The sequence below is a fragment of the Schistocerca americana genome, chromosome 1 (assembly GCF_021461395.2).
Source record: "Schistocerca americana isolate TAMUIC-IGC-003095 chromosome 1, iqSchAmer2.1, whole genome shotgun sequence".
In the NCBI taxonomy this organism is placed as follows: Eukaryota; Metazoa; Arthropoda; class Insecta; order Orthoptera; family Acrididae; genus Schistocerca; species Schistocerca americana.
In genome coordinates this window covers 252,936,047-253,221,289 of record NC_060119.1, presented here as the reverse complement: position 1 = coordinate 253,221,289, position 285,243 = coordinate 252,936,047, and the positions used below count along the sequence as shown (strand labels likewise).

At 40.5% G+C, this 285,243-nt stretch overlaps 2 protein-coding genes across 2 annotated transcripts; one reads left to right on the top strand and one right to left on the bottom strand.

Annotated features, from left to right (window-relative positions):
• Positions 1-44,163: 44,163 nt before the first annotated feature.
• On the bottom strand, positions 44,164-213,479 carry LOC124556865. Its single transcript, XM_047130893.1, has 2 exons — positions 213,012-213,479; positions 44,164-47,570 (listed from the first exon to the last, which is right to left on the bottom strand). Exon 2 carries the CDS (start codon positions 47,519-47,521, stop codon positions 45,851-45,853), a length of 1,671 nt encoding a protein of 556 aa, XP_046986849.1. The 5' UTR covers positions 47,522-47,570; positions 213,012-213,479; the 3' UTR covers positions 44,164-45,850.
• Positions 205,842-206,714, top strand: LOC124623093. Its single transcript, XM_047148921.1, has one exon. The coding sequence runs from the start codon at positions 205,842-205,844 to the stop codon at positions 206,712-206,714; it is 873 nt and encodes a 290-aa protein (XP_047004877.1).
• Positions 213,480-285,243: the final 71,764 nt, after the last annotated feature.

Sequence of the window (285,243 nt, the reverse complement as noted above, 5' to 3'; positions counted from 1 at the left end):
CATCTTTTTGATCCTCTTCAAACATGGGCGATGTAGCTCTGGACACCTGGGCGCTAGAGCTCTGACGTGGCCGAGCTAGCCCCTGTCTGCTCTCGTTCGTTTGATTATAAACTTCTGCTACCGTCTCGACCTGTGTGCCTGTCTCTGTTTCATCCTCTACCTCACTATCATAATCATGACCGCGACGTTGCTCTAAGATCGCGTTCAAATCACCGTCCTCATCAATGACCCTGTCGTCCTGTCCTGCTAAGAATGTGCCCATCTCATCTCCTAACCTATCCCCGTCAGTAACGTGCCTCTTATCCATTATAGTATCCACTTTTGTTTTAGCTTCGCTCACTAATAGTCGTGCCTTACTTCTCGTGATCATTCATGAGAAACAAAATTTATCTAAAATACACAATAAAAATAATCTACTCCCTGTATTTTTACACATAGACAAAAAATTTCAACAACGCCTCTCCAACGCTGTAATTATACGCATGATTTGTTGTGGTACAGAAACCGCACACAAACGCGACAAAGTGTGATGTGATACGGACACACCATCAAATGAACACAAAAACAATGAACAAAAGAATATATACACTGAAAACAAAAAGTGTAATCATGCACCGCTACTTAAAACTAAACGCGGAACTACCAGAAAAAAACTTGGGTATTAATCAATAAAAAAATTAAGCAAAAAAAATTCTGAGTGTCCCTACTACTAATAATACTTGCTTATCAGCAGGGTCGCCATTTTATGCGAGGTGCCGGGGCTAGCAGTGTATTTAACACTAAATTCTAGAATCTACATATGTAAATGATGCTCTAAGCCCCCCCTATTCTAACTCCGACTTTTGCTGTTGCACAAGGATTAAAAAATATACGCGAACTGACTGTAATCTACCATGCAAGTGGAGTAGAAAAGAGATTGACACCTGCAATAATTTAATTTGATAAATAAGTTAAGTAAAGGAAGGTTTCATTAACGTAGTGAGAAATGATGGGTTGCTCTACCGATTAACAGAATGAAAGTTCTGTCCAAAATAACAATATGATTTATTAAGACTAAACACAAAATAATAAACAAAAACACATGAAACATTTATAATACATCAAATTGGCTCAAATTGGAAACACAAACGAATGCTGTGAAGGTGAAGTTGTCCCTAAACTAGATTGTGAGGTTTATGACGAAGTGGTATGTGGAGCCAATTCCTTGCCACTCAAATCTTAAGAGAGACACACAGCTAATCCAACATTAATTGCTGCTACTCAAGACAGAACAAAGTTAGAAAAAGACGAACAGGCGCGCTCTGCTGAGCTCTGATTATCACCTAGGAAAATCCCTATCTGCCGGTGCTGCGGACATACATTACCAAACTGTCTTCTTAACTGCCAGAACACGATCTGGCGTACCGGAGGCGATGGCTGGTTGCTTCGACGTCCTCGACCGAAAGGCGAGAGCCGACTATTTAGAGCATCCGTACAGGCCGAACACACAACATTCCCACCCCCATGACAGTGGCCGTGGTTAAACGTTCTAATCAGCACCTCGAAAACCGGCGGAAAATTCCACTCCATTGCCGGAACACCGCCATTCCACCAATGGAGATTCTTGCGCCAATTTCTTCGCTGGTTTTGCTACGTCACGGAGCTATGCCCTGAGCAAGCCAATCACAGTTACTATTTTTCAGAAAGCGCGGGAATTTTCCCGCCACAACTGCCTGGGTACACAAGTCATTCCCACGCCTCGCTGGTAGCCCGCCAGAAAGTGTTTTCGCAAAGCTTCTGCAAAGCAACGGAACCTCCAGCCCAGCCGCCACTTCAGATCCCTCTGGGCGCGTCCCTTGACAATGTCAGCATCTGCAAAGCATTCACTCGACTTCCTCACACCCGTCGGCCTAACCCTCTCCAGATCCGCAGAGCCCGCCTGTCACTGGACCACCCGGGCGACGAGACACGCTGCGTGGGAAGTCCGCGTGTGAAGGAACAGCGACCCTTCACTGCATGCAACTACAGAGGAAAATCGTAAGATAGAAATATGAGTGGGGGCTCATGAAACCTCTCATAGCCCCTACGCCATTTTAGATTGTAATTGGTGAGCGGTTGGCTCACTTAGGAGCAAGGTAGTGAGTCAATCGCCCAAGAACAATCTTACAAACTGACTCCACATGCCACACTCTATAAAAAAAACCACTGCAACCGAAAAATGCAGCTCATAGAGGGAGGATTATTTATGATGTAGCCAACTTCACCTTCTTAATATGGAACACTAACACTCACATCACACATCCATACCCAGGGAGACCCTTCCAAACACCGTTTCACACAGACATTCACGCTCTAAATATGGCCCAGGCATGTGAGCCAAATATGGAGCAGTTTATTCTTTACAATCAGAGTTGGAGTGCTCCGCAATTAAATGCCCAAGATTTTACAACAATTTGAATCATGAAACTAACCTGAACTCACTCACACATGATACTATTTAAGTTAACAATCTCTTTGTGAGCTTTCAGAATCTAGTTACAACCTCCGATTCATTCTGTCTCCCTGCAGCAAGAATAACCTTTACAAAATGTTCCCTGAACTGATGGTCCATTCTAAATGACAGTGGTGGTATCTGCTTCAGTTTATGGGGACTTCAGGCACACTGTTTGCATACACACAACAATAAATACCAAATACAAAAAAAACAACACAATGTGGAGAACAATACAGTAATTTGTAATAAGAATTACAGTGTAAAACACAAACACATACAAGGTATAACATACATCACAAAAACAACACTAGAGAAAGAAATTTAAGAAAAAAAAACAAGGTTCATGGGGTGTCAAGTTGTGCTTCCACATTGCACAATGTTCACGACTGTGCTGAGAATGAGGCACTACATCACATTGTTAGAAATATTCGAAGCACTTCACAAATTCCACAGTACTGACATCACATAGGGCTAAACGTCGGGTGTTGATGCTATGTTGTTGCAACAGCAATAGGGTATGCTGGAGCATCTGCAGTACTCTGTTGAGACTGAACCAAGACCCACGCATGTGATGACGGCAGTACAGTAGGAAGACACAGTGATAGGCTCTCCTCACGTCGATTAATTGTCTCTGAGGTCTACTTGTTGGGATACATCACTAGTCTAGGTCTCTTCTCTCGCTGGACAGTACTTTTACGTTTCCCAATATTGCAGTCCGACGAGGGATGATGGCATGTGGAGTGACTCCACAAGTGTGTGAGGTCATCCATACAGGATCGAACTAGGAGCGGCGATTGCTACACCTGCTCTCTAATAGAGAGGAGAAGTTAGAAATGAGACCATTCATTTGTAGAGTGTGTGGCACGATACTGCTTTGTGTATGCGGATCGGCCAATGCTAGTGAGTTGTAAAAACCCAAACAGGTGAGTATATAGCGTCCCTTTCTGTCCTGAGGCACATGAGGTGCAGGTTCTGACACAATATGTGATCTTCTTCGTGTACTCACGACAACATGGTCTGCCGCAGGGAATCCCTCCAAACGGCTGCCACGTCCGGAGAGCTAGCAGGCTGTCGCATGTGGGTCGCGTGTCAGTGTCAACGGCCAGCCTCACTTTCGCTTGTGGCCCGGCGAGGATTGTCTGCCGCCTAATCCCTCAGGTATACGGCCCGGTGACTGTCAGCTTGTAGGAGCGGATGCTCTCGCGCCCTTCACGTCAGGTGGCGCGCTGACGCTCTTTATTGCAGGTAGCCGATGACCTCTTGCTTTTGCTCCGGCTGGCCTCTGCATTGCCATGATACCCGTCATCTGCACAATTCTTACAAAAATCTTATACCTTTTCCCCATGACCTTCTATGTTATAATAAATTTACATAACGATACATTGATGGTCTGTCATTTCAGACACTCTAATTTTTAATTTCATAGTTATTTATCTGTAGCTATCATAACAAAATCATGGAAATAATTTATCTTGATATTTGTGTAGAGACCGATCTCACTATTGTACATGGTGTGTGACGCTATATTGGATGAAGAAATAAATGTGCGGGCCCGCACTAATATTACTATTAATTATATAGATCGACAGTAGACATGCTCAAGAATTAACTACCATTTGCCAACGATCTACATTCTATGTCTTTTAATTCAATTATGTTGTTATGCATGTCTAAGTTTTACTGTGCTATAAAGAACATGCAACTATGCTACTTTCGCTCGCCTGTCGTCCCTCCATCTCCGGTCTGTGGTTTGGTGACCTGAAAAATAGCATCTCAACAGGCGCGCGCCAAACACTTGTGGTAGAAAACCGCCACAATATTAAGGATATAGTTATTGTAAAATCCTAAAGTTTAATTTATCCTAGTATATGGTACTCTCTCTATTATTATTATTTTTTTTTTACCTTATACAACACTCTTACATAATTCCTGTTACGCTGAGATGTCTCGCTGCTCGCCGCTATTGACGACAGTGATGTGCGCGCCGTACGACATGGCCTCCGAGTTCTCACTACGCCTCACAGAAACTCCAGAGAATGGGTTAGCCATGGCTATACAAGACAATAAATTTATAGTTGCAACTTCTTTTTCTATGTTATGCAGTATTCGCGATCAAAGCACACCTTTCCAGAGGCAATGTAATATGACCAAGCCAGGACTGGTTCCTGTTGAGGATTCCGTCGCCCACCGCACATCAGCTACACAGTATGTCACGAATTTCCAAGTATAATTCCTTGGTTATTCATCTGTGACAGTCACAAGCAGCACGCTAAATCCCCAACCAGCACGTTGGCATGGTAGGCTTTATGCCCGCATTTCTACCGTCTAGGCCCTAGGGCACCATTGGAGTCAAACGCTCACAGGTTCACCCTGACTTGCAAGACAACGATCACTGTAAAAACTATACTGCACATGTTCATCCTCGAAATCACGCAATATACCACAATCTTGCAGTGCACTGACGCGTGCCTGCAAGCATTGGTATGAACGTCTCACGAACTGGTTGTGGCCGCTATGGAGCGTATCACGACTTCTCAGAACGCTTCTAAGAGCACGTTCTTGTATGCGCCCGTTTGTGCGACATCTCCTCACTCATCATTATCCCTCAACATGGACACCAGACAGGAAAGGACTAAAACATTGCATCATGGAAAGATAGTGTCTCCTACTCCACCGACATTGGAAGTCGCGAACAGAAAAAAAAGGATAGCAGCAGTAAATTCTTATGCGAGACAACGCAGCGTGTTAATACTTTAGCAATCTTAATCTATTAATGCAACGATTTTCGTTCCCCGAAGAAAGGTTCATAGATTTGCCTATTCCACTATGTACACCACTTACACTACTACTTAATCCACGAACTTCTTTGTGTGAGAGATGTGGTGGAGTCCCATGGACTAGCGCCAATCCCTTGTCAGACTCCCCCTCCTCTGACGTGCATTAGGATTTGCAGGTCTAATTTCAATCTCCTGGTTCTCCTGTGGTCCTTGATTTCGCTCTCTGCAGTTACGGTCGCTTTGCCGTTCGTTATTCCTCCTGTCCCAGATTCCTTGTTTAGATTGATCCTGTTCCCTAACGTTCTCGTTTCCGTGTCTCTGGTTTCCATAATCTTGAATTGCGTAACCTTGATTTCCGTAACCCTGATTTCCTAACTGACGAGCGCGATTATGCGATCTGTTGTCGTCTGCCCTTGCTGGCCCGTGGTATTTATTATTTTGCGCCTTCTTCCTGTCCTTTGCGTCTTGTTTATCGAAGACTACTTCGAGTTCGCGCAATAGACTATTGAATGCTTCTATATCAGATCCACACTTGCCGACAAGTGTCTGTTGATACCTAACAGGCAATTTGGAAAAACAAAATTTGATGATTTCTCCCTTGCTAGATGGACTATCTAAAAATTGATTCTTCTTGAGTAAATCATCAAAACATTTGGTTGCGCTCCTTTGCCCGGACACTTCCAGTTCAGGACAAAATATTATTTCCTATTTAATCCTGTCTTGCGTTTCCTTTGACCAGTAGATCCCCAGGAACGCATCAACAAATTCCTGATAAGTCTGACACGTCGCTGCCACATCCCGCATCTTTTCCGCGGCTTGGCCTTCGGTGTTTCCACACATGAAATCTAATTTTGCCAGGGTTGGCCATGATGACGGTAATGAGTTTGTAAACTGCATCACCCAGCTCTTGGGATGCATCGACCCTCCATTATCTCTGAACTTGTGGAATTTTAGTATCGACAGGAAGTGATTGTGATCAAAATCCGGTCCGATCCTCGCACGGGTGTTGTCACTCGTTTCCGATACTTGCACGTCTGCTGAGTGTCCTGATCTATCTTGCTGATAACTGTGATGTGCTACCTCTGTATCACAGTGGCAGTGGCACTCAGAATTCACTCTCCTAAGTGGGCTACAATTATTGGAGCTATTACTAGTGTTTCTGCGTGTGCCTTGTTAGTTCCGCACTCTGTCACTGGGCTAGAGCACGGCGGGCTTCTCCTCGGAGACACAATTCTGTGTACTCCATCATTGGTATCCGAACGCGCAGTGCTCGTGTGCCCGTTTCGCTCTAGTTTCGCTATCCGACACTCTACTTCTTTCATTCGTTTCGTGATGTTCGTAACCGCAATATTACCTTGGGTTTTTAAGAACGCTAGGGATTTTGAGTGGGCTTGTGTCGCACGTCGCAAGCGACCTGCAAGTTGAGAAGTTACTTTTGCGATTTTCATTGCCCCTGTTGCTGCTGTTTGGGCTAGGCCTGCTACTTTTTGTGCTACCATTGACAATTGTTTTGCTTCTCCACATTCTTTCTTTATTGTTAGTAATTCCCCACGAATTTCCCCTATATGCGAAATTATTGCCTCTGTGTCCTTCTTACGCTGTTCGTCAACTTCTTCCTTCTCCTTCTTATGTTGTTTCTCAGCTTCTTCCTTCTCCTTCTTACGCTGTTTCTCATCTTCTTCCTTCTCCTTCTTACGTTGTTTCTCATCTTCTTCCTTCTCCTTCTTACGTTGTTCATCAGCTTCTTCTTTCATTGATCGTAGGAAGCTCAGTATCGGGTTTACGTCATCTTTTTGATCCTCTTCAAACATGGGCGATGTAGCTCTGGACACCTGGGCGCTAGAGCTCTGACGTGGCCGAGCTAGCCCCTGTCTGCTCTCGTTCGTTTGATTATAAACTTCTGCTACCGTCTCGACCTGTGTGCCTGTCTCTGTTTCATCCTCTACCTCACTATCATAATCATGACCGCGACGTTGCTCTAAGATCGCGTTCAAATCACCGTCCTCATCAATGACCCTGTCGTCCTGTCCTGCTAAGAATGTGCCCATCTCATCTCCTAACCTATCCCCGTCAGTAACGTGCCTCTTATCCATTATAGTATCCACTTTTGTTTTAGCTTCGCTCACTAATAGTCGTGCCTTACTTCTCGTGATCATTCATGAGAAACAAAATTTATCTAAAATACACAATAAAAATAATCTACTCCCTGTATTTTTACACATAGACAAAAAATTTCAACAACGCCTCTCCAACGCTGTAATTATACGCATGATTTGTTGTGGTACAGAAACCGCACACAAACGCGACAAAGTGTGATGTGATACGGACACACCATCAAATGAACACAAAAACAATGAACAAAAGAATATATACACTGAAAACAAAAAGTGTAATCATGCACCGCTACTTAAAACTAAACGCGGAACTACCAGAAAAAAACTTGGGTATTAATCAATAAAAAAATTAAGCAAAAAAAATTCTGAGTGTCCCTACTACTAATAATACTTGCTTATCAGCAGGGTCGCCATTTTATGCGAGGTGCCGGGGCTAGCAGTGTATTTAACACTAAATTCTAGAATCTACATATGTAAATGATGCTCTAAGCCCCCCCTATTCTAACTCCGACTTTTGCTGTTGCACAAGGATTAAAAAATATACGCGAACTGACTGTAATCAACCCTCCAAGTGGAGTAGAAAAGAGTTTGACACCTGCAATAATTTAATTTGATAAATAAGTTAAATAAAGGAAGGTTTCATTAACGTAGTGAGAAATGATGGGTTGCTCTACCGATTAACAGAATGAAAGTTCTGTCCAAAATAACAATATGATTTATTAAGACTAAACACAAAATAATAAACAAAAACACATGAAACATTTATAATACATCAAATTGGCTCAAATTGGATACACAAACGAACGCTGTGAAGGTGAAGTTGTCCCTAAACTAGATTGTGAGGTTTATGACGAAGTGGTATGTGAAGCCAATTCCTTGCCACTCAAATCTTAAGAGAGACACACAGCTAACCCAACATTAATTGCTGCTACTCAAGACAGAACAAAGTTAGAAAAAGACGAACAGGCGCGCTCTGCTGAGCTCTGATTATCACCTAGGAAAATCCCTATCTGCCGGTGCTGCGGACATACATTACCAAACTGTCTTCTTAACTGCCAGAACACGAGCTGGCGTACCGGAGGCGATGGCTGGTTGCTTCGACGTCCTCGACCGAAAGGCGAGAGCCGACTACTTAGAGCATCCGTACAGGCCGAACACACAACATTCCCACCCCCACGACAGTGGCCGTGGTTAAACGTTCCAATCAGCACCTCGAAAACCGGCGGAAAATTCCACTCCATTGCCGGAACACTGCCATTCCACCAATGGAGATTCTTGCGCCAATTTCTTCGCTGGTTTTGCTACGTCACGGAGCTATGCCCTGAGCAAGCCAATCACAGCTACTATTTTTCAGAAAGCGCGGGAATTTTCCCGCCACAACTGCCTGGGTACACAAGTCATTCCCACGCCTCGCTGGTAGCCCGCCAGAAAGTGTTTTCGCAAAGCTTCTGCGAAGCAACGGAACCTCCAGCCCAGCCGCCACTTCAGATCCCTCCGGGCGCGTCCCTTGACAATGTCGGCGTCTGCAAAGCATTCACTCGACTTCCTCACATCCGTCGGCCTAACCCTCTCCAGATCCGCAGAGCCTGCCTGTCACCGGACCACCCGGGCGAGGAGAGACGCTGCGTGGGAAGTCCGCGTGTGAAGGAACAGCAACCCTTCACTGCATGCAACTAGAGAGGAAAATCGTAAGATAGAAATATGAGTGGGGGCTCATGCCACCTCTCAAGTTTCACACACCGTCCTGTGTATGCTGTATGTATTTACCCACAACAGTGAACATACAGTTACTCACACACATAGAAAGAAAATACTAGGTAGTGTGGGAAACCATTTCAGTATAAAGGCCCTGTAGAGCTAAATAGTAATTAGCCGAGTAATAAATGGAGTCTTTATATTGTCTACCGTTAGACAGGACATGATCCTGATACAACACTCATAGTGAACATGAAATATAACCATGTTAGTAATTTAGTAATTAATGTTTCATTGTGTGTATATATGTCTAGTTTTATAGAGTAACTACATTATGGTCCTTTGTATGTTTCATGCTAACTGAACGTGCGGGAGTATCTTGTGAAGAGAACGAGTACGCCGTACCAGCAGCCGAGCAGAAACTTCAAAAAGGCCAGAACATTTGAGTTACTAGCTTTCTGGAGCATTTGTGCATTTAGTGACCTTTCATCTATTAATTTTCTAAGTATAAATAGTGTTGCTATATTACTTTTACTAGAATTCCAGTATTTCAGTAGATATAGTAAGCCAATATTTTCTGTGTTATCCATGTACTGTGTTTGTGTCACATTGTAAAGTGTACATTAACAGCATTAGGACATTAACGTTTTTTGCGTGTGTAAAAGTCCAATAGTCACTTTTGTAGGACTTATTCAGAGGAGAAACTGTCAATTGCTCATTTAAATGGTGATAATTAGATCTATGTTCAAAGCCAGTAAGCAAGCACGCATCACAATGCCACAAAATGAATTAAATAGTGTGAATGCATCGTTAACTAGTGCCACAGATTTTAATACCGCCGTAGTTAGCGATATGTCGATTACAGCTGAGCAACCAGCAATAATTAATGCGCTCATGCCGTCGACACAAACGGTTGCTACTTCCGACATTCATATGTCGAAAGAAGTCCAGAGAAATATGCAGCAACCAACAAACAACATGAATTTCATCTCAGACACAGACGCGTGCGAAAATGAAATGACTGTACCGAAAATTGTGTCGATACAATCCTCATTAAGCCCAGTGCGATCGCCAATTGCTGACAATACCGATTTGTTATCCCAGCTGATGTCAAGTTTGACTGTCATAACACAAGGGATTAAGGCATTGGAAACATCGCAATCTAATCTTGCAACGGCACAATCCACGTTTGCAAACGATATGAATCGTAGATTCCAGGCATTGGAAACTACGCAATCCACTTTTGCAAATGACATGAATCGTAGATTCCAAGTATTGGAGAGTGCGCAATTTAATTTGGCTCAGGAGCAATCTAATAAACTAAAAGAAATAAATGATAAGATTACTGAAAAATTCCAGAGTTTGGAAACAAAGCAGAGTCACTTGATTACCAGTCAGGCACAACTCATAGTTACACAAGAACAACAGTATCAGGAATTAACAAACAAATACAAAGACATCTTATGTCGTCAAGATACACTAAATCATCAAGTGCAGGAAGTTATTCATGTACAGAACACTATTGCACAAGACGTGAATACAATTAAGCACGATAACGAGCAAGCTCTCATTGAGTTTACTCGGAGGATAGACACTCTCAGTCTCGAAGGCGAGAAACACATAGAGAAACTTTTCAATGAACATAAGATCGCATTCTCTAAGGACATTGAAGATTGGGCGAAAGAGCAAACCGAGACAGTGCGAAATTATGTTGACAAAACCTTGAAAGAAACGGTTTCTAACGTGCAAGTTAACAACGAAGCTGCACAAGAACAACTTAAAGCAGAAGTTAAAGAGATTAAGGAGAATATAGGAGATGAATTTCCTGCAAGGAAAGCAAAGATAGAAAATACATTAAAAGCATGTGAGCAAGGTCTAGTTAATACTAGAGGGGCACATACTACTTGCAGTTTATCAAAAGCAGACATTATTCCTGATGAAACCAGTGAAACCGAATCCGTGCAACAATATCCATGTATTGGTGCATATTTACGTAATCAACCAGAAACAAATCATCGAGATTATCATTCGCCGCAAAGTAGCCACCAGAATACACCTGTGACTATGAATGAAGAAAAAATGCTTAAATATCGTCAATTCCAGATATTTATTCCCGAAAGGAAGTCGATCAATCCCGTGGTATTTATCAAGCAATTTAAAGGGATATTGCCGCGAATGTAGACTGAGCAACAAAAAATTATGTACGTTGCAGGATTCATACATGGAGGTGGATCGATGTGGGAGTCAGAAGCATCCGATTGGTGTCAAGATTATGACCAATTTGAACGCGCTTTCTTGCACAAATACTGGAATAAGGGAGTACAAGAAAGACTATGTAAGGAAGTTTTTGACCCACAACCTTTTTCTTTCAAAAATGAATCTTTAAGAAAGTATTTCAAGAAGTGTATAAATAAAAGCAAATACTGGAATGAATCAATCCCGACGCAGGGTATCATTCGAATATTAAAGGGCAAACTTCCACTTGAAGTTAAGGAAAAACTTCTACATGTGCCTGAACAACATGTGGAAGATTTTCTAGCCACATTGGATTCAATAGACATTCTGTTCGAAGAATCACGTGTGCGCTATAACCAGCCAAGTTACCAACCTAACAAATACAATAGTAACAACAAACAGTATGGAAACAAACCTTTTGCACACAATTCACCAAACCCACAGGTGAATTATTTCCAGAAAAACGTGAAATTTGGTAACGAAAATCCCGACCAGTGTAATCATGACCAACAATGTGAACAAACATATAAACGGAAATGGAGGAAGAATAATAAGAAGAGGAAAGGATACTATCAAGAAGGGAATTATCACCAAAACGCCGATATCAGCAACCAACCCAAGAATATCACAACCAACCACAAACTTCAGGTTGGGTACCAAATGATAATGCAAATGAATGGAGAAATCAACCACCAATAATAACCGACGTAACGGAGCAGACATAATGGACAATCGTCAAACTAAACTCGACTGTCAGAAGCCCCGACGGTGCAGTCGAGGAACTTTTCAGGGGCGAAAATTCAACCGTCAGTTTTTTTCGGTACAATGATGGCAAATTATTAATAGAAGAACTTCAGCAGGATATGATGCCTTGTCAAGAGGAACATATCACTGAACCTGTTGCGAAAATTCAGGCGGCAATTGAAGGCATTACTGTGCAAGTTACTTTAGATACAGGAGCAACAGTAAATGTCGTTTCTGAGAAGTTATTTCAAAGAATACTTCAGAAAGCAAATCCACCGATTTTTCCTGTTCAATGTTGTAGAATGGTAGGTCCTACTGGTCATAAGTCTTCTCAGGTTAAAGTGCAGACTCAACTCCAGTTAGATATAGGAAATGTAGCTATAAATTGCACGTTCCTTGTAATAGAAAAATTGGTTGAGGACTGTATCCTGGGTATAGATGAATTTAGAGAGAGAAATTGGCATATCGATTTTTCTCTAGGCCGTGCCAGTTCTATAATAATGGATCAGAAACATCAAGTGAATCTTCTCAGGGAATATAGTACCCATGGAAAGTATTGTCAGGGACGAAAGCTGCAAATAAAGTGGATACATAACAAACCTGTACGGTATTACCAAATTAATTACTTGCAACCAGTTTTAAACCCTGAAGATATGGTATATGAAAAGGTACAAGAACCTGAATATTTGCAACAACACCAAAGAAAGCAATTATATGATCTTCTACAGGAATATCATGAAGTCTTTCAAGAAAGATCTGGTGTAATCAAGGGGTACACATGTCATTTAGATGTGATACCACACCAAGTTTTCTGCCGTAATTTTTATCCAGTACCGTGACACCAACGAAAGGCAGTTGATGCAGAAATCCACCAGATGCTTGAATGGGATCTGATCAAACCTTCGACGAGTCCATACTGTAGTCCGCTTCATGTTGTCTCGAAAAAGGGAGGAAAAGTTCGTCTCGTGCTAGACGCACTGCAGATAAATAAGATTATCGTGCCCGTGCGAACTCATCCGGAAAATATCGATGAGCTAATTCAAAAGTTCGAGGGGATGAAATACTTAACAAATATTGATTTGAGAAGTTCATTTTGGCAGGTGGCTCTAGACGAACCATCAAAAAGGTACACCGCATTTGTACATGCAGGTAGAAGCTATCAATTTAAGGTTTTACCTTTCGGGCTAAACGTGAGCTCAGGAGTTTTTTATAGATGCTCTAGATTATGCATTGGGACCTGCACTTCGAAGCAATATAACTTTGTTTGTGGACGACATGCTCATAGCTACGACCACATGGGAGGAGCACGTTGATTTATTGAGAAGAGTGTTAGAACGTTTCAAGGAAGCAGGCATAACCGCAAATCTGCAAAAGTCCCATTTTGCTCGAGATAAAATCAAATTTTTGGGTCATCTTATAAATGGAAAAGGCATCTTACCGGACTCAGAGAAACTAAAGGCAATCAAAAACTTTGCAGTTCCAACAACAAAAAGACAGTTAAAGGCCTTCCTCGGAGTTGTCTCTTTTTTCAGGCGTTTCATTCACGACCACTCTATTAATGCAGAACTGTTGTACAGCTTATTGCGAAAAAATACTCCGTGGGTGTGGACGCAACAATGTCAGAATGCATTTGAAGCAATAAAACATGCCTTAGTCAATTCACAAATAGTATATCATCCAGATATGAGCCAAGAATTCGGTTTAATGGTAGATGCTTCGGAAATTGGAATAGGTTCATGCCTCTTCCAAGTAAAGATGATAGACAGAAAATCAACTTTCTGTCCAATAGCCTTTGCTAGCCGACTCTTAACTGCTTGTGAAAGAACATATACGACTACCGAAAGGGAAGCATTGGCCGTAGTCTGGTCATTTAAGAAATTTTACTATTACTTATATGGAGCGAAGACAACAGTATACTGTGACCACAAAGCGTTAAGTTTTTTGCAAACGTGTAAATTATTACATCCAAGATTAGCAAGATGGACGCTCTCACTCCAAGAGTTTCAATTTGAAATTAAATACCTAAGCGGACAGGATAATTTCATCGCTGATGCACTGTCTAGAATGCCAGATGGAGATTTGTCAACTATCAACATCACGGACAATCCGTCCGAATTTAATGTTCTTATAATGACTGATAGAATATATAGGAAACATTTTCTTGACATGTGTAAGAACATGGAAAAACTTCAGAATGAAGATCCTCGTTGGCATTCAATAAAGGAAACTTTAGCAAAGCCTGGAAACGATGATCTGAAGAGACTGTACAAAGTTGAGGACGACGTCTTATTTTTCAAAGGGCATCTTGATTCAGATAATTGGAAGGTGTGTATTCCCGAGAAGAATGAGAATGACTTAATTTTGTACACACACATCACTTGGGGACATTTTGGAGTATCAAAGTGTGCTCGGAAGATTCAAGCATATTGCTACTTCCCAAACATTCGCAGGAAAGCGCACAGACAGTTAAGGAAATGTAAAATTTGTCAGCTAGCCAAACCAGGAAATTTTTGTGTGAAAGATTTCCTACATCCTATTATACCCACTAAACCGCTGTCAATCATTTCGGTCGATGTCTGTGGTCCTCTACCATCATCAAGGGGAGGATGCAAATATATTGTAGCTTTTCTTGATATATTCACTAAGTATGTCAAATTTAATCCATTAAAATAAGCTACTGCTGCATCCATAGCCAAGAAGCTGGTCAAGGATTATATAGTCAAGGTAGGCAAACCAGAGGCTATTCTTTCTGACAGTGGGTCAATGTTCACTGGATTTCGTTGGAGGCAAACATTAGCCAGTTGTGGTATAGAACAAATTCTAACATCAGTGTACCACCCTCCGGCGAATCCCGTGGAACGAATTTTTCGTGAATTAAACCGGTTCATGAGAACATATTGCCACAACCAGCAACCCAAATGGATCGATTATCTTCACGATTTTCAGGAAATTGTAAACAATATGCCACATACTACGACAGAATTCACCCCATACGAACTGATGTTTGGAAAACAGGAACAGAATGACTGGATTCGACCAATTCCTAAAGTAGCTATTAACAAAATAGACCTACAAAATAAAGTATGACAATCCTTACTCAATATAATGGACAAGGCAAGAAAAAGGAAAATATATTTTGACAATCGACTCGGAAAAATAAAAACATATAAAGTGAAAGACCAAGTTTTAGTAAAAACTCATCCTAAGGCTTCACTTATACAGAAGAAGAACACAAAATGGCAATTATTGTATCAAGGACCATTTGTGATTACCAAAATACCCCATCCAGGAACTTATGTTTTGAAGGATGTGAAGAATGGAAAGGTGAAAGGAATGTATCCTCATCACTTGTTAAAGCGATTTCATGATGACTGAAGATTCTGAAGATTGAAAATACTATTCTTATCAAATAATATTGATTAGAGAATTTTCATTAAACCTATGAATCATACTTAGGATAGTTCCTTTCTTTTTGCAATTTAGTAGTTAGTTTTTCTTTTCAGGCATAATGTACGAGAGATATGCAGACATTATGTATTGGTTTTCCACTGTAAATATAAAGTTTTCTTTTCAGTATGCAGAGAATTTAGCTATAGTATGATTGATTTCTTTTAAAATTTTTTTTATTTTGTAGATAATAACTTCAATCAGGTTTCACAATGCATAGTGACCATGGGTTGGTGACTCAAATGAATCTGGTCTATGGCAAGATATTTTTCCTTATGTCAATTTAACAATGACAATGTATGTTTGTATTTGCTTTTTACTCGCTGAGCTGAAGTCATGCTGTTCAGAAGGGGTAAACCGTTCTCAGTTTTAAAAGGACACCTATTACTTTGTTTCAATCTTTTGTGATGAACATTGTCTTTAGAATTGTACTATTGTTGTATCATACCTGTGTATGTAAATTATGTTATATCAATTGTTGCTCGCGAAGTTACCAACTGAGCGAATGCCTTTCAGTTATAAGCATATCAACAAGTGTTAAAGTCCATCTGAAACATGATGAGCATAAGTTGACACGGCGGCACCAGTTGGATTTGTGTATAGTGCACTCTAGGGTTGTTGATAGAAATGAAGAACACCTTATGACTTCCGAATATTTCGAATTCAGGACAGAGAATTACAAAGAACTTTAGATTAGATTCTATTTCAGCTCAGCATAGATCAAACACCTTTTCCATGGAACTTACACTGACTCTTAACCATATACGGAAACCCATAATACCCACGAGGAGACGGTGAAATGGGAATAGAATTCAATCAGTTACCTGGAGATGACTGATAGAAGGGAATCGTAGATGGACGTAAACCAACGCATCGACGGTTCACCTCAAGACACAGAAGATTAACAGTGTTGTGTTTCTTTTGTGAACAGTGTTTAAATTCATTAAAAAAAATCCATATTGTAAATATTTTTTTTATTTTCCATTGTAATTTAATTAATTTTCTTTGCAAATGAGAAATACGAGGATGGTAAATCTACCCCAAGGTTTTCCTTGGTTTTCCTTTGTGGGGCTTGGCCGAATAGCTAGATTATCCGTTTGAGACATCCCAACACGAGTGACAGAAGCTTTGAGTGATGATGAAAAAGGTTTCTGATCACATCTCATGCCATCCTCGACAAATGAATAAAAGCAAGCATGTAAGCTATGCATATAAGCTGCATCAGGAATTCAGCACAGGCTTTGTCAGCAGTATATGCACCCAAATCTATAATTTACGTTTAGATAGTCATTCACTAATACCACAATATCATAAGAAATACAGTGGACATTAATACTCTAGTGGACTTTAATACAGCGTCATAAACAATCACCGATATAGTGTTGTGTGAACGCTCGTGTTTGTTTTTGCCCAAAAACGTTCGTCCACAAGAGGGGCATATATGATGTATCATGCAGCGTAACTTGCTGTGACAGTGCGAGAGAGAGACAAAGATATTGTTTACTACTCTGTGGCGGTCAGCGCTCACATAATTATTCTTAGGATAGATAGTTTTTGTTTGTTCTTGTTAAGAGTAATTTTAGGGGATGAGAGCCATTCTTGTGATGTAAAAAATCGACGCCATTGCGAGTTTTTGATTCACATTGTAAAATATAAGTGCACATGGAAGGAAATCAGTTAATAGAACAATAAAATATTGTTCATTTCAAGAAGGTACGTCTTATTATACACCCAACGATGTACTGCTATTGTGATTTACTAATAAACACCAGCTGAGAACAGTTCCGACGGGAGCGTTCAGTTCTAGTGAAATAGTTCGATGTTTTCTTCGGAAAAGAAGTAACTTCATGGATCATTCGAATCCACAATAGTAACTGGACATTTCTCAGAACTGAAAGCAATCTGATTGCTATGCAACAGAGCCCCGAAGAATATTTCTCCTTACTTTGGTTACCACTTTCAGCTCAACACGGTATCTGCAGCATCTGGAGCAGATTTCTACAACAGCGGAAGCGTGTAATCGCTATCAGTTGCACACACCGCCCTGTGTGCGCTATATGTATTTACCCACAACAGTGAACATACAGTTACTCACACACATAGAAAGACAATACTAGGTAGTGTGGGGAACCATTTCAGTATAAAGGCCCTGTAGAGCTAAATAGTAATTAGCCTCGTAATAAAAGGGAGACTTTATACCATCCAGTACTGTTATCATCGTAAATTCAAAATCATAGCCATTTAGACAGAGAGTCCCATCAATACAAATATAATTATTTCCATATTTTTGCCAATAATTCACCATGTGCATTATTAATTGTTACTAGCATGAAATCTTCCCTTGTTAATTCCAGCTGCAGGAAACTTGAAAATTTGCTTATTAATTCCGCATACAGATTACTATGGCTTATAAAAGCAGTATATATGGATTACTGCTTTGCTTAACTTTGTGTACTTAAGCTTCAATGGTGATTGCATAATTCGTGTGAGACTGACTATGAAGCCAAATTATAAGAAGCTACAACATTATGCAAGCCCTACAGCATTGTGAGATGTAATATCTCCAAATTTGAATCCTGCATTGTTGATCAAAATTTGTCGAGAACAATGGAAAACAGGAGTCTCACACAAAAGTGTGCAGAAATGCTCTCTGGTTCTTGTGGTGTCACATTTAGATACTTAAGTCTAAATTGTGTCCATAATGAGTCAACCAAAAATTTACAAGGCACTTTCCTTCCTTATAGAGGACTTTCATCTCTGCAGGACATTTTCCATTGATTTTGTTTCTTCCTACAATATTTGGTGTTTTGTCCCTTTACCTTTGCAGATAAATTGACCCAAACAAAGGCAAACATACTTAAAAGTTGAGCAATCGTCAATAAATTTAGCAGCATGGTGTTTGACGAATTTGGGTTATGAAGTGCATTCCCTTTCCTCTTTCAACTCACAATCAAACCAAAAATTTTTAGAAACAGCTTAAAATATACACATCATACAGTTCAATGTTTTCTGTCGCACTATGCCATGAGTGTTTCATTGGTTGTGTTTTCATTTCTTTTACAAGTAAAATTCTTGTCGAATACACAGAACTTGTAAGGAACATGAAGATCCATTATTTGTAACATGAGTTATATTTTCGTTCAGCTGCTGTGGGTCCACTTTGGTCCCAGAATCTTGCAATAATTGTACTAGTTTCCACAAATTTCACACTTAAAAGCACACGTTTTAAATACTTTTAACTACACAAAACTGCTCAATGTCATATACAAGCTACTCAAGAGACTCCTGTATAACAGACTCAGCCCAAAATTACTGGAATCAAATCTTAGATGAACAATCAAGATTTCGCCCTAATAGAAGCTGTACTAATCAAGCACTTTGCCTGATGTCACATATGGAGCCAGGCTACCGGAAAAAGTAAAATACATCAGTTGCATTCATAGACCTGTGCGCAGCCTATGACACTGTCTGGAGACAAGGCCTGCTGTACAAAGTCATACAACTAATCCCATGCAGAAATATCATCAGACTCGTCGATAACATGCTTGCCGGGAGAGTTCTTCAAGTGATTACTGTAGAACAAATGAGCTCTACCAAAATTCTCAAGAATAGGCTACCACAAGGCTCAGTCCTTGCTCCATTGTTCTTCAATCTTTATGCTTCTGACATCCCAAACACACAATCTAGGAAGTTTGATTATGCAGACGATTGGGCTATAGCTGTGCAGCATGACTCACTCGAGGCTACTGAAGACACCTTGTGCTCTGACTTGAAGCTGCTGAGTGGCTATTTCCGCAAACGGAGACTGCAGCCGAATGTAAGACTGAAATATGATGCTTCCACCTTTGCAACCACTGAGCAAGAAGAGAGCTTAATGTAATCTTTGAAGGGAAATGCCTTAGCCATAACAAATACCCCAAACACCTAGGAGTCACATTGGACAGGACACTCGCTTACAAGGAGCACCTGACCAAGACTGCAGATAATATGAGGACAAGAAACATCATCATTTATAAACTGTGTGGCACCACTTGGGACTCCACAGCAGCACACATCAGCAGTTGGGCTTGTCTAATCGGTGGCAGAATACTGTGGTCCTGTGTGGATTAACAGCCTGCATACAAGTAGGATTGATGTGGTACTAATTGACACCATGCACATCATCAGTGGCACAATAAAATCTATGCCCACTGTATTCTCAGTGAGTTCAATAAGATAATTAATAATAATAATAATAATAATAATAATAATAATTAATAATAATACACAGCGACATAGCTGACTTGGAGAGCAGAAGACTTAAATCAAGAAGACCAACATTACTATGAGCTAAAGAGATGAACTCCAAGTCTGATGTCGAAAATCTGTGAAAACAAAACTGGCAAGAACACTGCCCACCAAAATTCCAAAGTCTCATGACAGCTGAGAAACCACCTGGCTTCAACCAGTCACGCAAAGTGTGGACAACTCTAAACCGCATATGTACGGGCCACGGAAGATGTGCTGACGTCCTCTACAAATGGGGAATGATACCAACACCAACTTGCGACTGCAATGCTGAAAAACAAACAGTCCACCACATAGTGGAAGAATGCCCAGTTCGAGCCTACTAGGGAACATTCAACGATTTCCTCACTGCAACAGAGGAAGCAACTGATTATATTAAATGTCTTGATGTTGATCTGTAATAACTCTATGTATAGAATGTATAAGGATTGTGATGTATGCAATACGATAAACAAAAATAGAACTGCTAAGAAGTACAGGATTCTTCTGGAAAATCTCATGGAATTAAATTTTCCTGGAAAATATCAGGGAATTGCAGGAATTTTATAAAATCCAAGGAAATTCTGCATTTTAGTTTATCATTGAAATTGAATTTTATAAATTGCAAATTTTAAAATACTTAATATTCCTAAGTGTGTTAACGATATGAATATTATGCTATACAAATTATCGATGTTTAAAAACTGTGGCTAAATTGCTGCTTATGGTTGCTATATAGTGCAACTGAAATAAAAGAAAAGCCATTATTGTGGTATTCTGCCCACCTCTCTCCCCATCCCCTCTTACCATTACTTTATCAGCATGCCTGGAATTTTTTTCCGAGTTTGTGTAGCCACACTGAAAGTAGCTTAGCACTATTAAATTATTAACATTGCTGTCATGCATTATTTTCTTTGGTCTGAAGAGTTGATACCGTCAAATTGCAGTACATTCGCAGGAGTTGCGCTGTCCCTCAGTGTAGTTTGAAATGTAACCTGGTGGAATAATGTTCTCCTTCAGATCTATTGAGGCTGTTGTGACAATCCAGAAGAAATCATCTATGTATTATGTATTTGTTCTCTGCAGAAGTCTACATCTATGAGGTTCTCCTCACAGTATATGTATGTATATGGAACTAAAACTATGCATATACTCTGATCCCTGTGAGAGATTAGACCTTGCAGCCTATGTATTTCAGTGTATCTGATTCAATGTTAATGTAATAACTCATTTCTTATATTTTGATCAATGGTATTTGCATGTTCTATTCCCAATTTATTATATTTCTGGTGTCCAGTTTTTTGATTTGATTTGTGTAATATCCATGCGATCTCATGTCCCTAGCCTAATCTATTATATTTTGACATCTAAAGCAGAGTGTAATTTAATCTACACAGTACATTCTTTTTTTAATTTTTTGCATTTGCCTGATACTTTTTTGTTTTGTGTGACCTTTACTAAGCAAACACTTATTTTCTGTTTTAGATAATTGCATTGGCAGGTATTTTAATTTGTTTCAACCACACTATTAATTGTGTTTCACCAATTAAAATACTTGGCTCCCTTAAAGAGTAATCCCACAAAACTGTCTTGTGTGTTTCAAAGCTTTTGAGAAATTTAAATTACGGATGCACTTGGAAAAACAATTTTGTTTTCGTGAAATTTTCAGAGTTTAATATTTCATTTTAGTAAGCACTTTAATTCCTCTATCACATTCAGGAATGAAATCATTCCCAACTATTAAACTTTGTCATTAATAAATCGTTGAGTGTATCGTCCTAAAAAAGCCAGCTGATTTCCTATTTTGAACTACAGACGTCTGATAGTAGGTCACACACAACTTATTCCCGCATTTGTTTTACTCAGAAGTCTTTAGTAGTTATAAGAATATTACTGAGTCAATAAAGGTATGTTCTTACAGAATTTGTATTTTGTTGATACTTTGCCCACTTTACATAATAAATAATTACCAATTGGAAATATGAAGTGGTACCACAGAAAACTTATCATCTATGAAGATTGATAACTATTTATTAATGAAACTGTCATCCTAGCAATTTTATGTTGTGTTGCTTCTCTGTTAATGTGCATAATGTATGGTCTCGGCTCTCACCCATCACAAAAATTTGGCTCTCTTATAATGTACTGCCTACATCCTTCACAGTACCTGTGGTTGCCTGAGTTGTCAACTAGTGTTGACAACTTTCAGAGCTATCTCATTATGTCTTTACTGGACATGCGTAGTTCTGAACAGCTAAGATGATTTCATCACAAGGATTCTTTCTGTTTAGTCAAACATGCACCACAGTGTGAAAATACTTTCAAAATTGAAATCAAAGAATGGAAAATTCAGGATGGAATAACAATGATATTAAGAAAAGGGTAGATTGATAACATATACACTCCTGGAAATGGAAAAAAGAACACATTGACACCGGTGTGTCAGACCCACCATACTTGCTCCGGACACTGCGAGAGGGCTGTACAAGCAATGATCACACGCACGGCACAGCAGACACACCAGGAACCGCGGTGTTGGCCGTCGAATGGCGCTAGCTGCGCAGCATTTGTGCACCGCCGCCGTCAGTGTCAGCCAGTTTGCCGTGGCATACGGAGCTCCATCGCAGTCTTTAACACTGGTAGCATGCCGCGACAGCGTGGACGTGAACCGTATGTGCAGTTGACGGACTTTGAGCGAGGGCGTATAGTGGGCATGCGGGAGGCCGGGTGGACGTACCGCCGAATTGCTCAACACGTGGGGCGTGAGGTCTCCACAGTACATCGATGTTGTCGCCAGTGGTGTGCGGAAGGTGCACGTGCCTGTCGACCTGGGACCGGACCGCAGCGACGCACGGATGCACGCCAAGACCGTAGGATCCTACGCAGTGCCGTAGGGGACCGCACCGCCACTTCCCAGCAAATTAGGGACACTGTTGCTCCTGGGGTATCGGCGAGGACCATTCGCAACCGTCTCCATGAAGCTGGGTTACGGTCCCGCACACCGTTAGGCCGTCTTCCGCTCACGCCCCAACATCGTGCAGCCCGCTTCCAGTGGTGTTGCGACAGGCGTGAATGGAGGGACGAATGGAGACGTGTCGTCTTCAGCGATGAGAGTCGCTTCTGCCTTGGTGCCAATGATGATCGTATGCGTGTTTGGCGCCGTGCAGGTGAGCGCCACAATCAGGACTGCATACGACCGAGGCACACAGGGCCAACACCCGGCATCATGGTGTGGGGAGCGATCTCCTACACTGGCCGTACACCACTGGTGATCGTCGAGGGGACACTGAATAGTGCACGGTACATCCAAACCGTCATCGAACCCATCGTTCTACCATTCCTAGACCGGCAAGGGAACTTGCTGTTCCAACAGGACAATGCACGTCCGCATGTATCCCGTGCCACCCAACGTGCTCTAGAAGGTGTAAGTCAACTACCCTGGCCAGCAAGATCTCCGGATCTGTCCCCCATTGAGCATGTTTGGGACTGGATGAAGCGTCGTCTCACGCGGTCTGCACGTCCAGCACGAACGCTGGTCCAACTGAGGCGCCAGGTGGAAATGGCATGGCAAGCCGTTCCACAGGACTACATCCAGCATCTCTACGATCGTCTCCATGGGAGAATAGCAGCCTGCATTGCTGCGAAAGGTGGATATACACTGTACTAGTGCCGACATTGTGCATGCTCTGTTGCCTGTGTCTATGTGCCTGTGGTTCTGTCAGTGTGATCATGTGATGTATCTGACCCCAGGAATGTGTCAATAAAGTTTCCCCTTCCTGGGACAATGAATTCACGGTGTTCTTATTTCAATTTCCAGGAGTGTAGATAAGGTGTTGAGTCACTGGAAGGTACAACAGAAATACTGCTATATATGTGAGCTTGTGGCCAAAAGGCCTTCTTCTCTCATAGAAAATACACACACATATTCCTGTAACCACAACTCTCTCACAAATAAGCACTGTGTCTGGCCACGAACAAGACTTTTTGGCCAAAAGCTCACATGTGTAGCAGTCTTTTTGTTGTGCTTGTCTGTGACTCAATATCTCCTCCATTGGGTGAGTTGTAATCTAGCCTTTTCGAAATTAAAATATTAGATCCTAAGCAGCAAACCACTCGTAAAATTGAAAGTCTCATTGAGATTTGTGAAAACTTGTAGAATAATTTCCACCTCCATTTGTCATCAGCTGATATTTTCACATGAGACTTGGGAACTCATAGCAGTTACAGTGAACTTGATATTCAATTATTATCAAACTGTCAGGAAACAAAGCTAAAAAATTCTTTGTATGAGAGGAGAGGTAGGTAGAGTGTTTTCCTGTGAGTATTGGTTCTGCATAAAATTCCATTCACAATCTGCAGAGTTTTTATAGCCACCTAGTGTCATGTTCTGCATCTGGTTACCGGATATCCTTACAGCATGCTGTTACGAAATACTCTTTACGCATGCTACAATAATCATAAACACACACAGTGAAGCAAACAGTTTTCTCAAGGTACATTGTGTTTTGTATTTTTATGGCTGTAGTGTGTTCTTTGGATGGCCTATTACTTTTACTGCAGCCATGATACATTTATTCTAGCTTTTATTGACCAAGGGCAATATTATGTGTTGCAGTCTTTGTTTTGTCTCATTTCTTCAGTTTATGGGCAATTCTAAAGTCTATAAACAAGAGTTTTATTTGAAAATATCATGAAAAGGACAAATTGCAAGTCATGGTCAAGATGACACACTGAACTGCAGACAGACATGATGAAAAAACTGTCCACATACAAAAAAAAAAATCACTCCCATACAGACTGGCCACCTTGGGATGCCATATCTGCCCTTGCTTGGAATACTAAAAGTTTCACAAAGGCCTTCACAGACAGACACTACCCTTGTGGAAGATCCATGTGCAAGACCTGCCCAATCCACTCCCTCTGCACTTTCTATTCCAGTCCTGTCACAGGCTTGTCCTAACACACCAAAGAGGTCAGGCCTCCTTTGAAAACAGCTGTTATATGCAACAGCTCGCTGCAGTCATTGTTCAGCTTTTTATATTGGTGTGACTACCAACCAGCTGTCCATGAAGATAAGTGGCCACTACGAATCTGGCCAAGAACAAAGTGGACCACCTTGTAGCGCAATATGCAGCAGAAGTAAAATACTTAATTTCAATAGCTGTTTCACAACCCAGGCCAAGTGGTTCCCCTTCAATATCAGCATTTCTAAACTGCACAAATGGGAGACATCCTTATAACATATTGTCTGCTCTGAAATCATCCCATCCACAACCTACACTATCCTACTGACCCCACACCCTCCATCCTACTGTTTCCAGCCTCCTCTGTCCTGTCACCTCAAAATTCGCCTCCCCTCACCCTCATAATGTGCTGTTCTCTGCCAATGTTCTTTTTTGCTTCTCTGCTTACGTCCTTTCTGCTCCCCATTTTTTCCCATCTTCTCCCTCTCCCACAGCCTCCCAATGCTGCATCTGTCAAACTTATCTTGTCACCTGTAGTCACAGTGTTCTCCGCCAGGCAGGGCCAATTCCTGTTCCCTCACACATATCTCACTGTGCTCCCCCTCCCCCATTCCCTGCCAAACTCTGGATTGTTGCTCCTGTTCAACATGTTTCTGTTGCAGTCTGGCTGGAGGTAGCAGTCGTGTGTGTGAGGTGTTCTAAGTTGGGTGAATGTGTGCGCATTTCTCTTTTCTGAAAAGGGCATTGGCTGAAAGCTTATATGTCACAGTCTCTTCATCGTGTATGCTTGGAACTCAACGCAACTTTACAGAGAGTGGCAATCTGCCGTTTTCATAATACTGTTGACTTTCCAGTCTTATAATTTTATTTTAAACAGTAACGGAAAATCAAAATTGTGAATTGGCAAGGGGTTCAATGAAGGTACCTGATTATCTACAGCAGTGGGGATATTTCACCTTCGTTTAATTTTTGAAAAACAGCAGCATAGCAAATGATTTCATCTGGAGACAAGACAATTGGAACAAAAAATGCAAGGATGAAAGCACACGAGAGAAATGAAAGTGTAAGGTGAGTGGAAACAAAAAAATCAACTGAAAAGTGGTCTTATAAGGGAATATATACAAGAAAGAAACACATTGTACAATTTTTCTATAATCCATTTTAGTTATGTGTACATGACTGAATAAAGAGCAATCTACTGTTACTTTGTATGGAGAATCTGTCATCAGCTTGCTGTCCTTGTGGTAACATATTTATGTTGAAATCAGCTATTATATTAGGAATCCTCTGACCGCACAAACAAAACTTAGTGTACATTATGTTGTTGTTGTGGTCTTCAGTCCAGAGACTGGTTTGATGCAGCTCTCCATGCCACTCTGTCCTGTGCAAGCTTCTACATCTTCCAGTACCTACTGCAGCCTACATCCTTCTGATTCTGCTTAGTATATATATATCTTGGTCTCCCTCTACGATTTTTACCCTCCATGCTGCCCTCCAATACTAAATTGGTGATCCCTTGATGCCTCAGAACATGTCCTACCAACCGATCCCTTCTGCTAGTCAAGTTGTGCCACAAACTTCTCTTCTCCCCAATCCTATTCAGTACCTCCTCATTAGTTATGTGATCTACCCATCTAATCTTTAGCATCCTTCTGTAGCCATAGCACCACATTTCGAAAGCTTCTATTCTCTTCTTGTCCAAACTACACTCCTGGAAATGGAAAAAAGAACACATTGACACCGGTGTGTCACACCCACCATACTTGCTCCGGGCACTGCGAGAGGGCTGTACAAGCAATGATCACACGCACGGAACAGCGGACACACCAGGAACCGCGGTGTTGGCCGTCGAATGGCGCTAGCTGCGCAGCATTTGTGCACCGCCACCGTCAGTGTCAGCCAGTTTGCCGTGGCATACGGAGCTCCATCGCAGTCTTTAACACTGGTAGCATGCCGCGACAGCGTGGACGTGAACCGTATGTGCAGTTGACGGACTTTGAGCGAGGGCGTATAGTGGGCATGCGGGAGGCCAGGTGGACGTACCGCCGAATTGCTCAACACGTGGGGCGTGAGGTCTCCACAGTACATCGATGTTGTTGCCAGTGGTCGGCGGAAGGCGCACGTGCCCGTCGACCTGGGACCGGACCGCAGCGACGCACGGATGCACGCCAAGACCGTAGGATCCTACGCAGTGCCGTAGGGGACCGCACCGCCACTTCCCAGCAAATTAGGGACACTGTTGCTCCTGGGGTATCGGCGAGGACCATTCGCAACCGTCTCCATGAAGCTGGGCTACGGTCCCGCACACCGTTAGGCCGTCTTCCGCTCACGCCCCAACATCGTGCAGCCCGCCTCCAGTGGTGTCGCGACAGGCGTGAATGGAGGGACGAATGGAGACGTGTCGTCTTCAGCGATGAGAGTCGCTTCTGCCTTGGTGCCAATGATGGTCGTATGCGTGTTTGGCGCCGTGCAGGTGAGCGCCACAATCAGGACTGCATACGACCGAGGCACACAGGGCCAACACCCGGCATCATGGTGTGGGGAGCGATCTCCTACACTGGCCGTACACCACTGGTGATCGTCGAGGGGACACTGAATAGTGCACGGTACATCGAAACCATCATCGAACCCATCGTTCTACCATTCCTAGACCGGCAAGGGAACTTGCTGTTCCAACAGAACAATGCACGTCCGCATGTATCCCGTGCCACCCAACGTGCTCTAGAAGGTGTAAGTCAACTACCCTGGCCAGCAAGATCTCCGGATCTGTCCCCCATTGAGCATGTTTGGGACTGGATGAAGCGTCGTCTCACGCGGTCTGCACGTCCAGCACGAACGCTGGTCCAACTGAGGCGCCAGGTGGAAATGGCATGGCAAGCCGTTCCACAGGACTACATCCAGCATCTCTACGATCGTCTCCATGGGAGAATAGCAGCCTGCATTGCTGCGAAAGGTGGATATACACTGTACTAGTGCCGACATTGTACATGCTCTGTTGCCTGTGTCTATGTGCCTGTGGTTCTGTCAGTGTGATCATGTGATGTATCTGACCCCAGGAATGTGTCAATAAAGTCTCCCCTTCCTGGGACAATGAATTCACGGTGTTCTTATTTCAATATCCAGGAGTGTATTTATCGTCCATGTTTCATTTCCATACATGGCTACACCCCATACAAATACTTTCAGAAACGACGTCCTGACACTTAAATCTATATTCAATGTTAACAAATTTCTATTCTTCAAAAACGCTTTCCTTCCCATTGCCAGTCTACATTTTATATCCTCTCTACTTCGACCATCATCAGTTATTTTGCTCCCCAAATAGCAAAACTCCTTTACTATTTTAAGTGTCTCATTTCCTAATCTAATTCTCTCAGCATCACCCGACTTAATTCAACTACATTCCATTATCCTCGTTTTGCTTTTGTTGATGTTCATCTTATATCCTCCTTTCAAGACACTGTCCACTCCGTTCAACTGCTCTTCCAAGTCCTTTGCTGTCTCTGACAGAATTACAATGTCATCGGCGAACCTTAAAGTTTTTATTTCATCTCCATGGATTTTAATACCTACTCCGAATTTTTCTTTTGTTTCCTTTACTGCTTGCTCAATATACAGATTGAAAAACATCGGGGAGAGGCTACAACCCTGTCTCACTCCCTTCCCAACCACTGCTTCCCTTTCATGTCCCTCGACTCTTATAACTGCCATCTGGTTTCTGTACAAATTGTAAATAGCCTTTCGCTCCCTCTATTTTACCCCTGCCACCTTCAGAATTTGAAAGAGAGTATTCCAGTCAATATTGTCAAAAGCTTTCTCTAAGTCTACAAATGCCAGAAACGTAGATTTGCCTTTTCTTAATCTAGCTTCTAAAATAAGTCGTAGGGTCAGTATTGCCTCACGTGTTCCCATATTTCTATGGAATCAAAACTGATCTTCCCCGAGGTCGGCTTCTACCAGTTTTTCCATTCGTCTGTAAAGAATTCGCATTAGTATTTTGCAGCCATGACTTATTAAACTGATAGTTCGGTAATTTTGACATCTGTCAACGCCTGCTTTCTTTGGGATTGGAATTATTATATTCTTCTTGAAGTCTGAGGGTATTTCGCCTGTCTCATACATCTTGCTCATTAGGTGGTAGACTGGCTCTCCCAAGACTGTCAGTAGTTCTAATAGATTGTTGTCTTCTCCCAGGGCCTTGTTTCGACTTAGGTCTTTCAGTGCTCTATAAAGGTAAAAAATGTGGACATGTGTTTGTACATTTTTGTGAGAAAGAGCAAATGGTTACTAGACTGTAGAGCAGCTACGAAGGTGGGTGAGGGTCGGATGCACAGAAGCATGCGGAAGTGTACCACGTGACTCACTGCCAATCGCGCGCCAGTGGCATTCTTGTCTTCGTTCTGGGGGATGGTACTGTGTTCGGAGGTTCTAACTTTTTATTTCAGTCATTGTGTTCTGTGCTCAGTGCTGACTGTCTTCATAGTGTTCATTATGAGTGATAATAAGTAATCGTACCAAGTGCTACACAAACAGGCAAGACGAATAGTGTTCCGTGTGTACCAATAATTTAAGAGAGAATCTTCCGCTGAATCCATGCCGGCACAAGGCGTGTATCGCGCCGTTGCCAAATGCCTAGAGCAAACAGCTGAAGCCGTTCAGAGAATATCCGGCAAAGCTAAGACGTCTATGCAAGCCTGCGGCTCAGCTGTTTTCAAATCACCTGGGAAGCAACACAACGGCAAAAAAGAAGTCGGTGAGCTAGACGATTTCGCGAAAAACTTTTTGCGACGCATAGTGTTTAGCATGTATGCTGAAGGCAAGTATCCAACGGCAGAGAACCTAGTTTTGCGTATGAAAGAAGCTGAAAATTTTAATGGAAGCAAATGGGCCATATTGAGGATACTGAAAGTTCATGGGGTTCAGGTATCAGAAAACTAACGATTAATAAACGGAACGAAGCGATATTGTAGCTGCAAGGACTGTGTTTCGTTAATCAGAACCACACAAGGGCTGTGCGCTGGAAAATGAGCGATGGGTACGGCGGATTAAAAGTTCCTGTGGGTAATGATAATAGAATTACAGGGCTTCATGTCGGTTCAGCAAATACTGGTTTTATTCCCTAAGAGTGATTTTTAAGACGTCTAAAGCTAAGATTAGCACTCTGAAATGACATACAGCGTCTTCAAAAGGTGGTTTAGACAACAATTATTGCCATATATTCCTGTATCTTCAGTTATAGTCATGGACAATGCGAGCATGCACTCAGTGCAAGTGAACAAAGCTCCAAATACGAATTCCAAAAAGGCAGACATTATTGCATGGCTGTCATCTAACGGAATACCTCATAACTCGTCGCATACCAGAGCAAAATTGATGGTTCTTGTCAATCAGCACAAGCCTGCATGCAAAGTTTATGATACAGATGAAATTGCAAAGCAGTATCGATACCATATCGTTAGATTACCCCCATACCATTGCCATTACAACCCAATCGAGCTGGTATCGGCTCAGGTGAAAGCATATATGTTGCGGAAAAGAACTATACATTCATAATTGCAGATGTTGAGAGACTTACACATGAGGCAACAGACAGCATCTCAACATCTGCATGGGCAGCCTGCGTAAGACACGCAGAGAAACTGCAAGATGAAGATTACAACAGGCAAATTGGCAGGGGGACGATTATGGAACCATTCGTCATAAATCTTGCTGAGTCTGAATCATCTGCGTCGGACTGCTACTTACGACTTTTTGTGACTGTGCCTGCAGCAGCATAAAAATTATTAGTAGCTCAAGTTTCAACTTTGACCTCGTAACAATGTCGTTTCCATCATAAAACATGTTTCGCTCAATTAAGTACACACACTAGGACGCCGTAGCAGGTTGCACAATGAAAGAAAATTAGCATTTAGTAACTCATTAAACGCTCTGTTTCTGATATCCTTATGGTAGCAAATTATTGAAACTTGAAAATGCTTTAAATGTATTCGATCACTGTGCGTGCCTAATGCAAAAAAAGTTTGATAAACGAAACAAATTGTTGTCATTCAAAAGACAGAACATTTCACTCAACCTTTACAGTTAAGCTGTCTACTTTCTTTTCAATTCCATCAACCTTTACAGCTAGGTCATCTACGTTATTTCTCACAATGAACCAGGTGTATATCTCTGGTTCCTTAATCCTAGCATCTAATTCGCTGATCAGTCTCAGAAGGATTTGGGCATATGCCTCTACCTTCTTAACTTTACATTCAAAAGACTGGAATTTTCCATCCCTGTACAGAGGCACACTCTGTCTATGTACACGTATCCTCTCAGACTGAGTGCCTGACGTGTGTGTGAACTTGTTCATGGTGCAATGTGTACTAACATACTCATCACGTTTTTCATAACTATATGTAAAGAAACTCCTCGAAGTTCCATCTATACCGACTGTCGTTGTTTTCTTGATTTATCATTAACAATAAACCTGTTCTACCTGTGATTCCTGCAATTTGAGCATATCTTTACAAAATCATTGAATGACGTATTGGTTCCAACATGTGCTTGTTAATGTGTTTTAAATTCATATTGTCTTTCTTGAAAGCTATAATGAGAATCAACATTGCCAATTACAAACACCATGTCTGGCTTTACTTTTTTCTGGCAGTCACATTTGTCTGCTTTGACTGAATGACATGCGCAAGGTCTGTTCAAAAAATTTCGGGACATTCGCAGTTTCGCACCAATGGCGTGTTGGAGCGAAATGCAGTTTGCACATGCCTGTGTTTATTGTGTAACTGCCAGAAGTTTTATTGTCGTATGTCTGGTAGTTACTGTTCAGTGCTGTATTGAATAGAGTGTTGTATCGCAGAATTAGAGAAGCAACAGGTCTAGATTAAAATTTGCGTGCAACTCAAGATAAACTTAACAGAGACGCACACCAAATGATGCAGGAAGCCCACGGTGATGAGTGCTTAAGCTAGAAGTTAAAGATGACCCTCATTCACGACGCCCTTCAAAGTCTACTGATGATATGCATGTCTGGAACATTAACGAAACTGTGCATGCCAATCAAAGACTGACTGTCCGCGAGATTACAGAAGAATGTAACATTTCAGTTTGATCATGTCATGAAAACCTGACACAGCACCTTGGAATGCATCATCTAACAAGTTTGTACAACAGCTCATGAGTCAAGATTAGAAAAACCTTTGCCCCGCAGTCTGTGAACAGCTTTTGGATCACACAAATGGGAACGAATTGTTCCTTCAGAGAATCATATCTGCTGATGAGACTTTGGTCTACGCTTATGGTATTAAAACCAAGGTTCAGTCACAGGGGCAAACTATTAACTAATGGTACTATCAGAACATGTTGTGACGCCTGTGAGAAAATGTGAGAAGGAAATGGCCTGAAATGTGGCGAGACAATTCATGGTTCTCGCATCACTATAGAGCACCCACACATTCATTCCTGTGGATGTGCGACTACTTCACAAGAAATAAAATCACTGTGCTTCAAAAATGGTTCAAATGGCTCTGAGCACTATGGGACTCAACATCTGTGGTCATCAATCCCCTAGAACTTAGAACTACTTAAACCTAACTAACCTAAGGACATCACACACATCCATGCCTGAGGCAGGATTCGAACCTGCGACCGTAGCGGTCACGCGGTTCCAGACTGAAGGGCCTAGAACCGCACGGCCACACCGGCCGGCAATCACTGTGCTGCCCCATCCCCTGTACTCCCCAGACCTGACACCTGTGTACTTTTTTTTAATTTCCAAATTTGAAAACCTTGTTGATAGGATGATGATTTGCAACGACAGATAAGATAAAAGAAAATTCACAGATGGTGCTCCATGTGATCCAGCAAGATGATTACTGAGACTGCTTCCTGAAGTTGAAACGGCATTGGAAGTGGTGTATCAATTGCAGAGGAGAGGATTTCGTAGGAGACCATGCACAATACGTAAAAGGTAAGTATAGACAAATTTTGTGGACAAAGTTCCAGAATGTATTCAACAGACCTCATATGTTATGCCATCTACAACAGCGATTCTCAAACTTTCCAATAACACAGGCCCCTGTTTCTTCGGAAAGTGATCTGCAGACCTCCTTGCAATGCTGTCTGATTTCCACTTGGTATTAAAAATGTACAAATTAGAATTACCATTGACAAGAAAAAGACCAACAAAAATAATGCAGTAAGTAATTTCTTCTAAAGGTACATGATTGTTGCTTGGTGAACAAAATATGAAAAGAATTTACAGCACATTACAGTAATAAAATAACACAATTGTAATACATTGTTGTTGTTGTGGTCTTCAGTCCTGAGACTGGTTTGATGCAGCTCTCCATGCTACTCTATCCTGTGCAAGCTTCTTCATCTCCCAGTACTTACTGTGACCTACATCCTTCTGAATCTGCTTAGTGTATTCATCTCTTGGTCTCCCTCTGCGATTTTCACCATCCATGCTGCCCTCCAATGCTAAATTTGTGATCCCTTGATGCCTCAGAATATGTCCTACCAACCGATCCCTTCTTCTTGTCAAGTTGTGCCACAAACTCCTCTTCTCCCCAATTCTATTCAGTACCTCCTCATTAGTTATGTGATCTACCCATCTAATATTCAGCATTCTTCTGTAGCACCACATTTCGAAAGCTTCTATTCTCTTCTTGTCCAAACTATTTATCGTCCATGTTTCACTTCCATACATGGCTACACCCCATACAAATACTTTCAGAAACGACGTCCTGACACTTAAATCTATATTCGATGTTTTTGCTCCCCAAATAGCAAAACTCCTTTACTACTTTAAGTCTCTCATTTCCTAACCTAATTCCCTCAGCATCACCAGACTTAATTCGAATACATTCCCTTATCCTCATTTTGCTTTTGTTGATGTTCATCTCATATCCTCGTTTTAAGACACTGTCCATTCCGTTCAACTGCTCTTCCAAGTCCTTTGCTGTCTCTGACAGAATTAACAATGTCATCGGTGAACCTCATGTATTACAGTACAGTACATAGAGTAACTGAAAGTCAATGTCCACTTGATAAACAATGGTTGGTCACTAATATGAGGAATAAAATTCTTTGCAGTTTTCCATAATTCTATTGAAATCTGGAATAAGTTTTATCACCAATCTTAGGCCCAATTCCACATTAAGACCATTTTGCTTTAAGGTTTTAATACTGCAAAGAACAGAAAAGGTCTTGTTGCATAAATAAGTGGTAGAGAAAGGCATCAAATGTAGCAATGTCTTTTTAGACAACTATTCATACTCACAGCACACACAGAGCTGGAAGTTATGAAGTTCATTTTCTTTGAGAACGTTCTTCATTAAAGGGGAAAAACTTGACTAACATCATTGTTGAGGCTGGAGATGTGTGGGTGACGTCATACTTAAATCCCACTTGAGTTAAATTGACAAAGAAAATGGACCTGATAAAGCTTATTATTGTATCTAGCTTCAGCAGCATCAGGGGTTAAAAACTGTTAAGTGGCGAAAAAAAATTGAAATCGAAGAGAAACTGTAGTAACAAAGACATGCAATGAGTACTTACTTTTATACTACTTCTGTGATGCAAAGGTAGATGAGGATCTCGGCTGCTGTTGACGCTTCAGGGTTCTTCACACTGACTGACTGCAACTGAGAGTGCATCTGTCTTACATCCCCTGATGACTCGATCGAGTAACTAGATATAGTGTTCTAGCATTCCTATTAATTCCCACCAATTTTCAGATCGGGAAGGGGGTGACTGCTGTGTTCCTATTGTTCCTGAGGGAAGTGTTGAGGAGAAAAAAAAAAAAAAATAAAAGTACCCTCAGCAGCAGTTTTGTGAACTAGTGCAGTTGATGCCCAGACACCAAGGTGAATACCTCTGGTTCATTCTGTCTAAGATAGTGGGTAGTGGAACAAGACAAAGTTGTCTTCTGGACTGTGAGCCAGCCCTATGTGTAGGCCTCACTCCTGACCTATACCTGTGGGAATGCACGAGGCCGCTGGTGCCCAGACAACAGGCATATAGGCCTACGTGTACAATGGTGGCTAATAAACCACACTTCATTCCATTTCTTGGTGCTTACAGCTATTATGTCATGGGAAGAGGGGCAGACGTGACCTCTCCCTTAAACTAATTAAATGACGAATATACATCAATATGTTATTATTGACATGAATTTGAATTTCATGTCATGAGTTTCTTCTTCCCCAGCACAGATTGAGTGTTTTTCCCGCCAATCTCCAGATATAGGAATGGAGGGGGGGAGTGGCGGAGGGGAGGGCTGGGGTTTGCGCAGGGGAGGCATTGATTAATTCATCAATTTAATTAATTAGCCAATTTTGATTTCCAAAGTGTGCTTAAATAGATGAGGGGGTGGGGTTGGGTATTTCCCAGAGGGGTGGGGGAGGAGGACAGGGAGGTGGGGGAGGGGCATTTGAGTGAGGGGTTTCTCAAAGGGATGGGATTATCTCCAGGGGTTCATAAATCAATTAATCCCCAGAGGATTATAAATCAATCAAGTTTTCCAATGAATGTATGCAACCTGCACAAACCAGATGTGATAGAACCACCATTACCCTCACCCTACTACTATAATTGTGTGTGTGTGTGTGTGTGTGGGGGGGGCGTTACCTATTTGAAATGGCACTTGAGTTGTCTTGGAATTGTTCAGCACATGTATCATCTGAGCCGGGGTGGGGGGTGGTAAAATGAACCAATAATTAATTTTTTCCAGTTGTCAAGTACAACCACTACCCATACTAACTCACAGGAACTATTTACTTCAATTTTACTCCAAGGTAAACGAATTCTGGCTGCAATAAACACTCCACTACCAACTGTATTTAATCTCTCCTTTCTGGACACATTTTGGTCCTTTTTAAAAGTTTCAGCTAAACTCATTTCTGGAATTAGACAGCTTTCCGCAGATATAACGATTTGAGATTCAGTGCTTTCTATGAACACTTGGATTTCCGGTTCTTTTCCAACACAGCTACGACAGTTTACAATCACAATATTGATTGTTCATATGTATACCCTCTTACTATGTTTGTCTAACACCCTTTGAAACTGAAGCCGTTTCTACACTTTCCTGAGACACTCTAAACTAAAACTCCACCCACTCCCTTCCACAAAGGACCTGCCACATTTGTAGCCACTTCCTGCATGTAGTGGGCTCCTGCATCAATTAGTGGATCTCAGAAACCCACCACCCTATGGCACAAGTCGAGGAATCTGCAATCTACACAATCACAGAACCACCTGAGTCTGATTCACACTTTCCACTTACCTCTGTACTAAAGAACCACAGTCGGTTCTGTTGATGATGCCAGATGGTGAGCTCCACCTTCATCTTCCAAGCATGACTAGCTGTCCTTATTTTTTCAACTAGCCATACAAAATCAGAGAGAATCTCTTCCAATCCGAAGCAACAGACATTGCTAGTACCAACATAAGTCACCATCTGCAGTCTGCTGCACCCTGTAGTCTTCACAGAATCCAGAAGAACCAGTTCCCCTTCTGAAATAACTCTTGACATGTACATAGAGTGCACATTGGATTCCTTCCCCTTCAATGCAGCCATATTCCTAATGGACCCCACTACATGCCTAATGTTGGAGCTTCCAACTACCAGTAATCCCACCCTCAGTGAATGCCCTGACCTTGCAAGCCAACAGGATTCCTCTCGAACATGGTGAGCAACTTCACCTGGCTCAGGGACTTCGTCAGCCACAGACAGCACCTGACACCTTTCATCAGACAAACAGGGAAGCCCTTCCATTAGCCCCTCTGAAAGTCTTTTGCTGCCAACCACACCTAGGAATGACCTCCCACTCAACCACGGGTGAGGGCAACCTCAGTGCAGGCAGTACCTGGTTGGCCACAGTAGTGGACTGATTGGGGGACGAGCGGATTGTGCTGGACATCCCTCAGATCGTCCCGTCTGGCTCCCCACAGTGATTCCCACTGGCAGCAGCCCCAAGCCGCCTAACTGAAGCCAAAAGTGTCTGGAGCTGTGAGCACAGGGTCACCAACTCAACTTGCATCTGAACACACAGCAATCACAGTTCCTATCCATACTAAAAATGACTGGATAAACACACAAACACACATGAAGTATAGGAGTTGAACACTAACAAAACATAAAGTAAGTTGCTTTTTATGAGAAGCTGTGTCAACTCATCTTGCTGAAGAAATGTAAGCAGAAGGCACCAGAGGAGGAAATGAAGAAGCTTGCATATTTGTTCATAAAGAGACATAATACAATTTAATTTTCAGAGCCTGTGCAAAAATTCGACAATTAATGAGGCTTGTGAAAGACAATGTAGGTCACTGAATGCCAGGATGTATAATATAAATGTGGATGAGGACAATTTTATGTTGGGCAGACTGTGCATTCTATTGAACAGTGTCACGTAGAACATGAGAGATGTTTTCACCTATGGTATCCTGACAAATCAGTGGTAGCAGAACATGCTCTAGAAAATGGACACCGTATTGTATTCACCAAGACACCTATTGCTACACAGACTAATAGTTTCTGGAACAGTGTAGTAAAAGAAGCATTTGAGATAACATTTCTGACAACATCATCAATAAAGATGGCGGCTTGCAGCTCAGCACAGCTTGGAACCTGGTCATCAGCAGGTTGAAGTGGGCGCTGCAAGTGCACAATGAAAACATTACCACATATGGTGCTGGAGTGAGCACAAATGATGTCATTGAAGACAGTGCAACTGTATAAGGATGGCAGCAGCAATCATTCAACAGTCACCACTTGACAACAGCCAAGGAACACTCAGTCGAAAGCCAATGGATTTTCAACCACTTGACGCAGCTGGAAGCTCGAGAAAATTTTATCAGTTGTAAGTGTACATCACAGAAATAGCAAGGTGTGGCTACTTGTATGTGTTAATGTATAACTTGACTTACTTTAGATCCTCAGTGCCCCCTTTCACGATTACATTTACAGATCATTATTATGAACTATGTAAAAAACTGCATGGGTTACTTGTGGTAGTATGAAAGGAAGATGGTAGCTGTGAGAAACTAAAACTGGCCATCTTTTTAACTAATTTGTGACTCTGTCAGCCAATAAACAAATGTTCAAACTAAATACTGTCTTTGAAGTTACCACACAATAAGCACATAAGATACACACCTAAATTCACTGATACACATTTAATTTCTCTTCTGTTATTGCTCACAATGTACAGAAAAGTTTGAATCATCCTTATTTCAACTTAAGAGTGTGTGTGCAGTACCAGTCTCACCACCACATGGTTTCTCTCTTGATGACCTGATGAGATAAAAAAATTCTGCCTACATAAAAAGTCATTCTTGTTCATTCTCTGCTATGTTATAATGACTATCTCTTGGAAAAACCAACTTATGCATTGCAGCAATTTGTGATTTTGTTTTTTTTTCTGAAAATTTGTGTTGTATGTTAGTAGTAATTGCTACATTGTGGACCTATTCATTGCTTTTCCTTTCTGTCTCATTTACGATAACTTCAGATATCATCTTATTGCAATTGCATTAATCTATTGCAACTTGATTTTGACACTATTGTGAGTAATTTTAACTTTTTTGCCCTTTAAAAACCAACTTTGATAATTTCAAGTGATCTTCACTCAGAAAATCAAAACCTCTAGATGTTGCAATGAAATCAGACAATAAAAGCCATCATACAAACCTTATTGTTATACTACATATTAAAAAATTATTTTGCTCCCATAAAAAATGAACTGTAGGGAGTCTGAATTGTTTACATCAGCATCATCATCCAATATTGAAATTCGCTGTATAATACTAATCAGATGCTACACCCACTTCTCTAACAGAAGGTCTCAGGAAAAAAATCTTGGCTTGATCTGATGGTTGCTAATCATAAACAATCACTCAAAAATACAGTACAAATATGACTTACTACTTACACACTGATTGGTACATAAACTTGAGACTTATTTTGTATCAAGATTTGGTTGTTGAATATTGTTGCTGGACTGAACCCGCCATCTGCAGCATCAAAGAGATGTATAGAGCAATAAGGACTGAAGATGCTCGGTAAAAGAAATAAAGGTTATGAACCGAGAATGGACAGGAAAATTAATAATCTAGAAAGAAAAACCTGTCATGCTTGGAAGAAATACATGGGTTTATATAAAATAGAATGAATGAATGGCAGGAAGGAAGGGAAGGAGAAAGATACAGGTTTGAAATCCAGTTGATAAGGGCTTTAAAGGCTGAGCACAAGCTCACATGGGAGCCATCCTTACACTTACTTCCAAGTATTTATGTTAAGCACAGAGTACCTAAATCTGGATTGTTTGAAGGGGATTTGAACTATGCTCCTACGAAATGTGAGTCTAATTCTTTGATGACTGGGTCACTTCACTCACCATGAATGACTATTAAAAAAACACAAAGAGTACAGTGTATGTACATAAACTTGGGATGGGAAACTATGCAGCTAGGTATGATGGAGCCTCGGCCATGGGGAAGATGATGATGGGCAGGTGCTCAGGTGAAATCAGGGACTTAAGAGGAGAAAAACAAGTGATGCACACAATTGAGATTTGCTGTAAAATGGAAGTGAATTTCACCATCTACTCTTCAAATAATAAGTTCTATTAATTTAAAAAAAAAATAGCTTTAAGAACTAACTGAAAGCATTCCTACTCAGGAGTCCTCCTCTCTGACTACTGGAATTCTGAACAGATAACAAGTTTACATGTACAGAACATTTAAGTAAACAGCTGGCAAAGAGCAATATAAGGGAGGGGTAATTCCACACCAAATGATACAGAAATTTTAGGAACTGACAACCATCATCATGCAAATTCTTGACATTTCGGGTAGTGGAAGTTTACCTAGATATATTCACATTCCCAAAACGTAAACGTTGTATGTCAGTTACTTTTTCACATATGACAAAACAGAAGTTGTATAGATTCAGGATTCAGGCTTTCATAGACGAGCTCCTTTATAATTTAAAAATGCAATAGCTCCTACAGTTTTTGAAGTTAGTTTTTAGTTAAAGAGGAAGGTTTATATTTTTATAGTCATGCTTTTTGTAGTGAATATCCATCATCTACATCTCAGAAAAAATTGTAAATAACTTATTTTAAACAAAATCCATGCATGGACATTATAATTTTTTAAGGTATTGCCCCCTCATAGACACGTTTGAAAAATTTACAATATTGTTATAAATATTCCATTACATCACACAAAAAGAACCAGTTTGTAGAAATAATGGGAAGTGTGAAAAACAACATTATTGTAAAAGAAATATTGAAGTTGCTAATTCATGACTACCATGTCACCACTAAATTGCTGAAGTTGGCTGCACTGGATTTCCCTAGAACAAATCATATCTGAGAACACTGTTTTATTGCCACTACACATATATTGCATCATCCAGTTCCTTCATTTTGAGTCCTGTGTTCATTGAGCATGCAGTTCTGAGCTCCTGTACTGAGTTGTACCCAGAGTCAATTATTGGTTAAAAATTGAATTGTTGCAGTTTTTAACCATTCATTCCAAAACAAAAGTAAGTCCCCTAATGTTACAATGATAATGTGAAAACTTATGTATGAAACAATGGGATAGAATGATTTTTCATTATTTAATTACTTTTTGGTTACATCAATCATCTTTTGAATTATTTACGACAAATATTGGTTTTATGACTGCAGCAGCATGGAAAGTACAGGGTTATTACAAATGATTGAAGCGATTTCACAGCTCTACAATAACTTTATTATTTGAGATATTTTCACAATGCTTTTGCACACACATACAAAAACTCAAAAAGTTTTTTTAGGCATTCACAAATGTTCGATATGTGCCCCTTTAGTGATTCGGCAGACATCAAGCCGATAATCAAGTTCCTCCCACACTCGGCGCGGCATGTCCCCATCAATGAGTTCGAAAGCATCGTTGATGCGAGCTCACAGTTCTGGCACGTTTCTTGGTAGAGGAGGCTTAAACACTGAATCTTTCACATAACCCCACAGGAAGAAATCGCATGGGGTTAAGTCGGGAGAGCGTGGAGGCCATGTCATGAATTGCTGACCATGATCTCCACCACGACCGATCCATCGGTTTTCCAATCTCCTGTTTAAGAAATGCCGAACATCATGATGGAAGTGCGGTGGAGCACCATCCTGTTGAAAGATGAAGTTGGCACTGTCTGTCTCCAGTTGTGGCATGAGCCAATTTTCCAGCATGCCCAGATACACGTGTCCTGTAACGTTTTTTCGCAGAAGAAAAAGGGGCCGTAAACTTTAAACCGTGAGATTGCACAAAACACGTTAACTTTTGGTGAATTGCGAATTTGCTGCACGAATGCATGAGGATTCTCTACCGCCCAGATTCGCACATTGTGTCTGTTCACTTCACCATTAAGAAAAAATGTTGCTTCATCACTGAAAACAAGTTTCGCACTAAACGCATCCTCTTCCATGAGCTGTTGCAACCGCGCCGAAAATTCAAAGCGTTTGACTTTGTCATCGGGTGTCAGGGCTTGTAGCAATTGTAAACGGTAAGGCTTCTGCTTTAGCCTTTTCCATAAGATTTTCCAAACCGTCGGATGTGGTATGTTTAGCTCCCTGCTTGCTTTATTCGTCGACTTCCGCGGGCTACGAGTGAAACTTGCCCGCACACGTTCAACCGTCTCTCCGCTCACTGCAGGCCGACCCGTTGATTTCCCCTTACAGAGGCATCCAGAAGGCTTAAACTGCGCATACCATCGCCGAATGGAGTTAGCAGTTGGTGGATCTTTGTTGAACTTCGTCCTGAAGTGTCGTTGCACTGTTATGACTGACTGATGTGAGTGCATTTCAAGCACGACATACACTTTCTCAGCTCCTGTCGCCATTTTGTCTCACTGCGCTCTCGAGCGCTCTGGCGGCAGAAACCTGAAGTGCGGCTTCAGCCGAACAAAACTTTATGAGTTTTTCTGCGTATCTGTAGTGTGTCATGACCATATGTCAATGAATGGAGCTACAGTGAATTTATGAAATCGCTTCAATCATTTGTAATAGCCCTGTACAAGTAGGCAGTGTTTTCTTGGACACTATCTGCAGCATATGCGTTTTAATGCCCTGACTTGTGTGAATGAACTGACCAGCAAAGAACAATAACTTTTATTATGGTGAAGCAACAGTCATTCATACTGTGATACCTGCGCTGATTCTCTCTATACCTGCGCTGATTCTCTCTACATAAGGAAATTTGCTGTGATCCCTTCAAGTGCCATAAATGATCTGTTTCATTTGGATTGTGTGAAATTATTTTAGAAAAGGCACAGACCTTCAAAATGAGAGGCTTTAGCGTGATTCCTGGAGAGAAAATGTGGCCAAACTGCATCAGACTTATTAATGAAAACAAGCAAGTGTTGACTCATCACCAGACTACATAAATGACAGTAATGTGAAGGTGCATACTCCTGAAAAATCTGTGCTCAATACTAGCTTAACTAGCTTAGGAGTATCTCCTGCAAAGCTGCATTCAGTTGCTTGGCATAGTCATGATGCAGCAGCCAACCAAAAATTGGAATCAGCAGTTGGGGCTCTGAAAACTATAATTTCACATACATATCAAGTTGAGCTGGCTGCTGATGCAAGCATGACCCCTGACAGTGATTTAACAGAACGGGAAGAAAAGGCAAAACATAATGATGAACTCATGTACAAAATGAAACAGAAAATTGAATATGCAAATAATCGTGAAAAAATTCAGTTACTTACTCTTGTGCCACCAACTTGGTCTCAACGGAAAGTCAGTTCCAAATTTCAGGTTTCTGAACATTTGGTATGACAAGCAAGAGCTTTTTTAATGGAGAAGGATGTTCAAATCATTTATGTATCAGAATTCTGACACACTAGTTAAGAAAATTGAACAACTTACTCCACACTCTTTAATTTCTCAATCAAAATCTGACTATCTGAAAACGAAGCAGGAAACACTTGATGAAGGATCAGTGTTAATTTTAATGGATTTCAGTGAAAATCTCAATTTTTGTTGTTCAAGACAAACTATAGGGGAACCATGGCAAATCTCCCTGTGATGGTATTGGTGGCACTGTTAAAAGACTTGTCACAAAAACAAGTTTGCAAAGAGTTTGTTGTTGTTGTTGTGGTCTTCAGTCCTGAGAGTGGTTTGATGCAGCTCTCCATGCTACTCTATCCTGTGCAAGCTGCTTCATCTCACAGTATGTACTGCAGTCTACATCCTTCTGAATCTGCTTAGTGTATTCATCTCTTATAAAGATCAAATACTTACAGCTTTACAGGTATTTGAATTCTGTCGCGAGAACCTGCAAGGCATTTCAGTTCTCTTTGTTTCAAAAGATGAAATGGTACAAGTCAGACATTATCTTTCTCGGTGCTTCACAAGCGCAAGAACAATTCCTGGAACACGATCTACGCATCACATTATAGCAGAATCCCAACCAAGACTGGGGAAAAAGGCTGAACTGTGATACAGATTTTGGTATTGTGCATGATTTCTCAGATGCACTTCCACCACTAATGCCAGACTGCACTGTGCAGCCCAACTGCTACGTTGCTTGTGCATATGACTCTTCTCGGTATTTGGGAATTGTTGAGAAGGTGAATTGTGAAGAAGGAGATCGTTACAGTAAGGTTCATGCATCCTCGTGGACCATCCCTGTTCTCCTATTGGCCTGATAATGAAGTTTTTGATGTTTCTTTCTCTCGTATTCTGTGTGAAGTTGATATCACCACAGTAACAAGCCATACATATTCTCTGAGCAAAGAGTCCTCAAAGTTGGTGGAGTCTCTGGGGTAGTAATTGTATTTCTCTCCAGAGAGAGAGAGAGAGAGAGAGAGAGAGAGTGTGTGTGTGTGTGTGTGTGTGTGTGTGTGTGTGTGTCTATATATAATTTTTTTCCCTAGTGCCATTCATTTCTCAAACCTGATTTTTTTGTGTAATGAAACTTTATTATTTGTAGATCACTTTATAATTTTTTCTGTGTTTTCCAGAGAGGGGCAATGCTTACAAAAATTTAATTGGACAATTCTAATATGCTCTCGCAAACTACATGACCCAAGGATATTCAGGGAAAAAACTGTCAGCTTACCATTTTTGTTTAAAAACTGCAGCAGGTTTTCAAATTTTTACAGTTTGCTTCGAAGTAATGCACTGCACCCAATTTTAAGCAGTTGCTACCAAGAGAATTTATATAAAGCAATAAAAATTGGCAAAATTTCATGATATTAGATACAAGAGCAGTACACAAAATCTCATTTCACAACTAGATAATGGGCGTCATGGTCTGGATGACTTGATATGAAATGACCCGCAGAGGAAAATTTATCATAATCAAATGAAAGATAAATTCACCTGTAAAGAATAGCCTTACAGTTAACCACTGAAACATCCAAACTAATGGCTACAAACTACTTTAGACAATAAATAATAAAATGCACTCAAAGAACTGCGGGAACAGGAAAATAAGTTATATGAGGTGTGTTCAGAAAGTACATATACTAGATTTTTATATTTTTTAAAAAAAGTGTATTTGAATGAAAACTTTGGAATATTGTTGATACACTTGCAGGCTAGTTTACCACACAATCACCATCTTGTTCAGTGCATGTGTGAGCTGTGGCACAAGCTTCTTTGTGCCCTCCTCATAGAACTCTCCTTCCTCCACTTCAGAACCTATTTCTGCATCTGCTCATTTGTTGAAAATTTAATTTTACTCTTGTAAGACTCCAAGGAGGTGAAAAGATGATAATCTTAAGGCACCAAGCCAGGGGAATACAAGGGAGAGAGAATGGTTTGTAAAATCCCAAACAAATAATAGGTCCAAGAGCAGCTTGGTGGCTGAGGCTGTGTGAGACAGGCACTCCTCTCGTCAGCATTCACGTATTTTTGTTCTGAATTCTCCTTTTGTGTTTTTTAGGGTCCCAAAGTATCGTTGCACTTTTTTTTGTCTGAAAATGTGGTTTTAAATTTTTTGGCAGATTGGGAATTGGTGTGACACCACTGTGACATTTCATCTCCAGTCACAAAAGAGCTCCGAAAATCCTCATCTTCCAATTCAAGATGCTCAATAAACTCATGGGTGCTACTGACCTAATTTTTCTTGTGCTGCTACATCAGCTGTTTTTGGACCCAACTTGCACACAGTTTGCAGTATCCCAGCATTTCTAGGAGTGTTTTGCATAAGAGAGTCGTGGAGAGTTGTGGAAACACCGAAGAAATTTCATCCACAGTCAATCAGCAGTCTTCACAAACATAGTTTGATTTTTTGCACCAACTCATCAGTCAAAATGTAAGGTCTTCAACTCCTCTGTCCATGATGAACATTTTTCCTGCATTTACTAAGCTCCCTGCACCATTCAAACACACTCATTCTGTTCACAACACATTCACCATAAAATGTTTTGATTCACAAAAGACCTTCGGTAGTTATTCTTTCTGTGAGTAGGAAGCAGTTCACAGCATGTGGCAGCACTTGGCGGGGTTTCTTACTGACATCTTTCACACAACTGGACTCTACAATATGAGTTTACATACTAGGTGTCCTGTGATGTTTGCACTGGTCAGTGAATCCTCTACCACTGACTGTTGCCAACCCTCAAAAACCAAAACACTACAGCCTGTTTTGGTCACAGTACACTTACTTTCTGAACATGCCTTGTATTCACGGCAAGTGTCATATAAAACATAGAAAGGGAATCCAAAATATAATAGACAGGCATCTCAAAACAAGTTCGAAATTGCTGTCAACAAATTACTGTGCTTCAAAACCTTTAATTAATATATCCCATCCAGTTGTTCCTTGGTAAATTGCATTTTACATTTAACTAACTTTCATGTTTTTATTTTCACACACTCTTATCACAATGTCAATTTTTGTCTTAATTTACAACAAGGTGCCTTCTTAAAAATGAGTTCTTTGAAAACACTTTTCTAAAACCCTTGTATGATGTAATCCTTTCTTTACTTTTTTGACAGAACCTCAAACTACAATAATCAGTATGTATCAGTAGACTGATGTAATACACATTAACAAAATTTGCTGATGGAAATAACATATTTACAGCAAAAATGACATTATAGTCCCACAGACAGTACCTTCACTGTTTCAATTTCCTCATACTATACCGATTTTGGAATTTCATCTAGCTTTTTGCCATGGCTTTCACTTGTCATGTGATTTAACACAACTGTATTTTCACAGAAACAGTTGCACACACTACAAAAGAAACCATAGTTTCTCAAACTAAACTGTGTAGCAGGAACAATGTTCTTTAGGCTGCCTGGTACATCAAACATTAGTATATTGGAGAATTTATTTTTCAAATTCATGTTTCGTAATGTATTTATCCGATCCAGATGACTTACTTTAGAAATGTGCTTCCTCACATCGAGTATGTACCTTCCTGTCTCTTCATAACAAAGGTAACAGATTATTCGCCCCAAATGAAACCTAATGAATTTTTTGTTAAAGTGAAATGGTGGATCAAAATAAGTCCATATATGCTCTAACACAACTGCACGTTTCATTGATGCTACCTTATCTTTGTCCTCTACAATAGCAACATTATCAGCCAGAGAGCAGAAAACAGGACTCACAGAATCAGATGCTGTACTTTCACTGCTGTTACTTGGACCAATTTCAGCAGGTGAGCAGGAAACAGCAGAACACACAGAATCAGACACTATACTTTCACAGCTATTACTTGGAACAGTATCAGTGAGTGAGCAGCCAACTGTAGAACACATAGAAACAGATGCTGCACTTTCACAGGTGTTATTTGGAACTTCAGCAATTCTGATCCAACAAGCCTTGCCAGCCAGTTTCTTTTGGTGCTTCTTTCCTTGCACATGACTATACAGTGTTTTCATGTCAGAAACTACACATGTGCACAGTGTACACTTAAAACTATTTTTCTTGTGCTTTTTGATACCATATAGTTCATGCCTTACATTACACACTTCCTCCACTCTCTGAACAGGTACACATGTTATAGGATCTTTACTAAGAACAATGTCACTATCTTCACATTTCTCTTGACTGCTAATCTCACTTTCTACATTTTGTAATGGAACACATGCTTCATTACTTTCTGTATGAATAGTACTGTCAGCAGATTTATCATATGTATTACCCTTCACAAATCTATCTGGCACAGATTCACTTTCTTCATCATCAGCAAAACATACTGTCTTTTCATTTTTTGTAGTGTCACATGATTTCTGAACAGCATGAATCTGACTATTAGTTATAGGCAATTCATGTGTATCTTTGACTTCCTTTGAATCTTGTATCTCCATTTTTGTGTTTTTCTTCCTGTGTATGTCCGACTTCTGATCCTGCGTATTACCTGTTTCTTCACTATCCATTAATACTATATTCTCCGACTGCATATTGATTCCAGTCTCTGAAGTTAATGCAATGGAATGCTTTGTATTGTTGGTAAATTGCACTTTCATTTTTATATTTTTGGTCTCATGTCCACCTAACTCGAGTAGATCATTCATTCTTCTCTTCCTATCTCCTTCACACAGAACAGACTTCCCTTTTTGTTCATATGATGAGTTACCTGCATATTCAACTCTTAGACTCACAAGGTCCTCATTTAACTTGTTTAACAGTATATTAACTTGTACTAATTTGTGACGTGTTTTAGAATTTGTTTCCTTTTTCCCAAGGTATGGCAGTAAGGCTTCATAGTTCCTTATGCAACATTTGAAAGTATCAGTTATCAGAGTGGTTAATTTGCCCACTAATGTTTCTAAATCTTCTGTTGTTTCTCGGTAACTCATTGTGCCAAACCACAGAAGTTAGTGACCCTGAAGACAACAGCGGCAAACCCTGAAACAGTAGAGAGATTTTTCAGGCATGTTGTTCACTGAGACCTATTTCAATAGTAGTTCACTTGCAAAATTATGATATATTTAATTTTAACAATTATACAGGGATGAAATCAAAAAATTGTGAGTGCAAAAATTAATTTCTCAGATTATGAAACAGGAAGTGCAACGGCTTTGCAAAGTTCAAGACGATATAACTACACCTACAATAACACTTGATAAATAAATGTAGATTCTGTGTTGTGTGTACTGTACTTTGTATAATTCTCTTTAATGTACAATCTCTAAGTGAGCAGAACATACTTAGACTACTCATGAAAAGAATTTTCCAAATTTTGGAAGAAATGTTACAAAAGATGAACATTATCTTTATTGAAGCTTCTGCCAATGACTGTTATTTCATTTCCTAAAACATTCTCATTAGATCTCATCAAACAAGTGACCTTAGTCCTATTCTGCACAGATCAGTTTCCCCAATAGTCCAACTCTGATAGACAGCCTTTAGTAAGTCGTTATGAGTTTGTAGAAGATTTTCAGAAAACTGTCATCCACACAATCCAGAAGACAGCAAGGCCACATAAGTGTGAGTACTATTGCACAATAAGTCTAATGGCTCACACACTTAAGTTGCTACCAAGAATAATATACAGAAGAAAGGAAAAGAAAGCTGAGGATCTATTAGATGATGATCAGTTAGCCTTTGGAAACGTAAAGACAGCAGAGAGCAGTTCTGATGTTGCAATTCATAATGGAAGCAAGACTTACAAAAAATCAAGATACCTTGGCAGTGTTTGTACACCTAGAAAAAGCATTTGACAATGTAAAATGGTACAATATGTTTGAAATTCTGAGAAAAATACGATTAAGCTGTAAGGAAAGGCAGGCAACATACAATATTTACAATAATAATGCTTGGATTAAAAGAGTATATGACGAGGATGTAATCTTTCATCTCTTCTGTTCAACCTATACATTGAAGAAGCAATGACAGAAATAAAAGAATTGTTCAAGAGTGGGACTGAAATTCAGGGTGGAAGGTTATTAATAATAAGATTCACTGATGCCATTGGTCTTTCAGTGAAAGTGAAGAACAATTACACAATTTGTTGAATGGAATGAACAGTCTAATGAGTACAGAATACAGATTGGGGGTAAACCAAAGAAAAATGAAAGTAGTGAAGAATAGCAGAAGAGATTGGCAATAAATTTAATATCAAGACTGGGCACCATGGATCAGATGAAGCTAATGAATACTGCTACTTTGAACAAAAGTAACATGATGGACAAGGCAAGGAGGACAAAAAAAGCAGGTCAGCATATGCAAAGAGGAAACACCTGGCTAAGAGAAGTCTGCTGACATCAAAAATCAGCATTATTCTAAGGAATAACTTTGTGAGAATGTAAGTTTGGAGCACAGCAATGTACTTAGTGAATCATGGACAGTGAGAAAACTGGAAAAGAAGAAAAATGAAGCCCTTCTGATACAGTGTTGTAAAATGACGCTGAAAACTGGGTGGACTGCTAAGATAAGTAATGAGGAAGTTTTTCAGGGAATGGTGAACAAAGGAACACATGGGAATCACTGAAATGATGCAAGTGGATGACAGAACATGTGTTAAGACATCAGGAAATAACTTCCATGGTACTAGAGGGAGTTGTAGAGGTTATAAACTGTATGGGAAGACAGAAATTGTATTACATGTGATTAATATTTAAGGACATAGGGTGCAAGGTTGTTGATACAGGGGAGGAAGTCATGGTGGGCAGTACCATAACAATCAGAGGACTGATTAAAAAAAAAAACATTATGATATATTATAGGACAATATCTAGATTACCATGTGTATTACCAACAACTTGTCCGCCCTGGTAGCTGAGTGGTCAGCGTGACAGACTGTCAATCCTAAGGGCCCGGGTTCGATTCCCGGCTGGGTCGGAAATTTTCTCCGCTCAGGGACTGGGTGTTGTGTTGTCCTAATCATCAACATTTCATCCCCATCGACGCGCAGGTCGCCGAAGTGGCGTCAAATCGAAAGACCTGCACCAGGCGAACGGTCTACCCGACGGGAGGCCCTAGCCACACGACATTTCCATTTTTACCAACAACTTGCAAATTGCTATTTGCTGGTAGAAGACAATCTTTAGTTCTGGACTGACATTTGTCAATGCAATTGAACAGATCAACCAAATTTATTTATGAGATATATAAATGATGTAGTCCATGGTGTGAAATTTATTATCGCCAACTTGCAATTGGTGACTGAAAATTGGCAGCTGGTGACCCAGGCTACATGTATAATTTATGAACACACTAGGGCTAGGTTCAGAATTGTACAGACAACATAAACTCATACACAGTGGGTGTGCTACGGTACTATACATATGCCATATCAAGTGGTAGCAATGAGAAAGTCCTGATTTGTGAAACAAGAGAGCAGTGCCACCTGTTAAAAAAGGGAGTAGTGTGTGGTATGGTAGTGCTTTGTTGATAAGTTGGCATCCTCTGGTGTTGAAGTTTTATGGTTGTCTATACTGTGTTGTGACTAATCATGTATTATTTCTAATTTTGTGACGAATTAGTTGTTACCATGGAAAGAAGCAAACAAATATACAGTTGTTTCTAACTGCAATACACCAAATGAAACATATGCAGCTGGTGACAAAAATGTGAAGGACATTGTGAATGTTCCGAATCACAGGAAAAACAAACTGTGATTTGTGAGACAGAATCAGCCAGTAGTAATATTAGTCAGCTTCTATCACCTACCTGCTATGCTAAAAGGAAATATGATACTGCCGCACCACTATCCCCAACTAAATGGAAATTTATTAGAGACTGTATGATAATACAACAAAGCTTGCATCTTGCAAATTTTGTGAACAGGTGCAAACTATTAAGCAGAAGTGCATAAAAGGGTTTATGCACCTGTTTACTCAAGAGTAAAATGCACTGTGAAAATGTTGCTTGTGTAAAGGCAAAGGAGTGACCCACAGAAACATCAATTGCCAGCTACATTTGAAGTGGCTCCTACTGTATACATTCCGCGATACAGTGGTGTAGACAATACGAGAGTCCAATGGTTCTGTTCTGCATTGTGTTTATTCTCTGTTTTTGATTATACATTTGTTCTGTATTTTGTCTTGTTTAACAATGAATGTTATGCAGGCTGCATACTTCTGTGTAATGAATTTATATGTTGAAATAAATCTTATCACGAGTTAACCAAATATGATTGGTGCCATCCAAATAATCATGCATAACACCACTTCCACGCCAGCTAGATGCTCCGCACTGCATCGAAACTACAACAGTTATTCTTGCGCCAGCCACATTGGTTTTTCATTCAGTACAAAGATGAATTCCTCGCCAGTGTCTACTGAGCCAGTCTCAAGTAATGGAGAATCGGCAGCATTACGATCAAATCGCTGCCCTTTTTGGCAGCATGACCCCTGGATTTGGTTCGCACAATTAGAGAGCAAATTCATCTTAGCACACATTACAGCAGATGAAACAAAATAAGTTATGCGGGAGCTGTGTTAATAGAAGATCTTGCTGCAGAAGTCCAAGACATTCTCACTACACCTCTGGAAACCGTATGATATGCTGGATACAGAACGCATTGATTACACAGGCCAATGGAAATTTTTTTTTGAAAAACTTTTTTTTTAAATTGATAGCTGATCTTTATAGATTTTACGAGCTGAATCCAAATCTAGTCTTAGCTTTTTTGTATCACCCATAGTTTTCGAGCAATATGCTTTTTATTATATAGTATAAAAATCCTATGCAATACGGTAAACGGTGAAATTAATGAAATGTTTTGTTACAACATAAGCATGATTTGTATTTACAGTAAGCTACTTAAAACAATGACACGTGTTAATAGAGGTTTCACTTGTCAGCTGGAATTGGATTGTATTTTCTTTCTCTTTTTTCTTTGAAGCTTCTTGTGTAGCATTTTCTACGATGAGTCGCTTGCTGAACTTCTCGGTGAAGTGACCAACAGTAGTCCCCCATCGTGTTGGTGTTCCAGCAGCCTTGGTAGCGTTTTTCCATCACTTTAATGTCCTGGTCAAAATGCTCTCCTTGCTCCTCGCTAACATCTCCCATGCTGTCCGGGAAGTAATCAAGGTGACTGTTCAAAAAGTGAACTTTCAGACTCATTAAACACCCTAAACTTCTTTAACACTGTAACTATAACAGAAACATATTCTGGGTCTTTTTCATGTCCTAAGAACTTTGTAACATCTGGCTTGAATGATACCCATGCTTCTTTCTCATTTAAGGTCATTGTGGATTCAAAGTTAACATCAAACATCAATTTTCTAATGTCAGGTCTGACAAATAAGCCTTCTTTTAGTTTAGAAACTTTCGGCAGAGATACTTAAAACATGGTCCATCTTTAGGCAATGCCTTTACAAATTATTTCATTAGGTCTGACTTTATATGTAGAGGCGGTAGGAGTACGTTTTTTGGATCTACAAGGTTTTTGTGTAGAATGTTCTTCTCACCAGATTTTAAAGATTCCCTCACAAGCCAGTTCTTTCCGCACCAGTGTTGATCCCTTGCCCTGCTGTCCCATTCACACAAGAAGCATGGATATTTCGTAAAGACACCTTGCTGACCAAGGAGCATGCATGTTACTTTTAGATCGCCCATATCATCCAACCATGAGCAGAACAGTCTATTTTATTTAGCATTATTTCTAGGTTTTCATAGCTTTCTTTCATATGTACAAAATGTCCAACAGGTTTAGATGCGTACATGTTACCATTGTGTAACAAAACAGCCTTTAAACTAGTTTTGGATGAATCAATAAACAGCCTCTAGTCTTCCTTTTTGTATTCAATACCAAACTCCTTCATCAGACTGGGAATGTCTGAGCAGTATGCTAAATCACCTTCTTGTTGGAAAAACTTGGAAAATTGCTGCTCTCTCTTTCTATACATGTATATTCTGGTTCCAACTGCCAATAAGTTCTTTTCTTTTAATCTAGAGCCAACAATTCGGCTTTTTCTTTCGTTAACCCCAGATCGCTAATCAAATCGTTAAGCTCGGTCTGAGTAAACAATTTGGGCTCTAGACTTTCTGTATTACAATGGAATTCATCATCATTTGGTTCATCTAAATCACATTGTACATCAGAAAATACTTATGTTGGAATAGAATTTAAATCATCTGGTTTCAGGAAGTGGGAAATCTACACTGGTCTATGGCGGACGGAAGGTTAGGGTAGCTTATTACCTTCTTGTTTTTTGAATTATGACCAGTAATATCAACACTGCAAAAGTAGCGATCATCGGAATGATTTCTTGGCTCCCTCCATATCATAGGAACAGCAAATCTAAAGGTTTTTTCTTCCTTTTTGGACCATTTTCTCAGGTCTTCAACACACACATAACATACCATATGTGGCGCCCAAGATTTATCTTGATCACCAAGTTTAGATCCAAAGTATGATACGTAAACCTTTTTCACAAAGTCTGTAATGTTTCTTTTTAACTGTCATCAGAGTTTTTACAACCACGATTAGATTGTACTGAGCACATGTACAGGAAATGAGAAAATGAGGTTAGGTTGACAGTAAACAAAACACCATCTGTTAACACAAAAATAGAATCAACCTCTTTTTGCCAGCAAATGTTTTTCAGCTGCAGCTACCAATGTCATCTACATTCATTAAACCTCCTTTTTAAATTATTTTAACTATATAAAAAGCTGTTAAATTCTTTAAAAAATCACTTAATTTAATTAATTTAACTGTAAATGTGAAGAAATGGTGGGTGATACAGTTTTTTAAGTATTGTATTCGGATTTCCCACACTAAGAAAAAGTTTTTGCATCATTGTGTTATGTGAAGTCCCAGCCAGAAGCTAAACATTTGGAAATGCTTTTATGAACAGAGGAATTAGGTGACAGAAATCCATTGCAACTGCTTTGTTGCCTGTGTACTCTTACGAGTAATACTGCCAGTGACAATGTATTATGCAATGTATGACTATCCCAACTACCAGTGGATGCACAGGAAATTTTAATGGTATGTCCGAGAGATTTGAACGCATTAACACAAACAGCTGATTGGATAGCGGAGATGTATAAGACAACAATTGTCATGATGATGGCTACTGCACAAGATAACACGACCCACGGACATCGTCGTTACTACAGTTTCACATAGCTGAGCTTACAATACAAGTAACCCAGCTACAATAATCACACAAAAGGCAATGCACACATCGATGATCAAGGAGTTGAAATCGTTCCAGCGGAACACAACACATGTTGGTGCCACAGAAAATTTGGGGAAGACGCACAGAAATGTATACTACCACATAAAGTGAATCATGATGCCAATACAGTACCAGCTACAACCACGTCCACTGGTAGCACACAATCTTTGTTTATTACGGACCACAACAGAAAAGTGCAGTATCTGATAGACACCGGAGTGGAAATATCAGTGTATCCCACAACCAAGTTACAATGACAATGCTTTGCTGTATGCTGCAAATGATCAAAGATTATGACATATGGACACATCACTTTTCTACTCAACCTCGGACTGTGTGGTACCTTTGAGTGGTGGTCTATTGTGGCTGATGTATCACACTCCAAACTAGGAGCAGACTTCCTGGCATTCTACAATCTGGTACCCAGCCCACGTCAGCAGCAATTATGTGGTGCAACAACAAACATGACTGCATAAGGTAAGTTGAATTGTACTGCTACTATGACAGTCAGAGTAATTGCTGGCGACTCGAAATGTTCAGACTATTAAAAAGTTTCCCAGAGATCATGAGGCAATCAATAACATTCGCACCTGTCAAGCACTCGAGGATTCATCATATCCTCACTACCTAAGGCCCGCCAACTTATGCATTCCCTGAATGTTTAGCACCAGATAAATTACAAATTGTCAAACAAGATTATGCTTATCCATTACAGGTATTTTATAACCCGTGACTGTTAATTAAATGTAAATCATAAAACAGCAACCAGTCATTTTTTTGAATAGTTGGGCCTATTTATTAGTCCATGAACTGGTTTTCAAATCTTTTCAGGTTCATCTTCAGATGGTTTCCTGGAAGTTACATCACTATTTCTATCATAATATAGAGTGCTAGGTCTCTGACAAAGAGCGAACATGCTGTAACGTATCACCATGAGGATTGTTTATCCATCGATGTGGATGCAAATTTTTTTACTTTTGTACTTACTGCGACAGTATGGGCGGCTTTTTTCTATTAGTATCCATCTGTCTGCTTCCACTTTGATGGCCAGTTGGTGCATCACTTCACACATGTTACACAGATTGTGTAACAGTAACAACAGGCCACCAAAATGGAAGCAGACAGATAGACACTAACAAAACAAAAAAGCCACCCACACTGTCGCAGTAAGTACAAAATTAAAATTTTGCACCCATACAACAGATAAATAATACTCATGGTGATACATTAAAGCATGTTCCATCTTTGTGACAGAGCCAGCACCCAGCATTATGCTAGAAATAGTGATGAAATTTCCAGAAAACCATCTGAAGATGGACCTGAAAAGGTTAAAAAACCAGTTCATGGAGTAATAAAAACTATTCAAAAAAGTGACTGGTTGCAGTTTTATGTATTTATGTACAGTCTTAGACATAAAAACTGACCGCCGGCCGCCCGCCACAGAGAGACTAAGTCCGAGTCGTTCACTTAACGTGGCCAATAAAACTGACCGCCCCTGACAACTCTGTTAGATGCGGAAGTGTTAGGAGGAAGTGTTGTCTACTTCCGAGATGTTCTCCGATTGTGTGAGCCCGTGGTATAGTGGTAATCTTCGTGCATTCTAAGCTTATGGTCGCCTGTTCGCGTCCAACTGTTATCCGGCGCCGCCCATGTGAACGCGGCGCCACGTTGTCAGTGTATATATCAACTGTCATTTTCGAATTTGAAGTTCTAGTTATCATTTTGCAGTTAAGCATTGGATTTTGCATACTTGAAAATCATGAACTACAGTTAAGCATTGTAAAATTGAGTCGCAAGTGGAAAAAGGTGTGACATCTGCAACACAACGTTTACTACAGAAACATAACGACGGCAGTCTATCTTAATAAGGAATTAAGTGTCTCTGAGACGATTGAGCCTATTTTAACACGAATTAGTAGGAGATTCCCGACTTTTGACATAGAAAAGATCTGCATTTATTTCATTTCCTGTACCATTCGTAAGTATTATGAAAATGTGACATTTCATCGATAAAATTATGTATTCACAACAACAAAAAATATGTCGGCAGAAAACAAAAGTGGCATTATGAATTTGGCAGTACCGTAAGGTTTTCGCTCTGACACTAAGAGTTACTGAAAGTAGCAAGTCGAATTTTGCTCGAGCGTTGTCTTAGGATTCCCTTATTGAGTTTTTATCTGCCTGCTTGTAGCTGTGCTACAAAAGAATTTAAAATCTGACTTTCAGCGAGTCTCGAAAGGCGAACGAAAGCAGCTTGCACCTGGTAGGTAAGCATGTTACCTGGGAACTGGTTTTTTCCTGAAGTGGGAAGACATCCTTTTGTGGTTGAATTGTTGGCAAATGTCAGTCAGACGTGTGCCGTTGGTCTAAGCGTTTCGGTGTGCTGAATTTGTACCAATGATTTTTCTACAGGTTTTTTCTGTCCCAAATAGAGAGTTGAAGTCTCCCATTGGTATTTTCACGTCATTTTGGTGAATTTTGCTCATAGTATTTTCGAGTGTGTTCCAGAATTTTTCGACGTTTTCGGTGTTTTTCTTATTTTCGATGTTGGTGGGGACACGTGCATTGATGAGTGTATATTTTTTACTGGAGCTCTGAATGAGCATTGTCATAAGTCGCTTGTTGATGGGCCGGACGCGGTGGCCGAGCGATTTTAGGCGCTTCAGTCCCGAACCGCGCGACTGCTACGGTCGCAGGTTCGAATCCAGCCTCGGGCGTGGATGTGTGCGATGTCCTTAGGTTAGTTAGGTTTAAGTAGTTCTAAGTTCTAGGGGACTGATGACCTCCGCCGTTAAGTCCCATAGTGCTCAGAGCCATTTGAACCTTTTGATTGTTGATGGGTGTGATTTCTTTGACAGACTTGATGATAGATCTGTGTTCGAGAAATGCAGTGCCGAAGATTGGTACGCCTTTCGCTACCTTTTGTTGTATTTTGCTCTTGAAGATGCAAAAAAAAATGGTTCTTGAAGAGCAAGGATGAGAATTTTTTGTCGGTCGATTCCTTTTGTGAGATTATTTAGTTTTCGTGTTTGGATCAATATATCGATGTTTACTTTTAAATGCGTGTTTTTTGCTTGTAGGGAAATTTACCAGAGATCATCGATATTCTCTGCTGTGCTAACCTGGACCCCCCAGAATCCGAAAATCCAACTTCCGCCTGTCGACAGCCGGGTTGTGTACCACCTGGGGTAAAGTTGACTTTGCTTTCATAGTTCATGTTTGCTTGTGTTTCATTGGTTTGGCTTGGGTGATACCAGGACCGGACTGGACCAGAGGGTGTTGAAGCCTTTGAAAGCAAATACCTTCAGCCAAGAACATTGAGCTAACAGACGGTGACCAGAGTAGCGGTGATTTTCACTCAGACGTGTCTGGATTTTGGGTTCAACGGACTGAGTAGCCGTTCAGGATTGTGTTCGTATTTGGTTCACCCCTGTATTTGATTTCCTCGGTACCACCCATATGGGGGAGGGTTTCCCCTATCCGCAACACGCGATTATTATTATTATTGTCATTATGTCATCAGCAAATCCGATATGGTGTATCTTCCCACCACTGAAATAGATATGTATTGTTCGATTCAGTATTTCCATCACATAAATGTGGGTTATAATTACGTTACATTGCTGCTAGTAGACATATTTCTCACTTTTTCTTAGACAGTTGCTACCTGTTACTCCATCATATGAATTTATGTGCGCAGCATTGTTGCAATACAGACGTTCATATTATCCGATTTCTGTAATTTCATTTCGATACCAGATCGTTTTAATCGGATTCAGCCAGGCAGTCTTAATGTGGATATCCGACTACGACTCTCATCATATGATAGACTGGGTAAACCACATTCTTAATCGGACTGTTGAATATAGATCACTTATCTATGACAGGGCCTGAATTCTTAAACACTGTGGAAAATAATAATCCAATGTGCTTATTACAAATACGTTATTTAAATATAAGTATATGAACTAACAAGGTAAGTTTATTTACAGGAGCAGAGCCCCATCCATCATAGCAGAGCAGTGCGAGATTGGTTTCAGGGCCAAGAGAGGATAAAGCTGTTGCCGTTTGTTCCACGATCAACAAACATCAACCAGACAGAGAATATGTGGGCAGAGGTAACAAGGCCATTGCCACGTGGATCTACAAAAGCAAGCGACCTTTGGACAAATTTAGAAAACATATGTTGGGAAGTAAACCATCACGCTACACTGTCGACGACTTAATGAAATCAATTCCCCTACGCCTTCGAGAAATCTTACGTAATGATCGTGGGTGGGTTGGTTACTAAAAGTATAAAAAAATGATCAAATGTGTGTGTGAAATCTTATGGGAGTTAACTGCTAAGGTCATCAGTACCTAAGCTTACACACTACTTAACCTAAATTATCCTAAGGACAAACACACACACAGCCATGCCCGAGGGAGGACTCCAACATCCGCCGGGATCAGCCACGCAGCCCATGACTGCAGCGCCCAAGACCGCTCGCCTAATCCCGCGCGGCTACTAAAAGTATACTCGTCCACAAAACCCATGTGGACAATTATCTGATAATCGGTCAAGCTTAGCTTTGTCGCAGCTCTTTAGCATACAAATCCATTTACTTTCAGGCTCCTCCTTACAATTCTTGCATTGCAAGGTAATTGAAAAAAACTCATCCACTCGACGCTAGCTGAGTGGTGCATGTGTTGCTCAACACACAGTAGTTGTCACCCTCACTGGAATCACTGACTGTGTGTATGTGTGTGTGTGTGTGTGTGTGTGTGTGTGTGTGTGTGTGTGTTTGTTTTCGTGTTCACCCACAATCTGAATCAATACTATTAACATAGCAACCAACAATAAATATTGCATAAAATATGACTGTAAAGTATTTTAATGCGATGGGAAGTTACAAACTGAATTATCACCCAACCCACGTCCTGCATATTACGTTAAGTAAGATGTATTAACTCCATAGTATCGTTAGCAGAGACAGTGCGCTCTTGTTGTCGAGGCTCGCGACAAGCGCAGCGATCAGCAGTGCCCAATGACGCCGCGATTTGTTCATGTTGGCTGAACGTGGACACTGCAGCAGACGCTTCGCCATAAACAGCAAGAAATCACCTTGGCTCTGACTGCAGTGAGCGGATATCACTGCCTGCGTGTTCTTATAGTAACCAACGTGAGACTCTACTCACAGGTGCCAAGGAGCAATTGCAACGGGTATCATGTCATTAGTCATCAGAACATTAACCAGTGATGAAATGTCCACTCTATTTGAATCCCAAGAAAATAGGAACCTTCTCACAAAGGAATGTGAGGTGATATCAAAATTTATCCAACATACAAAAGTTAACTGCAGGGCTTTCATATATGCAGTAGTAGCACACAAGGAAATATTATGTCTTGGAAGCGTATATTTCATTTCCTCTTCTCATATTAACGCCCTTGCTTTAGAATGAAGTGAGAAAATAAACACGAAAAACATAAGTTCCTGAAAAGCATATAAGTCATTTCCTCTTCTCATATCATAACTTTTGTTTTAGTATGAGGTAAAAAAATAAAGTTTAGGGTTCTGAAACATAATGTGACACCAGTTTCTTATCGTAGGCGCTATCGGAAACGCAAAAAGCAGGGAGCTGTCCATTCTTTTGTCCAAAAGTCTGTTTCCTTTCATGCATTACTCACGCTAGGAGATTCTTATTTAAGGACATGTGGGCATCAAGTTCTTCACCAGAACAAGCCTTATGTTATTGTGCTAATTACGGTATGGAAAAAATGTAACAAAGACGAGTTCCCCTAGAGCAGTGAGGATATTTGCACATGTCTGTAATCAGCGATGACTGCCAGCTGCCACAACACTTCACAGAATCCTTGCGGCAGGCAACACAACTGTACGTGCACTTCAGACTTCATTCAGTAAGACGTCAGGAGATGGATGGAAACGTCAAATTAACGTTGCTTTCAGAGTCGTATTCAATCCAGAATGAGGTGTTATTAAGATAGTTGAACGTTCTAGCAATTACACTTCTATAATTCCCATATGAGTATTCCGATATCCAAAAGAACCCGTTGGTGTGAAACCATCTGGAACTGCATTAACATCAAACTGCAAGAACTTGAGACAATACGTGGACTCTTCTCTTCGCTAGGTGACCTATTACTGATATTTAGAATCCTCTCCGTCCTAGGCGTAATGGAAATGGAACTTCAGAGGCGCTTTCCGCTATTCTTGACAAACACGGGAAACTTGTAATCACTGCGAGTTACAACTGCGTGATGATAACGGTTCAGGTTGTCAGTAGTTGTGGTGGTGTTATGCTGTCAAACTGCTTACAGCAACGTTAATGGTGGCGCACATAATTTAGCGCTGACTACCTTCTTAAGTAAAGATAGTGTTGTGGCGTCGTCGCTTGTCTTTATTTGGCCTTAGCTTGAGTAATCCGATTTAACGAACATAGTACTACATTCGCGGGTTGCTAATGATACAGTATGACTACAGAGATCATCGTGCGAGTACTACATTAATTCTCCAATGAATTGCTTAAAAGATGTTACCCTCAGCTATGCAGCTGGAATGACTCATTACACAGGTCCTCTATGTGGCACTTGGTTGAGTGATCAGTTCGCTGCAATCCTGCTTCTACTGTTTGTAAATACTTGTATACTTCAAAAATGGTTCATATGGCTCTGAGCGCTATGGGACTTAACGTCTGAGGTCATCAGTCCGCTAGAACTTAGAACTACTTAAACTTAACTAACCTACGGACGTCAGACACATCCATGCCCGAGACTGGAGTCGAACCTCAGACCGTAGCTGTCGTGTGGTTCCAGACTGTAGCGCCTAGAACCGATCGGCCACACTGGCCGGCATACTTGTATACTGACCATTCGTTACTTGACTAAATATGAACTACAATCTAATTCGCCTCGTATATGACATGGGTTAGCGCCGGCACAAAGGTATGACTAAGGATTGGATGCCGTTGGAGTCCCGTTATTTTGATGGCAAGACAAATGTTCGCAAATCACCTCTATTGCCTGAAAAAACAATTGCATCTTAAATATCAAAGGACCGACGTCCACACTGTCACAGCGCGTTGAAATACAGCAACGAAGGCAGATGAAAATTTGTGACAGACTAAGCTTCGAACCTAGACCTCCTGCTTACTAGACAGACGTGGTGACCACTGCACTATTATTTTTTTAAGAAGTTTGAGAAGACTTTCAGCACCAGGTAGACGGAGGCAAAGAGGGCAGGGGTCGAAAATCCGAGGCCTGGCCACAATGCCTGCCCCATACCTGTCACTGAGCAGCTGCATTATTCACATGTATTCCATGTTTGCACTCATATATTCCTTTAAATTGTGGATCAAAATGGAAGCAGTAATTAAGGTAAAATAAATTACAGATTGTCGCCTCCAATGGTGTACGTTCCTTGTGGAACATAACTTATAACAGTGAACAGGGTGACGGAAAAATAAATAACAAACATTCATTCAGAATTATATTCACAATTTAAGTTATTATGCACTGGATGCATATGAGGTCTGTAAGGAAGCCATATATTTTTCAACAAACGGAAGAAGTTTCGGAGCCGGAGGGGTTTTGCCAAATTAGAAGAGTTCTGATTTTAGAACCAACGTAAGAGAATATTCCATGAATAAAAAAAAGTGAAAGAATAGTATTCTGCTTCTAACCAATAAAACTGTCCACCTCTTTGTAGCCCACATAAAGCAAGAGATTAAAAAACTTTAAACCATTCGTTATATTTGTTATTCTTCTTCAGCTTAAAATGTTCTTCTGCAATATAAAATATGCACTCTTCTAAGTTCTAAGTTTTGTTTATTACGACGTAAAACACAAACTGTCCCAGAAGCCACGAATAACTGTTATTCTTTGCGTACGGGTAACATTTCCAGTCGGGTTGTAAAGCTTCAGTTATCGGTATATGACTTTCTGCGGTTCTGTTGATAGTGCTAATTTCTTCCTAGTCCAATTCCAAATTCTGATTCTATTTTCACATAAGGAGGTGTGCGCTATAGTTTCTACAAGCCCACATTTGTCGCAGTATGGGGATGGTCTCAATTTGATTTTTCATCATCGTTCCGCTGTGGGTATGGCTTCGTTTACAACGTCGCACCATACGGCACTGACTCTAGTTGGTATAATTTTATTGTTGATATTTTTCCAGACGTTCCTCCAGTTTTTTGTAGGTTAATTTACCGGAATTGGTTTGTGAAGACGATGTCTGGTAACGTAATCGTAGACTGTTCTAGTGTTGGTTTGTGCTGGTGGAAGTCTTATACAGCTGCAATCGCCATAGTACTTTCGGACGTAATGTAGGCTGGTGTGCTACATTAACAGGAGCGTTCCTATCCCCAGGATCTAACGAGAGGAACAGAAGTTTCGTGATGCCTGTCTTAGTGGCGTGTATTAGTTTAAAAGCGTGGCTTTAAGTCCAAGTCCTTTGTTTTGCCTCTGCAAAGTCGCCGTCTGGAAGGATACTTTGAAGATATTTTGTTTCCGCGTATATCAACACGCTGCAGCTAGTATTTTATGTGCGTTGATCTGCGGTATCGGTAAGTAAGCTGCGACATCATATATTTTGCTACGTATGTATGTATTTATAAACTGAACTTTCTGCAGTCAGTCTAACGATCGCATGCCATGGTCCTTCAACAAGTTTCCGATGTCAAATGGTTCAAATGGCTCTGAGCACTATGGGACTTAACATCTGTGGCCATCAGTCCCCTAGAACTTAGAACTACTTAAACCTAACTAACCTAAGGACATCACACACATCCATGCCCGAGGCAGGATTCGAACCTGCGACCGTAGCAGTCGCGCGTTGCCGGACTGAGCGCCTGAACCGCTAGACCACCGCGGCCGGCTTCCGATGTCATTAAGTTTCCGCTCCCAGTTGTTCGCGGCCATGCACTTGGGATTCGCCCTTAATCACAATCCGAGTTGGAGTCTCTCTTCAGTTACATCTAACCAGTGCGCACCTATTGCACTATTTTAAGAACCGATATGCAGTATTTTGGATTTAAAATTTTGTAAATTTGTGATAATAACTTAAGAGACCAAGCCCCCTGGCCATTATTCCACTCGCTCGCCCCCACACTCTATTCCCGCGTGGGTTCGGGCGATGTCGTGCGTCTAGCAGTGAAAACTTTAGATGAGCCGCCGAGACCCAAATAATTATACAGGATGTTACAGAAGGAATAGTAAATACTGTAGGAGGTGGTAGTATAGACAAATTGCAGAAGAAATGCCATATTACATGTGTCCAATTTTTATTTCGTACATACAGCTGGGTTCAATCCATTTCCGTTTCGTATGTTGGTCCTTACAGGACTTAGTTGTCTACACTTCCTTTAAAATGACTTCCAGCGTTATTGGAAGAGGTTTATTTGGCCCCAGGAATGCCTATGTTCCTTCAGCATGACGGGGCTCCTGCAAATTCTAGTCGTCGGGTGACACATTATCCAAATCCAACATTTTCTGGAAGATGGATCATTAGATATGGGCACTTTTCTTGGCCTTCAAGGTCCCTGGACGTTCTGTCTTTGGATTTTTGCCTGCGGGGATGGTTAAAGGCGAAGTCTACAAAGAAAAAGTAAACCCAAGAGCCGATGATGGTTCGGATTATGAATATTGCAGCCCTCATATAAGAACGCAAAGACGACCTCAGAAGAGCTACACTTGGTGTTATCAAGAGAAGTCAAATGTGCATTGAAGTTGGTGGGGGAATTTTTGAAAATCAACTTTGGACGTCCTCATTTGCCTTTGATTTGAGTTTGTTAGGGTTACGTACTAACAGCTGTATCTCCGTCTTCAATAAAAAGTGGACGCATTTATATGGAATTTTTTTATGCAATTCGTCTGTAGTACCACCTGCTAAAATATCTACTATTCCTCCTGAAACACCCTGTATATGGACATATGTGTGGTGTCTGTTCTTTCGGACATGTCCGAAAGAAAATGCTTCATGGCATTTTGCAACTACCTTCGCTCTAGTTGTACGGGCTGACAGAGATTTCAGAGCTGCTTGGCTGTCTGAATAAAAGTAGATGCTACGATTTTTGTAGGGTCTACTCTAATTCTCCTCCGTGCATATCTGATAGAAGATGTCATGTAATATTGTGGCTATCTTCCCTAAAGAGATTCTAGGCAGTACACCAGACCCAGTACTTTCATCTGTTTTCGACCAGGCAGTAAACCACTATGTTATGTCTCCTGCATGGTGTGGTGGTTCGTTCTTCCAATTCTCCCTGCTTCCAACTGTTACATGGCGAGGTTTATTGAAACAGCTAGAAGTTATTGTATAGTTAGTCGGCATTTCCCGAGCCATCGCCATATTGATTTGGGATTCCGTATATTCTAACTATATCCAGCTATTTCCAATTTTTTAGCCTTTATGTCCCTGTCGCTGCCTCCATTTTAAGCCACAGGTTAAGGCGGGCATGTCTAGCGTCATATCAATCCCAAGAGTGGATGTACTGCTAATTCCATCCGTTTGTGAAAGCAGATCAGTCTCTGCACTTTGCCAGACTCCCTAGCAGCCACCTTCTGTTCGACTTTGTTCATATTATAGGCCTATAAATTATCAATGGTCTTTTTGCAGAGGTGTATATCCAGTAAGTACTGGGTTTAGACCCCAGTTTACCCTACAGCAGCTTCTAGTGCTTATAAGATAGTCTTTCGCAGTGGAACACATTCTTTATGTGCGGTGTTCATAATATTTTTCCATCCAGGGCTACCTCTAGATACACTACAAACCAGCTATATGTATGTTCAATAAAAATTGGACACATGTTATATGTCATTGTTTCTGCAATTTGTCTATACTACCGTCTCCTACAATATTTACTATTTCTCCTGAAACATCCTGTATAATTATTTGGGTCTCGAAGGGTCACCTAAAGCTTTCAGTGCTAGACGTACGACATAGTCCAAACCCTCGCGGGAATACAGTGTGGCCGCGAGCGAGTGGAATAATTAAAGGGGGGGGGGGGGGGGGGGGGGGAGGGGCGGGGGGGTACCGCGCATGTGGTATGCGGCAAAGATGGGAATTCGCGTCTGATGAGGAGCGTGTGTAGATAGGTGCTGCAGAGAGGTTGGTTGCTGTGTCCCGACAGTGCCCACCGTCGGAGCTTCGAATCCTCCCTCCAGCATGGATGTGTGTGTTGTCCATAGTTTAAGTTAGATTAAGTAGTGTGTAAGCTTAGGGACCGATGACCTACGCAACTTGGTCCCATAAGTTCTTACCACAAATTTACAAAATTTTAAATCCAGAATACTGCATCTCGGTTCCTACAATAGTGCAATAGGTGCGCACTGGTTAGATGTAACTGATGAGAGTCTCCATCTCGGATTGTGGTTAAGGGCGAATCCCAAGCGCATGGCCACGAACAATTGGGAACGGAAACTTAATGTCATCGGAACCTTGTTGATGGCCCATGACCTACGATCGTTAAACTGACTTCAGAAAGTTCAGTTTATGAATACATACATACTTAGCAAAATTTATCATGTCGCTGCAGTCTTACCGATACTATAGGTCGCTGCACACAAAATATTAGCTGTAGCCTCTTGGTATGTGTGGAAACAAAATATCTTCAAAGTATTCTCCCACACGGCGACTTTGCAGAGGCAAAACAAAGGACTTGGAATTAAAGACGTGCTTTTAAACTAATACATGCCACTAAGAAAAGCATCACGAAACTTCTGTACCTCTCGTTAGATCCTGGGGATAGGAACGCTCCTGTTAATGTAGCACGCCAGCCTACATTACGTCCGAAAGTACTATGGCGATTGCAGCTGTATAAGACTTCCACCAGCACAAACCAACACTAGAACAGTCTACGATTACATTACCAGACATCGTCTACACAAACCAATTCCGGTAAATTAACCTACAAAAAACTGGAGGAACGTCTGGAAAAATATCAACAATAAAATTATACCAACTAGAGTCAGTGCCGTATGGTGCGACGTTTAAACGAAGCCATACCCACAGCGGAACGATGAAAAATCAAATTGAGACCATCCCCATACTGCGACAAATGTGGGCTTGTAGAAACTATAGCGCACACCTCCTTATGTGAAAATAGAATCAGAATTTGGAATTGGACTAGGAAGAAATTAGCACTATCAACAGAACCGCAGAAAGTCATATACCGATGGTTTAAAGTTTTTTAATCTATTGCTTTATGTGGGCTACAAAGAGGTGGACAGTTTTATTGGTTAGAAGCAGAATACTATTCTTTCACTTTTTTTTTATTCCTGGAATATTCTCTTACGCTGGTTCTAAAATCAGAACTGTTCTAATTTGGCAAAACCCCTCCGGCTCCGAAACTTCTTCCGTTTGTTGAAAAATATATGGCTTCCATACAGACCTCATATGCATCCAGTGCATAATAACTTAAATTGTGAATATAATTCTGAATGAATGTTTGTTATTTATTTTTCCGTCACCCTGTTCACTGTTATAAGTTATGTTCCACAAGGAACGTACACCATTGGAGGCGACAATCTGTAATTTATTTTACCTTAATTACTACTTCCATTTTGATCTACAATTTAAAGGAATATATGAGTGCAAACATGGAATACATGTGAATAATGCAGCTGCTCAGTGACAGGTATGGGGCAGGCATTGTGGCCAGGCCTCGGATTTTCGACCCCTGCCCTCTTTGCCTCCGTCTACCTGGTGCTGAAAGTCTTCTCAAACTTTAAAAAAAAATAATAGTGCAATGGTCATCACGTCTGTCTAGTAAGCAGGAGGTCTAGGTTCGAAGCTCACTCGGTCACAAATTTTCATCTGCCTTCGTTGCCGTATTTCAACGCGCTGCGACAGTGTGGACGTCGGACCTTTGTTATTTAAGATGCAATAGAGGTGATTTGCGAACATTTGTCTTGCCATCAAAATAACGGGACTCCAACGGCATCCAATCCTTAGTCATACCTTTGTGCCGGCGCTAACCCATGTCATATACATGCGAATTAGATTGTAGTTCATATTTAGTCAAGTAACGAATGGTCAGTATACAAGTATGCCGGCCACGGTGGCCGAGCGGTTCTAGGCGCTACAGTCTGGAACCACACGACAGCTACGGTCTGAGGTTCGACTCCAGTCTCGGGCATGGATGTGTCTGACGTCCGTAGGTTAGTTAAGTTTAAGTAGTTCTAAGTTCTAGCGGACTGATGACCTCAGACGTTAAGTCCCATAGCGCTCAGAGCCATATGAACCATTTTTGAAGTATACAAGTATTTACAAACAGTAGAAGCAGGATTGCAGCGAACTGATCACTCAACCAAGTGCCACATAGAGGACCTGTGTAATGAGTCATTCCAGCTGCATAGCTGAGGGTAACATCTTTTAAGCAATTCATTGGAGAATTAATGTAGTACTCGCACGATGATCTCTGTAGTCATACTGTATCATTAGCAACCCGCGAATGTAGTACTATGTTCGTTAAATCGGATTACTCAAGCTAAGGCCAAATAAAGACAAGCGACGACGCCACAACACTATCTTTACTTAAGAAGGTAGTCAGCGCTAAATTATGTGCGCCACCATTAACGTTGCTGTAAGCAGTTTGACAGCATAACACCACCACAACTACTGACAACCTGAACCGTTATCATCACGCAGTTGTAACTCGCAGTGATTACAAGTTTCCCGTGTTTGTCAAGAATAGCGGAAAGCGCCTCTGAAGTTCCATTTCCATTACGCCTAGGACGGAGAGGATTCTAAATATCAGTAATAGGTCACCTAGCGAAGAGAAGAGTCCACGTATTGTCTCAAGTTCTTGCAGTTTGATGTTAATGCAGTTCCAGATGGTTTCACACCAACGGGTTCTTTTGGATATCGGAATACTCATATGGGAATTATAGAAGTGTAATTGCTAGAACGTTCAACTATCTTAATAACACCTCATTCTGGATTGAATACGACTCTGAAAGCAACGTTAATTTGACGTTTCCATCCATCTCCTGACGTCTTACTGAATGAAGTCTGAAGTGCACGTACAGTTGTGTTGCCTGCCGCAAGGATTCTGTGAAGTGTTGTGGCAGCTGGCAGTCATCGCTGATTACAGACATGTGCAAATATCCTCACTGCTCTAGGGGAACTCGTCTTTGTTACATTTTTTCCATACCGTAATTAGCACAATAACATAAGGCTTGTTCTGGTGAAGAACTTGATGCCCACATGTCCTTAAATAAGAATCTCCTAGCGTGAGTAATGCATGAAAGGAAACAGACTTTTGGACAAAAGAATGGACAGCTCCCTGCTTTTTGCGTTTCCGATAGCGCCTACGATAAGAAACTGGTGTCACATTATGTTTCAGAACCCTAAACTTTATTTTTTTACCTCATACTAAAAAAAAAGTTATGATATGAGAAGAGGAAATGACTTATATGCTTTTCAGGAACTTATGTTTTTCGTGTTTATTTTCTCACTTCATTCTAAAGCAAGGGCGTTAATATGAGAAGAGGAAATGAAATATACGCTTCCAAGACATAATATTTCCTTGTGTGCTACTACTGCATATATGAAAGCCCTGCAGTTAACTTTTGTATGTTGGATAAATTTTGATATCACCTCACATTCCTTTGTGAGAAGGTTCCTATTTTCTTGGGATTCAAATAGAGTGGACATTTCATCACTGGTTAATGTTCTGATGACTAATGACATGATACCCGTTGCAATTGCTCCTTGGCACCTGTGAGTAGAGTCTCACGTTGGTTACTATAAGAACACGCAGGCAGTGATATCCGCTCACTGCAGTCAGAGCCAAGGTGATTTCTTGCTGTTTATGGCGAAGCGTCTGCTGCAGTGTCCACGTTCAGCCAACATGAACAAATCGCGGCGTCATTGGGCACTGCTGATCGCTGCGCTTGTCGCGAGCCTCGACAACAAGAGCGCACTGTCTCTGCTAACGATACTATGGAGTTAATACATCTTACTTAACGTAATATGCAGGACGTGGGTTGGGTGATAATTCAGTTTGTAACTTCCCATCGCATTAAAATACTTTACAGTCATATTTTATGCAATATTTATTGTTGGTTGCTATGTTAATAGTATTGATTCAGATTGTGGGTGAACACGAAAACAAACACACACACACACACACACACACACACACACACACACACACAGTCAGTGATTCCAGTGAGGGTGACAACTACTGTGTGTTGAGCAACACATGCACCACTCAGCTAGCGTCGAGTGGATGAGTTTTTTTCAATTACCTTGCAATGCAAGAATTGTAAGGAGGAGCCTGAAAGTAAATGGATTTGTATGCTAAAGAGCTGCGACAAAGCTAAGCTTGACCGATTATCAGATAATTGTCCACATTGGTTTTGTGGACGAGTATACTTTTAGTAGCCGCGCGGGATTAGGCGAGCGGTCTTGGGCGCTGCAGTCATGGGCTGCGTGGCTGATCCCGGCGGATGTTGGAGTCCTCCCTCGGGCATGGCTGTGTGTGTGTTTGTCCTTAGGATAATTTAGGTTAAGTAGTGTGTAAGCTTAGGTACTGATGACCTTAGCAATTAACTCCCATAAGATTTCACACACACATTTGATCATTTTTTTATACTTTTAGTAACCAACCCACCCACGATCATTACGTAAGATTTCTCGAAGGCGTAGGGGAATTGATTTCATTAAGTCGTCGACAGTGCAGCGTGATGGTTTACTTCCCAACATACACTCGTGGAAATTGAAATAAGAACACCGTGAATTCATTGTCCCAGGAAGGGGAAACTTTATTGACACATTCCTGGGGTCAGATACATCACATGATCACACTGACAGAACCACAGGCACATAGACACAGGCAACAGAGCATGTACAATGTCGGCACTAGTACAGTGTATATCCACCTTTCGCAGCAATGCAGGCTGCTATTCTCCCATGGAGACGATCGTAGAGATGCTGGATGTAGTCCTGTGGAACGGCTTGCCATGCCATTTCCACCTGGCGCCTCAGTTGGACCAGCGTTCGTGCTGGACGTGCAGACCGCGTGAGACGACGCTTCATCCAGTCCCAAACATGCTCAATGGGGGACAGATCCGGAGATCTTGCTGGCCAGGGTAGTTGACTTACACCTTCTAGAGCACGTTGGGTGGCACGGGATACATGAGGACGTGCATTGTCCTGTTGGAACAGCAAGTTCCCTTGCCGGTCTAGGAATGGTAGAACGATGGGTTCGATGACGGTTTGGATGTACCGTGCACTATTCGGTGTCCCCTCGACGATCACCAGTGGTGTACGTCCAGTGTAGGAGATCGCTCCCCACACCATGATGCCGCATACGACCATCATTGGCACCAAGGCAGAAGCGACTCTCATCGCTGAAGACGACACGTCTCCATTCGTCCCCCCATTCACGCCTGTCGCGACACCACTGGAGGCGGGTTGCACGATGTTGGGGCGTGAGCGGAAGATGGCCTAACGGTGTGCGGGACCGTAGCCCAGCTTCATGGAGACGGTTGCGAATGGTCCTCGCCGATACCCCAGGAGCAACAGTGTCCCTAATTTGCTGGGAAGTGGCGGTGCGGTCCCCTACGGCACTGCGTAGGATCCTACGGTCTTGGCGTGCATCCGTGCGTCGCTGCGGTCCGGTCCCAGGTCGACGGGCACGTGCACCTTCCGCCGACCACTGGCGACAACATCGATGTACTGTGGAGACCTCACGCCCCACGTGTTGAGCAATTCGGCGGTACGTCCACCCGGCCTCCCGCATGCCCACTATACGCCCTCGCTCAAAGTCCGTCAACTGCACATACGGTTCACGTCCACGCTGTCGCGGCATGCTACCAGTGTTAAAGACTGCGATGGAGCTCCGTATGCCACGGCAAACTGGCTGACACTGACGGCGGCGGTGCACAAAGCTGCGCAGCTAGCGCCATTCGACGGCCAACACCGCGGTTCCTGGTGTGTCCGCTGTGCCGTGCATGTGATCATTGCTTGTACAGCCCTCTCGCAGTGTCCGGAGCAAGTATGGTGGGTCTGACACACCGGTGTCAATGTGTTCTTTTTTCCATTTCCAGGAGTGTATGTTTTCTAAATTTGTCCAAAGGTCGCTTGCTTTTGTAGATCCACGTGGCAATGGCCTTGTTACCTCTGCCCACATATTCTCTGTCTGGTTGATGTTTGTTGATCGTGGAACAAACGGCAACGGCTTTATCCTCTCTTGGCCCTGAAACCAATCTCGCACTGCTCTGCTATGATGGATGGGGCTCTGCTCCTGTAAATAAACTTATCTTGTTAGTTCATATACTTATATTTAAATAACGTATTTGTAATAAGCACATTGGATTATTATTTTCCACAGTGTTTAAGAATTCAGGCCCTGTCATAGATAAGTGATCTATATTCAACAGTCCGATTAAGAATGTGGTTTACCCAGTCTATCATATGATGAGAGTCGTAGTCGGATATCCACATTAAGACTGCCTGGCTGAATCCGATTAAAACGATCTGGTATCGAAATGAAATTACAGAAATCGGATAATATGAACGTCTGTATTGCAACAATGCTGCGCACATAAATTCATATGATGGAGTAACAGGTAGCAACTGTCTAAGAAAAAGTGAGAAATATGTCTACTAGCAGCAATGTAACGTAATTATAACCCATATTTATGTGATGGAAATACTGAATCGAACAATACACATCTATTACAGTGGTGGGAAGATACACCATATCGGATTTGCTGATGACATAATGACAATAACAATAATAATAATAATAATAATAATAATATAAATAATCGCGTGTGGCGGATAGGGGAAACCCTCCCCCATATGGGTGGTACCGAGGAAATCAAATACTAGGGGTGAAGCAAATACTAACACAATCCTGAACGGCTACTCAGTCCGTTGAACCCAAAATCCAGACACGGTCTGAGTGAAAATCACCGCTACTCTGGTCACCGCCTGTTAGCTCAATGAGCTTGGCTGAAGATATTTGCTTTCAAAAGCTTCAACATCCTCTGGTCCTGTCCGGTCCTGGTATCACCCAAGCCAAACCAATGAAACACAAGCAAACATGAACTATGCAAGCAAAGTCAACTTTACCCCAGGTGGTACACAACCCGGCTGTCGACAGGCGGAAGTTGGATTTTCGGATTCTGGGGAGTCCAGGTTAGCACAGCAGAGAATATCGAAGATCTCTGGTAAATTTGCCTACAAGCACAAAACACGCATTTAAAAGTAAACATCGATATATTGATCCAAACACGAAAACTAAATAATCTCACAAAAGAAATCGACCGACAAAAAATTCTCATCCTCGCTCTTCAAGAACCACGACTAACTGACAATGAAACCTTCCATTAGGGAAACCATTGCATCTTCAAGAGCAAAATACAAAAAAAGGTAGTGAAAGACGTACCAATCTTCGGCACTGCATTTCTCGAACACAGATCTATCATCAGTCTTTCAAAGAAATCACACCCATCAACAATCAAAAGGTTCAAATGGCTCTGAGCACTATGGGACTTAACGGCGGAGGTCATCAGTCCCCTAGAACTTAGAACTACTTAAACCTAACTAACCTAAGGACATCGCACACATCCATGCCCGAGGCTGGATTCGAACCTGCGACCGTAGCAGTCGCGTGGTTCCGGACTGAAGCGCCTAAAACCGCTCGGCCATCGCGGCCGGCCCATCAACAAGCGACATATGACTATGCTCATTCAGAGCCCCAGTAAAAAATATACACTCATCAATGCACGTGTCCCCACCAACTTCGAAAATAAGAAAAACACCGAAAACGTCGAAAAATTCTGGAACACACTCGAAAATACTATGAGCAAAATTCACCAAAATGACGTGAAAATACTAATGGGAGACTTCAACTCTCTATTCGGGACAGAAAAAACCTGTAGAAAAATCATTGGTGCAAATTCAGCACACCGAAACGCTTAGACCAACGGCACACGTCTGACTGACATTTGCCAACAATTCAACCACAAAAGGATGTCTTCCCACTTCAGGAAAAAACCAGTTCCCAGGTAACATGCTTGCCTACCAGGTGCAAGCTGCTTTCGTTCGCCTTTCGAGACTCGCTGAAAGCCAGATTTTAAATTCTTTTGTAGCACAGCTACAAGCAGGCAGATAAAAACTCAATAAGGGAATCCTAAGACAACGCTCGAGCAAAATTCGACTTGCTACTTTCAGTAACTCTTAGTGTCAGAGCGAAAACCTAACGGTACTGCCAAATTCATAATGCCACTTTTGTTTTCTGCCGACATATTTTTTGTTGTTGTGAATACATAATTTTATCTATGAAATGTCACATTTTCATAATACTTACGAATAGTACAGGAAATGAAATAAATACAGATCTTTTCTAAGTCAAAAGTCGGTAATTCGTGTTAAAATAGGCTCAATCGTCTCAGAAACACTTAAATCTTTATTAAGATAGACTGCCGTCGTTATGTTTCTGCAGTACAGTGAATATATTAATTGCATTTTCCATTAGTTTACTAAACGCAACAGTAATTATCAAAGAGAAATTAATCAGTAGCAGAATTTTCTTTCACGATATCTAAAACGATCAGACAATGCTAAAGTTATTTACAAATTCTACGCCTGTAGAAACCTACTGATTCTAACGATGTCATTAAACCAGGTACTCTTAAGAGTATTTTCGTCTAGAAATGAATTGCCTTGACGGTTGATCGATCAAGAGCGGGAAAGGTAAAATTTTACAAATATATGACGAGAGGAGGGACAAGTGCTTGAGAGAGGACTTCCCTATCAATACAAATGCCTGAGAGACGACTTTCCTATCAATATCCTGGATAGTTTTGTTTCTCAAATCAACATAGTGCGTTATCATACAGTAGCACAGGTGATGTAGTTTTGTTGCTCGATTTTCTTACACTGCGACCGAAGGGTGTCTTAGTCGTTGGCAACAAATTCCAGCTGTGTTGCACACGCTCTGGGGGCAGAATCCGTAGCCCAAAACACACTTTTGGATTTATCAGATGTAAAATATTATGTTCACACTACTCTTTCCTCGAGCTTACGTCTTTTGGTGGGGCTCATCCTTTCATTTCTTCTTAGGAAGTTAACGATAAAGGCATCATAACACGTCACCAGTAACAGTACTGCATAGGAATGCTCCATGAGTGACCTGATGACGTTCAATAATAGTCACTCCGTTGATTTTTGTTGTTTCGAATTAGAGCATGCAGTACTCCTACACCAGACTTCTTAACTTTGCCTGTTGAATGCAAATGTCGCATGATGGTAAAATTGTAATCTATCACATATATCAGTAGTCGAGACTTCCTTAATGTGGAAAATCATTCATGCCAGAACGATCTTTGTTGAAACACGAATATCTTTTCCTGGCTTATTTTCCCAAAAGCACTCGCTCCAAACACAGTTCAAATCCTTCTAGCTGCCTCCTCTGCATTCACCCCTCTGTTATACCAAAAGTAAACGTTGTGTTGCAGATGTCACACCTTTTTCCACTTGCGACTCAACTTTACAATGCTTAACTGTAGTTCATGATTTTCAAGTATGCAAAATCTAATGCTTAACTGCAAGATGACAACTAGAACTTCAAATTCGAAAATGACAGTTGATACATACACTGACAGCGTGGCGCCGCGTTCATATGGGCGGCGCCGGATTTCAGGCGGCGGGAGGCGTCTGGCCGGTAGCCGCTGCAGCGCGAGGAAACGCTCGAGCGTAAGCTGTTATTATCGCGACGCAGCCACGAGCTGTCCTGCGGAGGTGTTTCTGGAATACTTGTTATCGCTGGTGGGTAGAATGTTAAGCGAATTGTCTTCAATGCTCAATCAGCTCATAACTTTAGAACGAAATGTGGTTTAAAAAAAAAACAGTTGGACGCGAACAGGCGACCATAAGCTTAGAATGCACGAAGATTACCACTATACCACGGGCTCACACAATCCGAGAACATCTCGGAAGTAGACAACACTTCCTCCTAACACTTCTGCATCTAACAGAGTTGTCAGGGGCGGTCAGTTTTATTGGCCACGTTAAGTGAACGACTCGGACTTAGTCTCTCTGTGGCGGGCGGCCGGCGGTCAGTTTTTATGTCTAAGACTGTACCAAACAAGAATTTCGTAGCATCTTAACTCAAGATATTTGCCACTCTTCAAGTAACAGCGCAGCCCCTCTTCATGTGGTACCCAAAAATAAGAATGGTTGACAGCCCTGCAGTGATTACCAACAATTAAATGCGAAAACCATTCTGGGCAGATACCTCTTGCCACATATAGAGGATTTCTTTGCTGGGATACAAGGCAAAATGACTTTTCCAACAAGAGATTTGGTCAGAGTGTACTATTAGATTCCGATTGCTCCTGAGCGTGTTCCCAAGACAGCTGTCACCATGACGTTTGTTTTATTCGAGTTCACATCAATGCTATTCGGGCTCTGTAATGCAGAGCAGTCTTTTCAGCAATTCGTGGATGGCAGATGTAGCTGTACTACCACATTCTGTAACAAATGCACTATTAGCATTATTGGTCAATGCTTCCACGAACGCCCTTGGTGCACTGTTGCAACAGAGGATAAACCAGTCTTCACAACAGCTTGCTTTCTTTAGCCAAAAGCTATCTCCCTCACAATAGAAGTGAGTGATGTATGATCACAGAGCTGTACGCAGCCTATGCTGCAGTAAAAAAAATTCAAGCATTCTTTGGAAGGCCACGATTTCAATATCTTATGGACCACAAGCCGTCAACTTATACCTTCAAACTGAAGCCAAGTCAGACAAACATCTCCAAGACAGCTGCTGCATACTTACTACAGTGGCAAATTTACAACCAATATCATACATGTACAAGGCAAACTTAATGTACCTACTGATGCATTCCCAGCTATTGATTTTGATACCATGGCATGAGCACAACAAGATGATGAGCAGCTGCAAACATTGCTTGTGCAACAATCATGTTTCCAACTATGAAGAGTGACAATATCGGGCACGAACACGGAGTTATACAGTGATGACACCAAGCTAAAGCCTTGGCTGTTTGTTTCACAGCAATTTTGAGCCCAGGCAATCGCTTCAATACACAATCTAGCACATCCCAGAGTCCGAGGAACCATGAAGCAGGTTAAAAAATGTTTTGTCTGGCTCAGCATGAATGTCAACTGTAAATTGCATGTACGACAACATATCGCCTGTCAAAAGAACAAAATCACACAACATGTCAAGGCACAGCCAGGTACATTTATACTGCTTAACCACTGATCTGACCATGTCCACATGGGTATCGTAGGCCCACTATCAATGTCCGAAGGCTGCAGTTATTGCCTTATGATCGTGGACAGATACAAAAGATGGCCAGATGCATTACCTATGACCTATTACCTATTACCAGACAGCACTGTGGAGACTGTGGCAAAAACGTTTTCCAGAGGATGGATTGCATGTTTTGGCGTACCACTGAGAATAACAACAGATCAAGGACGTCAATTTGAGGCGTACCTCTTTAAAGCCCTTGCCAAGTGGTTAGATGTCAAGTGAATAACGACCACTGCTCATCATCTCACAGAAACAGTGCAATGGAACACCTGCACCTACAATTGGAATCAGCCCTTCAACGTCATGCAACAGGCAAGTGGACAGAAGCCCTTCTCATTGTTTTACTGGGATTGTGAACAGCCTTCAAGCCTGACCTCCAAGCTACAGTAGCAGAGCTGGTTTACAGCCAATCATTGTGTCTGCATGAAGAGTTTATCCACGATATGTGACATGAAACAGTTGCAGCATCGGTCTCTGCTACCAAACGGTGATCCCACATGTCAGTTTCACCCAGTACAGCCTCAGGAACGAACTGGACACCACACGTTTGTCTTTGCAGATTTAGTCACCTGTTCACATGTACTATTATGTAATGATGCAGTATGCAGACCACTACAACCCTGTATGAAGCTCCATATGCAATAATTAGTTGAGGTGACTAAACTTTCATGTTTGACACCAATGTCATACCTACCATGGTTGTGCTTAACCATGTCAAACTGCTGTTCCAAGAATCACAGCCAACAGAGAAGGAACTAGCATCAAAAAATAAGAAGAAGGGAGATGTAGCAACTAAAGATCCTCGTGCATGGCAAGCTGCAGAGGAGCCTCGCTGAACATCAGATGCTGCCATGCAAGGAACATCAGCAGGCACTACCACCCCGCAGCTAGAAGAACACACAGATCCCAACAAGAAGCCCCCACATTTCAAGAAAAGTATGACAATGCAATCTGGACAGCATGTAGAGAAGACACTCTGACACTGGGGGTGGGGGAGGGTGGAGGGTGGGAGTGAGGGGGGGGGGGGGGGAGTGTAGTGACTCCATTACATACAGTGGTGTAGACTACACTTGATTCCCATGCTTCCATGCTGCACTATGTTTATTCTTTGTTTCTGATTGTATAGTCGTTCCTTGTTTTGTCTTGTTTGACACTGAATGCTATCCAGAATGCATACTTCTGTGTAGTTAATTTATATGTGGAGATAAATCTTTTCACAGGTTACCCACACATTAAAAAATAAAATCAGCAGTTAAATGTTTCCCTAACTTACAAATATGTTTAATGTAGTGTACTACATAGTTATGCATGAGAAGCCATTTAAAGACTTTGTGCACCTTCTGTGTTTTGCACAAAAATTAAATGTAACTGTGCCAGCACAGTATGACTATGAAAAACAGTGCAGAGAATTCATTCATTTTATAGTGGGTATACTGAAGCAGGATCTCATACACAATTTAAAAAATTGTAAATACATCAGCCTTTCAATTGATAGTTTCACTGATTGATCTGCAGTCGATCACACAAATGTGTATGTCAGACACATGTATGCAAATGACAGCTGCATCAAGGAGGACATTTTAAGTGTAATGGAGTTACCAGGCCTCACTACTTTGGTTATTTCACAGCTTTTTAACAAATTATTTAGAAAGACCATAGGTCCACATGAACATAGAGGAAAACATTATATTATAGATTTAGGTACAGATGGTGCTACAAATATGGTTGGGCACGAACCAGGATTACCTGTGCAAATCAAAGGTCTTTGCCTAAGAGTGATAAGTGCTGCAACTACCAATTGTGTGCGCCACTTCATAGTTCGTGCATGAAGTGTGCTTGATTCAGCCACTAGAGGACACTTGCCTGCTAATATCACATCAGCTGCATGTGCAGTCTGTCAGCAGCCTCGCCTTAATGTCTACATAGGCCGGAGTGCAAGGCCCTGCTTGTTGCTTGTGTACTGCTAATTGTATTGCACCTTGTCTTCTATATATGTATACTGTTCAAGCAATAAATTACAGTGTTCTTGGGTTAGAACAATAAGCATTCATTGTCTTGCACACCACTTCCAGTTAGCCGTGTTAGATGAATGTAGGGAATGTGAACATCTCAAAACATTTGACTCACTGTTTATAAAGCATTTTTAGATTCTACTATGGATCAATAAAAAGTCTTCAGACGCTAAGAGAAACAGCACAATTTCTTGGGGAAGTAATTTGTAAATTGAGTGATATTCAAATTGTCAGGTGGATAGCCAGCAAAGAGAGTGTCACTCAATCTCTCCTGCAATCATGGAAAGCTGGAAATGACAGTGATGCTACTAAAGTTATGAGTTTCCTTAAAGTTTGCTGCAGTGAAGCTCACATAATACTAGGTACAGAAAGCTTGTTGAAACCTGAAATTGATAGCAGTGAGATTTTTGGGGAAACTTTAAGTGTATATCGAAAGAATAAGCAAATGTGAAATGGAGGTGGTGCTTTTGTCACAGTTGGCAAGGAACTCAAATCCACTTCGAGGTAGAAATTGAAGCTGCATGTGGGACTGTTTGGCCAAGAGTCAGTATCAGGAGTGACCATAAAATGATAGTTGCATCCTTCTATAGCCCACCAGACTCATCTCCTGACATAACCGAAAACTTAAGATAAAACCTCAGTTCACTTGTACGTAAGTTCCCCAATCATACTGTAATCATTGGTGGAGATCATCCAACAATTAAATGGAACAATTACTGTTTTGTTAGTGGTGAGCGAGATAAGACGTCCTGTGAAACTTTACTAAATGTCTGAAAACTACCTAGAACAGATAGTTAGGATCCCACTCATGATGGAAATGTGTTGGATCTAATTGCAACAAACAGACCTGACGTCTTTGAGGATGTCCACATCGAAACTGGTACGAGTGACCACGACATGATTGTGACAACCAAAGTATGAAGGACAATTAAAACAAGCAGAAATAGGAACTTGAAACTTTCAGCACAGGGCAGGAGCATAAAGCAGAACTGGCTCAAATTTAAAAGAATAACTGACCATGCATGGGACCAATATGTAACCAGTAGAACAGTTCATAAATGGAGGGAACCTCCATGGTACACAGCCACTGTAAAGAAACTTCTAATGAAACAGAGATTACTGCATAATATGTATAAAACAAGGAGTAGGGCTATAGATAGAAAGAAGCATTGGGCTGTCAAGACAGCAATGCATGATACCTTCAATGACTACTGTAGCAGAATACTGTCAAGTGATCTTTCACAGAAGCCACAGAAATTCTGGTCATATGTAATGGTCGTTAGTAGCACACCAAAGTTAGTGTCCAGCCCCTAGTAAGTGAGACAGGAACTGAGATTGAGGTAAATGCTTAACTTGGTTTTCAAATGTTCCTTTACAAAGGAAAACCCAGCAGGATTGCCCCAATTTGATCCTCATACCACTCAAACAATGAATGAAATAAGTAGTAGTGTCAGGGTGTTGAGTAACAGCTGAAATCATCAAAACTAAACAAAGCTCCAAGGCCCAATAGAATCCCAGTCAGATTCTATACTAAATTTGCGGCTACAGATAGAGAATCCCTCTGAGATCCTACACTGAATTTGCGGCTGAGCTAGCCCCTCTTGGGTAGTAGAAGTGATCCACAGAACTACCATCCAATATCCTTGACACTGATTTATTGTAGAATCTTAGAACATATTCTGAGCTCAAACCTAATGAGGTATCTGAACAGAATAACCTCCTCAATGTCAACCAGTGTGGACTTTGAAAACATCAATCACGCAAAACCCAAATCACACTTTCCTCATAAGACATACTGAAACCTTTGGATAAAGGCAGTCAGATAGATGTTACATTTTTTGATTTCTGAAAAGCATCTGGGTCAGTACCATACCTACACTTATTGTCAAAAGCACGATCATCTGGGGTATCAAGTGAAATTTGTGAGTGGGTTGAGAACTTTTTGGTAAGGAGGACACAGCATGTTATCCTGGATGGAGAGACATCTTCAGAAATAGAAGTAACTTCGGGTGTGCCCCATGGAAATGTGTTGGGACCCATGCTGTTCATGTTGTGTATTAATGACCTTGCAGACAATATCAATAGTAAAGTCTGGCTTTTTGCAGATGATGCAGTTATCTATAACAAACTACTACCTAATAAAGGCTACTTTAATATTTAGTCAGATCTCAATAAGATTTTGAAGTGGTGCAGTGACTGGAAACTTGCTTTAAATTTTGAGGACTGTAAAATTTTGCACTTCACAAAATGAAAACACGTAGTATCCCATGACTTTAATATCAATGAGTCACTGTTGGAACTGGCCAACTCATACAAATATTTGGGTGTAACACTTTGTAGGGATATGAAATGGCATGATCACATAGGTTCAGCCGTGGGTAAAGCAGATGATAGACTTAAGTTTATTGGTAGAATACTAGGGAAGTCCAATCAGTCTACAAAGGAGATTGCTTACAAATCATTTGTGTGACCTGTTCTAGAATATTGCTCAAATGTGTGGGACCCATACCAGATAGGACTAACAGGGTTTACTGAACATACACAAAGAAGGGCAGCATGAATGGCCACAGGTTTGTTTAATCCACAGGAGAGTGTCATACAGATGCTAAATGAACTGAACTGGAAGACCCTTGAAGATAGACATAAACTATCCCAAGAAAGTCTATTAATAAAAGTTTCAAGAACCAGCTTTAAATGATTACTCTTTGAATATACTACAATCCTGGTACTTTTACACCCCAGTACGAATGCGTGTCAGCTGAACATAATTAATTTTGTCTGAAATGGATGCCAGGTCCAAAAACCTATGTTCGTGTGGTCGAACAGTAGAGTGCAGGTTCTCCAAAACTGAGCTGCAGTATTCAGTTTTTACTTTCAGGGATGAAATAAGGAGTTCCTTATTTTGTAGTGCCACACTTAATGGATCCAGTTTGTGGCAGAAGTCTAAGAGGAAGCAGAGAAGCCTAACAAATTTAAATTGTTTTAGACTTTTACATCTACATGTACATCTATATCTATCTATCTATCTATCTACACCTATACTCTGCAAAACACCATGAGCTGCATGTACAGGTCAAGAGTGTATGTGTCACATCTCTTTTTCAAAGTTTGCTGAAAAAATAGATGTTGAAGCTCCACATCATAGCTCTCCAAAACTACAATACTTTGATTTTCTAGTAATTTCATAAAATGCTACAGATCTCTCTAAAGATTTGTGAAAATATCTTAACAAAAGGGAAAACTGAAAAATTGTAATAAAGAAACCAAAAGTGATAGACATCTTTCTGCAAATTATGTTTTGAAAATATGAGTAGTGGTAGAATCTTAACTGTCCTGAGAAATGATGAAGTGGAAGGACTGCTGTTAGCTATGACATCAATGTATGAACTACTTAAAGTGTCAAAGTATTTGTATGTAAAGCTGAAAGAATCTGAAATTTTTTGGTTATGTGGAAATTATTCTCTCCAAAACCATCATTGTAAACGTTCTAAAAAATTTATAATACTTTAGCTGCTCATTGTACTTATGGAATGTACAATCAGAGTGGGCAATACTTGTCTATACAAAATGTGAGAAAATTTTTAGGTAGACCTAGCTCCTGTTTCAATGGCAAAAAATCATGGTCACTTAATTATTTAAACTGATTGCTGATTTTACATAAATGTCATGCAGAACTGGCATTTTGGAATCAAAATAATTACTTTACAACATTATAAGTGAGTGGGAAAACAATTCATAATTTTGTTCAAAAGCATTTTATAACAAAAGTGAGACACAGAATACTTATACCCATTATGGTGTTGTTGGCAAATTATTATTGTCTTCTGTCATGATTTTACTTTTTTATGGCTGCCCATGACTTAAAATTGCATACAATGTAACAATCAACACTGCACTGTTGAAAAGAGTGCATTTGTTTTTTTTATCATCGGCTTCCCATTGAAGTTGAACAATTTAAAAGCCAGGATGGAATGTAACAGTATTAGAGAAGGAAAGTTGCTACTCACAATATAGCAGAGATGCTGCGTCGCGATAGGCACAACAGAAAGATTCACACTGGTTTCAGTTATATGAGACTGCAGACGTGTGTGTGTGTGTGTGTGTGTGTGTGTGTGTGTGTGTGTGTGTGTGTGTGTGTGTCACTGACAAAGGCCTTAATGGCCAAAAGCTATAATTGTGTGAATCTTTTTGTTGTGCCTATTGCGACTCAGCATCTCCGCTATATGGTGAATAGCAACTTTCCTTCTCTAATATTGTCCCATTGAACATGTATAGTGAGGTGCATTTACACACAGACAAGAATGATCCAACAAGAACAGTCCTTGGGAAATGGGAACTGCACACTGATCTTTTGATGATGGTCATTTGAAAGCATTAGCAGGACCATGAGGTGTCAGAAAGGAGATGGTCATATCTTGCAGCTCATGAGAGAGACTTATTATCTGTCCCACCCATCACTGATTGTCATACACACTAGAGATGAAGTGGCTCACTACAAGTCTTCTAATTTATACTGTGGTCTATGCATTTCACACATAGTAACAGGCTACATTTCGTGGATAACCGTTCTTGCATTGTATGTGCCACTCTGGAATGCAACCCAGCAGTGACTTCATGGAATTCCTACCGCAGGCTTCATAGCAGACCACTGTTCTCTCTTTTTTAAACAGAAATCTCTTAATGTACTATCATTTAGAATTAAGCATTTCATGTTTGTTACTAATGTTGATATGCTGTATACAAATCCAGCAGCACCTCTTACGGTATCAACAGCTCCATGCTGGAGTTCAAATCTTACTGCAAGAAGTTTACAGAGACCTCATATCCCACCAAATGCACTTCTTCCATGACCTGGTGCTGAAAATATTCATTTTTTTTGCCTTAATTCCTATACCACACTGTTGACCAAGCTCATAAAGCTGAAATCAGTTTTCAAAATGAGATGCTGCACCATCAGTCACACAAACGTGTTTAGGAAATGCAAGGCCTCTAAATGCTATGTCATCAATTATCATACTGACAGCATAGCATGTATGTGTGCTGTCATGAATGAGATCATCACTGACAATAGTAAAATGGTGTGATGTTCCAAGGAACTGAGCAACATTTGTGAATATTGATACCTGGTATGTGCACCAGTGGTAATTTTGTATTTCATTCTGCAAAGCAGCAGACCAGTTCTCAGCAAAGTCAAAATGAAGAATTAATGTGTTGGTATTCTGGGATGTGGCTGATATTACTTCTGCTAAGACTTGTCTCTGAATTCTCCGGATGTGATGGTGAACTATTTCTTTCATGACCCAATGTCTAACCTCTGCAGCAAACTTCTCTGGCTCTACTGTCTTCTCCACCAACTCATCTCCCTCCCACAGTGCATAGCTTATATCATTGTCAGTATCCTGAAGGGTTAATGCTTCAATAGTCATTAATTCACCACCAGGACACATTTCACACTCCTGCAACCAACATTTATCCAGCGGCTCTTGACATATACACAAAAGCATGAGGCCCATCTCTGTGTACTTCTTCCCTATGACACTGCTTATGGCGAAATAAATAAGTTTCAAATTAGTGCAGTAAATACATGTGCATTCTTCCTTCACTGGTTGGCATTTTGCTCATTTTGGTTGTAAGGAGTAGAATTTTGTGAGACCAGTTTTTAAATTCGGGTTCTCATTTTTCATTAGGAGATGTGCTTCTCTTATTGATCTTGTCATATATCTTTTTACCTTTTTAACATTTTCCCCATTTTGACTGACAGAGATAACATCACCCTGGTTAGGACTTTGCCTGCTGCAATCTTTGTCATCACTTAAGTAATATTCCAGAGCAACAGTACGTGTATCATCTTGCAACAGATGCCCTACAGTAAGAATCTGGGCATGCCCAAATACCTTTGAAAGGGCACGGCCGACATCCTTTCCTAATCCGATGAGACCAACACATCAACAACTTCACACCCAGGTATATAAATGTCTGCACTGTCTTCTTCAGTTGCACATTCATCTGATGATGATCATTCAGTTTGGTCGTCACTAAATTTCCTCTTGTAGTGAATCTATCAATTCCTGCTCAATGAATGTGATGCTAATACCATTACTTGAGTACCAAGATATTTCTGCAATACCTCTGACAGATTTCCAACAACTGTGAAGTGTTTTTCACCTTTCTTAAACACGACATCCTTCCCCCCACGCACCTCGCTCTTCCACTACTGTATTTCCTCACTGGCATTGTATCTAACAAAAAGTTAAAACCAAACACAAAACTCGATGTGGAATAGTTGATGTGCAAGTTCTCACTTTTTTTTAAAAAATAAACAGAAGAGTGCTGGAAACAGTGTTGTCAGCATGCATGTTTTACACCAGAAATTCAGTGATGCGAAATATACAGAATGTTAGAAATTTTTTAACACTTTGCACAGAAAAATATTTCCACTGTGTTTGCACTGACTACTGACATATTAAGCAAACAATATTTTGTGTAATTCTCAAAAGTTTTTCAGGTAAATAATTCATGAAAAGTCATAAAAATGCAATTTTTTTACATGTTTAGTAATATTTATGTAATGCAGATAGCTGTAGCAGTGAAGATACTGTTTATAATTGCATCAGTAGTATCTGGTAATATGACAAAAAAGATGACCTTCTGTGACTTTCCAAATCAGAAAAAAAATGTTGCAACTGGAAAAATTAACTTAAATTTCGTTTTTTCATTTAAATTTTAAATTAAAGAAAGCCTATAAATATGTAGGTGTCAACTAAATTTCAACACACTATGAGGGACCTTTAACACAAAACAACAGCCATGTCTCCAGTAATTTTGGTTTATTAGTTATATATATTTTTTTGTTGTCTAATGTTTTAAGAGTTATTCACAAAATATACAATTTTCAAAGTGCCTTACCATTTACAAAATTTAAGATACAATGAAAATACTTTATTTCTTAACACTTATGATATAGAGGTCTACTATAATTTTTTTCAGAGAAATTCATGGCCATGAGTTGACATGACCTGTATGATTTCATATCACATCACCCAGTTTTGTCCTGTTGTACCAGTTGTTAGGGTTTCTTTCTGTTCCATTCATGTATGGAGTGCAGGAAGAATGATCATCTGACTGACTCTATGCGTGCAGTAATTATTCTTATCTTATCCTCATAATCCCTATGTGAATGATGTCTGCCTGTGTCTGTATATGTGCAGATGGATATGTGTGTGTTTGCGAGTGTATACCTGTCCTTTTTTCCCCATAAGGTAAGTCTTTCCGCTCCCGGGATTGGAATGACTCCTTATCCTCTCCCTTAAAACCCACATCCATTCGTCTTTCCCTCTCCTTCCCTCTTTCCTGATGATGCAACCCCTTCCCTCTTTCGTGATGAAGCAACCTCGGGTTGCGAAAGCTTGAAATTTGTGTGTGTGTTTGTGTGTTTATTGTCTCTATCAACATACCAACGCTTTCGTTTGGTAAGTTACAGCATCTTTGTTTTTAGATATATTTTTCCCACGTGGAATGTTTTCCTCTATTATATTTACAAATTTAGATCAATTTAAAATAAGCTAATTCGTATACACATATATTTACAGACTTCTAGTTAGAGACAATCATTAGATTTACTCCTGGTACACAATACTTATTTTACAAATAACTTACTTAATAATGTATTGTCACATTGTTCACTCATATCTCACTGTCAGTCACTGCACACACTGTACACACATTGTTTCATAACACTTCACTCACTACAGACACACACACACACACACACACACACACACACATACACACACACACGAGCGCACGAGCGCGCGCGCGCGCGCGCGCGTGCGCACTGGTGATCTCTGGGCCACTTTCTGTACTGCAACTTCCCATTTGCTATCCTGAAAAACTGAGTCAGTATCCCTCCATAATGAGTGAGATGTTGAGCTCAGAAAGAGGAAGAGGTGTTAGTATTGTGCCACGCATAGCTTGGGGATAAGTATTTCTAGAAAGGAAAAGAAAGAAGGAAAAAAACACAGAGTGAAGGTGATACGTGGGATGTTGGATATTTTAAAATCATTATTATTATTTATTTGTATAACATTTTTATCAAACCCCTACTCTGTTTTAGCTAAGTAATCCTTCAATGTGTAAAATGTATTACATAACAGGTACTTTTTAGATGGCTTTTCCAATAAGTGAATTTTTGCAATTTCTTTAATCTCTTTCGGTAATTTATTGTACAGTTTTATTCCTTGGTACAAAATGCTGTTTTGAGTTTCATGTTTATTTTTTCTTGGTAAATGTAAGTTGAGTCTATCTCTTGTTACATGAGTTTCAGGGAGAGCATAAGGGAACAATTGACAGAAATGGGGGAAAGAAGTACAGTAGAAAAAGAATGGGTAACTCTGAGGGATGAAGAAGTGAAGGCAGCAGAGGATCAAGTAGGTAAACAGACAAGGGCTAGTAGAAATCCTTGGGTAACAGAAGAAATATTGAATTTAATCAATGAAAGGAGAAAATGCAGTAAATGAAGCAGGCAAAAAGGAATACAAACGTCTTAAAAATGAGATTGACAGGAAGTGCAAAATGGCTAAGCAGGGATGGCTAGATGACAAATGTAAAGATGTAGAGGCTTATCTCACTTGGGGTAAGATAGATACTGCCCACAGGAAAATTAAAGAGACCTTTGGAGAGAAGAGAACCACTTGTATGAATGTCAAGAGCTCGGATGGAAACCCAGTTCTAAGCGAAGAAGGGAAAGCAGAAAGGTGGAAGGAGTATATAGAGGGTCTATACAAGGGCAATGTACTTGAGGACAATATTATGGAAACGGAAGAGGATGAAGATGAAATGGGAGATACGATACTGCGTGAAGAGTTTGACAGAGCACTGAAAGACCTGAGTCGAAATAAGGCCCCGGGAGTAGACAACATTCCATTAGAACTACTGACGGCCTTGGGAGAGCCAGTCCTGACAAAACTCTACCATCTGGTGAGCAAGATGTATGAGACAGGCGAAATACCCTCAGACTTCAAGAAGAATATAATTAATTCCAATCCCAACGAAAGCAGGTGTTGACAGATGTGAAAATTACCAAACTATCAGTTTAATAAGTCACAGCTGCAAAATACTAACGCGAATTCTTTACAGACGAATGGAAAAACTGATAGAAGCCGACCTCGGTGAAGATAAGTTTGGATTCCGTAGAAATATTGGAACACGTGAGGCAATACTGACCCTATGACCTATCTTAGAAGAAAGATTCAGGCAAGACAAACATACGTTTCTAGCACTTATAGACTTAGGGAAAGCTTTTGACAATGTTGACTGGAATACTCTCTTTCAAATTCCGAAGGTGGCAGGGGTAAAATACAGGGAGCGAAAGGCTATTTACAATTTGTACAGAAACCAGATGGCAGTTATAAGAGTCGAGGGGCATGAAAGGGAAGCAGTGGTTGAGAAAGAAGTGAGACAGGGTTGTAGCCTCTCCCCGATGTTATTCAATCTGTATATTGAGCAAGCAGTAAAGGAAACAAAAGAAAAGTTGGGAGTAGGTATTAAAATCCATGGAGAAGAAATAAAAACTTTGAGGTTCACCGATGACATTGTAATTCTGTCAGAGACAGCAAAGGACTTGGAAGAGCAGTTGAACAGAATGGACAGTGTCTTGAAGAAAGCGCAAGAAAAGCGTTTCTGAAGAAGAGAAACTTGTTAACATTGAGTATAGAGATAAGTGTCAGGAAGTCGTTTCTGAAAGTATTTGTATGGAGTGTAGCCATGTATGGAAGTGAAACATGGATGATAAATAGTTTGGACAAGAAGAGAATAGAAGCTTTTGAAACGTGGTGCTACAGAAGAATGCTGAAGATTAGATGGGTAGGTCACATAACTAAAGAGGAGGTATTGAATAGAATTGGGGAGAAGAGGAGTTTGTGGCACAACTTGACAAGAAGAAGGGATCGGTTGGTAGGACATATTCTGAGGCATCAAGGGATCACAAATTTAGCATTGGAGGGAAGTGTAGAGGGTAAAAATCGTAGAGGGAGACCAAGAGATGAATACACTAAACAGATACAGAAGGATGTAGGTCACAGTAGGTACTGGGAGATGAAGAAGCTTGCACAGGATAGAGTAGCATCGAGAGCTGCATCAAACCAGTCTCTGGACTGAAGACCACAACAACAACAACAACAACAACAACAACAACAACAACAACTGACTGGTAAATGTGTTCACATGGAGCAGTTAAAATCCCCAGTGTTCTGAACAGATCTTTACAATGAGCTTGACTAGTATTTTTGGTTATTCTTCTTATGGCTCTTTTCTGGAGTTTGAAAATTTTGTTCATATTTTGTGCATTTGTTCCCAAAAAAAGAATGCCATAACTAAGAATTGAGTGTACATATGAATAATATGCAACTAAAAGACACTGCATGTTACACACTGATGATAGGATTCTAAGGGCATAACATGCTGATGACATTCTGTTTGCAAGTACCTTTGTGTGTTCACACCACTTCAACTGAGAATCAATATTCATTCCTAGAAATTTTGCATTTGTTACACGGTCTATAGAGGTGCCATCTACATTTAATTTAACATTGCCATTTTTCCTCTTCAAACTGAAATTCATGGCATTAGTTTTCTTTACATTCAATGTCACTTTATTATTTATTGGCCAAACAAACTTCCTTGAGAGCTTCATTCGCTTTCTCGGCAAGGAGTTCTCTTGTTTTCTCACTGACTATAATATTGCTGTCATCAGCAAAGAGGATTTTTTCACCATGCGTAACACTACTGGGAAAGTCATTGATGTATACCAGGAACAGTATTGGTCCTAATATGCTACATTGTGGAACCCCTATATTAATGTATTTTGGTTCTGATAAGTGTTTTACTAAATGTTTAGATCTATTTGAAGTATGTGTTATCTCTACTCTTTGTACCCTATCTGTTAGTTATGATCGAATTCAGTCATTAGCTATCTCTCTATTTCCTAATGCTTCTAATTTTTTTAATAGAATCTTGTGGTCGACTGTATCAAACACCTTAGAAAGATCCCAAAATATGCCTGTGACACACTCATCTTTATTGAGAGCATCAAGTGCAACTTTTGTGAATTCTACTATGACTGACTCCGTACTTATGCCACTTTGGAAACCAAACTGTGATTCACTTAAAAGATTGTATTTATTCAGGCAATTCATTAATCTGTCTTTCATAATTGCTTCTATTATTTTTGAGAATGCTGACAGCAGAGAAATGGGCCAGTAATTTTCTATGTCTTCTGCATTATCTTTCTTAAGCAAAGGTACAATTGTTGCATGTTCTAACTGCTCAGGAAATGTCCCTGATGTGAAGAATTCATTTATAATATTTGTTAAGGGGCCTTATATAATCCCTATGCATTGTTTCAGTACACACATTGGTATTTCATCTAAGCCTACTGACTTTTTATTTTTTAGCTTTTGAATTGTTTTACTAACTTCACTCTCTGTGGTTGGAAGTAACATCATTGCATTTAGTGCAATACCACTGTTGTGAACTTTTGTGAGTAATACATGGCTTTCAGGAGGGTTTATCAACCACGGTTACTGTGGTGACTTCCAACTTTTGAAATATAATTACCCACAAAACAATACGGACAGCGAGATAATATCCTCTGATAAATCATTAATCGGTGACATCACCTGGATGCTTACGGTTCATGGTTTAGTATGGTATAAGGCTGATGACTACGCAGTTCTTACAGTGATATCCGTAATAGCCAATAATAGGCAACCTAGCACTAATTACGAAGCAAATGACAAAGTGTACTGGAGCAACCTACCAATATACTGTAATACTGCCCTTTCATCTGGAACTTACATCACATCTGACAAAAAGTGATCCCACTAATATGTCTGCCAAAGATTATGGAGGTTCTAGAGAGCAAATATAGATGCAGTGCTTAAACATTATTAACACTGCCCACCATGAGACTGAATGCGACCTGGTTGCATCGCAGACACATGACACAGTTAGGGTCATATGTAAATGAAGTAGAGATAAATGAAAAATTATGCTGGCTATGATATGGACAGAAAATGTTAAAATCTACTGACATAAAGGACTCTGATAAAAGCCCAATTGTTATAGCCTAACACTTGGGAACATGCATCTCTGAAACTGGGAAACTGGTCAGCTATTTGCATCTACTAAAATAAGAATATGTTGGAAGTAGTTGAAAGATAATGAAATGCCAAGGAGGTGACAAGTGTTGGATATCCACAACTCATCACAGAATGTGGAGATCAGAGGCTTGCTATCTCCATAAAGCAGAATAGGTATCTTTCACATAGAGATGATGAGGATAAGATTAGAACAATTACTGCACACACAGAGGCATTCAAACAATCATTCTTCCCATGCTCCAATAGAGCAGGAAGAAATCCTAATAACTGGTACAATGGGACATGCCCCCTGCCATGAACCTCATGGTGGTTTGCAGAGTATAGATGTAGATGTGGCAGATCTGATCACCGAGTAGAATGCCAGTGCAGGCACAAGTGTTTCAGTGCACATCACTGAGAGCACATTGCTGGACACGGGGCTCTACAGCAGATGACATCTATGTATTCCCATGTTGACCCAACGTCACAGTCAGCTGCAATTGCAGTGGGCACTGAATCCTTGGGATTGCACTATGCATCGATGGCAATGTATCACCTGGTTGAATGAATCATGTTTCCTGTTAAACAGAGCGAATGGTTGTTTGTGGAAACTGCATCATCCACGAAAACTGCTGCTAAAACATGGACTGTGTCACAGATGCACACTACTGGGGGCAGTCACTGATGCACACTACTGTGGGCATTATTGTGCCATGGGAGGAGGGGGGCACTGGATCTGCATGGGACCTGATTTACCATGTCATGTACCATGACAAGTGTGGACTAAATGAACCTTACTGTAGACCATCCACAAGCTTTCGTGCCTGGGCTGGAATTCCAACAACAGATGACTCAGTGTAAAGAGCCTATACACAGAGATGGAGTGGCTAGTGGTGATATCAACACTGATTGGCTGGGAGCTCAGGACACCATGTCTTTTCCAGACTTGTGTTTACTGTTGTCATAGGATGCGTGATGCAACTGTGACCCATACAGAAATACCACAAGTCTTGGGGAACTTCTGCATGTCATTTGTTGGTTCAGATACTGTAATTTAACACCAATAAAAAGCTCTCATATTGTAAGTCATACCAACAACGATAATTTTCAAATTAGATTTACACACCAGTTTTTGTAGATTAAATGATATTCAATGGGATTTACTAAATGTAACGACCATGATTCACATACTTACAAAGGACGGTTGAGAACAATGCCAGGTTGTGCCATTATTAATTGAAAAAACTGAAGTGAAGGCTTCATGATGCTAGTACTTCCAAGAAATGAAGATAGATGGAAAGAACTGGCACTGAAATTGGACAGGGAAGATGGGAATCATAAATGGACCTTGTGGAAATAACTTATTTCTCTTCTGTGTGAAGTATGTATTTTGTTCTCTGGTGTACCATCAGTCATTTAATATTAATAATTTGTAATATCAACTGTTCTTCAAGTGTTTGTCTGCTTTTGCAGTTTAATTTTGTATGTTGTTAGCAGAACAACAAAAGAAATGTGACATTTTCATTACCAAACAGTCATCATTCTGTAGTTTTAGTAGTCAGGATCCATGCACACTGTTAAAAGTATTCCCCATTTACTGCACTGTGCTCTTAATGTTACGAATAATTAATGCTCATTTACTGCACTGTGCTCTTAGTGTTATGTATAACTAATGGTCTCTTTTGTATGTATATAGTGGCTTAGTGAGTAAGTTACAAATTACAGCTCTGAAGGGGTAGGATTTAAGCCTTGGTATGTCCAATTTTTATTTATTTTTTCATATATCACTTCCTTCAGCTCTGGTAATGATATACAAATGTGAAAAATTCCAAGCTGCTCCATGACTGTAAGACTATAATGTTTATGCTGGGGTAAATAACATGATTGAAATATGTATGTGTGAGCTCAAGGCCTTAAATTCCATATCTGCCTCACATGCATTTTGGTACATAACAAAAGGACAAAATCTCAGAATGGGCAAGGATGGGGACCAATATCAGCCATGGGTCACCCAAGTAACTGGCTGTGTATGTCACTTCAAAGTTTGTAAACAGCAAAGGATATACAATCTATTACAGGACCATAGCTATATTTATCTGTCCAGTGAATCTAGAACTGCAGGTATTGGTCCACTGCTTAAGTGCTAAACATCTTTATTGAACTTCCCCACTTCTAACAAGACATAATATTACACAATGTATGTTGTTAATCTCTATGTACACTTCGCTGACACAATCTTAATTGGTGCTACAGTCTTGTTTTTCTATATACTCTACCAATGAATAAACATGGTGCTTCACTAAGTTATCCCTCACTGCTGATCTGAAATTGCCCACATCCACCTGTTTTTTGTTGACTTGGGTAATGCTTTTCACAGTTTGATGCCACGACAGTATGTTGTACATGTACATCATTTATTTATCTTTTGTAGTAGTTGAGTACACATCCATTACAAGCAGTGCTAGGACTCTTACTAATTAATTTTTATTTTGTAATAATCACATTTTATACTCTTTAAATACATGAAAGTTGCAGAATTTGACTTTTTTAAATAGTTAGCACCATGATGATCTTTCATTAGTATAATATTATTTCTCTGTAAACTAACTGATTGCACACTTGTGTCACCATTTCCCTAAAATACCCTCTGCTTCCATAATTCAACAACGAATGAGCATAAGCAAAATATATGGACAGATTTAGAAACTCCATATTTACCTTACTGCCTGCTTCACACTAAAAACTCGTTTTACTCCTAACAGAAATGTTTTGCTGATGACCAGTGGGAGGCTAAGTTTCTCCAATACTGTGAGCAAGACTCCAAGAAAGCGAAAGAATCACCTACTGTGTCCTGTGTTATAAAGCAAAGAGGTAACCAATTCTAGAAGTGCACGATGCTCCACGTGCCACCACCTATTGCAGAAGCTCAAGATGCTCTATAAGCCACTTTCTATACCGCAGAAGTACACTATACTCCAGTCATCATCTTCAGCATATACACTTATGCTCATAAATTAAGGATAATTGCAGAATGTGGTGCCACACAACATGGCACTACACAAAACTGATGCTAATAGCATAGGCACGAAGGGAACACACACGACACAGACCTGTAAGTCCACGGTATTGGTGATAAGTTGAGAAAACCATCCCGAAACACGTGCTACAAAATGCCACTGTTTCCTGCACATGTACCCCGACATCAACATGGGATATGATCTCCATGCACATGTACACAGGCCACACAACGGGTTGCATACTCTGGATCAGGTGGTCGAGCAGCTGGTGGGCCTCCCATGCTTGCACCAGTGCCTGTTGGAGCTCCTGAAGTGTCCTAGGGGTTTGAAGACTGTAATATTTCTGGCTTAGTCAGCCATCATATTAGGCTCCAAGAAGCTGTTCCCAGAGCAGTGGAGATGCAAGAAGTATATAGATGATGAAATGTGGTGTGAGGTACCTGTGACAGATGTTAGATTTGATACCATTCCTGTGAGAAAGACCACCTGCATAATGCTACTGCTCTGTGATTGGCTGCTGTATTCGGAGCACGGGCACCAAAACATTAAAGTATAGTTATTATTATTAGTAGTTAAACTACTCATTGGAATGGCTTCACTTTTTAATATAAATATCTCTCAACCTGAGTCGAAACAAGGTCCCAGGAATAGACAACATTCCATCAGAACTACTGACGGCCTTGGGAGAGCCAGTCCTGACAAAACTATACCATCTGGTGAGCAAGGTGTATGAGACAGGCGAAATACCCTCAGACTTCAAGAAGAATATAATTAATTCCAATCCCAAAGAAAGCAGGTGTTGACAAATGTGAAAATTACCAAACTATCAGTTTAATAAGTCACAGCTGCAAAATACTAACGCGAATTCTTTACAGACGAATGGAAAAACTGGTAGAAGTCGACCTCGGGAAAGATCAGTTTGGATTCTGTAGAAATATTGGAACACGTGAGGCAATACTGACCCTACGACTTATCTTAGAAGAAAGATTAAGGAAAGGCAAACCTATGTTTCTAGCATTTGTAGACTTAGAGAAAGCTTTTGACAATGTTGACTGGAATACTCTCTTTCAAATTCTGAAGGTGGCAGGGGTAAAATACAGGGAAGGAAAGGCTATTTACAATTTGTATAGAAAGCATATGGCAGTTATAAGAGTCGAGGGACATGAAAGGGAAGCAGTGGTTGGGAAGGGAGTGAGAGAGGGTTGTAGCCTCTCCCCGATGTTATTCAATCTATATATTGAGCAAGCAGTAAAGGAAACAAAAGAAAAGTTTAGAGTAGGTATTAAAATCCATGGAGATGAAATAAAAACTTTGAGGTTCACCGATGACATTGTAATTCTGTCAGAGAAGGCAAAGGACTTGGAAGAGCAGTTGAACGGAATGGATAGTGTCTTGAAAGGAGGGTATAAGATGAACATCAAAAAAAGCAAAACAAGGATAATGGAATGTAGTCGAATCAAGTCGGGTGATGCTGAGGGAATTAGATTAGGAAATGAGACACTTAAAGTAGTGAAGGAGTTTTGCTGTTTGGGGAGCAAAATAAATGATGATGGTCGAAGTAGAGAGGATATAAGATGTAGACTGGCAATGGCAAGAAAAGCGTTTCTGAAGAAGAGAAATTTGTTAACATTGAGTATAGATTTAAGTGTCAGGAAGTCGTTTCTGAAAGTATTTGTATGGAGAGTAGCCATGTATGGAAGTGAAACATGGACGATAAATAGTTTAGACAAGAAGAGAATAGAGGCTTTCGAAATGTGGCGCTACAGAAGAATGCTGAAGATTAGATGGGTAGATCACATAACTAATGAAGAGGTATTGAATAGAATTGGGGAGAAGAGTAGTTTGTGGCACAACATGACTAGAAGAAGGGATTGGTTGGTAGGACATGTTCTGAGGCATCAAGGGATTACCAATTTAGTACTGGAGGGCAGCGTGGAGGGTAAAAATCGTAGAGGGAGACCAAGAGATACATACACTAAGCAGATTCAGAAGGATGTAGGCTGCAGTAGGTAATGGGAGAGGAAGAAGCTTGCACAGGATAGAGTAGCATGGAGAGCTGCATCAAACCAGTCCCAGGACTGAAGACCACAACAACACAACAACATCTCTCAACAGCTGACTATCAATCAGTCATTTTAGAATTATTAAAAACAATCTAAATCAAAAACAAAATACTGATGAAATTGCACACGAAGCACTTCGGAAGCGTTCGGGTCATGCCTTTTGTGGTATGGTGCGCAAAGTGTTTTGGGCTGTTCGTCACTCTGGATTAGGCAGTCGAGAAGAACAGACATGTTGTCTGCCGTAGGATGTGTTTCCAATTTTTATTTAAGTTCCTGTTCGTCACTCTGGATTAGGCAGTCGAGATGTACAGTCCTGTTGTCTGTGGCAGGATGTGTTTGCCAATATTCAGTATTAAAAGATTCACTCCAGTAGTCATGAGGCACAGACAAGTGCCACAAATAGTGTAAAGCTACATTTTCGTAAACATTGTGTTTGATCATGTGCTTTGCTGTGCCAGAAGGCGTTATATTAAGATCATGTAGACTTCTTGTGCGGCTATATTAAAATACACGAGTTCAATGGTTCAAATGGCTCTGAGCACTATGGGACTCAACTGCTGAGGTCATTAGTCCCCTAGAACTTAGAACTAGTTAAACCTAACTAACCTAAGGACATCACAAACATCCATGCCCGAGGCAGGATTCGAACTTGCGACCGTAGCGGTCTTGCGGTTCCAGACTGCAGCGCCTTTAACCGCACGGCCACTTCGGCCGGCAATACACGAGTGGCTTCCCATAGAAGTGATACATTATTTCAGAACAGAACCTCGCTAAAAGTCAGTTTCAGTCTCAAGTTACAGAAACTATGACCTGCGTGCTGTTTTCTGCGCTGGGGACACCAACTTGAAGACAGCGGGTTAGTGAACTATAACAGAACCTTCGTATTCCACACAGTGCAGTGGAAACAACTAGGCGCCTCACATGTACTGCATGCACAGAACAAATGTGCTCAGTGACACGTCATCTGCAGTAATGCATAGGAGGTAAAGGAGGATGATCGTTATTAACACCAACAATCAATTCATTCTTCCTTTCTTGCCATAAGACATGCAGCGATATGTCGATCGAGAGCATCCCAGACGTGGTCAATGAGGTTTAGGTCTGGGGAACAGGCAGGTCACTCCATTTGTCTGATATCTTCTATTTCAAGGTACTCCTCCATGATGGCAGGTCGGTGAGGCCATGCGTTATCATCCATCAGGAGGAAGGTGGGACCCACTGCACCCCTGAAAAGGTGGACATACTGGTGCAAAATGGCGTCCCGGTACACCTGACCTGTTACAGTTCCTCTGTCAAAGACATGCGTGGGTGTAAGTGCACCAATCATAATCCCACCCCACACCATCAAACCACGACCTCCATACAGGTGCCTTTCAATGACATTAAGGGGTTGGTATCTGGTTCTTGGTTCACACCAGATGAAAACTCGGTGAGAATCACTGTTCAGACCATACCTGGACTCATCCTTGAACATAACCTGGGTTCACTGTTCCAAAGACCATGTACTGGGTTCTTGACACCAGGCTTTACAGACTCTCCTGTGACCAGGGGTCAGTGGACTGCACCTTGCAGGTCTCTGGGCGAATAAACCATGTCTGTTCAGTCGTCTAAAGACTATGTGTCTGGAGACAATTGTTCCAGTGGCTGCGGTAAGGTCACGAGCAAGGCTACTGCAGTACTCCGTGGCCATCTGCGGGCACTGGTGGTGAGATATTGGTCTTCTTGTGGTGTTGCACACTATGGGTGTCCCATACTGTAGCACCTGGACATGTTTCCTGTCTGCTGGAATTGTTGCCATAATCTTGAGACCAAACTTTGTGGCACACGGAGGGCCCATGCTATGACCTGCTGTGTTTGACCAGCCTCCAGTCACCCTAGTATACTACCCCTCATAACGTCATCAATATGTATTCTTTGAGCCATTTTCAACACACAGTCACCATTAGCACGTCTGAAAACATCTGCACCCTTACTCACTGCACCATACTCTGACATGCACCAACACGCCTCTGCATATGTGGACTACTGCCAGCACCACCGTGCGACGACCGCAGGTCAAATGCACTGCATGGTCATACCCCGAGGTGATTTAAACCTGCAAACCACCCACCAGAGCATTGTTTCACCATGTATCAGCATTATCCTTAATTTATTAGCATGAGTGTATTTTTTAGTGTTGATAAATACTGACAGAGAACATCCAGTCACTGGAAATGAATTGAGTGGGCAGAGACTTTCTATTCGATGTTCTTGACTTACAGGCTGTTATTTGAGTAAGAGTGGTCACATATTTCTTCTTACAGACTGGCATATGCAAGATTGTCTTGAAAATTTGTTGTCTTGCATTAGAAGTTTCCAGAGGATATCAATGCCGCTTTACAGTTTAAAAACAATCTAAATTTAATTTGTGTGGCTCAGTATTAGATAAATATATCTAAATCCAGTTATGACAATAGTGAAGGATTCTATTTAACTGGCTACCTAGAACTTATGAAGAGTAAAACTCCAGTTGTATGCATGAACAAATGCATGTCCAACCTTCCAAAAAGTTGGGGCAAGCAGAACAACTACATCAGTCAATGAACTGAGCAGTGTGTAGAAAACTGCACTGTTCAATATTGCTGGAGCTCAGTTTATGAAGTCCTAATTTATACTCAGAATCAAACAATAGAAAGTCCACACTGGAATATCAACAATATTATGAAAAGGGTTGATTGCTTCTTGCCATAAAGATGACACGTCGAACTGCAGACAGGCACAATAAAAAGACTGTTACCCATTGAGCTTTTGGATAATGCTTTCTCCAGAAAAGAAAACACACACAAGCAAGCACTCCTCTTTGACAGCTCCAGGCTGGAAAGCAATTGTCACATTGAACGAAAGCAGCAATCCAGAGTGGGGCATGGAAGGGGGAGGGAGAGCAGATAGCAGGGATGGAGGAGGGTAGAGAAGAGCAATCTGGTGGAATGTGAAAGAACTAGATAGCAGCATGACAAGACTGTCAGGTGTAGCGTCAGAAGGCTGTGGGGGCAAGGAAGTCGGATAGGAGGGGGGATGGGGCACGGGGAGCAGAAAGATAGAGGAGCAGAGAATGAAAAAAGATGGATGGATGCATTAGCAGAGGACAGCACACAATGGCACATGAATATGGAGGAGGTAATAGGACAGAGGTGGTGGAGAAACTGTTGGGTGGAGGGCATGGGGACAGGCAGAATATTTTTGGGAATCGAGAATGTGTTGTAAGGACAACTCTTATCTATGCAGTTGAGAAAAGTTGGTGGTGGAGGGGAGGATCTAGATGGCCTAGGTTGTTAAGCAGCCATTGAAATGAAAGATGTTATATTCAGCTGCCGGTTGCCTGGTTGATTTGGGGGAGGGGACCAAACAACGAGGCCATCAGTCCCATCAGATTAGGCAAGGATGGGGAAGAAAGTTGGCATTTCCTTTCAAAGGAACATCCCAGCATTTGCCAGAAGTGATTTAGGGAAATCATGGAAAACCTAAATCAGGATGGTCAGACACTGGTTTGAACTGTCGTCCTCCCAAATGCGAGCCCAGCGTGCTAACCACTGCGTCACCTTGCTTGGTTAAATTCAGCTGCATGTTGTGTTATAGGGTGGTTTACTTTGCTCTTGGCCACAATTTGGCAGTGGTTGGTCACTGTGATGGACAGCTAGTTGGTAGCCCTAGCAATGTAAAAAGCTGCACAATGATTGCAGCAGAGCTGGTATATGACATGGCTGGTTTCAGATGTGGCTTGGTCTCTGAAGGGGTAGGATAAGCATGGGACTGGACTGGAATAGGAAGTGCTAGATGGGTGGACTGTGCAGGCCTTGCACTTGAATGTTTCACAAGGATATGAACACTGTAGCAAGATGTGGGTATTGAGAGTGGCATAGGGATGGACTAAAATGTTGTGGAGGTTGGGTGGGCGATGCAAAACCACTTTAGGAGGAGTGAGAAGGATCTCAGGTAGGATGTCTCTCATTTCAGGGCAAGATGATAGATAATCAAAGCCCTGGCGAAGGATGTGGTTCAGTTGTTCCAGTCCAGAGTGGTATTGGGTGATGAAGGGGAGCACTCCTTTGTAGTTAGTTCTTGAAGATGGTGGGGTGATTTTTGGGGGGCGGGGGTGGCTTGGGAGATCTGTTTGCGAGCTAGATATGGAGGATAGTGCCTGACCGTGAAGGCCTGTGAGAAACCTTCCGCATATTGGGCAAGGGAGTTCTTGTCACTGTAGATACACCATCCCTGGATGGCCAGGCTGTATAGGAGGGGTCTTTTTGTGCGGACAGGTTGCCAGCTATCGAAATGCAGGTGGTGTTGGTAGTTGGTGGGTATAATGTGGACAGAGGTATGAATGTAGCCATCAGAAAGGAGAAGGTCAACATCCAGGAAGGTGGCATGCTGGGTTGAGGAGGACCAAATCAAGCACATGGGAGGGAGGGTGTTGAGGTTGTCCTGAATCTAGATCATTACGATAGCATCAATAAACCTGAACCGGACCAGCGGTTTAGGGTTTTGGGAGGCTGGGAAGTTTTCTCTAGATAGCCCATAAACAGACTGGCATAAGAGGGTACCATGTGTGTGGCCATGTCTGTGCCACAAATTTGTTTGTATACCTTGCCTTCAAAGGAGAAGTATTAATTTGTTAGGACAAAGTTAGTAAGATGTACTAGGAGCAAAGCAGTTTGTTTAGAGTCTGAAGGATGTAGGGTGAGGTAGTGTTCAATAGCGGCAAGACCATGGGCATGAGGGATGTTGGCGTGTAGGGAAGAGGCACCAACAGTGACGAGCAGGGATCCAGGCGGTAAAGAGGTGGGAATGGTGGAGAGTCGATGGATGGGAGAGCCAGAGAATTGGCATAGACATTTCACTACGTAGTCACCGAAGGGCTGAAGGTGAAGCTTTTACATACAACTGAAACTTCTGTGGTGCTGAGGATTTTGGTGGAAAGGTTTGCAAAAGTGTTCTGGATTTAGAGGAGTTTTCAGGAGTGTAGCAACGTGACAGGTTCAGCTAGGCAGGGTCTGGATGCAATGAGGGGTTGACTAGGAGGAGCACTGTGGGTATGATAGATGTTGGATTGTGCTGTTCCAAGATGGCAGTAGGATGTCAGCAGGCTGGATAACTTATGGAGGTCGTGTCTGGAATGCTCTTCCATGTTCTGGAAAGCAAGGGATTCAGTTTCACATTTACTCAGTTTTACCAAGGTCAGGTTTCATTGTTAACCAGAAGTTCATGTTTTTCAATTCATCTACATGACTCCATTATTTGCTGCCTATATCTGTACTACCATAGGTGCAACTATTACTTTCAAATTTCTGATGACTTAGCAGGAATTAAAAAGTTGCTGTCATCTGTGAACAGTACATTTGCACTTGGATAGTACATTATGCGTTATCATTAATATAAATATGGAACACTACTGTGGCCAACGCAGTGTATCCTGTGTGTCTATATACTTGTGATCTGAGATATAGTGCTAAACTCAGTTACATGTTTTGCAGTATGAAAGCTCTCAGGCCATTCCATTATGTTTCCTAAGTACGTCAAAAAATCTTTCTCTCTTCCCATAATTCTATTTACGTTTTTAAAAATTTTGTACATGGCTGGAACAGCAACTGTAGGATTAAATCATCTTGTAGATATAGTAAATAGCCTATCAGTTACAAAATGGAACAATTATTAAAACCCCTTTATCATTATTCAGAAGGAAGTATTGTCAACATAAATAAGTTAACAGTGAAAACATGTTAATGTATACAAAAACAACACACACACACACACACACACACACACACACACACACACACACACCAATCGAGTCATTCCATCCCAAAAATGTACAATTTTCAACTTGATCCTCTTCGATTTTCATAAACTTTGGTGTGTTCATTGCACATAACAAGAGAATGAAAAATACAAAATTATAGAATTTTAGCATAATTAAGGCAAGGGTAATGGCCACTCAAAGTTCTAAAAATGTGTGGAGAATTTGACATATACTGCTGACAAAAACAGCTGTAACTTCTGTTCTAATAAAAATGGAACAGTGAAGCAGGTAATTTTGGAAAGGTCTTGAAACAAGCTTTTCAGTGGTATGCAATTATGTCATATTTGAAGACTGTACACAATTAAAGTCAGTGACTTTGATCTTTGACCTTAAACATGTCATCTTTGAAACTGACAAACAAAACACATTTGTTTCTTCCTGTTACACTATACAACATAGTAAAAAATCAAATTGGGACAACAATGGGATCAGGAGATATAAATTAATATGTACAGCAACGTGTTGCCTTAATGCAAAATAAATTTAATTCAAACTCCAACAATATGAGACAAAGCACTGGAAAACACACTTATTGATAAAAATTTGTGTTAAAATAACACACAGTAAGGTAACAACGTAGGAGGCCAATATCAAGCTACCAAATATTGGATGGCAATGTGGCTGCAATATGTACACAGATAGTTGCTACAAAAGGTGTTGTGTATTGAAATTATACAAATCTACCTTCAAGATGGAGTTTCAGAAGATTATGTATTGCTGTAATCCATTCAGGAAAGTTGGATACAACAGATACAGGAAATAACTGCTGGTAAACTTTTCAGGATGTGAGGTTGTGGTCCAAGAAACTCTTCTGTTCCTGACAGTTCGTCCAGAGGTGCTCCTCCGCTGAGTCTTGTCAACTGACTGGTTGGACGTCCAAGAGTGACATATATACAGTAGGAACGGGGGTTTTGTCGAAGTAGCACATGATGAGCAGAGATAATCCTTGTCAAAGATAGAACTTAACGATTGATTGTCATCTTGTCAAAGATAAAATTGTCTAGCGATTCTGCAGAGCTACTGCCCATATGTCGCTAAATTTCATTGCCTTTTCTTTCCTATTAAAATTGTCCTGATGCTTATAAATTTCAATGGCTCCTCTACATAGTCATGGATAATAATTTGATGTTGTAGATAAAATTTCTGTTTCAGAAAACTTCACTTCATGGTTTCCTGACTGAAGAGCGTGCTCTGCAACAACAGATTTCTCTATTTTTCCTAGTCGGCAAAGACTTGTGCTCTTTTAGCCATGCATTTACACTCCTATTGGTAGTTCCAATAAACTTTACCACACATACATGGAATTTTGCATACACCACATGCCGACAGAGGAGGCCATTTATCCTTCATAGACCGAAGTATCTGGCTTCTTTTCTTTGTTGTTCTAAAGACCAGTCTGATGTCATGTTTCTGTAAAATCTTACCGATCTGATCCGTTACTTTTTTAACAAAAGGGAGAGAAACTGTATTGAGCCGTGCGTGGCTCGTGTTCCCGCCGTAATGTATTTTACACCTTGTTTTAATGTACTTCCACCTTAGTACATTAAATTTAAATTACTATTGTCACTGAGTTGCTGCTTTGCCTGACCCTGAGCGGCATTAGCAGTGCGTATCGACATATCCCCTCTTGTAGTATCTTTGCTCGACTGCTATTACTTCCCGGCCCTTGTCTGTTGGAGTTCAGTTCGTCAACAGTGCGGGTTGCAAGTTCGGGTCTGCCAGTCCGTTGGAACGCGTCTGGAGCGCAGTCCGGACCTGCCAGTCGGGAGTTGCAATGCAGTACTAGTGCAGTCGGGTTGGAGCAGTGAGTTCTGCCTCGACATGGCTCACCCGAATGTTGCCACCATGCATCATTTCCGGGCCACAGTCTTGGTGGATCGTCAGTTGGTTGGCTCGCCAATCGTTCATGAGTCGGTTGTGTGGGTGTGCATCGACTCCCGATTTGTCTTCATGTGTGCTTAGTTACTGTTGTGTATCATCCAGGTCTTCATGCAAGTGTTTGTCAGGTTGTGTGTGCAGTTGGCGTTAGTTCCACTGACGACTATTTTAGATGTTGTCGTCGTACTGGCTCTGAGAGGTCGGTCATCTCATCGGGGACATGTAACCGGTTCTCTGAGTGCTTCTGGGTCTCTTCAATTACCATCTTGTGGAACTTGGGTCAGTCCTTTCCTGGTACAGGGATGTCATTTAGCCAGTGGGCGTGTTTCCTCTGCAGGGATGGGTCCAGGCCAGTATTTCCGCTGTCGTGTGTCTGGAAGTGAGTGGGCGATGCAACAGCAGTGCAGTTGCGATGGAGCAGCAGTCATGGATGGACCAGCAGGAAGTCGGTCGGTTGTTGCGGACGAGGGAAGTTATCTCCACGCAGTGCAGTAGGCTGGGGCCGCTGGCAGCCCCTGCACAGTGTTGGAGCATTTGTGGAGCTGTCCGATCGCTACGAGCTTCGTGGTTCACCGACCCAAGACGTCAAAGTTGAGTAGTGGTTTCAACTACTCAAACCATGTCCATTCATGTTGTGGTGGTTCGTTTTGGTGGTTTGCTGTTGGGGAGGTTTCCCTGTGAGCGACATCGAGTGTTTCTACTGCTGAAATTTAGCCCCCATGCGGTGCAATTAACTATTTTGGTAGACTACAATTTGAGTGTACCAGCGGAATTTTCTGCCTAGTGGCCGTTAGCGTTCCGGTTACCTGTCCTGGTCACTAACGTGATTTCAGGCAGCGTCCTTTCCTCACCTGTTGTCACTGTCCAAGTGTGTAATTTTGACAGCTAATACATACTCCATTGTGAATTATCACGATTGTAACCTATCTGGTTTGAGTTCTCATGTACGGATTGACGGGAAGCAAGTCTCTGTGTCGGTCGCGCCATGGCTGTCCCCTGGTTGGGTTCCGACGGATCAAGTACAGTTGGGCTCACCACCTGTCTCGCCTAAGTGAACGAGGGCAGACTGACTTCCCTGGAGGGTTCTGAGTGCCACCGGTGTTTAATTATCTGTCGTAAACTACCTTAAATTCGAGGCTTATGGTTATTTTTTTATTTTCTTAAAAATTTGGCAAAATTAATTTTTAAATTTATCTTTCAAGCTTGAAAATTGCAGCCTTCTGGCTTTAAAGATTATGGTAATATATTTTAAAATTTTGAAACTTAATTGTGGCCTTCAGCCATTGGTATTGCACCTTGCATATGTATGTTCTATCTGCTTAGCATTAAGGCTTTCCACATAGCCGTGATACGTTTTTTTTATTTTTTTATTTGATTTACCTCTTTAATTGCATTTTAATCTTGTTGATTTTTAAGATTTCTTGTTGTTAAACATTCTGGCCTTCTGCCTATAAAAGTCTATGGTAATATATTCTAAAATCTTGAAATTTATTGTGGCACTCAGCCATTTGTATTGTACTTTGCATATGTTTGCTGTTTTTTTTTATTATTTTATTGCTATCTTAATTGGATTTTTACCTTGTTGATTTGTTAAGATTTCTTGTTTGGAGGCCTTCGGCCGTGAAATAGTTGCATTTGGTAAAGGTCCGGCTATGTGTCGCTTTAGTTGTAAAGGTTATTAAATTACAATAAGTGACAATTAGAAGGAGAAACTGACCTCAACCTTTGGCCCTTTCCACAATCCTATTCCTGTTCTGCCCAGCAGGTTTAGCGGGTGTATCATGTATTTTTCTGTTATTGTGATTCATCCTTGTCCTTTGGTCTTCTGTTCCTTGGTTGGAAAATTCTATTTCTCTCTTTCCCTGAATAGCCATTTTTCTTGAAGGCCCGCTTCAGGTTTTTTATTTCAGTGTTCAGGTGTTCCGATGTGCATATTCGTTTGACTCTATCAACAAGATTTTTAATGACACCGCTCTTTTGTTGTGGGTGGTGATTGGAGTTTTTATGCAAATATCTGTCCGTATGTGTTACTTTCTGAAAAACTTTATGTTCCAAACTTCCATCGGACTGTCTCATAACTAAAACATCCAAGAAAGATATTCTGTTATCATTTTCCATTTCCATGGTGAACTGGATTTTTGGAATAATTTGATTCATCCAAAGCCTTTCTTCCATGGCACCAAACCACAACTGTGTCATCTAAAAACGGATACCAGCGAGATGGTTTCTTATTGGCTTTGTCCAGAGCCGATTGTTCGAATTTCTGCATACAGAAATTTGTGATCGCAGGACCTAATGGGTTACCAATTGCTACACCATCTAGTTGCTCATTAAATTCATTGTACCACTGGAACTGACTTGAAATAAGGCAATGTCTAAAAAGAGTAGTCAAATCTTCTGGAAAAATATCCATTATAAAGATCATAATACCGTTAACTGGAATCGTAGAGAATAAAGACACCATGTCAAAACTTACAAGAATATCTTCAGGAGCCAGAATTAGCCCTCCAAGTTTCTGAATAAAACGATGCAAGCCTTTTATATATGAGTCAGTTACCCCAATATATGGTTGTAAATGGGTTGCCAGATATCTTGCTATTTCGTATGTGGGAGACCTGATGGCACTAACTATGGGTCTCAAAGGAAAATCTATTTTCTTTTTATCTCTGCTCATCATGTGCTACTTCGACCACACCCCTTTTCCTACAGTATATATGTCACTCTTGGATGTCCGACCGGTCAGTCAGCAAGACTAAGCGAAGGAGTGCCTGTGAGGATGTCCAGCGCGCAGTCCTGGACGAAATGTCAGGAACGTAAGAGTTTCTTGGACCACGACCCTTCATTCTAAGATACAGGAAATTCTACATAAAATACTAATGTGGATGGTGGCATAGCGACATACAGCAAAATATGAGATCAATATAGAAAAATATTAACTCAGTGACAAGGGCCTGTGACTGATCCGACAACACTGAAACTAGTGGAAACTGCAAACCTGCACAACTCCTTGGACGAGTCAGACACAACTGTAGCACCAAAAATTGCTTTAAATGATAGTCTGGTATCTCTTGGTGAGCCCCAGTGAAAAAGAAGGGACTGGGAGACAAAACATACGCGCAGACATAGTTTAACAAAGTGCTTGAGGTATTCAGAAGTAAATACATAACTAGTGTGGAAAAAATGCAGATTATGAAACCAATGGTGAATCTGAAATGATAATGCACTTGAAAGAGAAATTCAGTACCAGGACCGAAGATCCAAATTCTAACACTTCTTCTGAAAAGTTGGAGCATTCAAAGGATTGAAAATTAATTTGGAACCTCTAACCATTTAGTGGGAAAAGCAAAACAATTAATGAAAGAATGTGGTATTTTAACAACTCAAAATCCAAGACCTAAACATCCCTTAAGTGAACAAATTGTGAATAGTGTCACAGAATTCTACAACAGAGACGATATAAGCCACTGTTTGCCTGGGAAGAACAATTTTGGTTTCTGTCAAGGAACGTGGTTCCAGGACTCTTAAACAAAAAGACTAGAGTTGGGAAACCTGCATAAACTGTGTCACACATTCAAAGATGAACATGTGGGACTGAAAATAAGATTACTGAAATTCTGCTAGTTGTGATCCAAGAACTGTGTCTTGGCTGGTGCAACTGGTACCCATAGACACATAGTGTGTGTGTTTGCAGTATTAACCAAAACATGAAGCTAATGTTGGGAGGTTCCAGATTAAGAGTTGAAATGTAATGCAGACTTTCAGCTTGGCACCTACAAATACTGTCTTGCTTGGATCATTTTTAATCATGTCCATCCAAAATGCTGTACGTCCACATGTGAAAAGTGTCCCGGTACACATTCTATCATGACACACCCCAAGAGTTTTTTTTTTTTTTTTTTTTTTTTTTTAATGAAATAACATCCAAACTGTGGACATGTACGGACAGAAGAACTCTCCAGACAAGCATATCATCTGTGGAAGACTATTTGGAAAACCTTTGCAGACAAATTAAAAAAGCATCTGTTGCATTCCTTTACAGACACCCAACAGTCTGAATTTCTACAGCATCTAGAAGAGACACTTGGTAACGATGAATACAGTCTAATATGTGATTTTGCAGAAAATAATGTGTTTGTCCTGTAGGATCACATGATTTCCATGTCCCTGTAGAGTGGCATTTCTTTGCCACATCACATGGCAAAGGACCATGTGATGGTGTAACTGGTATCAAGAGACTTGCTGCCTGTGCCAGTCTGCAATGCATCTACAACTCACCGGTAATAACACCCAGACAGTTGTTTGAATGGTGCTCCAAGAACACTGCAGTGTGTAACTTTCTTTGTACAACTAGCAGTGACTATGATGAAAAAAATCTCTCTCCTTCAAGAGTGGTCTGCACAAATTCACACAATTGTAGGTACCCACGAGTTACATTGTGTTAGTCCCGTTGGTTATTACAATGTCCAAACACAAGTTTTCTCCAATCTGCCACCAGACATCAGAAATGAACCTCTAACTAGGAACTAATGAGACTCATACCTCTATGATATCACAGGGTTTGTTGCATGCATGTACAAAGGCCACTGGTGGCTTGGATGTGTTTTGAATATTAATGAAGATATCAATGGGATTTCAATTAGTTGTCCACCCGCTTAACTGAGTGGTAACATGCTAGCCCCCCACACAGCGGGCCCGTGTTCGATTCCCTTCCGTTAGTGGAGTTGGTGTTGTGTTGTCCTCATTATCATTTCATCCTCATCACTGGTACGCAAGTCATCCAATGTGGTGTCGACTGAAATAAGACTTGTACTTGGTGGCCAAACTTCCCCAGATAGCGCCTCCCGGCCAATAATGCCATACGCTCATTTCATTTCAGTTAGTTTCCTACATCTTCATGGGTCATCACCTTCATATGAATAGCCTGAGAAACCTGACATCTTAACTGTGGACAAGAAGGACATTCTTACAAAGGTAGATGTGAGAACAGCAACAGGGCAAATGTATTTCCTTTCACCAAATGATGCACACACAGCATTATATGTTGCTTCGCAGTATTGAGGCATAGCAAGTCTTGATTCTGGTATTGGGCTGTGCGGACGTTCAAAGCTCGATGGAGAAAACGGACTTCAATGGACGATAGAGGGCAATGTTGCCACAGTGCTGCACTCACCTAGTTCGCATCTCGCCACCTGAATACACCAGCCAATAGTATCCCTTGCAGCCGGCATAAATACCACCGCACATTGACTGCTCAGTCAGTTGTGTATCTCATCTGGTAGCATTCGTTACTATCTCCACTGTACTGCTGATTACTCTTCAATGACTTTGATTTGGTTTGGTTTTCACTCTTTGGTCTTGATTTAGATTGTGGCTCGCACTTCACCTGTTGTTAGCGTTATGGCGAAAGTTTGTTGCACTTCGTTGTTGCCTAGGTTGCTATTGACTTGCTCTTGTGGTATCGTGTCCACTGTCCGGCCAGCCCTGTTGCTCGAATCCAGCGTGGGACTGAGTCCCATCTGCAGATGGTCTTGCGTTGTCATTATTTCTCTCCTGTTTTTATGGCGTGTGCAATGGTATCTGGTGACCTGTGGATGTAGCATAAATGATACATTTGTCTTATTTGTTTCTATAAATATGAAACTGTTTACCATGCCTTCCAAGCATGTGTTCAGCTGGGATGGCTATAATGTGTTTTGCATCACTAGTCGGATGTCACATTGCATATTATAAATGCTTGCTATTGGCCTGTTGACTGTACTAACTTACTGTACTATGTTATAACACTGTCTTTTTAACAATAAACATGTTTTTCAGTGCTTTCTGTCATAATGTTGGGGTCTGAATACAATTTATTTTGCATTGATGCAGCGCACTGCTGCATTTATATCTCTTAATCCCAACATCATTACAACTTGATTTTTTACTATGTCGTATAGTGTGACATGAAGAAGCAACTATATATTTTTTGTCAAATTTGAAGGGAGGTATTCTGACATATTCAAGGTCAAAGGTCAAGATCACTGACCTCAATTGTGTACATTCTTCAAATATGGCAAAATTGCACATCATTGAAAAGCCTGTTTCAAGACTGTTCCAAAATTACCTGATTCACTGACCTACCTTTATTAGAACAGAATTTACAGCAGTTTTTGTCATCAGTGTTTGTCAAATTTTCCACACGTTTTTAGAACTTTGACTGCCCATTACTCTTTGTCTTACTTGTCAAAAATTCTAATTTGGTATTTTTCATTCTCTTATTGTGTGCAATGAACACAGCAAATTTTATGAAAATGAAGAGGGTCATGTTGTTGACTGTTGTTGTGTTGATTTGACATGGAATAACTCAATCATATCGCATTACAAATACAAAAACTTATTCAGACTTACTGGATTTCATGTTGTGGGAGCCACATTAAAATACAGCTGAAAGATGTCAGGCAAATATGAAATTTCACCTCCACAATGATTAAAACATACACAATATGGTTGTTGCTATTTGGTGTTTCCTCACCAATGTACAGATAGTTCACCAGCATCATGTATGAAACAGGTGCACTAAGGAAAGCTCCTGACAAAGAGGGCACTAGTTTTAAGTGCAAGGAGGGTTCACAATAGTTAATGAAACTTTATATGCTTATCTTGCTTTGAACATTAAAATTAAAGTTATTACATTGAAAACCACATCATATTTAGCTGTGTACATATTTAAAATTAATAACATGGCAACAAATAATAAGTTACTGGCTAAAAAAGGTCATTGTGGTAAAATCAAATTACGTAAAACTGTGAACAGTGCAAATAAAAACAATAGCAAAAAGAATCAGAATGGTGAAGAGGGGGAAGGGGGAAAGGAATGGCGGTAGAGGGAGGAAAGGGGGAGGGTGAGAGATGGTGGCGGGGGTAGGGAGATGGTAAAACGAGTGCAACTCTCAAATACAAAATATCTGAAAAACTGTGAAAATCAAACCTCTAGAAATATATATTACATCATAACAAAAAAGAAATACGAATACCACTAGCATTAACAGTCAAAGATAATCACATATCCTACAGTCATTTGGAATATTGAGTAATTTATGTCTTATTGTAATGAAAGTAGAGGTATAAAACTATCTAGAAAATTCCTATTTTAGATTTGTACCTGTTCATTTAAAGTGGATCCATCTTTATGAGTACAACATTTAAAAATCTCTAATTCTTCTTGCAGGTCAAGCCAGTGATATTTACTTGCTTTAGGCAAAAGTTCTAAGTCTTCTAGTCTAGTCTCTGTGATGCATTTAGGAGAAGTAGCAGATGTTCAGCAGAAGTGGAATTGTACACTTTTCCCCCGTCTTTACTCAGCAGGTGCCCTTTATATCTTACTTTAAACGGTCTCCCTGTCCATCTTATGTACCAGTTAGAGCAGTCACTTCATGTAATTTTATAAACACCAGAGTTCCGTATGTTTCACACATCAAGAAAATGTGTTTTAAATATAATTTTGTACCTCAGCTACATGACTCTAAGGTGCCGGATAATTTTACTGTAGACCTTAAAATTACTCTTGATTCTGCTAAAATACAGAAATCTCACTAGACCAGAATTGTTCATGAATACAATGAACTTTAAAAAAGAAATAAAGGTAGCCAAAAATAAGCATTTGCAACAAAAAAGAGGCACTATTTCTAGTGTTAACTGTAAATTAAAGAACAGTGAGGCTCTAGTAACAAGGGCTGATATAGGAAATACGCTTTTTATCACCTAAAAAAGTGAATATGTAACAAAATGTTAGCATTTTTAAGGAAAATGACATTTCCAAGATTATTAATGATGCAAACCCTAAATTACAAAAAAGAAATTAGGTCTATTTTAGGCACAGCTAAAAATCTCATGAAAGAATCTTAAAAGAAAAAGTTAATTAACACATACCGTAAGCCCCATATTGTGAGAGGCCAGTACGAAGTACATAAAGAAAACCACTCAGTTCACCCGATCGTTAATGGGATAAACACTCCACATCAAAAACTAGCAAGATTGTTGTACACTAATATCAAAGAAGCTTTTGTATTTGAAAACAGTTTTCCATTAAAAACACTGCTGATTTATTTAATAAGTTAAAAATGAGTGTGCCCCTTCCTCTCAGTTGATATCCTATGGCATCATAAGAGTATACTAATGTGCTGGTAGATTATACTCTCAAAATTATTGAAAATAATATCTAGCAACAACAAAAATTAACAGTGGTACAAGTATCTGAAATAATGACTTTATTACAGGCAGTACTAAATTGAAATTATTTTCAGTCCAATGGGAAACTGTATGAGCAACAATTCATTTAGCTATGTTACATGGAATTCCAGAGGATCTTTTTGTAAATGTGTTAAAAGAAAATTTTTCAAGAATAATCCCTTTTTGAAGAGTACGATTTCTTTCTATGCTCATTACACAGATGACATACTAATAGCATTTAATGGCAGTGACAAAGGTCTACAGCAAATGTTCCATGCTTTTAACAACTATCATGAGAAAATCAATTTCACAAAATACAAAATGGTAACAGAGAACTTAATTTTCTGGATCTAAAACTAAGGTTAGTTAACAACAAAATCAACTTCGCCATTTTCCATAAAATTACTTTTGTAGACAATATCATTACAGCTGTCTCATGTAATCCACACACCCATGAAACCACTTTTTTCCACCCTGCAATACATCGCACTCTGCGCACTCCATTAAAACTGCATATTTCCAAAAGGAAATGTCCCAGATTGGTTGAACATATTGTGTGTATGTGTGTGTGTGTGTGTGTGTGTGTGTGTGAGAGAGAGAGAGAGAGAGAGAGAGAGAGAGAGAGAGAGAGAGAGAGAGAGAGAGAGACAGAGACCTGGTGTTAGGTGTTCAACTTTGGTCAATAGAAGCTTGAACACAGGAAGTGAGAGTTAAAAGTTTATTTCTATACCTTTTCTAGGAAATGTATTGCACAGGATAAGTAGACTGCAAAGTTTCTTCCATTGTAAACAATAGCCTAAAACAAAAATTAAATGATTCTATCACAACCCAAGATGATAGTTTCACAAACACTGGTGCTTATAAGATTACATGTAATGTCTGTCCTAACTGTTACATAGGGCAGACAGGGAGGCCATTTAAAGAAAGCTGTAAAGAGCACCCTGAGTAAATGTGTACAATTCCACTTTTGCTGAACATCAGGAGCTAGAAGACTTAGAACTTTTATATAAAGTAAGTAAAGGTTACAGGTGTTACCTGCAAGAAGAATTAGTAATTTTTAAACATTTCACTCAAAAAGATAGGTGCATTTTAAATGAACAGGTGTAACTCAAAAATAGAAATATTCTAAAAGTGTTTATTAACAATTCTGTCAACAGTTGCAGTATTTTTACATTAGGTGACCAGTCTTGAACCTTACAGATTCATTTTCAAGCCTGAGCTACTGAGGCTACAAAAATCAGTACATAGTTGTCAGTGAGCAATGAATAAAAAAAGTGGTATTGAAATAATAAGGTCAAATGCAACAGAAATTAATTATTTGAATACAAACATACCTGCTCTGACAGTGCCTGATCATAGTAATAAACATCAAAGTGGCAACACTTACTTTATAAATGCCATAATCCGAACATACCTCTTACCAAGTCAAAATCAAACTGGAGGTCAACACAGCCAACAGCACAAGGAAACTTTCGATTATGCTAGTGTCCTGCCTTATGTAGAAGTGCACATCTGCAGTCAATGGGCCCGTCACTTTTTAAATAAGGATACATCTATATTAAACCAAACATCACTCGAGTAAACGACAACCACAGGTGTACATATATTCCACAAATACAAATACTAGTGTCACATATGCCACTTACATATTTGAACATAAGATCAGCATTTCATGTTCAAGTGTGCGTCTATGGCCAATGGACGCATCGACGCATCGAATTAAATTAGCGAGCATCGCAGTGCCTCCAATGAAACATGTCACATCTATTGCTCCATCACAAATTTTGCATTATACATACAGATGGTTGTCTTATAAAAGTCCGCATACCTAAAGAGCGTACATACATAAAACATTTAAAAACAATACATATTGTTTGTTTAGCCAATAAGTTCCCTAAAGAAAAGGAAAAAATGCAGTTACGCAGTCCTACTAAAACAGCATCTCGTAGCACAGAATCTTTACGACTTTCGTCATGCTTGATCACCTTGAAATTGTCTTGGCCTGTACTTAAAGTGAATATCTATCCATGCGAGTCCTTTTATCATAAATCACAGAGGATGAATATTGAAACATGGATACTCAAGCATTTTACATACTTCCCAACAATTTTAGGTTTTCATACAGTGCCCCCACAATTACACCACAAGTCAGATACAAACATCATGACCTGACCGCTTTACAAACTAGACATGCTAATCCAATTACAAATGCACTTAGGCGCTCTTCTATGAAACATTGTTTCATGTTCAAATATCATGACTCGACATGCTTGCTGGCTTGACAAGCATATCTAATTATGGATTACACCCAAATGATATGATATCCACCACAAAGTGCTCTCATACAAAACACTGTGATATGTGTCATACAGTGTGTGATATTTCCTGTTTATTCAGTGTGATATCATCATACACGATTTTGGGCACTTAATGCTGTAGCTGAAAATTGAGAAGGTCATTATCTGTAGCCTACATGGGAAGACCTACATACCCTCAGCTAGAAAGAAATTAAATAAAATTAAAATTAAGAAATGACATTTCATGTACATGAGTAGGCATGGAATGCTTACTTTACAGTGATCTTACCAATGTACATGGTATTAAGCAGTTCAAGAAATCACAAAAACAGATGTCACTACCAGCACCAAGTCAATTTAGGGAGTATGACTACACAATGAGAAGCTGTGGTTGATCAACTGACACATCCAATTATAGACTCACTACCCTTATTGTAATGCATAATTTTTTGCCCAGCCACCAAGACACCTTTTGGGAGCACAACAAAAGTATAAAATAATCGGGTTAATTTGTAAGTATTCAGCCACTGTATGTAATTTGTTGTACTCAAATTACTGTTTACGGAAACTAATCCTTAAGTTGCACTTTTTAAAAACACGCAAACACACTAAGCACTAAGAAGAAACATTTGTGTGTGTGTGTGTGTGTGTGTGTGTGTGTGTGTGTGTGTGTGAGTGGGGGGGGATTGCCCTGTGTATTATGAAATGAAAACACTGTTGTAATGCAGGGATCGGCATGTTAAACTTTGTACACTCCAGGCTCTATCCTTGTGGTAAGCAATAATATGATGTACTATGCCAGTGATCTGTAAGTTAAGTAGTGGCACAGTTACGTCATGGTCACACTAAACCAGACAACAACCCACATTTTGGAAAGTCCACACTTAAAACAAGACATGCCCATTGACTGCCGATATGTGCTTGTACGTGAGGTGTGATGCTGTCGCCACTGAAAGTTTCCTGGTGCTCTTGGCTTTGTTGACCAAGATCTTGAGTTTGACTTGGTCAGAGGTATCATTCTGAAAACATTTATAATTAATGTGTTGCCACTTTGATGTTTATTATTAAGATTGGGTACTGCCAATGCAGGTGTGTTTGTATTCAATTAATTAATTGCTGTTACATTTGAACTTCTCATTGTAAAATCACATTTGTAGTCATTGTTCACTGACAACTATGTAGGCCAGACTTGAAATTGAATCTGTAAGGTTCGAAAGTAGTCGCCTGATATAAATACTGCAACTACTGACAGAACCATTAATAAATGCATTAAGGAATTTTAAAAAGTTGCTGGCTCTCTGTCCACAAAATGTTGAAAGAGAAGAAATTTTCTAGATAGTTTTATACCCCTACTTTCATTAAAATAAGAGAGAAATGGCTCACGCTTCCATATTACTATAGGATATGCCATTTTCCTCACCTGTGTATCTTTAGTGGTACTTGTGTTTCTTCTTCGTTATGATGTAACATATATTTCTATACGTATGATGTTCACAGCTTTTCAGGTATGAAGTGTTTGAGAATTACACATGTTTAACTATCTGTTCCTCCATCCACCACCATCCCTATCTATTTCCCCTTTCCTTCCCTCCCTCTGCCCCCATTCTTCTCCATTTTCACCCTCTTCCACACCCTGGTTCCTTATGCTATAGTTTCTATTTCCACTATTCGCAGTTATACATATTTGGTTTTACCACAATGACGTTTTTAGATGGTAACTTATTACTTGTTGCAATTTCATGACTTTTAAATACGTACACAGCTAAATATGGTTTGACTTTTAATATCATAATTTTAATTTTAACATTTGAAGCAAGTTTAACATAATTAAGTTTAATTAACTATCACATACCCTCCTTGAACATACTGCTATAATTGGAGCCGTAAATGATGGCAATGGAGTTTAGGCTTGTTTCGCCTACTTACATCATACATTCCCCAATAGCCAATGACTGTTCAGTACTGGTCTGAGCATTCTGCTGTGAAGGTCGTATCCAACATGAACATTAAACGTTACTGTAGTGAGTTATTTACTGAATTTGTATTCCATTTATTGCAAGTTGCCATGGCTGATAATGATGGTAAGTTACAGATTCTACACAAGCGAATGAGAGACATAATTTGCAAACTACACTGATCAGCCAGAACATTATGACCACTTACCTAATATTCGATATGTCCGTCTTTGGCACAGATAATAGTGGCACTGTGTCATGGCATGGAAGCATTGAGGTCTTGGTAGGTCACTTGAGGGAGTTGCCACCACATCTGCACCTCCCCCCCCCGCCCCCCCCCCCCCCCCCCCACACACACACGTGGCACCTAATTCCCATAAATTACAGGGGGGGGGGGGGAGGTGCGATGAGCTCTGACATCATGTTAAATCACATCCCAGATGTGTTTGACCGGCTTCGGATCTGGCAAGTTGAGTGGCCAGCGGATCAACTGGAACTCGCCACTGTGTTCCTCAAAGCACTCCATCACACTCATAGCCTAGTGACACGGCACATTATCTTGCCGAAAAATGCCACTGCCATTGGGAAACAGTGCACATGGTCTACAACCAGAGTACCAGTGTACTCCTTGGCCATCATGGTGCCTTGCACAAGCTCCATTGGACCCATACGAATGTTCCCCCGGGCATAATGCAGCCACCACCAGCTTGTCTCCGTCACGCAGTACAGGTGTCAAGGAGCTGTTCCCCTGGAAGAAAATGGATTCACGCCTTCCCATTGGCATGATAAAGAAGGTATCACAGTTCATCAGACCATCAAACACTCTGCCACTGTGCCAATGTCCAGTGCCGATGGTCACATGCCCATTTCAGTCAAAGTTGCCAATGTTGTCGTGTTAACACTGGAACATGTATGGGTCATTGGCTGTCTGTAGGCCTATTGTTAGGAGTGTCCAGTGTACTGTGTCCAGACATACTCGTATTCTGCCCAGCATAAAGTCTGACACTAGTTCCAATACAGTTCACCACCTGTCCTGTATTACCATTCTGCCCAGCCTACAGTGTCCAATGTCTGTAATGAAGGGTGGTCACCCTACCCCATTATATCTGGACATGGTTTCCTCTTGGTTTCGATAGGTGTTGAAGACACTCATCACAGCACTCCTCAAACACCTGACAACTTGTGCAGTTTCATAAATGTTCTTGCCGAGCTTCCCAGCTGTCACAATCTGTCCTCGGTCAAACTCCAATAGATCGCGCACCTTCCCCATTCTACACACAGACAGAATGCTCACTGATATTACTGACTGTGTAGCAGTCATTCCTCACCAGGTGGCACTGCTGTCACCTGGACAGGTTTACATCGATAGTAGCTCAGTGGTCATAATGTTCTGGCTGATCAGTCTATATGCTTACATCGACTGCACAATACGTGTATGCATGTAGAGTGCAGGCAAAATAATGTGACTGGCAGATGCACAATTGACAGGGCACGTGTGGGGAGAGCAGTAGTGGTGGGGGTTGTGGGCAGACTCTGTAGGGGAAATGCCGAGCACTGGAGGGGAACTGCCATTCTAAACTGAAGCCTACAAGCATTTTTTTGTAGATGTTGAGTGGAGCCCTTCCCCACCCACACAGGCATGGTGATCATTCAAAAATAACTACTGTGAACTCTGCTTTGGTTAGTACCTAGAAAGAATTCCACTGAAAATGCAACAACATCAGCAATTTATTTTAACCTGGCTTTTTAACCATTTATAACTTTCAGAGTAGTGTCATGAGTGGTGAATTTTGAGTAAAACATACGCTTCTTTTGTTGCCATGTTGAAATTTGCCTCTTTTGCCAAAACACAGTGCAGTTTGCACAATGTCACCTCACTAACATGCTGTGCACATGCAACTGTGAGAGAATTCTGAAATCATTGTTTATTAAGCTTATTAAGCCTGAGAAAAGTAAGGCAATAGCTTATGAAAAAGCACATCCTCAGTACAAAAATTAATGTGTAATGTCTTCACTTATGCTGTTCCAAAACCCGCAGCATTTTTTATCTAACCAGCTATCAAAGGCTCTTACATTCTTTCATCAAAAAACTCTATAGTTAGTGGAATAAAATGATAGGTAATGAAGTTCTGCATAATAACCATATGGCAAAATACTCTTCTCTTTGCATGCTATAATTTGTCTAAATCTCATTTCAGTATCTCAAACCATTTATGAAACAGAGGAATGTTATGGATATTTCATTCTGGCATTATCCTGGTGCACATGGCCACAAATGAGTGTGCTGCATTAGATCAACTGTCTCAGGATTGGTGACAGTTAGACACCTCCACTGAAGTCTGAAGAAAAATTTAAATGTTAGCTACATTTCATATGGAGCAACATATTAACTAACATTCACCAAACGCAAAATCATAGTGACTCCTATTTTTCATTGCAAACTTTTTGGAAGTATGCAAAGTGTCTTACTTAAATGCAAACATTAAAACAACTGAAGATGACACATAAAGCTATAAGTAACACAAAAATGGAATATTTTTACTGCAGCTGTCACTTGGAATCAACAATAATGCAGTGCCCACCTGTTTCTTGACCTGCGCAAACCACCATCATTTGTGGATCAGACTATAGTGCCCTCTCTTGCCAGGAGCTTTCCTTATGCAAGTGCTGAATATGTGACACTAGCCGTACATTGATGAGGAAACAGCAAACGACAACCATCATGTTGTTCATATTTTAATTATTATGGAAGTGAAATTTTATATCTGGCTGATGCTTTTCAGTTGTATTTTAATTCATCTCCTTCTAAAGAAGACTTTCTATAACCGTTGAATCCATTGTAAAAGAGTTTTAATAAACCTTCCATTTTGCAACCAATTAGCTGTTTACTATTTCTACAAGAAGATTCCATGTACGTTAAATTTCTTCAAAATTCCATAGTCTAATGTGTCACAGGTTTTATTTGGGTCAAGGAAGATGCCTGTTTCACGTTCTCCTTCATCTAACATTTCTTGAATTTGTAGTGCAATGAATCACTCTGATGAAGTTATGTGCCACACAAGCATTTTTTGAACCGATGAATGACGATTGCCACCGTAAAAAGTTTATTTTTGTAATGTACTAAATAATCTACTACTTGGATGTAGCATGAGTATATAGCATGAGGTGGATGGACTCAGCCTATCTGCAAGCCGGGACAATGGTAAACATCATATCACACTCACAGTACCTCCTGGGCAGGCCGTTTATTCTGTATTGTTGGATCCTACCTTGTAGATATGGTATGTGCCGCAGAAGAAGAGAGGCCGTGACAATGCCTATGACATCATGGGCACAAGAGGAAAGTTGTTACATGGACACTCTCAAATATAATCTGTTGAGTAAAGCAGAACATTTTTGGACTTTGTCTTTATCAATGTTTTTGCGATGTTCTGAATAATATAACAACTCTGTAACTCACAGTTATTGAAAACAAGAGAACAGTACATGAGATGATGTTAATAAGAGGTGATTATTTCAAGAACTGGATGCTCAGTTTTTACTGTTAAGTTCCAGTAATAACTGCAGCACTTTGAGAAAAGAAGTTTCATCAGAAGCTGCTTGTGAATGTGCTCAAATAACTAGGTGAGCAAATTTAAACTACAGGAGGTCTTAACTCCTGATCAGATTTTACTTCACCACCTAATATCAAGGTAAAGAACCAGTGGAACATTTCAAACCACTATTATAAAAAGTTGTCCATTTTCTAGGTCTGAAACCAAATTCTCTTGGCAAGTACACCATTGCTTAAACGTGTGAAAGTTTTAATACTGAACGCTGTACTACTGATTGCCTGCTCCTGGGAAATAGTACAGGTAACAGTAAAGGCACTAGTGCTAGCCCTGAGTGATATAGCATATAGTGGCCTTTGTGAACGAAACTCTGTGTTTTTGAGAACTTCTGTGGCAGGTAAATTTCACCACAGCCAAAACATTTGTTTACAAAATATGCCAGGTTCTTAGGATTAAGTGCCCAGTATCTTTTTCTCTGTTCTTCCTGTTTAGCTATTTTTAGTTTCTTGTTCCAAGCCTCCAACTGGGCATTACTCCATACTGTTAATTGACACAAGTGTACACCGGAATAAATTTCAGTTCTTGTTTCCCACAAATCCGTATGTGTATATTGTTATGCACTTGCATGTTGGACTTCATTTGTACTGTTTCTTTCCAACCTTATTTGTAAAGGTAATTTATTAATTGCTTTTATTGGCTGCAATCACACTGGTCTACACTTAGCTACATACCTGCTTGTTAAAATGAAAATAAAGTAACGAGTTTGGGCCCTTCTGGATGTTTTTAATAGGCTATGATACTTGGAGAGCAAAGAGGGTTTTCTGTTGTTTATAGTCACCCCACTCCTGGACAGCCTGTTGATTATTTCATGAAATGCTTCCTGTGGTGTCACCGCCAGACACCACACTTGCTAGGTGGTAGCCTTTAAATCGGCTGCGGTCCATTAGTATATGTAGGACCCGCGTGTCGCCACTGTCAGTGATAGCAGACCGAGCGCCACCACACGGCAGGTCTAGAGACACGTCCTGGCACTCGCCCCAGTTGTACAGCCGACTTTGCTAGGAAAGGTTCACTGACAATTATGCTCTCATTTACCGAGACGATAGTTAGCATAGCCTTCAGCTACGTCATTTGCTACGACCTAGCAAGGCGCCATAGCACTTGATAATTAATATTGTGAAGCTTGTACAGTAACGAGAGATGTTCTCCAATTGTGGATTAAAGTTAAGTATTCCAAGAACTACGTTCTTTTCTTTATAGGATAATTACTTTACCTTGTTCCAGACCTCACGCCAATCTGCGTGAGCTAACGCGTGCCTTTCGGCTACCTCCGAGTGGCTTGGCTGTCTTGCCATGCCACTACACTTCCTTTGATATTTGTTTGAACAACATCATGTATTTCCACATTTACTCATTCATGTCTGATTATATTCTGTGCTTCCTCTTCCTTCTGCATTTGACAAAAAATGTATTAGGTGCATGGGAAGGAGCATTTCCTGCCTGTCAATAACATTATGCTCTGCTACATGAATAAAATAAGACAACCAATGATGCTCAACCTGCCCCACCATATTACAAGGATTATTATGCTCACCAGACACAGAAAGAAGCATCAAGCAGCAGACAGACACACAGTGTCCTTTCTGCAAGCCTGTCTGCCTCTCAGTGCTTCTTTCTCTGTCTGGAGACCAGTGACTTGTTCTCTTGTGCATTTTGGCCTTACTGTTGATCTATGGAGCAGTAGATATAATCTAACTCAGTACTGTTGATGACAGCCATGAGGGTACGAAACTACACTCCTGGAAATTGAAATAAGAACACCGTGAATTCATTGTCCCAGGAAGGGGAAACTTTATTGACACATTCCTGGGATCAGATACATCACATGATCACACTGACAGAACCACAGGCACATAGACACAGGCAACAGAGCATGCACAATGTCGGCACTAGTACAGTGTATATCCACCTTTCGCAGCAATGCAGGCTGCTATTCTCCCATGGAGACGATCGTAGAGATGCTGGATGTAGTCCTGTGGAACGGCTTGCCATGCCATTTCCACCTGGCGCCTCAGTTGGACCAGCGTTCGTGCTGGACGTGCAGACCGCGTGAGACGACGCTTCATCCAGTCCCAAACATGCTCAATGGGGGACAGATCCGGAGATCTTGCTGGCCAGGGTAGTTGAGTTACACCTTCTAGAGCACGTTGGGTGGCACGGGATACATGTGGACGTGCATTGTCCTGTTGGAACAGCAAGTTCCCTTGCCGGTCTAGGAATGGTAGAACGATGGGTTCGATGACGGTTTGGATGTACCGTGCACTATTCAGTGTCCCCTCGACGATCAGCAGTGGTGTACGGCCAGTGTAGGAGATCGCTCCCCACACCATGATGCCGGGTGTTGGCCCTGTGTGCCTCGGTCGTATGCAGTCCTGATTGTGGCGCTCACCTGCACGGCGCCAAACACGCATACGACCATCATTGGCACCAAGGCAGAAGCGACTCTCATCGCTGAAGACGACACGTCTCCATTCGTCCCTCCATTCACGCCTGTCGCGACACCACTGGAGGCGGGCTGCACGATGTTGGGGCGTGAGCCGAAGACGGCCTAACGGTGTGCGGGACCGTAGCCCAGCTTCATGGAGACGGTTGCGAATGGTCCTCGCCGATACCCCAGGAGCAACAGTGTCCCTAATTTGCTGGGAAGTGGCGGTGCGGTCCCCTACGGCACTGCGTAGGATCCTACGGTTTGGCGTGCATCCGTGCGTCGCTGCGGTCCGGTCCCAGGTCGACGGGCACGTGCACCTTCCGCCGACCACTGGCGACAACATCGATGTACTGTGGAGACCTCACGCCCCACGTGTTGAGCAATTCGGCGGTACGTCCACCCGGCCTCCCGCATGCCCACTATACGCCCTCGCTCAAAGTCCGTCAACTGCACATACGGTTCACGTCCACGCTGTCGCGGCATGCTACCAGTGTTAAAGACTGCGATGGAGCTCCGTATGCCACGGCAAACTGGCTGACACTGACGGCGGCGGTGCACAAATGCTGCGCAGCTAGCGCCATTCGACAGCCAACACCGCGGTTCCTGGTGTGTCCGCTGTGCCGTGCGTGTGATCATTGCTTGTACAGCCCTCTCGCAGTGTCCGGAGCAAGTATGGTGGGTCTGACACACCGGTGTCAATGTGTTCTTTTTTCCATTTCCAGGAGTGTATATAGGATTGCAATGAGGAGAGAAGCTTATCAAAATGTCAGTCCACTCAAAGCTATTCACTACATAGGTCATTTGGGAGGTGCATTTCTTCGCTGATACTTACAACTTCGAAGTTTCACATTCTGTGCCAAAGAGAGTATCCCCATCATTTGTACTAAACCTAACAGAACTTTATCTTGTCTAAAATTTGTATCTGCTTGCTGCATTTTGAAATATCCAGTCAAGAGGAAGGGTGTGATCTGAATGCATGGCACAGCAGATGTAGCATTTGTAGCTGGATGCTTCAGCAGTATTCATAATAAATAAATGTCCACTTGCTGAAAAAACTGTCTTAGAAAGAAAATGGTTTCAGTTGATAGTGCACCACGTCTACTGATTTATTATCTCTGGAAGGCAAAATTCAACTTTGAAAATTTCTTATCACTATTATGCACAAATCATTCTGCCCGTCTGCCATAATGTTACATGTAGCTCAGTAAATAGTATTCTACATTACACCCCATTATTTTCTTCTTCTCTTATTCAAATTGCTTTTGTGAAATCCTGACAAATCCTGAATCACAATCTCTCTACATTTAATTACTAATCCAGAAAATGCAGGTATTCCTAATAGCAGAAGTTTCATTTTCAAAAATCACTACTGTGTGATTATTTTCATCTACATCTACATGGATACTCTGCAAATCACATTTAAGGTGCCTGGCAGAAGATTCATGAAACCATGCTTTATATTATTTTACTATGCTTTCATACTTCAGTATTTCTAAATATCACTAAAGAAGTAGGTTTTCCAAATTTCTTTGGTATAAGACGTAGTTACTTGATCCACCATGTTCTCATCTAAAATATTAAGCTGGGAAAAAAACTATATAAGCTTGGAGACTACCAACTTCAATAATGAATATTCGCGCAGGAAACTCTAAAATTGTTTCCGACCATCAGAATCAAAACAGTTGTAACTCATTTTTACCTGGTCAATTCTTATTTTTTCTGAAACATTATAATAAATGGCTAATACACTGTATCATGCCAGACATTAATTTACTCCACATTAAATGTATACTAGCCATACATTACATAACAATCTAGAATTTCTGCTATGGTGCAAGTGTCAAAACTATGTCTTGTGATATCAACAAGTGACAGTATTTACCAAACAAATTCAGACAAAAAATTGGCAGCCACCTGTGCATACTGTCTATGGCCTATAGAACATTGGCCATTATCTGTATATCGCCTGTCTAACTTCTTGTATTGTACACAATAACATTAAGGACACAGAATGTTTGGAGCTGAACAGTTATGACTACCTCTAAAAATATAAATGTTATTTTCAGTTAGCATTTCAGAGCCAGTCATATAACAGTTCAGTAATGAATGGACACATCTGAGGCTAGTCACTATCAACATACATTGTCAGTTCAACTCAAACAGAAAAATTAACAAATAATAAGTTAATCATTTACATTACATTCCACATCATTTAAAACACCCAGTAAGCTATTTGCACACACAGAAATGTTTGAATCACCTGCCAATATCAGTGGCAGATAATCCTCCCCCCCCCCCTCCCCCTCCCCCGCACGCACACGGTGATTTGGGGATAGACAGGATGCAGAATCTGGTACACCTCTGGCACCAAAACAGTTTTAACCTGGCTGGGAATGGCCTCAACTGAGCTTTGGTGACAGATATGGATACCTCGGTCCACGCTGCTCCAGCTTCATGCCAGAGTCTGTCAGTCATAATGGTTGGCGAGTTGTGGCACATCAGACTGTCTGCAACTCGTGACCAGTTGTTTTTAATGAGTCAGAAAACCTGAGGACATGCTGTCCTGGGCAACAGACTAACACTATCTGTATTGAATCATCTTAGGACCACACACACAACATGAGTTTTTGCATTACCCTGCTGAAAGACATCACAGAGACCTTGAGGATAGGATATCACCACCAGCCTTAATACATCAGAAATATAATACCTGCTGTCCTAATTACCAGCTATATGAACCAGAGATGTGCATTTTACATATCCAATGGCACCCCACACTATCACATCGTATGCTGGACTCGTATGACAGTGCAATCCACCAATCTTTGTCCTTTTCAGAGCCTTCACACAAGGGTATATGTCTATTGTGATACTATATGCAGAATGAGGGCATGTAGGGAAAGACAATGTAGTGCCACCCTGGATGCACCACTGTCAGTGCTCCTGTCTCTACTAACACATCAAGAGAAACTGCAACAACAGTCACATGGCTGAGAGACAGTGGTGCACCAGACGTCTCTACACTGGCCATGTGGATACTCATCTTGCTGCGGACAAGTCAGTTTCTTAACTTACAGTACATGTCATGGTGATACAACACAAAACAACAATATGTCTATCCCTTCAGGCAGATGGGGACATAGAATCATTGACATCTCGTGTCACATTGAGTATGGTCTTCTCAAACACAATGGCCCCATATTCACATGACATTCATTGACTTTTGACCAGCGATAAAACAGACCAATAAACTGCAGTTTAATAGGCAACAATTCTGTTGCTGTCGAATCTCAACACACTTACTGCTAGATACTTCCCTTTCTTACATGAGGCATACCATGACATTCTCACAAAGCACCAACCTTCAAATGTGATTTCTGAATGTCAAACCTGCTGCTTAATCTTTCCTTACATACAGAATATAGATGGTGTTATTCCTAACTATGCTGTGCAGTTGTACTGAAGTGCTAATTATTTGCATATCCAATCATGTAGTACATTTGATGACAGTTTGAAGTTCATCACATGCCGCTTTCATCGTGTTTCAGTTTTAATTGCCGGCAGTTTATATTAAGAAAATAAACGGACGCAAAACAGACTCATGTGGGACATCACACCTAACAGTATGCCTGTGACACATATGAAACTGTTCCCAGTTTGTTGGCACAGAAGTGCAATCTTCCATTTCTTATTTTCATACTGTTCAGATTCTTCCACCTTTCTATAATTTTCCAGCTTATACAGAAGTTTTATTAAATGAAAAAAGATACCCACTGTCCTTAACTTGGCATTTCAACCTGAAAGTATCTCACACACAAAAGAAACCGTATTTCCTGTTGACACCCTTATAGCCATACTCAAGTCTGACAGCAAATTGTGTGTACTGAAAAGCGTTACTATTTTCCTGTACATGGCTTTCTCAAAAATCCTCAACTACACTGACTGCAACAATAATGGTTTGTAATTGTCTATGTTGCACCTTTCTCCCTTTTTTATGAAATGGTTTTTATTAATGACTATTTTAATCTGTAAGGAAACTCACTGCATCTGAAAGATACACTACAAAGATGAGAGAACAGAGCTTACTATGTGGTGGACTGATAGTCTGCTTGACATTCTATCATATCCACAGCGAGTCTTTACTATTCAGTAATTTAGTATCTGATCCAGTTTCCTCTGTGCTTATTTCCTGTAGCTGCATGTGATATAATTGTTTCAGAATACCAGTTTCTGGAAGTTCTAAAAACTTTCTTGTTCAAATAAAATTTTGATTTAACTTGCCAGATATTGACAGGAAGACGTTATTAAGTCTTTTGAACAATCCTTGTGGCTCTTTGTCAACACCATTCTCCTATAGACGACATGCAATATGGTACGGACCCACATTATTACCCAGTACTTCTTTAACAAGCAATCACATAATGCTAATTTTATTATGTCACTGCCTTCTTTTCTCGGTGTTATGCATTGTTTCAGCCAGTCTAATGACATCCATAACCACTTTGCAACATTGTCTGCAGTGAAATCTGTAGCTATGTTGTGACTAGTCTTATGAGACAGCTCTTCTGTCCTACATTACATTCAAATGTCAATGTCATGAGTTGTCTAAATAGGTTGCTTATTAGTACTGCATTTTTCCTGCAATTTAATGGAAAGAAATTGTCAGAGAAAGCAATAAAGGTTTACACAAATCTAATTACATTTGTTATTCTAGTTGTCTGTATTGCACACTTCTTACAAAGTGTGTCTCTTGGCACAGCCTTCGAATGTCTGCACTGGAAGTGGGCTCATAATTTTAAATATTGATTGCCTCAATTCCTTTAAGTGTTACAATTTGTGTATCATGTTCTAACAGGCCATTATTAATTTCACTGGGACAGAGAACAAGCTGTGAAGATGTTATCTATAATTGGGCTACTGTTTCCATGTATTCTACTGGAAAAGTTCACTAACTGTGTCAGGTTGTATAATTCAAATAATTCCATTGACATACTTTTTCTTGCAGAATCAGTCAAAAATTTTACAAAGTGACAATTGCTGTATTGGTTGTAGGATACATATATACTGTTAAAGGTCTGATGTCACTGAATCACTAACTTCTAATCTGATGCTGGTTGGGGAGATCACTGCTGAGTTCAAGACAGATTATTACATTTGAATGTAAGAGATATGTTGAAAAAGTAACATGAATTTTGTAACTTTGTGTGGTTTATTTGTCTTATTCATGCATATTTTCATTGTTGTGTTAGTAAATACATCTGAACAGTACATGTACAGTCTTAGCCATGTAGGGTAAGCTGCCAGAAAGGTGTTTATTCTGGCAGTAACAGCAATTATTTATTTAGTATAAAAATTGATCAGTAGTCTGCATTAATTTTTTATGTAAGACCAGAAGGAAGCGTAGCAAAATTTTAGAACTTTTGTATCCTGCTTTTGGCAAGTCTGCTGTAAGAAAAACAAGGTTTTATGTGTAGTATAAGTGTTTCAACGAAAGCTGTAAAGACATTATAGATGATGAGTGCCCTGGATCAGATGAAATTATGGAAAATATTTTTAAAAATATTGATGATCACTGAATTATGATCAGTGAAGTCAATGATGATATTCGCATATCAAAGGTGCATACCATGCAATATTTTCAAATGTTTCGGTATGAAACATGACAGCAAAACTTGTTCAAAAATTGTTGAATTTTAAACAAAATAAAATAAAATAAAATCAAAATAAAAAAATAAAAGCAGATAATGCAAGTTGCTCAGAAGCGGTTAAATGAAATCAACAATGATGCAAATTACTGAAACATGTCATACCAGATGATGAAATGTGGGTTACAGATATGGCTTCAAATCTAAGGCTCAATTGTACCAGTGGAAGCATTATGGATCACAGAAACCGAAGAAAGCTCTACAAAATAGTAAATTGTGAAGGTTATAATAAGTATGTTTTTTTCATTTTAGTGGCATAGTTCATCATGAGTTCTTGTCACAAGGTTGAATGATCGATAAGGAATACTCCTTTACCTTTCAACGCCATTTGTGTGAAGTAAACTGAAGGAGTGGAGAACGGATTTGTAGCAAAACAGCGCATGGCTTTTGCACCACAATAACAGACCTGCTCATATTTCAATGCCTGTTTGTGAATTTTAAGTCAAAATCAATAATGTAATGATGTCCCAGTCTCCATATTCACCAGACATAGTTCCATATGACTTTTTTCTATTTTCCAAAATAAATAGCACTTACAGGATCATCAGTTTACAAGTATAGATGACATTAACACGCATCACTGACACAGCTAAATGCTATCCCAAAGACTGAGATCTAGAAGTCTTTTGGATACTGGAAAAAAGTGCTGGCATACGTGTGTAATATCTAATGAAATGTGTTCTGGAAATCGCATCCAGAAAGTGTCAAAAAAATGCTAAGCTAATTTTGTATAACCATTTTACTGCCCCATTTAGGGACTGCTTTGAGTAGGTTTATCAGGGACGACTTACATGGATCAAACATTCAGCAAAAGTAACACTACAAGAAATGAGTTAGTTATTTGCATTTTTGATGGATCATAATTGCAATCTCTCACTATGATGAATGTTTGAAACAATTTCTCCATGGTTTGGTGCTTGGAACAAGTCTTGGGACATGCAACAGACTCCTGAGAACGCAATAGAACTGAAAATGCATTTTGTTAAAAAATAGCAGTTAGAACATTTAACATTGCCACTATACAAATAATGCTGAAGAAATTGTATCCATTATTAACAAACATGTCACGAATATATTAAACGTCAAAAAGGTTAGTTGTGAGTCTTAAATAACTTTGAAATGTTCAATGCAACTCTTTAATTACTTTACCATCGCTGTACCAAAACTAATATTTAATCTCTATACTGATTACCTTCCCCTATGCAAGAGCATAGGTTCCATGAATTCCAACAGTGATATTCTAACATCCAATACATATTTAATGCTAGTAGAATGTAATTTCATTTTCCTTTCAGTGTCCTTTCAGAGTAGCAACTGAAATAAATGTGCCAAAAGTTTGTGTCTTTTACATGCAATACACTCAGTGGAGTCCCACTATTCTAAACCCCGCTATTCCAAAAATCTGCCTATTCCAAACAGAGTCAGAAAAAAAATAGCGACTTTTATACCTTAAAAACAGGAGAAATCAAAAACACATTGGAAGAAATGTACATTTATTATTATGCAAAGAAGTTCAACAGAGACATATATAGGGCCTAAGCTTGAGAAAACTCCTGAAACCATACTGGAATGAAAGCTGGTTAGTTACAGTACAGTACACATTGTCTTCATTTATTCAGTTCTGAGAGTCACTTTTAATCACTACTAAATACAAAAATCAACCAATTTACACACACTTAAGAGATGAAGTCTGTCCTTTTTTCTGAATTGATTCGAGGATGCAACGTTCCGCCATTCCCGCATGAGCATAACATCGTTTGGTGTTGATGATGCATGCTGTTTGACATAGCATAAGGCAAGGTCAAGGGCATTTGCCATGTCTATGTGTGATATAAGTTCAGGTTGAGTGTTCACCTCCTCCTCGCTTTCCTCTGAGTCGATCTGAGCTGATTGGCCTGCACCATTACTACAATGTCTTCGTCTCCGTACTTCTCGTGGCCATTGATGTCAACAGCAGCCCATTCCTCAACACAGCTTTCTTCTGTGTCTTAACAGCCAGGGATTTTCTTGACTGGCAAGAGGAGGTCACAGACTTTCACTGGTGGAGAAGTTGTTTCAACAAATTCCAATGTACAACAGAGGTTTTTTCATGATTTTTGTAATGCACCTTTAGTGTGTTATTTCATGCTTCAGCCAACCAGCAAATCACATCTTTTATTGTAATTTTCTGAAGTTTTTGCAGGATTGTGTTCCACTTTCATCCTCTTTAAGTAAGGGTTGGAGCAGCATTTTTGTTTAATGGCCTGCAACACACCCTGGTCCTTAGGCTGAAGGATTGAAGTTAAATTCTGTGGCAGAAAAACTGCTTTGACGTCTCAACAAACAAGTTTCGTTTCTTCTGGTTGGGATGGAGCATTGTCTAGTAACAGCAAAGCACGGTTAGGCATGGTCATTTTAGGGACAAATTAGTGCTCAAACCATTCCTTGAGTAAGTCGTGCTCCATCCAAGCATCTTTTTGATTCTTATAATACACAGAAAGTGAGTTGATGTTAATGTTTTTGAACAGTCATGGTTTCACTGATTTGCCTGTTATTATCAGTGGAAGTTTGTTTGTTGCCAAGGTGTTACTGCAAGCTAAGACAGATGTTGCCAGTCCATTTTAAACCATGCGGCAGATCTGTCTTCGTGCAAAGCAAGACTTTTGGTAGGCAAAGCCTTAAAGTTCAATCTGGTTTCTTCTGCATTGTAAACTTGCTGCAGTGGGCAGTTCTGAGAAGAAACAAGGTTTTTAAATTCTTTTACGTAATTGGCAGCTGCTTCATTGTCAGCTGATGGATTGTCCCCAGCAATCATGAGCTGTCTAATTCTGTCTATTCTTCCAGTGGTCCAAAACATCACACTAGCTGAAAATGACTGGTCACGATCCATAAGCAAAGGACCTGGAATTGGGATTCCTTTTGCTCTTTCTTAAGTGAACCACAAGAATGAGGCCTTGTCAAGTTTTTCAAATAGAGGCACAGTGGTTTTTTTGCTGCTTTTCAAGAATTATTTCACTCTAAGAAGAACAAAACTGGTCAATTTTAATGTAATTTTTTCTCAGTAACTAATTGTTGCTTTTCCAACACCATATTTGAGTTATAATTTAGTAAGCACTTTCTCCTTTATCCAGTCTTCTTAACACTTCAAGTTTTTGTTTTAAAGTAAGCAAAGAACGACTTCATTTACTTGCCATTTTTAATGTCTAACAGTTTACATCAAGGGTTACGAACATAAATAATAAATAAAAAAGGTACAGTGACTCGGTAAAGTAACTCAACACGTACGGAACAAAGCTTAACAATAAATTTGCAATAATGTGTTTGGAATGCAGAAAGGAGTGGGATAGGTAGAGTGTCTGCACTATGAGTCTTTGAAGGTCACTAGCAGATGTTACAGCTCTAAGTTTACACCTTAACAAGTCAATAAATTGATATTATTCATGAAATAAGTCTATTCCAAATTCCTGCTAAACCAAACAGTGTTTGGTCTCAATTAGTTCAGGATAGCAGGGCTCTGCTGTACAAAGGTTCCTCATTTTCACTGCTTTTCACACTGGGTGGGCACTGCTGTCACGGTATGTTTCTGCCTGTTTTGTTTACCTATAGCATAATTTCTGAGAATGCAGATTAATACTGTCATGTCACAACCCGAAAACAGGGTCATCAATGAAGTCAACACTTAGCACTGAAAGCACATTTGTTATGAAGACCAACTTACAGACAGAACTTCCTCCTGGACAGCATGTGCTGTAATTTACACATACATCAAGAAACCCAGAATACGCAAAGATAAGACATTTTGATATCAATCTGGAGATGACAAATATCAATAACAAATATCTGCTGGTGATCAGACTTGACAGCACGCCAGCCAGTAACACTAACCGCTATTACACACTGCATCTAGCACAACTCATGGTATTCCTCTCTCTCCAAGATAAATAGCAACCTGCTGTTTCAGAAGTTCTCACTGAAGACAATTATAGCATACCACGCATTGGTCCTCTGTACAGCAATGCTGGAGGATCCATGCTTTGGATCATGTTGTCACAGCCTCTTCAATATGCTAAGCATCAAAGGTAGGCCCTCCTGCCGAAGCTTCAAGGTTGTCAAGTCGGCCTTCAGTTTCCTGGAAAAGTCCCATTAGTGATGTGTCCTCTGGACTGTAGTGGGGTTCCGTACATATGAAATAGACAATATCTCTGCACTTTTGTTGACACCTTGATGAAGAGCATAATCCTTGCCTTCACACACTATGTGATCAAAAGTATCCAGAAACTCCAAGAAACATACATTTTTCAAATTAGGTGCATTGTGCTGCCACCTACTGCCAGGTACTCCATATCAGCGACCTCAGTAGTCATTAGACATCGTGAGGGAGCAGAATGGGGCACTCCACAAAACTCATGGATTTAAATCGTGGTCAGGTGATTGTGTGTCACTTGTGCCATATGTCTGTATACAAGATTTCCACTGTTTCTGATGTGATGGTGAAGTGGAAACATGAAGGGAGACGTACAGCACAAAAGCGTACAGGCTGACCTCGTCTATTTACTGATAACAGCCAACAGTTGAAGGGGGTCGTCAGACATCTATCCAGACCATCACACATTAATTCCAAACTACATGAGAATCCACTGCAAGTACTATGACAGTTAGGCAGGAGGTGAGAAAACTTGGATTTCATGGTTGAGCAGCTGCTCATAAGTCACACATCACGCCAGTAAATGCCAAAAGACGCCTTGCTTGGTGTAAGGAACATAAACATTGGACAATTGAACAGTCAAAAAATGTTCTGTGGAGCGACGAATCATGGTGCACAATGTAGGGCGATCCGATTGCAGGGTGTGGGTATGGCAAATGCCTGGTGAACATCATCTGCTGGCGTGTGTAGTGCCAACAGCAAAATTCAGAGGCGGTGGTGTCATGGTGTTGTCGTGTTTTTCATGGAGGGGGCTTGCACTCCTTGTTTTGCGTGGCACTATCACAGCACAGGCTTACATTGATTCTTTAAACACCTTCTTGCTTCCCACTGTTGAAGAGCAATTCAGGGATGCCGACTGCACGTTTCAATACTATCGAGCACCTGTTCATAATGCATGGTCTGCGGCAGAGTGGTTGCATGACCATAACACTGTAATGGACTGGCCTGCACAGTACTGTATCCCAACCTCTCTGCTCGACATCAACGCACATTGAGAGTATATTTGCGTATTTGCAAACATCTTATTAAAGCATTCTATGAGGCCATTTGTCTGTGTGTGGTAGGGAGCTGTCATCATGTCGCTGATATCACCACATGGGATGCTCCATGCTTCAAAACGACATCTTCTATGAGAACTTCACAATTTCTAGAGCTTCAGATGTTGGCATAGCTTTGGAGAAAGCAGTACAGGTGAGGTAGTTAGTGTATACTATTAACCATGAATTCTCCTTTGTCTGCTTTGGGAAGCTCTCCCAAAGGTTGATGCCATTTTGGTGGAATGGTGGCACTGCAGGTGGTACCGGTATCTGATAACCTGTCAAGGAATTTCAGATGTGCTTCCTTGCTGACATTCTTGTAGTGGCTCACATAATGTCTAAATGTCTAAAGGATCAGTAGAGACCAGGCCAGTGATAGCATCACAGGTGACTTGTGATATTATATACCAAGCAACTATTATTTTTACAAAATATTAATATAATTTTCACTCGGAAAGGTATAATTGAAGTTCAGAGGTGTGTGTGTGTGTGTGTGTGTGTGTGTGTGTGTTACACTAAGTAAAAAAAAACTCTCATTTATAGCTACAAATCTGAACTGCACTCATTGTTAATAACATTTGTTTCCTGTTACAAGATCGTTTATACACGGTGGTCAGAAATAGTCTGAAAAGTTCGTAAGGATGTTGCAGGGTAGGTCGCACTGAGAAATAACTGTTAAGAATAAAATTCAGTATGTTGAGTCATTTTCGAATTGATTAACATTGAATTTAGCTAATGAGGCTGTTACATGCACAAATTCTCATGGCTCACCAGAGACAATTACTGTCAGTTATCCTCACAAAGCAGATGATAGCACATGAGATGGTTCAGACTCTGACTATAGTTCAGTCCATACCACAGTCCCAAGATCAATTTTTGTATTGCTCTCTTGTCAGGTTTTAGGACACGTTTGGTGACACTGTTGCATGGTGTTCCACATATTATTCAACTGAGCAACTGCAAGCACTGATAGGTAAAGTTCTATGGTGAAATTCCATATTCCCCAGCCTGTCTGGATAGCTATGTGACTAACTGTACCTGCCAAAACCATGGTCAAGGTTTATTACACGTCTCTGCAAGTAACTAAACAATACAGAGATTATAATTCCCAAAAAGCATTCTTTTATATTTGTTTTCAACGAAAATTTCTCAATTACTTTAACTTTATTACTACTATTTTTTCCGTTTGTTGCATCTGGCAAATGCCACATCAGATGTTGAAACACCATGAAAATACTTCAGGGTAGTTGGCTGTAGATGAGCTCAGATGATAGGATCATAGTTCCTCTTATACAATCTTCCTTCATTAATTGCACTTCTCCTTTGTTCATTGCTCCTCCTTTAAGGTTTCTATGGTTTTCTGCAGTGATGGATCTTCCCCCTGTTCTACAGTAATGTCAATCAATGCAGCGATGACTCAGGTTTCATTCATGTTTCTGCATGCTGCCAAAGGATTTCCTGAAAGGCAGTTGGTGTTCTTGCAGTTAATTCCACATCTGTGTGTGACTGTGCCATCATACCCCTGAAGCCTTAGCACCCATCTGGCCAGCATACTGAAATGTGGTCCTTCATAATTGTGATGTTATGCCAAATAAATGACTGCAACTCGTTGCTGCCTCAAAGAACTGTAAGGCCCTCTTTATCAATTGTAGACTAGCTCATCTCAGTCTTGGGGAGTACTCTGGAAGCATAAGCTACCACCTTATCAACACTTTCCTGAATTTGCATTAGAATCACACGTATTCCGTAACCACTAAAATTAGTGTGAAGATCAGCCTTGGCATTTTCGTCATACTAAGCTAAGACTCAAGATGATGTTATCACTTCCACAAAACAAGGAAACATTTTTGTTGCATCTCTTTCCAGGAAAATTTGCCATCTCTGTGCAGTTCTTGCAAGGAACGATTCTTGGTACTGACGTCCTTTTCCACTAAAACTTCTCACAATATAAATATGCTGAAGAGTTGGAAAATTTGTGACAGCTCTTAGATCCTACGGCCTGGTACAGAGTCCATCACCAATAACTACAAAGTGGATCGTAAAGGATCAAGTTTTCAAAACCTCATAATTGTCTTCCATTTTGATGCATAAGTTTGAAATTTGACTTAAAGAAGCCTACAACCTTCCATTGTAATGGTGCAAAACCATGGCATCCTGCGATATCACTCTTGGAAAGTGTCAAAAAATTAAATAGGCTACAGCTCAGAAATTCACTACCCAACACCACCATGCACACAATTCGAAGATCGTCACACTCTCTTTTATCCACATTTAACCCCTTCCTTTGGCGCCTCAGCAATGAAGGTCAGAACTATGACCACCAGAACTGAAATCACATGGTTTTCCTTATGGGTGGTTGAGGGAAATATTTAAGACACACCGTCGATCACAACTGACACGAAAACACCTCAGGAGGAGTGACATAAAGGGCTTCAATGAAACCACCACTTCACTTGGAGCATTGATTCCCACACATTTTGTGATCAAAACTGATGGTTCACAGGGCAAAAAGCAACAGGACATGACACTTTGTTGTTCGAAGCATCACTGATCTTGAGTGTGATGTCACACAGTGCCACACTTTTGCATTATTACAGATGAAGGCTGAAGGCATCTTTGAGCCAAATTTTAAATTTACGCATCGGAATGAGACACAATTACAGGGTTTCAAAAAGTGATTATCTAATTTTGTTGTGCAGTGTAGATGTCCCAAGATAATTATTTATTGGGAAATGAAGAGGCACTTTTTAATTCGGACAGTGGCTTGCACTCTGAGCACACCTCAAAATTTTTAAAAATTGACATATTGTCAATTGGAAGTATGCAACTTTTTTAAAAGTTTTATTTTTATTTTTTTTAAGCACTGTTTTGAAATAAAAATAAAACAAATAGACTTTTATTGGTAATGTTATATTCACATGAGAGCCGGTACATTCATCTACTTTTCTACTCAATTCCCACCAATATTAAAGCTTTAGAATACTATACTCATAGAAAAGGCAACAACTGCACAAGCACGCTTCTTGACACCTGAGGAAACTCATCACTTAACATCAAAATTGTAAAGTGTCTATTCTTTCTCACTTTCTCACCAACTTTATGTATCAAATCATCAGCAATGCCTGAATGTCACCCACTCCATTCCTCCTCATGCACATTCATATGGCCATCTTTCTCACCCATTTCCGTTCCATCCACCACAATGTTTTCTCCATACTCTTCACTGATCTGATGACGAATTTTAGCCACTTTCACATTTTTAGTATTAAGGAAATGAATTACAGCACATATTTCACAGTCGACGGGATTCTCCATTGGAGGAGGCATTTCAAGCACTCATGAAGAAACATAAACACTCCAAATATTGGTGAGAATTGCGTAGAAAATTAGATTACATACAGGCTTTCATTTAAAAATAAAATTGCTGAGAAAGGTCTACATGTTTTAGTTTTATTTCAAAATGGTGCTTACTTGAAAAACACACCTTCTATAACAAAAACAACTAAGCACACCAAAAATTATGAAGTGGTCTAAAAAGTTTCAGTGACTGTGCATCACCTCATTACATGGCAAAAAGACTTTTTACTGTATGACAATGTATATTTCAGATCACTTCATGATATTCAAAGTGCCTAACTGTATTTGTTTTATACCCTTATGAAGCTTTTTCGTGGGTTAAGCACATCTGAAGACAGAACCTACTTTCCCAAACCTGTAGAGAGAGAGAGAGAGAGAGAGAGAGAGAGAGAGAGAGAGAGAGTGTGTGTGTGTGTGTGTGTGTGTGTGTGTGTGCGCGCGCGCGGGCGTGGGCGACGCCCGCGCACGTACGTACGTACACGCACACCTCTCTCACTAATGCAGCACTCAGTAGTATGGCCTCTCAGCAATCTGGCTCACATCCAACCTCCAGTTGCTCGAGCAGAAACATACAGTAATGAATTCTCATGTGCAACAAAGTTGTTAGTTAAACAACGCTACACATGTTTGAAATTATGACTTTCTGTATAGTTTAGTATTGCGGCTTAAAAAAGCAACACGTTATGCTACACCTCAAACAGAAACTCAAAATTAGAGACAAGTTGAACTGAGGAGCTTCACAGAAAGCCATTGCTGCCGAGTACAATGCTGGACAAGCAGCTATTTATGACCAAACTTTAACACACGAAGAGTTAAGCAAAGGTGTGAGGAAAGTGATAAAGATGAGGATGCAGGAGGAGAGAACGTTACAATACCTCACACTGCTGGTGCTATGGCTGCAGACATCTTCCCAGAGTATATTATGTACATACTCAAGGACCACGTTTTCTATGAAAATAATGTGTCTTTGGATTTAATGCAGTATGATCTCTGTGTGTTTGCACTAAATTTAAGACACAGTCAAGAATGCAGCTTCCACTAATTCAGAGCCACATTGTCAAGGAATGGCTGGATTAGCAGTGTGTGTGTGTGTGTGTGTGTGTGTGTGTGTGAGAGAGAGAGAGAGAGAGAGAGAGAGAGAGAGAGCGAGCGCATGTGTGTTTAAAAGGTTGTTATGCAATAAATTCTTTTACAATGTGACCATGGTTGCCAGTCAGAGAAGATGTTTTTTGAATATTTCTGGGAAAACAATACCATCTGGAGAGCAAAGACACATCGTCCATTTAAGGTGTCAAAGCAGGTTCTCAGCATATGCTCGAAGGTGGTGGGAGCATTAAATAGCCCAAACAGCATACCTCTGAACACACAAAGACTGTCAAGTGTTATGAATCAATCTCAATTTGCCAAGAGTGTGACAGCATGTCCATAATTGAGAAACACTTTGATTCTTCCAAGTAGTCTAAGGTGTCACCAATGGGCAGTGGGCACACATCTTTTCATAATTTTGTTCAGTTGTCCACAGTTAACGCCGAAATCCCATGTGCCATCCTCCATGTTCATAAGTACTACAGGAAAAGATCAACAACTCTCTCAACTCTCTATGGTATCATCAATGCCTGCACCATGGTGCCTGCCACCACATGGCTGCACGCAACATGTCACGCAACCCACAGCCAGCAGTTTCCAGCTCGTGCAGTGCCCCTCAGCCGGACACTGCAGGTGTGGTCCCTGTGCATAGTACTCTCTGTGGTATCCACACAAACACTGCTCCAGTCACATTGTACCATACCAAAACAGACACACTATTGGCAGGCATATCCGTGCCCCGCCAGGGCTCTACAAGTGCACACAGCACCACACACTGTAAGTCTCTGCCTGTACTAGACCTACACTACCACTGCTGCCTTAAAACCTCCCCACATGGTTCGACCACATCCGGATTTTTACTCTGCTTGGTACTGGACTTTCTTAGGATTTCTGCTACACAGCAACCTGACATCCAGATTCATCCACAGACTCTTCTACTTGCTGTCTGAGTTGTGCAGCATTCAGCCAGTGAAGTTATATATATTTCTTTTTGTCTTCACTTGTGGAGAAATGAACCATGCTGCTTACTCACATGGTTTATTATTTGTTGTACTGCCTTTTCTGGATACAACACTGCCTGAAGGTTCAAAAACGATGTTATCTTGCAGCATCTGCTCCACTGCCTCCCAAATTGTGTGTCCTTCAGCTGACAACATCCTATGCGAGAACTGGCTAATTGGTGGATGATCTCCAGTGTTGATGTGGTGTTTTAACATGGAATGCTTAGCGTGTCTTTCTCCAGTCCACATTTGAAAGCTTCCAAAAAATGGTGCAGAATGGCTAACACTTGCCAACATTGTTCCTCAGTCGGGCCAGATCCTATTAACATTTTGACAATAGCTCCCTCCACTGCACTGTCAACAGTGGTGGTGCAGCAGATTCCATTGATGGCAATGAGCTGCTCAGACTTGACTGATCAGCATTGCCTGCACACATACTTTTACTGTAAGAGTTTTTATTGCTTGTCACCATTTGTGATCCAAAGTTATCTTCGACCACATGAAATGTTTATGACTGTCAGTGGTATGTATATTTTTTTGTGGACCTGAGTAGATTTTTGCAGTCAATGAAAGCTTTGCAAGTTTGACTGAACATCTATACTTACAGCTGGAACTCATCTCATTTTTAAGGGCAGGACAATGTCTTCAACAGCAAACTACCACCCTGAGCAATCTTGGCTATGTTTGCTTGTTTGAATGGCTTTGTCAGTCTGGAGGTCTGACCTTCCATAGTCTATGACTGTTTGTGATGCTCCCAAGAAGTCCCATAGAAGAACAACATTATGACTAAACTCCGTTAAAATTACAAATTCAAAGGGCTGTGTTCTGTCATTGATGGTTGTACCTGCAATACATGTTCCTTTCGGTTGGATGTATTTCCCACTTGCACTCTTCAGCACAATCACTTTAATATCATGGAACATTGTCTTCTTTAGCTGGTGATGATAAGCATTTAACATCAAAGAAAAAAAAGAGCCTCCGAGTAGACTAGCATGCATCCAAGTTGGCCGTCAATGAAGTTTCCTGGCATCTTGGTAAGAACAGTTTGTGGACTTTCATTTGTGGCAGCCTTAACTCTATAGATGATCCCCTTGATTGGTTCTGCTATATTAAGCAGGTAGCGGAGCGGCTGGTACCTCCGTATGGTGATGAAAAATGGCTATGCTGTGTGGGAGTGACCTCATTCTGGGAACGGCAATGGGCTTCACCCCACATGTAGACTATAATCGTCTGCAGTTGACTGCTGTTATGATTGATGCCTTGTGGCATAATAGTTGTCAAACACACATCATCTATCTATGTGGTAGTATACATTCCATGCTGTCCATAGCTGAAACAAACCACCGTGTTATCTTCTGTACTCCAAATGTCTTTTCTTCTGAGGGGCATTTTTCTTGGTGAAGGAGTTGGTTGTAGCTGCATTGGCAGAATGCTGGGTTGTCATTTGATGGTTGCAGCGTAAAAGTCCTAGTTTGCCGAATCCATTGTACGCAATGTGTTTGACTGGTGGTGGACACTGGTGCTAAAGACCTCCTTCTCAGCTTTCTCCACTACTTCCTGAAGACGGAGATTGGCACTTATGCCTGCTATCCGTTGAGTACTTAGTCTGGCATTTCTGGCTGTTAGTGCAACTTAGATATTGCAATTTCGATACGTTTGAGTTAACTCTTGTACTACTGAAGAAAGCACTGGATTTGCCTGTGAAACACTGGTGCAGAAGCCTTTTGCATTGTGTATCCTGCTGTATCTTCTCTTATTAACTGGCATACGTGAGAGGTGAGGTCATAGTACTCTTACACAAGTGCCACAGTGGCTTTCGGAGTCTGTCACACCTCTTTCATCCAAACCTTTTTCTGTTGCATTTTCTCATGTGCTGGCACAACCTGATGAATCTATCTGTTGCTGTAGCAACCTTTACCAGAAAGATCTTGATTAATGTCTTCCATAACTCCTTGCATCAAACATGAGATTTAATCAGCTTCTGTCATATTCAGATTCGCAATGTCGCATAGAGCCAAAACATTATGTACGTGAGACTCTGTCATTCCCCCATGACACTGAGCCCAGTTCTTCAACGGTTCTTCTGCTAAGCAGACTCACTGCTCATTGTCACTGCCTGTAAACCATGTCAGTGGTCTTAGAAGAGAGCTGTGGCAGTGACATGGCTCTGTTGTTGTTCGCACATAGTGATTTGCGAAGATGGGAAGAAAATCAAGATTCAAGCAGTGATTAAGTACTTTGTAAAGAAAGGTATGAAAGCAAAGGACATTGTTGCTGATTTCCAGAATATATTGGGGGACTCTGCTCCTTGATATTCAACTGTTGCCAAGTGGACAAATAAATTTAAATTTGGTTGGGAGAGCTTAGACGATGATCTGTGCAGTGGTCAGCCAAGATGTCTCACCATCACAGAAATATTTGCAAAAGTGCACAAAATGGTCATGGAGGATTGCCAATTGAAAGTGTGTGAAATTGCTCGTGCTTGCCAGATGTCATCTGAAAGGGTATATCACATTTTAATTGAAGAATCATAAATAAAAAAATTATCTGCAAGATGGGTGCCATGACTCTTGATGCTGGATCAAAACGCATGAGAATGGACGTATCTGAATAATGTTTGGCCCGTTTTAAGAGAAACGAAAAAAAAAATTTTGCACTGGTTTGTGACCACAGATGAAACTCGGGTGCACTACTATACCCCCAGAGACAAAACAACAGTCAAAGCAGTGGAAACATGCTGATTCTCTGCCATCAAAGAAAGCAAAGACAATTCCTTCGGCGGGAAAGGTAATGGCATCAGTGTTCTGGGATGCGAAGGGGATTCTGTTTGATGTTTATCTCCCCTTGGGAAAACAATTACTGGAGAATACTATGTTAACCTCCTGAACAAACTGCAACAAAAGATACAAGAAAAATGCCAGGTTTAGCAAGGAAGAAAGTCATGTTCCACCAACACAATGCGCACCCGCACACATGTGCCATTGCCATGGCAAAATTACACGAACTAAGGTATGAATTGTTACCACACCCACCTAATTCACCTGATATGGCTCCATCAGACTTCTTCCATCTCTTCCTTGCAATTTTTCTTGGTGGACAAAGATTCACTTTAAATGATGAATTGATAGCCGGAGTTGACAACTATCTTGTAGGCCTGGAGGAAACTCATTTTTGAGATGGGATCAAGGCACTGGAACATCATTGGACCAAGTGCCTTAATCTACGAGGAGACTTCATTAAAAAAACAAAACAGTTTCAGTGATGTAAGTACTTTTTTTTCTATCCTGCTTCGAGAACTTTTCAAACCACCCTTGAAACTTCATCACTTTCTGAGCACTACCATACAAAATCTGAGACTGGACAGATAGGGTTCTCAAATATTTTGAAGGTAAATGCAGCAACATTTCCCAAAGTTATATTAGTTTAGCATCCATCAAAATGGCTTGTCACTCAGTTCCCTGAATTCTGGAAAATGTGTTTAATCTCATTCTGGGTATTTCCCATGAATCTGTCTACAATATATACTTACAGACTACTGCCAAAAACTGTTCAATAAAGGAAACCCACTGCTCTTGGAAAAACATGTTTACTAAGAAATGAACTGCACAATATTACAGATGTCATGTGCAGTTATACTGACGTCTTCATTTGTTTACAGTAACACGTGTGTAGCTATTTGTGCTAGCTGATCGTACAAATGCTATGTTACTTCTATATACACATAATGTTATTCTCATGTGCACAACTTTTCGATTGCACTACCTACCTTAACCCTAGGACTCACTCTGCTAAAATTTCCCTAGTACTCCATCTGGGGTCATACATGACCCCAATCAATATATAATTGACTGTGTGTACTAATCATTCAGAGAACAACGTACTGTCATTTAATACTGTTTGTTTACATTTTATTTATTATTTAGACACATTTCACAGCATTTTAACAGGTATGTACAAAGTAGAATTAAATTACATATGGCAGAGTAATTACATATCAGAAGTTACAACATTACTCTAAGTCATAATTTGTTTCGCTCATAAATGTTTCACAATGGCTTCAAATTTACAGAAAAATGTGATGAACAACTCAACAGGAAACATAATTCTAACCGGAATCCGTACCATAGTCATCTGCACATATTTTGCAAGTAGTAACTATTTCAGAATGTTCCTTGCAAACAAATTTGTTACACTTTTTGCATGTTGAACTGTAATTTCTGTCCTTTGATCGGGGGGCAAATGGAGCATCTGCCTCGCTTTCTCTTCTGATTGTCGGGTATGACGTCTGGATGTCCATTGTCTAACAGATCATCAAATCCACACTGTTTGATACTGCTAATAATATCCTTGTTCCTTGCTTGTGGTAAACTCAAACGACGTTCCACTTGGGGCTTTGCCATTTCTTTGGCCAACTTCATTAGAAAAAGACGTCTCTCTGTTTTTTCAACAGCAACACAGAAGAGTCTGTAGGCATTGAGTGCAGCTAGATCGACAAGATCATAAAATACTGCTAATGGCCAATGTTTTGTACCCTTTTTCACAGAATAGTAAGAGCTCATTTGATCTAGCGTATCAACACCTGATTTTGTTGAGTTGTAATACAACACTACTTCTGGTTTTCGTTTCAAGTTGTTTTCTTTGGGCACTTCAAATGATTGATGTTGTGTTGACAGGAGTAGCACAGCCTTATTTCTTTTTGGAACATACGAAACTAATAGGGTTTTACCACTGTATGCAAATCTGGAAGTGCATTCTTCCCTAGTTTTCGAAGGCAAAAACCCTTTTGGGACTTCTTTTCTTGTAGAACGTAGAGTACCTACAAGTGTCAACTTCATTTTCAACAATTCTTGGCCAAGGTCATAGCTCGTGAAAAAATTGTCAGTGGTAATATTCATACCACTGTCAGCCAGATGACGCACTAAATCTAAGACCACTCTCTTGCCTTGATTCAATTCTCTCATATCACCACTCCTTCCAGTGTACATTTGAAGATTTGTCATATAACCATGTTCACAGTCTACTGCGCACCATATCTTGATGCCATACTTTCCTGGCTTTGAAGGAATGTAGACCTTGAAACTGCACCGACCTCTGTATACGCAAAGATGTTCATCAACAGTAATGTTGCTGGAAGGTATAAATGATGTTTGACATTGCACGGCAAACAAATCAAATATTTCCTGTACAGCTTCAGCCTTATTTCCAGTCCTCTCTTTCCTTTCAAGTCTTGTGATGCGGTCGTCAAAACGAAGTGAACGCAGAATGTCCCGATATTGCCTCCTCGACATAGTAGCACGGAATAGAGGAGTGCCATATTCAGAGTCCCAAAATTCGTCAATAGGTTTCCCCCGGCTCTTCTGTATGCCATACAGAATCAGCAAGCCTAAAAATGAAAGAAGCTCGCATCTGTCTGTATCACGCCAGTCAACTAATTTTCCAGACACTTTCAATTCATTTTCTTGTTGATTTGTGAAATGAACTATTATATCCAGCAATTCATTAGTAATAAAATGCCTGAAACAGTCAACAGCTGAGCTAACACTAACTGTACTAGGAATACCTGCTGAAAATCGTTTTATGTTGCGGATTGGAAATCTACGAAATGATGGTTCTTTTGTACTCCATGCAATATCCCGACCCCTGCTTACCACTACTGCACTTTCATCTTCTCCACTGTCATCATTTTCAGCAAGAATATCATTTTCTTCTAATTCACGTAAACAAATTTCATCACTTTGGTCTACCTGTGTCTCTGTTCCATCATCTTCGGCGTCACTACCTTCTGAATCACTACTGCTACGAAATAAGTCTTTCATAGCTTGTTCTACACTATAGCCAGGAGCAAAACGTTTTCCATCTGTGCTGAAATTACACTGCAACAACAAACGTACAAACGAACTTCCAGTTTGAGGTTAGTTCTGAGTAACACCTGAATAACACCTGAATTCAGAGTTACCAACTCAAAATACCTATGAAAGAGATTGATAGTTGATAATCTATATATTCTATGAATGTTACATATAATCTATCTGGGGTCATAATTGACCCCAACAGTAGTTTTTGTTAATTATTGATTTAAATGTTGCGTCAAGCGCTCTAAAAATTTTTGTGAGAGAACTACAATACTGTGTGGTAAAAGTCACAAAATTCTGGATTTTTACAAGAAATAGAAATATTATTTTATCCATAGTAAAGATGATTGGGGTCACCTATGACCCCCGAGTGAGTCCTAGGGTTAAAAAACTGCTGCTTCCTTGACTATATTAAATAACTGCAGTTTATCTTCTACTGGTAGCTTAATTTTTTCAAGATTATAATGTGTGTTTTAAGAAAATAGTCACAGAAAGATGAAGACTTATAGTTGCCTTATAACTAATAAGAAATTTCAATCCTGAATGAAGATAATTTGTATGAGTAGCTAATGAGTTATATCTGTAATATGCTTTTAAACTGGCAAGGATTCCCAATTTCTTACTTTATGTTGGACAGGAGCTTGCTGAAAATCTTTGCACCACACTACGGAACTCCGCTCTGAAACCCGGGTAAGGAGGCAAAGTATAAAGGAAAATTATTTTTGTGTTGTATACTGACAGTAAAAATTACTATCAGCAACAAAAACCTACAAACAAATTTACTGGGCAATGAGTGTAAGCATTGCAAGGCCTATCTGCTTTACTTTCCATTGTAATGAAATACAGGAATGCAGTCATATGATAAGGTGACATTAATTTGCCTCTGACTGCAAGAATTATCTTCAGTTTTGTTTTATTGGGCCATAATCAATTTTGGGCAACTTGCCCCATCCTCAGATGCACCTATGCAGAGCCAAATTTATTCCTAATCTCAACTCGCATAATATTCTTGTTGCTTACTTTTGCTGAATGAATAACTTGTGCTTCATATGCACTGCCCCACAAGGTAATCCACAGGTCAACATGGATGAAAAATGCATAATAAACTAACATCCTAATTCCGAGTCAACACAATGAAGCTTCGAAAAGCAAAACATACTGACCTAAATGTCTTGATTAGTATATCTATACACCTATTCCATTTTAATGTCTTATCAAACTGAGACCCAAGTAATTTACATACATTTTTTTAATTTAAAGTATTACCATGAACACCTTTAAAACAAACTGTTCAATGTGAACCAACTACAGGCATATCCAGCTATCATCTGATTTGTGTCTGGTAAGGTTGGCTTAAGAACCTGTTTTAGAATGTTTAGGACAGCAGCCCACATCAGTTTTTGAACTACCTTTTGAAGTCATATTCTGAGCTCAAACACAGTAAAGTATCTCCAACAGAATGACATCCCCAATTCCAACCAGCATCAATTTTGTAAACACAGATCACGTGAAACACAACTTGCACTTTTCTCATGAGATATTGAAAATTTTGGATCAAGGCAACCTGGTAGATGCCATATTTCTTGATTTCCAAAAAGCATTTGACTCAGTACCACACATATGCTTATTGTCAAAAGTATGTTCACATGGGGTTTCAAGTGAAATTTGTGACTGGATTGAGGACTTTCTGTTAGGGAAGGCAGCTTGTTTTATTGGATAGAGAGTCATTGTCAGGTGTACAAGTAACTTCTGGTGTATCCCAGGGAAGTGTGTTGGGGCCCGGCCCTTGCTGTTCATGTTGTGTATTAATGACCCTGCAGACAATACTAACAGTAAAATCTCGCTTTCTGCAGATGATCCAGTTATCCATAATTAAGTACTTACTGAAAGAAGCTGCATAAATATTCAGTCAGATCTTGATAAGATTTCAATGTGGTGCAGAGATTGGCAAGTTACTCTAAATGTTCAGAAATGTAAAATTAAGCACTTCATAAAATGAAAAAAATGTAGAATCCTGTCAGTATAATATCAATGAGTCACTGTTGGAATCAGACAACTCATACAAATATCTGGGCACAACACTTTTTGTAGGTAAATAATTTGGAATGATCACATAGGATCAGTTGTGGGTAAAGAAGATTGTAGACTTCGGTTTATTGGTAGAATACTGGGCAAGTGCAATCACTCTACAAAGGAGAATGCTTAGAAGTCACTCATGCGACCAGTTCTAGAATACTGCTCAAGCGTGCGGGACCCGTACCAGATAGGACTAACAGGGGATGCTTACTATAAACAGAGAAGGGCAGCGCTAATTGTCACAGGTTTGTTTAATCCATGGGTGAGTGTCACAGAGATACTTAGGGAGCTGAATTGAAGACTCTTAGAGATAAACATAAACTGTTCTCAGGAAGTCTATAAGTAAATTTTCAAGAACCGGCTTCAAATGGTGACCAGGAATATGCTACATACAACCCCTAAGTATCGCTCACATAGAGACATGATGATAAGATTAGAATAATTACTGCATGCACAGAGGCATTCACTCATTCTTCTCATCGTCCATATGTGAAGGGAATGGGAAGAAACCCTAATAACTGGTACACTGGGACGTGCCCTCTGCCATACACCTCACAGTGGTTTGCAGAGCGTAGATGTAGAAGTTCATTTATTAAGTTAAGAGCAATGTTGGATCCAGTATCAATCATTTGAGACTACATATGTAATGTTCCCCCATTTGAAAGTTAGTTTAACTCTCAGGACATACTTTCTGCTGTCAAAAATGAATCAGTATGCTATCACTGACCACTTTCTCAAAAAAATTTTAAAAGATTGAAAGGATTGAAATGGGTCTGTAATAAAAGGGGGTTTGATTATCTCCAGTTTTACAGATGGTGTTAATACAGCACATTTAAATTAGTCAGAAAAAAATGCTCTGAGTTACTCATTACAAAGATTCCTTAAGGATATCTCTATAAATTTGGCACATCATTCTTCGCTGCTAGAATCAGCAATGTAGCAATTTTTCAGTGACCCCAATATTTTTTATCTCCTTTGGAGTCATATTTTGAAAGTAATGTCTGTTGGTGGTGCGAGCAGAATCTGTCAAAGAAAATCTAATGCTTCTGTATGCAGTTTTCTATTTATTTATTTATCTATTTTACATGTCCAGGACATGAAATTAGTACAATACTGGTAGAACATTAATAGCGTACAGACAGTAATTATATACAAAGTAACCATTTCAGAGAAAATTCAATGACGACAGAAAGTAATAACACTAAAAATACAAGGATTTACATGTAGAACAAGAATTTATGAAATACAGAAATAACAAAAAATACAGCAAGATAATCCTCTTCAAATTCTGCGGAGAGCCTTATATTCAGCAGTTTGCCTGCTGTATTGTTAGCTGCGGCAAGATCACCAGTAGTACAGGTATCTGGCAGATTCCTGCAGACTAGCAGATGATGTTAGTCCTATCAGTCACAACACCGGCAAATTTCATCATGTATGCTGAGGCCCCATTTCTTAAGGTTAACTTCACATCATGATGCCCTACTTCTCAGTCTCTTCAGCACTTCCACGTCCCATTAGGCAGTTGTGAGCCTCCAGCTGGTTCCTCTTCGACATTCGTGCAGAGTGCCTCAGGTAAAGAATCTTGCTCAAGTTCCAGGAGATGAAGGAATTACTGTAGTTGTCTGGATGAAGCTCTTTCTTGATCTGAGTTTTGGTCATAGAGGTTTGTGTCCAAACAAGGGATGTCTGGGAGGTCAGTATTCTGTTTCTTCTTCTCTTTTGCAGCTGCTTTCCTATGAATACATGGTGGTGCTATACCCATAACTCGGTACAGTTTACTGACAGAAGTTGATTGTAGACAGCCTGTCACAACGCGTCCAGTCTACAGGTGTTTACATGTTTTGCCAGCCTGGTGCAGAATATTCTGTTGTGGAGAAACATAGTGCCAGGGCAGATGTTCCAAGCACTTTTGGTTGAGTGTGCCATACAGTTTCTGAAAGTTTATGGATGATGATGTTCCATGCAGATACTTTGAACTTTGCTTCTTCACAATGCCCACCTCGTCTCCACGATATTAAGGAGAGCTGCAGTGAAGTAGCAGTTCTCCTCTGCAAGCCATGTTCAGTTTTCTTATGGCAACCTTATTTCACAGATGAAATGCACAATCTTCTATCTTTCTAGAATTTAACTTTGTACATGATTAGCATCGCAATACTTTGCAAAATCTTCAAGAGCTTATCAGCTTTATTGCCACTCATTCAAAGATTTTGTCTATGGCAACAACTGTCGTATCACAGCAAAAAATAAATTCTTTAATTCCAGAGCTAGCTGGTTTGTTATTTATGTACATGTTATACAGCAGCAGGGACAACACACTTCCCTGAGGTAGGCCATTTTTCTGAATCCTCCAACTTTTCTTGTTCTGCACCTGTCTACTGGTGGGTGCGATGTTTCCTTGCATCTCTCAGGAAGGAACCTTTGAATGATTTTGGTGTCATTTCAGGTGACTTAATTTCATTTGCTATACTATTTTTTTCTCATTTAATAACGTTCCCTTCTTTTCTGTAGAAGTCCATTTTTTCTGCTTAGTGCAAGTATTTCACTTTTTTGTGAAATTCAAAGTGGTCTGATTGCAAAATATTTCCTTTATTCTACAACCAGTTCCGAGTGGTGCCACTTTTGGCCATGCTGTGAAAATATATAGCCACTAATTTTGTGACATTTTCCTTCCACTACAACAATTAGCCTCATTTGACTGCCACCTCATGGTCAAATTACAGAGCAACAGCACTGTATTCTGGTTTACGTGTTAGTTAAACACCTATCCAGTGAATCTGAGAAAGAAAGTACCAAGGATTCTGATGGCAGTATAATTTCAAATTGATCATGAATATCTAATCAATTATTACATTACAGTGCTTTTAGTGCACAAACCACAATTCCAAAATTAAATACAGAATAATCTTAATATTTACAATACCTCTGACCCCTAATTGAGCTCACTGATATGGAGTGCAAGAGTGAAAGTATTAACCTTCAAAGCATTGTAAATAGCATCCAAATCAGTCTTCAGAAAACAGTATATAGTATCCAATACATCACATAAGAACTCTGAAATTGAACTTTTGGGAATGTCAAGTACATACTGGAGAGATGACTGGTGGTTGCAGGATGTCAGATATCAAATTGTCAGTTTTAGTTCACTCAAGCCAGTACTGCATCTATAATGTGTGTGTGATTTTTTTTCAGAGCTCATTACACAGCAAGTACTCAAAATCTGCTTTTGTTTATCTGAAAGTAGTTCATGAACTGGTCTTCAATCCCAAGTGCTATTTACTTTGTAACTGTGTTTGATGCCTCATGTTATTTCTGTGCAAACTTCACTGCCAAATCCAACACTTGTACTTTCTTCTCTTCTTACTGAATTCTTGGCTGAATTCTGCTGTCACAAACTGAATGATAACATAAATGCCCATTCAAATAATCTCAGTTGACACCATATTGAAACAGTGCCATGAGAATTTTAACAGAAGCTTGCAAAAACAGCCACACATGGTGCCACTGCTAAGTATCTTCATGCAACTTGCTGTGGCAACACTTTAGTTGCATGTGGAAACCTGTTTTAACTCTCTTCACATTTCTTGATTGTCTAATAGCCTTCACATAAGCTTCTGTGCAAGCTGTATTACAATAAGTGACAGGATTAGGCATGAATATTATTATTGTCACATGTATGTTTTCTATAGATCCAAAACACATGCCTATTGTTAGTTTTAGGGATCGTCAGATCCACATAGATAATAGACTTATTGTTTCACATTTAAGTAGTGAAATCAATTTTGGGATGTACGGAACAGAGTTCTTGTGCAAAAGCATCAGTACTTCTTGGACTGCATTTTATCACTGCTAAGATGTCATCTATGCAGAATTTATAGTAAATGATCTGAATTTTAAAGTTTGAGAATTTACGAAATGTTATAGCTTTAAGTCAATAATAATATCTGTTAGTGCACCAGCTAAGCTACTGCCCATTGCAAGGCTTTGTTTTTGGCAATATATTTTAGTATTAAATGTGAAGAATTGATAAGAAAAATCAAGTTCTAGAACCACAATGGGCTCAATACATTACATATTATAATCTCAATGGTTTTGTTAATAAGGAGATTAGTAGAAAGGTTAATAATACCAAGTGATGCCAAAGTTGCATCATCAGGAAATGTTACATCTTTTAACAGCATTAGCCAGTTCATAACTATTTCTAATTACGACATTTTCATTCATGAGACATGTATGCTGTTTTTAATTTCACATCTAGCATCTTACTGTGTTTATAACTAGATCACATTGTTCACAGTAGTTCGAATGGGGTTACCACTGAAATGTAATTTCATTTGTGAGACCCAAGTTTGGAGATAATGAGGGTAATGAAGTTCATAATTTTAGAAGTTCCTCTCTCATTCTTTATAAGCAGAAATATCATCTGCTCGCAATTTTTTACTAGGGCCCTTACGTACCTCTGTAAAACCATTTTTCTGCAAAAAGGTTTTGATTTTGCTACTGTAGTCATCTTCACATATTATTATCACATCATTACTTGTATTGGCTTTAGTAACTACAGACTTTTTGCTTTCTAGTTTAGTGCTGGGTTTTCAGAATGCAGACATCAGAATTTTTAATGTTAATATAATTTTGTTCCACATACAGTTTTGTTAACTTTGACAGCAGTATCTGAGAGCCCAAGTCAACCCAGTAAGCTTCTTCAACAGCTACTTTAGTTTCTACTGAGGTACATAGGGTTATAAGTGTAAACCTTTCTGTAACAGACACTTTAACTTCAGTCAAACTGATTTCAGTCAGATAAGTTATTCTTTTGTAAAAGGACAGCTGTACTATAGCATTTTCACCTTATCTTTCACTAACACACTGAGATTTGGTCAATTTTTTAATGTCTTTTTTCTATCTTTTCTCTAATTCTTTCACAAATTTCTTTCCATAAAAACTGATACTGTAGAAAGGAAAAGTCATTGCTAAAGTGTAACTGCAGCTTTTACACTTCTTTATTTAACAAGTCTTTACTCTTAAACAATTCACTGTCTTAATAAAAGACTGGAGGATTTTACAGTAGTGGTAGTAATGGAATTTGAACTACTGACTAAAGCTTGCTCTCTGAATTATGTAGAGCTCTCTTTCTTGGACAAGAGACTTTAATTGGAGGAATTATCCATCTTCTATCCTTGTTGCAGTTCAATTTAATCTTTATTTGTTTGCAGGAAAACGATGACCCAAAAGACTGTTTGCATATGTTTATGGAGAATTATGTTTTCCATCTACACTGTCTGCTTCATAAATCTCACATTTTAACATCATGATCATTCTGTGATATAATAATTTTCATTTAAGATTTGAACCTAAATGGCCAGCATCTTTTAGTGTCAACATTTGACCAACTTGCCCATTGACTATCACTTTTGTTCGGCCTGGTGGTCTTGTGGTAAAGTGCTTGTCTAGAAACCGAAAGATCATGGGATTGAATCCCAGGCAAATTTTTCGGTGTGTGTTGTATCCTGGCCTTTACCTCTCAACAATATGAGGAATTGGCAGAAACAACACATGGTTCATATTCCATGTTAAACTCTAGGTCCCCTTTCCCCCATTTCGATAACTGGGGTTGCTTAGGGACACACAAGTGGCCAAAGTGGTGTTCCACTGAATGACCTGCAACCAGCCACTGAGCCACACAAAATTATCATCATAATAATCATCATCATCATCATCATCATCTATACCTTCAATCCTCATTAGGAACTATGAGCATAGGAAGTGCTACTTACTCATCTGGTGGTCCAAAGCCATGGTTGCACAAAAGGTTTCACTGACTGCAGCTTACTGCTCCTTGCTTTCAGCTACTAAGCCTCCCACCAACACATGATCTTCCGGATCATGTATGTGCTGACTGCCCAAACGGGGGGACTGAACACAATGCAGGAGGTTGAGGGGAGCGAGCTTCCTTGGTAGCCACATCAGTAAGTTCATTTCCCCGGATCACTCTGCACCCTGGAATCTAACAAACTATTTCCTTTTCGTCTCTCTACGAGAGAGAGAGAGAGAGAGAGAGAGAGAGAGAGAGAGAGGGGGGGGGGGGGGGACACCTTGAAGCGAAACAAGTGCTGTATCGTCGGTGAGATACGGAGGCGAGTGAGTGTGTCGGGTAGCGCCACATAACCTTAATGCGTCTGCGCATAGTGCACAAGTATTGCACCATAATAAAGTATAAACTTAAAAGTCAAAATTTTATATCCGAACTTTGTCAACAAGTACTTTAATATAACATCGTTTTAAATGTCAAGTCTTGAGGTAATTAAATCAATAGAGTTCAATAAAATACAGTTCTATGAAAAAAAAAAAGTGATGCTAAATAATAAAGCTAGAAAGCCAGAATTAGGTCAGAATGTGCCTATGGAGGTAATAAATAAGTAGTGCAAGTTTCAAAATAATAGAATAAAAATTAGTCAGAATCCACGTTTTTAAGAGAAACTTAAGGAGCTAAATATTAGACTTAGAAATGTAAAAATTTCTATGATGCTTCAGGTCAATCTAAAAACAATAACTAAGAAATTACGTTCAGCTACCTCTTATAGTTTTTGAGTAATTCAATGAAAACCAAAATTGTAACTAAAATATACCACTTTGTAGTAGATTAAGTATCTGTAATTTTAAAGATAGAAAATTATGTATACAGCATATGATATAACCTACTAAATAATAGAGCTATACCAAATTTTAGAATTATAGTATTAACAGCAGCCAATACAAGTTCCATTAAAGTTACAGTTCAGAGGTAACGATGTACCAAGCATTCAAGCGAGCTGAAACTACTTCTGTGATTTCAAATAACTTACCAGAATGCAGGTAAAAATTAAGAAGACTAAATTAATTCATAAATTTGTTATTAAAAGTTATGTGTTCAAGAAAGCGGTCTTTCAGTGGCTGCTGCTGTGTGCGTAAGGCAGATGACAGCAGATGTTCCCTTGGCTGTCTGCTGCGGCACATATATAAAATACAGCCCGAGAGACAGGAACAAGGTTCAGTCCGCACTCAGCCACTGTAGGATCCGCATCTGATAAATGTCAGATTGCGCTCTGCCTCGGATGATGTCAGAGACAGACTGTGACAAAACACTTATTTTCTGTAATAACTAATAGTGAACTCGTGACGACTGTACACCATCCTGGATCACTTAGATTTTGCTAAAGTGTTGAGTGGTACTTAAGATAGGTGAATAAATTAGTGAATTGCATACGAAGTGAAGTAGAGGTTGGAAAATAAATTAAAAACTTAGTTTAGTTTGGAAGAGTTGCACGCTGTCAAACAGGGGGCAGAGCAGCAGAGGCAATGACAGTGAAGTCAGCACGTTCAGGAAAAGCCATTGCCCTCCCCACATAAGCGGAAGCTGTCGATTCAGCCATCAGGTCATCGCCCAACCGGCTCATGTGTTTCTCAATTGTCACATGTGATCAAAGGCCCTCGCCTACATCCCAAGAGCCAATGACCGACGTTAAGAAGATTCTACGAGAAGCTTTTCAACGTGACAGAAGAGGCAATGACCGTGAAGTCGTTCACCTCCAGTGAACTGAAGTGAATAAATACGCGAGACGCAGTGGGCCCGACAGGAGTAGTCTTCAGTTCAGTCTCGTTTCGAGTTCAGTTCCAGTACAGTTCAGTCGGTGCCGAAGACCATCATGCAGGAAGAGACTACATCGTACACAGAAGCACCAAGTCCGCCGCTGTAATGGAATAGCAAGCAGCAGCCTCGCCGCCAGAAGTCAGAAGTTAGAAGGTATTTAAAGACTGATTTTTACGTACCCGGGTGACTCGTGAGGACGGGAAGGAGACAGCCTCACATCAGCAGTCACCTGTGAACTAGTGATGAAGATTTGTCAGCCGAAGACTGGCAAGCTGGAGTCCGTTGTTCGAGTCCGGGACACTGGCCTTCCCCCACCGCACCGATCCGCTGGCCGATGCACAACACATGCGGCCGCATAGAGAAGAGAAACACTGGGACGCCACATCCAAGGTATCACCATCCGATTCACGACTTCGTTCTCAATAATTAAACGGGCCACCTCACGAGGCGTGTCTCCAGTCAACTGGGCGAAACAGCGATACGAGATATACACCGCCAGGCGTAATCAGACGCCGCCGCCCACACGGCAGAGGGCTTCGCAAACGACACAGCTGCCGCTCTCCCAGCCAGAACAATCCAGTAAGGAAACCATTGTACAAAACTTTCAATAAAGTTATCTTATGTAAAAATGCTGTTTCATTCTACCTCACACCCGAGCCAAGGAAGAACCCACCCAGCCCACATGTTGTTAAGAGAGAAAAAGTAATTTATTTAGTGTTTTTCACCCTGACATAATGCTTTAGAATCAAATGCCCTTTGCAGTAATGCTCATACTGACAATTGCCTAGCATCAAAAGAGAAAACCCAGTTAGAAAAGTAACTGTTAGCGTGCCGTCTGTGAATAATTACAAATCTGCATGGCAAGTGATGACTGTTATTTCCACTTTTGTGGTGAGCATTTATTTCGAACATTTGAGTATTAGTACTCAGAGCAAAAGATAACTTGGTAGGAACATGATGTAGAGGTCGCCTCTGAACTCATCATAGTGCTGTTTAGGATAGAAAGATTTAATGTCAATTGAACATAGTGACTTTCACAGTGTTGTAAGTGAGATACTTTACTCAATATATGTATGAACGAGAACTTTATACCTTCATTTATAATCATAGCCCTGATCCCACTACGCAGAAAGAGAATAGAAACATTTCTTTCACTGGGATGGACCAGACTGTGACCATGCGGAGTGGAAACTATGATCAATATGTTCTCAATCACTTTCTGGCTGATCACAAAAATAGTTTCCAGACTTGCATGAGAAAGACAGCAAAGACAAATAAACCATCTTCATATTTAACCCGCTGCCCCACAACCTGGACATCTTGCACTATACACTATGTGATCAAAAGTATCCGGACACGTGGCTGAAAATGACTTACAAGTTCGTGGTGCCGTCCATCGGTAATGCTGAAATTCAATATGCTGTTGGCCCACCCTTAGCCTTGATGACAGCTTCCACTCCCGCCAGCATACTTTCAATCAGGTGCTGGAAGGTTTCTTGGGGTATGGTAGCCCATTCTTCGCGGCATGCTGCACTAAGGAGAAGTATCGTTGTTGGTCGATGAGGCCTGGCACAAAGTAGGTGATCCAAAACATCCCAAAGGTGTTCTACACGATTCAGGTCAGGACCCTGTGCAGACCAGTCTGTTACAGGGATGTTATTGTCCTTTATGAAAAGGTGCTCAGTCGTGTTGACAGATGCAATCGCCATCCCCGAATTGCTCTTCAACAGTGCCACGCAAAACAACTAGGGGTGAAAGCCCCATCCATGAAAAACATGACCACACTATAACACCATTGCCTCCGAATTGTACTGTTGGCACTACACATGCTGGCAGATGACGCTCACCGGGCATTCGCCATACCCACACCCTGCCATCAGATCGCCACATTGTGTACCGTGACCCGTCACTCCACACAACGTTTTTTCACCATTCAATCATCCAATGTTTACACTCCTTACATCAAGCGAGGCGTCGTTTGGCATTTACCGACGTGTTGTGTGGCTCAGGAGCAGCCGCTCAACCATGAAATCCGAGTTTTCTCACATCCCGTGTAACTTTCATTGTACTTGCAGTGGATGCTGATGCAGTTTGGAATTCCTGCGTGATGGTCCAGATAGATGTCTGCCTATTACACATTACGACCCTCTTCAACTGTCAGCGGTCTCTGTCAGTCAACAGACGAGGTCGGACTGTAAGCTTTTGTGCTGTACATGTCCCTTCATGTTTCAACTTCACTGTCACATTGGTAACAGCGGACCTAGGGATGAATAGGAGTGTGGAAATCTCGCATACAGATGTATGACACAAGTGACATCCAATCACCTGACCACATTCAAAGTCCATTAGTTCCGCGGAGCGCCCCATTCTGCTCTCTCATGATGTCTAATGACTACTGAGGTCACTGATATAGAGTACCTGGCAGTAAGTGGCACCATAATGCACCTAATATGAAAAACTTATGTTTTTGGAGGTGTCATGATATTTTTGATCACATAGTGGATACATCTAACCTATAACAAGAAAGGCACTTTGGGAGTCGGAGCAAATGAGGCATTTTTTGCCACAATGTCATCTAATCTACTCCAGTGCTACCAGGACATCAAACAATTTTGCACAGCCAACTGAAAAATGCTCTGAAAGCCCTGTCGTAAGGATAAATTTGAGGAACACGATGGAGCAATGGATAAAGTACCCCTGCTTAAACCTATCAGTGTGAACACTAATAAAACCCAAGTGGCAGTTTTAGATCTCATAAAATTTAGTTTCAAGAAATACAATCTGGGATAAAATTCTTTCTGTACTCAGGAGATTCTAAAATTAACTTGGTCCTCCTTAGAGTCAGAGTGTCCCCTACACCATCCCTTGTTTTGGAGCTTAATGGCATCCACTTGTAATAACTCAAGGCTCTTCCTTGCATGGATTCCAAATGAGCTTGTTGAGTAGGACTGTTAAGGAATAGACAATCCTGCAACAGCCAGGCAACACAAATGGATGCCCACAATTTTTGAACAGAGAGGCCCTGAATGATTGGCATACCATGACGAAGAGACTTCGAATTGACAATGCAGGCTCACTAGTCTCTGCACACAAGAAAGAAACGAATGGACAGTGGAGGCTCACTAGTCTTTGCACACATGCTAGAAACAAGATTTGTTTGATAAGCCCTTGTTGACAGACTAATACTACTGTAAGTGAACCGCATCCAGCATTTTGAGGGACGGAAGTCTTGCCGATCCACAAATCTGGCACCTGTATTCAAGCTGGGGCCACACAAATTCTTTAGAAAATTGGAGCATTCATGCCCTGTCTGCTTCCCAAGACGTATAACTGGGACATCTGTGAATGTTTAAAGCTAGAGTATTTTAAGGTGTGGCAGCCGTATCAGTCCATCATCAAAAATGGGGTCCAGGTTTTTCACCTCTACTGAAGAATTGTTTTCCAATTTTAAAACAGGAAAACTAACAAGAGAGTACGAGTGACTAAGACCAACAGAAACACTTTTCTCCCAAAGTGAACATGAAATCTGTGGTGTTAACCCATTCCTCAAACTACCTAATCATCAAAACTGTGAGTGTCAGGCAGCAAGGTTTGAAGATGCAGAGAAGATGAAGACATCCAGGAACAAGGAACATTGTGCAGAATTCCTAACAATGGACACAATACTGTTAATCATGTGGTGAATGCGACTGCATCTGAGACACTCCCTGAGGGAAGCCATTTTCCTGCTTAAAATGCTCATTCAGGATGTTCTTGACACTGTATCTAAAATACCTTTCCGTTTGGAGTGTTACATGACAAAACAAGTATTGAAACATGAGAGTACAATTTTGTGTGGAAGTGTCACCAGTTACAGTCGGGAAGCATAAACATTTCAACACTCTTACTGGGTTCCAAAGATGGCTACCTTGACACACTTAAGACACATAAATGAATTAATGACATTAGCTGCCAGCGAGCATTGATTAAATCAATGGTGAAAGATGAAAATTTGTAGCGGATTGGGGTTCAAACCGAGTCTCCTGTTTACTAGGCTGATGTGCTGACCACAGCGCCACCTGGACACAGTGGTCATTGCAAGTGCATGGACCACCCTCACACATCTCCTGTCAGCCTCAGATTCTCAATTTATCCTCACCCTACTAATATAATGCCCCTTGCCCATTATCCTCATTACTAGTGGGCAAGAGGCACTGTATCAATAATGTGTGGATTAGTTGAGAAACTGAGGCAGACGGGAAGTGTGTTAGGGTAGCCCATGAAGTTGCTATGACTTCTGTATCTGGATGGCACAGTGGTCAGTACATCTGTCTAGTAAGTGGGAGACTGGGTTTGAATACCAGTCCAGCAAACATTTTCAACTTTCGTCACCGATTTAATCAACACTCACTGGCAACCAATATCATAGTTAATGTCTGTCTTGATTCATAGTGGTTGCAGGATCAAACAACACAGATACTCTTACGAGTGACAGCAAGTGACTAGGCAGAAAATGGTTCAAATAGTGCAGACTGAACCATCTTCGTTACTCCTGTCACATTAGATAAGAGACTCTGAGTGGTATGCAGCAACATCTAGCAGAAGTTTGATGAAGCGGTACATACACTGTAACAAACTTGTTAAGCAAATGCGGTGGAACTGCAGACCACTGACAATTCAGGAAGAACAGAATCAATTCGGTCATTACGAGTGATGCCAGAGCAAAACGCCTCGGTGACAAAAATACTGAACTCCCGCTAGCTTTGCCCAGTCTAGAGGGCAGTCTATCTGTAGGATCGATTGCATTTATGTTGTTTGTACTCATTTCTCTGGTAATGGTATGATAACATCTCGTGTGTGAGAATGTTTTATTCAGCATTCAGCACGACTAAAGGCATCTGACATTGCAGTCCAACTGAGGTGGCAATGTGGGCACAGCAATTTGGGAAAGACTGAGTATTCCCTGAAAACAAGGTGTGAATCAAAACATGCACATCATGGGCACTGCCACTTCCAAGCAGAGCTACCAACAAGGTGTGCCTATCGCACCAGCAGGCAGCAAAAACACAGCATCAGCGTGTCACGGACTTCCACTCTGAGCTGATGCAGCATCCTTGACATTCATGAGTCCACTACTGGATTCAGCGGATTCTTCTCCGGATTATGTAGCCACCAGTCAACATAGAAGAAGCAACAATGACTTGTATTTTCAGTAATAAATGGAATAATCTTGAATACAGTTTTATCGTGTCTAACGATGCCGCAACGGTCCTCGGTCTGCATCCTGACAAATTAGTAGGGGTTCCCAGTCTGCAGAGGGCACCACCTACAAAATGGTGTACAGAAGTGCTCCAGTCCAGTGCCAGTAAGAGTTGAGTGCCCTCCAATGATCAACAGTCACAGAGTATGAGTCAAAGAGAAGAGAGTTATTTGTTCCCGAAAGAAAAACTATATTCTTTGATATTTCCAGGTTAGGACTTAAAGACTTTGAAGTAACATTGCATAGGCTAAGAGAACTGGCAGATTTATCACAGTTCAAGAATAACAGTTGACAAGGCAATCTTGTTTCGATATTGTGCAAAATCTGTAATGTAATGGAACATAGTGCACTGGGTGACAGATTTGTACCAACAACTGTACTACTTGTAGAAAGTACGGTCACATGACAGGCAATTGTTCAGAACATTGTCAATAAATGACTAAAGATATGAATTAAACGTAACCATTTCTTTTTTGCAACTGTGGTTATTGATTTATTGTCGGAACTAATAAGAGGTTGATTCATCTAAAACAGGGAAATCAAAATTGCACAAACACAGGCAGCTAGTACTAACAAGGTGATAGATGCTCTCACAGAGCAAGTTTCTCAATTGTTGGAGGATAATTAACACCAGGAAACACTTAACAAATAGCTAATGCACCAAGTGCAATCTTTATTGGCAGAAGAACAACCTCGACCAGGTTTGTGTTAGGCTAAAATAATAGTAAGTGCTCCTTAGTCATTCACTGATTCTTCAGAGGCAAAATAACAACTCCCTTCTGACAAAACAACCGAGCATGTTACGTCTTTACGAACAATGTATTATCCATGGCCAGGTTAAGTAGCTGGTCAGACGAAACATGTTGCTGATGGCATACATAACTTGGGTGAGGCAAAAACCTGTACCTTTTACCATGATGACCTTTGTAAAGTATCCACATTCAGTGAATTAGCAGTCTGCATCAGAGGTACAGAAAACAGAACAGTACACGGTGTTGTAGTGAGAAGTTCAACAGTTTAACACAGAAGGCAAATGAAACAGCGAAATCATTCTTTGACAGAATATGCAGAAGTATTGCACAGAATTATGAGCTGATGCACAAGCCAGATGCGGACAGTCTTGCTCAAAGAAGTGGAAAATAAAGCATAGAAAATGTTTCTCAGAGGCATTGACCCAGATTTTTCACGACAGGTGTGAATGGAGAATCCTGAGAGTTTAGCCATGGCACTTTGCATTGCTATGTATTTCCAATAGAGGACAGAACAGCTAGGATCCATACCAAATGGAAAATATTAAGATGCAGTAAATGATGTTATCATTATGGTCATCAGGGTCATTTAAAAGCACAGTCCGCCAACCAAACTGTTATAAATGCCAACAGTACTGGCTTACAGTTCGGGATTGTGAATCTAGGAAACAGGGCAAGTACATTGTGAAAAAGGAACAGTTAAAATGCCAACAGAAATGTTCCTTCCATTGGGAAGTGTTCCCAGTAATTCACAGTACTGTTAAAACTGTACACACAGAAATGGATTGCTGCTTGATGGCTTGGATAAATAAGTAGTAGTATAAGGTTTTAGTACATACCAGGGTACACTTATCAGTTCTGAGTCTGGACCTCATGGGCAAGAGAGAGAGAAAATGGCAAGATACAGACTGTGTGTAGATGGAGATAACAAAATACATTCAGTGGGAAAAAACAGCTCGAGTATAGAGTAGGAAACAGGTGGTTTCAGGAGCAAATGGAAGTTTTGCCAACTGTGGGGCAGGGATTAGAACAGGACTATAGATAGTGATGTGGGCCAGGCGAATGCCCAGTGGGCAGGACATTTATAAATTGGCATTTGCCCAAGCAGTTTCAACACACAAAATCTCGGCATTTATAAAAAAAGTACTTTTTAAACTTTTTACTGCTATAAAGTATTATTTACAACTAAAATAAAAGATGGGACAATACTCTTGATATTAAAAGGTTAGGAAATGTTTACCCTTAAGCCTACATGCATCACTGCCTTTATTACCATTCCAACCTACTGTACGAAGAAAAGGGTGTTGCTGGCAGCTGCTTATCATTTATAATGTTACCAGTTATACTCTTCACTTACTCTCTCTCTCCCACACTCTCCCTCCCTCCTCCCACACACACACACACACACACACACACACACACACACACACACACACAATGAATTGAACAGCTGTGTAGTGATAAGCCAGTATAAACAATACATTATCCTTATATCAATGCTTTATAATTTAAAACAATTTGTATCCATATCAAAGCTCTGAATATTATTGAAGAATGATTAATGATGATAGAATCGTTACTGACAATAAATGTATTCTTAAATGTTAAATTGTTTTCAATGACAAAAGAAATGCTTTACTGTCAGATGTAACAACATTTGAGATGAACTATAGTTTTCTATTCTGGTCCTTTCTTTATATACTTTCGTATGAATGCACTGCTATGAAGATAGAACGAGAACACTAACATGGATTTAATAACAAAGAATTGATGCCCACCTTGCAGCTAATCATCTTGATTCAGCAGTACAAAGTAGTAACCTGAAGCCTATTGGGATGCTTGATGTAATAAGCTTTGCTTGTGACACAGCAAAGAACACTGGACTAAATATTATTCAAGTTAGACAGAACTAAGCTGATTACAGGGACAAACAAGGAATTTGGTCCAGACAATGTGTGTGGGAAGAAGTGGGTCCTCACCCTCAGGAAGATAAAAAACAGTGTTAAATCCTTTATAGTGGTGGTGGTTAGTGTTTAACGTCCCGTCGACAACGAGGTCATTAGAGACGGAGCGCAAGCTCGGGTTAGGGAAGGATTGGGAAGGAAATCGGCCGTGCCCTTTCAAAGAAACCATCCCGGCATTTGCCTGAAACGATTTAGGGAAATCACGGAAAACCTAAATCTGGATGGCCGGAGACGGAATTGAACCGTCGTCCTCCCGCTTTATAGTGGTGGCAAGGTTAAAGAGGAACTTATGAATTGGCAAAAGTTGCCATAAAAATTCTGGGTGAACAATTATATTTGCTGCTACAGAACATTCCTTCAGCATTTTTTGCTGGATCCACAGTAAAAAAAAAAAAAGAAATACTCACATCAGAGAGAGCTGCAAAATTAACCTTCATCTCCTGTTACTGGAAGATGATGAATGGGGCAGGCACACTACATGAGCCCATCAAAAAAACATACTGAACGATACAAGAAAATGCCAAATGGAAAGGAACTCAGCAGTCAGCAAGGAATCATATTTAGGAGAATATAAGGCTGAGTCAGAACTTCATGTTTCTTCTGCAACTTATGAAGATAAAAAAAAAAAAACCAGATCAAGAATATTTCTTTTTAATTTCTTTACAGTGGTACAGTATGACTAAAAATTCTACCTACAGGCTAGCGACTTAATACACAGTATTTCAAAAATTACTGGTAAACTTGAGTGTTTTCTTTTTTTATTATTATTATGCACTATCCCAGGAACTGACCTCATTAAAGATGTAAGAAGTTGTGTTTACATTCCAATTTATTTCCCCTTATATTCTTCCCCTAATTCTCAAGCAGCTTTTTCAACTTGGTTACACAACCACTATAGAAGTAATGTTGCAAAATACTTTTTCCAATACAAAATATCAGCTTAAAATTTTTTGTAAGCATCACTTATAAACTAATATTTAAAATGCACAAATGCCCGGGCATTGACAAATTTTGCGCCTTTGCCCAGAGGTTTATCCTGGGTATTTGCCCCAACTCATAAATGCAGAGGCATTTTACACCAGTAGCTATAGACAGAGAAATGCTGAATGAAACATGTTTGAATGTCAAAAGAGCAATGCATAATGCCTTCAGTGATTACTGCAGCAGAATGTTGTCAAATGATCTTCCATAAAATCCAAAGAAATTCTGGTGATATGTAAAGGCTGCTAGTGGCACCAAAGTTAGTGTCCAGTGCCTTGCAAATGTAACAGGAAATGAAATTGACTGTAGCAAGCAAACCCGAAATGCTTAACTCCTTTAAAAAGGAAAATCCAGGAGTATTGACCCAATTTAATCCTAATACCACTGGAAAGATGAATTAAATAAGTATTAATGTCAGGGTTTGAGAAACAGCTAAAATTGTCAAAACTGAACAAAGCTCCTGGGTCCAATGGAACCTGTCAGATTCTATACTGAATTTGTGGCTGAGTTAGCCCCTCTTGTAACTGTAATCTATGTCATAGATCCCTCAAACACAAAAGCCTTGCCCAGTTCTTGGAGGGGGGGAAGCACATGTCACACCCATCTACAAGAAGGGTGGTAGAGGTGATCCACAAAACTACCATCCAATATTCTTGACACCAATTTGTTGTGGAATCTTAGAATATTTACATTTTGAGCTCAAACACAATGAGGTATCCTGAACAGAATGGCCTTCTCAATGGCAACCAGCATGGACTCTGAAAACACTGATCATGTTAAACCTAACTCACACTTCTCTCACAACAGATACTGAAAGATTTTGGATCAGGGCATTCATGTAGCTGCAGTATTTCTCGTTTCCCAAAAAGCATGTGACTTAAGACCACACCTACACTTATTGTCAAAAGTTTGATCATACAGGGTATCAAGTGAAACTTGTGACTGGAATGAGGACACTCTGGTAGGGAGGACACAAGCGTGTTATCTTGGATGGAGAGTAGCAAACTATGCCGTTTTGCAGACGATGCAGTTATCCATAATGAAGTACTATCTGAAGGAAGCTGCATAAATATTAAGTCAGATCTTGATATGATTTCAAAGTGGTGAAAAGATTGTCAACTTGCTTTAAATGTTCAGAAATGTAAAATTGTGCACTTCACAAAACAAAAAGTGTAGTATCCTAAGGCTTCAATATCAGTTTCTGTTGGAATTGGCCAACTCGTAGAAATACCTGTGTATAACACTTTGTACGGATATGTAATGACATGATCACGCAAGTTTAGTTGTGGGTAAAGCAGGTGGTGGACTTGAGTTTATTGGTGGAATACTGGACAAGTGAAATGAGTCTACAAAGGAGATTGCTTACTTATCACTCGTGTGACTGGTTCTAGATCATAGCTTAAGTGTGTGGGACCTGTACCAAACAGGATTAACATGAGATATTTAATGTATACAGAGAAGGGAAGCACAAATGGTCACAGGATTGTTTGATCCATGGGAGAGTGCCACAGAGATACTAAAGGGACTCAACTGGTAGACTCTTTAAGACAAGACGTAAACTATTCCAAGAAAGTGTGTTAACAAAGTTTCAGGTATCAAGAAAGTGTGTTAACAAAGTTTCAAGAATCAAGAAAGTGTATTAACAAAGTTTCAAGAATCGGCTTTAAATAGTGACTCTAGAAATATACTCCAACCCCCTACATAGCTCACACAGGGATCGTGAGGATAAGATTAGAATAATTACTACACACATAGAGGTATTCAAACAATCATTCTTCCTGTGCTCCATATGTGAATGGAATGGGAAGAAAGCCTAGCAACTGGTACAATAGGATGTACCCTCTGCCATGCACCTCATGGCGGTTTGCAGAGTACAGATGTAGATGCAGATGTAGATATGTTCTCTAGAATCTCAAAACTAACTTTAATTCTACAAGTAGTGCAAAAACAGCTAATGATTCTCACAAGCTTACCTGAAAAGTGGAAAATAAGGAAAATAATTAACAAACTTAATGCTCTTAATTGTAAAAAATATATATAAATAAATTTTAAAAGAAAAATGGTTTATGGAAGGTCCAAACCCAACACCAGGGAAATGTTAATCAACAGAAACTGTCAAATCTATTCATATTTTATTGAAACGATAAAGATAGCCAGGAAAAGCCAGCTGTTATTGGGTGCATGATGATTACAGAATCTAATGGAAGAAAAACAAAAACATCAAAAAGACTTATTTTGTGCAACCTCAAAGCAGCTTACGAACACTTTAAGCACAAGTTCAAATGGTTCAAATGGCTCTGAGCACTGTGGGACTCAACTGCTGTGGTCGTAAGTCCCCTAGAACTTAGAACTACTTAAACCTAACTAACCTAAGGACATCACACACACCCATGCCCGAGGCAGGATTCGAACCTGCGACCGTAGCGGTCGTGCGGTTCCAGACTGTAGCGCTTTTAACCGCTCAGCCACTCCGGCCGGCTAAGCACAAGTTTCCTAACATAAAAATAGGTTTCATTAAACCTGCTGAGTTGGGTGAAAGCATTGTGTATTAAATGGACAAAGTGGCATACAGCAATCTGTTTGTGTGTGTACAATTGCTGTAAAACATGTACCGTCAAGAGCGATGTTCACCAATTATGAATTAAAGTTAAGTATTCCAGCAACTACGTGCTTTTTTTGCTAGTCTAATTTCCTTGACCTGTTCCAGACCTCACTCCAGCCTGCGTGAGCTAAAACGCGTGCCTTTCGGCTTCCTCTCATAGTGGGTTGGCTCTCTTGCCAATCCACAACAAAAACTTCAGTAGAATTTATAGATTTATTCTGTAGTAACATGTCCTCTTTGGCTCAGCATGACTTCATTCCCAAGAAACAAAGAGCATTCCTTAACTCCCCTAAAGAAAATCTTAACGAATCTGAATTTGTTAGACCTGATTTTTAAGGAAATTATAGTCTAGTTCTACAGGAAGAAGCTCAGAGTTACCACTGAACAAGCAAACAAATTATTATACATCCTTTTGTTATACATCACAAACAGGAAGACAAAACTGAGTATGTGACGTTTGTCATTGTTTCTGATTGCCTAGATCACAACACAATTGCTGTTTACACCTTTCAAACGAAGCTTATTTCATATCTAACAAATTTCAAAATCTTCCAAAAAGCTTTTAGGAGGGGGAAATTTTGTCCAATTCCTTTCCTTCCTCCTGATCACTAAAAACACATTCAGATTCATGACTGCTTTATCCCCTTTACTAAATTCAATCAGATTATCATGAGGATTAGCCTCCCTCAGTCTTTTGGATGAGTGGTTTTGAATACTCCAAGACAATATTATGTGTACCTGATTCACTATGATGGTTTCATGAGCAGCTAGGGATACAAAGAACCAACCAGACAGAGTCCTGCTTTCCTGGATAAGCCTTAAGTTCCCCTCCCCCTCCCCACCCAACAGTCAATAATATTGTGCAATCTTTTTAAAGTTCTCCCTAGACTGCTCAATAATGTTGTGGTCTGCAGTGTGAAATGATGGACTACAAAGTCACTGCTGCTGTGATAATTGCTCTACTTTGTTGCAAGCTGAAAAAGAAAAGTAGATGGATGAAAAACTGATACTAGGAACATCAAAGATTCACTCATGAAACCCTGTCAAGAGGATTTAGGCTGAGTGGGTGAATAAAAATATAATAAGCTTTTACAAGTTGATGGTCCAACATTTGGTACATAAATGGAAATGATTGCCCCATGATCAAAACACTACAATGAGACACACAGTTCCATCAAGTCAGTGCTTATCTATTATGATAGGATACCCTGCTAACATCAATTCTTTCAAAAACTTGAAATTTACAAATGCAGTTTCATCTCAAAGTATTAGAGACATGCTAAAAATAAAAGACTTCAGATTTTTTTATGTGAAAATTCTAAAAGTTAATAAACCAAACTTTATTAACATTCCACATCTTTATTCTTCACGTCTACATATTTATTTCGCAACACTGTCACCTCGCGATGAACACATTTCTCCCAATGAGAAACCAGTTTGTTGATACCGTCAATGTAGTATGTTTGACACTGTCAATGGAGCCACAACCTCACCTCTGCTTGCACCACTTCATCACTGTCACAGTGGAGTTCTTGAAAGTGTTCTTTATGGTTTGGAAACCGGTTAAAATTGGATGGGGCGAAGTCGGGACTGTATGGAGGATGATCGATATGTTGTGATGGGCCCTTATTTTTTTCTGAGGACAAGAATGGCCATGTGATGATAGATACATTGATTCTTTACAATGCCATGCTTAGGACCTTTGTTGTGCAAAAGCTACAGAGATTTCCACACATACGTGAAACAGCTTGATTTCAACAAGATGGATCAATGTCACAGACAGCATGAATATTGATGGCTGCTGACGTCAGTTGTCTGGGGAACATATAATTTCGAGAAATTGTAACATCTGATGGCCTCCCAGATCTCCTGATCTGTATGTTTGTGACTTCGTTTTGTGAAGTCACCTTAAAAGCAAAGGTTCTTTAGTCAACCTGCTACAATGGAAGAATTGAAAGCCAAGATCTGAGAAGCAATTGTCAAAATTCTAGTCGAGATGTCACGTCAAACTGTGAATGGTGTAATGAAAGAAACTACAAGAATGTTTGCATAGAGGAGATGATCTGCAAAATGTCATCTTCAAAAAGTATGTTGTACTGTATGCATTCTAAAATGACTATTTTTACTATTAAATGAAATAAACAATTTTTTTAATTTTTTAAAATTTGTTTTCATGTGATTATTTGATTTTCAAAATTTTCCATTTCTCTTAATCACCCTGTACAAACACTTTTTCAGTACACAACAATAACAACAACAAAGTATTGTAGAAACAGTTATGGAAACATGCCATGCAATAACACATGCACTGAGGGATTATATTCGGGTAGGTCATGTATACAAGTGCATAAATATCTACATACATTTTATTCATTATTTCCACTTTTTATGTCAATATGGATAAGAGTGCAAAAGCTCTACATTATTAAAGAAACAGAAGCATAATGAAAGATTGCTAAGAGACTTTACTTACAAAATACAGGGTACGGTATCTCACAACCACAAAGGAAGATGTGTTAAAAAACATTTAATCCTTTAAAGTGGAATTCTTGGAAAGGGGTGAAACAAACAACAGTTTCCAGAAACAGTGGTGCAGGCTCCGATGGAGTATTAGAATCTACATTGTAGTATTTCAACAAAAATGCCATAAATGCACTAGTTAATTTGTGAAAAATATCACGCTGCATGTTCTGCACATACTGTTGCAGTCTCCTGAGGACTTGATGCTGTTGATGCAGATGCAGAGCCCAAAATTGTGGCTGAGGGATGTGGCTGTATCTCTACACTGTTCCTGTGTTTTGAGTCATCAGTCTCCTGACTGGTTTGTTGCCACCCAGCACAAATTCCTCTCCTGTACCAACCTTTTCATCTGAGAGTAGTACATGCATCCTACGCCTTAAATAATTTGCTGAATGTATTCAGGATGTCTACATTTTTTCAGAGAATCAAATTCATGACATTTTCATTACCTCTTTAGTTATATTCATACCCTTTCAAAAATATGCATGGTGCAATGACAAAAACACTTTTTTATGAACCTTAAAGCTGAATGTAATAATTCTTGTAACACTTAAACTAAATGTCAGCATGAATAATGTAACTATGTATGATTTGTAGCATACCACCCATCAAATGCTATAAAAACATTAAACTCTCACATAGGATGGAGAATGGCTATTTTCAAATATATTTATCTTCACATTAATTAAAATACAATTTTTTTAACATAGTAATGCAGAGCAAATTTACAAGTTTCCTTAACACAATGTAACAATTTTGAAGTTACAAACTTTATGTCAAATCTTAAAATTCGCAGTGAAAGATTTAGTGTTTAAGTTACTTCATTAAAATTTTAAATTTCAACATCAAACTTCAGCTGTTTCTTTTGCCTTTTCAATAACCATTCTTTTTTATTTCAGGGCTCTTATTTCTTATATTGTTCTCCTTTTAGGATTGATCATTTCATTTTCAGCAGGTTTCTTCTTTTTTAAGGCTTCTACTTTTTTTGATGAAGTATTCTTCAGAGATAGTATCACTGATTTTGTAATGTCACCATTCAGTTTTTTCTCACCACCTAATTATTGCATTGAATTGCAAAAACTTTTTTCTTCAACAATTGTAACTTATTCTAAGTTTTCAACTACAACTTCTTTGTTAACAGAAAAGCCTCTTTCAACTGTAATGTTCCCATGAAACATGCATAACAGCTTCTGCAAAAAACTTGATGAAGTCATGGTTCGCACTTTGCAGTAAATTCCTGAGAAAATGATGTTTGTCCTCCTTAGGAGTGAACTGTTCAGTTGTTTTTCAGAATATTCACAACTTTTAATAGTGCGACTGTCGGATCAAGACTTTCTCTAAATAGAGCTCTGCAAAACTTCAGATGATACAAATGAGCTGCCCCTGATATCTTTAATTTCAAAGGACTCTTCTCAGCAATTTTTAGATGTGATTTACGCAAAATACCTGTGCCTTGTTTCTGAAATTAAGGATAAAATTTTGCATGTAGTTCTTGCCAACAGCAGTGACACCAAATCTGAGATATACATAATGACTCGTTTTATGACAACATGCTTTGGTAAATTCAATAGCAAATAATTTGTTACAATTTTTGCCATTTCCATGACATTTTCCTTTATAAATCAAGGAGCAATGCTATACATTAAACTGAACGAACCTTTGCACAAAAAGGGGGTCTTTTATGTACTTCAGCAATATACTTCTTCAAATGTGGAGTAAGTTAAAGTGCTCTCTTCAGGGCTTCAATATTTCCAACTCATCTTATAGAACAAAATTTGAAAGGAAACTTGAAAAACCATGTGATGCTTGAGAAGGTTACCCTCTTTGAAGGAAAATTCTTCATAATGTACCATATCACCCTAATAAATTCATGAACATTCCCACTTCTTTTATTATGGACAGTTTTCAAAGCTCCGTGTACTATATGAAGTGAGCAAGTGCCTCGATGAAACATTTGTGGTTGGTTAACTTCTTCATTGGTTAGAAATGCTTGCAAAACCATGCAACATCTTCAAGTTCACATTTGGCCCATCCATAGAAATTTGAATTATATTCTTAGTGACAAATTCAAATCATTCAGATCCTTCAGGAAACTTGACTGTAAATCAGTAGATGTGTGCAGAATTCAAAAACATAATTATATGTTAAATATCTTGTAGATACAGACTGATTTTGTTCAGCCCAGAAATGAACCACCAAATCCGACTGTCACTTTTGGATCATATAATTTCAGATTTTACTATCTCATCAATAACTAAAAAATATTTCAATGAATTTGTTTTGGAACTCTCTTCAGCTGAAGTTCTAGACGTTGCACACAATCAAGTGATGGTAATTCATTACTGCTATTAAAATTCTGTTCAGAAAAAAACTTGTGACCGTGTTAGCACTGTTTTTCCTACACCAAAAGACAACCTGTTTTGTTGCCTTGAAGCCAATGAATGAGCCAATGCTGAATGTCTCTTTCTTCTTTCATGTGTTTTTACACCTGAAATGCCACTGGCATTAATCTCAAAGACACACTTGCACATGATGCTCAACAGATGCCATGTCATAGTCTGCGAGTATTACTAATATGGTGCGGGAAACGTTTTGCTAGCGAGAAATTAATTTTACTCTGATCGTCCTTAACACCATAACAATGGGATAAAATTACAATAGTTTTATATTATCTAATGAAAACCTTTCAGGAAATGTCTTTCCAAGAAAGATGTGGATTAAAGTGTTTTAAATAGAAGTGGGAGTGGGCAGAATTAAGGAAACAGCTGAATAAATGAAAACCCTCCATCAACACATGAGATGACAGCACTGCCATAGGCTGACCTACAATTTATACATCATTTCCACTGCGTGTATAAACCACACACACAGCTCAAAGAAGCCACACCTACAAATTTATCCATCCACACTGTAGTACCTGAAAACAGTCTTTTTTGTGAATCTTTATACATGATTTGTTATTAAATGAACTGCTGGATACAACATTTTTAGGGGTAGCTCTAACTTCCTACTCCCTTCTGTAATGGCACTTGACTGACACACTAAACAAAATTCATGGATACCCACTCAATTTCATCACCTTTCCATTATTTTCAAGACCACCTGTTCAATTTCATTACTACTACATGACTTCCGTAACCTGTAGACACCCTGGTATTTCAGTTTCTGTCCTCCCTAGAGATCTTACCCTCTAAAGCTCCCTCTAGTACCGTGAAAGTTATTCCCTGATGCCATAACAAATGTCTTGTTACCTTGTTCGTTCTTCTTGTCAGTGTTTTCCATATATTCCTTTACTCACCTATTCTGCAGAGTACCTCCTCGTTGCTTACCTTATGAGTCCACCCAATTTTCACAATTGTTCTGTAGCATGACATCTCAAATTCTTCAATTCTCTTCTGCTCCACTTTTCCCGCAGTCCATGTCTCACTACCATACAATGCCATGCTCCAGACATACATTCTCAGATGTCTTCCTTAAATTAAGGCTGTGCTTGTCTTGGCTAGGAATGCCCAATTTGCCCTTGTTAGTCTGACCCCCCCCTTTTTTTTGTCCGCCTCGCTCTATTCATCATGAATTATTTTCCTGCATAGGGTTGCAGAATTCCTTTACTTCATCTACTTAATCACCAATCCTGATCTCAATTTTCTCATTATTCTCATTTCTGCTACTTCTCATTACTTTTGTCTTTCTTCAATTTACTCTCAATCATTATTCGCACTCATTAGACTCATTCAACACATCCTGCAATTCTTCTTCACTTTCACTGAGGATGGCAATGTCATCACCAAATCTTACCACTGATAGCCTTTCACCTTGAATTTTAATCCCACTCTTCAACTTTTCTTTTATTTCCGTCACTGCTTCTTCAATGTACAGATTGAACAGAACACTTCATTCTTGGCCTGCCCCTCTCATTGTGCCCTTCTTGGTTCCTGTACATATTATGTGTTACACATCTTTCCCTACAGCCTACCCCTATTTTTTCAGAGTTTCGAACATCTTGCACCATTTTACATTGTCGAACACTTTTTCCAGGTCAATACATCCTACAAACTTCTCTTGATTTTTCTTCAGTCTTTCTTCCCTTATCAAGCATAATGTCAAACCTGCCTCTCTGGTGCCTTTACTTTTCCTAACGCCAAACTGATTGTTATCTAACAGATCCTCAAGTTTTATTTTGTTTTCTTCTCTATATTATTCTTGTCGGTATCCTGAATGCATGAACTGTTAAGCTGATTATACAATAATTCTCGCACTTGTTGGCTCTTGTGAACTTACAAATTGTGTGTGTGATGTTTCCTGAAAGTCTGACACATCATCAACATGAAGAGTCATTTTGTTGCCACTTCCCCAAATGATTTTAGAAATTTTGCTGGAATGTTATCTATCCCTTTGCCTTATTTGATCTTACGTCCTCCAGAGCTCTTCTAAATTCTGACTAATACTAGATCCCTAGCTCTTCCCTATTGACTCCTGTTTCTTCTTCAATCATGTTATCAGACAAATCCTCCCTCTCATAGGCGTGTTCAATGTACACTTTCCACCTATCCACTTTCTCCTCTGCATTCAACAGTGAAATCCCCATTCCACTTTCAATGTTATCATCTTCACTTTTAACTCCACCAAAGGTCATTTTCACTTTTCTATATGCTGTGTCAATCCTTCCAACAATCATTGCTTTTTCAGTTTCTTCAAATTTTTCATGCAGCCATTTCACCTTACCTTCCATGCATTTCCTGTTTATTTCATCCCTAAGTGGCTTGTATCTCTGTATTTATGAATTTCCCTGAACATTTTTGTACCACCACCTTTTGTCCATCAGCTGAAGCTTTACCCATAATTTCCTCACAGTTATCTTCTTTGTACCTACATTTTTATTTCTAACTTCTGTGATTGTCCTTTTTAGGGAAGTCCTTTCCTCTTCAACCAAACTGCCTACTAAGCTGTTCATAATCACATTATCTATAGTCTCAGAGAACTACAAGCATATGTCTTCAATCTTCAGTATTTCTGTATCCTATATCTTTGCACAAAGATTCTTCTAGACTAGCCTCTTAGACTTCAGCCTGCTTTCATCATTACTAAATTGTCATATGAGTCCATATTTACTCCTGGGTATGCCTTACAACCCAATATCTGTTTTTGGTATCTTTGCCTGACCATGGTGTAATTTAACTGAATTCTTCCCGAAGGTCCTGGACTTTTTGAAGTATATCTACTACATTCGTGATTTTTTTAACCAAATATTCACTATTACTAGCCTAAATTTACTGCAGAGCTCAATTAGTCTTTCTCCTCTCTCATTCCTACTACCAAGTCCATATTCTCCCGTCACCCTTCTTGTACTCCTCCTCCTCCTAAAACTGCATTCCAATACTTTATGAATACTGGATTTTTATCTCCCTTTATGTACTGAATTACCACTTTATATATTTTCTCTTTCTCTTCATCTTCTGCCATATAACTGAGATGTTGAGTCACAGACAGGCACAACAAAAAGACTGCTAAACAAGTAAGCTTGCGGCCAAAGGGCCTTCTTCTGAATTGGACAAAACACACACACACACACACACACACACACACACACACACACACACACAAATGGCTACCTGGCTGCCGAGGCCCAACTGCGAGCAACTGTGCATGATGGGAGAGGCATTAGAGGTGGTGGAGGTAAGGAGGAGACTGGAGTGGTCAGGGGGAGGGAGAGCAGAGTAAGTGTGGAGGACAATAAACTGCTGCTTGTGGGAACATACAAGGATTGGGTGTAGAGAGGGTAGAGAAGCTTTATTGCAATCAGGAGGTTAGATGGAGGGTGGGGATGGGAGGGGGCGGGGGGTAGCATGAAAGGAGAGAAGTAAAAAGACAGTTCCCAACAACTGACAGATTCCAAACCTACAACCACCTTTGTGGTCACCACGACCAGCTGTATTCTCACTCACAATTATTTCTCCTTTGAAGGCATCACCTACAAACAAATCTGTGGTACACCTATGGGCACCCACATAGCACCTTTCTATGCCGACCTATTCATGGGCCATGTAGAGGAATCCTTCCTACCCACCTAGAATTCCAAACCCCTCACGTGGTTCAGATTCACTGATGATATCTTTGTGATTCAGAACCTCACTGCCTTCTCCCCCATTCGCTTCACATAGCTTTCCTAAACCCAGCAAGCCACCTTCCTTTATGTTCCTACCAATTATCCTTCCCATCCCTCCCACAGTGGTATTCAGCTGCCCACCCAAACCTAACTATATCCTTGTCCATCCCTACACAACCCCTGCTCCCAGCCCCTTGCCTCATCGCTCATATCCCTGCAACAGACTAAGATGCAAGACCCGTCCCATGCATCCTCACACAACCACATACTCCAGTCTGGTCACAAGAATCACCCATACGGTGAAAGGCGGGACTACCTGTGAAAGCACTTGTATGATTTACAAGCTAAACTGCTATCATTGTGCTGCATTCCATGTGGGTGTGACTACCAGCAAATTGTCTGTCCGCATGAATGAATGGCCAGCAGATGAACTGTGGCCAAAAGCAGCTAGACCACCCAGTTGCTGAAGATGCTGTCCAATACAACATTCTTCATTTCAATAACTGCTTCAGAGCCGTCCTGTCCTCGACCTTTATTAGTCATTGTCCTTAACCCACCTATCTCCTTCCTTGTTCCCATCCAGCACTACAAAGCCTTCTATTCCACAATGAACCAACTGTCTTTACTTCCTTTCGTGCCACCTTCACCCTCCACCCATATAATCTCCTGAATACACGTAGCTGTCCTACCCTTTCTCCACCTTCTCCCTGTATGCTCCCACAAGCAACACTTTACTGTCCTCCACTCCTACCCTACTATCCCTCCCATTCCCTGACCTAGCCTCCTCCTCCCTCCCACCATCCAGAATGCTTCTCCCATCACATACAGTTGCTCGCAGTTGGGCCTCGGCAGCCAGAGACAGTGGTCATGCATGTGAGAGTTGCGTTTGTGTGAATGTGTATCTCTCTCTCTCTCTCTCTCTCTCTCTCTCTCTCTCTCTCTCTCTCTCTGTGTGTGTGTGTGTGTGTGTGTGTGTGTGTGTGTGTGTGTGTGTGTGTGTGTTTGTGTGTGTGTGTGTGTGTGTGAGCTAATTCAGAAGAAGGCCTTTTGACCTAAAGTTCCTTTAGCAGTCTTTTTGCTGTGTGTCTGCGACTCAACATCTCAACTATTGGTGAGTAGCAATATATCTTTTTCATAATACTGTCATTATTCCATCTGGGATTTTCCACTGTTTGATTCTTCATCTTCTGCTTGTGACATCAGTATGTATACCCGAACTAGTGTTGTTCAACTCGTGAAAGTCCATCCTGCTTGTGGATGTGGGACAGCTGACAATATGAATACTGGAAATGGAACACCACAGCCATCTTTCCAAAGTGTTTGTTGTTCAGATGACTAATTTCAATGTCACATTGGCATCATCTCCAGTTCCTGCTACTAAACAAATAAGTACTTCCACTCACTGACTCATGTATAATAGGACCTGAACATAACTAGATGTCATGGGCCACTATTCATTGGAAGTGTATTTTTGAACGCATAGTCACCACTTGACTTTCCACACACCCTACGACATTCAAACATCTGACATTTCACGCCTTGACTCACAGAATGTTTCCTTTTGTTGGTTATTTGATCTTTTTCTCATCGTCATCTCATCCTTGACAGTTCCCTCCCAGAGTTCCTGTGTAAATTACCAGGTTGCCCTTCATATTATACGGCACTGACTGCCTTCTTGGCATGTGTCTGCTCCACTGGAGTCATTCTGTCCAGCTCCACAGCCCAAGCTCTGGCAATTTGCACCGAGTTGCTTTTCACAGTAAGCAGTCGCTGATGGACTAAAGTTTGAATCTCATCTTAGGTTGCTGCTTTCTCTTCCTTTTGCCAGGAGGCAATACAGAACCTGCAGTCTCAAGTTTCACTGACCTACAACAAAGGTTATTAGTCATTCAAATGACACTAAATTGAATGCCTAAAAAGTTTCTCTTATATGTTACAACTGCCTGGAATACCGTAAGTGTGGAAAGAAACTGCAAAAGAATTTGAGCCACAATGTCTCAGTGCTACAAACAGGAAATACATTGCCATCAAGAAACCATCCGGCTCCGGATCCCTTTAACAACTATAAACACTTTTACAGCAAATAATCAGAAATACTTTCCTTAATTACTTCACAAAAGCAAGAGTAGAGAATACTGGGAAGATAAACCTTGTTAATATTGCTTGATGACTCTTGATTATATGCACATATCATTAAATGATACGCATTTCACATGAATATAATAACCAAGCTCACCACATCTGGGTCAAAAAGGTAAACTCATCTCATCAAAATATGAGGGTGAGTCAAATGAAAACTTTAAATTTGTAATAACAAATCAAAATTTTGCACTGTTGTCCTGTAAGTTGGTAAGCGTGCTACAAACAGCGTGCAGAATGGCCTGTAGGTGGTAGCATAGTGCAGATGCACACATACCATCAGAATCACTAAAAAAATGGCCGCCCTACTTGCGACTTGCACCAGGGAAGAACAGCGTTCTGTTATTCGGGTCTTGCGTAGTGAAGGTGTGAAACCCACTGTAATTCATCAACGAATGTAGGTTCAATATGGTGATGCATGTTTGTCGCAGCAGAAAGTCTACAAATGGAGTAGGAAGTTCGCAAATGGTGTGACTTCAGTGGAAGATGCTCCTTGTCTAGGTCAGGCACAACGAGTTGTGACTCCACAGAACATTGCAGCAGTTGAAGCCATAGTGAAGGAAAACCACCGAGTGACACTGAATGACATTGCAGCATGTTTATGCAGGTTGCTATCAGCAGGTGTCCTTTTGCAACATGACAATGCAAGGCCCCACACTGCCTGTACAACAGTTGCAACAATCAAAGACCTGCATTTTGAGTGTCTTCCTCATCCACTATACTCACCAGACCTTTCTCTTACTGATTTCCACATGTTTGGACCACTCAAAGACGCAATGGGAGGAAAGAAGTTCCGTTCTGCTGAAGAGGTACACCATGTGGTGCACGAGTGGTTGTGCGGACTGTCAAAAGAATTTTTTTCTAAAGGAATTTATGCACTTTGCAAGCGCTGAAGGACTTGCATTGAGTGTGGGAGAGATTATGTTGAAAAGTGATACAGCTTTGTACCACTTCTGCACAATAAATAATATTTAAAAATATATTTAATGTTATCATTTGACTCACCCTCGTACCATAGAGTAGGTTCTCATACTTGATCAGAACCTGCATCACTTTTCCTGGAATCATTTATTCGTTTCACCTTCTTGAAAATCTGTGCTTAAAAAATACATTTTAAGGCATCTTCCTTCATGGCTTTGAAATACCATTCCCTGTATTTTGTGAGTAAAGATCATGGCAATGATTCTTTATGTTTTTTTAATCATCTACCTTCATGTCCTACAATGCTAGCACTGATTTACAGACCTCAATGCACACTAGTAAAAATGCTCATTCTCCCTGTTTTGTTTATATTTTCGCCTTTCTGCACTAAACGCCAATGACAAAAACAACAAAAAAACAGCAAGTACAAATATGCCCCAAGACTGTAGCATGCTAAAGACTGTCAAGAAGATTGTTGTCAATACCACCCAGGGACGACACAACATTTCCAGGTAGCACAATATATTTCAGAAGTTTTTGATGTTCTCAATATTATTGTGCAACCTCTCAATCTCACCCCTAAATATTCAATATCATTGTGCATCAGGAAATATTGTGCAATACTACTGACCATCTAGGGGGACACTTTTTACAACTGAGGTACAGCAGATTGTCCAGTGGTTGTCCATTAACAACTGTTCTACCTCAATAGCCATGCATCTCATCGGCACTTAGCACACCTTAAGACTGAAGGTTTTCTTAAAGAGGCTTTTTCCATCCTTGCAATCCTGGCAGTAAAACCCATTTCCTTATGCCTTGTGACACACAAATTACACCTCCTCGCACTGAAACATTCCTAGAGCTTACAGTGGTGGAGAACTGGCAGCACTTATTGGTCGCTAGCTCAGTATACCAAGCTTCACTGAGCCAGTAACTGGAAACAAAGTGAGGTTTAGTGCCCTGAGGTGCCCACCATTTAATACCATCGACATGGAAACCATTGTCCCCCCCCCAATTAAGTTTACATAATCACATTAAAACTGCCTATAGTGGCTTTATGAAGTTTAAGGTACTTCTTGCATGTGGCCTTACAAACTATCAGTACTACTGTCTTGAGTGTGCCTCATCCACTATTATGGTACAGCATAAAAAAAGTTGTTCACATCAATACTAATTAATCTTAATCGTCTGGGACCTGAGGTTTCTTTTGAGTGTAGCCACAAAACCCTTCCTCTTTTGGTTCCAGAGTAGTGTGATATTAATCTGCACCCAACAAGAAGTACCTCTTTAATGCGGTTCTTTAATTCAAACACCACAATAACATTCCATAAAATAGGAAAATCTACCACTTACCTGTAGTGGGCTGATGCATGGAGCACAGAGGCATATCAGGAAAGAGCATGCATACTGGCTTTCAAGTTCTTGCTCTTTCTCTAGCATAAGTACACATACTCTCACACATAGCCACCCAAATGCAAACTCCTGTGGCCATCATCATTGATACTTGAATACTGAAAGCAGTTGCCTGAGCTGATTGGAGGTGGAAAGGGGGTAGGAAAGCATGCAAAGAGGGGATAGCGAGAAAGAGGCAGATCTTGGGACAGGAGACTCTGCAGCCACTGGACAAAATGGAAGGAATACAGATAGGAAGAGGGGAAAAGGAGAAGAAGTTGTGAGAACTGGTGCGAGCGAGTCTGGTAAGAGGTGTAAAAGGGGGGAGGAGGAGAAGAAAAAGACAGTGCACAATCTGGATGGGGAAGGAGTGTTGGGGATGGAAGAGAGAAGGGAAAAGGTAAGGTGAGGCAGTGGTAAGTGGTCAGCAGAAGTTTAGGACAAGGGGACTGTGAAAATGTAGGCGACAGAATTCACATCCGCTTAGTTCAGAGAAGCTTGTGCTAGAAGACTATGTAGTAAAGCAGTAGCTGGAAGTCATTTGTGTTGTGGTGTGCAGCATATGTTGCAACTGGATAGTCAAGTTTGCGGTTTGCAACAGTTAAGCGGTGCCAATTCATACGAGTAGACAGTTGGTTGCTTGTAATTCCCACATATAACGCTTTACAGTAACTGTGGCACAGCTGATATAGAACATGGCTGCTTTCACATGTGACCCGATCTTTTATTGGGTAGAAAATGTCTGTAAATGGATTGCAGGAGTAGTTCATGGTTGGGTGTATGGACAGGTCTTGCACCTGAGTTGACCACAGGCAAATGACCCATGGGGTACAGGAAAGAGAATAGGATTGGATTAAGGGATGGACGTGGATATTCTGTAGGTTGGATGGGTGATGGAATACTGCTGTGAATGTCGTAGTTAGGACTCTGGGTAGAACATCCTTCACCTCACAGCACAACAAGAGGTAAACAAAGCCTTGATGGAGGATGTGGTTGAATTTTTCAAGGCAGGGTGACACTGAGTCATCAGAGGACAGCCCCCAGTAAGGTTATTGGCATAAACGACTCCTGTTTCCCACTGCAGATGTGACATCCAAAGGTGGAGGAAGATACTTTCCGGCATGGAACAGGTGACAACTGTGGTAAAGGAGATAATGTTAGTTGTTGGTGTACTTGACATAGACGGACCTTTATGGAGCCATCTGAGAGGTGGAGATTGACATCTAGGTAGGTGGCACAATGAGCTGAGGAGGACAAGGTGAAGAAGAATTAGAAGTGGGTATTGAGGTTATGGAGCAAAGAGTAAAGGTTGTACTTGCCATGTGTCTAGATCGTGAAAATGTCATTTCTGTATCTGAACCAAACAAGTGGTTTTAGGTGTTGACTGGATAGGAAGGATTCCTCCTGATGGACCATAAATAAGTTGGCATAGGATGGTGCCATGCAAGTAACCAATACAGTACCACAAATTTGTTTGTAAATTTGACCTTCAAAGTGAAATAACTGTTTGTCAGGATATGGCTGGCTAGGAGGATTAGGAAAGGGGTAACAGGTTTGATATCAAGAATACATTGGGAAAGATAGTGTTCCATGTCCACAAGACCATGGGCATGGGGGACATGAGTAGACATTCATTCTGTCAGAACGCTGTTCCCGGCCACCATGGGACAACCAAGAAGGAGACCCGTGGGATTGGGGCTTTGACTACCTCTTGACATGCCCTGAGATGTGGCATATATTATCTACGTTGCCCAAAGTAATGTTCCAACCAACACAATATCTTTGTCCATCCCTATTCAAATCCTACTCCCAATCCTGCACCCCAAGGGTCATTCCTCCATAGTCAACACAGGTGCAAAACCTGTCCCACACACCTACACACCACCTCCTACCAAAGTCACAGGAATTTCCTACCTAATAAAAGGCAGGGCCATGTGTGAAAGCAGCCCAATTATATATCAGATGCACTGCAATTACTGCACAGTATTCTGTTCAGGCATGACAAGTAACCAATTGTCTATTAGCATGTAACTGTAGTAAACTGCAAATGTGACCACCTAGTCGGCAAGCATGCTGCACACCACAACACTATGACTTCAACAGCTGTTTCACTACGGAGGCCACTGGAAACTGCCTTCCAACACAAATTTCTCTGAACTACAGATGGGAACTGTCTCTCCAGCATATCCTGCATTTTTGCTATCCCCCTGGCCCAAACCTCTGCTAACTTGTTCCAATAGTGTTGCCTTACCTTCTCCCTTCTTGTCTAGATCATGCTCTGCCTTCTTCCCTACCCCCCCCCCCCCCCCCCAAGTATTCTCTCTCCCCTCCCCTTTTCACCTTCCCTTCCCTCTTTTTATCCTTCCCTACTCCCTCCCTACCTCCATCAGCACAGGCAACTGCTTTCAATAACCAAGTAGCAAGAATCTGTCTTGCCTTGGCCACAGAAGTGTGCATCTGGGTGTCAATGTGAATGCTGTTTCCTGATCTGTATCTCTGTGCTCCACATATCAGTCAGCTAAAGGTGAGTGGTTGCCTTTCCTATTTTCCATATTGTTCCATTAGTCTTATTTAATAACACTCTACTCCCCCTTTCATACTCCTCAATGTCTATGTGATCAATTTTATTAGTGAGACATCTAATGTGTTGGTGAGAAATATATACTGTTCCAGTTTTTGGACAAATTTAGCCTTAAAAAGGTCTAAGAACAAAATTCAAAATATCTTGAATAGGATGAATGCTACTTTAATCAGATTGCTTGGTTCTGCTAATATGCCCCTTACCAACAGCATTTAGAGGCAAATCACACCACATATGAATACTTATCTCTCCTTAATAATTCCCCAAACTTTGTAATTGCATATTCCACATAATGTTTCATTTAAGGCTCTACAAGTTACTTTATCCTCACACTAGTGAGAGGAACATTCTCATAATTGTGAGTAATGGGATTTATTTATACGAGATGGTAAAAGTTATTTCCAAAAGATAACTTTCAAATGGTTTCGTGAGAGCAATTTATTTGATTGAAATAGTTGACTGTTATCATCCTACAGATGAAAGTGTTTATTGACAATGAAACAGAGGTCAGCTTACATCATTTTGAAATAAACCACGACTTGTCAGGCTATAAACTACTAACAGTTTTATGTACACAAAGATGATGATGTTGTTGTCGTTTCCAGTTTGCATAACTACTGCAACCAAGATACAGCTTAACCTGCTTACTAAAGTCAAGCCTTTGTCTCACCCCCCCCCTTTTTTCCACCACAAGCACCTCTTCTCTCTCCTTGTTCCATTACAAAACTGACAAATCCTTGATGCCTCAAGAAAAACAAAGACAATAATAACATATATATTATTAAGTTTTAACAAACTAAAAACTAAAGCTTAGCTTTTGTTGGACTAGGTTGTTGTAATGTAATTCATCATTGCAACAAGCTATCTTCAATCTACGAACAGGCACACTAAATTTGTGATAGCTACAGGTACACTAAAATTTCCCTCAGGGACTCACACCTAGGGAGTACATGGCTAGCAACCATGGGGGCCCGAGCTGGGTCCTGGCATTGCTTCCACTTACTTATGCCAGGCTTCTCACTTTTATCTTTCCTATCTGGCCACCCTCGGCCAGCTCTCGTTCTTTTCCGATCCAGATGCTATTAGGTTTCGAGGGCTAGGTTGTCTTTCATTTTCCAACCTATACTTCTCATGCTGCGTCTGACCCAGAGCGGGCGGCTGCAAAAGGCGTCTGTATCTCATGTTGGGGCAGCCTCCAGAACTGTGGAAGGCAATGGAATACCACCGCAGATTATCTTCCCTACATAATGCACAAAAATGGCTTCCTCTCACGTCAAATCAGTGTCCGGAGGTAAAGTAGTCTTCCATTCGGATCTCCAGGGGGAAAACTTGAAAAGAGGCAAACAATCAAAATGAGAATTGGTACCTGGAATGTTAGAACTCTGCTACAAGCAGGAAAATTAGAAAACCTTAAAAGAGAGATGGAAAAGAATCGTATGGACCTCGTATGAGTTGCTGAGGTAAGATGGAATGGACATGGAGAGTTACAGTCAGATGAATATGTATTGTACTACTCAGGAGGAGAAGTAAAAGGAATGAATGGAATAGGAATGATTATGACAAAGGAATTGGCTAAATGTGTAAAATATGTGGACTATGCAAATGACCGGGTTATTGATGTAAGGCTGAAAGGAGCACAAAAAAATTTACTGATTGTCCAGGCGTATATGCCAACTTCAGAACATGATGACCAAATTGTACAGGAAACGTAGAAAGTAATAGAGAGAATAATGGACGAAAATACAAAATGCTGCAAAATAGTAATGGTACACTGGAATGCCATCGTGGGAAAAGGGAAAGAGGGAAACATAGTAGGCGGTCGTGGTCTTGGAAAGAGAAATGATAGAGGTGAATGGCTAATTGACTTCTGCACGGAAAGGCAGCTGATAGAGGCAAACATGGCACAAGAACCACAAGAGGAGGCTCTACAATTGGAAATCACCAGGGGATAAATACAGAAATCAAATCAATTTTATACTGGTAGAAGAAAGATACAGGAACGGATCAAGAAAGTGCACACATTACCAGGTGCAAAGATCCAAAAAAGAACAAATTACAGGAATACTGTCACATAAGTTTCTAAACACATTACGAGACAAAGAACCACCTGATAATGTCAACGAGTACTGGAATATGCTTAAAGAAGGAATCATTAAAGCAGGACAGCAAAATATAGGATATGTAAACGGGAAAAGGTAAAAAAAAAAAAAAAAAAAAAACCATGGGTACACAAGAAATGATTTCCAAGAAGGAGGAGAGAAGAAAATTTAAAAACAAGAACACTGAAGATGCAAGAAAGATACACCAAAGGTTATATAATGAACTACAAAGAGAAACAGAGCAGGATAGGAAAAAATGGCTAAAAGAGGAATGTGATGCAATTGAAGAACTGGATAGGAAAGGAAGATACGACTTACTATACAACAGATTAAAGACTATGACATGGGAACAAAATAGAGCAGGAGGTGCTACTACGGAAATTTTGAGTAAAGATGAAGAGGTAGTGTACAAAGATCATGACGATGTCCTCCAGAGATGGGAAGAATATCTAAAAGAGCTATATGACACAAATTGCAAACCCGAAACTCTGGAACTTGAATCACACAACAGTGTAAGTGATGACAAGAAAGGACAAACCATCATAATGGAAGAAGTAAAGTCTGCCATAGCTGCAATGGAAAAAAGGCAAAGCGGTAGGTACAGATACGGTACCGGGAGAAATATTAAAATGCCTGAACCAGGATGGAATAAGAGAAATGTTGAGGTTATGTAATAAAATATATGACAGTGGTGAATGGCCTGAGGACTTTCTGACAACAGTAATGATTCCATTACTGAAAAAACAAGGAACCAAGAAATGCAGTGAGCACAGGGCAATCAGCCTCATTTCACATGCAGCCAAAGTGATGTTAAGAAAAATAAATACAAGACTTGAAAAAGTAATGGAGGAGAATCTTGGCTTTAGACGGAATACAGGCACCAGAGATGCAATAGTCCCAGAGGTGTACAAATTCCCCTTGCAGCCTGCTTGCCCCTAGCACCTCTGCAACCATTCATACAGGTCAGCCTGCCGCGATGTAAACACAAGAGTGCGCGTGTACTGAGGCATAGTGGGCAATGCGGGCGATACGGGCTCCCGCAAGCCCGGGCTACCTGGGTTCCCGCAAGCCTGCCAAGCTTCACGGGACCCGCTCAGCTTGCTGCGCCTGACAACAGGTTGCGCTGTCAAGCTACCGTGACTAGAGTAGCCAGGTAGTTAGCCTGCAGTTCATTCATCGCAACGGCGGAGGCAGCACAATGAATAGGTCGAACTTTAGTGAGATTGAAAAAAAAATTGACAACTGGCGAATACATGCTGGTAACGAAACAGAGCACAAGTGCCGCATGGGAAACGTTTTCGTGTGTTTATGAGGCCGCTTCAAATAAATCGGTAGGTGTGTCTCAATGCAAACTATGTAAAAAGCTCTTAAGTACTTATTCGGGAACCTCGAGTATGTTACGACATGTGTGCAAATTTGACAAGCAGTTCCCTCACTCCGTAAATATCTTGAAAGAGGACAAAGATTTAGTGGCCGAAAAGTGCGTCGAAATGTGTGCTAAGGACCTGAGACCATTTAGCAGTATAGAGGGAGAAGGATTTCTTAATTTAGGGCAGACACTGATCGACATAGGTAAAAAATATGGCTCAGTTGATATTAAAAATGTTATGCCTTCCCGAGTGACAGTAGCTAGGAAAGTTCAAACCTTAGCTGATAAAGTGCGCAGCAAAATGCTCCCAGATATAGTGCATACGATTCGTTCTGGTATATGTGCCACTACAATTGATCTATGGACAGACAATTACAAAGGGGTGCATTACATGTCCGTGACAATGCATTACATAAATTCAGACTGGCGTTTGAATAAATATGTACTAATGTGCTCTGCGTTTCCTGACTGCCCAAAAACTGGCTCGAATATTCGAAACGAGTTGGAAGATGGCTTAGAAACTATGGGTGTTTCTCGTGAAGACATTGCCAAAATTACGTTTGTCACAGACCAGGGCAGTAACATTGTCGAAGCTCTCGAAGTATATCAACGTCTTCCATGCATGGCTCATAGTATAAACACAGTCTTGAAACATGTTCTGAGCGAACAGTTTTAGAAAGAAAATGTTCCAAATATATTAGCCATTCTTAATACAGTGCGGGCTACGGTTTCGTACTTCAAGAGAAGAGGTCTCTGTGTGAGACTGAACTCATCTTTAAGGCAGTAGGTTTCAACTCGTTGGAATAGTTATTTTGACATGCTTGTATCAGTCCATTCTCAGATTGATTCAGTGAAGGCTGTTTTACGTAATGAAGATGCCTCTGATAAGATGCTGAGTTATGACCACCATATAACTGGCCCGCTTATAGAATTTCTTAAGCCGTTTAAAGAAGCCACAGTTGATCTAGAGAGTGACAAGGATCCAACCCTACATTTAGTTCTACCGTGGTTTTACGCCTTAAAAACTCACTGTACCGTACGGGATAACGATGAAGAGGTTTGTAATTTTATTCCATCTGAATATTATAGAACCACTTGTGTAATATGTATGTTGAGAAAATGTATTTTCAGGACATGAAACCTTTGAAACAAGCCGCTGATGCCTTCCTAGAACAGAAAATGTGCGTTAGTATGTTGCATAAAATTGCAACGTTTATGGTGGCTAACTACCGCACATTAAGAAAGTTAACCGAGGATGAAAAAATTGAAGTTTACCAAGCAGCACGACAGATGTGTGCTGAAGGTAAGCTCCTAAGATAATGCATATATTCTTCATCTACATGTACATGGTTACTCTGCAAGACACACGCAAGTGCTTAGTTGAGGGTTCATCGAACCACTTTCAACTTATTTGTCTCCTTTTCTCGAATTTCGCGCGGGATAGAACACCTACAGCTCTCCGTCTGAGCGCTGCTTTTTTGTATTTTATTCTGATGATCATTTCTTCCAATGTATATGGGACTCAACAATATCACTTCGAATTCGGAGGTGTAAGTTGGTAATCAAAATTTCATATATAGATAGCGCCACGTCAAAAAACGCCATTGTTGAAATTATTACCACCCCAACTCTTGTGTAATTTCCGCGACACTCTTTCCCCTGTTTTACGATAATACCAAACCAGCTGCCCTTATTTAGACTCTTTCGACCTCTTCCGTCAATAGTAAGGCTCTCCAACTTCGTAGCAATGCTCCAAAAGAGTGCTTTGTCATTAAAACGCCTACAGCATTTTCTGTGTGTCCATTCCTATTTAAGTAGGTCGTAATTGTAATCAGAGGTATTAAGTAGAATCTACAGCCTTTAGATTTGACTGGTTGATCTTGTAAACGAAGTTTAACGGACTTAGTTTAGTACACACAGGGATAACCTCGCTCTTGTCATTATTTATTGCCAACTGCTAATTTTCACACCAAAAATATAAACCTTATTTAAATCGTCCTGCAGTTAGTTTTGATCTTCTGGTGACTTTACAGGACGATAAATGATAGCATCATCTAAAACCTATTATAATTTCAACTATGTGTAGTACGATCTTCACATTATTCTGCAAATATTAATTGGAACCTGTACAGTTTCAGTACAAGTGCCCAATCACAGCAACCAAGAAACAAATCCAGGGCTTTCAGTACAAGTGCCCAATCACAGCAACCAAGAAACAAATCCAGGGCCGTACAAAATGGCGAAATTTGAGGACTGGGCAGAAGAGCCTCCTCTCCTACATGATGAAGTCAGCAGATACTTGCAAGAACACTGTGTGAACGAGGGAGATATTCTACAGTGGTGGAAAAATAACTTCCAACGACTTCCTCGACTTGCGTGTGTGGCAAGAAAAATATTAAATATACCAGCCACTAGTGCGTCTAGTGAGAGAATTTTTAGTTGCGCTGGAAACCTAATTAGCGAAAAACGATCACGTCTTAATGCAGACAGACTTAACGAACTCGTCATAATTAATTCAAACACTAATCAGCAGACACATTGAAAATACAGTAGAACATTAAACGGGAAACTATGAGTTTGAGCGCAAATTTACTAATTAAGAGTGCAGATTTCTTTCTTGTGCTTTCTGGGCGTCAATTTCTGAGATAGAAATTTTGTAATGCATACAGTTCATTTTTATTTTAGACTAAAATTTTTGATTTCAATCCTTCCAAGTGACATTAATTATTGTTTGTAAACCATTTTCTGTTACTTGGGTTTGCAAAAGTAGCCAAATATTTTTAGGAGTATCTGGTTTGGCCTAAATAATACAATAAAATATTCATTTGTGGAGTAAGGCAATACACATTATGAGTTTAAATTACAATTTATTTTGTTGAGTTCCACACACATTGCAAAATGTAATTTTATTCTTGTATTTCTATATTAAGGGGAATCCCACATGCAGAGTCAAGATGCTGAAAACCTAGACACTACAAATACTCCTAAAATGAAGAGCGTCTTTTTCCATGAATGTATTGTAGTAGGAATATAATGGAAACTCTGAGCCACTCTCCACAGCGTCTATATCTGCGTCATGAGGATTCAGACTCGTCGTTTAGGTCTGTGTTATGAGGGTCTAGAGTCGTCGTTTAGATTTGCATCATGCAAGTAAACACTCGTCGTCTTAGTCTACATCATGATGGTCCGAAATATGGTCCCTCATGATGCAGACCTAGACTACAAGTGTGGACTCTCATGACGCAAACGTAGGAGCCGCGAAAAATGGCTCAGGGTCGCCATTGTATTCCCAGTACTATAGTTTTTAGACGAACTGGATACGAAACAAGTCCTTCGATTTTGTTAAAATGCATTTGGCAATTTAGAATGATTTTTCCAACTTCGAATGAATTCACAGAACCAGTAAAATACATCCTGGAAACGTAGTTAAATATTTATATAATTGGTGTCATACTTGGCTGAAACATACTAAAGTTAAATAATCTAGACTTCCAAAATCTTAATTTGGTTCTCATTGCAGTACAGTGGTTAATAGGGGCGTAGATAATTTATTCTTCTGGGGAGGTGACCAATCTTCTTTTTGGGGGGTGGAGGTTCACTTCTTTAGTACAAATATCCATCCGTTTCGGTGTTGAAAAGTGCAGCACAGACTGCATTGCGTTGCCTGGGCATTTATTTATTCCATACTCTCGTAGTCCATCTTCCCTCCCGTATTTTCTCTCTATCCATTTAGTCCTCTCCCACTATCTCTTTGATCACCTCCACCCCCCCCCCCCCCCCCACTCCCCATCCCTTGGTCGGCCGAAGTCGCCAAGCAGTTCTAGGTGCTACAGTCTGGAACCGCGCGACCGCTACGGTTGCAGGTTCGAATCCTGCCTCGGGCATGGATGTGTGTGATGTCCTTAGGTTAGTTAGGTTTAAGTAGTTCTAAGTTCTAGGGGACTGATGACCTCAGAAGTTAAGTCCCATATTGCTCAGGGCCATTTGAACCATTTTTGAACCCATCCCTTGGCCCATCTCCCCCCCACCCTCTATCCTTCTCCTCGTCCTCTCTCTGTTGGATTCCGCCACCTCAGTTCATCTCCTCTTCACCTATCTATGAAAACTCATATATATCTGTCAACTTTTGTGGTGATCAGTGAATCAGTGTCAAAGTTTATTGCTAGGTAGCATTTATTGTAATACTTTTTGATACGCAGCATTGATAGTTTTGTTTTCTGGTGCGTAAACAAATGAAGTTGAAGGTGTCCCGACAGGGCAATATGCGACATACAAATAGCCATGTGAAAAACATGATTTTCAAGATTGATGCCACAAACATATAACAACTGCCCCTGCGATTTATCTATCAACATGACAAATGTAAGCTGCACTGGAAATTATAACCGTTTAAAGTCGAATGGCATGTCGGTCGGAATCTTAGTGATATTGGAATCAAACTGTCCTCACCTTTGTACTTTCCTTTTAAAATTGTGGCTTCGATTACGTTGTTCTTTAACTTCTTCCCCGCAAGCCGGGTGCCATTACAAAGACGTGGCTGGTTTACCTTTCGCAACATGATTGCCGATCCGACTTAATTACAGATTGGGAGGCGGTAATCCGGGGAAATCCAGCGAATTTAAAAATTCCGTAGGATAGTTGACTACATCATCTTGGTTAGTAAAGGAATAAACCGACTTGTATGTCAGCAATTCGCCAGGTGTCATATTTTGAATCTGAAAATTCATTTCGTTAACATCAAGGTTTTTCGCAGACAATATAACACGTTCACTCAACCAAAAATGGTTTGCAACTGTTAAACGACATTTGCTCTGCGCGAATTGTCCAACACGATGACTGTGAATGTGTCAGACAGGTCTCAAATTTCAAAAAGATCATAGACATTTCGTTTAAAAGAAATATATATATATATATATATATATATATACACACACACATTTCTTTTAAACGAAATGTCTATGATCTTGAAGAGAGTACCTTACAAAAGATTTTGACATCGTTTGCGGGTTACCATGAAAGTTCACTATGTACGCATGTTTCCATGGAGAAGGTTTTTGAATATTTACATGTGCATGTATATGTATATATATATATATATATATTTATATATGTATATGTATATATATGTATATGTATATGCGTATATATATATATATATATATATATATATATATATATATATATATGTGTGTATGTATGTATATGTATATATATACACGCATATACATATACATATATATATATATACATAAACATATATATATATATATATATATACATATACATGCACATGTAAATATTCAAAAACCTTCTCCATGGAAACATGCGTACATAGTGAACTTTCACGGTAACCCGCAAACGATGTCAAAATCTTTTGTAAGGTCCGTGCAAAATTTCTTCAAGATCGGAATAAAATTGTAGGTTGGTGTAGAAGTGTGTACGTAAAGTACCCTCCGCCATGCACCATTCAGAATTTTAAGCAGTCAACGCCCTTCATCCTGCTTTGAATATCAAGTGTGCCAAATTTCATCAAGATCGGGATAAATACGTACAATTTGTCGAGTTCCGTTATGTAAAGGAACCTCTGCCATGCACCATATGAAATTTTATGTAGACTGTGACCTTCCTCTTGGTTTCAAGGTATAGTGTGCAAAATTTCATCAAGATTGTATGCAATACAAACACACGGACACAATGAAAACGCACTTTCAGTTTTTGTCAAATTTTCCAATTTTTCGGTCGATTTTCAAAAAATTTTATTTCATAAAAACCTTGTCCTGAGAATTACGAACACAGAAAAAAAAATTTAGCCGAACTGGTCCAGGCGTTCTCGAGTTTTACGCTTATCAACACATTTGGCAATTAATTTTTATTTATATAGATACGAAGCCCGAAATATACGCGTAAAGGAAGAATATACAAATAAAACCAATATTTTTTTTACCTGAAATTAATACATATATATATAATGTTGGGGTTTGTCTTTTGGTGCTCAGGTAAAATAAAAACTTTTGATTAACGTTCATAATACGACAATGACGCGCGCAGACTAAACGGCTGCGTAGCGCAGCTCAGCAGTAATATGGGCAGGCAAGCAAGTTTCCCGCAGCCTGCCCGGGTTGGGTTCTGCTTGGCTTGGCTGGGAGTGAAGCAGCCTGCCCGTTCTGTTGACAACGAGCGGCGGCCTGCCCGCCTGGCCACCGGGCAAGCATGGGCGGGTTAAAAGCGGGACATGTACACCTCTAAATAGTCCTCCTACAAATCTTGGGAGAAAGTTTTATTGAAAAAGGAAGAGGCCTATACATGTGCTTCATCGATCTAGAAAAGGCATCTGACAACGTGGTTTGGGACAAGTTGGTGACCAACAGCTCAATTCATGGAATCAATACTAGAAATAAGAATAATCTTCACAAGGATTTAAAGTCACTTAGTCTTGTACAAAAAGGTGTGCATTATTCAGGAACACACATTTTCAATAACTTGCCAGCAGCCATAAAAAGCTTAACAACCAATGAAATTCAGTTTAAGAGAAGCCTAAAGGATTTATTGGTGGCCAACTCCTTCTACTCCATTGATGAATTTCTGAGGAAAACCAACTGATTTGTATATAAGTACAACATAACTTCTGCACAATTTCAGTGCAGTAATGTGTTCACTGAAAATTTGTGTGTGTGTGTGTGTGTGTGTGTGTGTGTGTGTGTGTGTGTGTGTGTAAGTATAATCTAACTTCTGCACCATTTCAGTGCAGTAATGTGTTCATTGTAAATAAGTATTACAGTAGTTGTATTACATGTTTCTTACCTTATAAATAAATATAAAACTTTTTTATTTTAAATTCAGTGCAATAGTATTTGTAAAATGACTCTTAGTGTTCATTAAAAAATGACGATCATTCCACTTGGGACCTGTGGAATGGTACATTAGCTTATTTGTTTTAGTTTAAATATTTGTCATGTATTGTTGTTTTTCTGACATGTTCCACATCCTGGAGGACCTCCTCACTACGGATCAATTGGAATGAAAGTAAATCTAATCTAATCTAAACTATAATGAGGGAAAAGAGAGTGGACCGAAAAACCAGAAGACTTGTAAGCTCATTACATCTTAATCAAAAAGCCTCAGTTAAAGTGAGAGGAGGAAGTACAAACTGGATCGGACTAGGAAAAGAAGTAAGACAAGAATGCTGTCTATCATCTACTCTTTTCAACCTCTACTTGGAAAATATGATTGACTAATGTTCATTATATGACAATGGAGTAGAAATTGGAGGAAGAAGAGTAGGGTGTTTGAGGTCTGCTGATGACATGGTCCTTCTAGCCACAGGGGGAAAAAGAACTGCAGGATTTGGTGGACACCACTGAAGCTAACGGAAAAAATTATGGAATGAAAATTAACACAAAGAAAACAAAAGTATTGGCACTAGGAGGAAATAAGGAAATAAAAATTATGCTGAATGGAGAAATACTAGAACAGGTGCAAAATTTTAAGTATCTTGGAAGCAAGATAGACACCGACTGGAAGCGCACCACAGAAATTAAAACAAGGATAGCAACGACAAAAGAGGCATTTTATAAGAAAAGGAGAATTTTCTGCAGCGGTCTGGACAGAGAACTCAGGAAGAGACTCATAAAATGTCTTGTATGGAGTGTTGTTCTATATGGCACTGAAACATGGACTTTGAGGAAGAAAGACAGAGAAAGGCTGGAGGTTTTTGAGATGTGGACATGGCGGAGGATGGAAAGAATAAGTTGGATGGACACAATAAAAAATGAAGAGGTACTGAGAAGAGTGGGAGAGAAAAGACAGTTACCAGATGTAATAAAAAGAAGAAAAAGAAACTGGATTGGGCATATATTAAGAAAGAATGGCGGACTGATAAAAACAGTTTTAGAAGGTTAGATACTGGATGACGTGATGGACAGCACAACATACAGCAGCCTTAAGAAGGAAGCAATGGATCGCAAAAAATGGAGAGGCAAAGGACCTGCTAATATAGCAGAAAACTGATGATGAGACTAAAATTAACCTTCTGTAGCTATGAAATAGTAAGCAGCAGCATGTCAACTATTAATTCAGGTGGTCAGACGAGCACTTCAATAAGACATTTGTTTTAGTGTCAGCACCATGGTCACACCAACATATCTCAGTTTCTCTCAAGTTTGGAATGTAGGAGTAAGATACTGGCACATGGGAGCTTTGAGGTAGTGTACGAGCCCTCTTTGGGTACCTAAGAGCCGCTACTACAGAACCAAATGTGGTTCACTGGGAAAGGGTGGGGGGGGGGGGGGGGGTTAAAGGACTAAACAGCAAGGTCATCAGTCTCTCCTTCAGGAGGTATTCTGTCTGGAGTGAGTTATGTCAGCCAGAAATTTGGCAAAACTGGACACATTTGTCATCACGATGTGTCCACAGTTGTTACTTACATAAAACTGTCAAAACTCAGTCACCAGATCACTTTCTTCTATTCCACATGACCAGTTTCAGGCCAGCTGTTCATCTTCAGATCATTTGTTACAGTTACATAGTAACTTGCAGATATGAAACTGAAAGTTAACTGCCCGGGCCCGAAAGCAGTCATTTGGAAATAAAAGCAAGTGATCTGGACACTGAATCTGGACAATTACAGGATGATGATGATGATGATGATGAGTTGGGTTGAGGGGGTGCTCGACATCACGGTCATCAGTGCCCTGATGAAAAGTCAACATGAAATCTCTTGGGTGGGGATGAAGGCTGTCCCTGATAATTGCCTGATAGTTCACAAAATTTCCACCACTCTTAACACTGGCATCGGTATCTGCGAGGATGGTGGGCAGATCTCCAGCGAGACCAAGGGCTGCCCTAATATCAGTATACAGGACACACTTAGCCACAATACGCTGAACTGAAAGCAGCACGCCACAAACTTCACAGAAAGGTGGATCCTCCTCCGGGAGGGGGAAGCCATGTGTGAAAGAGCTATGCCCGATGCGCAGTCTGGTAAGCAAAACCTCCTTCCAGTGGTTGGCTGACACGAAGTCCACCAAGATTTGTGGTCGGTTTGAGCAACTGCAGTTTGTTGTCTGACACCTGCAACCATTCAGTCCCCCACAAACGCATGATGCATCTGTCAGAAAATGAGATAATGGCGTGCAACAGGATGGGACATTGATGGACAGCACCATCCCAACATGCTTCCTTGGCAGCTCTATCAGCCATGACGTTACCCTGTATCCTAACGTGGCCAGGTACCCAGCAAAAGATCACCTCCTTGCCACAGCGTTGGAGCCGCTGTAAGCAGTCATGGATGAGCTGAATCAGCGGGTGTACCGGATACATTTGGTAAAGCGCTTGCAGTGCACTAAGAGAGTCAGAACAGACAAGAAAACTCGTGCGGTGATGTCAGTGAACCCTCTACAGTACCATTAGAACGCCATATAACTCGGCATCATAATTTGTAAATTGTTCTGGAAGATGCACTTTAAAAACCCTATCAAGAAAAACCACAGAACAAACGAGAGCATTCCCCTGCTGGGATCCATCTGTATAAATAACGATAAAACTGTGGTACATATTAAAATAGACGAAAACAAAGTTGTAAAAACCATATCTGGAGTACAATTTTTTGGGTACTGTGTCAAGCCTAAAATCACTTTGGGCCTTCGAAGACACCAAGGCGGCAGTGCGTTCCATCCCTGGGTGTGTATTTTCATACCCGAGAGATCCAGCTCCTCGAGGCAGTCCATAGCACGTATACCAAATGGCTGGGTCGCTTGGGGCCGATTCCTGAACAGTTGTTCGAAGGTGGGTTGGATCACAGAACTAAATGCCAATGACTGGGGTGACGCTGAGATTTTCAGCGCCTGCAGAGCCAAAAGGATACATCACTAAATCCAGAGTGGTGGTTCATGAGCCTCTGCACACAGACTCTGAACTGGGCTAGTCCAAAAGGCTCCAGTCGACGTCCGAATGCCCGCATGGTGGACAGCATCTAACATCCGGAGGTAGGAAGGACGGGCCCATCCATAGACCACGCTGCCATAGTCTAAGCATGATTGAACAAATGCCCTATAAAACTGTAGGAGGCGGGACATGTCAGCTCTCCATGTTTTTCCGCCAAGGCATTTCAAAATGTTCAACAACAGGAAGCCCTTTGTTCGTAGGTCTTTCAGGTGTGGGGGCCACATTAATTTCGAGTCAAATAATAAACCCAAAAAGCAACTGTCTTCAAAAAGTAAAATACGGTCCCCCATTGTAAGCTCCGGTTGGTTAAAACTCTGATGAGCACAATTAAAATTGACACACACAGTCTTTTCAGGTGAGAACCGAAAACCAGTTGTCTGGGCCCAGGTTTCCAGCCTCCTAATGGTCAGTTGTAGATGCCTCGTCATCATCATAAGATCAGAGGAAGAGTACAAGATTCCAAAGTCATCCAAAAACAAAGAGCATCTGACAGGGCTCCTGACTGTAGAGGAAATGCCATTGATAGCGATGGCAAACAATGTGACACTGAGGACACTGCCCTGGGGCACACCATTCTCCACAACATAGCAATCAGACATGGCATCACCAATGCGATAACGAAAACGCCTGTCCTTGAGAAAGGATTGGATCAGAAGCAGCAGGCATCGTCCACGTAGTTCCCATTCATGAAGTTGATGAAGGATGTTGTACCTCCAAGTAGTGTCATATGCTTTTTCGAGGTCAAAAAACACACAAACTAAATGGTTTCGGCATAAGGAGGACTCATGTGTCGCCGCTCCAGTAGAATTAAGTTGTCAAGAGTGGAACGGTAGTGCCTGAAACCACACTGGGAGCGGCCAGGTAACCTTGGGACTCGAGCAGCCAGATAAGGCGGCGATTGAGCATGCGTTCAAGGGTCTTACCCACACAACTAGTAAGGGCGACACTACGGTAATTGTTAGGGGCGCTACGGTCCTTACCTGGTTTCCAGAATGGAATTAAGATTGCCTCCTTCCATGTCGTGGGGTACTGTCCATCGAACCAAATCTGATTGAAACAAGAGAGGAGCTGACCTTTCGCTTCAGGGCACAGATGACAAAGCATGGTATAATGGATCTCATCACGTCCTGGAGCAGTGTCTCTGGCTGCAGATAAAGCTGATTCAGTTCCCACAAGGAGAATGGAAGGTTGTAGTCTTCTTCCTTATGTGAGAAAAAAATTGAGCTTCCTCATCTCTGCAGTCCGGCGGAATGCCTGAACAGCAGGAGCTTGTCTGGATGACTTAGTAAAGAAGTGTTCAGCTAAAATGTGAGCTCTCTCTTCTGGCATGTCCACCAAGACCCCATTATTTGGCAAGGCCGTTAGGGGATGTGTACTACTCTTGCCTGAAATCGGTCTTATTGATTCCCAAATGTGCGCAGCGCAAGTGGACCGACTCTGTTCTTTGATCACTTGCCTTGCATGTGGCCTAGCAGACCTGAAGACATAAAGATTGTCTGTAGTTGGACACCGTTTGAAGTTCTGAAGAGCTGTCAGTCTGGCCCCGATTGCCAATCGACAGTCGTTATTCCATCAAGGTGCAGGCCATCGTCTGAAGTGGTTACTAGACCTGAGGATGGACTCTGCAGCAGCCCTTTGGATCTCATGAGTGATATGGGCCGCCGCCTCTTGTGCACAATCCTTTTGTTCAAAAGCAGCCTGTCGACTGTAATGTAACCAATTTGCCCTTTGTATCATCCACCTGCGTGGTCTCCTGCTGGTCACTGTCCTAGGCGACAGACGAATCCAAACTGGGAAGTGGTCACTAGAATGTAAATCTGGAGCCACTTCCCACTGAACTGTATCTGCAATAGCTGAGGAACAAAAGCAAAGACCAATAGCTGAAAAAGACCCTGTAGCTGTAGAAAAGTGAGTCATCTGACCCGCAGTCATCTGACAGGCAGATATCCTCAGAATGGACGAGTCGCTCGATCAGCCGACCCCTGGAGCAAGTAGTAGCGGAGCCCCACAGCATATTGTGGGCACTGAAGTCCCCCACAAGAAGGAATGGGTGTGGGAGTGCCTGAATGAGGTCTGCCAATGCGTCCGCATCCAAAGTGTCATTTTGAGGGGGGGGGGGGAGGGGGGGGGAGGCAGGTAGTGTTATGGCACACTAATGCCCTGTTACTATTACTCAGAGACTTCTTTTCGGGAGGACTGACCAACTGAGCTCTCTCTCTTGGAGGAGTGGGTGTAGGTGTTGCCTGACTGTACACCCATCCCGTCAGGAGTAGTAGTTTCGAAAGACAGTTCCATAAGGATCCCACGAGATGCTAGGGAAACAACCGTCAACCCAGGCAGAGCCCTGCATGCCTGAGCAAGCTTGATTCAACTGGGGTGCGGCAGGTGCCCCAGAGGTTGCTCGCTAAACAGCCGTGCACCTCCTCATCACGTAGCACACCTTGTGGTTGAGGTTTTTTTTTTATAGAGGTGGGTACCTCCCTTGCAGTCCAGGCGGTGAAGCCAAGACACCCGTTCTCCGAAACCACACAACATTCCACCGCTGCGCTGCATGATGGTCGTTGAAGTGTGACCAGAGCTTACCGGTGACAGAGGACTGGTGGTGCTTACCAGCCCCAGCTCAGGAGCCCTGCGGTCGACAAGCCCGTACTCAGCAAACGAATGCTGAGCCCCTGAGGGATGTAGGAGTGGCAAAGGTGAAGCACTGATGGAAGAGGTGAGGCACAACTTAAAGAGAGGTGAAAGTATACTGGTCAGGGCTGGTTGGTAGGCCAGTTAGCAGATGAGGCATCCCCCATGGCTCATCTGCAAGAAGATGCTTTTCACATGGCTGATCCCCACCAACTCTATGCAAGGGAAAGACAGTAATGGTATAAATAATTCCTTTTAGGCAATTCTGTAATAGTAAATGTGAGAAAGCTACACATATAATGACAACAACAGGACCACATATAATGAGAACAATAGGACCAACAACAGCAAAATAAACATGCCAGTAAGTCAGTGGGCAGAATTGAGAGTACCTCGGGGTTCCGCATTTGGCAGGAGCACATCTCTCTCACAACTGGCCCACCTTCTACCCACTGTGGTCAAAGTGTTACAGATGAGAATAGAAACCACTCTCTAGGAGGAAAAATAAAAACTTGTTCAACTATTAGCATCAGATTGCTAATCCTTCAATAGAAAAAAGAGCTAACAGCTACAGAAAGCAGTTTAAAAAAAGAGCGAGAGAGGGATGACCAAGGCAGCTGACAAACGGGGTAGGGTTAAGGGTCCCCTGTGCCTAACATGTTGCAGGAGATACTCAAGCCCAACTATCCTGCCCCTGCCTGAAAGCAATTTGAACAATTATATCTGAGAATAAAATCCACTTTCTCATAGGAAATAATGAACTAGTTAAATTGTTTCCAGAATGAGATTTTCACTCTGCAGCGGAGTGTGCGCTGATATGAAACTTCCTGGCAGATTAAAACTGTGTGCCCGACCGAGACTCGAACTCGGGACCTTTGCCTTTCGCGGGCAAGCAGAAGTAAAGCTGTGAGTACCGGGCGTGAGTCGTGCTTCGGTAGCTCAGTGGTAGAGCACTTGCCCGCGAAAGGCAAAGGTCCCGAGTTCGAGTCTCGGTCGGGCACACAGTTTTAATCTGCCAGGAAGTTTCAGTTAAATTGTTAACATGTGACTTATAATATTTGTGGCTAAGAATTTGGAAAACCATGCTTGGGGGTGGAGAGCCTGAAGGAGAAGGTATTCCAACAGGATACGAGTGCTAATCTGTAAGGTTTCATGATCATAATATTCTGTGGCAAATTACATTACATAATTCTCTGGGTTAATCTGGTAGGATCGATCTGGTGTATTCCTTCCAGGAGGAAGGTGGCATGAAGGACCAGGTGAAGGAGATTCGAGAGTAGGTGCTGAGGTTATGGAAGAAAGAACAAAGGTTGTCCTTGCCATGAGTCCAGATCATGAAAATGTCATCAATGAATCTGAACCAGACAAAAGTTCATTTTGATGATCCCAAGCACACATCTATGGGTGCAAATAAGACATCTACTCACTCAAGAGATGGAAAACATCTGGTGGGCTAATGCTGCATGATGCTTCTTTCAATTATCTCCTGAAGGGAAACGCGGTAGCTCACGAGGTGATTTATCACGAAGCAGTTTTGGAGAACAAAATTGTTGACCCCTTGGCAGTGCTGTGCAGTGGCAGCAAGTTAATTTTTTTTTATGGTGATAAGGGTGGTGGGGGGAGGAGAGTAAGAAACTGAAATGCCCCTCGACCCACCTAAGAACCAAATCCTGCATCCATGTCAGACATTTGAAGTGATACATTCAATCTGTGCCTGACAAGGAGATTCACATGACTTAGTTATTTGTAATTTTTTAAATATATGGTATATCAAACTCAGAACTAAAATTTCAATTGCTAAAAGCAGTTCAATGAAACTCTCAAAATTTCTGCAGTAAATAGACTTTGAAGTTTTCTCCGCATATTTAGTACAGTAAACTAAAGCAAAATCATTTTCTTGTAGGGCTGCAAGGCTCTGTGGTAAAATGTTCACCTGCAACATGACAGGCTCAGGTTCAATTCCTGCCTGATGTAAATTTTTAAACAAAGGTGCACATTCCATTCCACAAGCATTTCCACAAAGTGTAAAATACATAATGACAAAAAAATTAATTCGTAATTTTTTTTTACATTTAAACAATCTTTATTACCAATCCTGTTAAGAATGGTCTGTCTTATAATGATGCAGAGCTAGTTACAGTATATGACATAGCTCCATACAGTAATGCAAAATAGCCCTTCAAAATAATGCGTTCAATTAACGATTGAAAATTGCATATTTTAGGGAAAGCTTGCAACAGTAGATTGGGATGAGGTGTACAGGAAACCCGATGCTAATTTAAAATTTAACCTGTTTCATGATACCTTTGTGAGTATATTTGAAAACAGTTTCCCTAAAAAAACACTGAGACATAATTGTATGAAACCATATAACAAGCCATGGTTTACTTAAGGGATGAAAAATCTTGTAAACAGAAAAGGGAAATGTATTTTATAGCTAGAAGAAGTAATAATCCACAAATAGTGAAACACTATAAAAACGACTGCACTGTATTAAGAAAAGTTATTAAAAAGTGCAGAAGTATATGCATTATGTCTGAGATTAGCACCTCTGATAATAAAGTGAAACAATTTGGGATATTGTTAACAGGGAAACATGGCAGCCGAGAGCACAGGAAGCTATGTTTCTATCAAACTCAATGAAAAGTTTATTAACAAATAGTCAGAATAGAAAACATTTTTAACAACCATTTTTGTATGTTGTAGAGAAAATAGGGTCCAGCTATTCATTAGAAAATGCAAGCAATCACTCCATTCTTGGAAATCACCCGGTTAAGAAAAACTTCATTGAGAACATTAATGCTCACGAGGGCTGTGTGACTTGCTGCTCCATCTTGTTGAAATAATGTTTCATCATTCACTGCACATAGACGAAGGTGAGGTATGAAGAATAACCTTAACATTGTTGACTAATGCTCAGCATTCACGATAACAAGTTGCCCTCTTTCATTCTCAAAAAAATAAGGGCCTATTATTCCCGATGAGGACATAGCACACCAAACTGTTACCTTGGCTGAGTGCAGGGGTATTTCATGGAGTTAGTGAGGGTTCTGATCATACCAATATCTAAAGTTCTGTTTGTTCACATATCCATTGAGGTGAAAATGTGCCTCGTCACCCACCTAGAGGTTGTGAACAAGCGCCTCGTTTTCTACAATCATTTGCAAAAGACTTTCACAGAAATGCTGTTGGACCACGAAGTCATTATTCAAAGCGCTAACCATTTGGATTTTGAATGGGTGGTGCTGTGAGTCTAACCCCAAAATCCTTCAGACAGTTCAGTCAGAAATTCCAAGTGCAACACTCTGTCTACTCGCTGATCTCCAGGGCCTTCTTCCCACAGCAATTCTTACATGTTCCACATTCTCAGGAGTACCCACTGCCTTCGTTATGCCACCTCCTTTTCCTTGTTCTTTCACCGATGTTTTCAAAGTTTTCGACCCAAGTTTTTATTTAGTTAACCTAGAACACCAGCCTATTATGATTAATTAGAAAATGCGCCAAGAAACAACGCTGAGCAGCTACATAGCTACCGCTTCGGTAGAACGCTTTCTTAGCAAACGACTGTTGTTTAGTCCACTGCTCTATGGCTACTGAAATGCTTTGTGTTGGGGAATGCAGGGTGACCTTGTTTACTCGTCCCCCACTACTTCCAACACTTCCGCGCACTAATAATAAATGCAGATTTGCCTGCCACACCCTGTACTTATGCTACTATGGTTATTTAAAATGCTGGTGACAAACCAGTAAATTAGCCTATTATGCCTACTTTCATTCATTGCTTTTATATGATATCATATTTTGAGGCAATTCATCATTAAGAGAAGAAGTATTCATTGCACACAGTGTGTAATCAGGATATTAGCTGGAGCCCACACAAGGAAACCTTGTAGACATTTATTTAAGCTATTCGGGATAGTCACAGCACCTTCACAAAACATACATTCACTTATGAAATTTGTTGTTAATAAGCCAACCCAATTAAAAAATAAAAGTGAAGTGCATACCGACAACAGTAGAATAAAGGACGATCTTCACTACTCTGAGTTAAATCTCACTTTGGCGCAGAAAGGCGTGAATTATGCAGGCACAAAAATCTTTGGTCATTTGCCAAGTGGCATTAAAAGTCTGACAGGTAGCCAACGCACATTTAAAAACAAATTAAAAAAATTTCTGAATGACAACTCCTTCTACTCAATAGATGGATTTTTAGATATGAAGTAGTAACTGTAAAAAAATTGTCGTGTAAAGAAAATTTATGTTAAACTTATATGCTCCACATCATTACATAAGATCATATTTTCAAACTATGGAATAAGTATTAATGTAATGTGATGTAACCACAGTTACCAATGCAGCATTTGGCACTCTTGTAAGTAGCCAACGAGATGTACCAAAACAGATGGCATCAGCCTGAGAAAGTGCTGTCTCTTGAGCAGACAACATGATTTCCCTTAATTGTGTTTTCAGCTATAGTGATCAAAAAATTTCATTTCATCAACCTTGTGCTTATGTACTGCTAAGGCAGCACGGTAAGTAGTGCACGGTACACTGCTAACTGTTTCATAGCCAGACAACGGAAATGTGCAATATGTGGTGGAGCTATGAGCATTATTGCTCATAAGAAAGGTACTGATGGGGTGCAGTTGAGTCGCAAAAATGAGAGAAAACTCTTGGTTTGCGATGAGTAAATTAACTCTCACAAAAATTGCGAAATTAACATATCTACAGGTTAAACATTATAGGAACTTCTTCGTCATAGATGAAGAAAACTGTAGTTGATTGGGAAAGCTTTTGTAGAGAAGTGCGTGTGGAAAACTACGTGAAAAAAAGTGAACTCAGTGGCAAAGACACTGTCACAGAAATCAATGGGGCAATGTTTGGGAGAAGAAAATTTGTAAGATGAGATACTGTGGAAGACAGTTGGGTAGTTGGAGGAATAGAATGAGGAATCCACGTATGTGTTTTAAAGTTGTTCCAAGGTGTGCAATGTGATAAAAGAATACATCCTTCTGAGAACTACTGCAATTTCTGACAGCTTCTGTTCATACAAATGTCTTAATGGTTATGGATTTAAACATATGATGGGACTTCATGATGTAAAATTCAAGGACCCCAAAGTGGGTACACATATAAGTAGTATTGAATGTACATGGTCTCTATAAGGAGATTCCTGCAGGAGCCTCAACAGTGTGTGGACACATTCAACAGCTATTTATTTGAGTATTTGTGCCAGAGACTATAGAAGTAAGAAATAAAATTTGTTCAAGCACTTTGTGAACTCTGCAGCAACAGTATCCACGAATGACTAAAATGAGGACATACAATTGCATGCAACTGGTGTTCAGCTGAAATCAGAAATCACTCATGTGCTATGCCTTGCTCACTACTTTTTGAGATGTCACATCGATTCATTGTGTTTCATTGTTTCTGTATTATAAGGTGCGTGTTATGGCAGTACGTCTCATGCCATTTCAAGGAAATAGCACATTGAAGATTTAGCAAAAAACACCAGTCTGGCTATGATCTGTTATAATTAAATGTCAGTTAATGATACACTGATTCTAAAAAATCTCTAGGAGATCATAAGAAGAATGATAATAAAGCTTGAGTTGTATTCTATTGCTGTGGTCTTGTGGATACAAGAATGGGGATAGCACATTGAAGGAAGTAGTTTCACATCCTGCTGCATGCTATTATTTATTTATTCTTTTTTTTTTCATCCGTAACATATTCTGGAACTTTCTTATTCGTGTAATAGAACATTGTTAGGATGCAGCCTGGCGAGCGTGAACGTGTGAGACAGAACACACTATGGCACACACACGCAGGCATAGGGGCACGTGGGAACCATTTCCAACACGTACAGTAACTGTCTGCATGCTGTAGCATGCATTAAGACTACAATCTCTGTAACAATGTATGACTAAATAAATGGTCTCTACCATGGAAATCATGCATTTCCAGATGTAAGTTCATTAGACCTCCGTTGTTCCATATCCGTTCATCATTCATTCCCTAAAGTAGCACAAATGAACCCAAATTTTCAAGAATATAATAATAATAATTTTCAGAAGGGTGTTATCAGGAAAAAAGCACTTGCATTCTAGGGGTGGAGTGTGAAATAGATATCTTAATCGGGCAGGCAGGTCATAAAATCTGAAAGGGTAAGTGGATAAGTTAAAGTTAGATATTGTGTAAATTAATGAACTTCATTGGCAGGAGGAACAGGACATCTGGTCAGGTGACCCCCTGATTCGAGCTGTTCGCGGCCATGGATCCTCAACCAAGAAACCTACCACAGTTGGCCACAGCATTGGATTCAACGTGGCTCCATGTCCCTGTTGGTACCTTCCAGAATCTCACCGACTTCCTTCCTGAACGTCTCACAGTGGTCTGGAGTACAAGAGGTGGTTATTCAGGATTTGACAGGTAGTCACATTAATCTGCCTGGACAGAGCAGTTTAACACACATGCACAGCATTTTACTAGTGAGGAACCTACTTCTTTCCAAAAAATTCCAAATGAGAATGAATTTAACAAGTTCTAAGTTGCAAAGTAAGAAAAGGTTGTAATAGCTTTCAAAATTGCAATGAAAGTGACACCTGATGCTATAAAACGCTGCTGCTTTACTTCATCTGCTAAAATAGCTACCACCACGTAGGATCACAATACCCTACCCATTAGGGCAGTTCATGCACAACTAAGCTACCTCACTTTTTACATCACAAACGTCAGCCACCAGCAGACCTGATGCAGGACAGCCCCAAAGTACATACAGTATGTCATCGGCTATACAGATCAGCTGTTGTGCTGTCTTAACTTCCTGTGATAGCTCGTGGCAAAGCACTACCAACACACAGTTCAAGATAAAAGCATGGGTGGCCCTTTGTGAAGTTTTACCTCCTGCTGCATGCTACAAGCTGTCCAACTCGCCTTCCCCACATGCATCACTCCAATCCTTCCGGAAGGTCACAGATTCTGCTATCGCACCAATGTAAGACGGACACCGTGGCAGCTCTGGCAGTCTGTAGGTTTTACTACTGATGATGCTGGCAGAGACAGCAGTTGAAAGCTCAAGAGTTTTATACAAAGTGACTTAACTTGTAAACAGATAATTTATTCAGAATACGAAACTACTGAGGCTGTTATAGCCATAAAATCTAAGAATATAATGTAATCATTTACATATCACTCACATAAGGACCATGAAGACTGATTACTGTGTGTACATAGGTATTTAAGAAGCCATCCTTCCCACATTCATACACACTTTGAACAGGGAGAAACCCTTGGACTAAGTAATAATCTGACATTATGCCGATATACTGATGCTGTCATTAACAGAGCAGAGTCATGAGTGTTAATGGACAATCAATGGTTGACATCAGAAACATTAACAAAGTAAAATCCAACAACATAACTCAACCTCCAAGGAAAACACAGTTTTGAGCCAGGATTGCTATCTCATGGGAATACTGGGGTTCCAATCAAGACCATACAAGTAACTACTGAATGAACAACACAAAAAGAGACAAACATATTGGTTTCACCAAGTTATCAACCAAACTAACCTAGACCACAAGCTACACCAAAATTCACCCTGTCACCAATTTATAAAGAAAAACACACAGGTCTTCTATTAGAACACAAAAAAGCATTGTTCCCACCAATGGATCACTTTCTCAACTAGACTTATATTCCGAGACCTAGCAAATGACACAATCTAAATGTTCCTGTAAAGAATCAAACTTGTTTGTTAAATTTGCTAGAGGCTTCCCCCAAGTTTGTCAAACATATGTGCGGCCTTACCAACAAGTCCGTCACATTTAACCTCATTGTTCAAGGAAATTCCAAGCTTTGTGAATCATGCCACGAAGTATTTTGACACGAGAGGGGAATGTACAACGTGCAAAGCAGGACACAAACATAAAACCTTCAAAATCTGCTCCTGCTGCCAGATATCTCAAACTTATAGTCTCACGAGTAGGTGGCTACTCTTTGACCAACACATATGTAAACGGTCAAACTTGTTTCTCAAATTAGCTGTCAGTCTACGTTTGAGAAACATGTCAAACTATGCAGTATACTACCAAATAATTTGACAAACACATTAAGTTTAACAAATTGTTCGATCATGTAAGGGGGCCTTCAGGCACCACCCACAGAAATAAATGACCTATTATAAGCAGAACATACTTGTAATTGACACCAACAACTGAAACGTAAAAATATAAACATCACAATTCCCATACACTTAACACCGGATTTCACCATTCAAAGAATATGCCACCAGATCGTATTGTTCACTACATCCAAAACCCTTATGTGTAGTACAATGCCCTCTGTCATACACATCACAATGGTTTGCGGATTATGTATGCAGTAGATACAGATACAACTGGCAGGTCTCACATTAATTGAATTCAATATACAGCTATAATATTTGGTTGGCAACTTATGTACCCAGCAAATGTAACATGTAATAAAGATCATTTTGAAACAAACTAATTTGCAGCAAAGTCAGAAGTCTACACTCTCCACAAAATAAAAGCTAATCTGGTCCTGATGGAGTTTCTAATAGAGTACTAAAGACCTGTTCCCATATGATAAGCCCAGTCTTATCTGAAATGTGTAACGTCACTAACTCAAGCCATTTTTCCAGAGAGTCTGAAATATGTCATTATCAAACACCTAAGAGGGGGTGAGCTGGTTGGTCCTTATCCTGCCCCTGGATTACTAGTCAAGGTGTGAATAGTAAACTGAACGCCAGCACCTAGCGATGGCCGAACGCCCCTGTGCCTCCTGGCCTAGCCAGATACACAAGAAGAAGAAACGTATGCGCGATCATCACTAAGAAAAGGTGAAACACACTGATTGTGCGTCAAGTTAAAAATGGTTCAAATGGCTCTGAGCACTATGGGACTTAACATCTCTGGTCATCAGTCCCCTAGAACTTAGAACTACTTAAACCTAACTAACCTAAGGACATCACACACATCCACGCCCGAGGCAGGATTCGAACCTGCGACCGTAGCAGTCGCGCGGTTCGGGACTGAGCGCCTAGAACCGGGAGACCACCACAGCCGGCGTCAAGTTAATATAGAAGGTTACAGTAGAGCGAAAGGAGATCTACTGTCCAAAATCATGAACGACAATAAAGTGGACGTCCTTGCATTGCAAGAAACCCACCTAATGGATGACAACATCTCCAAGATCAAAGTACATGGCTTCACGACAGTTACCTATGCTGGGCACGAAAAACATGCCATAGCCACCCTGGTAAGGAAAGACCTGTTGAGCAACACAACAAAAATAAAGAGTAGCCACGACTTCACTGTGGGAATCAAGGTGAACGACATGACGATATTTAATGTGTACAAGCCACCCTCCAGCTCTTGGTCTCCACCCATGCTCCCTGTGACACTCCACCCCGCTGTCTACATAGGAGACTTCAACTCTCATCGCTTCAAGTGGGGATATAACAAGAACAACAGTGATGGCGTCTGTCTGGCAGACTGGGCTGAAACCAACAACTACCACCTTCTGTACAATGCCAAAGATAAGCCCACTTTTCACTCTAGTGCATGGAAAACCAAAACTACTCCCAACTTATGTTTCGTGTCCAGCAAAAATACAGGAGCAGCAATGCCAGCATCACAGACAGTATTAAACCGCCTGCCTAGAAGCCAACACTGCCCAGTCTTAATAAAAATAGGCCTACAGCTACAAATTGTAACAAGCCCTCCCATCCCAAGTTGGAATCTGAGAATGTCCAACTGGAAAGCATATCGAGAAAGCGTGGAGAAAATGATAATGAGAATACCACCTACTGCTGCAAACTATGCACACTTCTATAAGTTACTCATTCACGCAGCTCATAAAAATATCCCCCAAGGAACCAGAAAATACCACATCCCATGCTGGTCTGAAGAATTCAGCAACCTACTGGAAGAATTTAACAGAACAGAAGATGAGTGCACTGCCCAGGCCCTTACCGATTTACAGGACAAGGTATGAAAACAAAGATGGCACATGCTGATGGAACAAATGGACTTCACACATTCAAGCCGTAAAAGCTGGAGTCTCACGAGAAAGCTGGGAGGAGCCAACCACAGGAAGTCAGCAAAGGCCAGTATCCACCCAAACAAAATCAGCAAGAAACTCAGGGATAACGCCAAGATAACAGTGACTCCTGAGCAAAGGAAAAACATAAAAGCTCAGATGGCTGTGGCACTGCAGGAATGTGAAGAAAAAGCAGACATGCTTACGGTAGCAGTCCAAGAAGAAGAAGTGAAGATGGCACTCTAACACACATGGGCAGGGAAGGCAGCTGGACCAGACAACATCCTCTCTGAATTTTTGAAAAATCTTGGACCAAAAGTGCTGAAATGGCTAGGCAAACTATTCACGAGAATAATGGAAACCTGTGAAATCCCAAGAGAATGGAAAACAGCCAAAATCATTGCCATTCTTAAACCAGGGAAGAGTGGAACTGATGCAGGGAACTTCAGGCCAATCTCATTACTGTGCATAACCTACAAACTGTTTGAAAGGATACTGTTGGAAAGACTTAAACCAGTACTCGAGGAACAACTACCAGTGAAGCAAGCAGGTTTTAGACAAGGAAGAAGCTGCTGCAAGCAGGTGCTGGCACTTACCACACACATTGAACGAGGCTTTCAGGAAAAGAAGAAAACAGGGATAGTCCTCATTGACCTGACATCAGCGTACAACACTGTATGGCTAAATGGTCTCATGTTGAAACTGGCGAATATAGTCAAATGCAAAACAATGTTGAAGCTCATGAACAACATGCTGAGCAAATGGAAGTTCAGGGTCAAATTAAATGGTGAAGCCAGCAAGTGCCATACCCTAAAAAATGGTCTGCCGCAAGGATTAGTCTTAGCTCCCTGGCTCTCCAACATCTATACAGCAGATTTGCCTGATCTGCACTCACGTAAATTTGCCCAAGCGGATGATTTAGCTATTACAGCGCAAAGTAACTCATTTGAAAACCTGGAATCAACACTAAATGAAGATCTAGCTACACTGAAAAAATACGACGACACATGGCATCTAAAAACCAATGTGACAAAAACAGTAAGCACAGTCGTGCATCTAAACAACAAGGAAGCGAGAAGGGAACTGCGCCTGGTTGTAAATGGTAAAGCTGTCAAGCCACGAGAATTTCCCAAAATATCTCGGTATTAAGCTAGATCACAGCATGACTTTCAGACAACACCTAACTGATACTGCCCAAAAGCTAAAGACGAGAAATAACCCGCTCAACAGACTGGCAGGCACCACTTGGGGTTGTGATGCTGCCACTCTATGAACCGCAGCACTGGCACTGGTGTATAGCACTGCAGAATACTGTGACCCAGTCTGGAGCAGAAGCCCGCATGCCAAAGAACTGGATGTATAACTAAATACCACTCAGAACCGTCACCGGCACTCTCAGGCCAACCCCCGTTGAGTGGCTTCCAGTGCTGGCAAACATCGCTCCAGCTTCTACACATAGAGAGAAAGCAACCCAGGACATAGTAGAAAAAATTGAAGCAAACCCAAGGCTACCCATACATGCCGACATGGGAGGACCCATGAGACTCAAGTCCAGGAAACCTACAGTCTGGAGCAGAACATTGGGCACAGAGGGACTCGATGCTGAGTGGAAGAATGCATGGCAGGGTCTGAGGAGAGGTGGCGAGGAAAACCATCACCTAATCCACGACCCAACCAAAAGGGTTGAAGTCTTCAATCTCAACAGGAAACACTGGTTGGCTCTAAACAGGTTTCACACGGGAGTTGGACGATGCAGACAGCAAACAACCAAGTGGGGCTATACATATGATTTGTGTTGTGACTGTGGCGAGGTACAAACAATGGACCATCTTCTGGTTTGTAACATTCATTGTTTCAGAGAAGGCTCTCTGATGTCATTCCACACGTTAACGGACAATGCCAGGAAATGGCTCCATAATCTTAATGTTACTGTGTAATTAATAGCTTGAATTTATGTGATTTTTGTTCCATTTAATGTGATAATGTAGTTTCCCTGACATAATTGTAATGTAATAACCGATATAATTTGTTTCCACATTGTAAGTTCCAAACGTTTATTGTGATTTATATTAATCTTTTCTGTTCTTTGTAAAATGTATCTGGCAGATCGAATGAGAAATAAATAACCTATCTAAGAAGGGTGATAGGAGAGATGTCAATAATTACCAACCTGTTTCATTGCTGACATCATTTTCCGTAATTTTTGAGACGGTGATGTAGTCTAGAAGAGTATCTCACCTGAGCAACAATAATATCCTCAGGTAATCACAATTTGAATTTCAATTTACATGTTCACTCACCAAGTTTTACAAGCATTAAATAATAAAATAGTGCCTGTTGGTATTATCTGAAACCTACCTAAGGCACCTGACTGTGTGAATCACAGTACTCTCTTGCATAAGTTGGAAGTTTTATGGGATTGATGGTATAGGGCAACCAATGGATAACCTCATACCTAATGAAAAGAATCCAGAAAGTTATACTTAGTAATTCAACCAATATACTCTGGGTACATAGTGGTGACTGGGGAGAGATCACTTATGGGGTTCCTCAATGCTCAAACTTAGTCCACTATTGTTTCTATATATGTAAATGATATTCCGTGTAATATACAACAAGCAAAATTACTTCTTTTGCAGATGAAACTAGTATTGTAATCAATATAAGCATACATACAGAAACAGAAATAGGAACCAATGTTCTTTAAAGTATCACTGATTGGTTTTCTACAAATGGTTTCACACTCAGTTTTGAAAAGACACAATATATTTAGTTCTGCACATATAGAGGTACTACATAAATGACAGACGTAACATATGGGGAGGAACTAATAAACAAGGAAGAAACTTCAAAGTTCTTGGGTGTCCATGTTGATGAGAACTTAGAATCAAAAAAGCACCCTTTGGAACTCCTAAAACAACTTATTTCTGCCACATTTGCTCTTATAACCATTCCAACTCTTGGGGAGAGACAAATCAGTAAGTTGACATTCTGCATATTTCCATTTAATAAATTCACATGGATTAATGTTCTGGTGTAACTCAAGTATAAGAAAGAAAGTCTTCACTGCGTAAAAATGCACTGAAAGAATAATGTGTTGCACTCACCCATGATCATGTTGTTAACATCCGCTTAACGAGTTGGGCAAAGAGACAACTGCTTCACACTACATTTATTTTCTCAAAAAGTTTGTCGTATAAACAATCCTCCACAGTTCAAAAGGGGTAAAATTTACATACTGGATCCCACTTTCGTTTCTCAATACCACACGGACATATACACTAAGTTTCACTACTGGTCAATTAGTTACCACTACCAGATTCTCTACTTTCACATTTGTCGACTTCACTAACTCACAGTCAAATTGTCACCTTCCAACTTAAACGAGACATTGGGCTGTGCTACAGATCAGTCATGTCACTCATCAAGATCTCACAAAAGGCCCAGTAAGCAACCCTAGCCTCAGAAGGAACAACGATTACACACACACACACACACACACACACACACACACACACACACACACACACACACACGCCCGCTGCGTACATTATGGTTGTCTTTAGCAGAAAAAAAGGGTTGCACAATAGCACAACTAAAATTTTGGATTATTCACCAAGTTAAATAAAATGTCTAATAATCCACAAAAAATATGAGAACTGAAAAAACTTCTCCCTGACAACTCCTGTTACCATAATGTGTAAAAATGGTTCTGTTTCGAAATATACACTGTTGGACTACACCAATTACAGGAAAATGAACACAGGGTAGTGGCATACTGGGACTATTTTTGTCGGTTTAGTATTCAAAGGCTATTCTCTAAGGAGAAAAACACATACATTCATTATGAATTGACTTTTGACAATGTTGACTGGAATCCTCTCTTTCAAATTCTAAAGGCAGCAGGGGTAAAATACCGGGAGCGAAAGGCTATTTACAATTTGTACAGAAACCAGATGGCAGTTATAAGAGTCGAGGGGCATGAAAGGGAAGCAGCAGTTGGGAAGGGAGTGAGACAGGGTTGTAGCCTGTCCCCGATGTTATTTAATCTGTACAGGGCTATTACAAATGATTGAAGCGATTTCATAAATTCACTGTAGCTCCATTCATTGACATATGGTCACGACACACTACAGATACATAGAAAAACTCATAAAGTTTTGTTCGGCTGAAGCCGCACTTCAGGTTTCTGCCGCCAGAGCGCTCGAGAGTGCAGTGCGACAAAATGGCGACATGAACCGAGAAAGCGTATGTCGTGCTTAAAATGCACTCACATCAGTCAATCATAACAGTGCAACGACACTTCAGGACGAAGTTTAACAAAGACCCACCAACTGCTAACTCCATTCGGCGATGGTATGCGCAGTTTAAAGCTTCTGGATGCCTCTGTAAGGGGAAATCAACAGGTCGGCCTGCAGTGAGCGAAGAAACTGTTGAACGCGTGCGGGCAAGTTTCATGCGTAGCCCGCGGAAGTCGACGAATAAAGCAAGCAGGGAGCTAAACGTACCACAGCCGACGGGTTGGAAAATCTTACGGAAAAGGCTAAAGCAGAAGAATTTCTTAAACAGGAGATTGGAAAACCGATGGATCGGTCGTGGTGGAGATCGTGATCAACAATTCATGTCATGGCCTCCACGTTCTCCCGACTTAACCCCATGCGATTTCTTTCTGTGGGGTTATGTGAAAGATTCAGTGTTTAAACCTCCTCTACCAAGAAAAGTGCCAGAACTGCGAGCTCGAATCAACGATGCTTTCGAACTCATTGATGGGGACATGCTGCGCCGAGTGTGGGAGGAACTTGATTATCGGCTTGATGTCTGCCGAATCACTAAAGGGGCACATATCGAACATTTGTGAATGCCTAAAAAACTTTTTTGAGTTTTTGTATGTGTGTGCAAAGCATTGTGAAAATATCTCAAATAATAAAGTTATTGTAGAGCTGTGAAATCGCTTCAATCATTTGTAATAACCCTGTATATTGAGCAAGCAGTAAAGGAAACAAAGGAAAAGTTCGGAGTAGGTATTAAAATCCATAGAGAAGAAATAAAAACACTGTAAGCAAAGGACTTGGGAGAGCAGTTGAACGGACTGGACAGTGTCTTGAAAGGAGGATATAAGATGGACATCAACAAAAGCAAAACGAGGATAATGGAATGTAGTCAAATTAAGTAGGGTGATGCTGAGGGAATTAGATTAGGAAATGAGACACTTAAAGTAGTGAAGGAGTTTTGCTATTTGGGGAGCAAAATAACGGATGATGGTCGAAGTAGAGAGGATATAAAATGTAGACTGGCAACGGCAAGGAAAGCGTTTCTGAAGAAGAGAAATTTGTTAACATCGAGTATAAATTTAATTGTCAGGAAGTCGTTTCTGAAGGTATTTGTATGCAGTGTAGCCATGTATGGAAGTGAAACATGGATGATAAATAGTTTGGACAAGAAGAGAATAGAAGCTTTCGAAATGTGGTGCTACAGAAGAATGCTGAAGATTAGATGGGTAGACCACATAACTAATGAGAAGGTATTGAATAGAATTGGGGAGAAGAGGAGTTTGTGGCAAAACTTAACAAGAAGAAGGGACCGGTAGGTAGGACATGTTCTGAGGCATCAAGGGATCACAAATTTAGCATTGGAGGGCTGCGGGGAGGGTAAAAATCGTAGAGGGAGACCAAGAGATGAATACACTAAACAGATTCAGAAGGATGTAGGCTGCAGTAAGTACTGGGAGATGAAGCAGCTTGCACAGGATAGAGTAGCATGGAGAGCTGCATCAAACCAGTCTCAGGACTGACGACGACGACGACAACAACAACAACAACGAATTGACTAGGCAAATAGCTCTGAGGAACCTAAAATATTACTTCGGGGAAAAAAAAATCGTTACTTATCAATAGCCTCTCTCTTTCATGGTTAGTCTTACCTTCAATACAGAAAACTATTGGTTCTATTTTGAAAACACAAAAACTTGTGACACCGTAGTTAAATTTCACAAAAGTCAACGAATACAACATAAATGATGCAAAACTAATATTACAGTTTCACCAACGTAATACGAACCTAAAAATCAAAATACAGCTTGGTTGGAAATGGAAATCGTCCACTAAAAATATTTAAGGTAATAGTCCGGAATGAAACATATAACCGGTAAGCCACACGAAACAAATAGTGTAGGTCTTAAAACAATTGTTGAATACTGTAAGACATAAAGAAAACGACATAACCTGGTACTAAGTGACGTTGGGCAATACGTACCTGAACGATGACGATTTTATTTAGAGACAAAACATTGTACCAACTATGTGCAACGTTCTGTATTCAGAAGCTGTAATGCAGCATTTCGTCAAAATCTAAGGTTTTTTCCTTGTATTCTATTTCCAAGTTCATTAATTTTTCGTCGGACGCACATAACACCGGATACATTTTATTACAATCTGTCACCCAAAAACTCTCACATAAAAAAGATCCGTAAGAATTTTACTTCTGTAAAACACACCAATTAAAGGCAATAGCTTAAAATCCCAAGACAAATCATCCACTATCACGTATAAACAACATCAACAACTCAGCATGAGAACCATGCCGCCACTATTGAAATTTGAAACGTTTCCCCGAATGTCGATACAACATATCGACATTCATGATGAATCTGCATCTCTAGAGATCAATTTGCATTGGACGTCACAGATCTGAACAGACGTGGCGAATGTCCCGCTGACTGAGTGTGGAATTCAAATTGCATAGAGAGGCAAACTCTCCTTGCAGCACCCAATGCCATTACGCTAACTCGATCGCCATTATAACTATGGTCAAAGCGCAAAAGCATATTTCCGTTCTTGTGGTCAAAACATTGAGTGTATACAGTTAACAGATTTTAGCTCCCTGACAAGAAGGTGTTTTGTATATTTACTGCAGCTCAAATTCTCAAACCATCACATTAAACTGCTGGAAGAAGAAATATTTTATTATATGGTACAATAAAATTAAATCTGAATACTTTGTTCCACTCGTAAATTGAAAGCAACGGGAAGGTTTCCAACTTTGCATCCTGCAATGAGTTCCTTGTTTGTAAACATACCACCTATTTACAAACAAAAAATAAAGGTGACTTTGGCAGTCCAAACACTCAGTAATTCTTCTGCAAATGTAATGTCAATTTTTAAAAAAGGGGGTCAAAAGAACTTTACGGGTGTGAGGCTACAGTAAGAATTATAAAAAGAAAATGCATTTGCCATACTTAATTCTTACACACCCTAGGCCAAGGCAGTAACATGCTGATTTATAAAGGAAACAGGAACAAATCTGTGTAAGAATTAATGACCACTAATTATTTCAAATCTTTGAGGCTCTCTGGAGGAACTTCTGTTATTGTGTCCATACAAAAGCTTGCAGAACTCTATGTCTGGCACGAAAATGCAGAAATGAAACATTTTTTAACTTGAAAAACAAGTCAGGACAACTTACAACAATTTTTTTTCCAACATATGTGGAAGAGTTGGAAACAGGAATAGCCCAAATGCCACCCAGTTTAGGTCAGCATACAGGAAGCGCTTAATTGCTCAAATAGATGGGTCTCAATATACACATTGTCTGGATTCAAATATAAATATGCTACATGCTGTCACTATACCACCACCTTCTTTTTGCCATGTGAACTCAATGGGTTAAGGTCGTGATTATGTACCCGACTATGAATCACTAACATGTCCTCTGAGTACGTAATTGAGTATATAGCTGGAAGCATGGCTACGTAAATAACCAAAAAAATTCATTGTAGCGACTGTTGGGGCACAAATTATTTAATAAGCTTCCACAATATGTACATGAACGCCCTGAAAAAGCATTCAATCAAAAACTGTACGAATGGCTAGTTACTCACGCAGACTATGATATAAATGATTACTTCAAATATAATTTTGTAGTATTAATGATGCACCTCTTCTTATCTTTGAATTAACGGTTCTATTGTATCATATGCCTGATGTCCATTGCTGTAATGGCCGAATGAAAAAAAAATTACTATTATTATTATTATTAGAAGTGTTTTTTCTTCTAGTGATGTCAACAAAACTGGATTGATCATGATGAAGGATGTCAAAAGCACTAAACCAATCGAGCTAGGGAAATTATTAAATTTTCTCATATTTCTGAGAAGATTTTTAGGGGCACTGAGAACTTAATGCTTAAATGTAAGATGAACGTATTGTTATGGCATCAGACAGAAGAATTGCAGTTGTTCACAGATTTGTTGTATGTAAACTATGACCGTCTATTTATGGCCACTGAATTTGGGGAAGAAATTTATTGTGTTAAACATGTAAATCTTCTCCACAAGCAATATTTTCTCTGTAGAATAAACCATTTCTGCAAATAAAAATCTTTTGGGCATAGGTCGAATGTCATAAGGCGATTGTATAACAAGCTCATGCTATTTAATGTACAATTAAAAATTGTAAAAAAAAAGGGAATGTTAATAAATTAATTTATTGTTTTTGATTTCCATGTTATTTATTTTCAACCCACGATATTTTTTTTAAGAAAATGAGTTTTTAAGACCATGCTATTTGTTCACCTTAAAACATTATACATGTAATTGCTCTGAATATTTCTCATATATAGGAAATAAGCCAATGATATTGCTATGAATAATATAGTGTTGCATTTGGAAAATCCAGGGTGGATTGTCTATTGCTGATGAAGGCCAATAGCGGAAAGCTTTAATTGTGAGAGTATTTTGTTGTGCTTATCTGCGACTCCGCATCTCTGCTATATGGTGAGCAGCAACGTTCCTCCCATACTATAGCAATGCATTTACTGTTTAGTGTATAACAACTTACAATGTGGCAGAAGACATTGATAAATTCGTATCTTTTAATTCGTATTGCTCATGGCTACTCTATTAAAAGGTGTATGCATTTTACTTAACAATTCAGCTAAGCCAATGTTAGATCTTTCCATGGAACAAACCACTGCTTTTAGGAGTCTACTAAAAATGTCTGAGACTAATAAGTTATTTTTGGCTGTTATGAACCTTAGCTAGATATTTATGAATTAATTTAATAAACGACATGTTCCAAGTCATGAGTAATCATGCAAATGATCCATGAAACATGCAACTAACTGAAGGACAGGTCAGTTGATTTCCAGTATTTGATATGGGCAGGTATAGACATCCTTTGGATAAACTCATTTTTGTTCACTTTAATGTTGAGACGGCAGCTGTACATACATAGGCTAAAGATTCTCATGAAGTTAAGGTGATTAAAACGCCCTTTACATTGCGCTCTTGAAGTAAGTGCTGCCATACATCTGTCCTCCTTTCCTATTTGAAGGAACTGTTTGAACCAGGAGTGTTCCCTCACCATAGTTCTGTAAGCAAAGTGTAAGTAGATAAATTAAAATTATGTGTAAACTAACGTTTCACTAATTGTTTCTCAGTTTATGCAGTAAAATAATCACTCAAGGAAGTACAATTTTTCCATGTGACTAGTCCAAATGTTATTGGCTTATACATTAGCTGTTGTGAAATAACAGTATTTCAGAACAACTTGAAATTTAAATTGGTTATTAACTGATATACCGTATTTCATCAACTGTCTGATTAGCTTCCCCAGTCTTCAGTTTTGGAATGGGTGTCTATGTATTCGAAAATTCCATGTTACACAAAACTAGATACAATTTAATTTAACTGACAGTTTTGCATTATATGTAACATGTACCAACACTTTAAACAAGATGGATTCAACATTTAATACTCGACATAAGCGAGTGTTCAAGTAATTCACATTAGTTAATGTTTACTTACTGTTGATGGTAATGTTACCAAATATCATAATTCTGAAATTTTTATGCTTTAGCAACATTTTTACCAATACTTCAAGATTTTCAATAATAGTTCTTTCTTACGACTAGCAGGATTTTATACTGAGAGGTAGGGTAAGGTCTTTATTGTAAGATGTAAACTTTCACAGCTAATAAAATGTTCTGGGCTATTATGCTGCGGTTGAATGGATTTCGTACTTCAACCCAATATTTTGACCCATCTGTGAAGGACATCTCTGAGGGAGTCTGTAACTTCTTTGAGTGTATGATTCACACACTGGCCCACTACGGACTGCAGCAAAATTCCGTTTATGCATGCTTCTGTACAGTGACATGACAGAGTGGAATAGTGCAGTGGTTAGCTCACTGAACTCACATTCAGGTGGACAACTGTTCAAACCCATGTTCGGCCATACTGCTTTAGGTTTTACGTAATTTCCCTAAATTACTTAGGCAAATGACAGGGTGGTTCCTTCGAAAGGGCATGGTCACATTCCTTCTACATCCTTCCATAATCTGCGCTTGTGCTCTGTCGCCAATGATCTCATTGTCGACGGAATGTTAAACAGTAATCTCCTCCCCTTCGTCCATAGTGACAAAACATCATATTTTGAATACATGAGTACAATTGACCATTGTCGATTGCTGTCGTCCCCTGTAGCTCATCAGCACAGAACTCCAGATGTCATTCAATTTTACGCCATCCTCCTTCCTACTGAAATTCTTGTGGTGTTTTATAATCTCTATGACCTCTCTCTATAGTCTGAAATGGTATAAACTTGTGGCTTGCCGTATTTGAGTCCTATCAAAATGAATGTGATGGTCTCCTGGCTGCAAAGCATGTTCTGCAACAGTTGATCTGTCAGTCTACCCCCTTCTGCAATTGCCCTTGTGCTCTTCTAGCCATTTTATGACTGTGCTTTTTGTACACCTCCATACAACTACATGAAATCCTCTAAATTCCTGCTGTTTCCAGCAGTTGGCGAGCATCCTTGGCCAATTTTAGGTGATTTTGTATCTTCTGGGTGAGTTTGTAGATTACCACGATGTTTCGTTTTTTCAAGACTGTGTAGAAAAAAACTTCAATTTATGGAAGTGAAACGTGGACGATAAGCAGTTTAGACAACAATAAAATAGAAGCTTTTGAAATGTGCTGCTACAGGAGAATAATGAAGATTGGATGGCTAGATCACGTAACTAATGAGGAGGCACTGAATAGAATTGGGACAACTTGACTAAAACAAGGGCTCAGCTGGTAGGACATACTCTGAGGCATCAAGGGATCACCAATTTAGTGTTAGAGAGCAGCATGGAGAGTAAAAATCGTAAAGGGAGACCAAGGGATCATGAGTTTAGTATTTGAGGGAAGTGAGGGGGAGGAAAATCGTACTGGCAGACCAAGAGATGATACAATAAGCACATTCAGAAGGATGCATGTTGTTGTAATTAATTGGAGAAGAAGAGGTTTGCGCAGGATAGAGTTGAATGGAAAGCTGATCAAACCAACCTTTGGACTGAAGAACATAACACAAAAATAAAAAACATTTATGTAATGTTTGTCTTCTCTATATTTTCTATTGACATGTCCTATATCTGCAGAAGATGTCACCAGACCAAAAAATAATAAATAAATAGAGATGTAATGGCAAATTAAAAGACTGTTATGCAAGGAGATCTGGTGTTCTAATCAATATTTGTGAACATAGTCTAGTAGGAAATAGTTCCACCACGTACAGTAAAAATACAGACATGATCTATAAAAATACAGAAATGAACAAATCATGTAATTACCTGTATAACACATTAAATATAGAAATTGAAAGTCTTAAATACAGCCATTGCAATTGGTGTATTAATAAAAATATCAGAAAAGATGTAAGATCAAGATAAATCTTTAGAGTTGGAACAAACAAAGATATTAAACCTAGAAAGGTCTCAAAGGCTACTGCTGCTCAAGGACTGGAGTAGTAGATACTTAAAAGGAAAACAAATAAGGATGGGGAGCAGTTTGCAAAAGAGTAGTTGATTAAGCTTGCATGCCAAGTGGTACATAGAAATACAGATGATAAGTATGATAAACATAAGGTCACAACAGATGTAGTAGAGAATTACTAAGAGCTAAAAACTGTGTATGAACATTGTCAAATAAATAAACCCAACACAAGCATATTTTGATGACTATAGGGACAAGAAGAGATCATATCACAAACTGACACATGAAAACAAATACATTTACTTGAAAAATAAAATTGCAGCTTCTACTAATGGCACAAACACCACATGACCCCAAAAACGAGTTTAAATTTCGCACAATGTCAAAACATTCGCCATGTTTGAATCAAATTGAATTCCAGTCCGACATTTTATTGGTAGTCATGGGCGTCGTCTCCTCTGTCACAGTTCAGATAGCTCTTGCTAGGTTTTTCTCAAAAACCAATAAACAGCGATGATTTCCTCATTCACTAGAAGTTGCCTGTCGAAATATGGATAAGGTCTTCAATGCAGATAACGTTCCAAGACGACCCAAAACATTTTCGTCCAAGTAAAAAAAAAAAAAAAAAAAAAAAAACCCTTCTTGTTTCTCGTAAAATGAACGTAAACCAATGCGGTTTGGGCAGGTATCACATGAAGATTATGGAGTAAACTTCGAAATATGTTGTGATTAGCTAATAGAAGAGATGAATGACGCAGAAACTCTGCATTTTTTAAAAATATTTTAAGCCTAGTTACAGCTTCGAATAGCAGTCTACTTTGGAAGATGATATTTTTAATGAGTTGTGTACTACAAAGAATTCAGTAATAATGATTACTTACAAGATGGTGTTATTTTAACAATATTTTCATTGACATTGCGTTAATCTTGCTATATAATTGTCTTACAACTTCGTCTGTCTGATAAAAAGCTTTAGATTTACATAGATGTTTCATACCACATATAAAAATGCTTGAGTAGCATTTTCAGGCCTATAAAATTCACATAGTGTGTTTCTTAACCAATTCAGTTGCTGTACAAAGATGTCACTGATTGAAATAGGGAATTTTCAGTAATTCCAGTGAAGTGTTCTTGGGTGAGATAATTTCACTAACTTTAATAAGTGGCTAAGCACCTTAGCAGATAAAAATTTAGGGCAGAGCGAATTTCCTTGTTTTCTGAGAATATTGTGATACTTTACCACTAGCTTGAATTTCCAAAAGCTCCTTCATAAGCTCCATTACGTTTTCACTATTGGTATTTAACATGTCAGAAACTGAATTCGTAGCCTTTTTTTTCAAACGGGCAACTAAAGTTTCTAACTGCGCTATTCACTTGTGTTGCACGCTAAGTTGCTTTTATGCTTCTACAGTAGCACTTTGTCAGACATCGTGTTTTCAGGCTTCTTTGAAGCACTAAAAAATGAAATTCCCCCATAAAATTACAACAATAATTTTACTGAGTAAAAAATACAAATTATCAAGATGTGTCAGTGTCTCCAGAATTAATCAAAACGGAGGACTGCCATGTCTGATTGTGCATTTCTGTACAATATGGTAGTGTAATATTACAAACCTTTCAGCATCACACTCACTGTTTGAATTATAGGTATTAGCCTTAGGTAAGCACTGAAAAACAGCAAACGTGTCACTCTGGAAAACATACCTTATGTGCTGATTATCGTGCAAGTGCATGGTCTAAAAATGTTAAGAAACTCTTACAGAGAAAAGTAATTCTTATGGAGAACCTTCACGATCATGGTTTTGCACTTATTATCGTTCTGTAATCTACTGTAACAACAACTGCTTTAATAAAGCCCTGTCCATCTTCAGAGGTTTTTTTTTGCTTAAACACATGCAGTCCACACACTAATTAACACAGTCTCAGAGGACTAACAGGATAAGACCAAACAGCAAGGCAAAACATATGGAGTTGTTTTAACATATGGAGTTCTTTCACATTACTGTCCAGTCACAAATTTAACAAAATACAATACTTGTTGAAATTTTCTGATGTTTTTCTGGTAAAGAAACACTGGCTAACTTAACACAGAACCAGGATGAAGTGCACCTTACGAATGCAGATTAGTGGTAGTTTATTTATTTTTTATTTATGCATTTATTTTACCTGGCAAGATTAGGGCCTTCAGGCCCTCTCTTACACCTAACCAGGCATACTCAGATTCAACAAATTTCAGTGTCTACAGAAAATTAGGACATATAACATGTTATACAGTATTAATGTTAAAGAAAAAAATAGAGATTATAAAAGTAGTACAATGATAATTATAACAATCAAAAAATAATTATAACAATCAAGAATAATAATAATAATAATAATGATAATAATAATAATAATAATAATAATAATGACTATGTATATGAAAGTAAACATATTTTTCTTTTATGAGTGTCAGTCCTATTGCTAGTTGGGAATTTTCTCGTTATATTCTTGCAGCTTGTGAGTTATTCTCATCAAGCAGAGACATAAGACGATGGAATGGGGTGAAAGAGATATAGAAGAGGTAGATAGGTTAGAGGAAGAGAAATAGAATGGTAAAATTCGAAGCTATGATGAAGAGGAGAAAGAAAAATATGAGGGGGGGGCACAACAATGGTGGCTATACCGTCCCTAATATGTAAGTCTTAAGTTCCCTCTTGAATGTTGAGTGGTTTTGGATAAGACGCAGATCACAGGGGAGCGCGTTCCATAGTCGTATGGCTGAGATGGAGAATGACACGGAGAAAGATTTTGTGTTATGTAAAGGTACAGCCAAGATGCTAGACGTATCCGATCTGGTATTGCGGTTGTGGAATGATGATAGGTTTTTAATGTGAGAAGATAAGTATTGGGGGCACCAGTGGCTAAGAAATCGATGAAGTAAGCACATCGTGTGGAGATCGCGTGCCTTATGTGGGCGTATCCAACCTAGCTGGGAGTATGAAGGACTGATATGATCATACAACCGTATGTTGCATACGTATCTAACACAAGCATTCATTTCTAGCTCGAGGCATCTCGAATTTTCATTATTTGTGCCATGTTGAACTACATCACAGTAGTAAAGATTAGGCAAGACTAGTGTTTGGACTAATTTTTGTTTAACATGGGTTGGAAATATTTTTCTAAATTTTTGAATTGCATGTAGGGAGGAGAGCGATTTCCGGCAAGCTGTGACTGTTTGTTCTTCCCAGTTTAGGTGTTCATCCAAGATTATTCCAAGGTCTTTTACTGTTTTTTGGTATGGTAGTTGGGTACCATTGAGGAGTATTTGAGGGACTGTTTCGCGAAAGTACCGACTGATTAACTTTGGATGAGATATAAGTATGACCTGGGATTTCTTGGGGTTTAGTTTCAGACCTAGGTTCTGTGCCCATCGAGAAACAGAGCAAAGATCTGCGTTCATACTCGCTACTGTGTCGGCAATGTTCTTGGGGCTCGCACTTATGTACAGTTGGATGTCATCGGCATATAGATGGTAGTTGCAGGAGTGAATCGCTGAAGAAATATCATTAATGTACAGTGTGAAGAGTAATGGACCAAGGACGGAGCCTTGGGGAACTCCAGAGCGCACGTTTTTCCATGATGACTTTTCCGACCCACAATTGAATTGTTGACTTCTGTTTTTGAGGTAGCTGTCGAACCAGTGTATTGCGCTGTTTGAGAAATTCAGCTGCTTCATTTTAATTAGTAATATATCAAAGTCAACTGTATCAAAAGCCTTGCTAAAGTCAAGCAGTGTTAGGATGGTAGCTTCACGTCTGTCCATAGCATGTTTAATGTCATCAGTTACTTTGATTAATGCAGTTGTTGTACTATGGTGCTTTCGAAAGCCTGACTGATATTTGTCGTGGATGTTATGAGTTTTGAGGTAATCCGTCAGCTGTTCATGGACGATGTATTCTAGGGCTTTAGATATTGCAATTAGTATGCTGATCGGCCTGTAGTCACCTGGCGACTTAGGGTTGTCAGTCTTGGGTATAGGTTGAATTAAGCTTTGCTTCCACTCAGTAGGATATGTACTACTGACAAGAGACAGGTTGAAGATGTCTGTGATAACTGGAGTAATAGTGTTTACAACGTTCTTAATCATGCCAATGCTCACTCCATCATTTCCTACTGCCTCGGAAGAGATTCTCATAATTGCCTTGTGTACTGTGCCGATAGTGACATGTTTTACGAAAAACTTGTCTCTCGAGAGATTGATATCTTGGGGCTGGTAATTTGTCGCTGCGTGGCAGTTTACGGCTGTTGAGAAGAAATCGTTTAATTCTTCTGCAGACGCTTCTTGATAAACAGCGTCAGATCTTCGCTTCCCTATACCGAAACTGCGCAGCTTTTTCCACAGTGCAGCAGGTTTTGATATGCCGTATACGACAGAGCGGGCATGTCTGATTTTGGCATTCCTCACGCTTTGCTTGGTTCTATTTCGGAGTTTCCTATAAGCTTCGTACGCCTCGGGAGTTGGGTTACGCTTGAAGGCCCTATGTGCAGCATCACATTCATTCATTAACTGGCGTAATGCAGTGGTGAGCCACGGAGCGGGAGCTCTCTTTACCTTGACAGTGCGTTGAGGAGCATGTTTATCATACAGTGCAATAATTTTGCGACATAATTCCCGAATTTTTCCGTCTAAAGTCGGTTCATTGCTTATATCATGCCAAGGGATGTCTGAGCAATCCTTTTGAAGAGCGTCATGGTTAACATTTTTTAGGTTTCTGTAGGTTACCAGGTGAGATTTTTCTTTGGTAGTATGTACTGAGTAATTTAAGAAAATCACGTCATGAGCAGAGAGTCCTGGAGCGGATGTCTGATTGGCGCGAACTATTTTATCTGGTCGCTTTGTTGCTATTATATCTATGAGTGTATGGCTGTGTGGCGTGTGATGAGTTGGGTCCAGCGGTGTTAATCTCATATCATTGGAGTGGAATAGTCTCCTAAGTTTTTCTGCAGAGTGAGATTTTAACTGTAAGTCGATGTTTGTGTCGCCCATAATGATTATGTGTTCATACAGTGTCATGAGCGAGGACAGGTCAGACTGAAAGGAGGACATAGCACCGACGTTTGGAGGTTTATAGATTACTCCAATTAGCAGTTTCTGATTTGATGTATTTATTTCGAAAAACAAGAACTCTGCTTCTCCTTCGCCCTTTGCATCCGATGTGCAATGTATAGTAGGTCTCAGATCAGAGTGAACATAGGCACCCACACCACCCCCGCGTCGTGTTTCACGATCTGCCCTTAGGAGAGAGTAACCAGTGATTCGGATAGCGTCGGAAGAAATTTTTGGTTTCAACCAAGTTTCAGAGACGAGGATAATATGGAACAGCGATTGGCAGAACAGGTCACAGAACTCGTCGAAGTGAGCCGTTAGCGACTGAGCGTTCGCGTGGGCCACAAAGAGCCCGCCGCCGGAACCGGTCCGTCCCATTGTGGCCGCCTGTAGGACCGAGCGCGCTCCGTCTACCTGCTGGCCGGAAGAGGGACAAAAGCTGGATTTCGCGGGGGAAGACATATTTACAGGTGTGTCCTAGGTCGTGACTGACTCAAGCGTCTGTGGGCTAAAGGTGAAAGACAAGCTGGAGGTATCGGAGAAGGGAGCGAAAAGAAAGATGGAAAGTGGCAGTAGTGGTTACGAAAAAGATAGTAGTAGTAGTAGTGGTAGTGACGAGGATGAAAATAACAGATATAGAAAGGCGGTTTTAAGGAGATTCCTGTTAATGGAGAATGTTAATTCCCGTTTGACTGACAATATGAATATAAATGAGCACTTATGATAGGCAACTAAAGAAGCAATATTTATGTGAAACAATTGACTGATTTTAAATAGAGTACTTACGGTACATATAGAAATAACGAAGCAATATTTACATAAAAAAATGAAAAGAAAGAATAAAAATTAACTTATATTAGACGGAGTAAAATATGAGACTTTGTGTCTCGCGAGATTTCGCTCAGTCTTTCAGTTCGGACATGTTCGTCACCGTTTTCCTCCCTCCTTCCGTCTTGACTACGATCCTGCCATCCTGGGTCCATACATTTTGAAGGCGGAACTGTGAGATCGCAGTGTTCAAAACTTTTAGTCTTTCGCGCGTCAGATCTTCCCTCAGCGTAAACCCACTCTTGGCGAGTTTTCTTTTCTGAGCAAACACTTCAGTTCTTTTCCGGTATGACACAAATTTAATTATTATGCGCCTGGGTTTCATCGCACCTGGTATCCTGCGCCGAACACGGTGGCTTCTGTCAATATCGGCCACGTCGATCTGCACGCCAAGTTTTTCACGCACGACGCTAATGGCCAGGTCGTCGGTGTTTTCACGATCGTTTTCAGCTACCCCGAACAAGCGCAAGCTGTTCCTTCGCTGATACTGCTCAATTTCATCGGTGGCCGCAGACAGTTTAGCTTCTAGGTCGGCGGCTTTTTTCTCTTGTGCGGCCAAGGACTTTTTAAGAGACTGGATTTCGGTGCTGTTGCGCCCGACAGACTCTTGCAGTTTGTCCATGACCGCGGCCGTCACAGAGTCCGTGATGGATTGCACTATTACGTCTAGCGTGTCTTTACTGTGCAGCGCCGCACTCACCTGGGACCGGACGAGCTCCCCGATGTCGGGAAGCGAGGCCTCACCTGCCGCCGGAGACCGGACGCCCGCGCTGCCTGCGCCCCTGTAGCCTCGCCTGCTGCCGCTTACTCGTGCTCTTCCCATTTTTCACTCACTTATCACTTGTGGTAATCAACGGAGAACAACACACCACGGCAAGTAACACTTGTTTAGTCGGGTGTACACGTTGTGGACTGCCGCACTTCTCTGTAACACCTTCAATGAGCGGAAAAACTCGCGAGCCAAAGAAACGCGCGTCACTCAGTGGCCGCCATCTTTACTGTAGAACAAAACTGAAGCACGTTGTGTGTCCATCTTCGTCAAAGAAGCTATGAATATTAGGTTCATAAGTTAGTTAAGTGTGGAAACATATTTTGTAGTTGCATCAATATTGCTGCCAACTGAGGAATTTACAGTAATCATCCTAGTTCTGGGCTGAAGACAAAGCTGCAGCCTACCTGGAGATAGATCACAGCTCATAAAGGACATGGTGCCACAGAACTTCCTTTTAATTAATGAAATATTCTGGACTATTGTGCTGTGGTTGAAGGGACTTCAGTCTTAAAACAATCATTTCGTCCCCATCTATGAAGGACATTTTCAAGAGGGAATTGAGTGTGCTGTTCACACACTGGCTCTGTATTCCTTGCAGAAAAAAATACATTTACACACGCTTCCGCTCAGTGGCATGACATCACGTTTTTAATACCTGCTCGCAGTTGGTTTTTGCCTACTGCTGCCATCTGGTGTTGCTATCAACCCATAGTGGAAGACTGGCATACATCTTATCTTTTCCAGCATCAGAACTTATCCTCCTCGTTCCTGGGGTGTTTTACAATCTCTATTGCTGCTCTCTATAGCCTTGCATGGTATCTGTTTGTGCCTATCAATACTTGAGTTCTGTCAAAATGTGTATGGTGGTCTTCTGGTTGCAAAACATGTTCCACAACAGTTAACCTGTCCGTCTTCGTTCTTCTACATTTTGTAGTTGTAGCAATATTGCTGCCAACTCAGGATTTAATAGCTGTCCTAACACTTGCTAACAAATTGCTGTTCTTCAGAAATGCTTTTCTTTTGACATTGCCAGTTTATATTTGATTTTCTCTTTACTTTGTCCATCATCAGTTATTTTGCTGCCTAAATAGCAAAACTAATCCACTACTTCTAGTGTCTCGTTTCCTGATGGAATTCTCTCAGCATCACCTGATTCAATTCGACTACTTTCAATTACCCTTGCTTTGCCTTTGTTGATGCTCATTTTCTATCCTTCTATCAAGACACTGTCCTATATGTTTAGATGTTGCTCCAAGTCTCTGACAATAATTTTTGATTTGGATTGCAGACGCCCCCTTCCATGGCTGAGGTCTGTCATCTAAAACAATTTCAATTTGGAAATTTGGAAAAATACCTATCTAAAAGTTGTAGAAATAATAATTACAAACATGTGGCCTGAATAATATGGAGTAAGAGGTCCTCAAGTCGTGGTGTCCTCACTCCATCACTACATAGAAGATTCTCTCCCAGATACCATCAAAACTTCGTGCCTTTTTAGCGATTGCTGCTCTGGTTACAATAGAAATTGCAACATGTTGCATTTCTCAACATTTCTGGTCAAAAAATCGTCCCATCTCGAAAATATCGTTATGCTCTACCTTGTGAGCGGTGATACATACTTACCAAATGCCACAGATTTTTCTTTCATAAGTAGAGAGCAAAAGAAGAGGATAGACATTTTCGCGCCTCAGGCATGGATGACCTCATGCATGGCTGTTGAATGCGTAAACCTTTTATAGTTCGAGAGAACACTGACGAGTGTGCAAATTTCGAAAGCCTATCAGATCGCAACGAAAAGTACCAAACTGTATATGGAGAGGGTGCAAAGATATCACAAATGTGAAAAATAAAATTAATCAAGGGCTCAAGCCGTATACATTACAATGATGACTGTGCAGAGAAGTATAAAACGATTGACTTCAAATATAATGAAAGAGATTTGCAGGCAGTTCTGATAAGCTTCTCAACTTACATACCTGCATAGGCTAGGGCAACAAAGCCAATAACATACAAAAATGAGCAAGATATAAAAAATATTTAATTTGTTCCACACTTCCATCATCTTTTCTAGATATCAGTTCCGCATTTACCTATAAGAGGAAGGGGCTATAGGCCCAGGACAATGAAAACATGCTACCTTTCGGAATTGCAGATGACTAGTTTGCTAACTTTATTGGATCTTCAGTGTATCCAAGCGAAGCATCTGTAATTTCATTGTTTTTTTGTACCAAAGTTATTCAAGTAATTTGTTTAATGCAGAAACGAAACTTCTTGTTTCTTGAAATAAGAAGAGTCAATAAAACATTATTTTATTAGTCAACAAGCATATTTTCCTGGTTTTCTCGAATGACCTAGATTGCAATGATTCTAAACATTTCTTGATGCTGCTGAACAACAGTCATGCAATGATTTTTAAATGAATACACCACCATTTGACTGTATTGTTGTATGTCTAGTTACAGCCCAGGTTTCGGCCTTTTACACTATTTTCAAAAAACTGAATTTATTTCCTGTAATGTATGCTGACGACATAAACTCAGTCACTTGAAAATTGCATAAAAGGACGAAACCTGGGTCGTAATTAATTAAACAATAATGCAGTCAAGTAGCGGAGTGTTCATTTAAAAACTTTGATTCTATTTTCCACATTTGCTATTTTGCCAAAGTATTTATAAAAATTAAACTACTGAGGTGATGCCAGATACTTGTCCATTAGCCAGTTTTGGCTAATACATTTTGCAACAGGCTTTGTACCTCTTTTAGAATTGAAGATGTTCCATGTTGCCAGTGTTTTGCTTTTGTTTCGCAGATGTGTTCATGATTAACCCTTTTTTCATTTTTCATCACTTTGTGGTACATCATATGGTACTCTCTGATACACCTTTACATTTATAATGATACACGGACGTGCATTTTATGTCAATGCAAGAAACTTCTTTGCACTGGAAATTTTCACACCAGTTGTAATTCAGATTTTGCTACCAGCTGGGTTAATTTACATTGTTTAAGTGGGATGGTTATGTCAAAATAACAGCCACATGTTTCTCATACGTTACTGAACATTCTATTTACATCTTTTTCATTTTGTACTTCATCCCATGTTCTCTGGGTTAATCAGTAACAAAAATTTGTTATATGACCATCACTGAGATTCCTGCTCTCACGCATTTTGATAGGTAGTACTTTTTCTTAAAGTAATTGTAAAGTTATTCTTACTGAGTTTACGAACTGCAGACATGGTCTGATATTCTCCATTGCTGTTACTCTAACACACTGCAATAAAATCGATCTCAATGATGAAATGTAACTAGAATTTAAATTGACAGGCATATTCATTTTATCCAGTACATCAAAATTAAAAATTTATTTATTTCTAATGTCTGAAAAATGAAATATTCCAAATATATCGAAATGACTTCATGAAAGTATAATATTATACAATATTAGTAATTACATAACTGTAGTGTTATCTATGATCAGCGAAATACTTTGTCTCTAGTAACTTACGCTGTAATTTGGCTATTAACTAACACAAGTTAGAAGAAATTAAATTATGAAGATTTTGTCTGGTCTCATCTTATCAGAGTTGTAGAACCCGCAAAAAAAAAATAAAAATAAAAAAATAAAGAATCTTAATTTCCAATACAGCTGTTAGAAAGAGAGAAATATGGGAATTTCTGTGGTATTGCAATTTGCCCTATGCTCACTCAAATTATGAACTATGAGCCACCACAATAATGTGATGAAAGCAACCTTAATCAAAATCCTGTAGAAAGGGAAATACTTCAAGTTGTATCTGAATGTGTTAGACTGATAGATTTTGGACAGTTTCAGTCTTACATTTCTTAGGGATTGCTGGTATTACGGCACTTTAAAGATACAAGTGATATATCGAAAATACAGAAAAACGTCGAAAGAGAAATGTGTAGGGCTGGAAGAGGGATTGCTGTTGGCTACTGTTTAGGAAACCCAGGATGGAGTAATGATAATACAACCAGAGACAGAGGTCATGCAGGTGCGAGCTGGGTTTGCATGAATGTGTGTGTGCATGTTATCAATTTCAGAAGAAGGCCTTCTGACCGAAAGTGTTCAGTAATCTTTTTGTTGTGCATGCCATGACTCAACATCTCCATAATAAGAAGCGTAATAATCTATCCCTTTCAGTATTGTCTGTTTACAAAACATGAGATAGAATTGTAAACCTATACCTACATGTCTTATTGCTACATATATAAAGCTGAATGTAAAAGAATTTCAAATTTGATGAGACATTCGCCACACTAGAGACAATAGTAAAAGTAGCCCATTCATCCAGAGTCAGCTCCCTAAAAATCTGTAGTAAATAGCCACCCCCAGTATGGTCCAGGTCTTGAAAATTATTTCGCAGAAACATGTCTAGTAGCGGTATCGACTACTGAAATCGAAATTGGCCAGTAAATCGACACTATAGTTGGCATCACGAACGATGGCGGTCGTGTTTAGGCATGTCCTGCACACCTACATCTAGGGTTTATCGACAGCCAATGAGTGTTCAGTAGTGTTCTGAGCACTCTGCTCTGAATGCTGTAGCTAATGCGAGGATTAAACTTGATTGTAGAGAGTTGTTTAGTGAATTTCTATTTCATTTGTTGTAAGTTGTTATCGTTGATTGTGGTGGAAAGTAATAATTTCACCATAAGCAAGTGAGAGGCATAATTTGCAGGATACACGCCTCCTTCAAGCGGAAAGCACGCGCACTGGGTACCACAACTGTCGCTAGGAATCGTCACTCCACTTCCATGACTCGACATGCGCTAATCGACATCGTTCGTGGATCGGACTATAGACACAACAAACGTGTATTTCTAAGGTTAGTCTTACTACACCCTGATAAAGACACAAGTGACGCTATTATGACGTGTACACGATGTATCAGAGACGACAGAGGCCGTGTACCGATGTTTGTGTTTGTTCGAGATGCTACAGTGCGGTAGCCATTTTTGCAGACAAATTAAAGAGGCAGCTCATTATATCCTCAACCGGAATATTCACTGCAATTTTGGAAACTACTGATATTCTGATTTTCCTTGAAAATGTGAACCTGCCAAGTTTCGAAAAAAATCGCTCACAGTGCAATTTAAAAACAATAAAATTCGAACATACAAAATCAACATTATAATGGCTCAGGTAATTACTCGGAATTATGTAGTGATAGAGGTCCTGTATTTGGGGCTGCCGAAGGCCAAATTTTTTAAAATGCAAAAACTGGAGCCCTGTAGCAGCATGATACAGAGCCCATGTTAAATTCGATTCAAGCAGGACATTACCTTCAGAAATGATTCAGTTTTTAAAATTAAAGACTGAAATGTCTGACACCAAAGCATATCCTCCATATTGTCAACCAGTTACACATATCACATTAGTAAAATGTAAAGTTTTGTTAACAGTACACATCGCAATCCTAAAAGGCTAAACCATGACTAATGACAATATCTGTAAGAAAAGTAGTCTACCCTGGCACAACAAATATAAATAAAGAAGGGCATAGTGTGCCATAGATTATTTTTCGAGGTAGTGCAATATCTTTATTGTATTTTACTCGAAAACATAAAATGTCCATTCACGTATTCATGACTAATGCATCATTTGGAAAGTTCAGTGTAAGTTGGCTACTCCTGCAAATTTTAAAATGTGTGGAATTAAGAGTCAAGTGTGAAACGATAAAGAAACTTTACATTTTACTGATATTTAGAAACATTTGCAAACATTTTTGGCTCACTGCAGTCACTACAAACTGGTATTTGAGAAAAAACTCTTTGATCACCTATTTATAGCAAAAATGCTGCACCTATTATGTGCAGAAATGAGAAACTCAATTTAGAATTAGGTGTGACTAATGATTTCCCTGATGTCTCACAGTAAATAAGTCAGGTCGGCAATGATCTCTCTCCCTGTTGATATTGAAAATCTCGAAAGTGCATTTGGAGTTCAGATTCAATAATCCGTATTAATAAACTAATGGTACTGGAAGAACTTCAGACTCATTGATGCAGTTCTTCAGTGATATTTGTAATTGGTTGACAATATGGAGGATATGCTTTGGAGTTAGATATTACAGTCTTTAATTTTAATAACTGAATCATTTCTGAAGGTAATTCCCTACTTGCACCAAGTTTAACGTAGACTCTGTACCACACTGCTACTTGGCGACAATTTTCGCATTAAAAAAAATTGTTCTTTGGTAGTTTCGAACATGAGATGTCTGTAGTTAAGTAATTCCCAATATCGACCTGAGACACTGTAGCGTTGAGTCTATGGTCCCCAATTTTATCGTATACAAACGTTATTGTGAACTTTTTTTTTCAAAAGTTGGCAAGTTCATATTTTCAAAGTAAACAAAGACACGAGTAGCTTCTAAAATAGTAGTGAATATACCATTTGAAGACATAACGAGCTGCTCCTTTAATTCATCTGCAAAAATAGCTATCTCAGTTTAGTGTCACAAATGATTACACAAATCGATATGCGGCCTCTGTCGTCTTTGATAAGCATGTACATGTCACAACGATATCACGCCTGACATTGCCTGTATGTAATAAGACAAACCCATGTGTCTATTGAGAAAAAGATTGTCTTTGTCTTTGTGTGTCTTGGATTGTGTGCTTTGGTCTCAAGTCTCCTCCTATTGCAGTGTGTATTCATATTAATAAAGAGTATAATTTGTGGCAACATTACCTGAATATCATTCCAAGTACTCACTGCTACTGAATTCCTGCAGATGTATAGATGGTGACTATAATAAGTGAAAACTCAAAATGTATGACTAAGTGCCAGTGATTACATACATAATTAAGTATATCGGTAACTACATGAAGACTGGAATTATGTATAAGACATGAAGCCTATTCCATTGTTTATATGATCAATAACGAATAAAAAATGTATGAATTAAAATATGTATCAGGTGAAGGAAGCTGGGGCTCACATGTGTCTCACTGTGTAGTGTTAAGGTTACTGTAATGGTATCTGTTGACTCGAAAGAAAGTACACATAAATTTATAGATGATTAAAGGTAAAGAACAGTCCTATGGAGACCACTTTTAAAGATTATTTGAATAAAAATTTGAGAACAGGTGTCCTAAGAATCAAGTATTAGCTTGATCTTGGCGGAAACCAAAAACAAGTTAAAAAGTCTCTGATCATATTACTCTAAAGAATAAGATCAGCCTCAAAGTAAGAAAACAGAGAATAAGCAGCCTACAAATTTCTGAAAGGTTAGTATTAAAACTGTGGATGAATGTTCATAGTGTGGCAACTTAATAGCATAAGAGTTGAGGTGCCTTATATTTGAAAAAAGAAAAAAAGGTATAGTTGGACCTCCTCAATGAACTACTAGAAACTGGAATGAAGCACGTCGATGATTCAAAAAATGAACACAACCGCCATTCAAGTGGGTTATAGGATCTATGACATACCCAAACTTGTTGAGTACACAAATGTTATTCTATATATAAACTGTTTTGATTGAAGTTGTATATTTCACTTTTTTGTAAAATAAAACACTAATGAGTTATTGGCAGTCAACTAACCTCCACATAGCGAAAAGAACTTTCATCAAGTAATTTTCAATTTCAGGAATAATCACCAAAATACTTTGTTTTGAAATGTGAAATAAATAGCCAAACTGATATATATGACTCATCTTTTGTTAGCTAACACAATTTTATTGCTAACCTTATTACCATAGTTTCCCAAGTAGAAAGTCTAACACCTAGCTGTGGCCACGTCCTGAAATTTAGATATAAATTGCCGCTGTTATTTTGTATTTATTGTTCCTCTGTGAGAAGTGCCGAATTTGGACAGTGGTTGAGGGTGCATATAGTTCTTTGGCAGACCAGTCATGTTTGCATTCTTATGATAACTGTTAGTTCTAGTGTGACAGTACTCTGTTAACTGTAGTTCTCAAGCTCCATTCTGATTAATTCAGTGAGTAAATCCCATTAACTCTAATTTGTGTGTGTCTCCGTATATTTATGGCTGAAATAAAGGAAGTTGCCTGTAAAATGATGACCCCGAAATTACAAGAACCGAAATTACAAGAAACAGCAGAGACTGCAAGCAAAGTTCAGAGTGAAACAATGACTTCACATGACGAGATTGAGCAAAGACAGATAGAGGGACTGCTGTTACACCTGCAAGTGGACTTACAGAAGCAGCTTAGAGATCTGCAAACCGAATTGCAACACAAGGTGACATGAGTTTATGTCAACAATTCTTGAATATGAGAGACAGATTGCCCACAGAGTCTAATGTGGTTTCTGCTCCAAAGATGAAGGCACAAATGCAGAAGTTCCTGTCAGAGAAGCCTGAACAGTGGTTAGCAGTGCCAGATTTTGGGCTTATGTAGAATAGCGTTGTAGCGATCATACGAAGTTTTCTGTGGCGCTTAGCATCCAGGATGCCCACGTGGTCGAAATGTTATGATATGTTACTTTGAATCCATTCTTGCAACAACAGTATCTCTACTTGAAGGACACTTTGGTCATACAGATAAGTAAATCGTTGGATCAATGAATGCAACAAGTCCTTCAGTTCGATCACATACGCAATGAAACGCTATTTGGATTCTGGTAACACAGGAGGAACATTGTGGAAGAAGAAGCAATGACAGATGAAACACTACAGTACGTGCTGCTAACCCAACTATCGCTTTTAATGAAAATGGCGGTGATAGTGTGTGAGAAGTTCGACATTAATTCTGTGCTTTCAAATAGTTCAAATGGCTCTAAGAACTGTGGGACTTAACATCAGAGGTCATCAGTCCCCTATACTTAGAAGTACTTAAATCTAACTAACCTAAGGACATTACACACACCCATGACCGAGACAGGATTCGAACTTGCGATCGTAGCAGCAGTGCGGATCCGGACTGAAGTTCTTAGAACTGCTCGGCCACAGAAGCCGGCTCTATGCTTGCAGCAACATAGAAGATGCATACTATAGTGGGGCAGGCGAGTGCCTTGACGGTGACACGAGTAGCTAGCAACATCACAAGCAACAGACGAACATCAACCAACAGATCGAAAGTTTAAAATAATATATTGAGACAATTCAGATGCAATTGATGGCATTAGTGGACCTGTACAAGGAAAAGTAAGGAAGAGAGTGTCCATCCAGTCAGCTGAATCAAATAGATGGGCATCCGCAAGTTGTTCATGTTGTTTATAATTACGAAGCATGTTGCAACTGCTGCAGTTGTGTCTGTGCTGTCATTATATTTCCACCACGAGATACCATCACTGCAAATCGACATGTAGCGTGGTAAACTCTATTGTCTGACCGATATTACTGTGACAGAATTATTGCCAATGACTAGCTTCTCTATTATAGTGATTCATATTAATTCATTCTCGCTAGGGACTGGTCTTCATACTGAAGATATTACTGCTAGTGCGAACTTTTGTTCTTTTGACTTGTACTACAGCAAGTCCATTTCTTATGTAGTGGCTGCTTCATTGCGAGCGATATGTTAGGAAACTTGTGACTTGAGTGCCTCTCATTTATGTGTCCATTTCTGAATAGATGCATTGCCAGATGATACTAACTTTCACTGGTCCGTAGCTTCCATGCTGTCCCTCAAATATGTTCTTTATGCCTTGATGCCTGAGGCAAAATTGGTTTTGCTGGGTCTTCGTACAGCATTTAAGCTGGACATTGGAGAATGCACCACAGAGATCGTTTATGGAGAAATGTTTTACCTGCTGTCAGTTGTGTGTGTGTGTGTGTGTGTGTGTGTGTGTGTGTGTGTGTAATTGATGCAAAAAGAACCAGAGCTTCCATATATCTTGCAACAGGCCTGGTTCCAAAGAGGTAAGCTGCGCTCTTGGGAGACGCTAGATTCACCCAGTTAACACTTCCCCGTGATGTCAATATGACGTGTACATGCACAGTATCGATAACAGTCTAACATAGCAGCCGTGACACTCCATCTCATTTTTGTTGCCCCCAGCGATAGCAGCGCCCCAAGTGGCCAGCAAGTGCCACTTTTGAATACAATATCATATGAGTTCGAATGCTAATGTTTATATTGATTTGTAACGTAATTCTTACAATTACCTCATATTTGTGATTATCTTGTGTCCTACAGATCATGGGAGATACGAAAACACACATTTCAGGACAGTTTATATTCAATTCTCTTGGAACGTATAGACATTTACTGAATAATGGCGCTTTCCTTTAATAACATAAAATTGCTAGTAAACACCAGAAGATCTGACGTTTTAAGGAAAGACATCATATACCTATCCAACAAAGTAGAGTTTTTCTTTGCTACACTTTCAGCCAAATCAGTGAATGCGGAACATATGAAACCTATATGGAACGTAATACCCACATTATTTGACGCAGTAAATTAGCCACCACAAGTGTAGCTTAAGGGAAAACCACACAAATGTGATAGTAAATAGTCAAAAGCAATAAAATTGTTTCCCATCACAGGAGAAACCAGTTCCGCAATTGTTGTTAAATCTGAGCAGCAAACTACAAGAATCTTCAACACATTCGCTTTCGAAGCAAAATTAATAACCTATACAACTTATGCATGAAATGTGTTACTATTCTTTTACTTTTAACGGAGTAAGCTGCAAATATAGAAATATTTAAATGCATTTCCTCATGTGTGAGTTGTAGTGTACATCACAGGATCAGTGTCATTTGGCTGTTTTTAAATGTATTTCACGATAATTCATGCCTCTTGATAACTTCCTAACTCATGGAATGCAAAACTGTAACAACTATTCCTTTAATTAAATAGAAAATAATCAAAAACGAACATTATCCTTATAAAGCATGGGACTGTCTGCCTTCTCACCAACTGGAGCGCTAGTGTCGCTCCAGCTGTCAAACAACTTTCGCACCAGAGGGCGTCGTGACTGTACCTATTAGAATGTGGTGTCGACCGTCAGGACGGCTACAAACTTTCATGTTCGAATGTAGTTTGAACGTGGTGGACCTCCAGTGGGTTACTCATCCATCTTGTGTTGACAGACAGGTGTCACTGCAGTGAGCCTACAGTCTTTTGGCCGTAGGGCTGGGTACTGGCCCATCCGACCGGTTAGCCTGTTAGTTTGCAATAAATAACGCACAACGCTATCTCCACTGCTGAGGTGACAAGATCTTTATACACTCGTTCAGCAGTTAATACAGGACGCATTTTAGTTCCAGTGTACGTCAAGGCGAGAGTCGCGCGAAAAGTAATAAGAGACTTGATAATTGGTTACTCAAGAACTAAGTATAAAAAAGGTACTTAAGAGAACTAACTTGGAGAAAACAAGAACATGTAAAAAACTATATACTAAGAATAAACGGCACAGAGTAATGCTCGGTTTACACTAGCAAGTTATTGCAGCAATTTACTTGCGCGAAGGAACTTGCCGCGCCATTTGCGAGTGTAAACATATCGCCAAGTCGACTTGCGACCATAGCAATTTATTGCAGAAGTGAATTGCTGCAGTTTTCCACTTCCAGTGTGAACACCACGCAAGAAGTATCTGCAGGTAAGTTGCAGCTTTTAGGATTCATTTCTATTTCCTGCAAGTTGGAAGCGCAAGATATAGTAAGTGTGTCGTCTGCATAACACTCATGTTTAACATTTTACTTAATGTGGTGACTTAATTTTGACAGCCATCTTACGTACTATATGCAAACAAATTTCAGAAATGGAGGAGAAACGGGTATGGATGAACATTTTATTGAAGCTGTGGAGAGCTACCCCGAAATATGGGACGCGCATAACCGAGACTTAAAGGATAGAGTGAAGAAGATGAGGGCACTAAATGAAATCTCGTCGATGTTCGACACATCTGTGAAAGAAGTACACTGATAAAGTAGCATCACTTGAAGACAACCCCTTTGCCACTTGCATCCACTCGCTTGTAGTTTTAGGAGTCTAGAAAAAGACGTTGTGTAATTATTACATGTTCTATTCAATTAGCTTGTCACTTTCCATTTTATGAGCATCAGAAAAAAAACATTTTTATAAGCATATCATTCTGTAAAATGAGGTTTATTTCAATAAAACTTTAATTTCATTGTTGTGTTTTCACATACCTTCAAATAATTTTCCCTTTTCAAGACGTCAAAAATGGCTCTACATACATCGGGTACAATCAGGGGAATCGTGCTGATGGGAATATGAAACAAGTACATGAGGGACTTGTATGAGTCTCCTACAAAGAAAAGATTTCAGAATTCAAACTTTTTTTGGTTGTATGTTTCATATAAATAAATGAAAAGGCCTATTTTATTCGTAGCTCACCTGTAGCTATAAATCGTAGAGTGACTAGCAAACTTTTCTTTGCTGAAATATCAGTACAGAAGTTTGTGTCTAGTTTTGATATGACTGGCGGTATTAACGTCAGCAAACACCCCAGAAGATTTTAGAACATTCTGCAGAAGTTTTCAAAAGTATCCATGCTCTCGATACTACATTCTTGCAAAAGGTTATTATAGGCACCATTCTGCGATATTCTCATTATCCACTCTATAACCCAAATACTTCTGTTTTTCTTTTTCACACTTTTCATTACAATTACAAGAGCTGCAACATATCCCAGCCGCCTACTTGTCACTTTATACTTCGGCTGACACTCGTAGTGGTACTGAAAGCATATGTAAACAGAATGAGATTTTCACTCTGCAGCGGAGTGTGCGCTGATATGAAACTTCCTGGCAGATTAATCTGCCAGGAAGTTTCATATCAGCGCACACTCCGCTGCAGAGTGAAAATCTCATTCTGGAAACATCCCCCAGGCTGTGGCTAAGCCATGTCTGCGCTATATCCTTTCTTTCAGGAGTGCTAGTTCTGCAAGGTACGCAGGAGAGCTTCTGTAAAGTTTGGAAGGTAGGAGACGAGATACTGGCAGAAGTAAAGCTGTGAGTACCGGGCGTGAGTCGTGCTTCGGTAGCTCAGATGGTAGAGCACTTGCCCGCGAAAGGCAAAGGTCCCGAGTTCGAGTCTCGGTCGGGCACACAGTTTTAATCTGCCGGGAAGTTTCATATGTAAACAGTCTCAGCAAGTTGCTGATGCAAGTTTCTTGCCAAAGAACTTGCGGAAGAATCTTGCTTCATTCTTGCGCTGCTGTGTAAACAAAGCTGCAAGCGGCTCGCAATAACTTGCAGCAATAACTTCTGAAACCGACTTGCTAGTGTAAACCCAGCTTAACAGACACAACACAGCGCTCCTGGCGGTCGGCGCGGAACTAATTTATCCTCACAAAATGAGATCCTTGCCGTGTGACACATGGGTTATGCACTCGTGGACCGGACTGCACTGCACTGCGTTGCGCTACACTGCTAATTGTGGTCGCTACAACAGCCCCCTCCCCAGGAGCGGAGCGCCATCCAGGAAACGCACCGGGAAATGGACGCGCCGACCACACCTCATGGTGTGCTGGTCCGTGGAGCTGACGTCCTGATTGGTGGTGGTGCCGGAGTTGCTGTTGCCGGACCAATTTCTGGGCGGAGCTGTGCTCGCCAACTCTCAGTACGGGGTGGCTCGTTGAATACGTAGGCTGGCTTGACCCATTCAATTGTAACAGTGGCTCGTTTTCCATTCACAAGAATATCCAGGGTGCGGCTTCTCCTACTGAAGATTCGATGTGGCCCGGTGTACCGTGCCTGGAGGTCCGGTTTGACACCATCAGTTCGTAAGATAACGTGAGCGCATGTCCTGATGTTATTGTGTACAAACGTGGCATCAGTTCCGTGCCTAGGCGGCTTCGTAGGTCGTATTTTCCTGACATGTTAAAGAAGGCGGCTGACGAAGGTAGTCGGGTTTACAGGGTGTTACAAAAAAGTACGTCCAAACTTTCAGGAAACATTCCTCACACACAAAGAAACAAAATATGTTATGTGGACATGTGTCCGGAAACGCTTACTTTCCATGTTAGAGCTCATTTTATTACTTCTCTTCAAATCACATTAATCATGGAATGGAAACACACAGCAACAGAACATACCAGCGTGACTTCAAACACTGTGTTACAGGAAATGTTCAAAATGTCCTCCGTTAGCGAGGATACATGCATCCACCTTCCGACGCATGGAATCCCTGATGCGCTGATACAGCCCTGCAGAATGGCGTATTGTATCACAGCCGTCCACAATACGAGCACGAAGAGTGTCTACATTTGGTACCGGGGTTGCGTAGACAAGAGCTTTCAAATGCCCCCATAAATGAAAGTCAAGAGGGTTGAGGTCAGGAGAGCGTGGAGGCCATGGAATTGGACCGCCTCTACCAATCCATCGGTCACAGAATCTGTTGTTGAGAAGCGTATGAACACTTCGACGGAAATGTGCAGGAGCTCCATCGTGCATGAACCACATGTTGTGTCGTACTTGTAAAGGCACATGTTCTAGCAGCACAGGTAGAGTATCCCGTATGAAATCATGATAACGTGCTCCGTTGAGCGTAGGTGGAAGAACATGGGGCCCAATCAAGACATCACCAACAATGCCTGCCCAAACGTTCACACAAAATCTGTGTTGATGACGTGATTGCACAATTGCGTGCGGATTCTCGTCAGCCCACATATGTTGATTGTGAAAATTTACATTTTGATCACGTTGGAATGAAGCCTCATCCGTAAACAGAACATTTGCATTGAAATGAGGATTGACACATTGTTGGATGAACCATTCGTAGAAGTGTATACGTGGAGGCCAATTAATCAGCTGCTGATAGTGCCTGCACACGCTGTACATGGTACAGAAACAACTGGTTCTCCCTTAGCACTCTCCATACAGTGACGTGGTCAACGTTACCTTGTACAGCAGCAACTTCTCTGACGCTGACATTAGGGTTATCGTCAACTGCATGAAGAATTGCCTCGTCAATTGCAGGTGTCCTCGTCGTTCTAGGTCTTCCCCAGTCGCAAGTCATAGGCTGGAATGTTCCGTGCTCCCTAAGACGCCGATCAATTGCTTTGAACGTCTTCCTGTCGGGACACCTTCGTTCTGGAAATCTGTCTCGATACAAACGTACCGCGCCACGTCTATTGCCCCGTGCTAATCCATACATCAAATGGGCATCTGCCAACTCCGCATTTGTAAACATTGCACTGACTGCAAAACCACGTTCGTGATGAACACTAACCTGTTGATGCTACGTACTGGTGTGCTTGATGCTAGTACTGTAGAGCAATGAGTCGCATGTCAACACAAGCACCGAAGTCCACATTACCTTCCTTCAATTGGGCCAACTGGCGGTGAATCGAGGAAGTACAGTACATACTGACGAAACTAAAATGAGCTCTAACATCGAAATTAAGCGTTTCCGGACACATGTCCACATAACATCTTTTCTTTATTTGTGTGTGAGGAATGTTTCCTGAAAGTTTGGCCGTACCTTTTTGTAACACCGTGTATATCAGGCTGTGGACTCATGTCTACAAATTCGTCAGGCAGTGGTAACGCCTCGCAGTACACTAGTTCTGCAGTAGAACTGTCTAGATCTGGCTAGTATGAGTTTCGTAAGCCTAGCAGGGCCATCGGGAGAGCTTCTGTCCACCCAGTCTCGTGGGACATCAGGGCTGCTTTCAAAGTGTGGTGCCTACGCTCTATAATGCCGTTACTGGCCAGGTGGTAACTGGTTGCGTTGTGGTGTCTCATCCCACAAAACGCCGTCAGCTTTGCGAACAATTGTTTACCACGATATATGGCGATGTGTAAAGGACAGCCAAACCGTGACACTCAGTTTAATGTGAAGGCATACGCCAAAATATTTCTGTCGAGACACTGTCCACTGGAGCCGCTTCAGGCCAATGCGTGAATCGGCCGATCATCGTCAGCAAATATCGACGGCCCTTTAAAGGAGGTAAAGGTCCCACGACGTCGATGTTAACGTGTGTGAAACGGGTGAAGGATTCAGGAAAGTTTCTGATAGGTGCGTGCACGTTCCGGCCGACCTTACTGCGCTGACACACAAAGCGATTTTAGATTAGGCGTATTGTAGTTCGTGCTCCAGGATGGCACAGGTTATGCAAACATGTAAACGCGGTTCTCCTGAATGTTGCGGGTAAAAACGGTCGTGGTTTGGCTGTGGACAATTCGCAGTACAACTTGATGCCTGTACCAGGAACGTTGACTAACTGCAAATCCAATGTAGAGTTGGTTTCTTGCAACAGCTCTTGTAGTTCCGAGTCTGTAAGTTGTGCTTCTGCGAGTTCCATGTAGTCTATGGTGGAGACGCTGCTGACACGGGAGAGACAATTTGCTACTACATTATCAATCCCGGATATATGCTGGATGTTCGTGCTGAACTGCGCGATACACAGTAATTGGTTGTGCTGTCTTGGTGAACAGTTAATATTGTTATGTCGAAAGGCATATGTCAGCGGCTTATGATCTGTGAATATGGTGAACTCACAGGCCTCCAGCTGAGGACGGAAGTATTTGATTCCTTCGAATATCGCTAACAGTTCTCGATCATAGGCGCTCCACTTACATTGAGACAGCGACAATTTCTTCGAAAAGAAGGCTAGCGGTTGACACGCGTCATTGTTGTATTGTTGCAACGTTGCACCTACAGCTGTCTAGCTTGCATCTACAACCAACGCTAACGGTGCACTTTGCCCAGGATGTGCCAACAATGCAGCGTTCGCTATTGCTTGTTTAGCCTGTTCAAACGCAGCTGTCATGCGGTCTGTCCACTGTACTGTTGCATTTCCTTTGCATTTCGGACCTGCCAGCACAGCCGTTAAGGGTTCCTGAATATCCGCTGCTTGTGTTAAATGTCTGCGCTAAAAATTCCACATCCCAAAAATCGTCGCATCTCCTTAACTGTTGACGGCCGTGAGATCTTTAGGACGGCTTCCACTTTGTCAGGTATTCGTTGTGAGCCAGGCAGAGAGATTCGGTGGCCAAGGAAATCTACTTGTGGTTGACCAAAAATACATTTTACTGTGTTGAGAATGACGCCGTTTAAAAATTTGTATGAGATGCTCGCGATGTTCTTCCGCCGAGACTGAAAAGCAAGCAAAGCAGAAGCAACACTGAAGCGATAAGCCTCTGCCATGTCTGTACAGCGTTTCTGAGGCCAAAAGTCACGAATTTTCTTTGAAACAGGCCGAATGGCGTAATTATGGCCGTCTTCAGGGTGTCTTCCTCGGCGACAGGTATCTGTGTGTACGCCTTTAGCGCAGTCCAACACGCTGTACAGGCGGGCCCCACTCAACGCGTAGTTGTAATCGCGGAGCAATGGAACTGGGTAACGATCGGGCACTGTATAGGCGTTAAGTGCTCTACAGTCCCCACACGGACGCCACGCACCGCACTTCTTAGGCACAAGATGTAACGGCAATGACTAAACCACACGAGCGGATTGTTTCCGCAATGGTCGACGGCCTGCGGCTAGACGCAGGGTCCTGTAGCCATGCGGCTAGCTGCGGAATGTTCGTGCGGAGAGCCAAATATGTAGTCATCTATTTTGTATCGAAAAAAATTGTTTCATGTAAAAGAAGGAAAGCTACATCCGTCCATGTAGTTAGTTTCTCATTACAACTTACACTTTTCGTGTAAAAACTTAAGAACCAGTTTTGGAATTTGTCTGTGTTCTGCGCTCAGCAATCTCTCTCATTCGATTGTGAGGAAACTATTCGACGAAAAAAATTTATTTTTACGCATGTTATAGCCTGATATCACAGCTTGATAATGAACTGGTTTTCTTTTCGCTGCTGCCCCTGGTTATCGTGATACAGCGCATATTTTGAAAAGTTTGCAGTAAAAAATGTCGTCGCTGGCTACTTTGCGTTTGGTGCATTTGAGGTCGTATAATGCTGCGTACGAATTGTAGCTAAGATATCGAAATTATTTTTAACACTGGATGGAGAGCCATATCTCTTTCCAGTCTCGAGTAATCGAGTGATATACACTCCTGGAAATTGAAATAAGAACACCGTGAATTCATTGTCCCAGGAAGGGGAAACTTTATTGACACATTCCTGGGGTCAGATACATCACATGATCACACTGACAGAACCACAGGCACATAGACACAGGCAACAGAGCATGCACAATGTCGGCACTAGTACAGTGTATATCCACCTTTCGCAGCAATGCAGGCTGCTATTCTCCCATGGAGACGATCGTAGAGATGCTGGATGTAGTCCTGTGGAACGGCTTGCCATGCCATTTCCACCTGGCGCCTCAGTTGGACCAGCGTTTGTGCTGGACGTGCAGACCGCGTGAGACGACGCTTCTTCCAGTCCCAAACATGCTCAATGGGGGACAGATCCGGAGATCTTGCTGGCCAGGGTAGTTGACTTACACCTTCTAGAGCACGTTGGGTGGCACGGGATACATGCGGACGTGCATTGTCCTGTTGGAACAGCAAGTTCCCTTGCTGGTCTAGGAATGGTAGAACGATGGGTTCGATGACGGTTTGGATGTACCGTGCACTATTCAGTGTCCCCTCGACGATCACCAGTGGTGTACGGCCAGTGTAGGAGATCGCTCCCCACACCATGATGCCGGGTGTTGGCCCTGTGTGCCTCGGTCGTATGCAGTCCTGATTGTGGCGCTCACCTGCACGGCGCCAAACACGCATACGACCATCATTGGCACCAAGGCAGAAGCGACTCTCATCGCTGAAGACGACGCGTCTCCATTCGTCCCTCCATTCACGCCTGTCGCGACACCACTGGAGGCGGGCTGCACGATGATGGGGCGTGAGCGGAAGACGGCCTAACAGTGTGCGGGACCGTAGCCCAGCTTCATGGAGACGGTTGCGAATCGTCCTCGCCGATACCCCAGGAGCAACAGTGTCCCTAATTTGCTGGGAAGTGGCGGTGCGGTCCCCTACGGCACTGCGTAGGATCCTACGGTCTTGGCGTGCATCCGTGCGTCGCTGCGGTCCGGTCCCAGGTCGACGGGCACGTGCACCTTCCGCCGACCACTGGCGACAACATCGATGTACTGTGGAGACCTCACGCCCCACGTGTTGAGCAATTCGGCGGTACGTCCACCCGGCCTCCCGCATGCCCACTATACGCCCTCGCTCAAAGTCCGTCAACTGCACATACGGTTCACGTCCACGCTGTCGCGGCATGCTACCAGTGTTAAAGACTGCGATGGAGCTCCGTATGCCACGGCAAACTGGCTGACACTGACGGCGGCGGTGCACAAATGCTGCGCAGCTAGCGCCATTCGACGGCCAACACCGCGGTTCCTGGTGTGTCCGCTGTGCCGTGCGTGTGATCATTGCTTGTACAGCCCTCTCGCAGTGTCCGGAGCAAGTATGGTGGGTCTGACACACCGGTGTCAATGTGTTCTTTTTTCCATTTCCAGGAGTGTATATTGGCGCTTGGCCGCAGCTGCCTACGGCGCGCCACGCTCGAGGCTATTCTCGCTCACAATGCAGAGTTGTGCCGTGTTTATTTTACGCATGTCGTCCATGAAGGCATTTACAGTCACACTTGATGTAAACGTTCCATCTTTAAGAGGTTCATCATTTTAAAGGTAGAAAAAGACATTTGCAGATTCAGGTGCAGAGTTAGCTGCTGTATGTGTCATTTTTTCTTGTCTACACTGTTTCATTCACGAAACATTAAATATATATTATCAACACAATTTTTAAGAAAGTAAGTAAAGTCGACCTGGTAACTGTTTACCTTGCGATTAAATGACAATAGAGACGAGAAAAGAAATACACTTTTCATTCTAGTACAGCGCGAAATGTTCTTAGAATGAAGATAGTTCGCTTCGTAGCCGCGAGGAGGCCAAGCAAATAGACTGAATTGTTCTCTCCTACTTTTTTTTAGCTGGTAGTCGCGATGGATGCTCGACACTGTGCAGTAGTGGCATACGTAGGGTTAAAAATACTGAAAAAGAGAAAAATACACCGAAAGTACTGGGTGCATCCAGTAGTGAGTAGTCAGTTGTTGCAAGGAGCGTTTTACGTTATATTTAACGAGCTACGAGAGGATGACATGAAATTTTTCAACTATTTCCGAATGTCTTTCTCAAGCTTCGATGAATTACATCACACGCTTAGAAACGCTTTACAGAAGCAAGACACGAACATGAGACTCGTTTACCTTCAATGGAAATGCTGGCTATAACTTTAAGGTAAGTGAATTCTAATGTGTAAATATCCCGTCTCAGCCAAAAATTATCTCAGCTAAAATTAAAGAAACCCAGTAATGTCTATCACTAGTTTTAACAACACTTTCATTTCAATTAAAAAATAAAGATAATGATTAGGTCAATAAACGAACAACTTTAATTCTCTTTTCTTTATGTTACATGTAAAACTGTCTATTGAGGATAAGAAACATCAATTAACAGTAAATGAAATTAACAGAATGGATATGCAAAAAGGGAAAGTAACTCCTTTTAATACACTTTTCTGCGAAAACCCTCTACTCAAGAGTCAAATCAATAAACTCTGGTAAAATAGAAGGCGGTTGTTCTCTAGACGTCAGAATTCTTTCAGCTCGATACTGTTGAGACTGCATCTGCAGTAATTGAGGAGCTGCACGCTCGTTGTACATATTTCCTTGTGTATGTAATGTTTGGGAATGTCCTGGGCTTACATCATGTGTTGGTGCATGTTGCATAGGTTGCTGACACGCTGCTTAACAGCCATGAAATGGTTGCGATTTTGTGTTTCGGATGCTCTGAAGTAGGCGTAAAACTTCCATACGGAATTCTAGTATTTGATCTAAATCAAACTTACGCAGCGTGGGCAACAAGGAATCAAAAAAGATATGTCTTCGTCCTCAGCGGACGGAGAACGAATTGGAGGAGTATCCAGAAATTTGCATAATTTAGCTTCATGATCTGTTTTCACGCTTCTCACTTTCGTTTTCTTTTGTGGAACTGATAAGCCTACTGAAATCTGCTCACGTGTTGAGGCGTCAACTGATGTTACTGGATTGCCGGTGTCGTCTTCTGCCTTGGAAAATTCCAAAGGATGTTCCAAATGCTGAATTTCGTCTTCCTGTAGACCTGAAACTGAATCTCTTGTTTCTAAAACAGGTGCCAAGAACCCCAGCTGGTCAGCGCACACGTATTTTAATATTCTTACTGCTTCTGAACCAGATTTCTTCACTTTCCTTACATATTTCCGATAATAGTCCCTAATGTTACGCCACTTTTGTTGTGCCTTCTGGCCTACAAAGGAGAAAAAAAGATACGGAAATTTAACGTAACTTTAAAATGTTTAACGTCATTAAATAATGACTAAATATTGAACGTAATTTTTATACATTTATATCTTTGGTTTTAGGTATTTGGCTACTGGTTGTCACTTAGTTGATCTGCACTATACATACAGCCAGTGACATAGTGAGGAAAGTGGGCTGTGCGATTTGGGGCTGCCTGCGAGACGAGTGTCTGCCTCAGCCAACAGAGGAGGAGTGGAAGAATATTGCCAATGGATTCCAAATCCGTGCAAATTTCCCAAATTGCATAGGGGTAATCGATGGTAAACACATTCGGTTGGTCAAACCAAAGACGAGTGGTTCACTGTTTTATAATTATAAGGACTTCTTTTCCATTGCTCTTTTAGCAGTGGCAGACTCAGATTATAGATTCGTTTTTGTTGACATTGGCTCGTTTGGAAAAGATTCAGACAGCACAATTTTTAAAAAAATCTACCCTGTGGAAACATCTGAACGGAAATACATTGTGTATACCAGAGCCCTCTGGCTTACCAAATGCCACTGGGATAGTTACACCGTATGTGTTTGTTGGTGACGAAGCATTTGGACTCTCAGAACACGTACTACGACCATATGGTGGTAAAATGTTGATGCGCGAGAAGAGAATTTTCAACTACCGTTTGCCACGGGCTCGTAGGTACGTTGAATGTTACTTCGGCGTATTGTCGAACAAATGGCGCGTGTTCCAGCGAGCCAAGAATGTGAAATTGGATTTTGCTGTTGACGTAACAAAAGCATGTTGTGTTCTGCATAATTATGTGCGCGAGAGAGATGGGCTCCATATTGAAGACACATTTATTGTGAATGGATTTGAGACTGCAACAAACTTGGATGAAAGAAGAAGAAGTGTGTCAGCAATAAGAAACAGAGATGTAATGGCAAATTATTTTGTAAGTGAGGCTGGTAAAGGGCCTTGGCAGGACAGCAAAATCTGAGGTGTTACATAGAGCAGAAAATGAACTATTTTATGCATTTTCCTTAATATTTTATTAAATTTATTGTTCTAGCTTGTTATTATCGGTAATTACACCTGTAAATTCACCTGAGACTTAATAAAACTAATTAGCTATTGTTGACTCTTTCATGTACTATCCAGAAACTCGTTTGAGAGCAGTGCTTACTGAATCTGGTTTGTTTAGTATTCTATTTTTAGTGATTTATCACTCTATCCAATATTGTAATTGCCCAAGGCGATCATGTGACTTATTTCATGCGATGCAAAAGAATCGATACCATGAAACTTCCTGGCAGATTAAAACTGTGTGCCCGACCGAGACTCGAACTCTGCCAGGAAGTTTCATATCAGCGCACACTCCGCTGCAGAGTGAAAATCTCATTCTGGAATCGATACCATTATTGCCAATTCTTACATATTATTGTCCAAATATGTTGTTCTTTTCTATTGTTATATTTGTGCATTGTTGTTACATGATCAATGTGTAACATTTCAACAATAATACAAATGCAGGACTTTCTCAACACTTATCATTGTTCAGCAATCTCTAAACAAAAATACTTAACAAGTTCCAGAAAACTAATTCGCTAACAATGTCGCAATTCACAGTGATCTTTTAACCAATTGTATTATTCTAATAGTAGACGAAAAACTTACCAACGGATTTTTTCTCTGTGCTCGAATGATCTGCGAAATCGTCGAATAATGCACAGCAGATTTTATGCCATGCTCCATTCTTCTTCTTTCTGTCCTTGTATTCCTCGGTCCTTACATCCTAAATACAAGGCCTTTTTTTTCACTTCCATTATCAGAATCTCCATATCTATTTTCTCAGTGTCTAGTGGGCACATCGTGGAAGTCACTTTGTAGTCACACGGAACGGAGCACGCAACTGCCTGCTGCAAATGGCCGCTCTACTCCGCTCCCAGCACTGACTGCTGTCAGCTGGCCCTTCTCCGCACACCTGTCGCACCGCCCGTGTGAAATGCCCAACTGATTCTCATGACCCATGGCGCTGCGTGTGCCGCAGCGGGTTTTCCGCCTCGCTATGGGCGATGCGGCTGGCAAGCGGCAAAATTCCGCAGCCGCAGACGTTCCGCCCCGTGTGGACTGCTGCATCTACCCCATGCGCCATAGCGGTGCGGTCATTTACCGCGCGTCTGACTTTCCGCAGCTATTCCGCTCGTGTGGCCCTGGCCTAAGGGCTACTGGACAGTCGCATGATACCCTCTCGAATTATACTAACACACGCGACCTTGGTGATAGCTAACCGACCCGAGGCTAACCGTCAAGGTCTACAGGATAATGGGGGCCCCTCGGTGATCTTTATATAGTGCACTGTGCTATGCGTCACTTCCGTAAGCATACCTGGAGGTTTTATCAACGCCGGAAAATCCCGAAGTAAGGCGGCGTACTCACTGTCTCCGGCTTCAGGCAGCTTGGCGGATTGGATGGCTGCTTGGCGCCGGGATCCTGTTGCTGTCAGTCCAGTGGTTTGGTCGACCAGACGTGTATTGGCGACGTCAGGCAGGAGGTTGTAATGTGCCAGGAATTCCGCTCCTATTATAGGCTGGGTGATGTCCGCGATCGAGAAATCCCACGCAAACGCTTGCCGTAGGCCTAAATGTAGTTCAAAACATATATACCATACGTCGCAATAGAAGAATTGTTTTCGGCAGCTAGACAGAAAAACGTACGCGGCCTATACGCTGTAACACTGTTCGCGGGAAAATACATAGATCAGAGACAGTGTCAATCAAATATTTCTTGCCTGTGCGCCGGCCACTCACAAACAGACGCTGTGATGCAGATTGGCAATTGGATGAAGCGTCTACACCCGATCGCCGCTGGCATTTGGTATGTGCAGGGTTTGGTACAGCGACGAGCTTGATCACCAAAACTTCTGTGGTACCAGCATATCCCCTGCTGTGTTTCAATCACACGGGCAGATGAGGCAGTTGATGAGCTGCTGCGTGAGCGCTTCCGGTATCTCGGTCGTACCCAAACACTGTTACTGTTACACCGACACATCACTTAGCTAATCTGTTGCGTCAACATATCGACCTTTGTCGTCAGAGCATCGTATTCGACGCGCGAAAGTGTGGCTGACGTGCTCGCGCATTGCACGGTAGCCACGTTAAGAGGTGCAGGTGAGACAACGTCCTGTACCTTGTCTGCTAGCTTCGCCACCATGTCTAAAGGCGATTCCGGCTGCGACGCTATTATTGCTTTGATGGCAGGCGGCAACCGATTGCTCCAAATGGTTCTCAGCAGGCACGGTTGCAGCGTCGATCTTACTTCGCTGGTGCCGCAAGTACTGAGACGGTTTACGATCTCCGATGTCCTCTTAAATCAGAACTTGGCGGAGATGTTCTTCTTGCGAAGCTGATACTCTGTGGATAAGTTCTGTCTTGAACCGGTCGTAGGCATTACTCTCAGGCGGCGCGGTAATCACGTCTTGCACTTCGGCTGCGTACTGATGATCGAGCTGGCTCACGACCGGTGCAAACTCGGTAGCGTCCGCGGTTATTCCAGAGTAAAAGAAACTAGCTTCAACTTGCGCAAACATAGTGTTGGATTGTGAGGACAAAAGGGTGGTAGTCTAACGGCGAGTCTGGACTCAAGCAGAGTTGGTCGTGATCAGATTTTCCGCCATCTTACAGTATCACCTTATTTTGTGCGTCAGGCAGGCGGTAAATCACGACAGGGCCACCAGTTTGGTCGTAGGGCTAGGTACTAGCCCGTCTGACCGGTTAGCTTGCTGGTTTACGATACATAACGCTCAACGACATCTCCAATGCTGAGATGACAAAATCCTTATACTTTCGTTCAGCAATTAATATAGGACGTCAGGGTGAGACTCGCGCGAAAACGAATAAGTGACTTGTTGATTGTTTACTCAATAACAAAGTATTAAAAAAAACATGGAGAAAACAAGAACAAGTAAAAAACTATATACTACGAATAAACGGCACGGAGTAACGGACACAGCACATCGCTCCTGGCGGACGGCGCGGAACTAATTTATCCGCGCAAAATAAAATAATTGCGGGGCGGGTGACGCATTCGTGAACCGAACTGCACTGCACTGCGCTGCGCTGAACTGCTAATTGTGGTCGCTACAGTCTCACGGAGTTGGCATCATTATCGTGTAGATGCGTGCCACCACATTGAGAACGTTCCTGTAACAGCAGTTTTCTGATCTGAAATAATGAGACTGGCTGCTGTAATCAGTACCTAATTATTTCCAAGCATGAAAGTAATGTGTACATAACAAAGTTATGCTCTTTTCAGAAATGGTCTGCGAGTACCCAAACATTCTGTTGCCTCATTAGTATTCAAAAACTGAGACAAATTTATTGGCTGCATACCAGTGGATTAATCACACCTTCCCTCATCTTATTCGATTTGACCTTTTTATTGGCTTCATTTTAATTGATCTTTTTATTCATTTGAGAATAAATATGCAACATAATTTTGTCCAGTTACGTATGCTAAATTATACATGCTTTGCATACTAGAATAATATAGTATTACCATAACACTATCATGAAACTGCGAAAAGACTATAAATTATGAAGTATCGTCGTGACTGTGGTATGTAGCCATTCTTGTTCATGAACTAAGCAGCAACTGATATCTTTAGTTCATACATTGATAGCAATTTTGGAAACTATTCCTTCGTAAGAAAGGAAGAACCTGCACACTTCATACTCGTTATTTACATACCGTAATTATGTACTACAGAAAGTACTTAACAGCAGGCCTATGCTTCCCAATGACGAAAGTGTGATGGTTGTGTGAACTATGTTCTAACTTGTGCAAAAAATTACAATTCCCTTCTCAGTTTTGAAAGTAAACGAAACAGCGAGAAAAATAATTGGAGTTACATTTTCAAATCAGTACCAGAATACATTACGTTTGCATACTTGTAAGATGTTTTTGTTTGGAAAAGAAGTCCCGTAAAATATCTAGCTTGTAAATTTTTCATAGTGTATAAAGAGATGACTAAGTTATGTTTTAATTATTTCTCAGATCTATCAGTCTTTTCTGTGCTTTTTATTTTGAGTGGTACTTCCTTTGTTTTACCAGATGATCAATTTATTCCAAACATGTACTGGCATTTCATGCTTAATTTGTAAATTATTGACAGTTAAAACTCACTCCAGGGACAGAGTGCTCTTATACATCCATAACATCAAACTTACAAAATATACTTTCTTTAAATTAATGAGTCCTAGAATCTTTTAAAAAGTGAAGAGGAAAAAAATGTTTGAAGTGGCAGGATACGAACCTACACACCAACTACGGTTCTTTTCGTAACCCTCATGCTAACCACTATAAGACCTCAAAGGCTTAAAGCCTTGTTACCTCCATCTCGGCTTCGAATTTAAACATTGTGAAGACTACAACAGCCATTAAGTTTTTACCTTACATTTCATTATAATAAATCATGACTACAGATACGCGTTTTCAAGAGATCCTCGTTATTTGAAGGCGCGTGTATTAATAGGTTACGCCAGAATATTCCTCCCCCTCCCTCTCCCCCCCCCCCCCCCCCCAAACGACGACCTATCGTCGTGTATGAGTGCGACAACGGCGGGGGATGCACAAGTGTGGACGCTCTGGTAGGCCGGAAGCTGTGGCTGCAGGGGACGACCAGCTTCTGGCCATACCGCGCCATCCGGTCTGCGCTCTGGCGGAAACATCTCCTTGAAAACGACCAAAAAGGTACACGTCCACCTCCTGGTGCCATGAACCAGATGAAGAAGGCGGCGACAGCTGCGGTGTGGGCGGGTCCAGCTCCATGAGTAAGACGAGAGGAGGTGGAGGCGGAGGAGGCGAAGGCTCCGACACAATCGGGTCGTCCCACGGCGTCGTGATGACACCCTCCGGCGGCTCCTGCGGCCTCGCTGTCCTATGGACCCGTAAATCTGAGGGAATAGAGACTGAAAGATCATCGTGTACGCGACAGAGGCGAAGTTGATTTTGATGGCGGCGCTGGAAACCATCCGGAGCTGAAACAAGTTACATTGCAAGCGCAAGACAATATCACGCGGCGCGAAGCGATAATTGCGGCCTTCTTGCGGCACTGGATACTAAGGAGGGTGGAGCACGTGCAGCAGTGTGCGATGGCGGCGGCAGTGAAGCAATTCCGCCGACGATGGTCCATCTCGTGGATGCGAACGATACGAAGGCGAGAAACAGTTGCAAGGCTTGGTCGCTGGTGTGTGCGGAGCGAAGTTTGGCCATCTGCTGCTTGAATGTTCTGACAAAACTTCCCGCTCCACTGTTTGACTGTGGATGGAACGGTGCACGAAATGTGTTGCCAGTTGTTTCTTTCACAATTTTGCGACGCACATTAGATATCCCGCTGGGATCTCTACAGCAGTACCAGCAGAGCTAGGAAAAACAAATGAGTTACGAAATGACGTGTAATTCACGAAAGGCTGTAGTGTGCCGAATCTTTGCACGTCGGCATAGCCACACTGTATAGAAAGGTGTGGTTCCTGTTCAAAATGACAGTGGATAGTCGTGTATTGGTCTCTAAGTTTTGCAAAAAGAAGTTCAAATGGGAGACTAGTAAGAAGCAATGGCTGACAATGGAAGACTGACGACACAGCAACGATCGGCAATTGTGTTACTTTTTCATGAAACGAAAAGCCTTGTTGTGACTCAGAGGCGTTTTGGACAACAGTTTAACACACGATGGGTCCCTAGCAAGAACACCATCCACAGGTTGTACGATAAATTTGTACAGGAAGGAACAGTATTGGAAGCGAAGCGACCTCGGCCTAAGCCTGTTTGTTCGCCGGAGAATATTGAAGCGGTACGAGTTGCTGTACAGAGAAGTCCTGGGAAATCGTGTAGAAAGGCAGCAGTGTAACTGGGAATATCCAGACGCTCCGTTCAACGCATTCTTAAAAGTGACCTCCATATGTACCCATACAAGATGACCAGTGCACAGAAGCTCACTGAAGAACACAAGCAGCAGAGACTACTGTTTGCTCAGTGGGCGGAGGATAGGGAAGAAACTCTCAACAACGTTTGGTTTTCAGACGAGGCGCATTTTCATTTAGACGGTGTGGTTAACAAACAAAATATACGCTTTTGGGCCACTGAAAACCCACAAGTGCTTCATGAACGACAACATTATTCTCCGAGGATTACAGCGCGGGCAACAATTTCCAGTCACGGACTTACTGGACCCTTTTTCTTTGAAGAAACTGCGAACAGCGAGCGTTATTTGATCATGCTTCGCTGTAGCTTCATTTCACAGCTTCTTGCTGCTGTATTACCCTTCAACACGCAGTGGTTCATGCAAGATGGAGCAAGGCCACATACTGCAAACACTGTGTTGGAGTTTTTACACGAGCATTTCGACATGCGGATCATTTCACTCAGGTTTCCAGGTCGCTCCAATGACGGACAAAATTGCCCCCCCCCCCCCCCCCAATAGTCCAGACCTCAATCCATGTGACTTGTCTTTGGGGGTACCTAAAGAAAAAAATTTTCCCGAAACGTTCACGTGATTTAATGGAGCTCAGAAGACTTATTCTTCAAGCTTGCAGTGAAATTACGGGGCACATGTGCCGTAGGGTAATCACTAACTTCAGTGTTCGTTTGAAGGAAGTTAGGAAACGAAATGGTGGACATATCGAGTATGTGCTGAGTTAGAACAAATCTCCATAGACGGCTCTTCATTGTAGTATATGTTCCTTTCAGATTGTGTTGACAATAAAGTTTACATTCAAAAACAAAATGGTAACATATTTTGTGCGCCACCCTGTAGATGCAGTATACCATTGCGTTCACAGAATGTTTGAAATTAATGTGACGTGAACTGAGTTCCGTTGTCTGACACTATTACTTCAGGTGAATCTTCTAGGCAGAACTTCGAAGACAACACCTGAATTGCGCTATGTGACGTTGTCGAGTTTATTGGCGCAGCAAAAGGAAACGTGCTATATGAGTCAACCACAATTAACCAGCGAGTGTTCCAAAAAGTACCCGTGAAGTCTTTGTGCACACGTTGCCATGGCGATTGCGACGTAGGCCAAGAAGACAACTTTTGTGGCGGAGTGGGCTGAGTTTCCGCACATGCGTGACACTGTGACGTCAATTGTTCTATTTGGGCGTCCATGCCCTGCCAAGCACAGTGTCGAAGCGCTAACTATTTCGTACAAACAATCCCCCAGTGTCCTTGGTGAAGTAATTTCAGCACTTCTTTTTGCGCCGGCTGGAGTGGCCGAGCGGTTCTAGGCGCTACAGTCTGGAACCGCGCGACCGCTACGGTCGCAAGTTCGAATCCTGCCTCGGGTATGGATGTGTGTGACGTCCTTAGGTTAGTTAGGTTTAAGTAGTTCTAAGCTCTAGGGGACTGATGGCCTCATAAGTTAAGTCCCATAGTGCTCAGAGCCATTTGAACCATATTTGAACTTCTTTTTGCAAAACTTGAGGACCAATATAGGACTATCCATTGTCATTTTGAATAGGAATCACACCTTTATGTACAGTGAGGCTATACCGACGTGCAAAGTATCGGCACACTAAAGAATTCTTTATGCTACTCAACTAGTGAGGCAAGATGCGCGAACATAATTGAGAAAAATGTTCAAATCGGGATCAGCTTCCGTGGCCCGTGCAATTTTGCTATAGTTCAGTGGAAAAGACTGAAGCAATTCAGAATCCTGAGCATCGATGTGACAACAAGATGCAGCAGAAGCGTCAAAGTCTGTGTGAGGGATAATCGGAAGGCGTGAAAGTGCGTCCGCGTTACCATGTTGAGCTTTCGAACGATACACAATCTCGTACTGGTATTGAGGCAACAACAAATCCCATCTTTGCAATTTTTGGGCAATTCGTACAGGAACCGGTTACGTCGAGTGAAACAAAGACTGCAAAGGCTTATGATCCGCAAGTAAGTAGAAATTTCTGCCATACAAATAGTGGTGAAATTTGGTGACACCATACACTATAGCTAATGCATCTTTTTCAATTTGTGAATAGTTGCACTTAGCTTTGGATAACAGTTTTGATGCGAAAGCAATAGGTCTGTCTTTATCACCAATTCAGTGCGAAAGCACTGCACCGATTCTGTAAGAGGAAGCGTCAACTTGCAATACAACTGGTTTTTCAGGATCAAAGTGAACTAAGCAACGATCACTGAGCGATGCATCTTTAAGTTTTTGAAAAGCTACTTGGCACCCATCTGTCCAAACAAAGGGGACATTCTTACGACGCAAGCGATGCAATGGAGCTGTGATTTGTGCAGCATTCGGTATGAACCGAATATAATAGTTCATTTTTCCTAAAACTGACTCCAATTCTGTGATATTACGAGGAACTGGCAAGTCTCGTATGGCTAACAAATGCTACTGCAGAGGGTATACATCTTGACTGTTTATGACCTGACAAAGATACTGCAACTGGGGTTTAAAAAAATCACGCTTGTCCAGTCTGCACTTTAGTCCTGAATCAGATAACACACGAAACAAAGCACGTAAATCTGCCATATGTTCTTCAGGTGTACGACCTGCTACTACAATATCGTCCAAATAGTTTGAACAGTTTGACACTTGTGCAGTCAGCTGTTCCAAATATCGTTGGAAAATGGCAAACGCCAATATTTAAGCAAGCCCAAATGAGTATTTACTACACACACTTTTTGAGATTGTTCATCGAGCGGTATTTGAAGATATGCGTCGCGCAAATTAATTTTTGAAAAATAGCGTCCAACGCCTAATCTGTCCATGAGATCCTCTAGCCGTGGCAGTGATTAAGTATCAATCACAATTTGTGGGTGACTGTAGACTTGAAGTCAACGCAGTGGCGAATGCGACCTGAAGGTTTGGGGAGCAAAACCAGTGGACTTGCCCACAGACTAGCTGATATGGGCGCAATAACTCCGCTTTCTTGCAGTTCTTTTAAGTTCAGTAGCGACTTTGTCCAACGATGCAATGGGAACAGTTCTGGTCCGGCAAAATTTCGGCTGAGCATTGTCTTTCAGCATAACACGTGCAACAAAATTATTAGATTTGCCTGAATCTTCAGAAAAGAATTCTGGGAATTCTTTTAGAAAGCTAGCTGTACTGTCTTTTGCATTGAATGCAGACACTGGCAACACATTGTCCTGAATGTTAAAGCCAAACAAATCAAAAGAGTCAAGACCAAATATGTTCTCACACTCACCTGGTTGTAGCACTGTAAAAGTCACTGTTCGCGTATGCGAGCGATACAAAGGCAGGCAAAGTACATGTTCCGACAACGAGAATGCCTTGCCCATTATAAGCCGCCAGTTGTGTGCAAGTTTTAGACCGGCGTGGGGAGACTAATAGTTCATATGTGCGACGATTTAGCAATGTGATAGAGGCACCCGTGTCCAACTGAAATTTCACGCGTTTCCAACATATAAGTAAATGAACAAAATGTTTGTTTGACTGACGTATCACTGACGAAATTGCACGCTTGCTAGTTGCAGACTTTAATAACAAGCGCCTTCTAACGAGAGTTTTGTGAGTGGGCTACATTCTGATGTTTGTTTCGTTGCAAACATACGGATTGTACATGTCCATTCCTACCACAAGCGTAACACCGAGCTTGTCAGGAGGGGAAGCCTTGGCGTTTGTGCCGTGTATAACAGCGACAGCAAGACTTTAATTCTGTTCGCCTGTATAGCCGCCTGTTTAGCGAACTGCATAAGCGGCGTGGACGGCTGTTTACTAGTCGTAGCTAGCACACGCCGTCGGTGTGGAATGGGGCGAGCACAAGCAATGGACTCAACCCGACAAACAGCTGGCTGCTCAAATGTATGAGCCGACAAGGCACCGGAATCGTACTGGTCTAGTATTTGCACAATCTGCTGAAATGTTGGGTCGGACTGTTTTAAAATCTGTTCTCTGATTTTGCAATCAGGCACTTTGCACACGATCGCATCACGCAGTAGTACATTTGAATATAAAGAATCGCAAGCACATTTAAATTTGCATTTTCTTGTCAGACCCTGCAAATCTGTGACCCACACGCAATATGTTTGTTCTGACCGTTTTTTTGCGAATAAAGAATTGATACCTAGCTCCTACCACATTCCCTTGCTGGTCATAATAGTCAATTAGCGAAGAGATAACCGTTTCATAAGACAGTTCAGTCGAAGTGGCGTTAGGAAAAAGTCTGTCAATAAGACGGAACACTGCACTTCCCATTGTTGATAATATATGGGAAGTTTCACAGGACCTGGAAAGTCGTGGGCGAGAAAAATGCGCCTCAAACTGGGCCAGCCACTCGAGCCATTCCTCATCTTGCTCGCAAAATTTGCGAAAAGGTCACCACTTTGGCAGCTGTAGTAGGCGGAGCTGGCTCTGTCTGCCGTGCAGCGTTGGCGAGTAGCTGCTGCACCGTGTTGAGAAGTGTAGATATCTGGGTAGTCTGAAACTGAGACATGTGCATTAGCTGTGTGGTATCTAACGCTTGCGGCTGCGGCCCTTGAGCAAGGGGGCGGGACACGTGGGAAGGCCGTATTGGAAGACACAAACGCAAAAAAGATATATGACAAAAATTCTAAATAACGACAAAGAGACCTTTGGAGGAAACAGAATCACTTGTATGAATATCAAGAGCTCAGGTGGAAAACCAGTTCTAAGCAAAGAAGGGAAATCAGAAAGGTGGAAAGAATATACAGAGGGTCTATGCAAGGGCAGTGGACTTGAGGACAATATTATGGAAATGGAAGAGGGCGTAAATGAAGACGAAATGGGAGATATGATACTGCCCGAAGAGTTTGACAGAGCACTGAAAGACCTAAATTGAAATAAGGCCCCAGGAGTAGACAACATTCCATTAGAACTACTGATAGCCTCTACCATCTAGTGAGTAAGATGTATGAGATAGGCGAAATACCCTCAGACTTCAAGAAGAATATAATAATTCCAATCCCAAAGAAAGCAGGTGTTGACAGATGTGAAAATTACCGAACTATCAGTTTAATAGGTCACTGCTGCAAAATACTAACGCGAATTCTTTACAGACGAATGGAAAAACTAGTAGAAGCCGACCTCGGGGAAGATCAGTTTGGATTCCGTAAAAATATTGGAACACGTGAGGCAATATTGACCCTACGACTTGTCTTAGAAGCTAGATTAAGGAAAGGCTAACCTACGTTTCTAGCAATTGTAGACTCAGAGAAAGCTTTTGACGATGTTGACTGGAATACTCTCTTTCAAATTCTGAAGGTGGCAGGGTAAAATAGAGGGAGCGAAAGGCTATTTACAATTTGTACAGAAACCAGATGGCAGTTACAAGAGTCGAGGGGCATGAAAGGGAAGCAGTGGTTGGGAAGGGAGTGAGACAGGGTTGTAGCCTATCCCTGATGTTATTCAATCTCTATATTGAGCAAGCCGTAAAGGAAACAAAAGAAAAATCTGGAGTAGGAATTAAAACCCATAGAGAAGAAATAAAAACTTTGAGTTTGCCGATGACATTGTAATTCTGTTAGAGACAGCAAAGGATCAGGAAGAGCAGTTGAATGGAATGGACAGTGTCTTGAAAGGAGGATATAAGATGAACATCAACAAAAGCAAAATGAGGATAATGCAATGTAGTCGACTTAAATCAGGTGATGCTGAGGGAGTTAGATTAGGAAATGAGACACTTAAAGTAGTAGATGAGTTTTGCTATTTGGGGAGCAAAGTCACTGATGATTGCTGAAGTAGAGTGGATATAAAATATAGACTGGCAATGCCAAGCAAAACGTTTCTGAAGAAGAGAAATTTGCTAACATTGAGTATAGATTCAAGTGGCAAGAAGTCGTTTCTGAAAGTATTTGTATGGAGTGTAGCCATGTATGGAAGTGAAACGTGGACAATAAATAGTTTGGGCAAGAAGAGAATAGAAGCTTTCGAAATGTGGTGCTACAGAAGAATGCTGAAGATTAGATAGGTAGATCACGTAACTAATGAGGAGGTACTGATTAGAATTGGTGAGAAGAGGAATTTGTGGCATGACTTGACTAGAAGAAGGGATCAGTTGGTAGGACATTTTCTGAGGCATCAAGGGATCACCAATTTGGTATTGGAGGGAAGCGTGGAGGGTAAAAATCGTAGAGGGAGACCAAGAGATGAATACACTAAGCAGATTCAGAAGGATGTAGGTTGCAGTAGGTACTTGGAGATGAAGAACCTTGCACAGTAAGAGTAGCATTGAAAGCTGCATCAAACTAGTCTCTGGACTGAAGACCACAACAGCAACAACAACGACAAAATCAAATAAATGTTCTGCAATGCCCGCCTGAAAACAGTGATTAGCAAAAACGACAAGAAACGGGCAAAGCAAAGCGAGCGCCCTTGCAAGTAAAGACAAGAGAGAATTAGGCGCCGGCACAATATACACAAGAAACAGAATCCGTGGCCAGTAGGCACATAGTTCAGTGACAAAACTCGTCGCCAGTTGTGGTGTCTTGCCGTCTCGTCGCTAATAGGGTGCCTCTGGGATGCAGCGTTCTCGAAACAACATTCAACAACTTCAAACAAACAGCATTAGTAGTTTTATTTCCAGAAAAGCAAATTGACAATATTTAACTTTTACTACATCTAATGTCGCTAGCAAAGGGGCTATATGAAATCAACACAGTTCTTGCTATACACCAAGTCCAAGAAACCACTTGATTCAGATCTGTACAGCGGAGCACTAATCCCGTTGCAGACTCGGGCCGATCTTGTGCGGTCAAGGCTAGCAGAAGCTGGGCTTATATGCAGCTCTTGGAAGTGGTGCGCGTGGCACGGCGCGGTCCGATTCCAAGCACCATTGGCCATCTTCTTTTCATAGCCTTCTCTGCTCTTTCGTATCGCTTCTTCGTTCCGCCGTTTGTGGTTATGTTAGAACATATTGGACTCAAAGGGTTACAGCTGTGCTCTTATGTTAGATCAAAGGCAGAAGTGCCCAAGAAAGAGTGTGGGACCGAAAAATGTCATAAAGTGTCATACAGATGGGGAATTCCGCACGCAATACAAGGAGCTCGGGGAAGAGGAATCTTCATTTTACATTTCAGAAAGTCGAGGCACCAGTTTCTTCATTTATTACGTCAAACTGCACTCAGAATTACTAAAAGGAACACAGGGTTACGTGCTGCCATCGCATCCCATGAAAATTTGGTTTGTTTGGGGTTAAGTTTAGTGGTGGTCCAGGACAATGTATTATGCGATTATCGTATTACCCTCAGTACCTTCCCCTTCAAGATTTATAGTTTTTCTTTATGTCTTTTATTTGGCTTTTAAGTATCTTATTTATACTGTGGTAAGCTAGTGAAACTACATAAGTACTAACCACTGATACTTGCAAAACTGTTTCACATACAATCTAGAGGCATATTTAACAATTAACAAGTTTGCCACAAACACATATTTTAACATACAACTTGCAGTTTCTGAATGTTTCAGACTATTTCTTTATGAAACACTACTAATGCCTTACGACGTACAAATAAATTCCACTACTAATCAATCTGATTCTACCCCCCACTACTTTTTTCACTTCAAGTTGGAGCCAAGTTGCAATAGTTTTCGTTGTAAAATATTAAATACTGTACCAAAATCTATAAAAATCCACTTTATAAATGTAGTAGAGGACAGTAATTTGGTACACTCATGTCTCAAAATTCAGACTGCTACCTCACTGCTTCAATTAATCCTTCGCCATTTATTATACTTCTTCATAAAAGAAATAACGAAACGAAACAATTTATAACAAATAATGAACAAAAACAACTGTTACTAACCACGAAAGCTACAACGAAACGAAATATGGAGATCTGTATATGGCCATGTACTGGGAGGAAATGAGCTTGAGCATCACATGATCAATAACGGACGGATGACGTCAGCTGGCATAACTTTCTTCCTGAGAAACATTTGACGGTGCCATTATGTGACGTGACGAGACGGCCAGTGTGCATGCCACCATTTGAAATGCATTTTAGAATATTTTGACGGGACGGGATGTGGCGTGTCACGACAGCCAGGATGGACTGGTCTTAAAACCTATCAAATATGACTTCTTCCACTTCTCAGAACTCGATACGACCACGAAAGTCGACAGACATCCCCGACAGTAGAAACGAAACGGTGCACGTACACGGCATAGTGATATCACGGAGAAGTGTTGCCGAGGTGAGGTGAATGTAGCGTCTTCTCTGCAGCTTCACCAGTGTCAACGTCATCTGCTCAGTTGGAGAAATCGCTCTACTCATACAAGAATTTTCCCGGATTATACGTGGAGACGTGGAGTTTTTAAAAGCACCTTTTGCATGCTGAGCTTTTCTTAGCAGAAAACGGAATTACATGTAACGAAATAAATCATTTGAGCCATAGATATAGACCACAGAGGTATAAATATTGTATGCAGGCGCTGGAAAGATTTGAAAATTTTTGATCGTCATATTATTGGCGAAAGAGGAAGAGTCATCTTTTGTTTTCTAGGTCTTGTCCAGATCGGACGCATGTGGCACACCGCCATTAATACTACAAATATTTCATTATTTTATTCACGAGTTGCAACCAAACAGCACTCGTAATTACATAATGTGAGTGTAATTTTAATTGTGTTTTCATTTCAGAATATAGTTATTCCTAAACAATGTATGTTTCATACTGTGTCTTTAGTTACTGTGAGATTGTTGGGTGACTTAGCATGCCAAAAGGTTCTGTACTTTTGGGCAAAAAGTCGTCCAGCTCGAACCACCGTCGTCTTCGGATGCTGTCTTTTCACGCAGTCCGATATTAGAAAAAACACACAGAGAAGAAAACGGTTAAAATACATGAACGAACCTTTAACGAAAATGCCATGCACAAGCGCCGAGAGTTAGTATGAATTTACTTAAATTGAATTACTTTATTTCATTGTATTTTCTCGATCCAGTTACAAAGATCACCCGCCCCCCCCCCCCAAAAAAAAAAAATTAAATCGACGACCGCGACAGGACGCACTGTTATGTGTACTATATTGTCTTCCTTTCGTTACATGTTTATTGCAAACGACATACGAGAGACGAGACGGGAATACGTTGAAGTAAGACTAATTACTGGAATTGAAGTCGACACCTAAAATTACGTTGCAATCGCGGACTATGCCTTACGACGTACAAATAAATTCCACTACTAATCTTTGCATCAGCAATCTTGGCCAAGCGCTTTGTATTATCAAAGCTTGCTTGGTAGATGTATCACAATTTTCCGTTTCCTTAGCAGTGATTTTAAGCCACATCGCGGTTTCCAAAATTATTTTCATTATTCATAGAGTGCAACAATAGAGTTTTATCAGTTTACAATATAGCCGACTTTTTAGTTTTGTGCGGCGTAATATGGCGCGCAGCCATTAGTATTCAAGATTCCACCATTACTTTCGACCATCAATTTTCTTGTTCAGTCATTATCGTACAGCGAGATTAATTTTTACATTTATTCTGATTACACATACGAGTTCAAATTTTTATTGTGTCATACATTACGTGTGGCATGGTATTGTCCATAAAACAATTAGGAAAGATGGAAAACCAGAGACCGCAAACACAGACGTAATCCGACTCTGACATGCCATTACATAATGAAATTGACGTTACGGTTGACTCGAATACTAACGAGCGACATGTAATAGACTATTCTGGTGATATAAATTTAGAAAATAGTCAGTCCACCAGTAATATTCCTAAGTCTAGTTCCGAACCAATTTTGGTGTCTGACGTCATGTCTAACGACGTGGCGGGGGCGGAACGGTTGCGCATCACTAATAGTATTGCCAGAATGTTCGATGCTGTTGTGAAACAAATAACACAACATAAACAAGACACCAACGCACGTATCGAACAACAGATGACGTCTATACGCGCCGCTTTGAAAACAGCTCATGACGACATAAAAACACGCCATGATGAAATTAAATCAGATTTAGCTGCACTTAAAGCATCAAAGGACACTTCGTGTAGCCGTGTTGAGGAGATAAATAACAGACAGACTGGACAAGTGCCCGACCTCAACGCGAAATTTTCAGAGCTTTCATTACAACAACAAAACACAAATGAAGATGTGACAGAGATCCGAGCACAAGTAAACAATCTCAGTAAAACATGTCAGTCTGTAGTTACTCAGATTAAATCTTATCCGGCAGTGCATGATGATATACAGGGTGTTACAAAAAGGTACGGCCAAACTTTCAGGAAACATGCCTCACACACAAAGAAACAAAATATGTTATGTGGACATGTGTCCGGAAACGCTTACTTTCCATGTTAGAGCTCATTTTATTACTTCTCTTCAAATCACATTAATCATGGAATGGAAACACACAGCAACAGAAAGTACCAGCGTGACTTCAAACACTTTGTTACAGGAAATGTTCAAAATGTCCCCCGTTAGCGAGGATACATGCATCCACCCTCCGTCGCATGGAATCCCTGATGCGCTGATGCAGCTCTGGAGAATGGCGTATTGTATCACAGCCGTCCACAAGACGAGCACGAAGAGTCTTTACATTTGGTACCGGGGTTGCGTAGACAAGAGCTTTCAAATGCCCCCATAAATGAAAGTCAAGAGGGTTGAGGTCAGGAGAGCGTGGAGGCCATGGAATTGGTCCGCCTCTAGCAGTCCGTCGGTCACCGAATCTGTTGTTGAGAAGCGTACGAACACTTAGACTGAAATGTGCAGGAGCTCCATCGTGCATGAACCACATGTTGTGTCGTACTTGGAAAGGCACATGTTCTAGCAGTATAGGTAGAGTATCCCGTATGAAATCATGGCGGTGAATGGAGCAAGTACAGTACATACTGACGAAACTAAAATGAGCTCTAACATGGAAATTAAGCGTTTCCGGACACATGTCCACATAACATCTTTTCTTTATTTGTGTGTGAGGAATGTTTCCTGAAAGTTTGGCCGTACCGTTTTGTAACACCCTGTATAAACGCGGTTTGCCGATGTCGAAAACAAGGTTGACACAATTGACAAACAGTTTTCTGGTAAAGTAAGACTACGCACTGACAACCATTTCTCATGCATCAATAGAGAATTTCACAGTTGGAAAGATCAAAAAGACAAATATTTTGACTAGTACTTAACAAGAAAAATTACTTGCTGTTGTCCACGACACTGTCGCGGAATTTATAAATAACAACAAACACGTAATCAGTCAAGCAGCACAATCGAAACAATTTGACAGACGTACAACCAAAGTGCAATGACGGTAATAGCAACCAAAACACACAGTTTGACAATGAATACAAGTACATTGATGACGCATACACACCGCACACCACGTACTCGCAACAACAACAGTACGCACCTCAACATGACACAATGCATTGCAGTCGTGATAATTATCAACAACATTTTCCGTGCCATTCGCCAGTTGAACCTTACAGTAATCATTCTGAAACTAAACATTACCATAGCGCCAAGGAAGAGGAGAGCTTCATAAAACATAGACAATTTCAGTCATTTACACCCGAAAAAAGAACCGTACATCCTGTCATCTTTCTTAAAGCCTTCAGAAATGCATTTCCCCGTACGTGGAGTGACCGTAAGAGGATATCTTATGTTGTCGGTTATATCCAAGGCGACGCAACTGTATGAGTGTATAATGAAGCCGACATGCCTTACATACGAACAATTTGAGAGAGCCTTTCTATCTAAATTTTGGTCACAATCTGTACAGGAACGACTTCGTAGGCATATTGTGTATCCTGAACCATTCAGTCCTAACCACGGCAATATGCGCCGGTATTTCGAGAAATATTTAAATATGGGACATTTGCTTCACGAGCCGGTTGCAACGCGCGACATCCTCCGCGCATTGAAAGCAAGACTGACGCTTGTTATCAGAGAAAAACTTCTGCACATCCCAAATAACGAGGAAGAGCATTTTCTCACAGTGCTCGATTCAACTGATATGCTTTTTTGCTACAATGTTTACACCAGCGCTGTACAAAATACGCAGGGTAGACAACCCAAAGCCGGCCGGTGTGGCCGTGCGGTTAAAGGCGCTTCAGTCTGGAACCGCGTGACCGCTACGGTCGCAGGTTCGAATCCTGCCTCGGGCGTGGATGTGTGTGATGTCCTTAGGTTAGTTAGGTTTAATTAGTTCTAAGTTCTAGGCGACTGACGACCTCAGAAGTTAAGTCGCATAGTGCTCAGAGCCATTTGAACCATTTAGACAACCCAATTCCGGGGCGCTGGCTGCTGTCGGACACGCTAGCCAACAGATCAACCGCTTCACATGGCAAATGTATATACACATCAGAACCAACATTCTCAACACAGCACAAACAGTATTTAAACACTTCTTATTCTACTGGCGGCAATCCAAATAAGAGACCGCGCAACAACAACAACAAATACAATGGTAAAAAATAATTATCAGAATGGTAAGAAAATTTTTAAGAGTAGCAAAAATAACCATTAATCCCCACCAAACCAGCAATACAGCTGGAGTAACAGCAACTAGGCTGCCCAGTGTCAAAACACTGCGACACCACCACAGCAAAACAATAACACAGGACAGTGACAATTGCCGCCGTCGCAAATACAAATTCAGAACTGGAATGGTTCAAATGGCTCTGAGCACTATGCGACTTAACTTCTGAGGTCACAGTCGCCTAGAACTTAGAACTAATTAAACCTAACTAACCTAAGGACATCACACACATCCATGCCCGAGGCAGGATTCGAACCTGCGACCGTAGCGATCGCTCGGTTCCAGACTGTAGCGCCCAGAACCGCACGACCACTCCGGCCGGCCAGAACTGGAATGCATTTACGAACCCGCAGATGAGCCAAAACACGAAAACGCAACGACCGCCACAGTTCGGAGACTGGAACAAACAATACCCAAATGTAAATATTATCGAAGTAACTAGTGATACTCCACCTCCGTCTGTGCCTGCACCCACTACAAATGTGACGACGTCAAACTAAAAACAGTCACTACTGTGCCCCAGGTCGTCGCTGTGGAAGAATTGCGGAGCGACTTCAATTTAAAAATCAAATGGTTCAAATGGCTCTGAGCACTATGCGACTTAACTTCTGAGGTCATCAGTCGCCTAGAACTTAGAACTAATTAAACCTAACTAACCTAAGGACATCACACACATCCACGCCCCAGGCAGGATTCGAACCTGGGACCGTAGCGGTCGCTCGGTTCCAGACTGTAGCGCTTAGAACCACACGGCCACTCCAGTCGGCCTTCAATTTAAATATTTGACACACCCATTTTGCAACCGCACTATGATCATGTACCTGGTAGTTGTACACAACAGCCATTATTACTCATAAGGTATTATCATGACGAAAACTTGTCTGATGAACTGTTACAAGAGAACACACAATCTCGTTCATCATCCAATGAAATAGTTTTGACCTCAACTATTGGTGTTGTGGGTTGTATTCCCACTACTATTATTCTGGACACAGGAGTGGATGTTAGTGTCTTGTCCTATGATTTTTACAAGAAAATGTGTGAGTTTGAACCGTGTCAGAGTATCCTGTCCATAACTGTAAAATTTTAACTGCCATAGGCAATACGTTTCAAGGGTTAAGAAACAGGTATTTGTGACAGTCAAGGTAGGTAATGAAATCGTACAATGGCCATTCCTCTTCGTCCAAAACCTGGTCTCTAATTGCATTTTAGTTTTAGATATATTGTGCGAGAAGGACAGCACTATTGACTTCTCCCACTGTAAATGTATACTTAGAGATAAGGGCAGTGAAATTTCAACTGACCTCGATACCAGAACTCTGAAGCACGATAAATATTGTGCAGGGTATAAGATTCAGTTAATACAGGACACTGATGATGTTGACACACAGACACATGCACCTGATGCAGTTTGAGGACTTGAAAACTTTAATTAGTACTAAGTTATCAGAAATCGCAGTTGTCACACATGATGAACATAATGAACTTTATGATGTTTTGTCCAATTTTATACAGGTATTTAGCAAAGGACCAGGTGTGATCAACACATGTGTATAAAATAGAAGTTAAACCTCACCAGATTTTCTTCCACAAAACCTATAATGTGCCACTATCCCAACGACCTGCTGTGTGGCACGAGTTGAAACAAGTGTTAGAGTAAAAATTATCGAATCTTCCACATCACCTTACAGCAGCCCTTTAGTTATTGTAAAGAGACCAATGGGAATATCAGAGTTGTTTTGGATGCTCGTGCAATTAATGAGATTATTTTACCTGTTCACGTGAAACCTGAGAATTTAGAGTAGCAACTCCAGAAATTTTTAGACTCTAAGTATTTTTCTGCAGTAGATCTGACCAATTCGTTCTGGCAAGTCCCAATCACGCCAGATTCTAGAAAGTATACTGCATTTACATACAGGGGGCGAACCTATCAATTTTGTATCCTTCCCTCTGGTCTGAACGTCAGTTCAGGCGTGTTTATCACCAAACTGGATACTGTACTTGGTGATGAATTGGTTGAATCAGTTACTCACTACATTGATGAACTGCTCATAGCTAGTAAGACTTGGTCTGAACACACTGATACTTCGCAAAAGATTCTACATAAATTCGCACAAGCTGGCGTGATGGCTAATCTCAAAAAGTCGAAATTTGCTTGCAGTGACGTTAAGCATCTTGGACATATTATTAATGCTCAAGGTATAAGGCCTGACCCAAGTAAGTTAGACACAATCTGGAATTTTACTAGTCCACGGACTAGAAAGCAACTGAAATGTTTCCTTGGACTTTGTTCTTTTTTTCTACTATTTTTACCACACCAACTATTAAACAGCAAACATCTATGGAATCTACTAAAAAGAATCAGATACTGATATGGTCTGATCAGTGTCAGAAACACGTTTATAGTATTAAGCATGCTCTGATTAAATCAAACATTTTGGATCACCCTGATTTTAATTTAGATTTTTGTATGACATGTTACGCCACATCCTACAGTTTAGGCTGTTGTTTGTTTCGAGTTGTAAAGAATGGAGAACAAGAACATGTGAAAATTATTAGTTTTGTGAGCCGCACACTTAATGAATGTGAATGCACATACTCTACCACAGAACTTGAAACACTCTCTATAGTGTGGGGCTTTAAGAAATTCAATTGTTATTTGTATGGTAAACACACTAAAATTTATACTGACCACCAAGCTCTCACATTTCTGTTAACTTGTAAGCTGGTACATCCCAGATTGTCAAGTTGGGCTTTATCTTTGCAAAACTATTCCTTTGAAATTGTATATATTAAGGGTAAAGGCACCGTCATTCCCAACACTTTGTCTCGTCTGCCTCAAGGCTTGAATAAGTGTAACTCTGACTTGGAGCATGTGAATGATTACCGAATACTTCTTATGCAGGATAAGCTATATCGCCAGTATTATATCGACTTATGTAGAAATATGTCAACATTGCAGAAATCTGAACCTCACTGGAATAAGGTAAGAGTTTTACTTACAAATAAACCTGACCATCCTCCGACCAACCGATATTTGATACATAATGATGTGTTATTTTATCGCTGTCATCCAGAAGCCACTACTTGATGTGTTTGTATTCCTAAGGATTCAGAATGCAACCTGATTTGGCACATACATTTTGTTTGGGGTCATTTATGGTACCAAGAAGTTCGTAGCAAAGCTTAGCACCTGTTGTTACTTTAGCAATATGAGTTGTAAGATCCACAGTATACTCAAAACATGCGTGATCTGTCCAAAATATAAACCGCTGAACTTGTCTACAAAGACAGATTTGCATTCTATTCTACCCAGTAAACGTCTAGAAATTGTAATTCTGACACAAATGGTCCACATCCCACAAGCGGTTTATTCTCCAAGCATGTTAAACTGTATGCTACAAGATGTGCTACTGCCACTGCCATCATTCGTCGTTTCTCATGTGACTACATTCCTCACATGGGAAAACTAAAAGCAATTTTATCCGACTATGCTGCATACTATACTGGGCACAAGTGACGTAAACTTCTCAAAGACAGTAGTATTAAGAATATTTTTATCTCAAGGTATAGTGCCCAGTGTAATCCCACTGAACATGTTTTCCATGAGATTAACAGATTTATGAGAACCTACATTTCTACCAAACATACTAATTGCGTAACATATTTGTATTTATTTCAGGAGGTACACAACAACCTCTATGTGTCTGAAACTCTATACACTCCTAATGAGCTCATGTTCTATTGCAGAGAAGTCAACGATTGGACAGCACCGTTACCAAAATTTTCTTTTCAGCTATCAACACACGACGAAAAGGTAACAGAAGTCTGTGCGACACTGACTGCAGGAGCCAAAATTAGGAACAAAACTTATGTGCGCGCTGTCAAGAGGAAGCAAGAATTTGAAGCTGGTATGTTAGTGCGTTTGCGTACTCACCGTAAGTCGTTTGCTCTTCAGCGGCGCAACGTGAAGTGGCTTCTGCTGTACGACAGTCCTTATATTATTGTCAGCATTCCAAATCCTGGGGCATATCTGCTGCAGCATCCTAAAACAAACAGAACTATTTGACTATATGCTCACCGTGATCTTAGAGTGTACCATGCTCAATAGTAAACACATCTATGGATCATGCTTAAGTTATACACAACTATCAAGTACACGTACTTCACAGTACTTCTACAGAAAAGCTACGTACTATAAGAGTTTTATTTCAGCTATTCTTGTCAGCAGCAGAAGGAGAAAGAAGAGATTCGCCTTCGCCAAATACTTACAGTATTCACTTAAAATTTTAAAGCAAATTCTATATTCACTTTTATACAGGTGTGACGAAGATATATTTTCAGCCTACAAGATTGACTATCCGCACTGTCAGTCTTCGACTGACTGACGTGAATAATTGATCATTCTACACCCATACAGTTTCACCTTGAACCTGATTGGATACGCATCACACCACTGAACACACACACTTAGAGTAGCTAAGACCATGCTTAGACTGCACAGTTAACTCGTGTCGCGAGTATTTTTGTGTTTGATGTCAGGTCATTGCTTTTGTTATTTGTTCTTATTTTCATGTATTTATCAGCATTTAGGTAAAGCTAAATGGTATATGCTCACTTGTATATGTTATTTGTACTTGTTACATGTGTGCATATGGAAAAGTTATGAGACTTGCATAACATGAAACTATTTGTGGACGTTTACCGTATGACGCTGAACTTGTGACTACGAGGAAACTGATGTGCAAAACCGCATAATTGAAAAAGGCTATTCATGATATATTGCTTTGCATACATACGTGATGAACTATTTACGTTGGAAATTTGTTTACAAACTGTTAATGTAGAATCGTTTTACGAATTGTTTGCGTAAAGTATTGATGATGGACATTTGTTCTACATCACAATTACTTGTGAACGAATATGTGTATATCGCTCGACAAACTGAGCATGTGGAAAAACTGTCATAGTGAAGTGCACCGACACTTTTGAGTGCATCGCAAATTGACATTTACTGCGTTGCATCTCTGCAAGTCTGAATAGCAAGAACTGGTTCCCTACTGCACCTACGGTCGCTTTGTTCCAAAATGAGGAAGACCACTCGACGGGTGGAGGAATTTTGAACGGGCCCTTAGGGCACAATATGTTCTCGGAAACGACAGACACTCTTACCTGGTATAAACGAGGATCGACCATGCCTTCACGAACTTGTGCTGTGGAATGGGAATCCACCAATCTTCTATCAGGCGGTGTATGACCTAGGACAAAAACAGTGACATCAGTCTAAATAACAGTGTAACCAGTTATTATATCTCTTAAAAAAATAATGTAACTATTTATTTAGAGGAAACACTCTCCTAGTAAATTTGTTTGTTCTTTGATTTATCGTGATCTGTTACTGATTTTTAGTGGAGTTAGTTTTTACTTTTAGCTTTCAAAAAAATACAAAAGAGATATAATAAGCAAAATAATGAATTTCGTAGGTTGCCAATTACGTATAATATCTGGTTTTATCGAGCGCCAGGCTCCCTACAAATTACTGTAAATGCAATAGCGTAGTATTACTCAGCTCCAGTTCACTATCACACAAAATAGACAAGTTTTAATAAAATTATTTCACTGGATTACTTCAATTAATCTCACTGAATATTTTTACATAATTTCTTCCGCTCCGGCTATCAGACATTGTGCTGTGAAAAAATATTTTTAAATGTACCGCGTAATGGCGGCTAATTGTTAACAATCAGAGATCACTGTTACTCGCTCCGCAGCAGCTGGAAACATGCTAAATAATTTTCATTAAATATTCTTTTCATAAGATAAATGTGGCGTAGGTTCTTGAAATAACACACGGGGATCACTTTATACTAATATATTCTTACTAGGACACAGTTTACACAATTAAATATTTGCAATTACGTTACGACAGAAACCAATGCTAGCGCAGCACAATAGCTTGCATACCTTATTCCAGCTAACACCAGAACGAACAGAACAAAACAGACTAGACAGAAGAATGAACATTACATTGTGTTTTATACTCTTACAGAGATGATAATACATCTTTTAATTACTTACACATTATAATCTAATACACTAAAAATAATGTCTTTTCTGCATCTATCGATCTATATATTGTATATTTTTATATTGTATATTTTTATTACCTTTCGCAGATAAATCGATGTTTGCAGTTCATTTTGGGGCACATACAGTCACTTTTATTTATGTTTCACCTCGATAAGGGCGAATATTGCAAAAGGGACACTACACGGCCCCCTGGGCTACAAGGAACACACTACTTAATGTTTGGTCCTTGTAGACCACTAGTGTCACTTTTCTTTCGTTCGTTGGTCACTTTCAGTTCACTTTACCGTGTATTAGGTCATGGGTACACATTCATTTTGAGTCTTTTTACATAACGTGGCTGAGGACAGTTGTAATATAACAAGCCCTTCCATTTGGACGTGGGCCGCAGGGAAACCCCAGAAAAACCTCGGTAGAGCTGATAGATTTAACCCTTTGTGTTACTTACATAAGTTGGTTCTACATGTTTTGGTATTACAAGTATTTGCATCTAATATAAAATTTTCTGAAAAAGAAACAAACCTATAGTTTTTATATGAAAATGTTTATCAAATTTTTTTATATTGTGTTGGTAATATTTTGAGTTTTTTTAAATTTTTGTCGGCGCATTTCTCATCGTGTGGAGTGGATGACGCTGTATGTCGCTACCGCGATGCCTCGTGCCCGTTGCCATGGAGCGTCGGCTGGAAACTGTTGTCTTCTTTCTTGTCCGCAGCCGGCGGTCAGGAGGTGGAGTACGGATTGACGTTAATTTTGTCAGCGTGGTGCGTCTGCATTGTTGCACACCGCTCGTTAAAGTTTTCAGCCCTGGAAAGGATGTTGACTCGTGCAAATCATGAAACAAATGCACATATGTTACGGAACGGATATTGTAATATGTTATGGCTGTGGGTAAGAATTGATTAGACAGCATTATTGCATCATCGAGGCACAGGCTCAGTTACTAGGTAATTTCGTGTTCGTTTGCACGTACTGGTGCTGAATGATGCAGGAGATTTGATGCTGAAGTAAATACTGCACATCCCTTTTGTCATCACTTCGTATGGAATGTTTATGTTTCACAATTTTTGTTTGACGGCGTTCCACCGTACTTGCCACTGCAGTAACGTCCTACTACGAGGTCCGTGACGTCATATTAATTGTTGGCGCACAGGAGGTAGCGTCCAAACTAAAAATGTTGTTTGTACAGTTTCGAACACACACTGATCACAGTTTTGTGTTTTCGGTCACTGCACGCAGATATGTTTTGTTAATGTTTGTACCTCGCGTTTTTTCAGTTGTACAGGACATAAGTGTTCACTGTCCAAGTTGATCACTAATACAGTTCTCAAAGTTCACACTTCCTCCGCGAATACCAACACACTATTATAGTTCCTGTTAGTATTGCTTACAGTATGACTTTGATACAACTGTATTACATGATTACTGGTTTTTTTTATATCACATAGTGACACAGATGTCTGTTCGTTTACACAATATGTTACAATGAAATTTCACAGATCAAAAGCACTTTAGTTCTGTTATTGCATACAATTAAGTGCTACATCATACATGCAACGGATTCTGGCCTGACTTGCAATACTTTTATATTTGAGCATTAATAAATTTGTCATAGGGTATATTCATTCTGGTATTAGGACCGCTGCGCATGTGCTTGCTCCGTAAGCTGTTAGCGTAATTGCGTATCCTATAAAAGGTTTGCAACTGTCAAAAACATGCTCTAAAGTGGAGCTCTCATTTAATCTCAAATATTGTGGCTAGATGATTATACTTTCTCTTTTAAGGTCAAAGCACAGCATCACAGATGTCACATTGTATGTGCACAGTCTTTTGCATACACCTTTCTGTTCATTTTTCATGTGATAGATTAGAATATTTAGTGCATTCTTTAAATAAACATTTATCACACAGCATAATAAAATTTGTAGTTACTAACTCTAACAACCACTGAAAAACATCTTACACTTACTGATTCTGTTTCTAAACAAATACTATCATTGGACTGATGGACCTTTAGCTTCTTTTTACTCATTTTTGAAGGCTGATGTGTAAATCATTCCTTGTAATAAAGACAAAACATCTTACATACTAAGCACAAACAAAACATCAAATTCTTACGACTACACAAAATTATGTATTGAAGTCTGTGCAAAACCTACATATTACACAAAAATACGGTAAACCATTCATATCCTATTGTCAGGTACCACAAATTTCTTTAAGTCCTTATAGGGATACAATCCTATGATCTTCCCGCTCATCACATCAGCTATAAGGTAGCTACAACCGTGCGGTATTTGTATAATTGTAAAAGGTCCATTATACAGCATTTGCCATTTCTTGTTCTTCTTTGTTATGAGTGACGACTTAGGATGGTTTCTGATCAAAACTAGGTCGTTTATCTGATATGGGACTGTCCATTTTATTGACTTGTCATATCGACTCTTTTGTTGACTAGCGCAGCTCGTCATGTTGCTGATGGCGTCCTTTATTTTATCCCTTTGCCTTTTATCTGTGCGCGGCAATTTTGGTAGCGGCGTGATCCATTCATTTAGTTCTGCAGTACTAAATAATAACTCATTGGGCGTGTATCCGGTAGCTGGATGAGGTAGATTGTTGTGTATATTTTCAAAGACGGGTAACAATTCCGGCCACTTTGTATGTTGCTGATGAGTATATGTTTGGATAAATCTGTTGAGTTCCCGAAAAATTCTCTCTACGGACTTGCTTCCGAGTGGAAATGTGCAACTAATATATGCTTTATGTTTTGGTCGCGTAGAAACTCCTTCCACAGTTGACCAGTGAAATATCTAGCATTGTCTGTTAGAACGTTTAGTGGTATTCCTGTTTTTGGTATGAATTCTTTTGATATGCGTTGTATCATCTGTTTGGCAGTAGTGGTTTTCATTGGAAACAATTTCACATACTTAGTAAAGGTATCGTAAACAGCTAATATATATTTCATTCCACCGCGAGCCGTAGGTAATGGTCCTGCGATGTCCATTGACATCATTTGAAGTGGCTGTATCGGAATAATTGGATGCAGTTCTGTTTTGTTGCTTCTATTGTTGGCTTTAGCTTTCTGACAAACGTCACACGTTCGTAATATCTTTTGGACCACACATTTATTATTCGGGATGTAACAATACCTTTGTATTATTGCTACACACTTCTGTATTCCTACATGTCCCCATGCGTAATGCGTGTACCAGATAAAATTTTATAAGTATTTGTACGGGATACACAAGCACCAGTTTTCTGAGGCAGTGTCATTTCTGTGGTACAATATGTTGTTCTCCACTTTGTACCGCGAATTTTCGCTGTTAGCTTGCTCTAATATTAGTGATGGTTTCACTTTCATCCAGGTATGATCTTCGTCTTGCAGCTGTCCTACATTCTTGCACAGGTGCAAATAATATTCGTGATGGTATGGTTGCGACGTCATTAATAAAACTTTATATTGTGACGCTCGCTCGACCATTTCATCTAGCTGTGACATGCCTGCTGGTAGACGTGATAAAGCGTCTGCAATGACATTATCTTTCCCTTTTGTGTACATAATTTTTAAATTGTATTCCTGTAGTACTAATGCCCAACGGGCTAGTCTGGCATGTAATAGTCTGCAGGTTAATAGGAGGCTTAAGGCTTGGTGATCACAGAACAATTTAATTGACTTGCCATAAACATAATAATGAAATTTTTGCAGAGCCCATACAACACTGAGTGCTTCCATTCGGTCACCGAATATGCTCTTTCACATTGAGTAAGCACTCGGCTGGCAAAAGCTAGAACTCTTATTTCCCTGTTCCCACTGGTTTCTTCTACTTGAAACAGACATGCTCCTAAACCATAGGATGAAGAGTCGGTGGCTATACAAAAATCCCGGGTCATATCCGGATGGTAGAGCATTTGTGCATTCACTAAGGCTCCTTCGATTTCTTCATAAGCTTGCTGACACTCTGCGGACCAGTTCCATGTGACATTTTTTCGCAATAAGGTGAGCAAGGCTTCATTGTTGAGCAGCTGATTCGACACTAAACGTCGGAAAAAGGAGACTAGTCCGATAAATGATTTTAACTGTTTTTTGTTTGTGGGCTGTGGGAATTCTTTGATCGCTTGTATCTTCTTGGTATCAGGCATTAATCTGGAAGGTGATATGATGTGTCCAAGGAATTTAAGCTATCCCTCCCAAATTTTGATATTTCAAGATTTGCAGTTATTCCTGCTTCTGCGAGCTTATTTAACACTCTTTCGAGGACTTCTGTATGTTCTTCCCATGTGCTTGTGGCCACTAGAAGGTCATCCACGTAAAGAGTAACTTTTTCTAATAAGTCTGCGCCTAGCGCTTGGTCCAATGCTGTAATGAATACGCCTGCGCTTGCGTTGAGTCCAAAAGGTAACACTTTGAATTGATAACTCCTTCCATTGAAAATGAAGGCGGTGAATTTTCTAGATTCCTTGGTTAGCGGGATTTGCCAGTAACTACTTCGCATATCTATCGAGGTGAGATATTTGACTCCATAGAATTTCTGTATTTGTTCTGCTAAATTCACCGGTCCCATCCTAACGGGTACTATAATTTTATTAATGTTCCTGGCGTCTAGGACAAGTCTGATTTTTCCATCTGGCATGGCTACAACTAGCAGCGGATTGCTGTACGGCGAAAGGGACGGTTCTATTATACCCCATTGCAGCATTTTTTGTATTTCTTTGTTAACTGCCTCCCTTTTCGTCCACGATACTGAATATGATGCTTGGCAGAATATCGCATGGGGAAACGCATCTATATCATACATATACCCTTTGATGATTCCAGGTTTTTCAGAGAAAACATCACTGTAGTTATTCAATAACTGTGCGAGTTGCTTTCGTTGGGATTCAGTTAGATAACATGATTCTTGTGCTTTATTGTTAAGGGTTTCGGTCCAGCGAAGCGTTTCGTTGTGAGCTACGTGCGAATAATATTCTCCCTGGCCCCTTAAATTGCTGCTTAATTGAAATATGGGCATCTATTCGCTTTTTACTCGTACGCTCGGGTAATCTTTACCGGGTGTACTTACTGTTCGCGTTAAATCTAGTACAATCTGCTTATTTTCATTCAGTAGGGAGATCTTCCCGCTGCAGAAATCAATTTTTGCTTTCTTCTCGCTCAGGAAATCTCCCCCCAGGATGCAGGTTACTCTCAATCCTTTGACTACGAGAAAGATACATTTTACGTTATCTTCCCCTAGGCATAAATCTACCAGCACCTGATACTGAATGTTTTGTGCTTGTGCTCCCATGACACAGCAGTTGTGTACAGGAAATGTCGGTAAGTTGCGGTTTTGGCTCAAGGTTTTGAATAGATCATAGCTCATAACATTAGTAGTGGCACCTGTATCTATATATATTTCTACTGGCAATTCATTAATTTTAGCTTTTATGATGGTTTGTATTTCAGTTATTTCTTTTTTGTTACATTGGTTTGATTCCATAAGTAAATCATGTTGTGTACTGTTTCCATCTTGGTATCTTGTGTATTGTTTCCAGGTGTGCCCCCTGTTTTTTCTCCGACAATCAATTGGGAGCTTATTGTGGCCGTTGTTCGTTTGACGGTCTTGAACTATGGTGGTTTCCGTCAGTGGGCATTTCTACCATCCTTACGCTGCTATTCGAGTCTGTTCATGTTTGTGGTATTGCATTAGTATTCTGCATAGAATTCCTATTGTCACACTGGTACTGGTTACCGTTAGGAGGCGGTGGTGGTGGCATAGAAGTTTGCATCCACTGCACCGGATAAGTTCGGTTGTTGGCACTACTGCTTTGTTGCGGCTATTGACTTTCATTTCGACGTTTGTTATTGTAGTTATTATTACTGTTACTGTAGCCGGGATGTCCTCTATCTTCCCACCTACGTTTTTGATTGTAAGATGGTCGACCGTTTCTGTTCTTCCTATTTTGTTCTGCGGATTGATCTTCCTTTCCATATCCGTGGCTTCCAAAATTGGAATTGTTGTTGCCATTTTTAAACTTGTGTGGTGAACCATTACTGTTCTCCCGGTCTTTATCCTATTCTCTTCCTGGGAGAGATCGATTTCGTCCAGCACAGACAAGTACCGTTCCAGGTCATTTTCGGGTACATTTATTAATTTGTCTCGTATATAACCGGGCAATCGTAATTTTAAGATTCTGATCACATCACGGGCTGATATAGGGCCATCCCAATATCTAGTTTTGTTGATATATTTTTCAAAATATTTACGGAGTGTACTCTATTTGTGATTGTACATTTGGGGGCTGTATACTTCAGTCCTCAGGCGTTCTCGAATAGCCTTAGACCAGTATCTGTCTAGAAAAGATTTTTCAAATTGTGCCAGGCTATGGCAATTTTCTATGACTTCATTTGCTCATAAGGCAGCGTCGCCTTGTATGTGTGCGATTATGAACTGAATTTTTTTGGCGTTCATTCCAGGCACTCGGTAATACATTTCGGAATCCTTTTATGAAGATTACCGGATGCACTGTCTTCTTTTCCGCGTTAAATATTTGGAATTGTCTGTTTTTTATTAAGCTTACATCAATGTTATTGCTTGTGGAAGTAGAAGCTGCCCCCACGGGGTTATGAATAGGAATGCTTCCTGTAAATTGTATGTTTTCTCTTTCCGAATCGCTTGTTTGTTGGAATGAACTGTAAATAAAGTTCTCATTACCGTACACGTTCCTAACAGGCGTGCCAGTTGTTGTTAAGCATTTGCAAATGTGCAGGCTGGAGTTCAGCAATTCTGTGTCATTTCTTGCTGCCACAGCGGTACTGGCAATTTGTATCTCGCTTCGCTTTTCTGACCTGCGAGTGGTAGCGTGTCTACTGTGGATTGTTTACATACAGCTCCTCCGTTAGTTACTTTTTGCAGAGCAGACTGTATTTTGCTTTCTACACGTTCTGTGATCTGGCTTTCTTTTTCAGTGAGCCAGTCATGGAACTCTTTTTCTACTTTCTTCGTTTTGTTCCCTTATCCGCTTGACTAGCTGTTGATTCCTCTCTTCCCTCAATCTCTCTCTTTCTTCGTTTTGTTCCCTTATCTGATTGACTAGCTGTTGATTTCTCTCTTCCCTCCATCCCTCTCTTTCTTCGTTTTGTTTCCTTATCTGATTGACTAGCTGTTTGTTTTTCTCTTCCCTCAATCTCTCTCTTTCTTCGTTTTGTTCCCTTGTCTGATTGACTAGCTGTTCGTTCTTTTTCTCTAATTTCCGTAAAAATTCAGCAAATAGATCCGGTATTGGTGAGCATACCGATGTGGTAGTTGTTCTAATCATTGGAAAATTATCACTAGCCCTACTAGTAGTACCTATCGGTTTTACTGTTTTCGTCTGCTGGCTACATCCTGGCATATCACCGGAAACTACATTGTTTACATTTTCTCCCCCCAGCCCTCCCGATCACTATTAATATTTAGTAAGTCAGTGTCACTATCCATATCGCTCAATAATTGCACATTATTTGTAACATTGGACACATTATCTGGTTGGAAATCTAACACACGTCCAACTTTTCCCATAATGACTTTCACTGGGCTAACTACAAAAATTGTTTCAAACTACAAATGCGGACTAAGTTCACAAGTCAAGCTGCTTATTGTTTCCAAAATCACAAAATACTAATATCTACACCACTGTACACCATGTACCATCTATAATACTATACTTCGATGATACGGGCCTATATAGCAAGCTTTTATGCATAGTGGTCCTTATCTTGATTTCTTTTTTCTTTTCTTTTCTTTTTGCTATCTCGTCCTCTCAGGATCTATACAGTTCTACTCCGCTTTCCTCATTCAAGTTTATACATGAAATGGAATTTGATAGACATTAGAATACATACAATACATGTTAACAATTACATACATACAAACCGTAAAAAAAATATTTTATCTCTTCGGGCCCCACGTAACAGGGCGCTATTTATTATATCTCTTAAAAAAATAATGTAACTATTTATTTAGAGGAAACACTCTCCTAGTAAATTTGTTTGTCCTTTGATTTATTGTGATCTGTTACTGATTTTTAGTGGAGTTAGTTTTTACTTTTAGCTTTCAAAAAAATACAAAAGAGATATAATAAGCAAAATAATGAATTTCGTAGGTTGCCAATTACGTATAATATCTGGTTTTATCGAGCGCCAGGCTCCCTACAAATTACTGTAAATGCAATAGCGTAGTATTACTCAGCTCCAGTTCACTATCACACAAAATAGACAAGTTTTAATAAAATTATTTCACTGGATTACTTCAATTAATCTCACTGAATATTTTTACATAATTTCTTCCGCTCCGGCTATCAGACATTGTGCTGTGAAAAAATATTTTTAAATGTACCGCGTAATGGCGGCTAATTGTTAACAATCAGAGATCGCTGTTACTCGCTCCGTAGCAGCTGGAAACATGCTAAATAATTTTCATTAAATATTCTTTTCATAAGATAAATGTGGCGTAGGTTCTTGAAATAACACACGGAGATCACTTTATACTAATATATTCCTACCAGGACACAGTTTACACAATTAAATATTTGCAATTACGTTACGACAGAAACAAATGCTAGCGCAGCACAATAGCTTGAGTACCTTATTCCAGCTAACACCAGAACGAACAGAGCAAAACAGACTAGACAGAAGAATGAACATTGCATTGTGTTTTATATTCTTACAGAGATGATAATACTTCTTTTAATTACTTACACATTATAATCTCATACACTAAATTAATGTCTTTTCTGCATCTATCGATCTATATTGTATATTTTTATTACCTTTCGCAGATAAATCGATGTTTGCAGTTCATTTTGGGTCACATACAGTCACTTTTATTTATGTTTCACCTCGATAAGGGTGAATATTGCAAAAGGGACACTACACAGTGCAAAAAATATAAACTGTGCTACAAGTGATCGGGCACACGCATCTGTATCAAAACTGCGAACTATGACATTTAACTGCCAGAAACAGTGATCACCTTTATAAAGTTATCGTATGTTTTTGGTTCATGGAACTGTGAACGACGATAAGTTGTAAAAAGACGTTAGATCTGAAACAAAAAGACATTTCAAGCACAATACTGTGCGAAGAAGACTCAGCAACAAGAACTTGTAATTTCGTGTTAACGAGTGTTGTAACTTTAGGATTTTGTACCTGTTTTAAATGTTAATCCACATTTGTGAAATCCATGATGATAAACGTTGTCTCTGCGACGTTTTATGCACATGAACACACGGACTAGGTATAAACTATGTGCCATGTGATGAGCTCGTTTTGCGACGGTTGCGCTAGTACTGAACTAAACGCGATAGGCGCAATTCCAACATAAAACGCCACATTCAACCATTGGAAATCTGTTTCGTGTTAATATTAGGTTATGATATGTAAGTTGTATATGATATGTATCTGTATTTGTAGACTTTATATACATGCAATGTGCTTTAGGGTGAGTTCCTCGGCTGCAGGTGTGTCCTTTCGCCTCATAACTCAGGGGGCAGTTTAAAAGCACATTTGCATGCTGATATTTTCTTAGCAGAAAACATAGTTATAAGTAATGAAATAAATAATTTGAGCCATTGATAGAGTCCAGTGATGTATAAATATTATACGCAACTGCTGGAAACATTTGAAGATTTTTGATCGTCATATTATTGGCGAAAGAGGAAGAGTCACCTTTTCTTTTATAGGTCTTGTCCAGATCAGACGTATGCACCACACCACCATTAATACTACAAATATTTCATTATTTTATTCACGAGTTGCAACCGAACAGCACTTGTAATCACATAATAGAAGTGTACTTTTAATTGTGTTTTCATTTCAGAATATAGTTATTACTAACCTATGTATGTTTTATTTTGGGTCTTTAGTTATTGTAAGATTCTTGGGTGAACCTGTATATGGTTCACAGAGTCTATGGTACACAAGTCTATTCAAAATTACTTTAGTATTGACAGCTGTGACGGAAGTGGTAGGGAGACAGCCGCGACGGAGGCATGGTTCAGATTCAGCCAATCCCATAATGGCTGTAACCGCAGCCCAGCGGGCACATGCACCCTGAGTTGCCAAATCTCAGTCCACAGTACTTCCTCTTTTGCCGTGATTTAGTTGCAGTGAGTGAGTCTGTGCGATCGCTGAGCACTGTGTTTGTTTTGTTGCAATGTAGGAGTTACCGTATTGTTTTGTGACAGTTATTTGTTGTGTCTTATTTAACATGCCAGAAGAAAGTACACCAAAAGTTAGAAGTGCAAAAGTTCGACCTCGTTCTCGTGGACAGGGGATTGCTTTACGAGGACAATGTAGAGAAACGGTTTGTTCGTTAAGAGCTTACTTTGAGAGTGAAAAACTTAGCCCTTTCAGACGTGATTTTTTATTTACTCATAAAATAATACCTGACATCATCTTTACATTGGCAACATTTTTCTAAGAAAAAAGTTCATATGATCTCTAATTTTCAAGATATTTAAAGTACACAATTGTGTTCATCGGGTCTTGAGCTTCCTTGTCATACATTAAGGTAGTTAACACTACAGATCAAGTATGCCCTCTTTATTTCTCTTTAAAACAGAAGAAACAATTAAAATAATTCCAAATTACAATTCTTATTTAAACAACAATGGTCAACACACTGAATTTAAGATTTAGTATGAAACTGCAAAAAACAATTTTTGTCCTTTTGGAGACAAATGTACTTTACATTTCCTGCACCAAATTCTAGAATGCCCCGTACATTTTGGAAATTTGCAGCGACCTGAAGCTTCTACATCATGCAAAGGTAAATGGTCAATGGAATCAAACTGTTTCTTTGTAGCTGGTCGTAATTCTCCTCTTTTTCTTGGTATGACTCTCCAGACCTGAAGTCAGTCCTTCATCACACGGGTGCCGCCTCTTCTTTTCAGTCACTTTCTTTTGGCACAGTATCAATCCTGCTACCCTGATACGAAAGGAAAGAAGGTCCATTTGCTTCTTTTTTGGGATAGACAGGTTGTCTGCATCTCATCTGTATTCCAACCAACTCTGCACGATGGCAAAGTCAACAGCACGAAAATTCATATGCAAAGGCCATTATTGAGAGCTGATGAAAACTCTGTAGTAGCTTATCATTTGATCAAATAGATCCACACCACCCACTGCATGATTATATCCCCTCATTATTTCACGTCTTTCTAATTTCACTTATTTACAGTGTTTTTTTGTCCCAACACTCAATTTCACCCACTGAGCCTTTACCAACAAAGTTTGAACACAATACAACTGGCCTATAGTCTAACCACTTACACATGGTAACATCATCAACACTAGTGAGAAACTCCTAAAACAGCAGGACCTAATCCAAATTTTTTGCACAATACGGTATTTAGTTCAGTTGAAACACCTTGATACAAAAGGAAATCATCCACTATTCCGCTCTTTCCACACAACATGAAGACTTTGATTCCCCTTGGACTTGGTTTCCCCTTGACATACTGCTTTGCACAAAAATCCTCAATGAAAGGAATAATTCCTTCATCCACACAAACATTCTCTTCTATAGGAAATTCACTGTAGAATTTTCGAATGGCTGTGTGAATTGGCCTGACTGTAAAATTTACCTTTATTTTCAGGTGTCTTCTCCAGATTGTTCACCAAATGTAAATTTGTTCCTGATTCTAAAAATCTGTCTCGTGACATGTTTTCCCAAAACACATTTACCTTCAGACTTGTATCCTAATACATTCATAATCTGGGAAATTTCAAAGCGCCACTCATTATATGCAAGCCCAATAGCACCTCTAGTTCTTGAGGCGTTGTCTGCTTGAATGAGGATTTGCCTTGTTGTAATGCATAAATATAAGTATGTGCTGCCAAGCTAGTGAACAGATCATCTGGTATATATGTTTTGAAGTATTGTATTGGAGAATCCAAGATAGATTCTTCAAAATTTGGATCTTTGTATGTTTCTGCAATGGTACTTAGAGGTTTGCGTTTGCATTTTATGGATTCTTTAGGTGTGACAATTATGTTGTCACACAGGTTATTCAATTCATTCACGCCCACTTTATCTGATCCAACTCGTTTCACTATTTGTCAGCTTGCCTTTCAATAAGTGGTACACTGTAATCCTCATCTCCACTCAAACTAATGTCAGAAACGTTACCAATTTCAATTATATCCATAAACAAGTCCCTATCTTTCTCCACAGAAAGGTATTCCTTATCCATATTTGTAAGTCAAAAGCTAGCAATATCAAATAAAATCATATGTACAGGTCAGTTATTCTCCTCCTTGCTGCTTGCACTGAAATTAATGAAAAATACCCCGCATAACTACCATAGCCATGCAAATACAGCCGAGATACATTTTAGGTTTTGTTTCCTATTTTGTACCACTAAGGATCTATTGTTCACAACTGTGTACATTAAACTTACCTGATACACAACACAAATATGAACTGAATGAAATTGCTGAAAATTCCACTGAAAGTATGTCTAATGTTTCCAAAAGAAGGAAACCACACTAAACATTCATAAACAAAACCCACAATGTGACTATTATACTAATAAAATCAACGAGTAATGGCTTCCCACAGAGAGACAACACCAGAGAGTATATTTTACTATGTGGTTCACAGACTGCTCACAAGAGAGCAGCAGCTGCTGGAGCATGGATAAAAGAAACATACACAAATGTGCACAGTGGGTTTGGATGCACCTGACATTTCTTGTCAGTGAAATATTAGTGAACAAACTTTATGTACACAACTGTGACCAACAGATCTGAAAGGGTTAATGGGGTCCCACTACTCACCGTTAGCAAGGTTGTATGGCAGCAGCCCTGAATATCAACAAAACACTGTCGTAAAAATTGGGAAGGAACTGTTTGAGACAGAAAAGGAAGTTGGAGATCCATCCAAACTTGGTACTCCTGGGAAGAAACGTTCTATTGATAAGTGTATTACGAATTTATATTCATTTGCAGAGGATGCAATTCGTCGTCTTGTTTACGATTATTATCGCAGAAAGGAACATCCCACACTCTCAAAGTTATTGGTGGCAAAGAATCAGAACGTTTTCAGGGCAGTCGAACATCGTTATTCACAGTTTTGCACAATGTAGGATTTCACTACTGACAATTTTGCAGCCTTAAGCTATTGATAGAAAGGGAGGATATTGCTGCATGGCGATGCCGATTTTTAAAACAAATGTTTAGCATAAAATGCTAATGAAGTGGTTTGGCTCGATGAGTCATTAGTTAATTCTGGTCACGTAGTTAATGGTGGACAGACAACATGATTAAAGGAACAATGCAGATGCCGTCTGGTAAGGGGGCAGATTGATTCTACTGCATGCAGGC

Coding starts and splice junctions, on each gene's coding strand:
- LOC124556865 (XM_047130893.1), bottom strand. CDS start 47,521: ATGAGTTACCGAGAAACAACAGAAGATTTAGAAACATTAGTGGGCAAA.
- LOC124623093 (XM_047148921.1), top strand. CDS start 205,842: ATGAACGACAATAAAGTGGACGTCCTTGCATTGCAAGAAACCCACCTA.